Consider the following 273,348-nt stretch of genomic DNA (forward strand, 5'->3'; position numbering starts at 1 on the left):
GAGGTACAGTTTACATCAAATGCATGCACAGCTGTCAGATTATAACAGGGTTTTGGCACACCAGCAACCTATTTAAACATGTAGTACACAGGCAATGGGAGAAGTTCAAAAATGGAAGAGTATTGAAAAACAACTGTGTCCCAAAATGAAAAATAGAATAAAATTAACAGTGTTATCCTTCTGCCATCCAGTCAGCACAGACTGTAACTGCTCCTCACTCTGGCATGCTGCTACTGAAAGGAAATGTGGTGTAGGCACCTTCTTACTTCTCAGATAATCATGTTCTAGACTGCTAACCTTGTTTAACACATAGAATCTAATAAGCAAATAACTCACAGACAGTTAACTTTTCCCTCCGAAAAACAGAGAACGGAATAAATAGGCAGCAATCCATACAGACAGATTGCATTTTCAACTGAGATTCTCATCTAATCTCTTCTATACTCCCCCACATTACCTCTTTCGTACACTGCTTTTTCTCCCCTTGCTCACATTTCTGTATTCTCCCCAGAACCACCTCACCATTCCCTGTGTTACTATAATGAAGTAGGCAAATTCAGTCCAGCAAGGCAGAACTGTTATTCTTTTCCAGTATGCTGCATCTGTAAGTCAGTGATGTGCCTAAACTATATTAAACTAAAAGTTGATATAGTTGCATAGACAAAAAGTGATTATTAACTCAGCTATGGATCTTCTCAGTCATCTAATTCCTTAGTAGTTTGTTCAAGAATGTTAATAATTAGAAGGTTATTCTTAACCTGCTTAGTTTTGTTACTGAGATTTGTATTTGATTTTCCAGGGACAAAACTCTTGAAATTCTGCTCTGACTTGCATCTTGTTGAAGGTTGGGAGCTGGATTGATACAGTATGAAACGATGAATGATATTTTCTTAAATGAGACAATCATCTAAAATAATTTCTCCAACATGTGTAACTCTTCCTATATGTCTCAAGTAAAGAAATAATACAGCTCACTATGTCATAGAGCAAGGCTGAGCATCCACATGCTGGAAATACCAGCACCCTACGTATCCAGAATGTTTAAAGCCATGCAGCAACATACCTACATTGCAGTGTGAGCACTCTTAAGTGAATCCCCTGGGAAAGATTTTTTTTTTTATGAGTTACCTGGAAATATATATCGTGTTAACTTCAATACAATTAAGGAAAGCATTCTGCTTTTAAATAGGCTAAGTCAGATTATATTGTCAGTAAACAGGGTTCTGAGGTGCAGCAAGATTCAGAAGGAGCTGAGTCTGCCTTCAGGTGTATGTGGCACAACATGGAAGCACACAGCAGCAGTTGCAGGAATGCAGGCACTCTCGACTAGAACTGAGTTACCAGCCTGCTTCCCCTCTTCTCCCAGGCTCTGAAGATGACAAGAAGGACAACAGAAGGTCTTCCCACTGCTCAGTGCCAGGAGTCATGCCATTTCTGGACTACAGAAAACAGAGTGTGCGCACACTGCTGGTGCCACAAGCTGCACATATTGTGACACTCATCCAATGGCATCCTGCTAAATTAGGGGCTCACTTTTGTGTTTCACGCAGCTTGAAGCAACACTGCAACCACATATTGCTGTGAAGCAGCCCTTGAGTTCCAGATCTCTTGTCTTGGCATGCATAATTCCTGGCAGATCCCAACAGCTCCTTCTCCCCTGCACATTGCTTCCCTTCTCCACCTTCCTGAATGCCAAAGCATCCTGAGCTTTTTTGTAGGCTAGCTCCAATTCTTTTCTACAGATGTCTTAAAATGGAAGGCAACTTCCTGGATTGCCTAAGGTATTAATAGCATAATATTTGAATGTAATTAGCTTAGAATGATTCCCTCCTTCTGCAGTTATTGCTTTGGCAATTAGAAAACATTAACTAATAAAATCAAAGATAAGTGGGACTACTGAATACTAAATGTTAACAAGTGAATTGTATTTTCAATTATTATTCAGTAATAGTTATAATACACAGTAATGTATTACACTGAACAGTTTCTCCTAGTAGTTTCTTATGTTGAGATAAATTTCTTCTTTCAAGACTTGTATTCATGAGCAACATAGGGGAGAAAACACCTTCCTTTCTTCTGCAGGTTATTTGGAATAACCCTGTGGTCCATTCTTAAAATTGCTAATTAAAACCTGAGCAGTTTAACTCAATTAAGTGGACTGAAGTCACGCCGAAATTTGGCTGGCTGAAGAATACAATCAAGTGATGTTCTGCTATGTTTAATGGTGCAACAATGGAAAAACAACACCATCACCACACGAGAAAAGGATCTCTTTAGAATGCACAGTATTAAATACTAAATTACAATCTCAGCCACAGAGGCACTTATTATACTGGAAAGCTGAATTCACAGTCTAATGTCATTACATGATAATTACACTACTGAGGTTTGCATTTTTGTGGGGTGCCTATTGACTTAGAACATAGTGTCTCATGTTCTAAGCTATAAAGCATTACAAATAGGATTTGCAAGGTGAGTGTTTCAGTTTTAAAACGAAAACCTTCCTACAGAGAAAATAACGTGAAAATCTTTACATCCATGGAGGAAAATTAGAGACAAGTACAGTACAGCCATGATCAGCTGACTCCTACTAGACTATATATATTCAGATTACAGAGTTCTTTAGTAGGAAGAATTTTTTTGCTTCTTGAAAACAACCAGCCAACCCTCCTCTTCACTCAAATGTCCTGCATTGCAAAATTATTGGTATTCTCTATAACGTGTAAGGTCCTGACTAATGAGCACTGTATAACCATGATTACATCAACAGCAAGTCCAGCATTTTGTTCTGCAATACTTTTGTGTTCACCTGAATGTGTCTCAGTAACTGTTGGCAAAAGACTTGTACTTGATTGCTTAATTCTGCTATTGCTTATCATGTACATGTGCCATAGTCTCCTTTTCTAACAAGCAGTGGTCTGGATTGTGCTCTGGTGTGATCTAGACTCATATATTTTATATAATCCCACAGTGAAACCTAAAAACTTTCACTTAAATCCTTCGATGCTTGTGAATTTGAGAAAAGCAGCCAAAATATTAGGAAAGCCTAAGAAGCTCTCTGAATTTCCCAACCCAACTTCTACAGACCAAATTAGTCATAGTCTCATTACAGTTTTAATCTGTCCTGAAACTGAGCTGAGTCAGTTCAGCACAAATTCTGAAGCCGTCCTTGATATTGTCCTGTATATTAACACATTTAAAGCCCTTGACTAATGCTGCTGTGAACTGAAGTTAATTCAGATTTGGATGTTTTGGAATGCAGGATTTGGCTCAGAACAGATTATCTTCCATCATTTAGACATTTCAGTCTTCTCTTGGATTTCATTGTCTTTCATTTGTTCAGATTTAATCCAGGAACGGGGAATGGCTGGGTCCTTTCGAACTGCCCCTTCCTATGGCTTATTTGCCAAATCCCTCCCTATTCATTTGTCACTTGTGAAACCATTCAAAATCTCTTTTGATCTCGGTGGCCAGATGCATTTCAATAACAGGAACCTCCTTCCAAGTTGCATTTTACACCTAGACTCACACTAGCTTACAGTTCAGAAGAGATCCCTGGTGATAGGAAGATACATTCTGACTTTACACATTACACTAATAATTTTCAGTTCCAGACAAGATAAAAAATAAAACTTATGGTTTCTGACATAAATAGCAATATTTCTTGAATTTCATGTGTTGCTACCCTTTTTAAAATTCCTGAAATAGCTTCAGCTTTTTCTCATAGCACATCATGATTTGTTTCCGTGAAGTCTTGAACATCAGCAGTCAGTAAATGTCAAATCATGATAATGTCTGAGATATCACTGAGGTTCTTTCTACACTGTCCATTGAAGTATTCTGCTGGTTTGTCATTTGAACCCTGCGTGGTTTAAAGCCAAACTACAGTTTGGTGACTGAATGGGTTTGGATAGTAAAACACTCAGATCACACATGTATACAAATTTATGAGTGATTCGACTTCGCTTTTCCATGGGAGATGCACTGAGGTCCATGAAGAGTCTGGCAGGCAGTGTAGCAGTACCAGCCATGCTAGGTACCGCCTTCGTTTGTGGGCTTACCGCAGGGTTCTCCCACTTGCAAGATCATCTCAAAGCACGATGAAGGATGCTGGCGTCCCCTCACAGTATCTCAGGTACTTCCTTCTTTCTGGGTTCAATTTAAACTCTCTATTCTGGCCTTTCCGACCCCACAGAATTTCACTGTTTCCCTGCTTAGGGGATGGAGCAGTCTGGTGACTGATCAGTTCAAAGCAAAATGAAAGCAAAATGCTGTATTCCAGCTTTCTGTTGGTGGTGACAGCATTCACAATTTGCTTGTGCAGAACATATATCTTTAGAATTAACATGTTGTTTGGATAGTTTGCATGTAATTATGGTTTTTACAAGTGGATGAATTGTATTCCATCTTTTGCTATGGAACTTTTGGCAGCATCTTTTTTTCACAGCTAGCTTGAACAGTTCATACTCCCTGCTGTCTTGGAATTCACAAGTTTTTTTCAGAAGAATTCTTAGATGAAATTCATACTTCACCTCCTTTTAGTTAGGCTTATGGTCCCCTGCCAACTTGTGAGAATTTCCACAAAGCAGAGCTATCTCTTGTTTCTGTATCACCCATAAAGGGAGGCAGGTTTCAGAAAAATTTATTTGATCAGAGTTCGTATTTAGAAACTGCATATGTAATTTTGTTGCTACTCTGGTGGAAAGAAGTTGAGACTAGGAGACAACAGCTGTTTAGGTAGCCAATAAAAAAGGTAAGATTGAGTTGGTGTGTAGAGCAAAGAACAAGGTATCAAAGAGCTGGTTCATTTTGACTGCTGTTGTCATTTCCAACTTGTCACATAAGCAAAATTCCACCAAACTATCACTAAAAGCATTTCTCTTGGTTTTGTGTACCAAGGATTTGGTAACAAAGTTGGAGCAAATGCACGTTGCAGTGAAGAAACAGTATTTCCCAAGTTCTTAACTGATGTAATGCATACAAATTGTTTTAATCATTAAAGAATATATATACCTAATCTCCTCTAAAATGACAGCTATATGAAAGCCTTAGATTTAAATTCTACATTTCATTAAGTGTACACAAGTGTCAATTTGGTTCACAGAGACAGAGCACTGGTTGTTAGAACACAAGCACTGACACCAAGCAAAACACAGTCCCACCAAAACATGCGTGCTGCTTGCACAGCCCTATGTATCAAACGTTCAGTGAATTTACTCACAAGTCAGAACTTATCTACACAGCTGCTTTTCACAGTCTTCATGATCTGTGCATCAGTAATATTGAGATGTTTGGAGCTTTTCAACTGACTTGGATTTGTAAATACTTAAAAAAAATCTTGCAACTTAAGGAAATCTTATTATGATTGGGGAAAAATTCCTACCCTTTCTCCTCATAGTAGGCAGCCAGAAAACTTGAATGCTTTAAATTCCTCGAATTTAAAGAAGCTTGAGATGTGCTTTGAAATAAGTAATATATTTCCTCTTCCTGTCTATTTCCATTTACTCTGAATGATCGGAGTTACTCTAAAATGTTTTATACTTCACAGAAATATTAACAGCAAACAGATTACACTCAGAATCTCAGAATGCAGATTCTGTTTTTCCTTCTCTTCCTACCACGGTGGGGACACCATATTACCAGGAAACTCCAGAGTGCACTAATACTGAATGCACAAGCATACGGGAAAGGAGAAGGAACATACGAGAGGAAATACAGTTTTCATTCTCAGTGGGATAAAAGCAATTTTTACTTCCTATGGGTGAGAGTACACAGCCTTGGTGAGCTCAGCAGCTGTCTCCTAGGACCTGAGGCAACCACCTTCATGGGGCTGTGTGTTCATAGAACACAGCCAAAAACTGTCTGGCCACATCCTGGCCTTTTGTCCTGAGCAAGTGCCTAGTGACATCTGAATAGGCAAGAAACATCTTTTGGCACTTCAGTTAAAATCAGCACCTCCTTATGAGAAGTTTTCCGGAACACTTAAAATCTAGTAAAATATAATGTAGGCACACATGAGCTATTCAGAGCATCTGGAAGAGCCTTTCTCCGCAGCCCAGGGCTTGGCACCCAGTGCTGCCCCGGGCACGGCTGTGTCTGTACTCCCACAGCTGAGCTGTTTGCTGAAGCTGAGATCACAGTTCCCAGAGGAGCTCTCATTCCTTGCATTTTTAAGGGAACACTTAACCAGAGGCAGAACCAACAGTTGCTTGTTTCTCCTTGTCTACCAACAGGTGACTTTGGGCTGAATTAAAATGGGACTTGGAATGAAAAATAGCCATGATTGCTCTACAGCCTCTAATTACTCAAAGCCATTAAGAAACTCCTGTAGAATGGAAAAGCTGCAGCATTATTTTCATTTCTCTTTTCCCTTGTTGGTAACCTACGTGGCATCTGAGGTGCACTCTTTGTATACACTGAGCTGGATCTGTAAAACAAAGTCTGTGCCACAAACTCCATCTACTGAAACTGTTTGAGCCCCCTGATAGATATCTTTTGAAATTTTCTCTCCTCTTGTTTCATCTCTTTTTTAATTCCATCTCAGTAAATGCTAGTGCTGTGGCTGAATGCATGGCCCTTCCTCTTCAGAAGCTGATTGTAGAAAGACTTAGATTGCCACCCCTTTCGAAGAAAAATGCCTCTTGACAGCTCTTTGGAATGAAGGGGGAGTTACGTGCAGGGGTGACACTGGCAGAAAGAGTTGGCTCTCACCATTTCTTCAAACTGCATAATGAATGAAATGTTTAACAGAAGAGAGGATGTAGGGCTGGCAACACGTATTAGTTAAAGGGCTTTTTGAAGCCATCTGTCCACCAGCTTTAGCCACTACTGAATGAAAATTCGTTTTGAAAGCACAAGGGACAGACACTCTAATCTTCCAGCTCTTCATCCTCCACTGCAAGCCAACCAAAGGCACTTGTGACACTCAGGAAAGGAATGCAGTCCTCAGCTAAGGGATGACTGCTTTGCAATCATTTTAAATTATGATGCTGACAACATTTACATCAGTTAACAGTATTTCTAAGTGCAAACTACCACTAGGGACTGAAATGATAAAAATCATCTGCAAAAGAACCAGCCATCCCATCAGTGCAGAATTTCAGGTGAGTAAAAAACAGTCTCTTCTCCAAAAATACAACTGTGATTTAGTGTGTCAGTCAAGAGTACAACATTCAGCTCCTTTCTTTAATCGCTGAACCAAAACTTCCCTGCTGCTGTGGCCTGTGCTGGCACTCATTTCAGGGGTAGCATTTTTAATGATTCATGATCACCTCTAGTTCTGCACGTAACAAAGGGTAGAACAATCCCCATACTGCAGGGATAATTTGTGGTATTTATTCTTCACAGGACTCAGATCAAATAAAGAAGCCCACTAGTTGGTGAGTACAAAACAGGGATTACCAAAAAGCAAACATTTATTTAAATATTTGTGGAAGTACCAAACAAGAAGCTGCAGAAGCAAGACCTCATTACTATCCTAGTTATGAGCAAACAGTAGGAAACAATGATTGTTTCACACTCAACAGAACATGGAAACTCAGATACTGTGACGAAACTTTTCGTACTTGAGACCTGCTTCCTACCCAACTCTGTACACTGTTGATTCAACACGAGCACAAAAGAGAAAGAGGTAACTTTTAACCACTGACTGTACATTGCCAAATGTGGGAAAATGACGTGTTAATTTATGCAACAGGATCTGAAGAGCAATGCAGAAGGAAAGAAAACCATCCAGGCAAATGTCTTGGGTGCGCCCTGGCCTACTGGATCCGTGCACCTGGCAAATCAGCAAACTAAAGCAAACAAATGGGGGAAGTAAGTTCATGTTTCTGAAGAAAAGAAAATAAGACAATTTCCCTCGCCCCCATTCTAAGTTTGCATTATTATACTTTCCCAGGGCTATTCCATGTTAGTTGTTACCATCCTTCACAGCCATTGTTTAGACAGCTTGAGCAGTGGCAACAGAAGTGAAGTAGATATTTATGCAGTTGAAACCATAGCATACAAGTGCATCTTTGGTCCTAATTTCAGCAGGAAGAGATTATACGGATGGAGTCAAAACGGGTATAATACTGAGCGGAAAATAAGTCCTTGAACATTTTGCCCCAAAGTATTTAAAAGTAGCACTTGAACAGTTCATTCCTTTAAGGGTACCTCACTAGTTGGGTTGCATAGTTTGCCATCTGTAGTACAAACAACTCACACAAAAATCACAGCTCAGAGAAAAAGTTGCAGTCCTCCAGTCCTGATAAAAGAATATTTTGATAGCAGTTTGTAAGGCTCTTTGCAAAATGTCTGTGGCAAGAAAAACTAAGGTGATATTTGGAAATGTTTCACACTTCTCTGTGGGCAGTGTTGAGAAGCTGTGCATGTACCAGGTATCTGTGAGACATCTTCAGGACTCAGTGCCGTGTTCCAGGAACCACTAGAAAGGATCTAGGTGGTCCCATGCAGAGGTGATAGAAAGCAGAGTCAGTGCTGGCAGATGCTCCATGGGGAACAAAACAGAGAGTGGTGAATGATCAACTCATCTCTTGGCTGTATGGAAAGCTGTGCTAATGGACTCCGGCAAATCTGCCTCCAGGCTTAGCTGGAAGAGTAGGAATGGAGAGAACAATGTGTAGATCTTGAGAGACCTGGAGGAATTATAGTAGGGAGAAAGCTGCACAGCAAGCAGCAAGAGAAGGCAGACAGCAGTTTGCTGTTACCATTGCCTTCTGAAAATTACAAACTGAAGAGAAATAAAGGAAAAAAAGTCCTGAAGGTGCATTGTATCATATGTCTGTTCCATCAGCGACATACTAGCCAGAGTAGATGTGTATGTATCAGACAAGCTAACTAGTAGAGGAGAACATTCACTGATTTTCATGCTACTTTCCCCCCCTGCATTTCACTGAAGGATGCCTGGACAGAACAGTTTAAAACGCAGTGCAATGAAGGACAGAGAATGTGCTTTGTCCAAGTGGAAACGGACTATGGATGAATAGTCATATAAAACAGAATACAAATTTCTCTTTACTTGAAACAAGTGCCTACAGACTAAAAAGACTGAACATGTCTACATTGATCTATTTAAAATCAGAGAGAGAGGCAATTTGAAGAATAACTATTTTATCTGTTATCAAGCTGATAAGGGAAGTGATGTGACTGAATGCTGCTTTTGTTAAAAAGCAATCAAAATGATAAGAACTTGCAAAGATGTGTGGCCAGACTATATTACTAGCTGGACACCACTTAAAAAATCCACCACTAACTAAAATGGCAAATTACTTACTTGGCAAATATGGAAACATAACCTCGGCTTGTGCCAACTCCCAGTCCAGCTCCACCGAGGCACCTGAACAAAGCCCTTTCAGAGGCAGTGTAATTTAGGCTACCCGATGTAGTCAGGATGCTCAGGTGTATAAAGGGGCCTCATGGAGCGCCAGACAGAGACAAATTCACATGGAGTAAGCAAAGCACTTTGCTGGCATGTGGACGTGGGTTCCGGAGGCTATTCCCAATACAGAAGACAATCACTGGCAGGTAATAAAGGAGGCATTTATGTGATATGTCAGCGGTTAGTGCAAAGCTTAAAAGAAATGAGATCATGTGGCAAGATAGCATTCTCTGCCTTTCCCCCAGGGAAAGGAGCATTACTGTTATTACTATAAGCCATTGTTACCGCTACTTCTTTGAAATAAAATGTGACACAGTATCGTCAGCTGATACTTGTGCGATCGCAGCTATCATAAATTGTGGTTTCCAGAATATTAATCTCCGGTTACTCTATGCAGCTACCACACAAGTCTGCAGCACAGATAGACAGATCCCTGGAAAATAAATATATAAACCAAACATCAACCCTCCAGCAAGATCCCCCCACCTCCTAGGTGCTGCTTTACTTCAAGTGTTTAGAAGTTAAAAACAAAAAAGTACAAACCAAAGTAACAATAGGTGTCGTGGGACAGAGTATAGCTACAGCTATTCAGGCCAAGGACAACGAAGTCCTGAGTTATCCAATTCTTCATTCCCCATTTACTACAACACTTAACTAGCAAAATTTTTTCTTTATGTTCTATATATATTTCTAAATTTTATGTAAAAAACCAGCCTTTAGTATCATCTTTCATCTGAAATGCCAATCTAATTACTTATAGTAATGGACAGAACAAGTAGAATATAGCTCCTGCTACGATATCTTGAGCAAAACTTCTTAATTCTCCTTTCTTTCTATTTGAAGAAAATATTATTTCATGAGCCCGAATTTTGAAATCACTGTAAATTTCAGATTAACTTTCACAGTATTCACAAATTAAGAAAACTTTAAATGAAGCATATGTATTGCAACTGCAATTAAAAATTAAAACAGATGAGCACCTTCTGAGACCTGACTGTTGCATGTCTACTAAAATGCTTGCTAACCCACTGAAAGTAAGCTAACCTGTCAGTATACCATATTACAGACGTCACTTTAGATATGGCCCAGTTACAGTCAACTAGTGATCAGCATAGTTAACCAGGCTAAAAACTATTTTGAACATTAGAAAAAGGAAAACAGTGCAAATTTATTTATCTCTCTGTGACTTTCATTTTTTCTGACTTTTTTTGTGTGTGTGGTAACTAAATTACAATATTTATTGAATGGAAAAGTTTTTGCTCATGGATTCTAGGCCATGAACCAATGAGGCACTTGTAAGTAATACTACACAAAGCTAAATTTCCAAACTGTGGGAAAAGCACACTGCTTATTTTCAACACAACCATGCAGAACTGAAGTGAGTGTGTACACAGCAGCATTGGAACTATGCAGTAGTATCAGAACAGGTTCCATTAGCAGAAAGTTGCCCATAAGAATCCCTTGCCAGCTCAGTATAGACCTTGTTTTTGGTATAAAAAATGCTTAGGTTTTAATTCTGCCAAGACACTTCCAAAATCCTCATAATTACCATTTAGCTGTTTGGTAGGGCTGGTACCAAGATAGAATTTGTCACTCCAACTGCAATAGCATGCTTTTTCACACATTCATTTATCCTCAAAATACTCTCTTGCTGCCCTGAACTGTGTGATTACACAAGAGATGAGTCAAGAGCATCCCACAGCCCAACAGCAAAATAAAAGTTCATGTCTTTGCTTTCCAGAGAGACTCTTGCACAAATAGAGAATATTTCATTTACCACAAGATCTCACAGCTGACAAGGCAAGCACAGTGGCACCAAAGTGAGCTAAAGCTGAATGGAAGGCAGACCAAAACTTCTATTTCCATCTGCTTATGTTGTACAATACTTCATACAACAAAACTCCACTGAATTAGGCTTTTATGTATATTAGGACTTTATGTATATTATAATACAAACCACATCCTTTTCTAAACATATGAGACTGTGCTTTTCCACTTTCAGGAAAGTTTAAAAACTCAAAATCAGCTCATGGAAGGATTGCATTGAGGAGCTGGATACATGTTTGTGCCACATTTACAATTAACAGTGTAAATATTCTTAGCTAGCTGCCTGCCTCACAACCTTCAAATTGGCTTTTCATCATAGATATCTGTAGAAAAGGCTGGAATGAGGCTTCTGGAAGACTAGCTGTGCTGTCTGTGTGTGTAAGGTGTTTCACAAATGAAGAGCAGATAGGCGCAGAGGACTTACTAAAGAAAACTGTTGTTGACAAAAAAGCAGTGATGGTGAACTGAAATGATGATTTTTGTTGATCACTTCAGTTGCTACATTACAAACTTGAGCCTGAAGCACTGGAAAAAACTGGGATGGAATGCAAGCACTTGAAAACGTGAATGCAGATGTAGATTGCTTTACAATTATGGAAAAAAGTGCATATTGCTGTGGAAATGAGATAGGGGAGCAGATGACACAAAAGATGAGCATTGCAGAAAAGGGTAAGAAGAGACAGAATGAGCTCTGTTTGAAGACCTGGAGGAAATGAAATGGATAAGGAAGTTCAGAGAGTGAAGTACAAGTGCTTATCAGATAGGCCAGCACAGCAAAGCTTATAATATTGGATCCTGATGAAGAAGGTTAAGAAGAGCCAGCATGTGGATTTTAAGTGAGAGATGCAGTCTGGCTGGATGAGAGATGGGACTGTCTGAGCCAGGGAAGTTAGCAGAAGAAGACAGCCTACCCTAGACAGGAGAAAGGAAGCCACTGGCAAAGCAAACTCCCTCCTTCCTTCTATCAGTATAGAAACACAGAAAGGAGATGGCTGGGGAAAAGCAGAGTTGGTAAAATATGCTGGAAGAGATGAAAAGACAATAGCATGAAACTGAGACTACAGCAATTCCATGAAGTGTAAGAGAAATATAAAGATGCACCAAGAAAATGTTCTTCGTGTGCTGGGAAGAAAGATGAAAATTCAAGAAGAGGTATGGCAGTGAGCTCTGCAACACAAACTATAACCTACAGCAGCTGTGTACTCTTTTAGCCCATCCCAGGTTACAGTTCTCTTAAATAAGATTCAATTTTTATGTTCAGTCTGCTTCTTTTTGTTCATAGGATATTTAGTACACTGGTAAAAAACATGCAACACACATGACATGAGAGGTTTTAATGGTACACATGCCCTTATGCACAGAACGCTTCTCACTACAATCTCTACAGAGTTCATACACAATGCATTAATGACTTAGATGTTCTTGCTGCTCTTACTGCCCTGTTTGTTTTGAGGTTCGGTCACCATCCATATGTGCTCCCCTCCTTTCTGAGCTGCAATGGAGTTTCCACTAGTACTTCCAAATCTGAATGGAGACCCACGTATAATACTGTAGGCTAATACTAACCTTGAAAAGCAATTCCTAACAATATTAACTTCCTATACATTAGATCTCTTCCAGTGTACAGAAAACTCACATCTCTTTTATTGAAAAGCCACATACTTCCCTCCAGGCAGCTCACAAAATTAAGCAAGTGGGATTTTGTTTCTAGCTTGTACTTAGCAATTAAATTGCTATACAAGCTTGAACAGGAGATCTAAGTTTTGACCCCATTTATACTTGTCCAAGGGCACCAGGCTGGAAGAGAGGAGTGGGATAAGCACAGCCACTGGCAGAGCTCATTACCAAGAATGCTGTATAAATTCTGCAGTGATTAGGAAGTGAGGAGTACTGGCTGGGTGTACCAAGCCAGGAGACAAGTAATAACAGAGAGCATCAGCTAGCAGGACTATCACAATGTGTTTTTATTCACTCTTTCAAGAAAGAGCTACGTTAAATCAAGAACTGCAAATAAGAAGCCTCTTGGACTCGTGGCTGGCCACAAACAGGGGTCAATCCCTGAAATTCATTTGAGCAGATTTCCTAAGAACTTCTGCTTTTGGTGAGTGACCAACAATTACAGACTTCCTTTCATGTTCAGTGATGCTAAAATATACCTCATATTAACCTTCTTGATGAAAGATCTTTAACAAGGAGAGAGCAGTGATAGTTTCAGACACACTGCTTATCTTCACAAATGTAATGCCCCAAACTATAGACTGGATTAGCAATTTGAAAAAATGATGTTTGTACATATAGGACTGCAACTGTATAGACAATGGCTGTTCTTTTTTCATGATAATAATGCTATGAAATCTAAAACATCATCCCTAACAGAACACAAATAAAAAGATCATGATCTACAATTAAATGGCATTTTCTTCCTGATGTAACACGTACAGATGCTCCTCTTATCTCATCAATCCCCAGTCTCAAATATCACTGAACATGACTTTTATTATCCTCCAGTTTTTGGACAAAACCTACAAGCTTTACTTGCAAGTAATCAAAGAAATACTTTCTGGAATTGCAGCTCTGGCACTACCCGAAGATCTAATCCTTCAAAGCTGATTCCCATAAATTGTTGAGGTTTGCCAGAAATTAACTATACATCCCTATAATCCTGGGAAGAAATCCCAGTTGCTGGAATATTCTTCAACAGCTAATTAGAAGAACTTTATTCATTTTCCTTCTGTATTCTAGCTCCAGTAGGCACTAACTTGTTAAAAATCAGTATGAAGACCACTCACAACCTCATAAGTCAGCAGACTTAAAACCTCCTTTTTAAAGATATAATCATACTAAATATTAACAACTGCAGTCTTCAACACAGTGGGAAGGCTAATGCGAACTCTCATGCAGAAGACTCCTCCTGTTCTCCTACAACAGAGTAATTGACCTTGATTTTCATTAACTTTTCAGTTTGAGACATATAACTCACTTTGTGGTTAATTAGCTTGCACTGAAGTCCATGACAGTGGTTTGAGGGTAGTGCTATTGTGGGCATAACCAGATCCATTAGAGTTGCACTGAGCACAGGAGCAGACCCCAGCTTAAGAATTTACCAACTTACCCAGTAAAATTACTGTCAGCAGAAGGCAGGTGGGTAATGCAAGGAGGAGGAGAAGAAACGTTTTTTCCAACTTCAAATGGATAGCTTTGCGAAGTTGAGGACAATCTGAAATTCCTGCAGAAAGAAATGAAGGGTTCTGTAATTGTGGTTTGGTTTTGATTGAAAAGACTTGCCCAATTCTTTAGCCCTAGCTGCCTCCAAGCATCTTCTTTCTGTTTGCCAACTTAAAAATATTTGGACTAACCTGCAAGTAATTAGTGGACAATTTAATCTTTTTCCTTTTTCTTTTTTGAATATATGGAAAGCTAAGGATGTGCTGTTTCAGAAAGGTGATGAGTAATTGTTGGCAAAAGTGGTAAGAAGATCCAAAGGAAAGACTTGAAAAGTATTTATGATGCAGCAACTGCTACACAGAAGTTAGGTATTGGCATGGAAGTCATAAAATATGGAGAATTTTAACAGCATTTCCAATAGAGCAAAGAAAGCTTTGTAGTCTGATGTAGATAGAAGGCAGGTCAAAGTTGCATGTAGCACCCTGAAGAAATGAGTCAAGCTCTGCAGGATTGCAGGTGCCTTTGGCAAATGTGCTAAGCTGTCACCTGGGTAAAATTCTAAGGATCCAGACAGAAGAAACCCATTTCTACTGCAAAGTTGTGTCATAATACTGCTATGTGATGAAACTAATTAGATATTGATGAAACTAATTAGAATATCTTCCAGCTAGAGTGCCAGTCAAACTGAGGGTGGCAACCTGGGCATCTTGGTTGGCCTTCTCAGGCACTGCACGCTGCAGGGCAGGTGCCTGAAGCCGGCCCGGAGAGCTCCATGGAGACCTGCCCAAAACGGCAAGGAGCTGTCCACAGCCAGCAGCAGCATCTGTGTGATAAACCCCTCTGTGTGATAAACCCCTCTGATTCCTGTAGGAAAAGTTGCTCCTGGGTCACTCCGTAGTTCCCAATTAGAATGGGAGTCTCTTTCCACGCTCTAAGTGCCAACTCAGTGTCTCATCCCAGAAAGCACAGGACTTCTACAAACAATGAAGATAACCACATTGCTATGAATTGCTGTTACTATTAAAGACTACAAAAGCTTATTTCCTTACAGTTCTCCCCAGAAAATCACTTTTTCACCACAGAATATTTTCCAGCTACTGCACATACTACAGAGTATTTAAAGAAAATGAATAGCGATTGGATTATGTTGCTTTTCAAGCAGATTTGGTGAAAGGTGGCTTGGGCAGATGCTACCTTTCCTGCCTGACAGCAGAAATTCCTAGATCACTGCAGGGTTTTGGTGCTGCCATTATTCACCATGCTTTGCGTGGTTAGCAACTGAGGACAGAGGGAAAGAGGGAGAAGACCATGCACCAATCTCATTCTTCAGCAATCTCTGTCAGTGCAAGTGCTGATTTATCAGGGGGATAAGAGGCTTCTTGGGCCCTGACTCCCTGTCTACCTGTATGCACTTGCATTAAGGAGGAGGTTTTCCCAGCTATGTATAAAGTTATGTTTGCACTGTTACATCTAAATACATGCCAGATGTAAGAGGTTATATTAGCTAAGTGCAAGTATATTGCTAATATTTGTGTCAAAGTGGTATTTTCATATCTGTTTAACACATTTCACTCTGAACTACAGATGTTCAGCTCCTGAATGAGCTTCACTTGCCATTTTCCATTAGGCCAGGCAAATGCACACGTTCCTGGAGAGTCTCTTTTTGCTGCTGCAATAGGCAGCAAGCCCTTCACAATGTGCATTGCTTTGCCAGTCCTGCTCACAGCTCTGAGACTGCAGTCCCAAGCTGCTGTGAGACCACTGAGCTGCAGCTTGCTGTCTCCTAGGAGATTGAATCCCTTATTTCCCTCTCTATCTAAGGTTTTACTCTGTAGCCTAAAGGAGGATTCATTCAACTCTGTTCCGCAAATACTTTAAATATTCGGTTTGCAATAGCTTTACCCAAGACTGTGATAAAGCTTTTTGACGTTCAAGCACTTGTCCAGTTTCACTTGGAATTTAACTGAAGCATATATACAAGAAGTACAAACATAACCTGTACCTATATAAATATTTGCCCATATTTGGTAAATGTTTATATATATATAATTTCTAAAATATTCCTCTTACTCCGGTAATTTCAAGGTTTTAAAAAGAAAAATCTTTCATCCCCACTTTATTCATGCTGTTACAGGAAATCGGTGGTTACGCAAACTTATAAAAACAACTTAACAAAGCACTTTTTGCAAGTTCATTTAGTTTTGAGTGAACGCAAATTTTGAAAGCAAACGTTGCTGGAATTTGACCAATTTTAGAGTGCTGAGAGAAGAGTTCTTTTCTATTTGAATTTTAAAGATTGACCAAAGTCTTATGTTGGCTGTCCTGTTCTGCAGCCTGTCTTTGAATCCTCTTAGGAAAGTCAGGGATACCCACAAACAATAGAATTAAAGTCTGTCTTTAGGACTGGCAAACCATTCACAGTTCTGTCTAGCTGCTTAGCATAGGCTGTGCTAGGCCTCAGAGAGAGAATAGGCCCCTAAAGAAGCAATAATTTTCAGATTGTTGTGTACAATGCAGTGATAAAGCTCCCTGTCACATTTTTCTTCCCAGTTACTGAAGTTCCCATTCAGACGAATTGTCACAGCTTCTTCAATCCAAACAAGCACCCTTCCGGCCTTGTTTGCATTAAAATGTGATAAAACTAAAGGTGACTTTAGCACAGCTGTGCAGAAAAGTGGATTAGGTCAAAGTGACAGCGTTTGTTAGGGCTTGCCACAAAGGTGGTTCAAGATTTGTCTAGAGCGTTAATGTGGGAGAAGCAGAAGTTTCTTAAACCCAGACGTTTGTAATAAGGCTACAAACAAAAAATAGTATTTCTTTCATCCAAACGTAGTTTCCCAATGGCAGTAGGCCAGCCTGTTGACCTGTTGTCACAGAAAAATTTGGAATGGCACCACAAAACAAAGTGCCTTGTATTTTCTGTCATTCTTGCCTACCATCATGCAGAAATCAAGCACTGCTGTCAATTGCACAGCACTGAGCAGGGAAGGGCCAGCACCCAGCAGCATGCTGTGCTTCAGCTCCTGTGAGCAGACAGGCATGGTCTCCAGAGCATCTGCAATGAGCTCCTGAAATGGGAGTGAGTTTTGTGACATCCTGGGAAGGAGAAGTAAAGGAGATCTCCTTCAATTACTGATGCTGAAGCAGCAGTCACCAGACTTTCAAAAAATGCCATATTTTCACATCACCATCTTTTGAACTCCCATTTCTATTTTATTGTACTTTAAAGAGGAAACCCCACCAAAGTAAAAAGCCATCAGAAACAGCACCCTTTGCATGCCACCTGCTGGCAATTTTTTGTATTTGGTTATGACAGGGGCAGAGCATAATTCTCTCCATTGCAAGAAAAAGATACAGCATCAAAGGTTAGCAAAATAATCAGGGACAGACCCAGAGTCCCATCACATGGGGTAGAAGTAGAACTTGAAGAGGCCACCAAAGACCAGCTTCCCTCCACAACTCTAACATTTCCTCCTTCAGGTCATTTACAGATCCTAGCCCTCTCAGAGACATGCTCTGAGGTACACCATTAATTTTCCCTGTGCTCAAATAATAACTCTGAAGAAATACACAAAGCATTTTGAGAGAATTTGCATCTCAATCTTATGCAATACTAGTCAAAGGTAATAGAAAGGTTAAGGGAGTTGGGCTTGTTTAGCTTAGAGAAGAGAAGCAGGGAGACTTTACTGTCATCTTCATCCTTGAAGGGAGCTTACCATCAGGAGGGGGACCAAAGTCTTACACATTTGGATTAGGAATAGGACAAGGGAGAATGGATTTAAAATGAAAGAGGGGAGGTTTAGGTTAGATGTTAGGAAGAAATTCTTCACTTACAGGGTGGCCAGACACTGAAACAAGTTGCCCAGAGAAGCTGTGGATGCCCCATCTCTGGAGGTGTTCAAGGCCAGGCTGGATAGGTTCCTGGGCAGACTGGTCTGGAGGCTGCCAATGCAGTCCATGCAGGGGGTGGAACTATACAACCTTTGAGGTCCCTTCCAACCCAAGCCATTCTATGACTTCTATGAAATCTTCAACAGTAATGGGTTTATTTTTGACACAGATGTTACACACAGTAGTTAGTATTTCCATGCCCTGTCCCAGTGTCCTTTCTGGGAGCTGTGCCCCTCAGCGTGGTTCACCTACACGCAGCACAATGACACATCACATAGGAACAGCAGCAGCTCTAGGCAAGGGAACTCTGAGCAGCACCAAAAGTTAAAGGGAAATAATGAGGGGTACACTGAGAACTCCTGAGTAACTTATGGAAATAAGGAATTTCTGGAAGAGCTCTACATCAGTTCATTCCCACTAGCAGATTGTTTGATCTGCTCCGATACAGACACTGCACGCTGTCTGCGATGTGGGTCACTCACGGTAAGGCTTTAGTGAGCGTAAAGCAGAAGCATATTTCATTTTTGCAAGTCTAGCCAAGGTTAATTGTACACAGTTCTCCTCAAAGTTTTTCTTCAGCTGCAAAGAGCAGGATCCATTCATATCCTATAGAAATAAACACTTATCATAGCTGAGGTCAGACACAGCTCTGCCGTGAGTGAGCTGCAGTGCCAGCAGCTGAAGCACAGGGATCTTAATAAAGCACACTGATTTGTTTGAAATGGTGTCCTTTGGTGATAGATTAGGTATCTCTTCAAGATGGGTATTTATCTTAGCCTATCGCACTACAAGAAAATGACTACTGCATCTATAGAGTTAGATACCTGCAGTGACTGCAAGCCTAGCTACATTGGTTAGAATGTCCAGGAAAGCACTGTACCACTGTCTTATGGAACTGGCTGTCAGAAGAGCAGTCTTGTAACAAAACACAGAAGAAACAAAATGCACTCCTGGTTTATGACAGGACTTGAACAACCCCTCATGCAGAAAGGAGCCTATGAGGTAGGTCTTAAATGGGGTGGGGTTGAAATTTTTTGGAAAGAGTTCAGGAATTCCAAAGGATAGAACCTCAAGTCAGACAGCAAATATGACTTTTAAAAATGTATATACCTTGGGAGCAAGCATGTCCGAAGCCCACCCAGATAAGAAGCCAGACGACATTAGAACAGTTCTGTAGCTTGGCAGATGCTCACCCAGCTCACTACATAAGCAGCACTGATGTAGAGGCATAAAAACCAGCACTTTCTGGTGTAGCATATGGGGGAACAGAGTGCAGCATGTGGACTTGCTAGGTCCAACTGTGCCGCAAGAACAAGACAGATGAGACATATAAGTATGACAAAAATGTCCAGAGTACAGTATATTAATGTGTTCACCATGGACATTATCCCCAAGACCACCAGTTACTGGGAGATGTACAGCTACTGTTGCATTTTTCTCTAAAGAGATCAGTACTTGCTGCCCTGCAAACATTCCCGATACAGAGAAACTCTAAGCTCTTCAGGATCCTCCTTTAGTGGTATTTTTCCCCACAGAAGACTTAAGACTTATTCCCTTTTCATCACTTTTTCAAATGTGTTGCTAAACTCAAGTTTACATTAATTTACTGCTAATTAATTTCTCTCATGCCTTTGTTAACACTAACTAGGCAATCCACAAGTGCAAGTGTGCATAGATTATCCTAGCTTTAACCCAGAGAAAATGTTTGCTGGGATCTAATTGACATTACTTGTTTCCCTTTAAAACAGGGCTGGGGGAGGTGTGCGGAGATCCTCATGCCCAGGCTGACACACTGCAGCACAGCCCTGTGCCCAGAGCTGAGGAGCCTGGGCTGGCAGGCTGTCCTCTCCACTTGCCTCCAGTTCTTGCTCTGCCAAGTCAATGAGATTATGGGTGTAAGGGTACTCCCTTGGTACTAAAGCATGGTGAAACTTTTTACACTTTTCTCGATAATGAAGCATGTAAAGATATTTTCAGTGGAAATTCATGAAGGCAGTACTGTTAGGGCAGCTTGCACGATAGCTTAAGAGTGTTTCAGGCTTCAAATCATCCCTTGTTTTGGAAATTTTAGAGACTGGATTAGAAAGGATCAATATTATTGATCTCATTTGTGAAATTTTCTGCTGAGTCACTGTTCCTTCACTATTTGGGGTGCCACTGTTACAGTTCCACTGCTGGTTTTCTATACACAAAGAAAAAAATTTAGAGGTATTTATTTTATGCTAAAAAGCATTGGACTGTCATCTTTACTGGCTTGGCACAGACGTACTTGGGGGCTGGAGTATTCCCATTTGTTGAAAGACGGGGATGTTTATCACAGCATTAATTTCACAAGAACTTCTTTTATTCCCATTGTTCTTCTGGCATGAAAGTCAGTTTCCTGAGTTTTTAAACAGCAGAGCAAATGAGTGATGCGTTTTCTTAATTATAAAGTTGTCCTGAATTTGTGTCTAAGGAAGTTTTAGAAGTTACAGACTGCATGTTCCCATTTCTAGAGGCACCTAAAATAAAAGGCCCAGGTTCAAACACTGAGCATAAAGGCATACATGCGTTAAAGGTATTATGCGGATCTGTCAGTGTATTTATACATGGAATCGTGTACTCATTCCTTAGTTGCAATGAAGATAATTGCATTCTTTCTGAATAGCACTTCTCAATCCTAAAACATACTCTAAAAGCATTTGGTATAATGACTTAAGGAGTTCATATCACACCACGCCCTCAAAAGAGCCTGAAGAGATTAAATGCTGTTTGGCCAGGGACAAGCCTTGCAGTTCCTGGTTGGAGGGAGCTTTGCAGGAGACAAGCTGAGAGACGTGGAGCTCACTTCAAGTAACCAGTGGGTGAGAAAGCTGCCAAGAGAGGCAGCCTGGGGCTGTGCAGACGTGAGGCCCGTTGATTGCCAAACCTAGGAAAGCCAGAGCAGCCTACATTACAGAGAGATAAGGCGCTGCTGAACCTGTTGGCCCTGCACCCGGTGCTGTGGGCAGGCAGCCCTGCTGCGCACCACGGGCACTGAGCGGGCACCGGGCTCTGCAGGAGGCTGAGCTGCACAGAGCGTTTGGCACTTCTACATCTCTGCTGCCCCTGAAGCTTCCCTGCTGCTTCTGGGCTCAGAGGGTCCTTTCTAAACTTCTCTGACATTGCAAGTATGCTTCACTACAGCACTCCTAACAGAGATCTACGTATGTCTTATGCACACAAAGAGGAAATATACCCAACATACTCCTACAGAAACTAGATACAGGAAAATGCATGTTTACACAGGAGGGACGGGATTCCTACCAGACCTAGACAGTTGGTACTGCTGGTGGAGATGATGTTTGAGATCAAGGAGCTGCCTTCACTCCACCAACAAAGAACAAAAGTCTCTCATCCCTCTGGCTGGCTACAGCTGCTGAGAATGATGGGAAGGAAGGAAAAAGGAAAGAACAGAAAAGGATATCCAATTTGTACATGGATATGTTTTCTGGACAATAATGGAATCGGGCCTAGAAATTATTAAAATGATTTGATTCCGCTGTGGAAATAACACAGTGTTACTTTGCCTGGCCAGGTAGAGGGTCAAAGGTATAAACACTACATAACCACAAGCCAAAGAAATAATCCTTCGTTGAAAAATTATTGAACTGGAACTGTCTAGCATGCACTGTACTTAAATGGCACAAAGTTCTAGATTTTACAGTTTAAAATGCCTAGTTCTCCAGGATTTACACCGATTAATTCAAGTCCAAACTCTATGTCTTTTATCTCTGTATAATTTCCTTGAACTGAGCCTCACTTCTAGAGCTGACCTTTAATTTTATATTGTTTGAAAATAATTTATGTCAGTGCACGCACCCCATACTCTAAATACTGTAAGCACAGCAAAGACACTCCCAAATACATTTTTTTGTCCTTTGCTTTCTTAATAATTATGATCTTTACTATGCACATATGTACTCTTGTTGAAGAGATTTTCACCTTTGGAGAACTGCATTCTCTAAAGCAAGAGAATGAATTTATTGTCTTTGCTGACTCTTGCCTGTTGATGCATGCCCCTAGGTCAGTAGTACACGAGCTCTAATCATGCTGAGATGACGTTAGTTTAAGTTTTTCCCAACCTGAAGGCAAATGCCTTCTTCATCAGCAAAGTGTGCTTTTATTTCAAGGCATCCAAAGTTAAATCTCTAGGCTTTGGATTCAAAGCAAATGCATTAAGCATTTAAGAAATGATTTGGTGAAACAGTTGGAGGATACATGCTATTTAACCTGTAATCAAGGCTTTTCCTTCTGTTTTCTCCTAAGAAAAGAACAAGCAATGCAATATACATTCACAGACGTGATAAATGAAACCAGTCCAGTTTAGCTTTCTGTTTAAAGGAGTGCGTTTTTAATGGAGTCAAGTGAGGAAACACTTTGCTTCAGAACACACACTGGGATATTTTACTTGTGATTTACTTAAACTGTTCCTTAAGTTGGAAGCTATTGCTTTACAGTATCTTCAGTGTTAATGATTCGAGAATTCTATGTGTAACTTTCTGTGGTTTTCAGTGTGCCCACTTGCCTCAAAAAGAATTAATACTGAAATCAAAGCCCAGAGAGTGATATTTTATAGCTTATTTTCCTGCCTGTACATGTACTGATATAACTGCTGTACAGTAGATCAAAGGAAGAGGATCATGATTAGTTTTAAAGCTTTCAGTTCATTCAGCGAGTGTTCCTTTTCTACCTCTTCACTCTCAACAAAAAATCTTAGGCTGGAGCACCCAGAATGCATCAACAAAACCCACTGTTCTATAGTAAAGTAGGGAAGTTTGTGGATAATTGTCACATTGGTCAGAGTACCATCCACAGAACAAGCCCCTGATACCTGGTATGCCCCCAACAGGTTTTTGGTTGTATTTAAAAAACAAACAAGATGTGCTGTTTTCTAGAAAGCCCAAAAAGACAACTCTGTTCAGTTCATCCCATCTCCCCTCTGCACAACACATTAGGTCTTCATAGAATTATCCACTACTGCCCCATATGCTTGCCAAATCAGGATAAACAGTGGCAAAATACATTACTCCGAAGGGCTGGTATTTCAAGAGGAGCTCTGCTTCCTTCTGTCACATTGTAAAAAGTGGAGGAAAACCTAACTGTTGTGTTTTACATCCCTATGAGGTACATATTTTGAGCACAAACGGTTGGCTGAATAGAAATTCATCACATGAGTATACATGCATGCACAAACCTCAGTCCAGAAATTTAGAATTCTGGTTTTGATTTGGCAAGTAAGGCTTCTCTTAGTGTTCTTCTCGCTCAGCAAGACTTGTCTCCATAAATGATACTAACTGGTATTCCTCTGCTCTCCTTTCCCTCTGTAAATGAATTTGTGTATTAAAGTCAACAAAGTCTAAGTTAGTGCTGATAAAATTTCTCCAACTCTGACCTGTAATATTAGTGTTAGAAGTAGAGAAGCAATAAGAAGTCCACTGATATATCCAACTTTGAACTAACCTCCCAAATGGCAGTCTCCGCATCTCTATTTGTTCATTTCAATCAAATGTTGCATAGCTCACCAGTAACAAATACCATTTCTATGAAATATTTTAAAGGAACAACTTAATATTTTAAACAAACTTCAAGGCACCTGAAATCTCATACTTTAAGAAGTTGAAGAACCAAGTACTTTCAAATTGATAACTAAGTGGCTGCTGCAACCTTGCAAGAAATTTCATAACATTATTCAATATGAGTTTCTCTGATAATAAATGGGGAAAGTAAAGGTAGTGCAAAACAAAGAAAACTGCTTTTTCTTTTTGTCTGGAGTCTTGGCAGCTAAATTGGACATTATTTAACTAGAACTATTTTCAAGAACTATTTTCAAGATAAAAGCAGCAGTAGCATAGTCACAGTTTCGATTTTTTTTTTAGTATAATTTAATTTATTCTAATAACCAACAAATTAAAATAAATCCCAAGCTAATGAAAACAAACAAAATCTAACCTCATACAATGGCTACATGGACTACATGGCAACTTATGTAGAATTCTATGATTCAACTGTGTATTTTGACCTCTTTACAAACTGTCAAATATCTCATTTTCAAGAACTGATTTTATATTTTAAACTTTCACTTTATTATAAAGAGTTTTCTACATTTTTTCCTCCCATCCTCCCACCTTTTAATTTCCTTCCAATGGGTGGAGCACTGTGGTTTTAGCTGCAGGTCATCGTTAGAAGTGTCTGAACCTTAAACAACAGGAAACTTGATTCAAGGCTACAATTCTGCATTCAAACTATGAGCTCAAGAGAACCCCTCGGCTATTTGTTGCTACCCATTTATCAGAAGTAATTATTACCACGCCATAATTAACAGAACAAGTACTACTGCTTTGGATGTTCTAATTTCTTATGGCATTTTAAAATTAGGTCTAATTTGTCATACATTCAAGACAAGTCACTGTACTGTGATCTGGAGTGGTAATGTCCCTGCTGGACTGGGCAGTGGTGTGGGAGGCTTGGCATCACTTACCCCTCTAATGCTAGAATTGCCAGAAACTCTCCATCAGAGCCCTAAATTGTGTGCTTGAAAGAGAAGTCAAAGAAACACATGGAAAAAGTGTGCAGAAAATATGACTAACCTGGGAAAGTGGCAAATGAGAGGAATTCAGGGAATTTCAGTTCTATCCTTAACTCCCTTTGCTGGATCCCTCAGGTACAGATCCAAGATGTTCCAGAGATCAGTCAGACATCCTTTAAACTTAAATAGTAATTTTTCCATACTGTAGTGCTTCTAAAATTTATTGGAAATGTAAAGGATGAAGAAATCAAATCCTGACAATGAAACCCATTTCATAAATCCAGAATAGGTGTTTCTGTAGTAAACTAAGATGTGATATAGAAAAAAATTGAAGCAACAGATTGGCTCATGCATTAAGGTTGTGATGAATTCCTGTGGGTGCACAGCATCTTTCTCTTCATTAGTATTCTCCAGTTTGATTTTCAAATTAAAAAGGATTTTCTCTGCTCTTATTTTATACTGAGTGCAGTATAATCTTTCCATCTCTGAAGAGAGATTTGCATAACCTGTGTTAGCAGTAGTTGGGCTGATGTTACGTATTTCATTTTACAATCTAGCTAATCAGAGTGATGGTTTAGCAGGCTGGAAGGGCTAGAATACAAAACAGACCATGTGCACATAGCTGTGAGCATGACTGAAGGCCCCTCTTTACTTGTGGGCAGCCTTTGGACTGCTGCAAAAGTCACTTTAAGTCAGCTGTTATCTTCTATACCTTCTTGTTAGAGTTCTTAAGGGTGGCATTGCAGAAGAAAACACACTTCAACCTCCATGAGGACTGATATCAAAAGCTTTCTCTTTAAACTATACCTATGATCCCTAAAATGGCATAGAATACTCAATAACTTTAATTAAAAAAAAAAGGAAAAAGAAGAAATCAAACAAACAAGGAGAAAAAATACTTTAAGACCTCAAGAGAATGACATCCAAGGGATCCAGCTCTTGAAGTCTTGAAGTTGTTCAGAGTACAAGAGGAACACTCAGTTTCCCCTTCTGAAAGACATGGAGAGTATCACCGTGTGACAAGTAACAGACAGACTGACCATCGGTTTTTTTTCTGCTCTGGCAATTCCTATTTTATCACTGTGTAACTTATACAACTTATTTCATTTTTAAGGGGTGGGATTTTTTACCCCCACTTCTGATTATCTTTGTTGAATTTTCTTTTCATTGCATTGTATGTTATGTACTGAAGAGAGCAAGGAAAACATTTGTGGGAGATAATATAATTTATTGGACCAGCTAAAAAACTAAGCTATCAGGCACTCAAACTTTCTCCAATTTGAAGACACAGAAGCCTTAATATTTGTATCTAAATAACAATTATTCCAAAGGTATTATTCCAAAACCTGCACAGGGCCATGAGAAGTGATGTTCTGCAGTTTTTCAGATGCCATAATTGCCATAAAGCTATTGAGAAGAAAAGAGGACTTCAGTGTATCTCCAGAATTCTGAGAAAGAAAAGCCTCCACGAAAAACCCCCACTACGTAGTAATTAATGAAAGACCTAGATAAAGGTTTTATTACTTAAGATTTTATAATTAAGGTAAAATATGCCAAGATTTTTAATTCATCCTCTGTGTGCATATGTATTATTAAAGCCTCAACAGTAGAAAACCATACATAAATAAACAAAGCCCAGAGCAAATCACCAGAGTCTCTTTTGTTCAGCCCTTAACTCCTGCTGGTCTTCCTAGGCAAAACTCAGATACTTCTAGGGAAACATTACAGGAAGAAATAATAATTAAAACCCTGAAGACCACAGGAATTTCTTGTTTATTTTCACTTTTGAAAATGTGTAAGTTTGGTCAAATTTTGAAAAGTGAAAACAGAGTCCTAAGTTAAAGGCTGTGCTAGTTGCCAAGGAGCATCCCACTTCACTTCTAGAGAGGGTGCTTCATGGAGAGAACTCATAGTATTCCTTACACAACTAATTTATCTTTGCTATTTCACTACCTGAAAATTGGTAAAATAGGCTAGACACATTTTAAAATTTTATTTTAAATGGAGACTGATTAAAAGGTTCAATTTTTTATTTCCTGTTCACAAAGAGAAAAGAGGGCAGGCACCCTTCCCCAGCTGCAGCCAATGTGCACTCCCTTCTGCACCAAAGGGAAAATCTTGCTATGAAAAACCAGTACAGAAAATTACAGAGAATTTGTATCAGTATAAAAGCCAGTTGCTAGCATTAGATGTTTTTCTACAGGCATGTATTAATATATGTTGGACAGAGTTTGGCTTCCTATTTCCAAGCAAGGCATTTTGACTTTTTTTTTTTTTTTGTATAATATTTAGTGGAACCTTATCTTACCACTTCCACAGTTTGCTTTCTTACCATAGATGTGGCTATTAAGTGCTCTTAGATTTTACTAGGACGTAATAATTCAGACCAGAAAACATAATTATTTGAAATAGGGTTTGAAGAATTAGCTTTCAAAACACTGCTGAAACAAAGCTGATCAAATACAAAAACATAATCAAAGTTCACTGAAGTGTAATTCTTTTTTTATTTCCTATATAGTTCTATAAATATAGTCCATCATTACATGCTTCCTACATTGGGGGTTAGGCTCTCAAAGCACTAGGTAGGGGATTTAGACAGAGTTTTCCATCAACATCAATGACTCACTCAGCACCACTACGAAACGTTACCTGGGGCGGTCATCCTTCTCTTATTGCACAGGGCTTTTATACCCCCAAGCTCCTTTTCATGTTAAGAAGAATTAAGTTTGTCTCTCTTCTGTTCCCTGATCAGAGAATAGATTTTTGTAACTTCTGACTGATAAATTTATAAGTCCCAAAACTAAATGGCTGTTTTGCTCTAGGGAAAGGAGGATCAACAGGCTCAAGATTTTCCACCTACTAAATCCCTCATATTAATGCTAAAGCGTGCTGAGCATATATTTTCAATATTGCTGTTGCTAAAAGTATAATTAAGTTAACTATATGCACAAACACACAAACCAATTCTGTTTCACAATCCTTAGCCAAAGCTTCATGTCAATCATAAAATTAAATAATGGAAAACAGACATTTAGCTTAGTTTATATAACCTGACAGTGCTCCTATCCTTCCTCTGTTTCACCTAGTGTCATCTTTCAGTGTTCCTCTCTAATTTTATTTGGAACAAAATAAAAAGATTAAGATAAAATAATTCCCAAAAGATAATTGCAAAATGATTTATGTGCAGGTGTTAAATTATTTCTGGCATTGATGTTCCATGGTGTGCAACATTACAACATTATGGTATTCAACAGAGCATCTACATTTGATAATCCTGCTAATCATCAAAAGATGCTGGATTTGAATCCCGAAGGCAATGTTACATTTTGATTAAATTTTATCACCAGTGATTCTGTTTATGGTTCACTAAGGTATGAATTTCTTTCACATTCCATCAGGTTTACCGCTTATTATGTTTGACTTGGAACACAGTCAGTTTAAGCTTTCTATAAACCACCAGTTTCTCAGCTACTGCCTTTGCACTCTTCAGACATACCTAGTAATCCTGAACAGAAACAATTAATCAGTTTTTCAGTGTCTCGAGTTAATGAGTCTGTTCTCATAATGATTAAAATCCTAGTCACAAGAGACAAGATGGCTTAGCAAGCAGCTGGGCAAGCACTTTGAGCTATGTGAGGATCCTTCCCAGCTGACTTTACAAGAGAGAGCTCTGTCAGTAAAACGTGTTCCTGAAATTGTATTGCCAAATGGTAGAACAACTTGTATAGCAGCCTGCTCGCATGTATTAGTATTGTGTGCATTGCTGCAAGTTGTGTAGTAATGCCTGAGAGAGTTTGTAATTAAACTCTACTCCTTTGCAATCTGAATCCCGAGGTTTTCCAATTTGTAATTCCACCTTCACGGCTGCACAACCACTTTTCTGTTCTTCAGCCACTGCACAGTGTCTCTCCACCCAGCCATGCAGCAAGGAGAGCACACGACAGGAACCTCATGTGCAAACCACACACCCAGCAGGAAGAGCCACCACTTAAAAATCAGCTTGGTGCCTACGGGTACTGCTCATATTTATTGCAGATCAAATCCCAGCAGTTTCACCAGGTTTCACTCCCTCCCTCCTTCTCTTTCATGCTGCATTCAGCTTGATGTCACACCACCTCCTACCACTGATTTTACTTGCATATGTGCTATTTCTACATGGTTCAGAATGTACTTGGCAAGTCTATAGTAGACTTGAAAGTAATTCTCCTCCATCTAGCTAAAAGTAGATTTAGGAGATTAAAGAAGAGGAAGCGACTCGTTGGTAAGCTGCAGTGCACAAGTAGACATGAGCACACACTCAGAGAATAACTGCCATCAACAATTAGCCACTTGCAGCAGCAATTCTTGTAAGCAGAACCGCTTGAAAAAAAGCCTAACTTGCTGGGATTCTCCTGATTTTCATGCTGATCATAACAACACAAATCCTATAGACCATTGAGGTGGCTGCCAGCTATGGATACCAAAGCGCTAACACTATTTAGAGTAAGGGTACACTGTTGAGCCATCATGTTTCTGCTCTGAGCTAGTGCAACTACAGGGACACAGCTGGGGCTGCATTTGTGCCATGACAAGTAATGAGAGCAGGCTGTGCTCTGGTGATGCGGATCTTTGAGTCTGAGCTTACATTTAATGTGTCATAAGGCAACAAGAAATCCTCTAGGTAGGGGAAAATGGAAAAAGCTGGTTCTGTTCTTACAGTTACACATTTCTTACACTTTGAAAAATAATTTCTATTTTCTCTATTGACACAAGAACAGTTTTGATATGAAACAAAAAAAAAAATAGAAGAAAGGAAAATGCTTAGAGAATGAAGAAAAATGCCTTCTAGCACTACAGGTTAAAAAATGAAAATATGACTATGAACGTTAACTTTATTTTCAGCATTCCTCACATTTTTTTTTTGGTGATAAATGACTTCACATGTAGTTGCCTTCAGGGTTATATCCACAGCATTGTTTTATGTTATTCTAAATAAAATTTAAGGTGGACATTGGAACATACTTTCCTAAAACCTAATGTCGTAATTGGTACTTGCATGCAATCTACAGCCGATTCACGTGGAAGGAAAACATAGTGTAAAGCAATTACTGAAAAAAATTGTTGCAAACAAAGCTGGTATTTCCCTCTTGCCTACAAAAGTACTATTTACACATTTAGCCTTTCCTGCACAGTTAAGACAAACTTCAATAATATATAGTGAAGAAGTAAACAGTGGAAGGATTTCAGCTATTATGGAAGGACTAGAATTTGTAGAGTAGCCTTGATTCTTTCCTACCTACAAATAAATAATGATTTCTTGTAATGATCGAGTAGCTCTGGTTACAAGAATAAGGCAGAACTGAATAGAAGGAATGGTAAGAGATTCTCATATTTCATTGCAATTAATGAAAAATACCAACCTAACGCCTGTAACATTCTACAAGTCAATCAATGGGGGAACACAGCCAAGCAGTGTGGGGGACATGTCATTAGTCTTTGTTTTATGAACTTGTTCAGCTCCACTTAATTGTTTCAGAGGTGCAGTTTAAAATTCACACATATTTCTTTATTTATTTTCTTTTTTATGTAAACAAAAAGTTTGGCATTGGCAGAGCTTTGTAGCTGGCACCTGACAAGCTTCAGTACACCAGCAGCTAATTATTTTACTTGCAGTTGTTTTGCTTATAGCTGCTCATAAGTTGGTGGAGAGAGCTTTAGATTACATTCACTTCATAGTAAATGATTTCACCCATTAGAAATACTGGGGTGGTGAGTGCAATAGTGATTATCTTATTTTTTCCCTCCATGGAAGGACTGGAGACTTCTATTACTGAAAACAATCATAACTCACTCTCCCAACTATCTTCTGACTAACATGAGGAAGCTGACAGCTACCAAATGATTAGATTTTACTTCCTGACCCCAGCCTGGGTTACAAATTGTTAATGTCCTCAGCACAACAAAGGTTGTGATCTATAAACTTCAGGGGCCTAGAGTACCCCATCGGATCAGGAGCACAGCTACCTCAGACATTTCTCATTTTTCTCCACCTGCAATAGCAGTGTTAATATTTAGAGCTCACAGAAGAAGACAATAAGCCAATGTCTAGATAGTTATAAATTCTAAAAAAAAAAGTTCATAAAATAAATGCATCACTTGTTCTTCAATGTTCTGCATAGGAATTTACTAGAATGACATGAAATGACTAATAGAGATGTGCAAGCTGAACTCTAGAATGTGTTAAAAACATGATGAAAGTGTTAATCAAAAGAGAAGAATAAATGTGTAGTAGTAAAATAATTATCTCACAGAACTGCAGTGAGCAAGGCTAGTATGAACGTGGAAACTCCAGCGTGGTATAAGAGTTTTCTTTCCGTTTGTAGATGCCTTGTAAATCTGTGTTTCTAAGTAGTTATTCTTTTATGAAAAATGCCATCTAATAAAGGTACTGTCTAAGGTGAGATAATGCATGAGCACTCATCATCAAGTAAGATGCAATGTGAAGTGTACCTAGGTTGTAAACAAGAGACCAGCTTCTCAGCTTCTGCTTAAAAGCACATCTTATTTCCTTCAGAGCTGCACACATTAGTTTAAAAGCTAATAATGCATATCAGGACAGGAGATTCTATCTTCTAATATCTATCAATAGCTGGGGGTGACTACAGACAGCTGCAGGTTCTCTCTTGCAGTAAAGCAGGAGGAAGTACACCTAACTCCTGAGGCTCACTGCCAGTGGGCTCTGTGGGCTCTAGCATAAGGCAGTGCAAGCATGTGTGCTCTACAGCTTAGACCAGGAATGAGTACATGGGGCCCTCCCACAGAGCAGGTAGCCACTGATGGTGGGAGCTTCAAGACGTGATGACAGGGAACACACAGCAGCAACATTACATGAACGTCTGAACTGGGATGCTTTCTTTCACCTCAGTAACTTTCTCCTTAGCACGCACCCACACTAATGGTTTCTTTTCCACTGCAAGCCATTCCATCTAGCTGATAACTAAGGTGACACAGACAAAAAGATCAGTTTGAGCCCCAGAAAGATTTAGGATCAGAGTTCTTGCAGAGATTGTCTCGGGATGTTGACAGTAAAAAAAAAAAAATCATGAGTATGAGTGGAAGATTCTACAGAAGGCTCTGCAATAGCAGAAAACCCCACACGGATAAGATCACAAGCTTTTACAGATTCTCTCTGAAGGCTTGCAGCACTGCTTTACAGTAGTGCTCAATCTGAAAAAGTCAGCATTATTCTCCTCAACTTCTCCCTAGAAACTTTCAATAAACAAGGAAATTCTTCAGCCCAAACAACTATACTGAGATTTAGAAATGTCTACATCAAGTGCAAGACGCTGTTCCTTGTCATTCTATGGCAAGATACTGTACATGTGCTCCGCTTCAAAGAACAACATTTATATTAGTTCAGTTTCAGATATAAAAATTAATTACCACAGTATGTTTTATTTGGAGTAGTGTATTTGTAAGCCTTAATTAAGAGCTGAAAGAAATGATGACATCAATTATTGATCAAATTCTTATCAATCCATCTTCTCTATAAATACCTCTGTATTGTTTTCTGCACCTAATGCAGATTTTATATCAAAAACACAGAAAGCAGACTAGGAAGAGAGAGATAAATGGTAACCAGAAGCTGACAGAACCATCTGAATTTGAAGTAGTTGCAACCAGTTTATTCTTTCTTTGAGCTCTGCTGGTTCATTCTGCTCTGTTTCATGCTGTATGCATTGCCAAATGTTATTTCCAGAATGTCAGTGTCACACCACATAGCTGCTAGGCAATGCAATCTGTGTGAGACCCTTTAGCCAACAAGAACCACTGGAACTAACATAGCAACCAGAATCCCAAAGTCAGTGAATAGAAGTTAAATACAGATATACACAGAAAAGGAAAGATCAATATGTCATTAGGTGGAATTGAGGTTGCAAGCAACTACAGAGCTGTTAGTCTGGTTGTTTTTGTTTGGTCAAAAATAAATAACAAGGAAAAAATTCAAAAGAAAAGTGAACACGCTTGAAAGTGCAGCATCTTTGTTGAGCACACTTGAAAAAGCAGATTCTTCAAAGAAGCCATTTGCCTGTTTAGAGAAAGAAAGTATGAATTGTGAAGCAAGATGGCAAAATTTCATCTCTGCAGGCTGCAGCGCTTCAGAGGAGAGCTTTACTGCTGACAGTAGGAGAGCAAGTATAGATTGTTATCTTTGTAGTAATGGAAGGAATTACATTCATAGCAAGAAGTTTGGGAATTCATAAGAATATTATTCTTGGCTTCTTTTTTTTGGTGACAAAAGAAAAAAAAAAAAAGGAAATAGCCCTAGGAACAAAGATCCTGGTTCTTTCTGAAAAGATTTGAGTCAGTTATGGTTGTTTTTGCTTGGTTATCTACGAATACCGGAGGGACAAAAGATTATGGGATGAAAGGTACACTATTATGCTGTTTATACGATCTGTCTTCTAATTAACTATATTGAATTCTGTAGGTAATTTTCTGAAAGATGATGCTTACTTATTTGAACAAATCTAGGAAGTCCTAAACTGCTTTCAGGCAGCCAAAATCACTATGGTGTATTAGCAAGTTTTGTTGAATCTCTGTTGCTATGCGTATCTGAAATCATGTTTTGAAGATGCCCAAGACAACTAGGTACTGCTCTGGGAGTGGATCCCCTGCCAGGGGAAATCCTAGCTTCTGGGTCATATGATAGGAGGTCTAATGCCCATTCTGAAAACAGCTGGCAGCTACTGGCTTCAAACTTGTAGCAGATGTAAAGGTAAGCAGAGAGGGAAACTGCAAATTAATACATTAATAACCCCAGTTTTTCATTTTTTACCATCTTTTATTGGTAATAGATCTTCCTAGGAAAGGCTTCACATAACTGGAAGTCTATCTCATTCTTTATATTTTTGATGATTTGATTTTTGTTTTAATGCCAATGTAACTGCACATTTCATATATTAGTGATATAAGAAGACTTGCTTGTTCTGTAAAGCAAAATAACAACAACAAAGAACTAAAAACCTGCAGATGTTGACATATGACACTTCTAATTAAAAGAACATATGGTGTTAAAACCAAGTCAGAGGTAGATTAGAAAACTGAAAATATTATTTTCCTTGCACAACGCATACTATTTCCTGAATGTAAAAAAATAAAATAAAATAAAAATAAAAAAGCAAAGCAAGTCATAATTGGGCAATAATATCCCTTACATATAACAGTTTGCAACTCTCATACTAGTTTTCCGTAAGCAGAATTGTAAATGTCAATTGTTGCTCTTTGGTGAAAAGATTACACAACAGATGGAAGATAAAATGAGACAATGTGAATAAACACAATGGGGAATGCCAAATCTCCAGCGTGTGTTGCAATCAGTGCTACAGATGGACTCTTCTGGAAGTAGCAATAAGGAAGTAGCAGTAAGGTGTGATGCAGCTACAGCACCCAACAGGCAAATCTACTGTCCATTATCATGGCAGAAGTTGCAAGTGCTACAAAAGCTTGCTTCAGCTCCTTAGCACAGCAGTAAATGCATGAAACTTATTTTGTTTGTGATCTCACTGTTAGGCTGAAAAGTGTTGAAGATTCACTATATTCTGTGAAGAGACTGGAGTACAGTGCCTCCTGAGGTCTCTTGCATTGCCAGTTGTCTGTGAATCTGCAAGGTGAAAATTGACTTTTGTTCTAAATCCAATACCTTTTAAGAGTTGTAGACAGCTTTGTGTCTGTCAAAAATGAGATGATATTTCTGGAATAGAAGGAGCTTGATAAGAAAAGTAATAGTAAGGCAGAATCTCTTTTTCCTTCAAGTCAGATTTCTAGTTTATAGCTGCAGATTTTAGTTTCACTAGCCTGGCTTTGCTTAGGAAAGCTACAAATGCCATGTGGTAAACATTTTATATACAGGCAAACAAGATGCACGCTCAAGAAGTGCTCAAATATCTATAATAAATAAATATCTATGCAGTGGGAGAGTTACTCCTTGAGAATAGCTCTGCTGAGAAGAATCTATGTGTCCTGGTTGATGAAAAACTGAACATGAGCCAGCAGTGTGCTCTTGCAGCCCAGCAGGCCAATGGCATCCTGTGTTCCATCAGAAGAAGGGTGGCAGAGGGAGGTGATCCCCTATTCTGCTCTTGTACAGCCCTAGCTGGAGTACTTCATCCAAGTTTGGGGACCCCAACAAAGGAAAGATGTGGAGCTTTTGGAGAGGGTCCAGAGGAGGGCCACGAAGGTGATCCAAAGGCTGGAGCACCTATCCTACAAAGACAGGCTGAAGGAAGTGGAGTTATTCAGCCTGGACAAGAGAAGGCTGTGGGGAGACCTCATCGCAGCCTTCAGTATTTAAAGGGAGTTTATAAACATGAGGGAAATCAACCTTTTACATGGGTGGACAGTGATAGGACAAGGAGGAATAGTTTTAAACTCAAGGAAGGGAGTTTTAGATTGGATGATGGGGGGAAATTCTTTACTGAGAGTGTAATGAGATGCTGAAACACATTGCCCAGAGAGGCTGTGGATGTCACATCCCTGAAAGTGTTCAAGGCCAGGTTAGATGTAGTCCTGGCCAATCTAATCTAGTACTTGACCTAATGGCTGGCACCTGATGATCCTTGAAGCCCCTTCAAACCCAAGCCATTCTATGATTCTATGAAAGTACTGAAATATCTATTAATATTCTAATAGTAGCACTAGTAGGTGATGCTGAAGAGTTCCCAGCTCAGGTGACTGTTGCAGTGATGCATATGCACTACAGAAGGTTTCTTCCAACACCTCTCTCCAGAAATACCAAAAGCATGCACCAGTGTTAGAGTGTACTGCATTTGGGCAGTAGATCACTCTCACTATTAACATGATCCAGGGCTCACATCTGGGAGAACATTCCACCATCCAGGTCATGGTGCTACCAACATGGGTTGTACATATGTCTCTCACAGCTGAGAAAAAACCAAAAACAAACAAACAAAAAAACCCCACTATTGCAAACTACTAAAACCAAGTGCCAACAAAACTTGTGTTTCCAATGCTTATTATTTAATTTTATTTTATTTTGAGGGGGAAACTGCATGCAATGTGAATACAGAAGTGTCACTGAAAAGGATGCTCAAGCTTCCACACTTCATCTCTTGCATGCAATCAGCATTGGGTGAATTTACATATGAACTTTTCTTTTTTGGAAGCATTTGTGTAGTGAGAAATTATAGTTTATGTAAGTAAAGCTTTTCAACAGAATATCTGGATGGCCTCAAGAAGGACCTGTAAGATGCCATGCAGCTCATCCCTGTCAAGATATCTAGTGCAGCAGAATGGTTATTATTCCTGAGAACAGCAGTTAACTTCTTTACCCAGGATCCGGCATCATCATCTTTTCATGTTTTTACCTCAGTGCTTTAATTCTGAATTCCTATTACAGACAGAATCCTAGCTATAATGCTCAAAACTTCACTGACATCGACAACTAAAGTCAAATCACTTTTATCCCAACACTTAGAGCTTGTTATGAACCCAAACATTCATTTGCTAGAGTTGTCAGCTCTTATGCTACCTAAACGCTAAAATAAACACGTGTAGGATCCTTTCTGTGCACATTTGTTTACAGCAGGCTTTTTGACACTTCTTGTATGTTCAGTGCTACTTGTCACTCTGGTGATTTTTTTAAGCAATGAAATATCTGCCATCACGTCATCAGTTAACAAGCAAATCATGTATTCTTTGGTTATGTGTCAACTGGGACCAGAGTCCTTCTACTTGAAAATCTTGTCACATTTTTTCAGAAGTGCTGCATCTTTATTCAACCAAAGCATTTGCTAAGACAACAAATGATGAGAGAAGATGCTTTCATTATATTTCCTCATGATATTCAGCATACAGTGACATACAGCATGCAGGCAAACAGCTAGAACAGTGTATTACTTCCATCAGGCCACACTGATTCTATTTCCTACAGAACCACTTGAGTTTTCAGAAAGTAATTCCTGTATCCAAAACATACCTATGTATATTAAGGTTTTAGTAATAAAAATAATTAACGGACTTCTAAAGATATCAAAGTGTTTTTTTTGTTTTTTTTTTTCAAACCTCAACTCACTTCCATACTACAAGACAGGAAATTCTCTTGGAATTATATGGCTAATGCTCTCTCTATTATTTTTTATTATGTCACTGAATGTGTTATATATGTTCAATAACTTTAACTAAAATATGGTGAGTCAAAAGCCAGGCTTGTTTAAAGAATCTGATGAAGGGGGAAAAAGGGATGTAAAGAAGTACAACACAGAGGAACCTACAATTATCAATAGGATGGATTTTCTTCCCTTTCTGACAGGGATTGAGTTACCAAACCTATTATTACATGGTCCTAATTACATATCTCTTCAATAGATCACTCAGTTAAGGAGAAATATCCACTGACTGGGAAACATCACTAATTGTTCCTGTTTTGTTGGCATACTATCTGATTGGGTTAATTATAGAGCTGTTTCCCTGTTCTCTTTTTCTCTGAAGACATATTTCTTCACAGATTGCATGGAATTTAGCATCTTGGTTCCCTTGATTTTAGCTTTTATGTTCCTCTTTCCTACCCTTTCTTCACTTGGACAGCACATTGTCCGTATTGCTCTCAAAATGACCTATATGGCTGTAAATTGTGCATGCATGTGAGGAGGCCTATTGCAACAGTTTCAACATCCAATCACACTAGACACTGCACTACCCAAAGTCTTTGCTTTCAATAGTTACAAAGTTCTTCCACTGATTATATAAAATCCTTTGACTTCCAGAGTTACCATGATTAGAAAAAGGTGGGGTAAAAAAGTTTAAACCTATTAAGTGGTTCATCTCTTTAATACAGGTACTTAGCCAATTTACTTTCATACACCAAGATCAAGTTTTAACTGCCTGGGAGACACCTATCTGTGGTATGTCTGCAAGTTATTTAGCAAGAATCTGCAACCAGCTGCCACAGCACACACTTATAGATAGGTCACACATCAACACAAAAAGCTAGAGCACAACATTTAAGTACAAGCATACAGTAATACAGTAAGACCCTTTATTAGGCAGGATTTACAGATTCTCACTAACTGGTTCTTGAGTTGAGCCCAGTAGCTTGCATTTGCCTCTCAGGTGCAAGTCATAGAAAGTCCCTCCTCCTACCTAGCCTGACAGTTCTATGCTGACCATTTATTGCCAGCTTGTATCAAGATAAATTTGATCTTCTAGCATACAAACTCCTCCAACTACATTACTTCTCACTCTGATGTGCACAGACCATTTTATTCCAGCTGCAGATACAGATCTTTATTAATACTCCTCAAGAGAAATCTGCTATCCACTCAAGTTTTTAGCTTCCCTTCCCTCTTCTAAAATTATCTAAGTGGGAAGAAGTTTTTGTGCTAATTTTCTGAATTTTGCTGCATAAACAAAACAAATAAAATTTCCTCCTCTTATCAGGAGACAAATCTGAGATTCAAGGTGTATCTCTGGAAACCACTATTCCTCTATAAAGCCAGATAAGACAGGTACTGTGATTTTTACTGACTTCAAAGGCAAGTAACCAAAATTTACTTTTATTGGCATTGGAGATCTTCTACTACAAGAAAAATGCATCAGAAGAAGCCAAATTTCAGAAGTCACTCACTCTTTCTCCTCATTCTGTACCATGGCCTGTATAATGAATTCAAAGAAGCATCATCTCTTATTCTGACTGCATTATGTAGAGTTGTATCATCCTCAGGTGTTTCTAGTCAGATATACATGAATGGAAGCAGCAGAAGAAATAGTAAAAACAAAAATGAAGAACTTGATCTCACTAAAAAGAACTTACAAGGTAGATCTAAATCCAATCTAGTCAGTAGGAAGACTTGCGTAAATTCCGCAGGATAGTGAACAAACCTTAGAGCTGGGACAATCTTGTTTATTTACTGGACCTATTGCCTGCCTAAGAAATGCTGTAAATTCTCCAAACCTCTACATAATCTGATGAAATGAAGTTTCTCTAGAAAGATTTGTATCTTTGGAGTAGTGAACGTATCACGTGATGGAACTGTTGCCCTGGTTACTACAGAAATTATTCAATAACAGAGCAAATTGGTATGTAAACAGTAACACTTATCTAACCTATTGGCAGAAATATACCTGCTGACAAGTACATTCCACACACTCCAAAGACCCTGTCCAGCTTAGATGTACTTCCTTTTCAGTCCTCCTTTATTCAGAATCTATTCTATAGTATAAAGAACTACTTTGTATTATCCCAAAAGACCAATAATACTAACTTCAAGACTGTTCATCTGTCCAAGACATCTTTGACCTTGGTCCAGAGCTGAATAACCTGGACATTAAATGCATGGAAATAATGTCAAAGTACTGTAACCTTTATCAATCTGATGTCAGAAAAAGACTATTTGGTATCAGATTAGTGTTAAAATGAGAAGACAATTGCTCAGAAGATCAAGTAACCGAAGCTCATTGCCCCTCTTGGGTGGCAATTTTCAAGAAAGGATTCCTGGTATTGAAAACTGTTGTCAACAGAATCACAAATTCCTTCCCTACTCCACATAGGACTTGAAGATTTTCTACAGCGGGGGCTGGACCTTAGTTCCTTGAAATTATCATGGCACCCTCATGATTGGTGGGACAACAGCCACCATAGGAAACAAGCATGTACTGCTGTGAACGTGCAAAACTCATTCTTCCAGAATAAATTAGACATAGAAGAAACTCCCTAGTTTAAGACCCATCTTTTCTCACGACCAACTGAGTATATAAATGCTATGCACGTTCCTGGTGATCTATGCACTGGGTTGCTGCAATTTTTACATAATGTTGAAAGAATGTGCTTCCTATTATTTCTTCTTTAATTACTTAAAAACGATTGTGCGTAAAATCATTCTCAACTACTACCTATGAAACTACTGCATTCGTTACCGTGTGCTTTTTAGCTTTAAGACAGCCCACACATTCAATGGGATTTATTTTTTATGATGTTGTCTCTAAGGAGAATTCCATTTGTGTGTGTGCTAATTTTCAACAAAAAATTCATAAAGAAGAGTGTCTCATGCTAGAGCAATGGTGTCCTACAGAATAAAATCTATGTTCTGTATTAATGGATTCTAAGTATCAAAAAATACTTTTCTGAATTTCCAGCTCCTTTCCGATTTTGTCCCTTCTGGGGATTTCATTTCTAAGCTTCCTTCTAGCAGGAAGTGTATGAACTAGTGCAACTTAAACATGCAGAGAAGGTAACATATTGCCATCACACCATGTTCTGTGATGGTTGCTCATGAATTCACAGGCAGACACAGCCCCAGCTACCTGTGGTGGGAAAGGACTCTCTTCTTGTGAACAAGATACAACACAATGTATCACACCGGTGCTAAAGCACATTTCAGCTGTTCTTCTGTGCTTTCTCTGCTGAGAAGCCTGCATTTGATTTACAAAACAAAGGTACCTAAGAAAACCCCAGCCAACCAAGCCCTCAAGCAAATGAACAAATGACCACCATTCAAGCAGGAGACCAACGTCAAAGATACCATGACATTTTCCAGTGCAAGCTGCACGGGAAACAAAACGAAAACGCTCTGAAAACCTGCTACAGGTACTTGCATATTCATGACAGGAATTTCTATAAGAGACTGGGTTGTGTCAGCCATTTCTGTGCACTGACAACTACACCTATGAGCTAGTTATACACATAGCTGAGAACATTATTTCATCATGATTCTGATCCACAAAATAAAATTATTTTGGGAGTGTAGGACTTCATTATGCTTTAATGCTGGGGAGCCTATTTGGTGGTTGCTCTTGTTTAAAAATGGTGCATCATGAAAGTTGCCCTTTAATCTATTAGAGGATCTGAGAAACTGTATAACATAATGTAGAAGTTTAGCAACTATTACCTTGTGCATGCAAAGGTAGCACAGAAAATTTAAAGGTGAAGCCCAAGTTCGGACTAACTAAGATGTTTATTTCAACTGGATAAATTTAGACTGATGGGGTAATGAAAGGGGCATTGACAACCACTTGTGAGCTCCTTTAACATATCTATTTTCAGGAAATGTAACATCTGGTGTATACTACATCCATTATCCTATCTGTCCAACTTAAGTGCACACAAATAATATATGTGCATGACTGATTTCCCTGCTGATGTCTTTATTATTACTTTGAGCAGATGAAATCTAGACCAGTCTTTTACTGTTACATTTTGTTTTCTGCATTCCAATGTCAAATTGCTTAATTGTGTGATATTTGGTCACACTCTCTAAACATTGCTTGCTGTCATTGTTGTGCCCAGTAGTTAGCACAAGTGGAAAAGCAAGACAAAGTGCAGAAACCAGAGCAGTTTTAATTCAAAACTTATCAATTCATAATTGCATTACTTACAAAAACTAGAAGCAAATAATTAATGATTTGTCAGGACACAGTAGCTGAGACTAGAAGCTGTTAAGAACAGGAGGGCCTGCTCTGACCATGTGTCCTGACCTCCCACACCCCCAGGCCCTGACCTCACCTCCTCCTGCAGCCCCTGACTTCTGGCTGCCTTCCTGCAATTCATTCCAAAGCTGCCCAAATGTAATTAAGTAATTTCACTTGCCATGGAAGCTCCTACAGCCCAGCGCAACAGGCTGCTCTGCTGATGTAATATCAGCGCTGGGGAACACAAAACCCTTCCACATCAAACTTGTTATAGAGATGTTCCTGTAATAAGTAATAGCAAACATAAGTTATCTTAACGTCGCCCTCATAGATAGTTTCTTAGACTGGAGATAGACTAGCCCTCTACATAAGAAATCACTGTTTTATCAGAGCTAAAAATAGCACTTGTTTTGCTCTATGCATCTGTGTGTTCAGAGCACATTTACTTCTATAGGACAGAATTTTGTACACTATTAAGATCCTTAACATGAAGATGAAAACAGTCCCAGACTCATCTTGCCTTCCCCATTGGCTATGTTTACATTTTGGCAGGAAAACATCTCTTAAAAGAATGACTTATTTCATACTTTGTGATGAAAGCTGTGTTTGTATCAAGCTTTGCAAGGTGGTAAAACTCATATTTTGTTAGTTTTACCTCTACCAAAATTAAGTCAGAGAGCTCTTTTCTTGTTAAAAAAAACCAAACAAACCAAAACAACAACAAAAGAAGATTAGATTCTCCATTTTTAGAGCTGGTACAAACAGCTAACCAAAAAGAGCAGCATGCTGTCACTGGATGCTCAGGACCTGGGGTTCTACATGGGCAACTCCAGGCTGTGAGCAGCAGCACTGGCAGCAAGAGGGAACAGCAGCAGCTGATAGAGGGCTCTGAGCTGCACACTGTGGCTTGTTTGCCTTCTTAGCACTCCTAGAGCATCATTTAGGAGCTCCGTGCCTTCAAAATCAGATTTATAGATTAAGACTACTACTTTAAAAATGCTTCAGAGGCCACACACAAACCTAGAGGCTGTACAATGAGAAGTAAGTGAAAGGGAGATGAAAGATTTTAATCAGCATTGAGAGCAGTATAATTTGGAATCAGTCACAGCAGTCATTTCTTGGCCATGGAATTGAGTGACAGAAAAAGAAACGGGAGCTCAAATCCTGAATGTCTGTCAGACCCCAGCACTCACAAACAAATCTTTGGAAACAGAGCTAGGCTGGTTAACAGCAGTGGTGATAATGCATAATCTTCACTTCCTGGAGTTGTGCACTGCCGTAATCCTAATACCACTGCTTCTGCAGGACCAAGGGAAAGGAAGAGGCACTTGTGAAGGAAGATGATAAAGGCAGAGAAATGGTGGATTCAGAAGATGTGCCCTTTTATTTAAGATGTACCACATTGCTGCTCCTGTTAATATCCCTCTTTTCTCACATCCTGTGCCCAACACTCAGCTTACAGGAGTCCTCACTAATGCAAAAGGGAACTTACCCTCAATCAAGAAGAGAGAGACTGGGGACCAAATGGATGCAAGTAGAGAAAGAGAGCTGTGTGCTCAGCCTCTTCTTTGATACATACAGGCTTTGTCATGAACCAGTGGAAGCAGAACACTTAATTTGTTACAAAGCAAAAAATCAGTACCCAACACAATGTTCCAGTAGCCTGAGTGAAAATAGTCTGCCTCCCTAACACCTAAAATGTGGGATCCCAGAGTCAAATTCATAGTAGTATAGTAAGAAGGACCATGCATATCTGTCCTGTTTTCATCATAGACTTCACTGCATCAGAAAAAACCCTCTAAAACATTCCCTTCACTTATCAGCTGGTGAAGCCAAGAGTTACGTGCTCTTTTTTTTTTTCTTTTCCTGAGACAAGCTATGAAATTCCATCCTGAAACAGGATACACTTGATCTCTTGGAGTAGACACACATCTCCCACCACATCTTTCTTTACAAGATAGAGAGAGTGAAGAAACCATGCATAAAAGAAGAAAAGAAAGTAACTCCTGCAGTGCCAACCTGAGAGGCATACATCAGCACAGCAAGTATATTCACTCATATACAGATATTTCAGTACCCACATACATTGATGCTTTGGAACATGTCTCAGAAGCTCTGAATGACATCCCTCCTCTGGCTATAGCAGCAATGAAAACCCAACTTACCAAAAGCTCTCTACAGATGGCACACTTTTAGAGACTGGGAAGATAATATCATTCATTACCAGCCCACAAATTTGAGACATCACCTTCACTTTACATGGTACCATGTCTGACTCAATTTAACTCAGGGCTGAGAGAGAATACATCTCAATACAAACAAGAGAAAGTCCTTCTCAGAGTGAGGGAGAAAAAGATCCTTCACTCCCACCAACAAATCACTCCATGGTGCAATATTATTACTAAGAAAAATTCAGAAAGCAGGTATGCATGTGAACTAATTACTGAAATTCAGATTTTCAGAATGCCAAATGTCTTCATCCCAGTCCTTCCTCACATGTAGTTATTTTGACAATGCCTGCAGTGAGCTAGTCCAACTGACTATGCCCTCAGGGCTGGAAAGACAGCATAATGTTGCAAACTTGTACGTATCTGAAATCTTTTTCTAGTTGCTCCAAAATGTTGAGTATGTGTTGCCTTAACTCTTGATATCAGCCATTTGGAAACTTCAGGGAAGATATATTGATGTTTTGGAATGCCCTCAGTTCTCTTTATGAACTCATATAGCATAATCTTCACTTTATGAATTATTTTCATTGTCTATTTAAACCATCAAGATGTCTGTTCTATGATATATATTATAAAGAATAAATTTAAAGAGTGATTTTTATAATAAAAATTATCTAAAAGCTATCTATAATAAAAATTATCTAGAATAAGAAGTATCTAGGTCATCTGATATCCTTCAAAACATTATTTTTATATTTGAAATAGCCCGAAAAGCACTTTTGGAACAGTATCATCACTGCATAGGTGAAATGTTACTATAAGTAATGAAAAATCAACATGGGCTGAATGCTGAAAGAAATCATGAGGACAGAAAAATTTAAAAGAGCAAACACCGGCCAAATATAGAAATAAAGGTAGATGTATGTTGTTACCTAGGGATACAGCACAACAAGAAAAAAAGTCAGCTATGATTTTATGAAGTCTCCTCACCTTCCTCAATTAGCAATATGCAGAGAATTTCACTTTGTCTACTTCAGTATCAATAACTCATCAGTAAGATGAAGGACAACACCTGCACAGAGAAGATGTATATCTTTGGATCTAGGAGGTCTGGACTTTGTGCTTCTGTACCCTATATGAACAAATGACCAGCATTAAAGTTGAAGTGGCTCCACAGGATCCACAGCTATGGGAGAGCTACGGGGAGCTACAGCATCCCCCATTCCCTTACTTAATATGGAAGCTAAAGGACGAACAGAGGATTAATATTAGTATCTCAAGACACGCAAAACCACACCAAGTGTGCATGTTAAATGCTGTTCTCAAGGAACTGTTCTGCTCTGGCCCACCCCCAATCACTCTTTCTGCAAGAAGTTGCCATGGTAATGATAATTATTCTTGATCAGCAGGATACAGTAATTATTGCAATAAAAATCACGTAAAACTTGTTACTACATGTGTGAGACAGGGATTGCCTCTTCAGTTATGCATCCTTCTTTGCCCTTCCACACCTTATAAGGTAGGTTGGGCTTTTTGTCCTTTTTGTTGTTGTAATTATGGTAAAAGATATGAAATCCAATTATTTCTTGCTAATATGAACTTTGCAAGAGATGACTGGCAGTTGCTAGCAGCTGTTTGGATGATTCCAAGAAAGCAGTACCTGACCATTTTCACAATAAAGAAGGTAAACAGAATTTGAGTTGAGAGAATTCATTGTAATAATTAAATGGTCTAATATTTTAAACATTTTCTGGAGTAATTTAAATAGCAGCCTAAAGGTTTTGCAACCAATAAATCCCTCACGTGCACTGTCCAATACTTAAGTGATAACACGAATTGAAGAGTCCCTGTTCTTCCAGGTCCTGTATTGGATGCATTTTCACGAGAGATGTGTTTGCCATCAGAACAGGGCTAATGCAGCAGAAACTCTGTTTCTAGAGCAGTCCATGGGATCTTAGCAACTGATCTCACTGGTAAGAAACACAGCAACTTCTCTTAAGAACTGTTTACCCTCTATTTGCCATTTTAATTGGTAGACCTTTATTTATAGACTAGTTCCAAAAAAATGATATGATTGTTGGAGAGAGTAACATTACATCAATATTCTGAAGACTTCCATAATGAGTACTAATCTTATATGTAAGTTTACATGGAAGCCTTTCTAGAAATAAATCTTTTCCTTCACATTACTAAGTGCACATACGATGTTAACCTGTACATTCATACAAAAACATTTTTCTGTGGGATATCTATTGTATTTTGAGGCAAAATAACACTCAGTACACTGAGTCATTCCTGACTAGCTTTTGGGTATTTGATGCTTTGAATATTGCTTACAAGCTTTGTCATGCACACTGCCCAAATGTTTCTTTTTCTCTTGGGACCATAAACAGCATCCCTTTCATTACCCATGGATCAGGGTGAATCTATCTAGATTGCGTTTTACGGTATCTTGTTTCATCTCTACATTTTGTAACTACTTCAAAAGAAGTAAAGGGAAAACAATATCACACAGTATTTTCCGAAGGTCTTATGTTGGACAACAGTACAGCAGAAATCAATCAGCATTTCAGTAATGCAAGCGTTTTAAAGAACAGAAAAAAAAAAGTGTTTATGCTAGTGCAAGATCTGCTGAACCAACAGGTTTTGAAACACTGCCTTAGGAAGTTAACCATGTTTTTTTTTTAGTACCTATATGACACAATCTTTTGTTACACTTCTATATGACATAATGTTCTGTAGTCATTAATATGGGACTAATCTTATAGGCATCTCATCTGCTCTCAATGGAGTGGGAGCAGTGCCAGGTTCTTATGTATGCAAAAATCCAAGAAAAAGATTTATCTGTCTATCAGCATGTATTCATTACACCTAAATTATTATTTGCTCACTATCAGCATAACCAACACCTCAAAATGCATAGAAGTTAGACAGACTGTAACACACAATCATGGCAAGCTTAAGGGAAGAAAACACAGCACAAAACGAAACACAACCAAGAAGTCTGTTTGCCTTCTTCCTTTTATAATAGTGATCAGAAGCCAAGATTGAGAAGCTTGCAGACTAGGGTCTGCACAGAGAATGCAAACATGGTTTTTTTCCATATTACAGGAGGCTATGGAAATGAGCATTGGCAAATTTCCTGCCAACACTTTTGACAGGTCTGCTTGGTTCCTGCATTTGACCAGCTGTAATTTTAAGTATGAAAATTACAAGCCTCTCTCAAAGCAGCAAAAACTGGCAATTTTTACCATCAGCTTACCGTGAGCTTTCTGTATGACCTCAACTATACCACTCAGGCTTAAATTCAAAGGCCAATAATTTGAAGGTCTTTCATTTTAGGAGGTTTTGACAAGGTCCCACATTCTAGTGCTGACCCAACTGTCACATGGAACAATGCCTAGGTCCTTCTTGTCCAGTCAGACATCTTAAAAAGATAAAAACAAAAACCCCAAGTGTTTGTAGATTGTTTTGGAACTAATATACAAACTATCACAGCATGAATTCAGAATAATCTTAACTAATAGGTGTCTTCTGGGCAGACCACTAGAAGCTTCAACTGTTTATTCAAGCAATGTTTCTCAATTAATTTCCTAAAAACCTAGGCTCAATACAGACAGCATGTCCCAAAATGAAGCCAAAATGAAGCCAAAATACTGCCTAAAAGTAAAGGCTTTCCATCATTTCGCTCTTGATAGGTGTTTCAAATTGCACTCAGACTCTTCTGTTCTCTGATAGACTAGTTCAAAACATCCAACATTTTTCTTGTCAAATTCACACACACATGCACAAAAATACCTCATATACACATATATGCCAAGAGCAGCTGGTTGAGAAATTAACAGCAGCTTGGCTATCATGCCCTTCTCCCCTCCACACCCACACCCCCTACCCGCCCCCAGGACATCTTCTAAATTTTCCTTCCAGTGTAGCATACAGAAGGTGGTCAGAGTTTTCCTTTCTTTGTGAAGTATGCAGACCTCTCTGCCCCAACAAGACAATGTTTCACTTGTTCACCTTCCAAAAGGAGTGGCTGGTAGATGCACCAGCCTTCTGCAGGGAGATCAAAGCACTGCTGAGACATGCTGGTCAAGTATTTCCCTTTCATCTGAATATACTGCTTTGTGGCTGTATGCCATTCCTGAAGTGTGAAGAGCAGGAAGAGCACTCAGACGTGATAGCAGGAGAAAAGTAAAGATTAAGAATTGCTTAAAATCAGATTACTGTGAGGAAATAGCAAGTTAGATATTTGAAATAAACTGGATACAGTCTTGAGCAGCGCCAATATTAGAAATTCACAGAACATAAAAGAAATAATCATGAAGCATTGATACTTTATGCTGTCAGAGAGGTTGCCTAATGCCCAGTATAAGTATTATACTGCTAGTCTTGCTATTTATTTTCCATTTCCAAGAATGAACACTGCTCTACAATAAAGACTTAAATTATTTGCAATACATGAAATAATTCTGCAGAACTAGAGACTCATCAATTCCTAAAGCAAATCAATGCAAAAAAAAATCACCTATGTTCTGATAAATCACAAATAAATTACAAATTAAAGAGCTTTCTAAGCAGCAGCAGAACAAAACAGAATTTCTCCTGCTATAGCTTTTCTTTTAGGTCAGCAATTCAGTATTAAACCACGGAACTGAATTTTATTTGGATTTCACTTTGTTAAATCATCCCTCGTGGAAAACAAACAAACAAAAAAAAACCCCACAACAAACTCCATCTGCAACTCATTCATTAAAGATATATTCTTTATCCTTAGAAGATACCCAGTAAGATTTTGGTAATTAAAGACTTTTTTCCAATCTTCTGGAGCATGGCAGCACTGAAGGAATGACTGGGCAGAGGCAGTCACCTATTTGGTGTTTGGTAAGGCTGCACACCTGGGATCACTGCAGTAATGCTGGAGCAAAGAGCAAAAGTAAAACCCAGGATTGTCTTCTTCACAGCAGAAGGATCCCAGAACCCAAAGCAAGCTTGCTACTTAAGCAGGCATTCTGGATGGCCCAGCAGGTGAGTGTTTGCAGAGGTATGTGACATGGCAAGGTATCTGGACGGAAATATGTTTGACCTCCAAGAATTCAAACTCCTTCAAACCCATCGAGTGTTTCAAGTGTAACAGATGTACTGAATAAGGGCATAGAGACACATTTGAAGGGCTGCTGCGTGCCTGACCTCCCCAAAGGAAGTAAAACCCCTGCTGTTCCCTAGGTCCCCTGAGGTCAGTCCCATCCCACAATAATGCTGCCAGTAGCCTGCAGCTCCTGGTTTTGCTATTAGGGAAGCTCTACAGTGACTTGTCAGTGAAACACATTCACCTCAAGGAGCAGACTGACCTGCTATATGTAGATGAATTGTATCATATTTCTACCCTGTTCTATTTTATTAGTAATATTTTCACCAAACCAAAATGAAAATAAGCAGTATGAAGTGCAAGTATCTCCTATGCAAATATTTATCTAAGGAAGAAAAAGTGTTCTTGTGTGCAACCACAGGTGCACAGACAAACACTCAACACCAAATTCAGTAAAATAGCCTTTGGACAAAAAGCTGAGCAGTGTTTGGACAGATGGTCAGTTTTTCCATAAATGCTTCACTTCTATTGTTTTTCAGGGCAAGGTTCTGTACTAGAAGAAAAATATCTACAACATATTTAGTACTTCCCACGAATTACACAAGAATTGACCACAATTGCAAATAAATGTCAAGGTCTCTAAAACACTCAATGTACACGTTTCTTCACAGAATACGTGTAGCTCCGAAAGTAATTCTTACTATTTATTGCCCCAAGAACAAGAGGCACAAAGAGCATGCTAACCCTATTAGATAGAGCATATTCTCAGCTACAAATAACTATGTTTCCACATAATCACCACCATTAACTGCGTTTTTCACCAGCTATGAACAAAAGCCTGTATGCCATGCTTGTGAGAATCTGTATGTCTGTCCAAAACATGGCTCGTCTTTCACATTACTGTTGTTACTGCTGAAACACACCATCCACTACCTCACTGTGCTCACGTCCAGTTTGGTCTCCATAAATGTTCAACAAGCACTGAATCTCAACAAGTACGATTGTTTCAGCATGGAGGAATTAAATCCCACCCCTTATCCTCATATGCACTTCCATGTCAGCCTCCCTTCTGTTGGACTGTCCCTCTGCTGCCATCTATCACACAGCAACAACACTTCATGGTATACTGACGGAAGCTCCAACCTCTACTGCCATCACTACCATCTGCCTCTGACATTACAGGCCAACACCATAAAATAGGAGGCATTACTTTCAGAGAAATCTCTGTTTCGGAACTCTCTTAAAGTTATAGCAGTAGGCTATAACTAGGGTTAGGTGAACTGGTTTAGACAATGAACCAACTTGAACCACTGCTCAAGGTTTGAACCAGAGGCCTTTTTTTCCAATCAATATTAGAAGGTAATTTTTCTCCTTTTGATTTACCCTTGTGCTTCCTCGTCAAAACTTGCTCTTCTCCATTCTTGGCAAAAATAAGACGAGTTCAGATCTTGCATCTCCAAAGGCTTTTGTCAGCCCTGTAAATCCTGTAGCTCACCAGTTTCAACAATTTGAGAGATTTGGCTGAGAATAATTCAGCCAAGTGTCTTGAAATTGCAAGTCCCAAATCATAGTGCCATTTTGATTTTATCTTTTGCTTCTGCTGTAAGCAGCTAGCAATGCACCAGAATGTATCACCAAGGAATCTTTGGACAAGATTACCACATAATCTAGGTGAGAAGAAAGCTTTCAAAAATGTTTATACATATGAAAAATCCAACGGCTACCAATTTTGTCACATTATAGCATGTGCTCTTGGCAAAGCACTAATGGCAAATTTTTCAGTACTTAAACCCCGTTGTTATTCTGAGTACAGCAAGAGTATTTGTCAGGATTATTTTTTTCCCAATGAATTAAAGGAACATCATATTTCTGCAGCAAATCTACACTCTCACTTAACTCAGTGCCATCAAGAGACAAAGTGGAGATGGGGCTCATGAGTCTTCATGTACTCCTGTTTCTGCCTGCACCTTGTCACAACAGAAGTCCATTTTACGTAGTATTCTACCTCTGAAAGTAGCCATACAAGCTGTTAAGTAGTTTGGGAAGGAGATGTACCAGGAACAAAACAATTAGTTTAGGATCGTTATCTAGTAGATAGTCAAATATGGAAACTCACATTTTGGATATCAAAGGTTTCATCAACATTTTCCTGTTTAAAACACCTGAAACAAACCCACCATCCAGTAGTTTATCTACCAACTCTTCTCCATGTCTTCCAAAGACACCATCTGCTAGAAAAATTCTCTTTATATCTTTATTATCTCAGCTTTTTTTTTGTTTGTTACAAGATAGTCCACCATACAAAATTCTGATTTACTATATGGGTAACAAATAACGCAGCCCTCCCATGTGCTCAGCAAGCAGGGAATGGGTCAGGGGAATAAGAGTGCAGATAATGCCACGTGGTAGGGATCACACATATGCTACATCACATTATGGATCCAAATGCAAGCCTGGGACAAGAGTGACACTGCAACATCAGGCAGATGGTAGGAAACAGCCTATTATCTGGGTTTCTTTCAGTAGAAGGACTTCCCCACCACTGGCTCCCCAGCCTTCTCCTGCTCCATATCCCACTGGCAAGAGACAAGAGGACTCTACACAGCTATGGGAGATCTGTGGTATGAGAAACAGAGCAGTTGTTGGAGCTGCCTGTGGGAGCTGGTAAGGCTGATAGGAGCAATGCAGAACCATTGGTGGGGATGTTGCCAGGAATGACAAACATTTTTCCCTGGGAAAAGAATAGGATCTCATTCAATAGTGAAATGGTAATAGCATATGCTGATTTTCAAAGGTTTATACCTCTGCTCTCCGTCTTGACTCAGAGTCATTATGAAAAAATGATATTTTATGGTTTCTGAAAATTAATTGATTAATTTCTTCAAACACTGGCAAATAAATAATCCAATAAGTCAAATTCATTCCCAAGAGTATTTTGTCTGAGTAACATTTGCAGGAAAACGGCAGAACATCTCCACTCTGCTCCCACACACCTTAAAATGGCTGTTTGGGGGGAAAGAAAACCCAGATCCTTCCATGTGAAAAAGGAAATAGATGTATTTGAAGAAGTTCCTAATTTACATAGTTTTCTTTGGCAATTTTATAATGTGTGCTATTAACAAGACAGCATTCTTTTCAGTTTTGGGAGCACAAGTTCAGCGCAAGAGGAGTGATTCCTTAAAAACATCTCTAACATATGCACTCATTTTGAAGCATGAAGATCAAAGATGAACAAATGATAAATAAGTTTAGGTGGGAAAAGGATACAAATGGAAGTTATCAACATGGCAAAGCACAGCTCTGGATAACCCTTTCAGTGATCTCAGAAAGATTAAGCAACTAATGGGAGTGGAACACAGTGTTGATAGGACTTTGTTTGGCCACCTAAAATCTTCACAAGCAGTTCAAATCTTTGCAGATGCACAAAATAGCTTGCTAATATAGGACTAAAAAAGTTGGTCCTCTATCACTAGTACGCTGATCTTCACAGCATCCAACCTAATGTACCTATGAACCTATAAGGAAAGTTATTTGCAGCCAGCATGTTGTACTTTTGCTCTCTGTGTGCTCTTAAATCTAAAATCACTGAACTAGGTCTGATAATCATAGATCCTTAAATCATGGGGTCATGATATTTGCTTCATCCAAAAATATTAAGTAGCCTGACACATTCAGTGGCTTCTGTAATCACAACTTTCTCTGAACTGTATGTAGACTACATATCAAAGAAATCACAGAATTGCAGGGGTTGGAAGGGACCTCCAGAGATGCACGAAGGTATTGCACATCAAATTTTACAAATCAAACACTCAGGCCAAGGCACTGCTGATAGACCCCAGCATCACATGCTGAGTGCTCTTTTTAATACTCCCTTCTGAAGCTGCATGGGGTGTATTTTGAGAAGACAAAAAACTTATTTAGTGTGAGAATGTACACTTAGAAAAATCCATAGAGATACCACTTGGGCATCAACTACCTATTTACATAGGTCTCTTTTCTAAAGCTAAGTAGATGTATCAAAAAAATAACAACAACATGAAAAAATTAGAATTCTAAAACGAAGTACTCAGCCATTCCTGCTCAATTGTTCTTTAAATATTTAGCTGGCATGATGGGAAAGGCATGATCCAAATAACAGATTACCCCTCTAAGCTAACACAAGGCCCAAATGTTACTTGCCTTATTTCTGTTCCAAAATATTTGAAAATTAAATACGGCTTAGAAAATGAGCAAGCTTATTATACTCTCAAATGAAAACTGAACAGCTGAAAGAAGCCCTTCAGCTCATTTTTAAATTGCAACTCTGTAATCCTTGTAGCGCTTAAGTCATTTGAATATGAAAAGACTTCAGACAAGAGGTGCTAATAAGAACACCCCACACTTCAGGTTTCAACAGACATGGCAATTTGTATTTTAATAAGACAAAAAAAAATCACTGCTAAATCTTGAGGAAAGAAATACCTTCACTCCTACACTGTGTCCATTTACAGTACTTATATGCATATATTTGAGCATCACTAATGAAAGCCAGGCTTCAGGAAGACAATTTAAATTGCCCTTCAAAAGGCAGAGAAAGGAACGTATCATTAGTATGACACCTCTACTCCTCTTTAATGCAAAAAAGGTTGGTTGTGCTACATGAAATTACAGGTAGGTGTAAATGAAAAAAATACATTCTTTGCTTGGTGGTAAGGAAAATGTGGAAACAGAAACGTTGAGGTGACAGACTATCTTCTGCTTTTTCTCACTTTTCAGATATGACAGCTTTAAAATGAAGCTGCATTATAATAACATTGGGACCCTTTGCCTTTTGGGAATGTAGTACACATATCTGCTGTTGCTATAATAAGGAAAAAACATCAGCAGCACTACATCTTGCTCTTTTATTTCTGGTGAGCCTCATAAACATTATCTGTCTTGCCAAAAGATTTAATTGTGACATGATGAAAAATTTTACAGTGTTACCTTGTCTTGGGCCAGACCTAACTTCAATTCCTGCATATAGAGGGCACTGTAAAAATTATCGAGTAAGTTTTGGAAACAAAATCCTTGAGAAAATTGAGTTTTGTCTGTCTTGATATTTTAATCTGATTAACTGACTACCTGAGCTTACCTGTATGTCAGTTAGGAATCCAAGTCAAGCAGTCAGTCACCTTTTTATACCCTGTTTCCATCACTTTTGAACTCATCAAATCCATCTTAATTTTAGAAATAGCTACTTCTAACAGCATCCTAGGAGAGTTGCCTCAGCAAAATCACGTGTTAGTAGCATATAGGAACAGTAACTCTAAACAGAAATTCTGACTGCAGAATACTGGAAACTGGGGCCTGGGGGGGGAGGAACACAATCTGCAGAGAACATATCAGCCTTCATTTTTCTCATGATATAACCCAACTAATCTAGCTTAAGATGATTGCAGATTCAGGACACGTTTTTGCTGAGGCTGTCAGAGGAAGTCACACATTCCATCAGTGCTCTTAGGAAAAGAAGATATGAAATTTGCTATATTAAAATTAGCACAGGCTGCTATGGGAACACCTTAAGCAATTTCATGGAAAACCTCATGTGCTGCTAAGTCAAGTTTCAGGCTACAAAGGTGAACAATAAAGGTTAGTAGTTCTGAGAATATGCTGCAGAAATAAAACAGCACAATAAACCCTTTACTTCTTCCTTTGAGGTAAAGAGAGGAAGGACTGAAGCTTTTAAATTGATTCAAAAATCAGCTTTGTTATGATACACGTTTCTAAATACTGATGTGATTATCTGCACAGACCTGGATCTGAGATGCAAGAAATGGCTTCTTTTTTTTCCTCCTCTAAGTGAGCTTTCCTTTTTCCTGTGACTTTTATGCTTTTGCCACTGTTCAAAAATATCTTCTAAAATCTGATGTAATAAAGACAGAATTACATCCCTAAGCCCTCAGAAAGATCAATAAGTAAGTTAATTTCCTGAGTGGCCATACAGCTCCTGGTTTCTAAGAGAGGAAAATGACTTAAGGATTCAGAAATATGGGTTGAGAGAGAGACATTTACAAGAGCACATCAGTCCCTTGCAAATGTGGTCACCTGTGATGCTAATGCTAGATAAAGCCCCTTCACCCTCCACACTAAGAAATATCCTCACCTCTCAGAAATGAGAAGCAAGCATGCTATACTTAGATAACATCTTCTGGCACCTGTGGAGGAGGAAGAGGGGAAGGGCAGCAGATGAGGAACAGACACCAGTGGGGTTTTGCCTCCTGCCTCCTCACAGCTTGTTCTAGTGCAACATCATCTCAGCTGTACCAGACAGCAGCCAGATCCTGCTCAGACCGACTGCTTCTGCCCTCATGGACACTTATTTTCACTACTAGGAATAAAAGGTCATGCAGGAAGGAAAAATAACCATAGTACTTCACTGTCACAGTACATGAACATCATCTATTTTTCCTGCTCAGAAATATGAGAAATTGGTTCAGATGATCAATGATCTGATAACAATACCATGGCATCAGATCAACATATGGTCAGAATTCATTTTGCTCCTATTGCTTTCAAGTAAACAGAGAAAGTTGACTTGCTTTATTTCATGTTGTTTGCAACCAGAAGCACCTTGACACTCTGCCTTAGGCTGGCACCCTACAGTACGGCAGCAAGCAAGGAGTCGTAGAAAGGGAAAGCATCAGTAAAGATACTCTTGAGGATGCTGGATATTAGGAAAATTTCCTTTCTCATGCACTGTGCTCAGCAGAATGCAATACTCAGATAATGACTCCAGGCTTCACGTAGCTTACACAACACCCAGAACCAATGAGACAAATACTAGTGTTAAAAAGTGAAAGAGTCTTTTCTCTGGATAGTTATTTCACATTCAGCTTTACCAAAATTCAGTTCTAGTAAGTTTCCTGAAGTTCCCAAGAACTAGTTTCCTATGTTTGCCCCTAGAATGGAAAGTATAAGAAACTGTCATTTACTTACACCTCAATGAGAGAACCTAAAGAGTGGCAAATCAAGATCATACTGAAGTTAAGAGAACACATACAGCTCTATTATCATTGCCTTATTTTTCAGTATTTAAGGTTCAAATGTAGCAATTCAAAAGTTCTGAAAGTAATCAAAACACTTTAACAGGCCTTTAGTATAAAAGGTAGCATGTGTAAGCTTTCCTAAACAGCCTAAAAAAAGTCTGCATTAAAAGATGGAACAGATACAGAATTATGCTCAAATATTTTTATTTGTGTAACATATGAAATAAAACAAGTTGCTGCAAAGCACGAAATCTGATGAGGATTCTACCTTAAGGAAAAAAAAATGCCTGTCTTTTGTAATAACAAATAGTTGGAACCTGTGCAATGCTTTAGCGACATTGTTCCCTTCAAGACAAGTCTAAACCATTCAGCATTATGAAAATGCTGCCTATTGCTTTGTACCAGAAAATTTATTACCCCCAAATCATTTACAACAGACAGCATGCATTCCAAAACTGATTTGTTACTTTAGGCCACAACAACTCACTTTCAAAGCTTAAAGAATCCATTATACAGTGCAAAGGAAAGAGCAGGAGCAAGACACATTAGAGATGAGTTTAAGAGGAATTCCATTTAAAAAGTTCAGGTTGAAAAAGCCTACAAACATGGCCACACAATTCATTCCAAGTGCTCTTGGCACAGGGGACTGGGGAAAGAGGGGGAATACAATTTTCATTTCATTAAGTGAGCAAGCATTTGTCACAACTTCAGCAACCTGCCTTTTTAGTTGGGAGAAACAAGCAAGTTAGAGAAGTCAAATATGATTAACAGGAACACTTCTGTTTGGGAGATGTTATTACTTGCTTACACAATGAGAATCATTTATTTTACTTCAGTGCAACACAGAACATAGTACATATGTTCAGCACTACTCTGTTTTGTTATAAGCGACAGTAGGCACTTGGGTCAAGAGGAGCTATTTGATTAAATTGCCTTATTCCTTTTCTACCTATGGAGGTCAGTGAAGTTTAAGAGCTACTTCCCTAGCCTGATCAGTTTTCCTAAGATCAGAGTGTATTACACCTCCCAAGACAAGTGGAAGGAGCAGCCATGGAAACGGCACAGCACCCCAGTGCTGTGAGTGTAGAACCTGCTAGGGTGGCTGTCTGGGCAGAGCTGATGGGGCAGCTCTGGTGCCTTGCCTCCTGGCTGCAGGCGGTTGCTCCTGCTCTGGGCAGAGGGCATGGGGCCGACCTTCACAAGAGGACATGGACTTGGGGGTCAGCCACTGCCAGACCCAACTGTAGCACCAGGCTGAACATCTGCACGTGAAGATCAAAGAACTAAAGCAGAAAGCCAAGATCTAGCAAGTTGCCTCCATGCTTTGATTTATAGCCTCTTTAATCATGAGAGACAATTCTCAGGACCTTTTCTTTTGCTTATTTTGATCACTGACAATTCACATCAGGAAGAATCTTTTTCTATTGAGTTATCACCAAAAAAATAAATAAAGTAGCATAGGAATATAGAATACAGAAGTGATATGTCAACATTTTTACAGTCCTGTATTTCTTAGGATTATGGAATATTCAAATAGCTCAACCTAGGCTTTAAATCGTGTGCAATTCCACACAACCAAAACACATGGAGCTGTTTTGAAAAGAAAACACTACTAAACAGCACAAACATGAGTAAACGACTACGAGGGTAACTGAGTTATTTGTAGGCAATAGTGCTTTACTCAGGTCAACAAGGGGTGTTCGCAACCTGCTCCTGTGCCCACAGCCACAGGACTGAAAGCAGCCCCAGCACTGCAGAGTGGTTTGCAGCCCTTGCAGAAAAATTTCTCATAACCCTTCTCAGGGACTGATCGAACTGAAAACCATCTGGCTTCCTTTATCCACTGTCACTCTGCCTGGAGTCATGTTCCAGTAGTTCATTCCATAATTGCTACTGTGGGAAATGGCAGGTCCTTTTCCTCTTGTTTTTTTAAGTAGTCATTAAAAAAACTCTACTTTTTCTTCAGCTCATGTAGTTGCCTCACGTCTTTTGTTTTATTCTAAAACATACTTAGTTTGCTTTTCAGTTTTCACTTGAAAGATAGGTTGTTGAAAACAATAACTGGTCAAAATCCAATCCAAGCTATTCTTTGCACCACACAAATCACAAATAGCATATATACATACATATATATATATATACATATATATATATATATAACAATTATCAAATATGAATTGTGATTTTCTAAAAAACAGCCATGTAAGACCTGGCTGTTCATAGCCTTCACTCAAGGGAAATCACCAGTGCCTTTCATGAGATTTATTTAGGCACCTGTTACAGGTGAGCATTGGCATTCATTAACAGCCAGAGGGGTTATCAAATGAGCTTGTATCTAGTGATACAGTGAGCAAAAGCAGTCTGTACAAGCTGTTTTTTCCTTCACCCAGTACTACTACTTAGTGAAGTTAACACATTCTCAAAGAAAATGTCTTGTTTGGCCAAAATAATTTATTTGGATTTTTGCTTCTGGGTGCATTGCCCATGTATACGTTGTAAAAAACAGTTCTAAACAACTGTAAACTGATAAGAAGACAACAAAGGAGAATGTACCTAAGCCCAGAGCACCAGCTCCCTGAGCTCTGGGAATCCAAACATTGCAATACAGAAACATACAGCAACAACAAGAGCACCCAAAACCAAGGTAAGTACATGTCCTGATTCCTGCTTCCAAGCCAATCACTGCATGAAAACCTCTGTGAATTCAAATGAGGGAAATGTAGCAGCACTTCCAGTGGGAATATAGCTTCCAGTTCTTGCAATTTGTAGTGTCAAGTGCTCCATGCACCCCCCTTTAACTCCACAGCTTAAGCTGAGCCACAGTTTGTAAACTGAGAGTCGAAAGAACATGTTTCTAGTTTCAAAAACAAACAAGTTGATAGAGCTTTTTTTCTTTTTATAAGCAGTAACTTGCTGACAGGTAGGCGGAGATCAGCACCACACGGTGCGACTGCACACAGATCAGTCAACAGCTTTTGTTGCACCAAAGACTTACTAAAGGTAGGTGTTGAAAGTACAGGTGAAAAGGCCAACTCTTCAAGTCCTGGAAGATTTTTTTTCCCCTCCACCCTGATTTTTCTTCTTATTTCTGGTCATTTAGTGCTGTGTAGCAGGATGTTGAAAACAAGACTTGATTATTACCTTGGAGAAATTATTTAACAAGATAAGTGAGAAACATCTGTTGTTCACCACAGACTGTTTTAACTACAGTGGGCTCTTGGCCCCCTCTGATAGTTCAGGGCCACATCCACTTTCGACTGCATGTGCATGTGAGTGTTGTGGTAGTAAAAAAGACCAACTTAGAGGATACTGAAATATAATTACATCATATATCCATTAGAAAGGTCTTGGCATCTCCCAGACGATCTGACAGCATTAAAAGCCTGTAAAGTTTGACCACAAAGTAACTGCAGGGAAGAAGAGGGAAAAAAAAAAAACAGTAAAAAAGTATTTCTAGTGCATTTTCACATCTTTTCTTTGATCTAAAACAGATCAAAGATATACTTCTGCAGTATGACTATGACAGAACAGACAGGAGGTATCCAGTATACATCCACCTTTCCCCTTTTCCCTTCCTCCCACTCCACAAAAAAACACTGAGGTTCTTGATAGAAAACCTTCATCTATGAGGCAATTCCTACTGTTACACATTTGCCTAGAAGGTCAGAGGAGAAGGTCCATGAAAGCCAGTGATCATCCACTTCCCTTCATTTTAAATCTGCATGTTGTCTCAAACATCTGCTCAGAGATTCTTTTAAGGGGAAGAAATATGATTGCTTTTTACCAGCTTCAACTGCAATATAATAAACACGGATTTTGATTAACTCATATCCAAGTTGAAAGACTAAGCTAAAAAACAAAACAAAACAAAAACCACCCTTCTCCTCTTCCAGTTCCTACCTCCCTCAGTCATCTCCAGCCTAGCCTTAGAAACCAGCACCTAGACGTTGAGATTTTTCCTTTGAGGATGCTGATAGTAACAGTTAAAAGAACCTTCTCACTCACTCATGCCTGTCAGTACTAACAGGGCTGTGTTAGTTCTTGTGGTCCATTTACAATGGTCTACATTTGCAAGAGAAACTTGTTTTCGATCTTGCTGTTCTGGAGAATAACAGATGAACTTGTATGTTCATCACTCTTGCTGGCGATTGTAGAGCTTAATTTCTTGGCTGTTTGGTGTTTTTTTTTTCCTAAATACTGCTCTTCCTGATTTTTCTATTCAATTTATTTTTGCTGAAGAATAGAGAATAAAGAGAATAAATATAAACCTCCCTGAATATTCTAGAGAAATTTTTTCTTAAACTTTCCTGCATGGAGTTGCATGTTTTTTAGATTTGGGGTTTATAGCTTAATAAACTGAACACTGCTCTCATACTTGAAAGCCAAGTCTTCCTCCTCAAGTTTTAGCTGGTGTTAGCTTGCATTCTTTAGTTAGCTCATAACAAAGCATATTTATGCCAGCGTTGGCTCTAGCTCATACTTTGCTTTTACTAAGGCTCGCTCTGAGCCTTCCTAACCAGGTTTGACTCATGACACTTTTTCAACCCTCGTGGCTCTAGATTGAACTTGAACAGGTTTGATTTTCTAATCCCCTCTATTGATTTCTAGGCATGTTTTTGAAATGTTAAATGATTTAGATCCTTCATTTGGAACAAAGGACTTGGCACAGGGCCTTCTCACAGTACAACCAAGCTGCTGCAAACACCAACTAGACTAGAAGAAAGTTGCAATGTTTATGTCAAATTCATGAACTGAAGATGATGTCTCAATAGCAGTAATCTGCCAGCTAGAGAAGGGCTGTCAACCAAATGCAGTTGTGGCTGAGGCTTACAACTGTTTATCAACAGTTACCAGGGCTTCTAAGCCAACTTTTTAAAGGATGCCTAGAGACAAGAAATTTAGAGTAAGGCATGTTCTAAGGAAAAACTATTCTTCTGCGTTTCCCTGCCTGAGAGAACATATGTAATCTAGCACTGCCATCAGTCACTACGACTTTTGTATGAGCAGGTAGCTACACTTAGAAGAACAGAAGCACTTAAAGAATTCAACACTAGCTTTGAAATGTAAATGAATGATTTGTCATAAACATTAGAGGAAGAAAGCTCCAGATCCTGAAAGTAAGGTGGCTATAGATGACAGTATTAAGAACCTTTTCCACCCTTTGATTTTACATTTAAATTCTTTTTAATACTCGGATGTGTTAAGTTCATCCACATTCACTACTTAATAAATTTGTCTTTCTATTAGGACTGCATCTCCAATGAGCAAACTTCTCCAAGCACAGAGGTAAATTTTAAGTTGAAATACACTTTGAATAGGAATTATTTTAGGATGTATTACTGTCTTAGGAATATTTAACATATTCTTTGCTATGTACATTGATCTAAAGACTGTCCTCAAAAACACGTCATCTCAATATTGTCATATACCTCTTAACACAGAAAATATATGGCACACATGAAATAGAAATAATTCCCTACAGTCTAAAAATTTCTGTCACAGGATGAGAGCTGAAGGTACATCTTCATTCTGTCTATAGTTGTAGTCTTTCTGCAGTAGCTGAAAGAATAACAGGTACTGCCTCCATCTCTGTTCCTTTTCTTGGAGGGAATTCGGATCTGAAGTACCACATCTTCCATTTGAAAATTATTACGTGAGTTTCCTATTTCAGTTGGTAACTCCTCTGCTTTCCTTGAGCAGAGGCTCATCCCAAGAATTACCACACCTATTCATTTATTTATAGAACAGACTTTCTTAAACATGAACTAGCTAACCAGAAGAAATATTCAATAATAGCAATAGAGCATTCTCAATTTTATCTCAGATAACTGATATCTCATATTTTCTGTGACAACACAGCATTGAAGCAGTGAGCAAATTCCTTGTTGGAATTTGTTCTTTAATATAAAACAAATAAACCTAAACCAATCAAAAAAGAAAACAGAAAAAAAAACAACCAAGATCCAGATCCAAAGTTCTGTTCAACTAAAGTTAATTATTTTATTTCTTTACAGGGGGGGAAATCTAAAGTCAGAGCATTTGTACTCAAAAGTAATAAGGATACTAGTTCAAGTACTGATGCACGTTCTCAGTTCCCACCAAAATCTGGGGTGGTATTTTAATAAGTTTGAGAGAATACATTTTCATATTGGAAAGCTTGAGAAATAAAAATAAGCTTACATATCTTCACAGAAACCAGGGGCTTTTTAATACAGAGAATACAATTAGCATGCTGTAAATAAAAATTAACAAATGCACTACCGAGATGTCTCTGCTTTCTTCCAAATTTTGCTTTCATTGCACTGAACAGATGGGAAAAGAAAAAAATACCAAACCACCTCGAAAAAGCAAAGAAGTTTTTAACGCAGCCGTTTGTATTCGAACCTGAAGGGGCTGAGACATGGCAGCAGAGAGACAAAGTGCAGCAGCTCCACTAGATGGCAACACACAGCGTGAGCATTCCCTGCCTTGCTCTAACGCTGTTTTGCTGACTCTTTTCCCTTTCTCATCGCCTAATCAATACCGATCCTCAGCATGAAACACAAAGACTTATTTAACTGCGTGCTTCTCACATCTGAAATAATGGCCCGAAGCACTGTGGCGTTCTGTGTTTGATCTCACCCTATTCTAATCCTTCACTTTCATGGACTCAGCACATGCAGATGGCCAAAACAGCAAGGGATACTACTGCTTGGAGCAGGTAATTGTGCTAGAGTGGGTGTAGGTACAGAGACAAAAAAAAAAAAAAAAAGAAAAAGAAAAAGGTTGCCATGTTTGCACTTATCATGCATTGCTGCAAGGATAGTTATTTTGCATACACTGAGAATGCCAGATCAGTACTACCCTACCTCTTAAACTGGTAATTTTATCTCCTTACATCCAGAATGCATAGACTTGCCTCGGTGTGTGTCAGCTGCGGAGCTATTCAGCCATGAGGGCAATCACCAACACTCAAACTCATAACTCTGTCCCAGTTTTTAAACCATCAAGAATCTCAGGAACTGGGACCTAGCTGTACGAAAATCTCCATCAAAAATTTCAAAACCAGTCCTTCTTGTTAAAAATGAAATCAATTTCTCTCTTCTTTTCACTTCAGAAAATCCAGAAATGAGATTTGGATATAGTACTGACAACAATTTAAAGTAATTCAAAAAAGTTCTTCCCCTGCAGATCAATCTGTTCTACATGCAAGCAGAATGGCCCTATAGATTGTGCTGCTTTTGATGTCATCTTTGATCAGATTTATTCCTTAACTTTAATCAAAGTGTTTCAGAGCAGCACCTGCCCAAACGACTTCAGAATCAAAACCAACACATTAACTTTTTAAATTTGTGCATCGACAGCAAATGTTTGTTCCTGATTGCAACAATCGTAAAGAGTAAATGTTTTCCTAAAAATAGACAAAGTGCAGCATTAGCTACGGGATACATCCTTCCCACAAGCTGCACTTATACTTATTAAAAATTCACAGAGTACATAAACTTATACAGCATTGTACAAGACAAACTAAGGCCCCATCTCTGCCCTGATGAGCTATCTTACACACTTTTTTGTGAGCAGTAGCCATAAGAGTTCATTTCACTGACACTTTCATGTCAGTTTTAAAGACAGAGGAACATTAACTGACATACAGAAACATTAAGAAACATAACCTGTATAGAGCATGTGTTAGACAGGATAAGGAGGAGATCCAACAGCTTTTTTTTTGTCTCAATGCTGCAGCATTAGCCCTGTGATGTTCCATAGGATATTACATCTTGGTCTGAAATGTTACGTACAAGGGTTGCTCAGAAAGTTATCCCTCCTGTTTTATGATGTTGATCCACAATGACAGAGGTAGAAGTTGATGGGATGGCAGTAGATGAACTTTCCTACCAAAACTCAATGACATGGTGCTGCGTGATAGACTGCAGCAGAGGGGCGGTCTGGCAGAATGCTGTCTAACATGGAAGTGCATATGAAGCAAAGGGGCGGAACTGAATTCCTCCATGCAGAAACAATTGCACTCATCAACATTCATTGGCACTTGGCTGAATGTTTATGGAAACCAAACAGTAGATGTTGGCACAGTGGAAGATGGACTGCATAGGCAGCATTTTCCTAGCAATAATGCTACCATAATAGCTGTGAAACAGTGTGCATGTAATGGTAGAGACTATTGAAAAGTAGTGTTTTATAGAGGAGAGTTTGCTCTATCAAATAGTGATATTGTGCTCCTCAGATTTGTTGTAAGCTCCATAGAAATAAACAGGAGGCATTAATTTCAGAGCAACCCAGATACAATAGGTGACTTTCCTTGACTATCTTTGAAAACTGTATCTTGATCATGGTCCCATATCTGTAAAACATCAGGAAGAAACACATCCAGCACAAACATGACACTTAGATACTTTCAAACTATTTAAACCACATCCTCAGCCAGCCGATTTGGTTACGTACCAATGCATACTGTGGAACGTTTATTTCAGTATATAACTACGTCTCAATTTGGTTTTTGTTTATTGCTTTTGTTTTTTTCCCCTCCTTCATGCTCCTTATTCTGACAAGACTTTCAACATCCAAAGGATGAAAGAACGTAAGTGGGCCTCCTGGGTTGTAAGTGCTGTTGGCTCATGTTCAGATTTTCATCAACCACGACCCTTTTTAAGTCCTTCTCAGTAGTACTACACTCAAGGAGTTCTCCCTGTCTGCATATATGTCTGGGATTATCTTGACCCAAATGCAAAAGCTTGCAATTTGCTTTATTGAACTTCATTAGGTTCACATGGGGCAAAATTTCGAGTTTATCAAAGTCTCTCTGGATGGGACCTTCCCTCTGCTTTATCAACCACATTGCTCAGCTTGGTGTCATCATCAAACCTACTGAGGGTGCACTCAATCTCCTCATCTACATCACTGACAAAGATGTTAAAGAACATTGGTCCCAAGACAGGCATAGAGCCATTATTCACAACCCTCTGGCTGTGACCTTCCAACCAATTCCTTAACCACCAATAGTCTGCTCCTCAAAACCAAAAGTGAAGAGGCATAACAGAAAGACACCCTTTACGTAACATTTTCTGATGTATCCTCCAAAGCATAATGTAAGGGAAGGGCCAAGGTTTTCATCTGCATGGTGACAGCACCCATTTACTTTTATCACCTTGTACAAGTAGAGCAAACAACTTCATTATCACAATAGATAGCTTTCCCTGATTTATTTGTTCAAATCTACTTTTGCTCCTATTACATCTGAAGGTGCACCTGCCACTTCTATAAAAAAAAAACAAACACATGAAAGGTCCTCTGACTGGCTTGTTTTAACATCTTCTGGAGGCAGACAGAACAAAACTAAAAGTTCTACTATTTCTAGATAAGGATAAACTAATTTGTTCACAGAAAGACTCTGTGGACATGTAATAGGTATGGCCAAGAAATACTGACCAAGGACTCCGAAGCGGGGCAGAACCCACACTGGAGAGCTTCATGATTAAAGACTCTGGAAAAGATGGGAGAAAAAGCTGACACAAAACAAAAATGAAAGTCCATCAGATTATGCTTTATGGTTAAACAGAAAAGAAAGATGTATTTCCCTATTGTTTTAAAATGAAGTGATGATACAGAAGCTAAGAGAATGTGAGAGGAAACACCCTATAGATATCTCTGCTGGCAACAATAAAATAGCAATAAACCTACATTTTACTGTTGGGGTATGTACCCACAGCATCTCAGATACGAGATACAGTCAACAAATACTCAAGTAATCTTAGGATGACTTTGAAGAAAGATATCATCCATGAATTACAAATATGTTTTGTGAATATGCCCATCTAAAAAATATAGTTTTTAGAGTGACAAACTTTCCAGATGCAAGTCACCTAGCTGGGGGAGTCATCACTGTGCCTCTGTCTGTGTGCATACAAGTTTGCATTGAAGAGTGAGAATGCCACAGCAGAGCACGCAATGCAGCTGGCACTCGATTATTTCAGTGCATACACAGGGAGATGATAAATCATTTAGAGCTTCAGGGATTAGGGACTCTTGCCAAACCCTCAAAAATGCTTGAAACTTGATAAGAAAGAAACAAAGAAAAAGTCAATAGTAAGCAAGTTCTATTTCTCCTAACATGGGCACTATAAATCCAGACAAATTATCTGAGTACTTTATAGAGTTTACTGCATGCTTAATTCAGTATTTTTCAGGTTGTGCACAAAAAGAAAACTGATACAAAATCCTGTTTGTGTATCCAATCATTTCACGGAAATCAGACAGCTCATAGGTAGAAGTCTCCCTTTATGTTTTTCCAACTGGTATGACAAAGGAGACAGGGTGCTTGCTATATATTCAAGGTGGAAATTTAAATGCCATTATGACTATTTTCAACACTGAAGTTAAAAAAAATACACATATACATAATCCCCACACCACCACTAATGAAAAAAAAAAAAAGAGAAAGCCACAACAAACTCTGAACTTGCCAAAGCAGCAATTTGTTCTTTTCTGCAAAAGCTGAAGAATTACATTAGGAAATGTTCAATTATAGCTTATGAGAATCTAATGTGGACTCCCTGTTCAGCACCTGCTGGTGCTGATTTCTGGACACCATCTGGTGTTCAGAAATAGACAAGTCCTGTTTAGCCATATGCTTGACATATCTATAGCATGCAAGTAACACTGCAGTGCTTGTTACTCATGGTTTCATTCTCTGTATGGTAAAAGCTACAGAAATTCAGAGTTCAACTCATCACTCAAAGCTCCCAGTACAAGGTATGATACGCCCAATGGTCTGTCTGGTGTTTTATTTAAGAAAGAAGTGTTATTTGGGTAAAACACACAAGCTCAGCCACTTGGTGCATGCCATTCCCCCTGTAATCCCTGACATCACTGCTGCCATACAAAGGCCGTTAAGGAGACATCTCTGCCTTGCCCTGGTGTCTCATGCATGAATTTCTCTCTCTGTTTTTAAAGCTGCTTGTGCTCCTTGTCTGCACCTCTGCTTTGTGCATCACAAAGCAGATCACTACCTGCTGTGTAAGGCAGTATGTCCCTTTCCAATTGTTTTGTCTTCTAACATTTTAATTTTTTTCCAAGTGTTTCCTATATTAGTGTTGCAGGATTTAGTGAACAGCTCCATGCTTGGGTCATGTGCCATGATTCAGGATGTCCTTCAGAGGTGATCTATTTTCCCAAGAAGAACTCACAGAAAAAGTAGCAGCTCATAGAAGTGCTGCTTACCTGTCCCATCTTATACACCCTATTAATTCATAAGACCTTTCAGTACAGGAAATACCATCATTTTTGTGTGTTTGGCAACATGGAAGCTCTGATCACAATCTACAGATATTTGACCAGGATATCAATTCCTGAATATCCTGCTCTTGGGAAGGATTTAGTGAACACACACAAAGACATCAATTCCAACTGAAGTACTGTGTAATAATGCATATTCTAGAATTAAAAAAAAAAAAAAGACAAGGAAAGAAAAGGAAATCTAGTTCTGCAACATCAGCCGTCAACGAAGACTGAACTCTGCAAGGCAGTATAAAGGAGCATCCTCTCACATGAAAAATACACAGCTTTCACAATTATCAAAATCACAAAGTCAAGTACTGGGTTTCTTCTAGAAGACTCCTAGAAGGTACAGTGGCATATCATAGTCATCCTGTTTGATATTCTTAGGCATATCAAGCAGTCTGACAGAGGGACTTGTCAAATCTCTGTGAAGAAACTGCTGTGTCTTTTCAAAACAGTGATTTTTCTCCATTCCAAAAAAGCACAGAGAAAGTGAAGACAAAAAATTCTTTAAGAAGTGGAAATTAAAACTGTAGTAAAGCAATTTCCTTTTGAAAACTTGACAACTGCTCAAGGCATTGGAACAAAGTGGCAAATCGTATTCACCAAAGTATTGGGATCAGTAGCAAAACCAAAACAACGTTGCAGATTTGCATCTTTGGAACAGCTGCCTGGCAAGTAAAGGCAACCAAACACTGTTCAGGCACTCATCAGCCCTGTTCTCCTCTTCACAAGTTTGAAAGCACAGAATTCTCTCAAACCCCATAGCTATAATTCACAGGTCTTCAGAGTAAAAGGCACATTTTTAGGTAGTAATGAGACATTAGACCTCGATATAAAAATATCTTGACTTCCAGTCTGCAAACAAACCTGGGTTGACAGAGTCCTGACTCAGAGTGATAGTTTGTTCAGCCACCAAGAGATAAGTTTTTTTCTGCTCTTCCCACACCCACACATACCCTCAAATGAGTCAGGTAAGATCAGTAACTGAGCACTTATCTGGACTCTGCACTGACCACATACATTTGGGCAACCAACATATCCTTATTTTCCACAAGAAAAAAAAACAAAAAAAACCCTAGATCTCCTTCAATATCCTCCTCCTTAGAAAACACACTTCAACAGCAGCAAATACACTAAAGCAGAGGTCTGTTTAGCCTCAGGAAAGTGCATACAATAGCTGATTGCTTCCCAACTTGCTCAATCTTGTACTGTTTTCCTCCATGGTCGTGAAATAAAATTAAAGATCAATTTAGCTGCCTGGAAGAAGCAAACGTATAAATAAGTAATCATAAAACCTAGAAGACAAGACAGGAAGAAACAAAATAAAACAAGCAAGAATAGCGGCTGAAAATTTAATTTCGAGACTAACTCAGAAAAAGCAAAATTTCTGTTGAATAGCTCTGGTAAAACAAATCATTTACACTTTATCCTGGAAGCACGTGTAAGTCACTCACACTTATGTCCTGAAAATGGCAGATTCGTGTATCTTAGACTATGGTTTCTTCAGGAAACCAAGAAGTCTCTACCGTGGAATGTTTACAGTCAGTGGGTGTGTTCACACTGCTGTGAGACACTTTCTGCTATAGACTTCCAAACAAACAGTATTTCATTAGTCAGTGTCTACACACAACTAACCATTGTCCAAGAACTCTCAACTGAGGAATTTACACAAACTCCATGAGAACATTTGCAAAATCACGTGCGACTGCTGGAAGACATGCTTATTTTAACTGCTTTAAGTCAGATCACAAAATCATCCTAGAAAAGATACAACAGAACTAACCTGTGACTCAGACTTTTCTGGGGAGAAGGCTGAATGCGGTATCCTTACATCACTTTTTTCCACTGCATATTAGAAAATATACATTGAAAAACTAAAAAACCCTGCTTCGTTAAGCCAATGACAATGTTCCCATTAACTTCCCTAGAACCAGTTTTCATTGCTATTAAACCAACATAGAAACCTTGCCCTGAATTCTAGTGACTAACAAACATCAAGAACTAATGAAGACAAAAAGGCAACACATTGCTATATACACATAGAAAATATTCAGTAGAACTCAAAAGCACCCAAATGCTTATCTTTCTTCAGGACAGCAATCACAGTCTCACCATTGATTAAGCAATGTGTTCGAAGAGTGGAGAAGAGGGAAATGATATTAAACAAATCTGATGCCTAGCAATTTCTGTTCTCTTGTACTCATTGTTTATTTTAGAAATTTAGTAACAGATTTATTAAATTCCAGTTCTGAAGCTTCTGTAGCTTCATGGGTAACTTATTAACCTGCTAGATAGAAAAAAAAATGAACCTAAAAAGAAGTCATTTCTTAATTGGCTGACTGCCTGCACTCCACGTTAAACTTGTACACATAGACCCCGAAGTGTCTACACATTTTGGGAGGGGAATACTCTCTACAGTACATATCCCAAAGGGTAAACATTTGTTGCTGTTTTTACAGCTTGCTGAGTGAGTTTTCTTCATTGCTGAACATGAAAAAAAAAAAAAAAAGAATAATTCAGAATAAGAAGTACCAAGGACAGAAACAACTTCTTTCTATTTCCTTAGGGCAAAAAAACTCTTGACTGTTTACTGAACACCATGGTTGCAAAGCATCAAGATTTTGTATGTTACATGCTTTGCTAATTTAAGAGAAATTTTTTAGTCACTTCAAGTCACACCAAAATTTTTATGAGATAAACGTTTAATAAATAGAAGTCAGTTTTGTACCCCTGAAAAAAACAAAACAAAACACAAATAGATGAGATTTTTCCTCCTTAAGTACACTTTATTGGGGAAAAAATACCCATGAATTTTACTCTATCTCAAAGGAAATGCACATCCTTGGGTACTGAGAGGTGGCAAGGAGGCTTCAAGACCGTTATTACAAGTGATGGATTGGGCGGGGGAAGAAAACCAAAACATATAAGATGAGCTTCTCTCAAAGTTGAGTCTGTCTTAAACATGAGTTTGTCTTTTCTCCTGCTACTCTACTGTTCTTGTTCCATCAATTACCAGAGCTCTGCTGCTAGTTGCAAAAATAAGAAAAGGAAATATGAAACACAGCACCTTTTGACATCTACATTTCTACACCCTCAACTGATTACAGATTTTTTTTTCCACACTAAGCTCCTAAATAAGCACTGATACCCCCTTATCCAACAGTATGTAGTCACTAGAAAAAATAGAAGAGTTGTGTGTTAGCACCAAACCCATTTTGCTGCAGTTGGGAGAAAGATCCTCAGAATAAAGTATTCTATGACACAAAGGAATAATAATGTATAACAAAAAGAACCAAAACTACGCATCTAACACAAGCCACCAAAAACAGCTTTTTATTTAGGATACACTGGGATGAACTTTCCACTTCTGGTTGCAAAACAACCAGAAATGTTTTTTCTGTTTTGTTTTTTTCTAAGCAATTTGGTCAACATCTGAAAATTTATGAATAAACCAATATATAAGGAGTCATCCATAGATAATGCTACTTTAAGACAGTTCTCAAATCATGTCCACAGATTCTTATATTTGGAGGACATTAGGAGGACATTGTATTACTTCAGCCTAGAAAACCTCCATTGCCCCTCAGGTGAAGCCAGTGAAGATTCCCACTCCTGGGAGATTTTTCTTCACCTGCAGCCCTGCTGGGTTTCTGCTGTTTTGAAGACAGCCAGAAATGGTTTCATTTCTGAAAAGCATGTTTTTACTGTGCCCATCTGCTTTGTCCCATTTGAGACATGTTTCTCTCCTCACCTTCCTTGCCTCCAAAGACAATTTTTTTTTAAAACTACAATTTCTTCCCTATCTTTCACACCCTCAATACCCAGCCAGCCCTGCTGTGTCACCCCACTAACTCTCCTGGGGAGCACACAGCTAATTCAAACAGTAAAAGCCTACTGAAGTAAATAAGAGTGAGAATTTGAGGAATAGACCTATCTGCAAAAAACTAGTTTTACAAGTCATTTTAAAATGGAGCTTCAGACTCTCTTGTCTTAAACAACTTGAGTAATAAGCTTTTTCCTAGAATATGTGTTCAAGTACCTATTTATGAAAGCAGAGGTGAGACTGAGGAGAGCCAGGAGAACTTCAAAGACCTAAGCCACAGGTCTCTCAGATTTTTTGCAAAAAAACACCTGAGGAAATATGTCAAGTGGTGGGTGTTATGCAATGATTTTTCATTAATTTTAATTACTGTCATTCAATAGGATAGTGAACATCCTTAGTCCTTCACCTTCAAATTGCACTGGGATTTATGCCAAATTTCTTCTCCTTCATTGCTTCCCTCAAGCAATATTTAATAATGGAAGCGCTTTAACATGTTTAAATAAGAAGTGTAAATGCCAAACACTTCTAAATGAGAAGGAACTTGCATCTTAAATGGCATACAAAGCCTTTATTCCTAATTCTATAAACTAAAAACATGGGCTATTTGGGATCAAATAAAAGGCTTGATCGGGCTTGAGAAATGAATAGACATAGCATACTCATTTAAAGCAAAAAAATCCTTTTTACAACTATAAATACTGCACACTGACAGTGGAGGAAGAGGTCAAAAAACCTGCAACCAATTCTCTTGACAGTATCCTTTTATTTTGCATAAACTCATTAAATTCTGCACCAGATACAGGTGACTTGAAAATAATAACCTACAGAATAACAACCTACAAAAAAGCCTCCTGAGGCATGCTCTCTCTTCTCTCCTAATGTATTTAGTTAGTTTTCTGGAAACTAAATACAGGTAATTTAGAAACCAGCACTGTATATTGGAAGGACCCAGAACTATTCCCATGCAGGTACTGTCGTTCCTTCTCACAGAGCAATTGCTACTGCAATTCAGATGGATCTGCTCCTGACCCTCCTTCAATTTTTGTCTGACTCAGAGTAGTGATATGAAGCCAAGCTCCACCCTGTACCACATAGGTCTAATATCTTTCAGCAAGGCCCCAGCTGCACATCTTCTGAGATGGAAGAGAACAAGCTGATTTAGTTTATTGACAGCACAGAATGGGAAGGTCTGTGTGTCACCTGCAATTAAACATGGGCCTGGGAAAAGTAATTAATGCTATCATGGAGACCCCTTTTGTTATTTAAACTGAAATCTGAATTGAATTTGTCTTTAGGTGAAATACCACCCAAAAGCAGAACTTATATCACAACACTCCACCACCTGCCAGTTTTACAGATAGCTTTTTTTTTCTTTTTTCTGGTAAAAAAAAACTGCATGGAAAAATAGGTTGAAATGTATATGAAATGAAACATCTGTGTTTGGGTGGTTCAACTATTCCATTACAAATAATCAGGTAACTTTATTTCAGAACAAAAATTACATTAATTTCAACTTAACAGCTCCAGAACTATACTTTTTGATCATTTGAAAATTTTGGCTGGTGTAAAGTTTTCAGCACCAACACTAGCTGAAAACTACTGAAATCAGCTGTGACCTGTGTGTTGAACTGTCCCTTAGGGATTCACTTGGTTCTGTTCACAACAGAGTTTCTGCTCTGCTACTTGCTTCAGACTTGCTTACTTTTCAGACCTCAATCAGACCTAGGATTTTCAGTACCAAAGAGAAGAAAGGTAATAGTATAACCTGGAAATGCTTATAGACTTCGCCACAGAGCAAAGGAGATCTATAAATATCTATATTGTTGCCATCTTGTGACACGTCTGGGGTGCTACATACAAAACAATGACATTTGCATTATGTTAAAGAAAAAAAATAATCAAGAAATCTCAGAAGATACAGGGAGAACAACAGAAGGTATCTTTTGTGCTTTCTTTGAGTCATATTCAATAATGCAGAAAATATTTTTCTGTAGAGTGGAAATGTTTCACTATACAAGTATTTCATATGAGTGAGTATCTGGTAGCATAATATTAAACTGCACGAGCTGGATGTGAAGTGGTTCTGTATGCTGTATGTACTAAAAAAAATTATTGTAGAGGTAGCATAGATAATATCATCAACTTCCCCCATTTCCATGGTGTACCCTCTCTTTCGTAACAGTTTCTTCATAGATTAATGGATCAAATACAAGTGAGAATTTTTCATATCCTGCTTATCAACTCTCTAAATCCTTGCAGTAACTATGAGCATGGAGCATTTTCATATCAAGCTGTGTTGTTTGTTTACTTTTGTATGACACATTAGAGCATAGCCTCCAAGAAACGTAACAAGGTCACTCCTTCACTGGTACTCTTTGTAGCTGTTTGGCACGGAGATTTGGACATGTGAAGAAACATCTTTCAGCATCAGCAGATTTAGAAAATACACACTCTGCTTTGAAAAATGGGAAAATTGATCCTGCAGGGCTGTTTACTTCATCAACACACCTTTAAGTGCTATCAGGGCACCTGCATGTTGCATAATTGCTATTTCTCTCAACCAAATATTAGTGAAATTTGTAGTAGGTAAAGCTATAACCAGAGTGAGTGGTACAGCCAATTTTCACAGATCATATTGAAATAAAGATAAACTTCAGTTATCAAGATCTACTCTGGAGTCTACCTGCTGTCTTCTTTTATTACATACCCTCTGTACTGGCAATACTTAAGAAAGGTAGCTCATTTGAGTGTGCATGTTTAGCTGGTACATACCAGCCAAGTTTCCAACCCAGTTTCCCTTGTGTTAAATTTTCTTACAAACTCACTAAAAATTATACAGAAAGACTAGGAAGTTCCTTGCAGTTTTTGGAAGATAGATTTGTTTGCTTAAAAAAAATAGTAATAACAAAACAACCTTTTTTCTTTCCACTGAAGCAGTAGTAGCTCAACACATAGTACCACCAGGGAGAAAGAATTCCTAATGAGTCACATATTTATAAGGACATAAAAATAACAGTTTGGAGATAGCTCTACATCCACAATCACAGATTTAAGGGGTTTTAAAAGAGAATTAAGAACTGCTAGCCTACATCTCCAAAATTAAAACAGTCCACTTCCTTGACCTTCATGAAGATAATCATCTACTTTTCTTGATCTAGAAATTGATCCTTCTCATTGTCAAAAGTTACAGCCTCCTTTCCCCAAGGCATTAGTCAAAAGCTAACCTGGCAGCAGTCACTCTAGTAGGAATGCTCCCTTTGCATTAAATAGTACATTTTCACAGCATGACTAAGTTTCTAGATTCACACAATTGGAACGTTCTTTCCTCTTCTAGTGTGCCCACAGTCTCCCAGATTTCTTTGTTTAGACGTCATGTTTTTTTATTATCAACATATAATGGAAACTAGAAGAGCTAATCAAAGACACCTGTAAGGAGAAATTCTTGTTGACATCTCATATGTGTTTCCCAAAGAACTATGAAAGCCTTAAAATTCTTTGAAGAGATGACTTTCCTCACTTTTTGCCTCACTTTAAAACAGTTTCCTTGATCTCATCTTTTTGTAAAGTACCCTACTGCAAGCTAAAGCATTCAGCTGTGCCATCTCTCCAAAAGTGGCCCTCATCTTTATCAGAGGATCAGCTTATGCTCTATTTCCCCTGCACATAAGATGGAAGATTTAGACAAATAAAGAAAAAAAAAATTAAACTTAGACTAAAAATATAGGTCTTTTTTTGGCTCTTATAAAATCTTTCCCTTCCACACTTTCTCCTATTCTTGCTGAAATTATTTCAAAACAAGATTAAAAAACCTCACAAAACTTTGAAGAGGTTAAAAACCAACATAGCTTCTCCTATCACCACACTCCAGGCTGAATGTTATGACCTATCTCATTAGTCTCAGACTGTGGGCTCAGTGTCTGGCTTTGGGTGTATCTTCAATTGAACATTGATAAGATGCTACCTAACAAAATGAGCCACTGCTTAAATCTTTTCATAATATAATGGTGAAATGGTAGAACAATTGCCAGAATTAATGAATAAGAATGCTGAAGGGTATGCAATGGTAAATAGATATTTTCATGTGACTGATCAGAGTGAAAACTATATTCCAGGTTGTTGAATAGCCTGCAGCCATAAAATTGAATAGCAATTGTTTGAACTAGATTCAGCAATACCTACCACAATCCAATAATGAAAAAAGACCTGTGGTGTCTTGAATTTTTGGATTAAGACTGTTGAATGTTGTATTTTTAGAACAGCAATAAAGACCTTCTACATTGCTCATGAAACACTTGCCAAAAGTTTAACCAGGTAGAACAGTTAGTCTGGTTAGTAAAGAACTACAGCATGAAAAGAGCTTGGGCTAGTTAATTCTTCTATGTGATACTAGGTATAAATATAGTCTAATTTAAGGCTATCTGAAGTCAGTAGAGGACTTGTGCTGTCTTCACTGGATTGTACTCAAGTCTATTTTCTAGCCCGGTAAAAAAGCTTCAAAATTAATCTTTCTTCCAAGAGATTACTTTTTGATCTGGAGGTGCTTTCCACTGAAAGTAACTTTAAAACACAAGTGTTTCATATGTTTATGTGTTTTATACAAGAGACAGATATAAAAAAGTATAGATTCCCCTCAAAAGTTTTAGGAATGCCTATAGGAAGTCTGTGCGACCTCAAACATCTACTAGAAGTGCACAAAAAGTTTGATTCTTCAGGAGTAGCTGATGCAGAACAACACCTGATGCAGTCACTGGCTTCACAATCTGCTATTAACACCAAAGCACAAGAACGTAAGCCTACATGCCAACGTACAGCAGCTTTATTACTTACAGAAAGTAGAATACACATTTATCATGGGCAGCACTGGCACATCAAAGCATAGATTACATGCCATGGTAAGGCTACCCAAACTTAATTGCTTTGTTGTTAACATCAATATCATAAAAAAAAAAAAAAAAATTGGGCAGAACCTTGTTTTTATTCAAACAAGATGACATAGCAGGCTCATGCAACAGAGAGGAAACAGCAAGGAGAATAAAAATGAAATAAGAAAGAAAAGGAGTGACTTGAATTGCTTTTCCTGCCTGTTCTGTGCAGGCCTTGTTCCTTCTAGTAAGTAGTCTTAAAGAAAGCAAGGAGCAAAAGTGCACAGTACAAGGAAGGCATTACAATGTGACTGTGCAGTAGTTGTGGTTAAACTCAAGCATTCATAAGAAACGGTTAAAAAACTGAGCTCCCCTATCATGATGAGATGTTGCTTAGGATCAATAGTCACTGATCAGAACATGTTCAGAACGTGCTTTGTAGAAAAAGAAGAGGAAAAACAAAATAAAATAAATATAAATCCCAGAAAACACACACGATGCACAAGATTCATACATCTCCAGCCACTAAGAACAAGATGTATCCAGAAACTAGAAAGAGAGACATCAGTATCCAGGAAGAGATCTCCAAAACAACAAACACAATCTGAACAAAAGCAAGACAGTACGAAAAATCAACTATTTTCTGACTAAATTGCTTCAGAAATCATGCAGGTCTCCATAACCATAAAGCAGATGATCAAAGAATAGCACTATAGCATTCATATTCCCTATTCCTAAGCATTGTAGCATGGCACAAGATCATAAGTGTAAGAGGAGACTCAGCCGACAGACATCCCTCCCACACACTGTGGTAGGGTTTCATCACTCCTGCTGGTAGTCAGCTGCAAATCTCATTATTACAGGAATTGTACGTTATACAATCAGAACTATTGATTTATCTAGAATAGAAAGCTCCTCAGAACTAGGTACCGCACGAAACTGGAAAAATACTACTACGGCATTGAATAACTCCAGATCTCCACTATATATTCACTCCTAACAGGCTGAGATGTAAGGGTTGAAATTCCATTAACACTGTTGGTTTCCTATGGCCAAGGGTATGTAAGAATGGAGCAGACTGCAACCCTTTCTAATCCGAAACAATATCTGACACTAAAATCCCATTCTTTGGAGCACAGAGCTCAGAAAGGAAAATCGCCTGAAAGACTTATTCGCTTCACCACTGACTAGCTGCACACCACAGGAAGAAATCAAGCTGTTAGACTGGGCCTGCACAAAACACTAGAAATGCCTGCCCAGCCCTGGAAACCCCCACACTGAAGCTCAACTGAGGCAGCAAAGAGCACTGATTTCACCTGCACCCAGCAGCACCTGTGCCAAGAGCCCATTAACTCCTGGTGCTGTATTTTATCTTCCCGGCTTACAATTAAGGAGTCAGACAGAAAGGTAAAAAGTAAAAGAGAATAAAAAGGAGAATAACAAAAATGTGGTATACAGAGGCATCTTTTTTCTCCCTATATCACTGCCAGTGGCTTCATGACAGTCAATTTGTTATTAGATTATAACATAATTATTAAGAAATATTTTAAAACTGAAGCACAGCTCAGAACTACTTCCTATTGCCCTCACAGTCCTACAAGGTTGCTTGCATAGTGTGTAATTTTGTGATAAATGAAAAGAGCACTAAATGTTTTGTGAGATATTAAAAGCTATTTTTCATTATTGCGTATTTATAGTTCAGTTTTGCGTCTAAATTTAGATTTATCTGAATGTAGGCTGATAAAATTGTGGCATCTGTAAACATATTATATCTGGCATTAGCAGGGAATGCCTAACATTTGAGTGTGCCAATTATTCTTGGAAAAAACATTGCTAGGAATTAATATGCATGGGTGTTTTCAAAAGAAAATAGGGGTTTTCAAATTCATCATTTTATTGCTACCTGCACATAACCTGGAGTAGGCATAAGCTGCAGAATAAAATACAGTACAGGAATAAATATGAGATGATAACAACAGAATGCAGGATGTAGGCTGGATGCTCTCCTTCCTTACATGTAATGCATCTGAGAGCATTGTATGGTGTAGTTTTCTTACACAACACAACATCGGACCTGAGCCAGAACCCCACATAATATTTTAGCTCTTTGCTGTGGTGCCCAAGATGTGGCAATAACTTACACGGCTATCTGAAGTATGTTTGAAATACGTTAAGAAAGTCTCATTACTTAATGCACATAATATATATAGAATAGATAAATTACATATCTTAATTTCTAAAAGTCATTTCAATCATGAGACAAATTAGACAAGCTCATTTATACAAAGCCTTGATAGCCAGGGCCATAAATGTTTTCACTGAAATACAGGACTGACACACATCCTGTAGGCACAAGCTGCAGGTGTACAGTTTGGCTCTGAATGCTTTCATATTCACATCTACTAAAATAGCATTAGGATGGCTGATAATGAAACATGGCACTTGAAATAGACTTTTGGCTGTTGAATACATATTACTTAGTCATCCAATAATGTGTGCTTTTGTAGAAACCACTATTATCAGAATATTTTTTGCAATGTCCAAGGAACATTTTACAAACTAGTTACCTCTCCAAGTTTATTCATAAACACTTTGTAAGTGCACCATTCTGCTGAAAAGCTGCCTTATTGTTTTCACCTGCTGATGGCTCAGTTCCCACTGAGTTTCATCTATTGGAAACTATTGAGTCAAAATTACTGAGGAATATCACCCCAGTCTTTTGCATGCATTAGCTATAAAAAGCTGGTATCTAAAGTCACCAAATCCATGAAGTCAACCTCCTACAAATATCCTAGGGTTTGACATTTATCTATGTGAATTAAAAGAACAGGAAGAGTGAAGGAACACTTGTGTTTTATATTTTCAAGAGCTGGATTTAGTCAGCCCTATTTACAAAAAAACTGATGGAAAAAGACTTGAAATGTAATTTCTGAATTCAGTGCTCTACTGTGAGAATCTCATTCAGGGTAGCTATTTTTTTTTCTCCAATTTCATTAGCCCTCTCTTAATTGCATACACTGAGCCAAATTGATGAGGCTGAGCAAAGCTGTGCTGTTTACATCAGTGCTTAAGAGCAGCGTTCACCTCAGAGCTCACATAACAGTAACAGCATTTGCTAAGAGATTTCCAAGGGAAAACACCCTTTTGATTGTAGCAGGGGTTGTGGGGAAGCTGATGGGCAGGCAAAGAAGTCTGAGGAGGAAACACATTGAAGATGATATGCCTGAGGAAAAAAAAAAGGTTCCCATTTGGATTTGCAATCATTACTATTTGTAGGAAGCTAAAGAACTACACACACCCTGCTGTAAGGAGGGACATGAAATTCCCTGTGACATTCTAGCAGAAGACATTTGTCAATAGAAACAAGAGTCTTTCCTAAGGAGGAAAGAAACTAGAGGTTAGTGCTAAAGGATGGCTGCAGACTAGAAACACAGCTAGAGTATGGAGCGGTGGGCTATCCTAGAACTCCATTAAACTGCTGTCTTCAGGAAAGTAATTCTTAGCATTCTGATTCCCTAATCTGTTAAACCAACTCTGTTATCGAGGAAGAAAAATATATATCAACTTTTTTCTTGTGTTTGTTTTGGCTCCTACACTTCCATGCCAGGGCCCGTCTCCTGTGGTAAACACTCTGCTCCTCCCTGCCCAGCAATGCTCTTTGTTGCCACCTTTCAGCGGCTGCTGGCACTTGTGCTAGGAATCCTCGTGCTAGTGTAATCCCACAACAAACAAAGCAAGAGCAACACTCATGGCACCCCTACCTAGTTTTCAGACAAACTCCTATCCGGTCTGGAAACATGCAGGTTGGGAGCAGGAGCAGAAAAGAAACTCCTATAAGCTCCCCAGGTACCTGCCAGAGAAAGCCAGCCCTGGCAGAGCCCCACAGAGAAAGCTCCTTGCAGGGTTTACACACAGGACTGCATCCCGTAGCCTCTCTGGGATTCTGCTTTCTAAAGTAGAAAGGTGGTGAATTGAATAGAACCTGGGGCTGGATCTAGCTGGCTTGCATTCACTCACAGCTCTGCAACTGACTGTGCTCTTACAGAGAGGTTTGCTGCCACATGGCTGCTCCATCGGAAACTGTGTACGATGATATTCACCTTTGCAGCTGAGTTGAGGGGCGTAGTTTCATAATTTGCACTGGAATTTTCACATTAAAAGGGCTATAAGTACATCAGCTACAATATTCCATTTACATCTGGTTGTGAAGTGAGATAGGGAAAAGTAAAAAAAAGCATTAATCAAGTGCTAATCTTGCTGCTAATTATTTTAACTGCCTCCACTTGGGATTTCTGTGTATGTTTCTTTTGCTTTCCTCCTGTAAATGGGAGTAAAACATACAAAAGGGCAGGTATTTCCTCCTTCCTGGTCTTACCCCACCTATTTATTGGGCCATACCACATGCCTGGGAGTTTCATAATGGGAATTGGAAATGGAATTAAAGAAAAGGAAATTGCTACAAATGAAGCAATTTCCTGGGTGTAAACTGTGCTGGATGGTAATTTTGAAGAACATATTTAACATGAAAACATATTTTATTCTGTCAAGAGAGTGTGATGATTTGTTGTTAGATACTATTTAACTGAGGACATTAACAAATAACTTCATTATGATCACTGATGACATAAAAGTCCAAGGGCTGAACAGGGAAGTCCTAATTTGGGCAGAACTCCAGAACTTCAGTGACACTTCTGAGTAATCACATTAAGATCTGGCCTTGACAAGTTCCAGCTCTAATGTATAACAATATACCCTGGACTAAGTAATCAAAAATCCTGTAACGTGCTTTAAAAACAAAACAAAACAAAAAACCACAGACCGAGATTCTTGCAGCCAAAACCCATTGACTTCCAACAAACATAAAACTTCTTGCAGAGTACTACAACACCATTTAGACAGCTCAGTGACCGTGCTAGGTATTTCCTAGGATCTCAAATACACAACTTCAATAGGCACTATGCACTTGCCACATTCAGCTTCTGTGAAAGTAACACTCTGGCTGAATCATCTCAGGGTGCTGCCTGCATTAATGACCTTCAAGAGCTCCCATTCCCCTGGGAGCTTCATAAATCCCTAAAGTAAAACTGCCCCCTAGCAGACAGGCCACACATGCCACTCACTGTGTCTGAGTTACCCAAACTCGTATGAAAATCCATTCTCATATTCTTCTGGAAACATAAATTTAAGCTTCTACTCATCTAAAGTTCTTTAATTTCTCTCACATTTATTATTATTATTTATATGTATTTTTTTCTTTTAGAAATTCTTTGAAGACTATTGGTTGAATTTAAAGGTGGTTATTGGTTGAATTTAAAGGATTTTCAATTCCATTTTCGCCTTTGCCCTTATAATGCATACGGCCTGATGAATAAGTACACCACACAGGCATAAAACTTCAATGTCCAAAGCTATCAGAGAACATATACACTGCAAATTTTAAATGAATTTCACCACCACAGACTGACATATCACTGAGACGTGGTAGTTAGTTGGCTGTCACAGCACTATAAGTTATACTTCAGCAATCCTGGATGTACTAGACGTAAGAAAATCATTCATCCAAGAACAATCAACTTTTGGAAATCATTCACTGCTGCTATAACTGAGCACAATGCACCAGCAATTAGTTGTGCATCGTTGCTTTCAAATAGCACAAAGCTGACTGCAATGGGAGTGGTGACATTTGTTAAACTAGCTTTTGTGTGAAATAAGAGATCACCTGGAGGAGGAATATTACTGGAATTTATGTTTCAGGTCATATCTGGGAATTTACATTTCAGTTGCAGAATGTCTCCACTTGGCTTTCACAACTAATGATGTCATAGATCAAAGGTAAAAGATATCTTAGAAAGCCCTGCTGGATACACACAATGAATAATTCAACATTTGTGGACTAGTTCCTGCTATCATTTCTACGTGGATTAATAAAATGCGATTCCATTGAATTCAAAAGGAACTCTGGTGTGAAGGCTGTCTAAATGAAATAAACTGCAAAAATGGTTTTACTGCCTTCACTTCAGGTATCAAGCCCAAATTCAGTCTATTCTACTTAGATGAAATGCCTTAAAGTATCTTCTACAGTCCATAGAAAGAAAGAGGTGCTTTGAGCAGAAAGAGCATGGCAGACTACAGCGAAAACCAGGATAAGCTCCTAGCTCAAGAATTACAGTGCAACATTTGATGATAGATCAGATTAATTCATCGCATACACATGAACACATAGGTCAGAACAGTAACGGAATTTCTGTACTTGGATGAAGTACTCATGAGAGCACCGTGATTTTCTTTTTTGGGAGTATTTTGCAATCCCAAAAGGAAACAAGCCTGGTAATTTTTTTTTTTATAATAGGCTTCTACGTACACCTAGAAAACAAACAACATTCTTAGAAAAAAAAAAAACAGTGAAGAAGCAGATATTACAGGCTCAGTTACACCAACTACAATTGGATTATATCTGGCACTCTCCAAAGAGTGTACACAATCTCCATGCATGGATGTACACGTCAGTCTTTATTGCCACATTCATTAACCACTGTGTTGTTCTACTACATTTGGCTTCAGTCCCAGTTGATCCTGTTTGCATGTTTTCCCAGTTAGATTTGTCTCACAAGTTTCCTGAAGATGGGAGAAAAGAGCCAGCAGAACCTAAAAAACTATTGGATGAAAACAATCTCTAGCAAGGTGTCTTGTTTGCTGACTCATACAAGTAGAATGCCGTTATCTTCAAATATCAGAAATCTCATTATTCCTTTCATATAAACCTAGAGCAATTTTTTATTATGTTTTTTTTTTTAAAGGTTGGGATTCATATTACTCTTCTTTGTATGGGAAACAGTCAAATGCAAACACTAAATAACTTCTTCAGTCCAGCAAGGGTTGTGTACAGCTTACAATGAAGAATGTGGACCACTAAAATCAGTACACATAAAGTCTCTATGACCATATGAAATCAAATTAGGACATAAAAGATCTAGATAGCTTGATTTTTTTTGTGTTGTAAAACTGGAAGCCTCTTATAACTAGGTTCACAGTACTTAGATGAAGACAGACCTCAGAGATTTTTAACACAATTCAAATGCAGTGTAATTATAATTCATGTAATTTCTTTTGTTTGTTCATTTTTACTGAATAAAAGACATGGAAGCAAACTAATAAACATGTCAAATGGCAGTATTTTCTATTTAAATTTTGAAGTGCATCTTCAATATTTGCATTTCTGTCTCCAGTGAAATCAATAAGAACAACAGGAACTTAAATATGAAATAATTGAACTGCTTGTAAAAATACACAGGCTTGATACAAAAACACCTACTAATCAGCAGGCTGAAAAAAGGAAAATAAAATACACGGTTATTCTCCCAGCCTCAAGTGATTTGTGACTCAAGGTTTTACAAGCTCAGATTGAAATTCAGGTCAAATGCTTGGAAAGTAGCTTCGCTCACAGCTCATTCTGACTCCTGAGCTGACTCATCCTGTCCTGACTCAATTTACCCTGGAAGGTTAATCTATGAATGGCTCTTATCAGTCCTGTTTCTGGAAAACAATACATTCTCTCTCATAGACCTCTGATAGCATCAATAAATAGCAGCTCCAAGGGAATTGCCATCTATAACTCAGAAGTTCAGGACACAGTTCTTACACAACATTTTGTGAAATAAATTGAAAATCATTCCTATTTCAATGATCAAATGGCTCTTCTCTCTGAATGCTCTTCTAGATTTCTTTTGGTCTCTATATCAAGTGCACTTTTCAAAGCTCTTGGTGATATAACTCAGTGGTTTCTCTATCAGTTTATATCTGCACAGATACTAATCTCTGCATCCAGGGCTCTCCTCCCTGCCTTCCTTTTTGCTCTTTTTCCTTCTAGTCTCTCACTTTTCCTAACATGACCTTCTCTCTGTATCTTTCATTTTCTGTCTTCTCCTATTCTTGTCTTCACTTCTTTTACCCTTCTGTCTTATCCTAGAGAAACTTCCCCTGTTTCTAAGCCGCAGTTGATTTTATCTTCTTATTCAAATCCTTCCTTCAAACATTCTCCTTCCCTAAAGTTATCTAAGAACACTTTACTGCAACTCTTGCAACCTCATCCAAATGATTCTGATCTTTCATTTGCTGTTTTATATGTTGCTTTAAAAATGGCCTATCCCTCTGCCCTAGGAAATTCCCATGTATCCTTTAATATTACTGCCTTTGCCTTTTCTTGCCTATTACCTTTTTCACTGACACTACACAAATGAGTAATATATTTGGAAAGTTAATAGAAAAGCCCAAAATTACTTCAGACCATTCGGTAGAAGCAGTAAATAAGGAGCAATTAATATCATTTTTAGTTTGAATATATACACTATCCGTAAGCCTGGCAGTTCAAAGGAGGGCTAAGAACTGTATCAGTAGGCTGTTTTGTTTTGAATAATTAGTTTTATACAAGAACATTGATCAAAGGCATTGGTAGCAAGTTTACTGAAGTGTTCATCATGTACAAAGACCCTGGAAAATTGCTCAGGCCTGAACTCAGCTCAGCGAAAATCAGGTAAGCCATAAATAATCAGAGTTAAAGATGAACTGTCAGATCTGAACAAAGGAATTCCACAGACAGGAAAGAATGGCTACAGTCTCAACAGCAATGGATGTTTTTTAATTAGGACCCTTGCTGGACTTCAGAACTTCAGTATGCAATGTAGCGGCAAAGTTGTATCATACGCACTCCAAACTGCCACTTACCTTGAGGCTGCAGCTACTAATACATGTGCTGTAGAAAACAAAGCAGTCTGGCTTCCTCATTTCAGTTATCAATATTCATAATTTTTGAGGGAGAAAGAGCAGGTCACTCATCTGAATGCTATCCAATGATGAAAGGAACCTACAAAGGCAGAAATGCAAGCTTTCTTAATACCATCGCACTTAACAAAAAGAAAGTGAAATATCAAAAGTTGTGGGGAAAAGTTCATAATATTCTGTTGAAAACAGAAAATAATTTGGGCGTTCTGGAAGAAGCTCTTTCCTTTTCACCCTGCTGAGGCATGCAACACGTTCAGTAAATATTAACCTTCTGTATTTTTGCACATCTACAACTAGATAATAAAAGGTTAACCCAAGAGGAATTAAACATTAATATTTATCCCATGGAATCTTCTGTATTTTATAAAAATCTGTCACAATGTACCTTTTTGCTTTTCTGAACTGTTGGCAAAAGACTCATTGAGGACAGTTTGTGACACCAGTTCATGCTCTGCAGACACACTTGGTACGGAAGTAAATGGAAAGCATTAATTCGTTTAAGTGAGCAACTGTCAGAGGCCAGTGACTTTTGACCCTCACTGATCAGACTGAAAATAAAGAGACTACATAACTCTGCCAAACTTTTGAGTCACTCTGAATAATGTTCAGTTCTACACTGTTTAACCCTGTAGAATAGCTGATTTAAATGTAAATGTAACAGCTTACTGTACATGCTTCTCATACTCCTAATTAAATTTTAATTAAACTGGTTTTCCACATCCATAAGACACATTTCCAATATAAACTAAACTAAAATGTCAATTAATTCAACAACACGCCTGCTGACATCACTGGAAGTTCATTAAGTCCTTACTTCTTTTTCTGGGGACAGGGAGGGAGCCACAGATGTTAACATGAAAATTGTTAATAAAAACTGCTTGGGTTTTTATTTTTTCCTAATTATTAGCACAAAGAAAAATAAATTAAAGGTCAAAATAGAAAACTAGATAGTGCTTGAATTACTTACTAGTCCCTAGTAACAGTTACATTAATAGCAGTTAACTTTCCATTTCAAGTAATGGAGCATACGGTAGCATTAGTCCTCTTTTCATGTCACCAATCTACATACTAGGTAGTATTTGTCACTAAGAAAGTGTTATACTTTTACACTGAAGTTCAAATTCGAGACAAAACTCCAAGGAACTGAATTTGACCTTGAACTGAATCCAAATATTTGGCTTGTGCACTCCCAGTTGAAAGAAAAATCAGGGATCCTGGCTCAGGGGTGAAATGGAAGCCTTGTTTGAACTATAAAATTAGAGCAGCTTGAGAAAAATGATTGCATAGTATAGGAACATAAATTAAAAGTAAATCATGAAAACAATGAAGTTTAAAAAAAAAATAAAATCACTTTCCGTTAAAAGTCAATTATTTTGCTAGAAGGTCAAATATATTTTCAGTAATAACATTGTTCACCAGTAGACCATGAAGACCTGTACATGTCTAAAATACGTAGATCTTTTAATACGTGCAACAGAAACTGAATGTTGGAACTGTGTCAAACAGTCTCTGCAAAATTACAATGCAAGTTTGACCACATGAAGTAATCAAAGTCTCAGTTTATTAAAATGTGTTATTTATGACTTACAGAAAATATTTCTTGTCTGCAAAGGAATAATGAGTTAAGAATTAACCCTTTTTAATAGTAAATGTTTCTTTTTTTACATTAAACTTACAAATAGTTTTATTCACAAGGCAGACAAAACAGAGATGCCAAGTCTCCCACATTACCATCAGTTGGATTCGCTCTCTAACAAATAAATCTTCTGATTCACACAGTCTTTTTACAGAACCATAATGCCCTACCCTGCTGGCTAGGGTTGCTGACATTCGCTCTGTAAAGATTACCTTGGCTGCTGGCACTGTATAACACTCTGTCATAACTACAAGTGAGCAAACAGTGTTTTGAAGGGTTGCTTTAAAATGGTTAATGGTTGTCTTAAACCAGTGTTCCTCAAGATCTTTTGTCGAAAGTAAAATATTTTGAGTTCTCCTGATCAACTTAATCAGCATGAACATAGCTTTCCTCATGGGAAAACAAAACAAAACACCAAGCTTTCATAATCTCATTTTTTCATTTTTAGGGTCTAGTCCTTCTGTTCACAATTACATCCTAGCCAAAAAATTAAGGACCAGTACAACACACTTCAGCTCTGATGCCCCTTAAATCTGTACAGTTGCAAAAGCAGCATTTTGAAAATTTGTTTTCAGCTCAGTTGATGTGAAAAATTCACCTCCAAAATTTACTTCTACAAACACATAGCAGTAAACCACTACCATGGCAGCTTACTCTTCCAGCCTGAAGGCAGAATTGAGTTTTCCTTAGATACATCTCAGTCTCCTAGAGCTGCTTGATTAATACAGACAGGAAAAATGGAGCATAAAGTCAGTTTTTGATATTCCTCTGCTGTCTTGGACTCTAATCCTGCAGGGAGCCTCAGGATGTGGCATTACTGCACGGCGATACTGCCTGATTGAGGAAGCTGTGCACTACCCGTACGTGGACATGCTCTCACCTTCAGCTTTTCAGCAAAAGTGGAAAAATATATTTTTACATGAAAATTATTGTAGGAAAAAAAACAACACACATTTTGTCTTGAACAGTTTATATCGCAAATCATTACACCCAAAGATTTCCTTACTAGGGTTTCCTAACAAGGACTGCTTGGTTCAATATCACATGATAACGTCAAGTGAGAGCCAGGTAACAACCACGTTAATATGACCAGCAAGTCCCAAGTTTATACAGAAAAACTGAGAAGAAGTGGAAGATATCCACTGCACTCTAAATTCATGTATTTAATACACAGAAGCCAAAGGAATAATTTTGAGTACATAAAGTAAGTGCTAACTTACATTGCAATAAGCTGACAGTTTCAAACAATTTTCCATTATTGCCCATGTTAATTAATAAGAGAAAAGGGAAGGGCTAAAAAGACGTGCAGATAGCCTTTGCTAGGCTTAACACAGCAGGGTCAATCTGGCAATGCCAATGGTATGAAAGAAAAGACTGAGCATCCAGTCACATTTGTACATAGTTTTTACAAAGTGTTTCAAGTCAGTGTTTAATTCAACTCGTTTGGTTGTATTAAAGGGTTACATAAAGTGTAGAGTTAGGCAAGGAAATAGCTTCAATATAGTGATTTTGATGTTGTTAGAATACAGGAAGATGCTTTTAACAAATAACACTTTGTACTGCATCTGTTCAGTGAGGTTTTTGGGGTTCTGTTTTTATTTCAAAGGCATAATATTGAAACGATAGCGGGTTTAACACTTTCCAAATGCTTTCAAGTCTGAATACTTCAGACCTGATGTAAGTCTTCCCTTAGGGATTTAATGTATTTAATTATCTCTGAAGTTTTATCCATCATAATAGCTAAGTGAAATCATTGCTCTTGTACAGAACAAAGAGAAGCCAAATATATAAATCAATATTTGATTTTTTAAAGTTATTTACCAGAGCAACACATGACAGTCATTGAAACAGTAAAAGAGTTCCTAATAGTTATTTTTAGAAAAAGATAACAAAAGGACCTTTTTGAATAATACTAATTCTTTCAGAGAGGCAGAAATATTCTCAAGCAGCAAAGTCGGGGGGGGGGGGGGAGGGGGGGGATTCAGGTAGGGGAGGAGAGAGAGGGAGATGAATAATGATAAATTTTAATTGTTCCTGCTTTCACTCCAACCACAGGATCAGGCAGGCCACGAAAGGCTGTAGCTTATATGAGGGTGATCCTAAAGTTGCCCCAGCCACAAAAGACTTTAATAATAATCCAAGGTAGTCAGAGTGTTTTGCAAGTATTGCTCCACTAAAAACTTCATTCACATCCTTTCTCTATGGTCACCTACTAATACAGTCTCTGAAGTTCTGGAAGGGCATGGGCAGACTGGTCGGTTTCCACTTCTACTCCTTCAACCAGTCACAGCCCTCCACCACCAAGAAGCACAAACCTACAGATCCTGATGTAATCAGTCTGAAACTACATCTAGAATCACCTTTTAGCAATGGTGTGATTTTTCTTATGATTTCCCCCCATAAGTACCGAATAATGCTAGAGGAAAAGAGCACTTATCCAGAACTTCAGTGCAGCCTGGAGTCACCCTCGCGCACTGCAGTCCTACATCTTCTGCCTCCTGCTCTCCAAAACCAAACTGATTTCTCTCAAAGCCCAGCCCAGGCTCCCATATATTCTGCTTCTCCAGCTGTACTTGACCCCATCCTGCAAAGTATGTTCATCCAGAGTCTCATCCTTCATGGACTCCGTTGCCTGAACATCAGGAAACTCATAGACTTTACCTGTAATCTGTGTGGATTATTACCTCTACTTCAAAAGCAAAGACCCCAGCTGCTGCACCCTGCTTCCACTTTCCCTTGACAAACAACCCATGAATCCCTATCCTTCCCTCTACCCTATGAGACTTATTGTGACCCCTGACCTCTATATGACCTGATATAACCTATCACCTCTGGACACATCAGATAAGATCAAATGAAAGAGGGCTGCAGAGCACCGAGCTGGAATTTACAGTCTGTAATTTTGCCACTTCTGCCTCACATGTAAAGATAACTTGATTAAGCCACTGCATTTTTGCATTCCAGTTTAACACAAATAATATATCACCTCTAGCTAAGAAGTAGAGTGCAGAAAGTACACTTCTACAACATTTTAATCTAAACTTTGAACCATAAATCCATGTGGTGTTTGGGTACTGAGGCTGTGGAACACATCAGTTTACCTTCTAAAACTTCGTTTTGCATTACATGCATTTCCTATCATATTACTAGAAACACAGACTACAAGGAGTATAACTTGAATAATTTCCCAGGCAGGCATAAGAAACTGGGTTAATTCTCAAGTACATTAATCAATGGTTTACTCTCGGCATTAATTTTTCATTCTCCCCCTCTGAGTGGTGGTGCTTGGAGCGAGCTGTCACTGGCTGCCAGCTGTACTGCCATTGCAGCTGAGAGCAGGCAGAGCAGTCAGAAAAGGAACTATTATATCAGCATTTCAACGCTGATGTACTATTACTGGAGTCAATGCTGGCATAAAAGTGCACTGACAAAATGGAGAATGAGGACATGAACTCTGCCTAAATGTCACATCCCCCCTACAATACCTGTAAACAGATGCATTTTCCCTTCAGGATCTGAGATGCTCACAGATTAGGAGGGCCACACCCTGCTTAGAGAAAGGCAATGCCACTCCTCTGATAAGCAAATTCAAAGCATTTCCTTGGATTCATCAACTAAGTGCTTCCTGATCTATGTAGTTTTTTACCCATGTAGGGTATAATCTGGACCTCATCTCCCATTCCATTGCAAAAGGTACAAAGGCAAATGTTACTGCAGAAATACAGTATAGAGATTCAAATAGATATTAGCAACCATTTCATTCTACTAAATATTATTGCCCACAACTGTGGAATAGCTATTTTCAAAAGGAGATTGATAGCAAATTTTCAATTTACAAATAAGAAAACTGAAGCACATGGAAGAGAACAACGTGCCCAAATTCCCAAGGGGAACTGGAGCTCCTGGAGTAACAGAATCCAGGGATCCATGTCACAGAATCACTGTTAGATGTCATCCATAATATTTACCAAATGCATAACACCAAATGGTAAACAATCTACTTGAGATATGTGCTGTGAAACATCCTGATAAACATTCTTGTTATTTACTGTGAAGAGGATACAGTGATGGACCATGAACTGTGCCACACATTGCAGGATCAGTTCCAAATGAAGAGGCCCAGTTAAGGTAAAATAATTATCCCATACTGTTAGAAAGTGGACTGAACTTTTGTTTGTTTGCTTGCTTTTTTTGTTTGTTTGTTCATTTGTTTGAAGGTAGCCCTGCAGCAATTAGATACTATTCACATCACCACTACAAAGTTATAAACAGAAGGGAGCTACAGTCCAGCGTACGCACCCAGGTTTCTTTAATCCTTTTTCCTTTCAGGCAAATTCCAGACTATTCCCACCTGCCTGCTGTACCCTTTCTGATCAATTATCCTGTTGAACTGAAAGTGAACCCTGCTGCAAAGGGTTAATGTGGTTGCACTCTTGCAGTCAGTTGCATTGAGAAGAAGCTGTAAATACACTACCAGAAATGAAAGAGAAATAATAGTAATACAAATGCCCTCCTTAGAAAAGTTCTAATACGAACTGTTTCTTTCTTCTCATCAGGGAAAAGGATTATAACGTAATTAAGTGTAAAAATTATGATAACTCTACAATGGACCAAGGTCGTCTCCTATAAGACTACTACTTTGATAGGCCTTAGAAGTATGTGGAAACGTGCCACGAACACAACAACTTTCTGAGGCATCAGCTCATTTATTTAGAGCATTTAGGTGAAGACAGTGGCCAATGGAAAACTGATGCTCCTTTCACTACAGTTAAGGAGGGGCAATGAGGGCAAAGGAGAAGATCTATTTTCCAAGCTGAGTTTTGGCTGTCACAGTGCAGAATTGCAAGCACCAAGGGGACAGGACAGCAGTCACACTTCAGAAAGCATTCTCTACTTGCTTGCTTTGTTAAAGGTGTCAATGCCATTTACTGTAAAAGTAATGTTGTTGCTAGGACAACTGTGTTCTGCAAACAGCATCCTGCCTTACCAAACTCACTAACATCCCTTAGAACATAAATATTTTCTGTTACTAATAACCTGTACTAATCTTGAACAGAGTGCCTATTTTTATATATGACTCATTCTTCTGTAAAAGCCTGGAATATACAGGTTAGGACACTGAATAATTGATATTGTTCAAAGTCTTGCATGTTGTGTTTTGTATTCAGACTCTCTCCTCTGATTTACATATAACAGTTTCTTCTCTCACTTCCCATCTTTCAGAAAAAGATTAAAGTTTTTGCTTTCCAGAAAAAGATTAAATTTTATTCATACTGCAGTGCTTTGTTTTCAAATTCTGTCACTGGAATTTGTGAGAATTATCTTGATCTGGAAAAGATTCCCCCTTCTCCTTCATTCATACCTCAGGCACGTACTAACAAGACAAGGTATTTAATGAATGTCGGAGAACAAATCTCAGCAGCATGCTGATAGAGTACTGACATTACAGTGGTGACATGTGTTATCTTCTGGGCCAGACTGATGCACCATATGATTATGCATGCCATACTGTACCAACTCAGTTTGAACTGGAGACAATGGCAACAGAAAATGTTACTTCTCATGATCTCATGAGAAAACGAACTTGACATTTCACAACCAGGTAAAGCACTAACAAGTATTTGCACTGTCCTAGCTATAAACTTAAAAACTCTTTTCAACAGATATGATTAATTTGCTGTTTCTGTGGTATTACTCTCACTCTTTCAAAAGTCATGAGTCAAGCCCCAGAAGCTCATGTGACAGGCTCAAAGGAGGGTCTCCCTCTCTATGTATATGTATAAAGACACGTATAGACTACCATTTGCCTTTGGGATATCAAATCTCAAGGATGTATTTAAAAAACGTGAAATTTTTGACTGCAATTAAGAGAATTTAAGTAGCTACATTTAAAAACGCAGATAAAATGATGAGATGAAAGATTACATTCAAATATTAACTTCAAATGATATTCAAATAACACACCAGTGGAGTTTGTTGTGAATTCAGTAAGAGTTCTTAGTTTGATTAAACTTTCTTCACTGATTTTGAAGATTAAGTGACTGGTTTTCTTCCATGATGAGTTTGCTTAGTGAGGAGTCTAAATACAGGCTATTCTAATAAAAGGGCATATGATTATTGTCAAATTAGTAAGTGAAAAGCATCAAGAAACTCAGAAGCTGAGTTTGGATTTTTCTTCATAACTTGCTCAGGGACATGTGATCCTCAACAAAGCAGTGATCAGCCTGGAAACTTTCTAATGTTAGATCCTCCTCATTTTGGTTAAGACAACATGTAGTACTCAGTTGTTTTTTATAAAAATATTTTCCGTTTTAAAATAGTCAGAAAACCAATACGTCAATAATCAACATGGTTAATTGAATACTAACCATAATATCTCCTAAAGTTGAGAAAAGTCTACTGATTTTAATCCAGTTTCAAATGACTTTGGGCAGACAGCACTCAGGATGACTGTGCACCCATTTCTGAAGCATCCACACAAATAAAAGCGTCACTGTGTGCTTAATTTTAATTATTATTTTTTTTCCCCAAGAAAGAACATCACCAATTTGCACCAGATTATTTCTTCATGAATTACAGGTACTTAAAATAAGCTATCAGTGGCTACAGTCTCCAGCCTAACTTCATGAAGTAGCTCCATTACTGTTCTATCTATCTGAAAGTGAGATACAGATCAAGCAAGAGTCCAGGAGTTATCTCAACTTGAGTCATCATTTAAGCTCTTGCACAAAGAAAAGGTAGAACTAGAATTAGGCACCTCCATTTTTACAAGACATCAGTGCTCTTTGCAGTGGAAATTAACTCCTGGAAAAACATAGGGAGGTAAGCTGTATTAAATTAAACTGTTTGATCTGAGTACATCTTCTATGCTTGCTGAAGTACAATATATGCCCTATAGAGGCTCAGTTTCAGGAGAAATTCTATGTAGATATTAATTCTCCTCATGGAGTTTACACTTCAAACATTGACTAATTTTGATTGTCTCAGTTTGAACAAGTCAAAAGATGACTTTTGATTTTCAAGGTGCTGAGCATTTTTATCTTTTTTAATTTGCTATAACCACCCTTTTCAGTGAGAGCTGAGGGTACTCAACATCTTTCCAAATTCATTTGGTGTCGTACAAAATCAAGACGTCGTTCAGATCCATGTAGTTCAGCACAGCAGCAAACAGCAATGACTGTTCCATAATAGGTGCTGTTCAGTCTATGAAGACTAATTCAGATACTGTTTTCCCATGTCACATTCTCCACTGTGTATCTTCAGTGAGTTTTATTTTTCTTAAGGCCAAGGAAATTTCATGTACAGTGCCACATTTGCACAGGAGATGCAGGAATTTCCTACATCCATTGTGCATAATAGATATTCTGGCACTGAGGCGTAGAACTCCCACACTACTACTATATTTGTCTAAAACAAGCACAGGCAGATCAGAAAGACAACAAACTGTGATAATAGAACATAATGAATGTGTAACACAGCTTCCAAGTATTTGGAAATGCTTTCCTACAGCATCTCAACTACCATGCTAGAAATGTTACTTTTCAGACTTGTGGGGGATGATTCTCCATGTCAAATTCCATAGCATCAGATACATATGAACACAAGGAAACAAACAATCAAACAGCCAACCCAGTTAGAAAAACTGCTATTCTAAATAGGGACATCACGTGTCCCTAAGCAGCACAGACACATCAGAAAAATATCTTTCTGTAAGAAGATGAGAATTGGGGAAAACAAATGCACTCTTTTAATTGATAGTAGTTGGGCATAGGAAGTATTCCCCTAGAAAGCTAATTCCATATGCCCACTTTCACTTTTTATTAAAGCAATCACAAAACTGACATAATAATTTCCATTCACTACTTTCTAGGACTAAAAACAGGATCCAGCCTACAAGTAATGGCCTCTGTGCCTATAAAGAGTTAGTTATTCCCTTAAGTTTGCCTCGATCACAACAAAGTGATGACTTTGCTTTTGCATTTTTGTGTTTGCTTATGAAATCAACACATTTTTACATTAGGACAACACATGGGATACTTTGCCTACAAGTGGAAAACTGATTCATAACCAACAGTGCAAATTGCCAAATACTGCTGTATGTACAAACAAGGGAAAAAGTCACACTGAAACTGTCATTCTAGGGAGTTCATTCCCTTGCCTGAGCAGAAACAAGATGTGATTTATCAAAATAGATAGAAGAAAAGTAAATACATGAGTAGCAGACCTAATACAGCTTGACTGACCTCTGATTTTTAGCTTATGTCTGGACTTCCTGCCATCTCAAAGTATGAAACTGTTTTCCTGTGGTTAAGTATTCAGAACATTTTATACCTGTTTCTTTAGTATGTGCTCAGCCTCTGCTGCTGCCTTTTCCCATACATTTGACCATCTTCTTCATGGAACTTGAAGGAATAATTGCCACCTCACCACATCTAGCTGGAAATAAGCTCAATACTGGAGAGCGACAGGAGAATACCACTAGTTCCTCAGAAAATGAGCTAAAATACAATGGTTGAGGAAACAAGAAAAATTACAACAAAAATCCGTTTTCAGCTATTTAACCTAATTGTCTACACAGACTCTAATAGCTTACCCTCTTTTTAAAGCTAAGCATATGCTGTTGTAATCATCAAATAAAAACACGGTTCAGGTATGCAAGATAAGCTCATGGATAGTGTGAAAGAAAAATAACTTTCAGGAATACTATACCTTGAGTATTTACATTCCTGCTTTTATAATTATCTTAATTAAAAAGTAATTATTTCACTTACAGATAAGCTTATCTCTAACATGAAACTACCTGTCTACAATTAAAAAAAAATGAAAACCATAAATATTGCATTTTTTTTATTGTCTTTAATGGCTGTTCTGTACTTTAAATGCTGCCTTCATCAAAAGAAAATATACTGTTAAACTAAATTAGTATTCATACTTTGTAAAAAGAAGTCATTTTTCTAATAATGGAAGCAGGATTTCCAAGAGAACAGAATGAGCTAACAAAGACATGCTTTTCACTTTGTGACAAGAACATAAACTGCTTATACAGGGTTAGGCATGAAAATTTTATACTAGTCAACAGTAAAGTGAAGACTCTGCTAAAAGTGAGTTGTCTTCTGCTGAATATTATTCTCCACTGTTGCACTGGGCTCAGGCCTGAGGTCTTCACCTAGTCAGACCCACGAGCATGGAGCCAAGCACAAGCAGGATTGCTGTTTCTGCATCTGATTAGAGTTAGCAAGCAAGTACGTTATAAATTTATCTGTTTGGCTGGCATTCATGCTCCAGTTTCCCTTTTTCAGGATGGAACCATATCTTTTACAGCCTCTTAGAAAATTTGTTCTGTGACATAAACAGCTGCTTCTATTTGTAGAGAAACAAAACCAGACGAGTAAGACACTGAATATGTGTAGGATATGTATTTTCACTGGGAATGATCTGTCTTCCAGCCCCTTCACACACCTGAACTGTGACAAACCCTAGATCAAAGTAAGAACAGGAAAGCAAAATAGAGAAATCGTGGGGTTACTGTTCTGGATGGAGAGCTGGCAGGTAGGTGGGACTATAAAACTAGTTTTTGCACAAAACTTAACTCACATATTTTAAATACCACTTAGAACATAAAATAGGCAAGGTCTTAAGAAGCTGTCAGAAGCCATAGCAAGCCTTTAGTACTACTCATTGGGTCCAATGGAAGTAGACACCAATAGGACCAATCTTTGTCTCTAGTACATATGCTGTTAAAATACATTAGTTAACTCATCAGCTAAGGCATCTTCTAAACCACTTACTCTCCCAGTCTAAACAAATCTTTTTTTCCTCTCTTTAAAAAACAATCAATCAAACAAACAAATAAACAGCATCAACAAAAACTACAGGTAAATGTTATACTCATCATTATCCAAAAGTTTTACTTCCTACCTGAACTAAGCTTGTTTCTACTTCAATCAAAATAATACGGGAGCAAGAACAGGAGCTGGATTTTGAGTAAAACAGCACTGCCCTCACTGGCATCAGCTGCTAAACTGCTTGCAGAGAGTGTGGTGAGGCATTGCCTCCTTATATCAACAGATTTCTGCTCTCAGTTTTACATCACAGATCCGCTGAAATCTACTGTTTTATACGTCATGATGGAAGGCACTACATTTGTGGCATTAAAAGAAGAAGTTGTAATACATCACAGGAAGCGTGGAAGTCTCTGTGACAGGTGCAAAGCAAGATGCAGGGGAATGGCCTCTCCTGCCTGAGGGGTGACAAGCACAGCACATACTGTGTTAGCGGCACTTCACCCGTCTGAAACATGCTCCCTGAATGCTAACTCACACCACTTTTGCTGCTACTGCTTGTTTCACCGCAAGAACTTTTGTGTTTACTTTAATACTTCAAAGGTTATTGCTTCTATTAGTCACAGGGAGTGGGATCAATAGCATACATTAGGCATTTGTACTAGCAGCTACCTCATTGCAGTGATATGAACACTCACTAATTTCTGTCATGTTACCAGTCTGCTGGAAGAGCAATGGTGAGGTTTTGCTGTATGTGGTTAATCATGTCACTGCTACTGAGCACAGTGTACTTCCCTTGAAAACAAAACAAAAGAAAACAACACATGAAGACTACTTCACCACAGCACCAAAGTCTTTATACCTTTAAAGAACTGGAGCTATGAGATGGAAAAGCAACCAAATACGCTGAGACAATAGCGTTCCTACAGGTGCATTGGAACAATTAAAGAAACAGAAAGGTTGCTACTCACAGCAAAATATAATAGTAATAAAACAGCAAAAAAAACCTTAATGCATTTACTTAATGTGTTTTCCCAAAATAAAGTGAGTTTCATGAAGACACTACTATTTTTGAAAACAAAAAATTGCACATGGCAGCACCATTCAGGTAAAGCCTATGGACAGAATATACTATTGTCAAGATCTCTTTTATTTCTGCAGTATGTTATGTGATATAACCTCAGGGAGGAGTGCTCAAGGACTCATATTCCAGCAGACATAGAACAAGAAATTGCTAAACATTGGCAAAGTTTTTAATTTTCAAAACAACTGGATTTTTCCCCTAATTATTTCTGCCAAGATTTCACTTGTACGGCCTTAATTACTGCTACTAGAAATGGAGCTAAGAAACATGGAAAATTAATTACATGCATGCACAAATCTCTGAAACACGCAGAAAGTCCTGTTTTCAAAACAGGTTTCCTTTGTCTCTATTCTGCCCTCCAGTGGTTTAAACATGGACAGGTCGGGACAGATCCAATACAAACACCAACCAAAACATACCAACCTGTTTCTCAGTCTGACTGATGTACTTATGGATGCAAGAAACAGGAGTCGTTCAATCCTAAATTTTTTTTTAAATTTAAAGGAAGGCAAAACAACGACAACAAAGAAAAACTCTTTTCTCTCATTGATATAGCAAATAAAATAGAATCAGAAAAAAACCCCACAAATTTATACTTGTACTGTCATCATCTTCCCTTACTCTTGGTTACTGGCTAAAGATTTATTTCTGTGTGACAGTTTTGGGAACACAGCACATGTAGGACCAGTTACAGTGGTGTGCTGAACCATTTTTACAGTTACAGCTAAAACGTGAGGAAAATGGTCAACAGTGCAGCAGCTTCCAAGGCATCATCATTTCACAATTCCACAGCAAATCACAGGGAGGAAGAAAAACATATTCACATAGCCAGGCCTAAGGAACAGAGTTTCTATTTAAAGAGCAACTATAACCTTTCTCCACATATGTCTGCTAGGAGCTTATTACGAGCTTGAATCAGTGTCTTACATCTTCTCGAGTCCAGAAACCTTTTGGGATTTAGAGACATTGCTCCTTCCTACCTACAGCACCACCTTAAAAATTAGTGAGACAAACTTCTATCTCCTGTCCCCAACATTAACTTATCTCCTAAAAACATGAGCTGGTTTCCAAACTACAAGAACAGGTGAGTTGAACTACACTGTCATTTTTTAAACTCTTAAGTTACACTTTCATGCCTTTATGGTACTATGAAATTTTAAGTTCCTAAAATGCCAAGACAGCATTGGTTTCTTGCCATTATGGACCCTCTACCTGCTGAGGAGAAGGTTAAAAAGGGGGGAAAAAAAGCATATCCTTCCCTTAGCCACAGGAACTAGATGAATAGTGGTCATTTCTATGCCAGTGATACAGGACCTTTGTTCCACTTCAAGAAAGTCTGGAGGTGGGAGAGCATCTTCCATTGAAAACTGAGGATGAAATCCTCCAGTGCTCATATCACCTAGCACTGTGGATAATAAAATGCTACAGCAACATTCAGCCCTGATAAGCACTGAGTGTGATGTGGACACAGATTCTTATACTGCTGATCAGGGAGTGCCTAAGTTTATGTGGGAAGACTCCATGCTCAGTTTTTCCTTCCAGCCTCTGTCTCTCAGCTTCCATTCATAGCCTAAGCAAAGACCTTGGCAAATTCTAGTGTCTATAGCTAAAACTGTTCCCATCTCCTGCATATCATCTGCCTCAATTCCACAGCTACTGCATTTTTTATTTTAAAGATCCCTATGGGTTCCTATTTCTGTCTCTGCTTATACCCAGAAAAAAAACTCTGCACTGATACTGCACTTAAATGGAACCTAAACCTCAGTCCATGTCCTGCTAGAAACTTGTGGTGGTAGGTATCATTAAGGAGTGCATTACAGAAACAGAACTGAACTCCTTAAAAAATAAGTACCAATTTGTGTTAATCTCCAATAAGCAGTAGTGGATATTATTTTTATAGTGAGTGACCTGAAGTTAAGAAGTAAGAGATATGAGCTTTCCAGAGAAACATAGAAGGATTCTTATTCACTTTGGATTTTAAAAGGGCCAAGACAGAGGCTCGAAGCTTATGTTCTGCTAGAAGAGACTGAGGATGAAGCTATAAGTATGACTCTGAGAAGACAACAGACCATAAAGTCTTGTGCCTGGAGCTTATTCTAAGGGAACAAGAAGTCACAGAAAGGAATTGCATCTAATGTATGTTTTCAACAGCCTAGGTAATCCTAAAAATGCATGTCCAGTTAATAACACAGCTTTCTCATTGAAAAGGGAATGGTTGAAACTTAGCCACCCCTGTTTACTCTCAGGTTGTCACAACAACTTTATGATACATGCTTGTATTTGCACAGGTGAAAGGACTTTTCAGAAGAGACCAATGACAATTACTACTGACCCTGTAAAGGAAGCTGAAAAGGAGCTTGAAAAAGAAAGCAGAAAATCAACATGAAGCCTGACAGAGGCATAGCAACATGTGTCTCAAAGGAATTAGATTCCTGAATATCTTTGCAGTCTGGAGCATAATTTTTGATACATGAAGAGCACCCCACACTACGATGACGGGCAGCATGAAAAATCTTGTAAAAGGTAAAACTCTGTTCTTGTTCTACCTCCTGCTGTTTCTGAATACTTCACTTTCAATCAGTTACATACACTATGCAAGGCTTCCTCCATGAGAGCACATGAAACTGGTCCAGATTAAATGTTGGTGAGGCTGACAGAACAAAGATCTGAAATCTATGAGCTAAGTTTTCCTTTCAGTGTCACCAGTGTAACCAAAATAGTGAAGGGAGTTTCTCTGATCTCACCAAACTAACTATGGAGGGAGGGTGGCATTTGGCTTCAGCTGAGAATGTTAAAACATTTTGATTGATCCTTGTGAGCTGTTAGGAAATGCCATCAGTACCTGTGTACTGATGCAATTGTTGTTTTGGGTAAACTTCTGTTGTGTCCGGAACCAAGATTATAGAAAACACAATAAGAAATGGAGAGCAGGGCACCAGCTTCCCATTCCTGTCCCACCACATGACACACATTTTTCCAAAGGGAATGTTTAAACATTCTCTACTTAATGCTTAATCGCAGATGTGCAGAAAAGGGGAAGGAAAAAAGAGAATTAATGATTTCATTACTAAAATTAGTTATAACCTCCTGCAAAATTATTCCCTTAATTTACCAAACTGAGAGCAGACATAGAGAAAGAGGTGGGAACAATTTTTACTAGTTTTTAATAATTGTTAATAATAACCTCCATTATTATTGTTACAGTAAATCCTCCAAAGCAGTGCTCATTTCATTATTAGTTCCTCCAAATCATCAGCAGAACACCAATTTTTATTTATTTATTAATATAATGCTAAGAACTTATAGTTTATATGATTTTCACAAATCACAGCTATCCTGCAAATGCCAGCTATACCACTTACTCTTCTCTAGTTCATTAGGGGATCTTCTCAGCCATTCAAAAAGAATCTCTGATTCATTTCCCATCACTTGGTATTACGAAAAACAGCCTGGCATTTAGTCAAACTAGGACAGTTTCACTGATAAAGCCAGTGGGGGAAGCAAATAATTTGTCAAATTTCACTACTTCTAAACATTAAGAGCACTGCAAATCAATACAAGGAAGTGTTCTCAGTTTGATTCTGACTGTAGAGAGGAAAGGGCAGCACCGTGTTCACTGTCTCCATGCTAACAGAGTGTGAGTGCATTCTCCATCATATCTACTTCTTCCCAGAAAGGAAATGTGCAAGATACCATGTAAAAGTCAAGGGGCAGAAAGGATAATTGAGAAAAGTTTTCTTGAACTGTACCTTTTTTAGGTGAACACCCCCATCCCCTCCTTCTGCCAACACAGCTGACTGCATGTCATCTGACTAAGAATTCAACAACTCTCATCAATAAATCTTGGTGAACTTAGATTTCATACCAAAGTTATCCGTAAATGTACAGCTAAAATATAAATCCACTGTGAGACTCTCAGATGCATTTGCCAGTTTTCCATTTTGTCAGACAACTGTTGATTTATGATGTTTTGTAAGAAACAAATTCAGAGCATTCACGCAGACCATTTGCCAAAATAACATTCAAGTCTCCAAGTTTTTGCTTACGTCATTCGCCAAAATGTTTACTTTATATTTGTAAACAGATATTTATATCAGTTACTATAATATCTGAACTTTCGCCAACTCATGCACTAATACTACAACCTAGAATGTTTACCAACCTCCTCAAGCTGAAGTGGTCTTTTCAAATACGCCTGAAGACCTTGCTGAGAGCTCTCCTGCTTCTGAAAGGAGAGTCAAGGAGGTAAGTTTTATGCCACTCAATCAGCAATGCATTGTTACAACTTGCTTAGGTTTGTTGGCAGCTTGGTAGTTATGTCAAAGAGGTCAATTTTATGTCTCTTATGAATACTAACTATGAGAACATGATTGTTGTGTTGACAGTTCTATCTACATCATCTAAACCTATGCACTGAAGGAATCTGATTTTCCTGCACTTCTGCTTCCTCTTGATGTCTCAAGGCTGATACTTATTATCAAAAAGGAATGCAAGTGCATTCACTCTCTTTTTGTGTGGGATGATGGCCTCCAGACAAAGAGCTCAACCAACTTACATATCTTACATTGGCTTAATGTTCTTCAGGAATGCACAAACCCACATGCAGGGCGTCTGCGTGGCAAAAGATTTCAAATACTAATTCCTCCTCTATCTGGTTGAGAAATGTACCTTTGTTAGAAAGGTACACTCTGAACAGTTTGCCTCTGTCCCCTTAAATCCACTCAGTGCTACCCTACACTCTATTTTCAGGTTGGATTGATGGCCACCAGGTTCTTCTTGCTGGCCCAGCAAAGCTCAGGGCAGCACATCCCAGCTCCAGGACACCCCTGATTCAGCGTGGGGGCTTCTACCCTGAATTGCTTTGGAAGGCAGCAATGGATTAGGCAGGTTCGTGCTCCTTTGGCACGAGTTCACAGCCGGCAGCTGGTTCTGTGCATGGGGTTATGCAACCAGCAGTGGGCAGCCTGCCCCAGCAAGACAGTTCTCATCCAGGAGGTGCAGGCTCCACACAATCTTTCAGCACTAAGGATTAGCCAAATTAACATAAGCCCTTAACTTTCCTGTTTGTAGCTTCCTCCGCTGCCCTAAAGCTTCAGCAATAACAGACTTGTACACTTTAGTGACATTGACAACATTTACCCAAGCCAATAAACAGTATGCATGTGTAATAAACATTTCACTGGATTGAGTGTTAAAACTACAGTGGTACAGGCCACCACTTTTTCGCCCCCAGTCCTTTGCTATAGCAGCATACAATATATCAGAGCTCACTGTCTTTGACAAAATCTCCTAATGTCAGAATTCTCAGTTCACAACCAGCCAATGAATTCTAATTTCTCCACAAGGCAAGTACTTGAGTTAACAGCACGCTAAGGAACACATTCCCCATCTGTGATGTTTACATTTGTATTCCGACAGGACAAATAGAAAAAAAAAACACCTTTTTTGTAAAAGAGGGCATGAAATAATTATGACAAGAATAAGAACAAAACCATGCATCTGAAAGTGAACATCAGGAAGGAGTGTATGCTCTGCAATAGCTAAATAGCAGCTTCTGCCTAGAAGATGTAGAAGTATTGTAACGTGACATGGTGACTGAGCTGTTAAGATCTCCGTCTCTGTGCCCAAGGCAGCTGACTTCCAGTCTGCATGAAGAACTGAGAAGCAGCTGCCTGCAAGCTCCTAGGCATACTGTGGAAGCTAAATGCCCATTCAGGATTTCAGTTGCTCTTGGTTAACTAGTAAGAAATTAGGGGCAGCAGATGAGTCTAGCAACAACTTAACTGGGTATAGAACAGCTGAAAGTAGAGGTGGAAATACAGGTGGTTAGGCCACTCACCCCAGCAGGAGTTCTGCTCTGTGCTGCTCTCACTCCCAGTAACATGCCCTAAGCACCACAAGAGCAGCTTTACTCTGAGTGGTCATGTTCACCTCCCTTCCGCTGGACCCAGGACATAATTCAGAGATGCTTTTACTGAAATAGCACAGTAATATGAGTCCACACTGCTGAGATTAGAGTGCTTACCTGCAAGGGAACAGTTCTGTGATCTGAACTCTGTTTCCAAGACTGTGGCTATATTTGGAACACAGTACTTAGTGCTTTAAGAGACAATGCTAGTCCTGGGAGAAGGAAACTGAAATCTCTCCTCCTAAATGACTTCCCTGAGTCATGCTCACTCTGTTCCCTCTATCTGGCCCGATAAAAAATCATTTACAGTGTTCAGCAGGAGCTGGGGGACCTGCCTGTGCCCAGACTAGTCTGGCAGTTTTGACATTCTCCTTCAAGGTAGGAACTGAGGACATTAATACAACCAGACAGAGGAGGAAATTCTGCATCTCTCACTTCCTGAAAAATTCCTTAGGATTTTGAATAGGAGATCACGGAGTAACAATAATTTCTTTTTATTATTTTAAATATCTATCACTCTTGGCATTTCTGCAAAAAGCCAGACTCCATCTCTGCCACAGAACACAAGTTTTCCTGGTCACATATCTCATTTAAGACAACATTTTCTTGAACAGAGTAATGTTATTGGTAGCAGCACTATAAACATTATTTTCTAAGGCAAAAAGGGATTGCAAAAATCTTTTCGATCATATCTGAGAATGATTTTTTTGAAACACAAAATCACTCAGTTTTGCAAGACTAACCTCTAAGACTGAATGCTTTTTTAAACCAAAAGAGATGAATAGGTAAAAATAAATAAATAAATAAAACACTGCATCATAGCTCCAATTTAACCATGTATAACATAGTGCAATATGGCATTAAGGCATTTATGCACCTTAGGAAAAATACCCTTTTTCTAAAGCCGCAGACAATATGGCATTCCAGACAGAGACCTCACAAAGAAAAATGATGTCCATTTACCTTAAGTCAGTAACAATACTCCCATGTTACATTTAGCTAACAGACAAAAGTTGCAGGGCGTGAACAGCCTTGTGCAGGAACATCCCTTGGCAGCTGATTCACTGAGAGACATTGGTTGTGGCCTTGGGAGGGGAAGGCTGCAAGATTAGCTTTTCCCTTCTGGCAGCAGGAAACACCATCACCTTACTGATTGCAACAGAGTGAGAATTAACAACACAAGAAGAAATCAGTGGGAGTGCATTAAAGTATTACCAGGAGGTTCATACTCATATATCCCAGAAGCAAACTGGGTAAGAATTAATAGTGCTGAAGAGATATGATGAGTCACCTATGAACTATGTCTCAGCTCTTCACCCTCTTCTCTCAAACTTTGCATTCAAGTACTAATGTGTTTGATGTTCCCATGCCCAGTCTGCAAAGGGTATGTACAAAACAGCTCTGCTGTGGTAGTGCAAGCTAGGATACAGACCTCAGCATGACCATTAACATGAACTGTGCTATGCACATCCATCTGAGTTAAAGCATACGTACATACTGGGAGCAGAGAAAAGGTTAGATGTGAGATGTAAAGAATTGTCAATGAATCAGCTGTCCTAATTGCCTAACTGAAAGATACAATTTTTTCCTACGCAGTTACATTCAAAGAAAAACCATTATTGGAAGAAAAAATATAGTACAGGTTTGGTGGTTTGTTTTTTTTTCTGTTATTGTTTAAATAGAAAATTTAAAGGTCTCTAACTTTCATGCTCTCAGCTATTAGATTATTGCTGGTTGAGCATAATCATATTCAATTGCATTCCTGCCTGACAAAGTGAGATAATGTATCCACACATCTATATTTCTTTTTCTGGAGTAATGTAATGCAGCCTTTTGTCTTAATCAATAGATCACAAAGATATACCACACTTCCAAAGTTACTGAGGAGTAACAGGTGATGTTTTCCATCTCATGTTTATGTATTCAAGAGAGAACTAAATGATGCATACAACAGGCCATGCTGACTAGCTGCTGTTGCACAGCATGCACGCAGATTGATGATAGAACTGACTCATGGGCCTCTGCAGCACAGCTTTAAAGACTGCTTGCCAAGGCAGCACAAGCAGGCAAATGCCTCAATGAAAAATAATCACTCATGCTAGCAGCATTTCATGTATGCACGTGTGACTGGGTATACAGAGACCTTGAATTAGGGAAATATAATCATTGCTTAAAAAAAAAAAGAAAAAAAAAATTATACTTATTCATGCCTCTGCAAAGCAATGTTACAGCGGTAAAGTCCTACATCTGCAAGAAAACTCCCCTCCTGTCCTTTTGCAACCAGCTGAGAGGGTTGGTTTCTTGCTCTTTCTGTTAGTGACAGCCATGCACAGAAGCACACAGCACTCCTGGTACTGCTGAAATGGAAAGGATTTTGTTTGGCTTTTAATAACAAAAAGAAGCATATACATTGTTCTTTATCAAAAAGGAGAAAAAGTTCTCTTCCTTGAGATCTTGGATCTCATGGCACATGCAGGTTCTCTCTTTGGTGTCAGGTTTAATGCACTAATGCAGAGCATTGCTATGAAACCAGTTATTCATTCCCCCAGGGCAGGTATCTGAAGCCCTGAAAATGGCTAAGGGATAAGTAAAAGGACTGGGCAACACCCCAGTATCCATATCCAGCTTCCCAAGGGCATTTGGTTCCCATTGCTTCCTACTTTTATTGTTTTCCATTTGCTCCCTAAGCACTTACATCTTTTCATGTACGCAGTAGACTCTTCAGGATACCCAGCGAAGAAAGCAGGAAGAATTGGAGCACAGTGTGAGAAACTACAATAGTTTTGAGATACAAACCAGCTTCATAAAGGCACTGTCCAACTAAGACACTCAGCATGCTTGCTCTTGAGAACTTAAGCCGTAACTGCCTGAAAAGCAGTGCCAAGATGAGTAACCTTAAAGGAAGATTCTGGATGCAACTGCTGCAGGTTAACATGCAGAGATGAACAGCTAAAAGAGGGCTCCTTCACCTCATGTTAGTTAGCTCTATGTTAATCCAAGATAACTTGCTTCCTTGGCTGGCAGGAAATTAGTTCTCAAGAGAGAGATGAACTCAGTAGCTTTTTTTTTTCCCCCTTCTTTTTTTCCCTTCTTTTAGTGCACGTGAGTAATCTATCTGAACACTAACTTCTCTCAGAAAAGCCTGTAGCTCTAATAGGTAAATAGTTTATATCATTCTCTCTCATACATACATGTGGGTTATGCCTTCCTTTCCACATTTATATCCAGTGATATCTCAGAAATAATCTGAGATCTGAGTTCACAGTCAAGAAAGGGAAGGATAAAGACTACTCTCAAAATGCTCTAAGATACTCTGGAAAGGACAAATGGCACCACCTGGTCTAGCCCCCTAATGGCCTTTTGTACTTCTGCAAGCTTTCCCCAGGGAGAATGTGGCTGCTTCTGAAAAACTGACAAAGAGAACTTGCAGCAGGATCCTGTGACAGCAGCTTTCACAGCCAAGAGAGCATGCATTAAGGGTAATGGCCAGGATCTGGGCAGAGGAAGAAAGCACTGGAAGCCTAGTAGGTCTCTCTAGGCAGATAATCACAAGGGTTTGAGCTGGAAAGGACCTCAAAGATTATCTAGTTCCAAGCCTCACTGATCCTCACAATTCACCCAGGGCAGGTGGTCAGGGAAGCCAAATACTACCTGCCTGTTGCTAACTCTCTGAGCACTCTGAATTTGAAGTTTACTTCAGCAGGGCTACACGTACAGAAAGGCACAACTGTCTGACTATACTGCCCACCAGCTCGTGCTAAACACGTCACGTGTTTAAAGAGAAATGAAGAACAGAAAACCTCCATATAAGAACAGATCCATCAAAATTAACACCTGAAAATAGCACAGACTAAAGTATATAAAAGTGTTATTCTACTGAGATAATATGGCAGCAGGCAGGCTCTATCTGTAAGGCAGGCTTAGGCAATAAACTGTTAACTGTTCTAATATTTGTAAGAGAAGGATCTGTAGTCTGATATTTCTACTGAGAGAAAACAGAAGGGAATCTTGGAGAGGTGGTGAAGTAAAAACAATATATTATGAAGAGAGAGTGAAAAATATGCATGGCAAATAAAAATTAAATTACATTGTAATAAAGGAAATTGAATTAATTGTTTATAACCAGTTAATTTATTTTTAGTGATTCAAAAGACAATATATTTAATGGAACGTACAGTTCCATATATATCAACGTCCAAGTCCTTTTCACACCCTTTCCTATATTTATAATTAAGAAGGAAGTCTTCCAATGACGTGCCTCAGGAAGAATGAGAAATTACTTAGGTAAGTTAAATAGCAGTTTCAAGTCCTTCTGGAAAATAAATTATGATCAGAGGTCACATTCATCAGTAGGACTAAATAGAATGAGAGAAATTCTTTGGACGCGTGATCTGTTTGTAAATAAGCCATTTTTATATACGCCCAGTATATAAAATTATATATCCCCAAAGTATGGCACTAATAAATAAGTTCATACAGTGAGCTTTTTATGAACCTGCTTTTGTGCAGGTACTGAGAATTTGCTTTCTAAGAAAATTTCAGGGTTGTTCTTGTTTCTTGGCGTGCAGAGACCCCACAGTAAGAATACAGAAGGACAAAAGAGTGGCTTCAGTTATGTTAGTGAAATAGGAGAGTCTTTAGGCATTGGTACTGGACCCAGCACTGGCCAGTGAAGTCAGCAGAATGGCTGGCTGAATGCTGTAAGCAAGCAAAACTCCACCTGCTTACAGCACAACTACATTAACTTAAGAACATCGTCCGATAGCTGAACGTAAAGCGTGCACATAATGATCATGGCTGTGTACAAAGTGTAGATAGGTAGAAGCCAAAACTGCAATTTAACTGGTTTAGAATGTTTCAATTTAATGCTACAACATCCAAATTTCACAGTTTTTACTTTTGCTAATGACTATGAGCCAGTTTAAACAACCAGTTTTAACTATTTCCATCTTGGATCATCATAAAAAAAGTTTGCAATGCAAACTCTTGCAATCTGTTTTCATTTTACTCATTGGATGCTGAATCTTTTATCTGGATGGAGAATTTTCTTTGGTCCTCTAAATATATTTCGTATCTGTAAACTTGTTTGTCAGTTTTGTAAACTTCCAAGGCCTCTATTCTGGATGAGTACAATCCTCTGTAGATAAACTTATCCAAACCGTAAGCATTTTAATTCTGTAAATTAGTCTCCTCTTGGAAAACCTGACAAAAATAAATTGATCTTGAAAGTTCATTCCTTAGCTTCTCTTTATCATCACTTCATTTTCTAGTCTCCAAGATCTGCCTTCTTCCTGCAGTCACAAATTATATTTTAAAAATTTTTACCATGCCATGTGGTATTTTATAAAATATAGGTGGCTTTTACATTGTTAACATTCAGTTCTATATTTGCCTAGAATTTCATTTCTCTTATACTCAGCTTTACTATATCCATATGAGATAACCATTTTCTTTACATAATAAGTCCTATGGCTCTCAGTATGATGAAAGACAAGTCAATAATGCTTTTGACAAATCCAGAGAATGCAAGAGAACAAACTTCTTGTAGCACATTACCACTAGAACTTCTGTTTTGTTGCTTTTTTTTTTCCCTTTTGCCTGAATTATAAAGTAATTATAAGGTTCAACCTGAACTGGCCTGAGATTTATGCACCTGAGTTACTGTTTTTCATCTTGCATCTTCATGCCACAGCTACTGAGCTCTCTGATTATTATAAATAAATAAATAAGGCAAGGAATGGGTGTTCTTTGGGTGGATGCTGGAAATAGTTCTTTATCTTGGCCCACACAACTGAATTTGTTGCCCTCCTCGGCAAAATAGGAATAGAAAGGTCCAGAGAAAAAAAGATCTGAATAGTCTTTAAGCTGTCATCATTCACCAGTCCAGCCCAGGCTTGATAACACCATTTTGCAAGATAAGTGCAAACTGGGGGGAGGTTCATACAATCGGGCACTGGCATCTGGGAACAGTGCCCAGCACCTCTCCCAGGTCACTATGTTACTTGGAAGACTAAGCCATTAGGCACTAGTAAACAGAGCAGCACCGAGGAGTTTCTATTTGTGTTATTGTTGCTCAACTGAACGCTGTATCTAAAACGTGGAATAGCTTTGAGCCTTTATAATTTTGAACAGGGGCATCTGGATGAGTAAATCTTTCATAAACACTGGGGAAATCAGTCCTACTAGTTCACGGAGGCTATGCAGCATGCCTGGGTTTGCCTTTCTAGGCACATCAGAAGTTCCAGGAGCTGCTCCAAGATGTAATCTAGCCTGTTCTGGTGACGCATGCTCACAGGTCACATCTTGTGCGTAACATGAGGTGACAGATGTAAGGAAGTTGGGCACATCAGTTATCTTGAATCAGCAGATTTCATTTTTTAAAGTTTACAGTGAAAGTTTCCTTCAGAAATACCTTCTTTTCTCTCTCACTATTTTCATTTGTTAATGAAAAAAAATGATGTGCTAGGGTCAGCAACGTACTTGGCACATGCCTTCCCCAAGGAAAGAGGTGACGCAGTTCCACATACAGCCCCACAGCATGGAAAGCAGCAGATCCCAGCCTGGCTCTGGCTAGGCCTCTGTGCCAATATCCCTTTGTTTGCATTTTCCAGCCCTCCCAACACTCAGCCCTGGCCCTCAGTTTCCTCTCTCCAACCCACCAATGTTTTGCCATTACCTCCTGTGCCCCTGGAGAAAGCCTGTCCTGTTGCATCCTATTTTCCTGTGATGCTCTCCACTGGCTCCATGCTGTCCCCATCCTGAGGACATCTCACTCCACACTGAGGATGGAGTCTGCTGTAATCAGCTGCAGAGAGGCATGTCCTGAGCTAAGGGGCAAACCCCAGAGAGGGGCGAACATCACCACACACAGTGAGCTGTGTCAAGTGGGACACCCACTAAGGGAACACACTGTGCCTCCAAACCCAGGCCTTGCCCACTCCGTGCCAGCTGCCTCTTTCCACATGTCTGCCGGTCCCAGTATATCTTTGGGGAACGATATGGAGGCCGTTGTTGAACATCCCACCCCTCTGAGAACAACCCACTCACTGGGCCTGCCTCAGCCCTGCTCCTCCCTCTGCATGGGGCTGCAGGCCTAGCCTGGCCATGGCTCCCTCCTCTCGTGCCTCTGCTATGTCTCAGTCCTAGTTCTGCAGCCCCTCGGCTCCAGCTCTGCATAGGGGGAAAAAGTCTTACTTCACTTTCCTCACAAATAAAAGGTTTAAAACACATAGAAAATCTCACACCCCTTCTCAACATTCCCTGCCTCCAATCTCCTATGAAACCCTATTACAGGAACAATCATCATTTGAGGTTTTAAAATTGCTGGCTTAGGATAAATGTGATACTCTCTGTTCCTTCCTCTTAAAGGGAACAGAGAGAGGAAATTGCTGGAAAAACCCTGCAAGGACCTAATGACTTTGGTGGAAACGACAGGAAAAAAAATTGCCAGGCAATGCAAGAGTATCAGAAACCACTAGATGTCATTGTTGATGCATTAAAAAAAAGCAACGGACAGTTACAATTTGTGTTGAACGCGCCTTATGGTTTAAAGAAAAGTTATTACCTATACATGATAACATTGTTAAAAACAGTTGGCTTAGCAAAGACATTTCCATATCCAAAAATCCCAAGCACATGTGGAATGGTGAGGTGCTTTTACCTTCTCATCAACCCTACCCCAGTCTGGGAGCAAAAACAAAATGCTTTTGAGTTATTCTGAACAGTTTCAGCTGCATATATTCTGGCAAGACTGCAGATATCACTCAGACATCAGCCCATGTAGGCCATCAGGTAAAAAAGAAAAGAATAAAAAAGAAACCTGCCTTTTTGGCAGGGCCAATTGCTCCTTTTGTGACATCGATCTTCCATGCTTCCTAAGCCTCTGTCTTGCAAACCCCATTAAAATCTTTTAGTTTCTTTAAATGAGGGTAAGCTTGTTTTCCCCAAAGTTGCTGAGGTAGAGACACTTGCAGAAATAAGTTTTCAAGGAGAGGACAAAACTAAACTTACTATGCATGTGAAGAGATGTCTGTTCCTCAAGCAGCAGAGTGAAAACATTGTATCAGGGATGAAATGGAGAGGCGGATACTGCTGAGCCGAAGGGGCAGGTAGAAGAGTGTAAGTAAGCAAAGAAATAGCCCCTCCGATGTTTTAACATTGGAAGCAAAGATAAGGTGGCACTTGATGCACTTCACGACAATCAAATGAGGTAAAAAGTAAAAAATAAGACTGATATCAAAAACCACAGTAAGATAAGAATTTACCATGTGGAAGAGAGACCTGGAGACTAGGACGTATGTATATGTATACTCATTTACACCAGTAAGTCACATTATTGGATGTAGAGTGATTCTAAAGAGAAACCTGGTTTGTTTGGATTTTTTTTCTTCCCCTAAACTTAGTTTTCTTGATTTAACTAGTTGTTCTGCTTCCTGTTCTTTCCCGAAGAACATCATCTGCACATAAATTTGCTGAAAGGTAGAGATGTAGTAAAAATGTAAACTTTCCTCACTAACAGCTGAGGAAACAACATTAATTTCAGTAGTTTACTGAGTAATGGAATTAGAGGATTGACAGTTACGTCACACAACTGAGTTGAAGGGTAGCACCATTTTTACTTAACTTTCTGATGCAGGCATCCTTCAGATACAGCTCAGAAGGCATCGCGTGGCCTATCTCCTTAATCTGGAAGGATGTTTCTATGAAAAGATGGTCACAGAAATCTTACTTTAAACTAAATTATGAGCTAACTCTGTAATACCTCTATATCAGCCATTTGCACAACTCACAAGTTCTATGAGTATTGAACGTTCACTTAGAGAAACAATTGTACTCATCAGCATCAATCGTTAGCCCTGGAAGTAGCTAGAAACATTTTTAAGGTCAATGTCAACATTTTTACCTAAACTCTTTTAGAACAAATTGGACAACCTGAACTATCACAAGCCATCATTATACATATATTCCCACAGGACCCTTTAAAGATCTGTCAACACCATTGACCAAGGCAGCAGCTAGTGGTCAGATACATGATTACAGCCTACTTTCATCTCTTTCCATCCAGCAACTACAACACTAAAGCAAGGCTGCTCTCTAAGGCAAGTGAATCAAATGCAACAACTTTGACAGTCACCTTACAGCTAGCATTTCCTGTTGCTGCTGACCTAGCACGCTTAATAAATATCATGATAAAGAAATACTGAATTTGCTTTTCAACTGTTATCAGGCTGATCAGATGTTAAGGTTTTGTCTGCAGTCATCCAGGACTATCAACAAAGGATGAGAATGCCCACTGACTAAGGACTGAGTTGTCTACATCACCAACTAAAGAGCTGTTCCTGAATAAAACAGACTCCGGTTCTGCAGATATTAGATTTCATTGTTATTGGGTAGATACACCTCTGAAAGTAACAGAAGGCTGATATTTAAACCTGTGATTTCCATTCTGGAAATGAGAAACTGCGTGCTGAGGCTCTCTTAAGCATGTGGTCACAAAAGTCAACAAGTAGCTCTGGATTCATTATTATAATGCTTGTTTGTGTAACCCTTCCATCCAAAGGTCCTAAAAGCCTTTGCAATGAACTGAACAATAGGTCTCAGCTGTTTGATATGTGAATATACATAAGCCCAGTGAGACCTCCAGGAGAGAAGACTGTGAAAGGAATCCAGAAATGCTTCCAACTCACAGACATACAAGTCTGCTTTATGTTTCTCTATTACTATATGATCTATTATTTGTAAAGGCAAGAAAACACGGGATTAGAGCCTTGAAGAAGTCCAGAAACTGCACTGTCTTCTCCTTTTGGAGACACAGGTTTCTCACTGTCCTCGGTGTTGCCTCTATCTTGTTTCAAATGGATCTTTGGCCATCCACATCATCCATGAGCACATTTGAAATAAGAGCAGTACATGTGCAGGTCAGAGGCAAGAATGCAGTCTGGCTTTGGCTCATGTAGGAAAGCTTCATGTTTTTTAGAATCTTTAAGAAGGTTTACAGTTTTCAAGAACCATACAGTCTGTGTGGTTCAGGCTTTTGCACTTGAGTTGTACTGACTCCAAATGCCACTCCAGAAGCCACGTGTAAATTGTGGCTCCAGTAAGATGTGATATTCTAGTTGGCAGACCCTTGAGAAGTAACTGATGTTTGTAAAGGAATTAATTGGTCTGAATGCATAAGCTCATCATATTTCAGTGCTCTTTTTACTTTATCATTCTCTTAGTTTTATAGAAGAGAAAGTTCAGTGATGGACTTAGAAATTAGAAAGTCTTATACTGGAAATCAGCTGGTAAAAACATGTTTTGAAGCAGATTTTGAATTAAAGCTGACTGCTTGATATGGCAGATTTACCACCAGCATACAAGAACTTCCTTTTGCATTACTGGTTAATGTTGCCAATTAAATGTCTACTGGGAAAACAAGCTTTTTGTGGCATGAATACATTTATGGCTTGGAAGTAACCCATCATTTTCCAATGGACACTGGAACTTATATGAAAAGCATACAAAAAATAGCAGAAGAAATGCTACTCCTTTCTTGCTGGCCAACCTAGTTTTCCTGTGCTTTTACTCCTCAGAAATAAAGGCAAGGACAACAGCCAGGGGCACATCTGTGTTTGAATTTCATGCAGGTCTTTACTTAACTGTTGCCTTCTCCCCTGCCACTTCTCTAATTCCTGTCTGAAGAACAGTTCTTCCTCTTCTGCAGGAGAAATCAATTTTTAAATCCTCTGAGCTCATCTTCTAGTGATAGTACACACTGGAGCAGTACAAGCTGCATGCTTCTCAGAGTACTGTGCTCCACAGGGGCTCATTTTCCCCATAAAGATAACTTCAGAAGCAGAATACCTGAGGTCATATGGCCAGGCACTGAGAGACTAGTTTGGAGTACTAACCATCCCCCTGGTGAATGCTACAAAGCAGCTACAGGCCAAAAGCAATCAAGTTGATATTTACGTAAGAAACTGCGTGAAGTTCTATAAAAGCCACATAATCTTTCCAGAATATCATGACTACAGACACATATGACTCAACTGCACGGAGCTCTTTGCTGCTGTGACTGCACAAACTGCTCAGTTTGAAGCTGGCTCAGGATTAGAAGCACACGTGGCAGTCACATTTTTGATTGACATTTTTTCTAACTGAACAGTCCACACAGCATTTAACATAACAGATGCCAAGTATCTGAATTTTAAAAAGTAAGAGTTTATAAAGAAATAAAATCAAGTTCCCACCTCCAAACACACACACAACATTACCAGCAAGAACTTGTTTTTGCTGGAAGAAAAGGATCAGCAAAACAAGCTTTGCCAGTTGTGCTGCTCTCCACTTTCTTCCCCATACCTACAGATATAATCCCAGAAGCAAGCCTCTAAGGAGGTACAGGAGCAGCGAACTTGAACTTGTGAAGAGCATCTCAAGGCCTGCGACAAGCAAGGCAAGGAGGCAAAGCTGTGTGAACATAACAATTGACCTTACTCATGCAAATGAAGTAGTTATAAAGCTGTCCCTCCTTAAGACCTGAATGAATCTACCTCCAGCCCAACAGTGCAGGAGTATACTTTTTAGCAAGAAGATTTATGAGAAGTTACCAAGTAGCTTCTCTACTCTGGAATTCTCTGAGATTTGAATTAATGTGGAGGTGGAACTGCAGGAGACTTGCAGTCCTTGTAAACAACGGATTTATGGGGCATGTAGGTTGTAAACGAACTCTGTGTTTTGGTAAACATGAGCATTACACTCATTGTGATTTAAGCATATTTTAATATGCATATTTGAAATTTTTCCAAGAGGAAGTTGGATTTACGTTGCTCCCTTTATGATCTTCTGCGCATCATTCACTCTAGCAGCCAGTGCTTGCCAAAATTTAATCTGCCTGGGACTTAATAAATAAATAAATATTACATAAATAAGTAACTCAATAATCAGAGTGGTTGGCTAACATCCCAAGCCATGATTAACCTGCCAAAGCCATGAAGTAGAGCTGAGCACTGAGCTGCATTCTACACAGGCCTCATCTCTTTGTAGGCTGAAGGAAACCAAAAACCCTCAGTAAATTACTTCAGTAATGAGATTATTTGTGTAGCTCTTTTTTAATGAGTTACTATAATGTTTTTTGCCATCTAAACACAAAAATAAGCTTAACTGGCACCTCCTTGTATCTCAGAGGAGCACATATCCCAGCCCATCCTCACATTTGATGCACCTTCAGGACAACTTCTCATTGAAACAAGTGATTGGGCATGCACTTCTACAGTTAAGCTTCACCTGGTTTGTGAGTCCTTGAAACACATTATGGTCAGTAGACTTCAGGCTCACAGAACTGGCTTTGCCATATTTTGGTTTTGCTACTGATTCACTGGGACTCCATTCAAGTCATTTAATCTCTGTGGCATCCCATTAGACTCATCTAAACAGATCTACACTTAGGATTAAAGTAGTCTCTCACCAACTGTTACAGTATCTGGCCAAACAATGAACAAATTTTAGTTGAGCAGTGATCTGCAACCCTAATAACAGGGCACACCACAGTACAAAATAGCCTTACACTTGTTTCTAAGGAGGGAAAAAAAAAACTTTCCAAGCTACTCTAGACTATCTGAATAAAATATTCTCTCTCCAGTCTGATTTCAGAAGCCTTTCATATTGATTTGTCACAGTATTGCAGCAGTTTAACTCAATTCTGCTTTAGCAGTGATCTACAGCACATCACAGCTCTTTTCACTTCCTTTTCTCATTTTTCAACACTAACAATACCTGTAGGATTACTAGACATATTCCTTGCTAACTTGCTTCTGGTGTTAACACACTGACTGAAGTCAAAAGCCATTCTCCGTGACTGATTCTGCTAGGAGCTATGGAAATGACTGCAGCATACCCCAGTGCTCAGTGCTAATTGCAGCCACTCTGGAAATGACCTGTAGACTCTGTGTGAAAATGTCAGATTGTCAGGCACAGTGCTCAGGGTTAGCCCTGTTTAGGGCAAGCACTTGTCTAGGTCTCCTCTGGGCAGCTGACAGTGGTCTTGTGGTCAGTGTACATCACTATGACTTGTTTCTGGGTTTGGTTTCTGTTGTGAGATCTTAGTCCAAAACATTTGCAACAACATAGTGCCCTTCTTATGGGCCACATAAATGGTCACTTTCTGTCATGAATATAACCATGTGTTCTGTTCACCCTGAAACACATTCAAAGTTCGAATCAGTCTGAGATGCAAAGAATAAGGATGGCAGGTAGTTCCTGCAGCGGGACACCCCCAGGGCTGTTCGTCTGCGAAAGAGCAGAACGTTACACAGCACAAGCAGCATCCAAGAGATGACAAGAATGAACAGACAAGGATCTCAGAACGAACCAGAGGATAAAGCCATTGCCTGCATTGACAATCCCCATTTTTCACATTAATAGGCCTGGAAGTACCACACAAGAGCACAGTATTCGTGCTTGGTATCCACAGCCTCTGCTGCAGTACCACTCGCTGATTTTCTGCTATCTGTATGTGACTAAATGAAAGACAGAAACAAGCAAGCAAAACAACAATAACAACAAAGACAACACATTTGCAGGCAAAAACAAATTGTTGTGATATGTTCATTAGAGCACAATTCTACAGAGATAAATACAGATTTACTGACGCATCATGAAAAATTCTATTGCATACTCGTCCTTGCACTTCATAGTTCTCCTATAAGACTGCTGCTGCACAGAGGACTAAATATTTTTTTCTCATCTGTTCATCACGACCTTACACAGCAAATCCAAACAATTCTTCCCCACCAGGCAAGAATGCTGAGCAGACCACTAGGTGGTGGCCATGAGCCACTGCAGAGAGAGGGGCTGGATTCACACTGAGACCCGCAGCACAGAAAAGAGAAAACGTGAAATACGTGAAGTAATATCACATAGCTGGTATGCACAGAGGTTTCAGCTGAGAACATCCCCCTGGAGGGGTCACGGAAGGTACATCCTGCAGGTAGGGGCAGGTAGCTGCCTGGCTGACAGGGTCCCAGACGCAGCCTGCAGTGGTGGGCACCTCTCCAGGTCCCTCAGGCAAAATGGGTGAGGGATTCAAGGAAGAGATCAGTGCCTTCACTGATTCAACATTTGGAATCTGCTAGACACAACGATGAAAGAAATACTGTTACAGCTTCTGCATCTGAAAGGGGTGAAAGCTTTCCATCTCCTACAGCGCCCTTACATGAACTGTAAATTGTCTTCCTAGAAGCCCTAGTTTGGAGAGAATACACTTGGGTTTTCATTGGATTAATTTCATTTTGAATAGCAAACTCAGCTTCTCTGACAGGTAGAAAATGATTTTTCTATCATTATCTTTTTTTGCTCTTGAGCTGTGTTCTTTACAAGACCACCATACTGAACTTTAAACCTTCAAAGAAATAAACACTTCACAGCAGATCTCTCAACTCCACTATCATCTTCCTACTTCTAGAAGATATTTTGTATTAAAAAATAACACATGAATACTCTCCCCAATTCATTTGAGCTGTCAGTTCAAGATGTAAAAAATGAAGGTACAAGTTGGAGCAATGCAGTGAGACTGCAGCATAAAGTTCAGCAGTAGAATAGAAAAAAAAATATATGTTCAGCTTGATTTATGTTTCTGTCCCACATTACAGGCAACAATAAACTGAAGGTCAAGAGCTGATGTGCATTGCTGACGGGCAGTGCATCCCCTACCTGCTGTACACTGGCTGAGTTAGAACAGCAAGCTGATTGAGCAGCTGCTTCAACCCTCCCCATGCCATTCTGCTTTGGTATCCGCAGTATCACCAGAACAAGAGATTTCAACACTATTCTGAATCACCCACAGTTATTTACTCCAGCCTGCTCCTTTTGTGGCTGTTTTCCCCCCATTTGTTCACACAGCTGATGTATTGCCTTTCAATCTTATTGACTGTGCCCTGCTCGACAGAGGCATTCACTTCCCAGTCACTTGACCACCGAAGCCAGCTAAGAAGACTGCAGGCATCTAAATGTCTCAAAGCCCAACAGGTATTTTCAGCAAAACAGTCCTCTGGTGAACAAAATCCTGAAGCAGTGCCTGTTTAGCAGCAGGAGTAGTAACGGGAGTAATAGGGTAGCACAGTTCTAACTGTGGCACATACTGACTGTGACTCTGCCTGACATTGACTGATTAAGAGGCTGAAACTCTGACTGTGGCACTAGGCTGTTAAGAATAAAACAAACTTTTGCTTCTTATTTGCACACATCCGTCATGAGCAGACAAGCGTTAGCTTTTGTAGTAACAATTACAGGGTTTTTTGTTTTATTTTTTGGGATATGCATAAATGATATTAATGAATTTTCATTGTTTCCTAAAGATTTTGTAGTTCATCAGTATTTTTTTATAGGATCCTTAAAGAGGAAATACGGAACCTGGTAACACAACTCAGCTATCAAAGACTCATCAACTAGTTGAGAACTTGGCTAGAGATACAGAAGGGAGTGACTGTCATTCCCTTGGGGATGCAGCAGTCAGTCCCCACCCCAGGACAGCTATCAGCACCTACCAGCATATCCTGATCTTGTTTGTATCAGAAGATCCTGAAACCCTACCCTAAATGGACAATGTATATGAATTCTATTGAGGACATCTCTATGGGATCAGCCTGTGCGTTTCAGGATGTTATCAACTTCAGCCACTGCCCGGCACATACACTTCCAACTGCCTTAACTTTGGGATTCACAGTGGTTGTAGCTGTATGATTTCTGAAGTGTATGAAGTTCTATGTTTGTTTTTTTTATATAAACTGACATTGCCTAAAAGAAAAGAAAAAGAGATAAGAGGTTCCTTACTTTGGCCTTTGCCTTTGTCCCTACTGAACCTAATGCAAGCACTTCATTCAACGACATTAATAAGTCATGTTTACACAACAGCTCATAAAATTTCATCAAGACAGCAAGCCACAAACTGAATCAATAGGATCAAGCAAAACTTCTACAACGCAAGGACTATCTTCACGAATAACCACAATGCCACACATTTCTGAAGAGGTAACGGCTCTCAGCAGAGGCTCAAAAATTCAGTATTAAAAGGCATTTTATGCTGCAATTTGCAAATATCATCATACGTAGATATAGTATAAGAACAAGAACTCCTCAGCAAAGCATTTAAGCAAGCAAATTATTATCATTTGAATCATACCCTAGTCTAGACTGGTTCATGTGAGAGTGCTTTGTTAAGCCCAAGATCTCAGGACCATTGGCATTGACACATAAGTACTGTATCACAATTCCCAACACTAATCAGATTCTAAAATAACTTGTTCAGTTCATAAAAAGAGCCCTTGGGTTTTTCAGAATTAGTTAACACTTCTTTCAGCTGCATTTGCATCTGATCTACTTTGGTCTTCCCCCTCTTCTCTTTCTATCCCAACCTTCACTTGTCTTTGAAAAAAAAAAAAACCCATGAATTTTCATTATGATCAAATTAAACCCCATTCAAAGCTTGCCATTTTGAGATACAGCTTATTTGCCTTTCCAAAAATAGCAAGAACTTCTACAAAAGTTCCAGGAGAACTTGGTCCACCTAGGACATTTCAGTTATTTGAAACATGACACTCATCTGAGTCCTCACTATCATTTTCACAGTGCTGCTGTGCAAGGAGATGGCTACAGGAAAAGCTCTTGGAGACTTCAGCCAACAGCATCATCTCTTGCTTAGTTCACTGCTTCAGCCCACCCAGTTTCTCTTTCAACTTGTGTCATCCATTTACTGTATCTTGTAAACCTTGCAGCTCTGCAAACAGACAGCCTTTTGATCACATCACTGCATCTTCCAGTGTTACAATGATCCAAAGTGCTGCAACTTTATCAAGGAGCACATGATCTCCACTGCAAATGAGAAATGGAAGCTCCCAAAGGTTAAATATTGTTTTCTTTACATCTTTACTGACCTCAGTTAACACATTGTATAGATTTAGATATCAGTTAAACAGCATATAAATAATAAATTTAATTGCCATTGTACTAATGAGCTATCCAAATAAGTAACAGCAGCTTTGATAATTTTCAGGGTTTCTGCATTGTTACAGTTCCCTAACAGCATAAACATAATGTATCATATACTTGAATAAAACAGACCTCAGAAGTAAGTCTAAAAGTCATGACTTGCTAGTGTCTGTGCATCCAAGTTAAAATTAGCTTTCAGCAAGCATTCCCATGGCAAAAAAAGGAGAGAAAAGCAGAGAAAAAGCCTATATGTTCAGGCAAGGGGAAAATACAAAGAGTGTGAGTGTAGCCAAAGCTAATCCATTCACAATGTTGAGCAGCTATCTGCAGAATGCTTTTTTGGAGTACTCAATCAGCTCAGACAGCTAGGATGCTTTCCTCTTCAAAGCGCGCCAGCCTTTCATCTACGATGGCTTTGTGCATAAGTAAAGTATTTTTAGCAATGCATTGACTGATTTGACATTGAGAGAACTCAGGAACTTTGTCAAACTGGGAAAACTTGGATTGCTAGTCTTTGTCCTGTACCAAAGACTTTCTGGGCCCGGTTTCTCCTGAGAGCAGCCTGGAAGCACGTATCAGCTCTATAATTATTTACATTTTTAGATCGTGAATTAAAAGCAGACAACAGAAACACAGAAAGAACAGGCTCTTGTATCCTTCCTTGCCCCTTTCTCCCAGAGAATGCTAAAACATTCCTGCATGGACATCTCTCCTCCTATTTTGAATTCAGGACTTTGTTAGAGATGAGACCAAAGATGCAACAGAAAAGCTGCCTGGTACTGGAGCAGGCAGTAAAAACACAAATAGAACAAAATCTGTCTGCTGCTGTAACCCAGCTCTCCAATGCACACAGAACTGTTAGTGCAGCTGCTTCCTAGCAACACTTGCAATAGCAAAGCTGGTTTTCACAGAAAATTTCTGAGTCCTTGGCTATTCCTACTGCAGGAAATAGCCATTTGGAACCATAGCACTCAGGCAGCTTGGCCAAGAAATTGCTTCAACCCAGCAGTCTTGTGACGTGTAATTTAGGACAGTGGCTGGATGGTATCCTTCTCCCATTGTCATTGCTAAGCACACCTTCCCCGTACCTGAGAAGCTTTATCACTGCCTTGAACAAAGCTGATATAGCAAGGATACCACTGCAAACTGCTACTGCACCCCACAAGAAACACAGGATCAACATCTACAGTTACAAAGTGATATTTTCACCTTCATAACCAAGGGAAGTAAGCACTAAAGTATTTAATTATTACATCAGGATTCTGCAACTGCAAACTCTGAATCTGGTACCTAGCTGATTAGAAGTTGATAATTATCCACATCACATCTGTGCCATTATTTGCTATTAAGGACTGTAGGTTTTCATCATGCAAAGTACTATTCAAAGCATGGCATTCTTAACGTCTAACTGAGAAATGTGAGAGAGCTAATCAATAGGCACAGTCTTTCATGAACCAGAAATCTTAAATTATGACTGGTATTAATTACATATAATTGAAACAATAAACTCCCTCAGATAAATCATACGTCAGATGTAAATCTTACAAGCATATTTTCCTAACATTTATAAATAAGTTCCTATTCATAAGCATTTACAGATTAATGAAGAGCTATGGCTGAAACTTCTCTGTAAGTAAACTATGTCAATGTCACAGTTATTCATAAATCTCTAGACTGCACTTTTTTTTTAATCAATAGTAGCTGGTTATGAATCACAGCATTTTTTTGTTTGTTGTATAGGTTTACAGAGCCTGTTTCTGATACTTAAATCTCTAATTTCCCCAAAGATTACATAACAAAAGTGATAGAATTGCAGTTACTACAGCAATGTTTTTGACAGCTATATTTCTCCTTCAGAAGAAAGTAATTTGAAATTAGATTAAGACATTGTTATAACTGGCCTTATAAACTGTTGGATTAAGTTTCCCAGTTCTTCTGTATGAACATCTGTCTGCATGAACCAAAACATGGAAATTAAAAATGTAGGAAGAGTGCATGCATTTCATTGACCTTTACATTATATTAAAATTCAAATGCTTAACTATCTATGATGCATACTTCAATTAAAGTGTAAATCAGAACTCTGAATTCTGATTCATGATCTATGTATCGCTGATTCTTCATTCCAAACCCATTCTGCCAACAGGCTCCATTGTGGTAGGAGCACCACTCCACAGCCCATAATAGATGACAGCATGTAAGTTAGAGGAGAGAACTTGCATTCAACTTTTCAATTGAAAATAAAACCAATGTTTTCCTCTTCAAGCCTTCCTACTCAAGTAAAAAAAAATAAAAAAAATCTAGCTGCCTTTGTAAATTGATATAGAGAAGAACTCTTTTGCCTATACCTGATGGTTTTGCAGTATAGTTTCTTCACGGTTTCCATCAAGTTTAGGATATTACATGCATGCTCATCATCTTGATGCAGAGATTTTAAACAGTTCTTAGTACTCGACTGAACTATAAGGAGATGAGAGGGGTTTTGCCAACTTCCTTGCTGCTACAAAAGGGAAAGGCTTTATTTCACCTACCTTCAACACTTCACAGAAGGCTACTCATTAAAAAAATAAAAAATAAAAAAATCTCTCAGCAGAAAATATTGTGGGGTACATGAGGCTCAGAAACCAGTCTAGGTACTTTCTTCTGTATAAAAACGGAATGCAATGAGCATAATTTAACAAATAATCACTCTAAGGGATGTTAGAAATAATAGATTCCTCGGATTGCTTCTTTATTACCTTCCCTCATAGGTCTTTAATAGCTTCATATTTATAGTGACTGAAATACATTCATCAAAATAACCATTACATACTGTAGTGTTTCCAACAAATTCATTTCTTCTCCTTCCTTCCACCTTTTCCTCTACTGCAAAGCTACTCAATTCCAAAAGATGCTAGGAATCAGCTGTTTGAGGAGATCTCACTGCGTATTTCCATCGACTTTGATTAGATTACTCATATGAATAAATGAACTATAGAACAAATTGGTTTTTGGGTTGGCCTGCACCTCTTGAGAGGCCAACCAGGCTTCTGCAGCCAGACTGCCCTTGGAACCAGGCTACTCCTGGAGAGCATGATGCGTGGCCTATGCAGTCCTCAAGATTTGAAGTAATCCAACTTGAATAGCTTACCAGTATCTGTATTTCATCAGGAAAGCACAATCATGACATAAAGGAATCTCTGGCTTAAAATTTTCTGAAAGCTTGTTTTTAGTTCTGAACAAATCCCTTGGGGTATTGATATTGCAGTTTTCTTAGGTGCAATGGCAGAACCCATCACGTTTCTGACTATTTCAGCTGAGGAATGTAACGCGCTACCTTGCTTTAAAAAGAGGAGTATCCACTGATCTAAAGAGGCCTTTATCCTCTGAAGCTGGGAAAGAGTTCTTGCAACAATTTATCATGAATGACAAAAGCTTTTAAAAATACTGCTCACATTCCGGCATACCCATAGAGCTTAGGTGTTGTTTTCACTCAGAATGTTATCTCAGAAAAGCAGAATCGTTTGGCTTTAGTGAACACAACCATAGAAGCCAAGCCCTGCAGGCTGTCTGCCCATGCTTCAGGGCCAACAGATCAACATAGGGAAGCAGCAAAGCTCCAGAAAGCAGAGCTCAGAGAATGAGGGCTTACCCGTGACACTAGAGCTAAGCATTAGCTAGCTAGCTGCTTCACCCATCACCTCTGAAAGCTGTTTGCAGCCTATTGCACACCCTATGATTTTTGTATATTCTATTAAAAATAAATAAATAGCATTGGCTCAGCACATCCCCTAAACTGCACTTCGCTCCACCTCAGCAGTTCCATTTTTTTTGCAGCTGGGCTACTTCAGTTACACAAATTTATGTCATAACTGTAGGTAGTGACCATAGAATCATAATTTTACTGGGAATCACAAAACCAAAAGCATTTGCACAGCTGGAGGGAATTATGGGACCAGGAGGGGAATGACAGCTGTAACGTCATCTTCCCATGGTACTGTGCAGTATATGGGGATGTTGTAAGAACACAGTCATAGATTGGTTTAGGTTGGAACAGACCTTTACAATCATCTAGTTCCAACTCCCCTGCTGTAGGGAGAGATACCTCCCTCTAGACCAGGTTTCTCACAGCCAGGCCTGGCCTGCTATTCTTCCAGGGAGGGGGCACCCACAACTTCTCTGGGCAACCTGTTCCAGTGTCTCACCACCCTCACAGTAAAAAATTTCTTCCTGATATCTAGTCAAATTCTACCCTCTTCCAATTCAAAATGTTTTCCCTTCTTCCTGTTGCTACGCATCCTTATAAAAAGTCCCTCTCCAGCTTTTCTGTAGGTTCCCTTCAAGTACTGAAAGACTGTTACAAAGGTCCCTCCCATAGTCTTCTCATCTCCAGGCTGAAGTGACCCAGTTTTCTCAGGCTGTCCTCTCAGGGCAGGTGCTGCAGCCTGCTGAGGATCTCTATGGCCCTCCCCTGGACCTGTTCCAATAGCTCCAAGTCCTTCTTGTGCTGGGGGTCCCAGAACAGGATGTAGTACTCCGGGGGGGGGTCTCATGAGAGCAGAGGGGCAGGACAGGATCACATCCCTTGACCTGCTGGTCACACTTCTCTTGATGCAACCCAGGATACTGTTGGCCTTCTGGGCTGCAAGCACATGTTGCTGGCTCATGTTGAACCTCTCATCAACGAACACTCCCAAGTCCTTCTCCTCAGAGCTGCTATCAAAGCCATTCTCCACCCAAGCTGAATCTGTGCTTGGGACTGCCCTGACCCAGGTGCAGTACCTTGCACATCATTAACCAAACCACTGAAAACAAGGAATTCTACCTCAGATTTTAACACAGCACCGGTCAAATTTCTCAACCCGGTGCACTGCTGATTTACACAGTGCAGACAGCTAATTAAGCAAGGTCACTGTGAGTATAACTCTAAACACAGTGAATTCCATAGGAATGACTTGGAACCAGGGCAGGTTGTGCTAGCACATCCTGAGCCCGGCAATGTGACTGAGGCTGCAGCCAAGTGAGGTGCAGGGTGCAGGTGTGGGATGCAGTTCTTGTGAAAGCACTGCAGTAAGAAAACTGCTAATTAATTCAACACCGAAATACTTGCTTAGGTAAAAGGCTTCTTCTGTAATCTATGCAGATTTAAACAGCTGAATTGAAGCTTTGATATTGCTCCGTTTGCATTATTTTTCTGAAAGACTCTAAGACATTCACCTTCATGAAGAAATGAGATAACTAAATCATCTCAGTTCAGACATATGTGGTGGTACCCCCACGAAGCCCACACAGCAGAGTTCCCACTCCTCACAGCACACATATCTTCAGAAACTCTTCTACCACTCCTTCCCCCCTCCTTCTCATTCTTGAGAGCCCCTCCAGAGCCATAATCTCAAGGAAATAGAGAGCAAAATGCAAGGATTTCCCTTTGCATCTGTGGGGTAAAGAGCATGTCCTTGACACTACTTGGTTGTGGGCACCCAATAAAGTACAAATTGTAATTTCATCCATTTCAAACAGAATAGGAAGAATCTACAGCACAGCGGCAGCCTTCTGGGGTGCATTGCTGCAGGAACAAGGAGCAGTAGTCAGGGACTCCAGGTGAAGCTGAGCACTAGAGTTTCAGGGGACCAGTGTGATGGGCTGAGTTACTACAGAATCAACTTAAAGCGCAGCAATCCAGAAAAAATACGAAAGATTTCCATTAGTTTTCCACTTTACCACCTATTAATGCTTCACACAATAACGTAACATTGAGAAATTAAGGACAACAAGCACCAAACTTTTCCTATGAAACTTTGAAGCCAGTCTGACTTACAGGATCCTTAAGACTGTCCCCTCATTCAACTAGCCCAGATGTGCATTTCTATTCCTTATTGTTTTTAATTTCTACTCTGTTTTGTAGAAGTTGGATAACATAAGATTTACAATTACACAACTTTCTAGCTTAACAAAGTACGTACATATTTTCACTGCACTTGTATGAGACAGAAGTACATTATTATATTCTGCTGTATATCTGAAAAAGCTGATAGTACTCACAGGCAATGAACACTTTTCAGACTGAATGCTTTGACTAGTTTAGAGAAAAGGAGAAAAAGAAAGAATAATTTCAAGAAATACTGTACAGCATAAACTGATCGTCTGAGGTTACGTTGAATGTTTCCATTAGCACAATGAACCCAGCTCTTCAGAACCTCATGAGCACCCTATGCCACCATCTAGCTAAACAGTCCTCTACAAAAAGGACAAGTAAGCATAAGACACTAAGAATATACTTAGTAAGTGTGTGCCTTGGCCATAGGACAGCATTTTAAAAAGGAAAAGAATAAAAGAAAGCAATTTTTTTTCCTGTATTTATTCCTTGAAAGAAAAATGCAGCATATAATTCACTGTGTTCTCACCCATCTCTCCTGGTGCCCCCTCTGAATGCTGCTAATGGTCCTGAAGCAAATGAGGGCTTTTTTTTTGTTTGTTTGTTTCAGCTTATGTCAGTCCATAGTTTACAGAACAAGATCAGTGGCTGCTCTAGCGTTGTTAGGCTGGATGTTGCACTCAGCTGGGAACAGCTAACATCACAGCAATGGCAGTGGTCTGTGTAAACATACCGTGGCAGTAGCATGCATGGATGGTTATGGTTTGTATTTATTCTTTGCAGCAAACTCCTTCTGAAGATGCTGCACGTTTCTCATAGGACAGATACACTAAACAAAAACTTGGGATGCTATCTCCAAGAAAATCTGCAGACTTTCTGCATTCTTCAGTACCAGCACCTGAGGAGGGTGTTAGCATAAAGCAAATTGATGGTCCTGGAGCACCAGGAGAAGTTACCCTGACCCACTCGCTTCTAAATCAGAAAGTTCTCCATCAGAAAGCCGATAAAGACAGTGTTGTTATTCACTGAATATGTTCGGTTATTCTGCACTGTGATGCAGAAGCAATACAGGGCGGCCCCTAAATCTGTTCTGTCAAGAGCTGTGGTAGGATAAGCCAAAAACAAAGCATTAGGAAGAAGTCTGAGCAGTGAATTTCTGCAAGGCTTATGTTTACATGAGGAAGCCTAACAGGACTCAGGAGTCTTTTCTTCCAAATTACATCTTTATAAAGACACTTAGGTTAATAGTCAGCTGTAACTTCATTTCTTCCCCAACCACATAGCAGCACCTCAGCATACAGTCTACATTAAAGGCGCCTATTTTAGCTGGGGCTTGAATGTTTTTCAGTTGCACTTCAAGTAAATCATTTGATCAGCTTCCATCACTTACTCTCCTACTGCTGCCTAATAAGTAACACATTGAATTTATCACCACTTTCTGCCATCATTTATCATAATGCCAACCACTATCATCCTTCATCAAAACTCACCTCAGCACTGACAATACACAGGATTTTGCCCACGTGAACTTAATAACAGACACATACTTTCTGAAACCCTCCTGACGTTAGTAACTCTGATGGTCTGTTTTTTGGCTGTTCTCCCCTGCCTTCTTTTTCCACAGGAGTTAAGCGTGGATTTACTGCCACAAATAAGTAGATTTATACATATATCGGGCTATTTTCTTACTTCTGTTACTTAAAACCTAATAACAAACAATGAAGTTATTACTCAGTACATAGGATACCCTGATCTAAATTAAGATCCAGTACAAATGACTGCTTATTCAGACCTGCTAGGTAAATAAATATTCAGCAACAAAACCCAGGAGGGTAGCAAAATAAACTCTTCCTCTCCCGTCCGTTGCTTAATCTCCCCAAGGCATCCAGGATACACAGCATGCCTTAAAGAAGGGTAAATGCAGACAATCCTAACAAGCATGGGAAAAAAGTCTAGAAGTCAAAACCTACTGGTGTAACTTCAGTCACGGAGGTCTTGGGATATGAGAGAGATGGCTCAAAAGGGAAGAGATCATATCTTAGTTGCACTTAAGGATGCGGTGTTACAAAGCATCAAGTATTCAGGCTCAAGTGTTTTTTCAACTGGTGTGCTCCAAAGCTTGTCTGATTCTTTTTATTTTTACCACGTACATCTCAAAAGCAATGCTGTCCCTCCCTGCAGGCTTACAGTGCTTAAAATGTCAACCCTTCTTCAAGATGTCTGCCATGCACCTTCTGTCTGTTTGCAGAGATGAGGTTGCCTCCTGTTACTGCTTCTTATCCCTCCCACACTCCTGGAGATAGTAATTGATTAATTGGAAACTATTTTTACATCAATACTAACCTTATTTCCCTACACAAACCTGTGACAGGGATCAGAGAGCACAGGTATTATATGCTTGCCATATGAAATCCTCTTTATAGAACCCAGCACTTAAAGTAGACAGAAGGAAAACATGCCAGTAGGTTCAGTACAATATATGCACAGTAAAAACAGTCCAAAATCATGAAGAAAAAAACCTAGATAAAAGTTAAAGAAGCAAGACTTGGTGACTGTAGTGAAACTGGTTTCAGTTCCTCTCAAAAGAAATGTAAGTTTGCTTCAGTCTTTCTTATTTCGTATGTTTAGGTAGCATTTATCTTTATTGTATCTTAAAATAAATAAATCAGTCTTTCATGTGTTCATGCAGTACAGGTTAAAGGACTGCATGTTCCCTATGCTAGAGGAAAGCAAGGAGAATGGAGCTTAGCTGATTTGCCTACACACTAAAGCTGTAGCAGTGCAAGAAATTAAGCTCTGGTCTCTTCCCAAGGAGATGCCCACAGCCATTCTCTGTGATTAAGACAGAGCATTCCCACAAGTAGCCAAAGTCAAAACAGCTTGTGTGAAGTCCCACCATGGTTTTGCAGAGGGGAGAGACTAAACCTTTTGGCCTGCAAAGCCAGCTCAAGCCTCTTGGCCTCATTCTGCCAGGGTCAAGTAGCCTGAACACAGATGCAGCTTTTACCCACTGAAATTCATTTATACACTGCTAAGATTCACGATGGCCTCAGCAATAGAAGAAACAAGGCCCGAGAAACCAATTGCCACATTCAGGGCTAGTCTGCACTGCAGCAGCATACAGGCCGTGCCACCTTCCGAGAGCAAGGGGACAAGGCCACAGAACAGAGCAACGATGCCTGCACTCCTAATGAAGATCACAATCTTTCAACCAGGCACAAATGGAAAAGATGCAGTTTTTTGGACACAGCTGCTACCTGGGACAGCCCAATCTTCAGCAACCCACTCTCAAGGCACACTCACATCACAAATGCCAGCCATGCTTGTGTATTCATCGCCAGCAAGGAATCCACCCACTCTTCTGGCTCCCTTCTTCAACATTATGTCAGTCTGCTATAAGCCAGCCAGCTCCCTGCTCAAAGCCCTACACTCACATAATCTAAAATATTCCTTCCTTCTGCTCTGCCAGCTTTCAGCAAGGGGGTATCTTACTTTGCTCCTTTTTTTTTTACCCCCCTAAAACCAGCCACATGCCACACTGCAATGATTTCATCAAAGTCTACATGCTAATCTTGCCAACAACCCAGAACTAAAGTGCATCTGCTGAACCACGGTGAGCCTCAGCACTTACAGTTTGACGGATTTAATTCCTTGCAGCGATGTCTCAAAATGGTGCCATCCAATTCTACACGGTAGAAAGTCTCCAAAAGCATGTCTGCCCCAGCTTTCAGTCTCCAATGTGCACAGAGATGGGGCTCACTGAGCAGATCAGATGGTCACAGCAGAACAAATGGACTGGCCTGGAGGTGGGATACTTCCCCAACTGCTACTCATTAGAAGTATATAATGAACCATACAGTTTATTGTTTCAGGGTCCTTAAAATTATACACCATTAAAGCTAGTATTAAATGCTTCTTGTGCCTGTTAGCTAATTGTCAGCTGACAGCACAACAAGGATAATTGCAACTGGTTCAGTCATTGCTTTTACCAATTGCACTTAAAAGAAAACCTTGATTTTGCAGAACTATTTTATTTTTTTTGTGGGTGATCCCATATCTGCTTTCATTTTTAAGTGTTTTTTCCATTTACTCCCTCCTTACTACAGTCCTCTGACAAACAGGCTCTCAGTCCTTTGTTCTGAGTTGAGAAGTTCATTGTTTGTAAGACAGCCCTCCAGAACAAGAAGGAAGGACAGAGAGCTTTCCTTATGGAGCTCAAAAATCCTCTTTTAGTTTATTGTAGAAAATAAAGATCAGATCAGAGCATCTCCAATGTCCTGAGGGGTCTTTACGTATACTATGTATCTTGAGATGACTAAATACTGTTCAAATAAACTGGAGTTACTACCAAAAAGAAAAAAAATGCAGGCTTTGTTAGAGGTAAGAAATCCTTTCATCTCAGCATCAAATTGAAACACGAGGATTACTGAAGATATCAGCACCTGACTGTGAATCATCGAGGAAGGACAGAACTGCACATAGGCTGTCCAGCACCTTCAGACTGACACTGTACTCCTGAGCTAACCACCCCAGCCCCAGCTTTCTCCAGGAACCCCAGACCTCCAAGCACTGCGGTGAGCTCCTGGACTTCTGCCACTCAGCACAAAATATTCTTGGCAACAGCGATAAGGGCACTTGTTCCAAATAAGGAGAAATCTAGAAACTGGTTTGTTTCAGCACCCTTGGAGCCAAGCAAACCAGTCAAAACTCACAGAGACAGATGTGGGAAGGATAAAAGGAAAAACAGAAAGGTCCATACAAAGCAATAGAGTGAACTTATGACTGTCTGTCTAGCCAGTACCCACAGATCTCATTAAGGAGAAACAATGATGAAATATAGTGAGAGTAAGCACAAAGATCTGATGAAAGACCCTGAAATGTTTATGCTAACACAAAGCTTTAGTTTCACATTCCATACAAGACTTTCAAATGAGCAGTGCCAGTAAACAGAAGAACGATCTTAAAGTTTTGACTTAAAGAAAAAAAAATAATCCCAGCTGCCCAGATTTTCAATAAAACCTGGTTTGCAAGACGGGTTTTAAGAAGTGGTTCAACTTTTTTGTAAGACAAACCTGAGTTGGAGCTGCAAACTTCTTCAGGCTGCAGCATGGCCAAAACTTTGATTCAGAGTCAGAAGAAATAACAAGATCCAGTGGAAGCCCTGGCAGCCAGCAGCAGAGCTGCACAGGTGGACGTGGCAGAGCCTTGTTTCACATCACAGAGAAAGCACCCTATCATGTTCACAGTTCCTACACAAGCATTCACCAAACAAGACACTGACATGCAGAGAAAGAATAACATCCTGAACACAAGAACTGAAAAAATACACACAGGGAGCTCACGTGCAGTTTCAACTGCAAACAATTATTACTGAGTTTGACTGCCCCCATTCTATTTCCTCTGTACTTTTGAGCAACTAATGGTCCAAGAAAAGCAATCAGCAGAAGAAAAATATATTCTCTATATCTTTGAACTGCTGTTACAAGTTTAAATGCATCATTTTCTCTGTTATAAAACACATTTCTTCAGTGGCTAAGATAAATGAGAAAAATGGTAAGAGAAGGTAGGGGGAAACTCTTATTAAGTAATTAGATCATGGTTAGAAGAAAGAGTCTGCCTGCAAATCTTCACATTATTGATTTTGAAGAGAAAGCTGTACTACAACTAAGATAATAAAACACTTTTATTTGCATTTGAAAACGTCTATCCCTGCATGCAATACAGAAATCTACAAAATAATTCAGCTAGTGCAGTGGGAAAAGCCACTGACAAATGGCAGGTTTAGGAAAATAGCGACTTCAGGTAACAATTGGGCCTGGATTTCCTTTTCTCAAAGTCTTCCAGTGTCAACAGGTAAAGAAATCCTCCCATCAATCCTTCACTTTTTATGACCAGTTCATTAATCGTTACCATGTAATTACTGCCCCTGAAACGCCTCTACTTGTGCTGTTCAAGACTGCCAGATTTATCACCACTAAAAAGAGAAAGAAAAACAAGTAAATGGAGAATAAAATTAACCAGGTCTATATTCACAACATACCCCAAACTGAGTGAAGGATCTGAACACAGACCATGGGCTGCACCAGACCCTACCACAGCAATGCCCGCTGCTCTTCCCCGAGCTGAACAATAGAGGAGGTGGTGCTTACGGGCACAGGCCAAAGAATCCAAAATCCTCACAAATTTTTATATAGAAAACATGTGATTTTGTTTTATAGAAAACAAAGTATTTAACATTAAGCCCCACGTTTGATTTCTTCCACAAGCACATAAAAACAATTTTTAAAAGTGGGAAAACAAGTAATTATTTATTGCCAGGGCACTCATTCAAATAACACCACACCCTCTGCTAATTCCCAGCAGCATCCAGAACAGCTGCCTTGAGACCTGCCACAATGCACATTTTAAAACTATAATGTAACTAAAATTATTATTATTCAAATTCTTGACTATCAGATCAATAGCACTGCCATGAAACTAGCAAGCTGCTAACAATGGTGCAGTCTCTAAGCAATCAATGATGCAAAGGTTGACGGATTTTTGAGTGCTTGCAGTTTTGAACCCTTTTAAAGGGACAGAAGAGTGCAAAAAAGCCTCCTGACAAAGGGGAAAAAAACCAAGAAAAGTACAGGATGCAACTGCAGAAGGAAAGAGAGGCTACAGGTGGAATTCATAAATAGAAGAGATGAAGATTGCTGCTGATTTAGAAGCACCAAATACAGTGTGGAAGTCCAGAGATCTCAAAGAATGAGGAAATCGTAGGGCACTGCTGAGTAGAGACTTCTGCAGCCCCACATCACTTGCTTAAAGCAACTCTAGCCTCCCCACACAGCACACTGAAGACTCAGGATCTACTCAAATGACACACATCTCCTACATAGCAGAGATGGGAACACCTGGTAACTCCTTTTCTCTAAACACTTAATCAAAGCCACTAAACAACAATAGCAAACTAAGCCCAACCACTACCAACCTGACAGCCCACTCTCTCTTCATACAGGGTAAAGGACCGATGGAAGGATTGGAGAAGTCTTACACTGTCCGATTAATAGTAGCTATCAGATTTCTAGCATCCCTCCAAACAGGAGGCCTGGCCTTTCCCCCTTCTCACTGTTAAATTTACAAGCCAAACGGTATCTTTAGAAAGATGTTATGGAGTAACCACAATCAAATACAGTCACCACTGCATGTCAGGATCATTCAGGTGCAATTCACACAACACAACAGGCACCTGTTATATATGTCTTCCTTCCCCTCCTCAGAGAGGGAATTAAGTTACAATTGAAACTGTGACTTCAATTAACTTTCAGTTCAGTGGAGCTCTGCATCAACAGCTGCTGAGAATATGGCTCATTATAGTTTTGTTTTTTTAATCAAGGACTCTTCTTAGGAAGTCCTTACTTTAAAGGTTATTGATTTTTTTTCATTGTTGTTTTACATTTATTAGTGCTACCCAAGTTAGCAGAAGATGGCTAGTGGTACATGACACAGCCCATAAGAACCCTATGCTTGTGACACCTAGAACCCACCTGGTCTCCTCCCTTCCACCTACCAGCATCACCTACTGGCATCTGGTACTAGGATCACTGGGAAGAAGGAATCAGCAGAATTTATGCCAGTCTCTAACCACATCTGTGCGACCACAATATAAACAGTCGATGCTACTCTTACAGAGTAAAGCAAGAGGATTTACTTTGTAACTCTTGTGTTGAATGCATAGACATCTAGAAGCTCTAAGTGCAATAGATTTGCACCCAGTTACCCACTCGGACAGAGTCCAGAACAGACTTTAGGTTTTCTGAGGCCCAGTGAAGCACTCAATCCTTCCCAGTAAATGGGATCACTTGTATCAACAACTGCTACTTTTGTATAACTTGACTCCCATGATATCAAATATGAGTCACTACAGAATTACATTTTGCTCTCATCAGTAACACAGGATATTCACATTCATTTACATTAGCCACTACAGTCTATTGATATAATATTACATACCTGGCCTAATTAGAAAAACATCTAAAGAACATAATTACTGTGAGATGCAGCTGATGACCAGACACAGCCCCCCTCCCCACCCACAGCAGGTATTCTGTGCAGTACTGTACAGTTACTCCATAATTACACACTTTTACATCAGACAGTCTGAAGCTGTATAAAACATTGCTGGACAGTGTGAAAGCTACTTCTTCAAGGTGCATCTGAAAGATAATGAGATTAATTGTAACAGCCCTTTCCAACAGCTAAGATTAACTGGGATTATTTGTTTATAAACCTGTGAAGGACATTGGTAAGAAGAGAGAACTTCATGTTTCAATGGCTGCAGCAGCTCAATATTCTATTTAAACTACAGGACACACAAGTTTCCCATGACAGCAAAGGAAGGCATGTTTTCATCCACCCTGAAATGCATCCCAGCAAAATGAAGGAACGTCCTCAGTTTTAAAGTGCAGTGACCTGCATCTACTGTGTATTCCAGCTGCAGTCAGAGGTTATAACCATGAGACAGAACAGGCCACAAGGGCCTCTCGCTTAGAGCATGTACTTTGTCACTGCTAACAAAAACAAAATTTGGATCATGGTATATTGCCCAGAAAGGTTCTGTGTGCTTGTCAACTGCATCTCACTCCTTACACTGTTTCCTCAAATTCCAAACATGGCAGCACTACATTCCAAGAGTACTTCATTCTCAGATTATCAGCCTTTCCCCCCCAAGATGAAATTATTCCATGTACGACTCCTTAATATCATCATTTTGGATATCTTCTCCTTAATTTCAATGGAATCAGTTGTTGTCAACATTTTCTAACAATTACTTTCTACAAATGGTGACACAGAGAGAAGTTTACCACTCTGCGTGTCTTGCTATTATTCCAAAATAGAATTAGACTTTTAATTTATTGTGGGGAATTTTTGCAGTTAGCACAGTTCTTGGCTGCAGCTCAGAATACATGTTGATGTACAAAGGAACTCATCCTCTCCCTCCCTTCTCAGTACGTAGGGCACCACACTGTCATCATACTCTTCTCCATTCCCAGCCAAAAATAGAAAATCCATAACATATGTTAGAATTTATAACCCTGCTCTATCAGGAGCTTTAGCCCATGGGAAGCCAGTGTTGCCACCTGTCCTGAGAAGTCCACGTCAGAGCAGGCAGAAAGAAACCAATCTTCCCAAACTGCAGGCAGTGATAGAGCTCCAGGACAAGGAGAGGCACCAACCTGCTACCTCCTGCACTGTGTGTCAGAGTACACTGAGCAAGAGCCCTTGAAGAATAAAAGCTAAAGGGCTCCAAAGCTCTGGAACAGCCCTATCCATAGATTACTATTTATAAAGCAGAGGCAAACGAGAAAGAAGCACGAGAAAGAAGCACTCTAGAAAACAAAAAGCTTAAAGTCTGTGACTTCCATTTCTCATCATGAAAACTGAATACAATTAAATCCTAGTTTTCAATAGTCGTTTCAAAATGAATGTCTCTATCATGCAGAGAACCCTACAAGTGAGAAGATATTTTTTATTTAACCTCAGAATCTATTTTTACTCCAGTATCCTAATTCTCCCCAGCTGGAGCTTTCTCATCCTCATAGCACAAGTGGGGATAATGGAAATATGAAAAAATAGAAAACAACTATAAAGAACAGAGAGGGAGAATCTGCAACAGCCTCCCCCTCCTGCAAACCAGATGAAAGCAACTTACTGCCCTTCAAAAGTCTCAAGGAAAACAGAAAACTTACCTACCCCAAAGGACCCTGGTTTTAATCACATGCACAAACCTTTACCTACAACCACACAGAAATCCAGATTCATCAGCATAAATACTTGCCACCAGATAACTGTTGAAATCTTACTTTTTTGTTGTTGCTGTCTCGCTCTTCCTTGCTTTCTACCCCGCACGTGCAGTTTTCAGTACTCTCTTCCTTCTAGACACACTCTGAAAAGCAGAAGTTTTCAGAGCACCACAGCCTCTGCTCCCACACAAGCAAATGATGGCACAAGCACACCTGGTGACCTAGCAGGCAGAGGGGAAATAGCCCCTATCCAGTGCCCAGCTCCACCCAGAAGCTGATTGTCAGCAGGTGCTGGTACCAGCAAAGCACTACCAGCTGGGGACACAGAGGCAATTCGTTAGTTTCTTAATGAGTCCAGGCTCCCAGTGCTGAGGCAGTCTGTAGAAGAGCAGTGACACCAGGAAAGCCCTATTGAGGGGAGGCAGCTACACTTCCTCCAGTGAGGTGTGTGCGTAGAGAAATTGACTCTTTGACTAATTGCCCCTTGCAGGAGAGGAATGAGGAGGAGGCTCTGGATTTCCCCTGCTCCCTGAAATACCCCACCCACCCTGTGCTGCCATGTGGGTTTCAAATGGGACCTTTGCAGAAGAGCATGTCTCATGCCATAACATTAAAACCATTATTGCTGTTTATCTTTAGTTACAGTATCAACCTTAAAAGATGATCCAAAATATAACATTCCTAAGTCTTGGATCTTTTTCTGTCCCAACTCATATGACTAAGGAATAGCGGATACAAAGATGTAAAGAAATGAAGGTAAATAAAGTTCTGTTTGTGTGATCTTGGAACTAATAGCAGAATTTGGGTCCAATAGAATTTACAACTTACTCTTCAGTGATGTGCAGCCATCCTCCACAATGAACTGAATGAGAAAGGCACAAGAGCACTCTGGTACCTATTCTTCTATTAAGCTCACAAAGGAATAGTAGCACCAACTCATCAGCAGCTGGAGAAATCCATAAATGTGTATTTTTTACACACAAAAAGATAGGAAAATGCTTTCTCCCTGATGCTAAATACTAGCTAAAACACCTTTCTCACCCAGGTACTGCTACTTACATCATTCCAAGTATATGTTAAGAAAATTCCAGTCATAAACACCCCTCATGTTTCGAACTGTAACTCACTCAAGTCTCCAGCACACACACAGGTCTTCGTTTCTTTTCCCTTCCAGCAATACACATGATCTTCCTTATTCTCTAGGACTGCTGGAGCACCCAAGAAATACAATCACCAAATACAAAGAAGTCATTTCATAGAGGCAGGGAGTAAATAATCTGAAAAGTTAAACAGAACATGAGTTGTCACATAAAGCTCATTTCCAACCTTGGGAACATGTGAAATTATCCACCACCAGCCTTTCCTTTGCTTTGACCAGTTGCATCAAGCAATGACTTCCACTTGTATCAAATGCCTGTTGTCCACAGTGCTAATGATGACATTTTTTAATAACATGGCATTTCTCTTGCAATCATATGCAAAGCCTTTCCTAAAACTTTCTTCATCAACTACCTGTCTAGAAAATGAAAATTCTGTGCTACAAAGTGCCAGAGCCTTAATATGATTGACTACAGTTGTTTTTAGTCAGCAGAAGGTCTCCAAGTAACAAATGTCTTGTCCATTTGTTCTCTGACAAGAAAGACTGTCAGCACTTGAATATCATTTACACTCAATCAACTACTAATGCTGATGGAAAACTCCGGGTTTCAGTGACTCCTATGTGTCCCACTGGGGCATGGAGAAACATATCACCACTTAACATGTATGCAGCATAATGAATCTGGAAGGCTCTCCTACTCATTCTTACAGTTGCCTCTTCATCTTGCCAGGCCTGTAGCTGTAAGATATGCATTAATTGAAATGACAGATTGCATAAACGTGTTTCTCTGATGGCATTTCTTTGCTAAAAGCTTATGAAACTGGTAGCTAAGGAAAACAAAAGATAGATGGAAGGTCACTTTTACAAAATTACTTTTATAGACAAAAAAACAACAAAACAAATGAACAAAAACAAACCAAGAAACTTAATGTATGCAAACTTTCAGACATCCCATATTTTACAACTGAGGAATATCAATATTTCTTCTCAAGCAGTAAGTCTTTATGATGTCAGATACAGAGGGAGTGTGAATTAAAGAAGTAATTTACCTGAAGTGGTAGAAGTTGGCCTTGGGACATAATGAAAACCGTACATCTCCCCTCTCAACCTATTGGTGGTGGTTACAAGATTTTAAGATGGATTTCAGACAAATATTTTTACAATATAACAGAAGTATTGTTATGGCATAAAAAGCCATAAGATTTAAATTCTCTTTCTCTCTATCTCTCTCTCTCTTTTTTAAATTTATATGTACAAACTGGTCAAAATAAGAATGATTGTAGAAAAGAACAGACTATCAAAATGCAGTGTAAAAAACATCAATATGCTGTAGCTATGTTTTTCCATCAAAACATTTTATGGAGTAATTATAGCCAGAACAAAGGAAGTTCAGAGAATTTCAACACTGGAGCTTTTTCTTCTCCCTCAGAAAAAGAGACGCTCTGATGTTCGTTTCTAAATCCTAACAAACACTTTGATTATACTAAGCTTTACCACATCTGGCCTTCAGCTTTGGACCTCTTCCAGTTTCCTGTGGAACTAGAGGAAATCCAACTCAAAACTTAAGTTGTGCTATTTCTAAATGGCATAATACAAACCACCAGTTTAACTAGCATTTTCCCCTGCGTCATTTGGTAACACAAATGAAGTAATTTTCCTGAAAAACAGAAGCAACTCCCCTTTTGTTTATTTAAAATTGCAAATTATTCCTCAGCAGCACACACAGGACTTAAAACTAAGGGCAGCAGTTGATTATTTCCACATTTCCTCTTTGACTTCCCTTAAAGAATTATAATACATCTAATCTGCACCTACAGTAAGCTAAATAGAATGGTTTTGTGTAGAGAAGAATTCAAGAACCTATAGCAAACTATTAAAAATGGCAGTGCGAGCTTTTCCCCTAAAGCACGGTATCCTCTGAAAGCCAAGGTCTTGCCAAAACTTATCATAGGAGCAGTCTTACTAAAGCAAGGCTCAGTCATAGGCTTGTTCACTGGCGGAGTTCTCTTTTATTTATATATATTTTAAGGCAACATATTATGAAAGATGGAAGGAGGAAAACAAACCTGTAACATGAGGTGAGTTAACTGTCAATGTATATGCGCAGCCCTTGACACAGTATCTCAACACAGAAAAACTTCAGTGGGCAAACCATGTTTGTGTAGCAAAGAGAAATTGCTCAAGCCTTTTTCTCCTAATGCAAAAAGCTCCCAAGTGAACCTCTCTCCTCTCTAGTGCAATACCTTGCAGATATGACTAAACCTAAAAGTAATTTCTAAGAAAAGGTTCCTGCATTTAACACAATGTATGTATTGCCTTTCTAATCCTTCTTTTGCTCATTGTCAAATGATGATGTGAAGAATTATATAAGAAAGCAAAACGACAAAGAAAAAAATTAACTTAATTTACACAACCAATAAAAAAAAGTTTAAAGCAATGACAGAAAAATAACATAAAGGCTAGATACGTTAAATGCCAGTTCAACAATATTAAGCTTTGGTAGAACAGGTAAAGAGCATAGCACCAATAAATTCCAATGTCAATACATGCTTCAGTATGCATGAGCTGTGATGAAAATGTAAATTTTGGCAAGAAAAGTAGTGTATGTTCCCTGACGCCACAGTTTCATTTCAACATCTAACAAAAAGTCTTTAGGCTCCTTGACCTGTCGCTGAAGATACACAATGCCCGTGTATGAGTTCAGCCTTCGAGTGCTGAAGTAGTTTTCCTCATTTCCTTTGTTGATAGTAAGGATGATGTTGTCTCCAGCATAGGCAGGCGATGGTCCAATGCGGAAAATGTGTGCTGGGACCATGATATTGGTTTGGAAATTCAGCTGGTAATAGGTGATGCGCACTGGGGTATTTTGGCAGTCCAGATAATTAAAGCAACTGATCCGTTCACACCTCCTGTGAGAAGCAAAATGAAGACCTGTCAGTGTCCATGTAATGGGTAAAAGATAGATATGTTTCAGAGGACTGCAAAGTCAAGGAAGTCTTCAGTCTGTGCTAGGCAAACACGAGTCCCGCCCTTCACCTGTGTAAGCACCAGCTGAATACTCTGCTTTTATAGGGTCCATAAAACATTGGTAGATGATAAAACTGTCAGAGTACAACAGAGCAAGAAAACAACCATGGACAAGCACAGAGCTTGGAAGGAGCCTGATTCACCAACAGCATAAGCTTGGGACAATGCTCCAAGATCAAAACAAGGGAAAACCAAGTCCTCAGCTTGAAAAGCTGCTAATTCTGTAAGGCAGGAAAAGAATGTCTTAAGTGATTAGCAACTAAGACTTACTACAGTGAATGCAGCTTTAAATATGGGAAGGAGAGAGATTCTCTCCAGGTTCCTCCATATTTGTTTCTCTGTCAACTCAACTGTTCTCCACTTTGCAACGCAGGAATTTCTTAAGCTTTCTTCTGGCTTTCCAAAGCGTTGGCAGGAAATGGGTGGGGAGATCCTGGGGGTCCAGAGCCTTTTTAGTGGCTTAGGAACTGGGTGCTATAGGGTCCAATATTTCCTGAACCTGGCATCCTTCTCATCCCACTGCCATTCAACATTTCAACCATTTCCAGGGAGCTGCAAGATGCATATTAACCAAGGAGCCCTAAAGCCATTCTACGAGCTGCAGCAATAGATTTATTTTTATTTTTATTTTTAAGTTAAACAGAAACAGAGCGAGCCCTTTTAGAGCTTTGGTAAGCATGGGAAAGTACGACTGAAGCTCTGGTGACTGCTGTTGCAGCAGCTGGATATAAACAGAATCTCTGGGGTCTGGAAGAAGGAAAAGAGAAAAATGGACAATTCTGTGCATAAAAACTATGTACTCCAGGGACCAAGGCAGCTTATTACAGCTCTGAGTGCTTAGAACCACCCAAAAACTAAAGCACTACATAACATCAGACATGGCTACTTGCTTTTGCAGTGGCCATACTCACATGTCAGACACCTTTCTGTAGTTGGAGGGGCACTCAAAGGACAAGCAGCGGAAACTGCCCTGGATGTTATAGCAGGACTCCGCAGCTGAACAGTTGTGAGTTCCTATTGCACATTCATCAATATCTGAGAAGAAATCAAAGGGAAAAGATATGCTAAGTAATCACAATTTATGTACTGTGTGTGCATGAGAAGCAAGTCTGGGTTTGATTCTGTCAGTTGAGGGTTCCCACTTCTGCTGCTTGGTTGCTGTGTCCTCAGTAATTCAGCCCACTGCCCACAGACTGGTGTTGTGAGAGCCCCAAAAGAAACACAGGACATGAAATGCACATTCAGGTAGGCTGTGTCAGGTTCACCGTGTCATTTTTGTCTTTTTAGTGACAACTGAAGCATGTAGATTCCAGTCCTGTTAAAATTCATGTCTTCTGTGGAAAAAAAAAAAAATCCTTCCTTGACATTATCAGTTAATAAAGGTTGACAGTACCACTCTGCATCATATGCAATAAACAAGGAAGCCCACCATTCCCTGTAAGCAGCTTGTGTTCCGTCCTCCTTCTGCATGGCAGAGGCCATGACCAGATGCAGCTACTCCTACACAGCCAGCACTGACTTCTGCAATGGGCCAGGTTTATTTCTTGACTTTGCAAATACTTGCACACTCCTGTGAACCTTGCTAATCTCAATCCAAACATATCTGATGCAACATGTGGTTTAACTTCCAGTGGAGAATAACCATGAGAAGGAAAAGAGTTTTAAAACCCCAGCTCTCCTGTCTTCCCACTTCCCACTGCAACAAAACAAAACGTGGGAGGCTCAAAATGAACACGAACATCTGGACAGAACTGTCTGTGCTGTCATTTTCTCTCTTGCTCCTGACGTGTCAGAATCTGCAGTAAGTAGTACAATAAGCTAAGCTGAAAGAAACAGAATGATATAATCAGATAACAGTAGTCTAAGGCAGCTGAAACCTAAACTTCTCAGAGCAGCCAACTGTCCATCCCCACAGCTGCTGTGTAAGAACTCTGCAGCCATGTGGACAGAAGACAGCTTTTAAACAGTTTCCAGAAATGATGGGCTGATTTGCCCAGCTCCACAGATCACTGGTAGTCCCTGCAGTTCCTGCTCTGAGCTGGCCGATGTCTTGCACGGTGTTTCCAAGTGAGTGAGGTGCACACAGTTTGGTGTGTGAGCACAGCGATGAGCTGAATAGCTGGGAAACATCTAACTGCTTTCCAACAGCACAGCATGTCCATGGATTAAGTTAAGATTAATACAGTTAAGTTAAATAGAAGGATCCCCCCCATTATAAGAAATAAGACTGCAGAAGACAACAAAGAACAGTTAAAGCTCAAAGACACTTAATGGCCTAGAGCATAAATGCTGGTCCCTAAATAACACATGCATAATCCCAAGACATGGACCTTAAAATGCTGAAAACCAGATGCAATAACAGGAATCTAGCTTGAGCAGAAAATATTGGCAAGGACCTCACAGTCACATTGTGTACTCCCAAATGTCTAGACAACGCACGGAGGCTTTAAAATGAAATAAATGCTAACAGACAAACCACGTGAATTGTGCAGGACTCTGCAGTTCTGCCAATTGTCACAGAGGAGACAGACTCCTTGGAGGAAGCCTATAAGCTCCCTCTCCCCACATCGCCCCGGGATGAGAACTGATCTCATACACTGTGCTGACTGGTTTAAAAGTCTTGCAAAGAAAAGTATACAATAGGAAGTAAGAGAGAATCAAAGTAAATTAAATCCCTTGCTGATTCTCCAAAGTGCCCCTAGGTGAAAAGAAAATTTCTTCCATATTGCAATCACTGTCGTGAAAACACTCACTTCACCAGTTTGGCTATGCTGCAAAATACCATACAGTTTCTCCAAAAAGATCCATATGTTGAGATGCTTTTACACGGAACACAACTCATTTGTCTGAAAAAAAAACAGGGTACAAAGAATGTACCACCATTAACTTCTAGGAACTGGTCAGATGACAGGTAAGTGAGGCCAAATCCTCACCTGGTGGAAGCCAATATTATCTTCTTGATTATAATCCAGCTGACATCAATTCAGACTGTTTTTCTGACCATATTTTCAGGAGGCCTCAATGTTTAACCCTGCCCAGACTCGTAACTACATGCTTGCAGAGCTCAGAAGTCGGCACTGTGTGTTTATTTTTGCAAAAAAATGGCAAATATCCAAGTGTTCTTTCCAGTGCCTGATGAAATGGCAGCTTACCCAGCCATCCACAGAGCTGCTGCACATCTGCTGAGTTCAAGCAGACCAACTTCATGCTGTAAGGAGGCTGAATGTACCAGGTTCTTTGGAAAGGTTTTCTATGTGCTACCATTTAACTCACTCATCAGGGCTGGTCTACGTAAAAGAAGCCCTTTCCCTTGGTGGGTGCGCATGCAGTGAAGATTTCACGACAGTCAACACAAGTGCAGTCTAATCTGTCCATGTGGCCAATGCTCTTCCTCCACCTCTAGTGCCAGGAGCACACTGGGTACCTCCGGCTCAGGAGAGCTGTGCTGGCAGATTAATGCAGTGACTCACACTGTTAGATCTGGAAGACATCCTAGTCTCCAATCTCAGAGCTGGCTGAGGTGGCAACGAGCACACCAGCACTCAGCATTAATGGCAAACAGAAAAGCCTGTGGAAAGTGACAGCTGCAGGTTTTCTGTAAGGTGACTTATATAAGAATACAAATGCATGTGGATATAACTGGAGGTGGATGCTAAAGTCTTACTCAAAATCACATTAAAAACAATAACAGCTTGGGAGGATTCTTATTGTCATTCAGTTCATTTCTCTGGTCCCAAGGCAGGTTCAAGTAAGCTCACGTCATTTGTGATTTACACAGTGTAAATTCACTGCAGTTACCACCAAGAGAAGAATTTAAGCATAGGGGATACATAACCAAATGCTGTATGAGGGGTTCCTGAAAAAGTAAGAACAGGAAATGCCTGGTAGTGAGTGTAACTGAATGCAGGAATGTGCACAGAGTACATAGAGGTAATCAGATCTTCAATCTTCATTACAGAGCCAGTTCATCCTTTGGAAACGGGGGATTTTTGCTTCAAAAACAGACAGCTGCACAGCAGATGAAAAACACAAGGCACTCAGCATGCATTTCTATGAATCTGGAGACAATGGGTGTTGGAGGGGAGGACACATGCCAGTTACACTAATACTGAGTAACGCCAAGCTTAGGTGTCAGACTTCAGGATGTCCACAGCCCCATTGCAGCTCCTGCATTCACTCTCCTAGTTTTCTGGGGCAAAAACCCACAACTTTTATTGAAGCCACAGATCTGCATATCTGGATCCTCCACAAAAAACAGATCTGATGAACCAACGTGCCCACACTGCCCATTCAAACAATCAGATGGGCCCCGTTTGGGTGACAATGTGAATTCCCTTAGGAATAATTTATATAATTAGCTCCCAACTACAGTTGAATTGCCTCACCATTTTTCTCTAACATAGGCAAAAAATGATATTGTTGATACCAATATCTGGCAATTTTGTCAAATACTGGCTTTTTAACAATGGCTAACATCCAAAATAGAGACTTAATTAAATAATCTTAATATCTTAGATTATTCTAAGGATTAAACCTTCCTGACACACTCCTTTCAGACCCTTCAGGTCCTCCTTACCTCGACAGGTCCTTCCATTTGCTGCCATGGTATATCCTTGCTCAGGACAAGCACACTGGTAACTGCCAGGAACATTCACACAGCGGAAAGTACAAAGGATGCCTGCACTTTGTGTGCACTCATCAATATCTGGGGAAAACAAACAAACCAACAAGAAGAAAAACAACAAAATGCAATTATAAATATGAAAAGAAAAAGAAATCTCAAAGAAAAAGCAGTAGAATGCAAGGAAGGTTGTATATGACTCTTTTCTAACATATTCTTAAAGAAGAATGCAACCATGAAGATTTGCCATTGCTCTAGTGCAGCTCATGGTGCCTTCTGAAACAGCAAACATTGAAATGCTCCAGAAACTCATGGAAAGTCACAGTAAGTCTGGGTCTGAAAATGCCACCTCGGTACCTTGGCAATTCATCCTCTAGGACTGTTTTTGGAGCTTCCTTGTGCTTGGAAGACTGTGGGTTTCTTCACCATTTCTTAAACAGAGACTCTCTAAAACATGTGTCAGTATTGCTAACATTAAGAGAAAAAAGCAAAACCCTTCCTTTCTCCATTCTGATCACTCAGCTCCTCATTCACTCACCAGCAGAAGTCAGAGAAAGCCTCCATCCAGTCTCAGCTGACAGCAGTCATAGCTGATGCTACTTTAATAAACCCTTCTCCTGTCCCATGTTTTTCAGGTGTAAGCTGTAGCCCCACGAAACAATGACATCACTGGCTGTACAGTTGCACAGGTATCTTCTGGCCCCAACTGGGCATGAAAATGACTTGCATTTTCCAACAGTCAAGAGTTACTTTTGCAATTTCTGAAGTGGGGTTAACAAGCATCACCTGCAGCATCAGGTGCTGCCGAAATGTATACAGCACTTACTGTGAAGGAGAGCATACAAATTTCACTTGACCTGAAAAAGCAGCAGCCTTACCTTTACAAGAATGGCCATCTTCTGCTAGCTGGAAACCTTGCCTGCAGTAACACTGATAGGAACCGTAAACATTGGCACACTCCTGGCTGCAGGGACTTGTATCACATTCATTCACATCTGCACCCAAAGAAAAACGTAGACACTGCCTTATTGGTTCAGAACAGAATCTCCCACTATTTCTTATCTCTAAGATCAGCTATCAGATTCTTCTGACAGAATGGATAAGGATAAACTAATCTGTCCCAAGAAGATGTGTCTGCTCCCTGGGCAGAAAGCCAGGAAACAGGAGGAAGTATGAAACACCTGAATTTCATTTATGTATATGCCAATGTAAGCACATACACACACACCAACATTACTTTTGAACTTAATATGCTACAGTTAATTAAAAATAGGTTATAAACAAATAAGTCTTTTCATTCCAACTATTTTTTGTCACTACTAAGTTTCATTTACATTAAAACTTGAATGAAATGTCTCCTATTCTAGCATTACTGTGCTTTCCTTTTTCTCTCCTCTGGAAGGAAAAAGTACATGAGGGAAAAGAAGAAACTGAAGAAACAAAATGAAACAATCAAAGCTTTGTTTCAGCTGAAATATTTTAAATGGGATCTAAAAGCTTCTACAGAATTTTTGGTTGCTTTTTAATTCACAGCAAAAGTGACTGTGGAACAATAGATGTGCCACTAGAACATTTCAATTGCAGCACTCCTATCCATTGTAAAAACAGAAATTTACAACAGCTTCAAATTTTTGATAAAAGAAAATAAATATTAAGAGAAGTTTTACTTGCAGTGAGCATCAAATAATTTGTAAATGTTGCAATGCATCCAAATCCCATATACTCAAAGGTTTGTCATAAGAGATGTTCTTTAGATTGAGAAGAGTATCTTGGTATGCATTAAAATCACAGTGCCCTCTGCTACAATACTCCAAAGTTTTCCAAAGCCCAACTGCTTAAACTGTGACACAGCTTCTAAACGGTGGTTGTGTTGCATAAGGCAGAGATGTCCAAAAGCCAAGGCTGAACAATGGCCAATCACTTATCACTTCGTTGAGAAAAAAAACGGAAGCTTAAGAGATTATAGCTGCACAATAAGTTGTTAGTAAATAGAAGACAGGGTAGGAAAAGGTAACCAGTATGCTTCTTGTGTCTATCTTGTAAGGATTTGTTGGATCAGTTTTGACCAAACCTAGCAGCTTTGCTCAGCTCTTGGGAAACAATCCTTGCGTGGGAGCTATGGGGAAGACTTTCAGGTGCACTGCTGACTGGCTAAGTACAAGGCACAATGATGTGTCCTCTCCAATCTGAGCTGGAAAGTTTAACTCAGTGCCTAAAATTTCAGCATGCAAACATCATAGGCTTCCTGTATTTATATTTCACCTCAACTTCTCTAGAGTTCCTTAAATCACACTGCAAATTCATCCTCAAGGAGAACAAGTCTCATACCTTCGCAGTGCTTTCCATCATAAGACAAGTGGAAACCAGAAGAACAAGTGCAGTGGTAGGAGCCAGGGGTGTTCTCACACGTGTGCTGACACAGGCGGCCAGGGTAATTCCAGCATTCATTTATATCTGACAAGATAACAAGTAAATATACAACTGACTTAGAAACAAAAGCACTAAAAGAGATGCAGGATATATATATATATTTTGTGACAGGGATTGATTTGCAGAGCATGAAATGCTGCAACCTCAGATTTTTTTCTGTTTGCCTTTGTGCTCTAATTGCTGTATAGTAGTGATAAAATACAAAATGCTCTATCATGGTCTGCTACGAAGAAAGTTGTGAAGACTTCAGAAAGACAAATTTCCTCAGCAGGAGAAGCATAACCTGCAGGAAAATACTTTGCAGATGACTTTAACTGATAACCTGCAGCCAAACTAAACCAAGGACACCTGGTCCATACCCACTGCAGAGGGGCAGAGCTCTAAATAGCTGGTTGACTGAGCTACGACAGCTTTGGAGTTGAATCCATTATCTTCTGAGGCACTGCATTGCAGAACTAATAACTGCACACTACAATGGTGCTAAATACTGCCTTGAGGTCCAAGGCTCAATCAATCAGTTGTTTCATCTCAGCTTGCGCCTTACATACCAATGCAGCTCCTGCTGAATGCATCATACTGATAGCCCATCTTGCAGTCACAGCGATAAGCCCCAGGAAGATTATGACAAATCTGTCCTTCGCCACAGCGGTGTACACCAGTTTGACATTCATCCACATCTGCAGAATCAGAGAAAGCAATTAGTTTAAATAAAGTTTGCTGAACGTCACAGTTTATGGAAAGAAAACAAAACCAGAAGTAAATAACAAGGACAGAAAGTATACGATTTGTCTAATTGACAGAGCAGGTAGAACACTGTTTTTCCCACTCAGTTCTTCTCAGAGTCAGATTTGCATATCTCTAAGCCAAACTTTTGAAAAGCAATAAGTTATTTGAAAAGTGAAAGTGGCAACTTTAGGCACAATGGAGCTTTTCAGCATTTTCTGCGTTTCAGCGTAAATCACACCATATCATTTAAACACCCTGCTCTGACGCTCTGCCATTGTGTGAATCACCACAAGCCTTTTAAAGCAAACCAAGAACCAGCCAGAAATTCTGCTCATCCCTTGAACTAAAGCAATTGCTGTTTTCAACTCCAGTTGTCCCTTCAGTCCTGCTTCTGTTGTGTACCTTTCGCTCTTTCACACTGCTGATCTTTTTTCTTTCCTCAGTCAACTCACATTTTTATATTCCTCATGGTTTCTCATCTGAAATCCAACACCAACAAATTAGTTGTTTCTCCACTCACATGTGCCACTTCCAATCTCATTTTAAAGCCTCACAGATGGAGATGAGAGTTTTCAATACAGGCTGATTTACAAGACTCACAACGTGGCTAAATAGCTCATCAGTATTTAACAATTCTCTGTAACCATCTGTGACAAGAAGCATCAGAAAGTGTGATTAACTCACAGAAACTTGTATTTCTTCGTGTATTCTGAGTACTGCCATTTCCTAAGCCATCGGATCCCACTTCCTTCCTATTATCCACATCTTCAGCTACTTTGACAATCAAAGTCACCGCTCATGTAGAATTAATTGGGCTGGCAGTCTAAGGCAGGAGGGCCTCCCCACTGCAGCTTTCAGTCGCTACCCTATTTCAATTCATAACTTCAAGCACTATCTCATTTCAAAGGGTTCCTGGACGCTTCTTCACCAAGCAATGCCCCTGAACTCTGGAAAGCAACCACTTGCTGTAAAATGATAGGGAAATGGGAGCAAGACCCTTATCACAGAAACGTGAATTTGGAGAAACAGAGCTTGTACCAACCACAGTGAGAGGTGCAAATACCTTCTTCCATACTTCAAACCAATGCACTCCCTGCCTGCACTGGGGCCGGTGATGGCAAGAGTGCCACTCACTCAGCAAAGGATTCCTGACAGGCTCATTTCTGCTGAAATGCTGTCTTCTAATTTTTTCCTAGGATCAAAGCTAGTATCAAAACAAGGAAGTTTTTAAATGCAGATAAGCATTTGTAAATTAGCAGTTCTATTTGCAATGAATTCTTAAGTGCCATCATTTTGTTAATTTGTCCAAAAGTATATATTCCACAGCATTCAGCCTTTAATTAGTTCTCATATATTATCCCATCAAAACTGTGCTGTATTTCATGATAGTTACAGTACTTTCCAGTTAAACATAAGAGCTAGCTTTTAATAATATATTTACTGGATCTGAAAGAATGATCATTTTGAAAAGAGGTGAATCCTCTAAACAGAGATGACCACAGAAGGTTATTTCGGCTGGTGAGGCACATCCAGATGATGAATGTACTACTGTGAGTAAATCTGAACCAGGAATCTAATTAACCATTGTAATGCCTTGATGAAAATAGCTTTTAGTGTAGAGAGGGGAAAATAGGGCCACGTGTTCTTCATTTTCATCTCCTTGCTCTCCACCTACCCAAAGGAAGTCACACCAAGAAATACTGAAAGACAGAGACTGCAGACAGTTCACATGGCAGAAATCACCAATCAACATCAAACATTAGTCTTCCCAAACTAAAGCAGCACCCTTCTACAAGCTCCTTAAAAACACTGTCAGTCATGTAAACTAAAGACAAAAGTATCATCAGTTATTAGAGTGGTAGCCCCAAAACCTTTGGATTCATCACACTTCTTTAGGAGGAGCAAATGTATCCAGCCCTATTGTCTTTACTGAAACAGGACTAATCAGAATCAGCGGAAGAAATCGTTTTACACAGCAGCTGGAACAGATGGGACCATTGGACCTTCCTTTTGTAATGCTCAGGATATTTTAGGCTACTGTATAATAAGACAGCAAATGAGACAACACTGTTGTCCTAAGTTTAGGAAGCAACTCCCTAGAGCTGTATTAGGAAGCTTTCTCAGCTTCCTCAGCTACATGTTAACTGACCTCATCTTCTCCTGCTTCCAAATTTTTCCCATTTTCTCACTGGCAAAAGAGAGCTTGGATAGCCCTGGAGAAACAATCATGAAGGATAATAAAAAGCAAAAATGAGAAAGTGGAAATTTTTTTCCTGGGGTCTTCTATCTTCTATCAGCAATTTTCACTGCAGGCTACTAGACATGGCCAAGTTAACAGACAGCCTCAAACACAACCACCAAACACCTGGAGAATCATAAAAACAAATCCCATTTTTTGTCCTTCCTTTTATTCAAAGGGAACTTTAGTAGAAATCATTAAGATTTCATCACTATCAGAAATGTTAATTTGTCATTTATGTTTCCAGCTCTTGTTTTATCATTTCCTACCCCATGCAGCACAGGACGTGGAGATTCATACACAGCCAGACCTACCAATGATCAAGCTTTCAGCTCCCTTGTGCCTAATGGGCTCATTTATGGAACAAATGCTAATAAGATATGAAATATGCTATTCTGAGTTAGTAACTCCATACACACCTTGGAACAAATACAAGACAGTACCATGCTGCATGCCAGCCTAGGTGAATATTCCAATATCCTCTTCACAAGAAAATTAGAATTTATCCTAAATGTGCACAACTGGATTTGAATAGGGATAACCTGTAATGCCACAGAGAACATGCACATCGTACTACCCTCCTGAGTCCACAGTCAGTGTCTCCTATTTGCTGCAATGCACAGATTCAGGTCATACTGTTTACAGTGAGAGACTGCAAAACAGCAAAGGATCGTGATTTGACTGGCAGAATGAGATTAAAAAGCAAATAAATCATATTTACTGGCTTCAAGGAAGTTAGTAAAACTCATCTGCAGCCAAAAGCAATGTCACTCATGGTACCCAGAAGAACTCCCTGCAGCAGTGAAGCATCCTGGAGTGCAAACAAAGCACTGAGCCACCTGGACAGCAAATGCATATAACCAATTCCCACTCAAGTAAATTTATGAAGTTGGCAGTAACTCAATACAGTTATTTTAGACCTTAAATGTACTTCTTCCTCTGAGAAGGCACCTGGGCAGAAACTGGAGCTTGATCTTACCAACACATCGAGTCCCATCCTCATTGGAGTGGTAGCCTCTGCTGCATGTCAGCATGTTCCTCTGGCAGGTGTAAGACCCAACAGTATTGATGCAGTTGAATCCTGGCTTACATGGCTCAGGAAGAGATGTGCATTCATTAATATCTAGTGCAGAAAAAAAAAAAGAAAAAAGAATTAGAATACTGAGAGAAGCTATTTAACCTTGCAGGTCTGTTTTCTTCCAGCTGTCACTTCTCTTCGTTCATTTCAATTTATTATTCTCTGAAGATAAAAGCTGAAGAAGGTCCGCATGATAGCGGTTTCAAATTCAATATGCAAGTGTGCGTATCTCAAAAAGAGCAGCAATGTTTAAGTTCACAGCAGGACTTAAAGAAAATTACATGCAGTCAATGCACACCCCTTGGACAGGCTAAAAGGAAGAGAAGTTTGGCAGCACTGCTGCACGTGCTACTGGTCACACTTACCAACACAGTTTCCCTCAGGATCTTGTAAAAATCCATCCATGCAACGTTGCTTTGACTCACAGTAGAACGATCCTTCTGTATTCTGACAAACGAAGTTTACTTTACAGCTGTGAGTTCCTCTCTCGCATTCATCAATATCTGTTAAGTAGATCACAACACCAACCTGTAACTAGTCATTTTCAACGGATTTCCTAGCCAGTTTATAATACCTTTGCTCAAAAAGGGAGTCAGGAGGCGAAATTTAAATGAAACATCCAAAACTGCCTTTGGGAGAGTTGAGGGTTAGCTGTGTTTCCCCTTCGACACTCACTTCAGCTTCAGAACCATGGCAGGTTGTGCCATGGTTTGGTGCAGGTCCCTACAACTGTGCTGACAGCATTTCTTGCGAACTACACATATTGAAACATCTACAGACTTGAATCCTGGAGGCTCAGTTTAAAACTAAGAATGAGCATGAATAAAACATGTACAACACTACTTCAAAAGCAAAATAGTCTCTTAAAATTTACATACCTCAAGAATTCTAGGTATAAACAAGCTTCCACTTAACTTGATAATAAAAGAGAACCTCACTTGAACAGGGTTAGGATTTCATTTTGTACACTGGCACACATGAGGAACTCCCCGTCCTCCAAGAAGACAAGGTGAGAATCCCTGGACCCCTCCCTTTCCATTCAAACTCTTCAGTCAAACATTAGGGTCACAAGAAAACATCATCAGCTTTCTAGAAGATGATTACATTAGCAACTCTTTCCACTGTATGTACAGACTAAGATAAAGAAAAATGTGGAATTCAGGATTTCATAAAACTGCAGAACAGTCTCATGTGAGCACTTTTACACTGAGTAGATCTGGAATTGCAGTCTTCCTTGTAAGTAATTAATTTAAAGGCTACTTAAAAAAAATTTGTAAATTTTGTAACTTGTAACCTAACTTTAGGATTACAGAACAATTTATAATGGTAACAAATGTTAGATATGTCATATTGGTAATAAATGTTTAATATGTCATAGAATCTAATGGAATATAACAGGGACAGCCTAAGAAATCCAAAGTGTACTTACAAGTGGTATATATAAAGCAAGATTTCAGATTATTTCTTAAGCTACAGGCCAGGAGCTAAGTTCATTCCTTAGGTACCTCCTATTCCAGCTGTCAGGAAGCCCTTTGTGTAAAAACAATTAAAACTCTCATTTTGTGCTGGAAAGCAGGGCACACGTGTCTTCTGCACACTGATATACTGCAGAGCAACTTCTGCTATGCTATTGCTGCTGAGGTTAGCTCCTCCTCTAGAACCCCAAACCGACCCAGAATGGAGGGAAGGGAGGGAGAAGAATAACTTCTTAACCCCACGACCATTCACAATGTAAATAAATGCAGACAGACATCCTAAACACAGGAAGGACTGCACTGAGCCAGCCCCGTGATCCATTCAGGCTGTGACTTAGTCCAACAGCAAACAGCATCAATGCCTTCAGAGAAAAGCAGAGCTTCTCAGAGCAGCATAGTATGAATTCCTCCTTTATTGAGATCTCACTCTAACACTTTGAAAACAGTGCAAATCCCACTTCACAAGGTTTCCTGTATTTCCCAAATTATTTATAGTTATTGTTGGAAATTATTTCAAATAAGTCAATGTACTGCACCAACTTTAAAAGCCAAACATTTCCACGAAGTTCAGCCTTTTCTAGTTCAATCCTGTTATCACAGACCAGCAACAATAAAATGCTCTCCCTCCTTCCATTTCTGATAAAAGCAATTGCTTCAGTGGAAAAACACTTGTCTTACCAACACATTCTCCATCCTTAAGTTCATAACCTGGCTGACAGCTCAATTCCTGGAGACACTTAAATGATCCCACTGTGTTGACGCAGTGTTCTCCCCGCTGGCAGGTGTGCGTATCTGTTACGCATTCGTTGATGTCTACAAGAAATGGTTAAATAATTCAGTGCCTCATATTTATGAAGAAGTTTGCCTCTTCCTGCTCTTGTTTAGAAGGAGTCAAAAGCTCAAGTCAAATCATTTATTGCAAAAGATATTCAAATTCTGCAGACGTTTCTGCAGTGTTCTGATGAAGGATGTTTTGTCTCAGTCCCTTTTGCTAATGCAGAGTAACATGAGAGATACAACGGCAGTGAGATTTCCTTCTCCTCACTCCTCCCCACATGTTCAGGGAACTGTGCAGGACAGGGGATGAAGAAGAGGGAATAGCTTTAAACTGAAAGAGGAGAGGTTTAGGTGAGATGCTAAGATGAAATATTTTACTCAGAGGGTGGTGAGATGCTGGCACTGCTGCTCAGAGAGGCTGTGGGTGCCCCATCCCTGAAGGATTTGGGGCCAGGCTGGACAGGATCCTGGGCAGACTGAGCTGGTGGGGGGCAGCCAGCCCATGGCAAGGGGGTTGGAACTCAATGAGCTGTAAGTCCCTCTCAGCCTAAGGCATTCTGTGATTCTATGATGGAACTGATGAAATACAGCAGCGGGCAGAAGGATGATAATTGGCTTCCAAATTAACTGGACAGAAACCTCCTGGATAACTGAGTGTGAAAGCACTGACTGCTCATTAACATGTTTTCATAGGTCAGGCTATGTCCTGCTGCTTCTAGCCAGATAGAGGAAGCTGCTTGTGTGGAACTGCTGCGAGAGACAGGTTGTGAAACCTCCCACCTTGCTGCAGGTGGAGCCATGGAATAGACTCACTTCCTAAGGAATCATGTAATTGTAACCAGATAAACATGAGAATATGAGGGGAGGAACCCCGAAGGTTAAATCAACTTCATAAATTTCTATTTACATCCTTTCATAGATCTGATTTCAGCAGGTAGAGTGCTGGAAAAGTCTCCGGGAAAAACAATCCTCATTAAAAAGCCCCAACCCAGATCCAAGGAACGTGGAGCTTTCATCCCTAAAGATATTTTACTATCTTTTCACAGCATTACACAAAGCTGTGTGTGCAAGAGTCTCAAATAGCTGGTGGCTCTTCATCGTGCATGACTGGCTTTCGAGAATTCTGAATGCCTGCTCCTGAATGCACCAGGAATTATAAGCTTATGGAGTTTGACTAAAAGAAACTCAACAGAGGAAAGGTTATCAGCTGTTTTGCTGCTGTTTCTCCTGTCCCTAAAGAATGTAGTTACATAATGAGAAAAATAATTTGCAAACAAATGAACAAATCTCTCCTCACAGTGTTTGAAACAGTTCAAGATGGAGCATAAAAGCAGCTGAGCTGGAAAAGGATACCTTAGGGAAATACAGCTGCAAATGAGGCAGTTGAACAAATCGGGAGAATGTGTTCAATGTTCTTCAGAAACCATGTACAGAGCAGAGCAAACACGGGGTGAATCTAGCCATCAGAAAGAGAAACATCAACATTTCCTAGATTGTTTAACAAGGAAACCTCTTAAAGAATTGAGCTGCATCAGAGAAATACAGAGCTTTATTATTTAGTGAGGCAGAAGAGGATCTTCAGCTTTTCAAATGGGAGCTGTAGCTTCCATTTATTAGCAACAGCTGAGGTGTGCCTTACATTAGTCACAAAAAGAACCTCAATAACAATGTCATGAGGTAGAGGACAGGAAAGGAAGAAAGTGAATGAAAGGAAGTGCTTGGCATCTTCTGCGACATCTTCTGCAGCACCTTCTGCTAAAGTTGCTGACAAGGGTGAATCAACTTAGCTTCAAAACAGTGCTGAGAGACGCAGAAAAGGACAGAAACATTGCTAATGAATAGTCCAGCAAAAACACTGGGGGATTAATGGCAAGATCTTCAAAAGCAGAACTCAAGGTGAAGCAGCTCCCTCAGCTGCTCACTTGCCAGACCTTACACTCAGAAGTGTGGTACATGCAGCAGGCTCTGTTAGAGCCACCAAGACACCATGCAGCCCATCCAACTGTAAGTACCACATCACAAGCCAGTATTATATTATAACAGGTTCCCTTCCTTCCAATGGTGTTCTCTCAGCCACTTACTCTAAACAAAACAATACTGTTAGTTTTGCACGCTTATTGGTGTGCCTTATTTTAAAAATAAGATTAATTCCATTTTGTCAATTTAAGGAAAACCCAGAAGCTAGTAAGTCAAATTTCTACTCTAAACTATGATCCTGGATAAACTTCATCACTCATATCCTCATTTGATATGATGCTCATTACTACAGTGAGATCCTAGTGTTTTAAAGGATAGGAAAGAAATGGAAGCTATGACACTGAGATTGTGATGGTGACAAAAAGAATGTTAAAAACAGTGGGAGAAGGACGCAGATGGAAGAAGGGGAATGAATTCACCCTGACATTGTAGCTACAGACACCACTGCTTTCATTAGTGACAGGAGGTCTCAAAGTGCTCCATTTTTCCAGGAGTTACCATATAACATCACAGCAGCTCAGGCCTATGGAAAAGTACCCCAAACAGAAATTGTTTCATAAGCACAGGTCCTGGCTTCTTAAAGAAAATGAAAATCCCCCAAATACGCTTTTAAAAACAGACTAGTTCCTTACAAGAACTTAAATAGCAAGGATGATATAGCAAAAGTATGATGCATCTTTGACTTTTATGCAAATAAATTTGTGCCAGAATTATCTGAGGACTAATTTGAATTTTAAAATTTCAACATCCTTGAACAGATCTTTTCCACTGCCTGGACCAATGCAGATTTCTTTAGCTTTATTTATGAACTTCTGCTGTTTCCTACGACTGAGAATTTGGCAGTATGGACACTGTGCAGGGAGATCAACTGCTACACAGTCATTCTAGTTTAACAGTTGTCAGTACTGCTGTGATCATCACAATTACAAACTTTTATGATTTTCAAGCAAAGTTATTTGTATCCTGAGAATGTATTGCTAAGGAAAAAGCCAAATAGCATACAACTCATGATGTTAAGTGGCTGAGCAAGTGGTGCACATATGTTTTTTACTAACTCATATTGAAATGTCATATGCAAAGATGGCTAGAGAAAATTTTAGCACAAATGGTTTAAATGCGGTGCAAAGTATGAAGAATTATGATGCTGTGGTGAACCGTTTATACCTATCATCTTACCAACACATTTTCTATGCCTGCTTAGTATAAAGCCCTCTGAACAGATCACTCTGTGGTTGACACAGTAGAATGATCCCAATGTGTTCACACATAATTGTTCTCTGGAACAAGCGTGAGCACCTGTGAGGCACTCCTCCAAATCTGTATCAACATGTTGCAACCAAAAGGGAGACATAGAATTCTATTAGAATGATTTCTGAAATGCAAAAAAAAATTACTTTCACACTGGAGATCTCGAAATGAGGTGTCTTGGAGCTACCACATCCACACCTGCTATAAAAAGCACAGGGTTACACTGAAAATACAGCTGGAATAAACCCTCAGAGATCATCAAGCACTTGCTCATGCCTCTGCACCTTTGTCATCCCAGAAGGAGCAGTTCTTAAAAGTAGGCAGTGACACAGATGTAACACACACACTTCCCAGGTAACCTGTTCCAGTGCATTACCACCTTTACCATCAAAAACTTATTTTAATATAGATTATAAATGTCTCTTGCTAAAATTTAAACTCATTACTTCCAGTGACATTTCTGAATTTCTTCACCTCCTGTAGGAAAGTGACTGCCTTGAAATGTCCCTTTTGATTCTGACATTAATTAATCAAATTAGCTTCCACTACACTTGAGTAAGCAATGCACAGTGAATATTTATCTGGCGATATTAAATTCCCATTTTCTTCACAGGCTATCTGGAATTCCATCAAAATGATTTGTTATTCAATAAGATATGAGATTAAGAGGGATGTGGATCACTTGTGAGCAATTCTGAGTTCAGAAACTTCTACCTGCATTTCACTGCCAGCTGGTATTGTTCTTGTACATATAGATTTATAATAAAGGTATGTCACAGGGCATTGCTTCTGTCTCCAGAATCTTTCCGGTGCAAAGACATCCTTTGTGACTACACAAACAAGTCAATATAAAATTTATATAATGTGAATAATTATGATACAGCTTTGAAATTCTCCCTTTATCATGCAGATGCCCGAACTTCAGTGTCAAGTGAAACCCATGGAGTTGTACCAACCCACAACAGCACATCCATCCTACTAATGAAGCTTCACATTTTCAAGGTAAGCAGAAAAAGAAGAAAAAAACCCGACAGTCAAAACAGGTAACTCAGCAGCAAATATGTAGCCCTGGGAGGGTTCCTCAAGGAAGCAAACATGCCTGTGTTTTGCCAGCTACCATTCTTAGGAAAAAAGGGCTGTACATCTTTGGCTGAACAGACATAGCCTGGGGAGAAGAGGCAGTGGGAAGAGACACCTAGAAGGCTCAGGAAAAGTCTAGGACATTAGAAAAGAGGAACACAAAACCAGGCGTGCCTTCACCTGAAGTCCCCAGGTAACAGGCCAACTGGATAGATGTGCTTCAGAAGTAAGTTGAGAAGCAGTCCTGGTATTCCTTCTGCCAAATGCTCTCAAAAAATACACTTTTCTCTGTAACTGCCACTTGCAATTCACAATACTGAAAATACAGAACCCTTAAGGAAATCTCTTGAGATCAAAGACCAATGGACAATGTTGACAGCACTGGTAGACAAAGGAAGGGCAACTGGTGTCATCTACTTGGATTTTGACATAGTTCCACATCACATTCTTATCCTGAAATTGGAGAGGGATGGATGTAAAGGATGGACTATTCAGGCTTCGAATGGATATATGTCCAGGTGCACCTCAGTCACAAGCGGTGTCCCCCAGGGGTCCATTTTGGACTGGTTCTTTAATTCTTTATTCAGGGTAAACCTGGTAGACCCTTGCACAGGTCGCCCAGAGAAGCTGCGGATGCCTCATCCCTGGAGGTCTTTAGGACCAAGCTGGATGGATCCCTGGGCAGCCTGATCTGCTGGGGGACAACCCTGCTCATGGCAGGGGTTGGTACTCATTGATCTTTCAAGTCCTTTCCAACTTAAGCCAATCTATGATTCTATGATATAAAAATGTTTTAGCTATGTCTCTGCGTTGAACCTTAATCACTTACCTTCACAGGAAACCCCATCAGCCATGATAGTATATCCAGACAAACATGAGCATACAACATTTCCTTCCACAACACTGCAGATGTGCTTGCAGGGGCCATTATCTGGACAAAAAAAAAATTGCAAAATACATTAGTATTCACAACACAGATCAGCTGAAGTTACAAACCTCTGCATCATCAAAATATACTCCCATCTTAGATAATGGGGAGTGCAGTTTGTAAGCAACCTAGTCCAATAACCTGTCCAAGAATCCCTAGTCACCACTTAAACAATCCTCCTATTACACAGACGCACACCTGTGCCACCTTTACTGTTTAAGTTACACGGCACAGCTGTTCTGGTTACCTTAAACTAAATAGCAGGTGTGTAATAACCCTGAAATCAGAGTACAGCCTCCAATTACCTCCTCAGGTTTCCCTTGATAATTCCTCAGGCTTATACCAGAGGTAAATAACTAAGGATGTGCACTGAAATCAGATAGGTGAAGGGATGTATGGAATTTTATTCTGGCTCTTCGAACATTCCTCATCCACTTACATCTGCAGTTTATCTCTCTGACATACCTTTACACTTATCCTGCTCCTCTTGTAAGGACACAATGAGAAGAGGCTGAGAAGGAGAGGCTGCTGGGGGGATAGTGGCTTCTACTTCCAACCTTGTCACCTGTCCTCGGTCAGGATCTGTAAGGCAAGGAAGGTAGATGGGGATTAGGGGTGGCATGACATTCTCCAGGAACCCCACAGTAAGGGTCCCAGACCCATTCATCCCATTCCATAATGGTTTGTAGGAGAAAACATATTGGTGATATGAACAGATGTATATGAGTGGAGCTAAAGAGTTTGTTTTGCAGGATGCCAAGTGTTTGATGTGAACAGCCATAACAGTGCACACATGCAGAGTGCTGCAAGTTAATGGAGACAGTAACAAACATCATGGATACAGATTAGGGAGTTTGGTTGGAAATAACTTCCATAAAGTAAAATACGTCAACATCTAATGAATCAAAGTGTTAATTTTTCCAAATATTTATTTCAAGGACAGTGTCTACCTTTCATTTGGAGTAAGAGGGGAAAAAAAGCAGAACCCAAAACAAATTCAAACTTTTTCTGTATTTCAATGCAGATGAAAACCAGATGCTCACCTTTAAAAGGACAGAATACTCTGCAACGACTTTTGCAAAGCCAAATGGGAAACATGACAGCTGCTGTCATCAAGATTTCCAGCAAACAGTAACTTCAAAGGTATCAGAATGGGATTTTGGTTGTTTGTTCATTTTTTTAATTATTATTTTAAAGAAGCTCTCTTACATTGCTAAGAGTAACCCAGTTTCTGAATATCATCAAAATGTAAACTTGAATCCATACTTCTCATCACCCAGAAAAAAGCATGACCCAACTAACAGTGACAACAGTAAATGAATTAGTGCAACTGCTATACAAGTCTTGGGCAGGGAAAAGTGATTTCATCATAAATAAAACAAATCACAGACATGCAATGGACCACAGTACAAGAAAGGCCAATACAACACACGTGACTGTGGCACATCCAAATGCCATGAGGCACTGGGACAGGTAGAAACACAAAGCGTGTTATCTAACTGCAGAAAGGCAGTGAGCAATTTAAACATGTCCAGTGAAGGTCTCCACACTCAGAACATGACAGATGTGCACATACACAGGGGAATGATGAGGAGCAAAAGGCCAAAATGCCACACTGCCAGGAAGAGTACATATGCTTTCGACACTTAGTGAGGGGAGCGCCCTGCCATCTCCCTTGCCCAGCCTTGAATTTGACTCAGCACCACATGATGACAGTAGCAACCCTTCCATGCTTAACTTTTTCTATGCATCTCAGCTGCCTCATTCACAGTCCTCTATCCCCATGTCTCAACTCTCTGTCTCAGTAGAGCTCTGTAAACCCCTCTACACCTCCTGGCACAGCCATAAGCACTGCAGTCTTGCAGGTCTGCCAAGAATACTGACTCTTCAGATACAAGATTAACCTGAATCTGCATTTCAATGGAGTTAGTAATGAGAGAAGCAAAGCAAAGCAAAACAAAAAACACAGATATGCTTCAGGTGGGATATCAAGCCAAATTTTGCAGAACTAAAATAAGAACCATCTTCTTTACCTCTTTTGGATCAGGCTCTTTCCCCAGAATTTTAATACACATAACAGAGCAGACAGCTGCTGCAGAAACGCTGTCAAACACATTACTGATGTAAGTGCTGTAACATCATGTTGAGAAGAATGACATAATGAATGCTCATTATTTGGCTTGGGCATAAAGAATCTGAAGTCTGAGGAATTTTGTCATGGGATAGCAACACTTCTTTTGCTTGTTAAGTAATTGAAAACACTCATAACTATTCTAAGGTTTCAACTTTTTGGGTTATCTGATTTGAAATCTTGCCATTGGAGAAATCCAGACACCAATACAATTACTACACAATAAATGTTCTTTTCATGACTTCCTCTACAATTGACATATTTGGATTTTGTATCACTGGAAGATTTTAATGATTCAATTTAAAAACTGAAGTTCAGGAAGTAATGCTGTGTGTCTCTAACAAATAAAGTTTGTCTAAAGGAAAGCTAGCTATGAAATAGAAAATGACTCTAAGAAGAAAAGATATTCTATTAACAATCTTTACAATTCCTTGCCTGAAAAGTGGAAACAGTCTTGCTTTGAATACATTAAATGCCCACCCTGATACCGTGCCACAGATACACAAAAAATGAAACACAATCTAAGTTTCCAAGGGTGTTTTTTTTTTCTTGACATTTTTAACCAGAACAATTTCCAGGGAAAGCATCCATGCATTAATACCTGTAAAAAACTTCACCATCTACAAAGATTAAAAAAAAAAAAAAAAAAAAGCTTGGTAGATCAGTAAAGGAAGCAGAAGGCCACCATTATTCATCATGTTTCCTGCTCATGCTCCTCACCTGGAGAGCAGCTGGTCCCATCTTCTTGCAAAGTAAATTCTGGGAAACACGAACACTTGTAGGACCCTACAGTGTTTATACACAAATGCTGACAGAGTTCCCCACCATACAGAAGACATTCGTCCAGGTCATCTCCAGGCAGGTTATTTGACAGTTCAGCTTCATTACTGATGGACAAAGCTTCATTGTGATCTTCTGTCTCTGAAACTAACACAGAATATGCAGGTTCATTAGGTCTGTACAGTATGGAGCATCTGTTCATGGAAACTTCAGGTTCAGTAAAACCTACCCAAAATAGTTCAAGGACGGGATAAAACGCATCCATCCCAAAGATAAGGCCAGTGTTGAGTGTCCACTACCTCTTTCAGTAAAGATGCATGGACAGACTTTTACAGGAGGCGTGGAGAAGACTGGCATTGGGAGGTCACAAATTCCCCTTCTGCACTAACAAATAACACTGCTATCATCATTTGTAATAAGGTACCACATTGAAGCCTCATCTAAAACTGCCTCCACTGCAGAACCATGTTGATTTCTTTTTAACTTCAGGAGCAAAGGTTAACCAGTTAGTCTGGAAGCTTTTCAACATCACTACCTACTGATTTATTAGCTAACTCTGCAGCTAGCATTACAAATATTCTGGGGCCCACTTAAAAATGACATCTTATCTACTGTTTTTGAACACTGGCAAAAAGCACTTGCCATCTTTCATCTCTTGACCAAGTTTGGCAAGACTTTGTGATATTAAAATGCACTCAGTGAGTTTCATAGTCAGCGTTTCTTAAACACATACATGTGAATTTTGTCGCCCAGTGAAATCTCTGCTAAGTTGAAATAAATCATTACTTACTTTGACAAGAGAAAAAAAAGAACAACACCATTTATTTCATGAGAAGGAAATAGACAAAATGTGAACCCTACCCTATCCAGGAGGTTACAAAGGAATTCATGCATGACAGGTGGCTGCAGAGTGATGCTAGAAGGAGTGTTGACCTTGGGGTGAGGGAGGAAGCATAGCTGTCTCAGCTCCACATTTGCCATGCTTCCTTTGTCATGCCTCATTTGCTGCAGGGATTTAACTTAGCTCTTCAACATCACTAACTTCACATGATGAAAGAACAAATGAAACTTGCAGTGCTCTGGGACTGGAAAGGCGACAACAAACTTCAGCTTTGCTTCTTACAAAGTGCCTTCCTGTCCACCAGTGGTCTAAAGAGACCTTTAAGATTAAAAAAGAAAAATGAAAAGAGAAGAAAAAGCTGCCATGCAGATTTTACCCAGCTGGTCCTCATGTCACACACTGCATATCATCCATCTGTTTGATGTGGAGGCAGGTATCTGCACTGAGCAGTTCTGGGGGAAAAAAGTCACTAAAGGGAAGGTATGTTTTGAGGATCAGAAACACCTATGTATTTTTTTTTCTATTTCAAAACAATTTTTAAGAACAGGACACTCTATACTTGATCTGAGAGGGAAGGCAACTGTGCTGCTACACCATTACTATTTCCATCTCCTCCCCATATGGCCAGGTGAGACAGAGACTGCATTTGCAATGCCTTCAAATTAAAAATGGAGACTTACTCTTCTCAGGTGTGGCAGTTGGCAAAGGTTCAGGATGCTTTTTTATTTCCGGATGGATGAAGTGATCTCCACCTTCACAGCAGGACAGCATCACGTGACTGCAGGGGTAGCCCAGATTTATGTTGGATTCGCAAGTTTTCCCCTCACTCCTTAATCGCAAGCCCAGATTGCAGCAATCACAGCATTGCTGAAAAAGAAAGAGATCATTAGTAACAAGGATTTCATAAAGTCTGCTTCAGGGAAGAGCCCACACACACACCTGGAACTGATCTTCACTTTCTTTAACAGTGGAACATCTGGAAAATCGCTTAGCTTGCAAACATCAAAGCTTTACTTGTGCTTGTTTTTGCTATTCTTGCACAAATGGGGCACTCACAACTAAGGTACTCACAAAGTCTTGCTGTTACACCAATTTCAGCTACTCCACATGGAACGATGTAGCAGCACTACAGATTGCCTTTTTCCAGCTCTTGCACATAGCCATTGCTTTGTTTACAGTATACTGGAAGCAAAATAATACAGATCCATACATCTCTGCATTAGATCTTGAAAGATGGCCAGCTGCTCATAGCAATGTGAAAGAACCGGAAGCACCTTGCATACACACAAGTTGCAGCAGCAGCCCCTGAGATGTCAGTGACACTGCTTCCTCTACAGCCTGCTGCCCTGGAGGCCCATTGGGACCTTTAATTACCTGGCTGCCTCAGACCCCATCCCACCAAAGCAGTGCCCACAGAAAGGCCAGGGTGTATTTTATGAGCTCTTTGCCTTCCTTTTCTCTCCTGAGTGAATCCAAAGCAGCAGCTTTGCTGCTAGGCTGATGCAAGGAGGCCTCCCCTTTAAATGCAGTCGCTCCTGCAGTTTCTGCTGCTGCAGGCTGCAGACAAAAAAAAACCTTGTGCTTTACTCCATCATATATAAACCTACTGCACATTCAGGACAGAAAAGTGTTAGATAACTTACATCAAACCCCATATACATTTCAAGAAGTCCATACTGTGTATGCACAGTGGATCCTTAAGCAAGCAAGGAATCCGAAGAACTGCCCACTTCAGAGACATACAGAGGTCATATGTGAATTGAAGACGTTTGTCTGGATTTAAATAGAAGTGTCCTGACATCCCTAACACAGGAATTTAAGATGTCTTCACTCTGATTGAATAGTTATAAAATTCAGGCTGTTTCCCTCTGCAGCACTTCTGCTAATGAAGACATCTAGCTCAGCAGCACTCGTTTACAGTTTGCAGCTAAATTCCAAGTGCCTCCCTGAACCAAGAGAAGTGATTTCAGCCCATTCAAATACTCAGTCCCTGAGCAGGCGTCAGACACATAAAATGAAGGCCATAACTCAAACTGGCACCAGTTAGCTATGTCAACGGAAAGTCCAAGGGCTAAACAGAAGAAATCGAGCTAAGCTCTCCCTTCCCAGGAGAGAGATCTCTGACTTGAGGAGAGCAAGTAAGAAAAGAGCTGTTGTAAGGGCTGGGTGCAGTATGGGAATGGAAAAGAATCATGTTTCATGATTAACAATCCTAGATTGGCATTCACATTAAAACAAAGTCTGTCTCCACCAAGGAGACAGGAAAACTTGCTCGCCAGCAGCCCAATCTGCGGAAACTCTTCTGCTGAGTCACTTTCTTCAAGAGTCATACACTGTAGCTTTAGAGTTTCCTGGACATTTCATGTACACTGTGTGTCCCCTGAAAACAGCTCATGCTTTATATCCATGACTTTTATGCTGAAAGGTCCCCAAACATCTCAGCAGACTGGCACTCCCCTGAAGATTTGGCTTTTTTCCCCAAGATCAGACTGATATCTACACTCAAATATTTGTGAGAAGCTTACAGCACCTCTCCTGCAGATGCTGAATTACTTTTTGACACTAAAGGGAGTAAACTACATGTCCAAATTAATCACTTAAAAAAATCTACCTATCACAAGCCATGGTCGTGCTAGAAATTAAGAAAAATCCTGTTTTCATCCTGAATCTCCACCTTCAACTCAATTCAAAATTCTACTTTCTGTAAATATATTTAGTTTTGGTATATGTTTTTCAACTTCCATATTCAAAACAAAAGGATTTATGTATAAAATATATTTCACTAAAGTGCTGTAAAATGCTGTAATTTTTGCCATGTGAAAAAAATAAGTGTTTTTCTTCAGACAGTTTTGATTCACAGTTATCCCATGTGCAGGCATCACAGAGGGTACTAAATCAGCCACACACTTTTGGGTTCACATATTTTCCAGATGATTACAAACGTCTCATTTTCCAGTAGAAAAATATATTCACCAAGAAGTTTCTTCAAGAATGCAAAAACTTGAGCAGCTCTGACTTCCTTTGATCCAAGCCTGGGATTTCACCAGAATTACACAACTCATTTGACAACAAACACAACTATTTGTTCGTTGACGTTGAGAATCATATCTTGGGAATGGTTTCATTCACAACTTGCTCTGCTCCTGCATGTTTATTACCTGGAAGCAAAAACCCTGAAAACGTAACATTGGGGCTGGCACAAGGCACAGTTTCATGAGAATGTTTTGTGACTTGCTTCAGTTAAAACAAGAATGATGAACTTTTCTCTCCTCACTCGCTTCTGAGGAATGGCATGTGCAATAAGACTTACTGCACACACTAAGCTCCTCCTGGTGTTGGTGAAAACCTAATAATTCTATCACACTTCAGAATTATTTTGTCTGCTTTGAAATACAGAAATTCCTTTTGCATTCTAATGGTAGACTCCAGGCTCAAGTAGACAGTAGTTCTGAAAATGACAAATTGGCAAAGCTAATTAAACTTTAAACTCTGGAGTAGATGCTCATACATTTTGCTTCTCTGGTGAACAGTTATCCACAAGAATCACCAACGTATAAGAACAGACAGAACTAATGAGTTTCCTGCTGAGACAACACAAGCTGCACTTAAACTTAGATATAGCTATGTAAATTATTATCAGAGTGAAATGAATTCTGAAATGTAACCTTCTGGTAAAAACAAGACAAGCAAGATGCTGAATCTTCAAACTGGTTTAAATTGGTTTGGCTCCAGTGATTCTCATAAAGCAAATTTTATTTATAGAAGATGAGGCTGTGGCTTGTGATTTGTGATTTGAATCGCTGGTTAATGGTCTGCCATTCCTTATGAACAAAAGCTTCCATCATCATCTAAAACACTTGTTCATCCAGTCCATCGTTTTGTTTAAATGAGAAACGAGGCTGCAATTCAATACTACACCCAAGCAAACTGTTCAATAATGGGTTTTTCCATTATACCTTTGATTGAGTTTTGTCCTGTCATTTTCTCAAGTCTTCCACCACAGATATAAAAATACAAAATGGTCTTTTCATCTATTTGCAAAGAAAGGAGGCACAAGTAATACAGCAAGTTAAACCTTAAAAATGCAGATGGAAGTAGTTCAAATCAACACTACCATGAAGTTCTTCTAAAAGGGGCTGCATCATCAGGCGACTGAAAACTAAACACAACAGCCAAGAACCTGTAGTTCTGCATTATTTCCCTGCCTCACTCCTGCAACTTTATAGGTTACTGAGCTCCATAATAATGCACGAAGAAATTACTGCTAAATGCATGAAATGAAGACAGCTCATATTCAGAACAAAACATACAGAAGCACCTCTGCAGCTGACCTTATATGATGATCCTCCACAGGTATCACTTTCCTCTGGTCCACACGCATCTCCCTCCTTTGCAGCAATCATGCCAGCCAGGCAGCTGTTCTCCTTGACAGTGGAGATGCAACACTGCTTCTGAGCGATTCTGCAAAGGATTACAGAGGGCAAACGTTCACTGACATTCAGAGGACATCAGTATGGGATGCAAAAAAAACCCAGAACTACTGAATTCACAATACATTCCACACATTCAACATCTCTTTGACATAGATGTCAATATTAATATAATACTGTTTATACTATTGAGCTTTGCAGGATATATATTTTCTTCCTTCTAATAAAAAGATGCACTGCTAAAGGTTCATAAGGACAAGTGCTGAGGTCACTCCAATTCCCAAATGAAATCAAATAGATGTTAACTGCTAGTGACTACTTTAAAATCTACAGTGGATTTTCCACCCCCTGTCAGAGTGAAACCTGCTTTTTTCATTCATATACAAAAGGAAAGACCAAACAATCACACTTTTCCTTCAGCTTTGCTCCCTGAATCAGCCCATCAAGCTGTGCACGATGCGGACTGCCACCTCAGGAAGGATGTGTGTCTGCTTCCATACTAGCGATGGGCTCCACGATGGGAAAAGTGATAACTGGGAGCTGCAAGCTACAGGGAGTCTCATGGATAGGTTTTATTGAGAAGATGAGCTATAGGCTGGGCATATGCAAGAGTGAGTGACGCATCAAACCTCAGATGAAATCAAGAATTATGTTACAAGTAAGGGTAGACTTGTGTTTTTGGGCAGATTTGGTGGTATGAAGGAATTGGGTAGTTTTTCTTTTCCTAAGAACAACATGGATGTCCATCTGTGGCTGATGCAGAGTCACAGGGCACTGCCTTATGGGGTACCCTAATAGTGATGATTAAAGGTTTATGTATTTCCACAGCCAGTGCCTCAAAGCAAAGCAACTGCAAGAGAAATATTTGCAAGCAAACAATTTTTGTCAGTCAGATACTATTATCACTGCTACAGAATACTGTTGTCCTTGGAAACAAAAGCTGCTCTTCTCTAAGTGTTTCCAATTCAGAGCTTCCATTCTAATGGTTCAATAAAAAATTAAAAAAAATAAAAAAGAAATCCGTATCTTTTATTCCAGTTGTAACCAACTGGTGATAGCTACTTGGTTACTTTAAAGTTGACAGCAGTTCATTTGTCTGCTTTATGTCCATATGTTTGTTCTGGATTCCATAAGAGAAGCATAACCAGGAAGTGGTGGTTTGAGTTTGATTACAGGAAGGGGATTACCACCACCATATGCTTTGCTTTCTAATCCAGTATTAATTGCCAACTAGAGTTTTTGGTCGTTTTTTTTTTTTTTTTTTGGAGTTATGAATGGTTATTACCCAAATACATTCAAGAACAACTAACTACCTATTATAGCTTACCAGTGCAGCAATGCCACTGTATTCAACTGGTATGAGTTGCTAACTGCAATGAAGCGGGTCAGCAACATCATGACTCGTACAGCTGATGCTAGTACTACACAAACAAACACTGCTCTATTCTCATAACACACTGCAGTCATGAGATAAAAACATTAAATGGGGTCAGATGACATTTCATCCAGACTGACATCCTGTCCCTAATACAGCCAGTGGTGCACGTTCACTGAGTATTTTTAGATCTCGCTATCAATGTCCCAGGGCTTCCTGTAACTTTTCTACTTTAAGTTCATTCATCTAGATTAATTTCTGCTCTTTCAACTTGTTCCTGGTAGTCCCAGTTACAAGAAACATCTCCGGTAAACGTCATTCCTACGTAATTACTTTCCATTGTTTAACAGTACCAACATTATCTGTAGCATCAATGTAAAGAGATAAATCATATTAAATAAAGATTCCGGATAAGAAAGGTTTGTGTTACTGCATGACATTTAAGAGTTCTGGAGAAAATGGAAAGATCACAAAATTCACACCGCTGGACAACGGGATTTTGCAAAAAACCTTCATGCAGAGCAAAAAATATCATCATGTCCATGTCTCAGAAACACCTTACATTCTTCTGCTCAAAGAACGTGGAGCATTGCATTTTACAGATCCCTTCCCCTTCCTGCCTGCTTCCAAGCACCTTCCTAACCCTGGTCTGACATTTCTAAAAGCTCACCATCATCATTTCAATTAACATATTTCCCATCCTGCAGTTAGTGTTGTTCACTACACAGAGATAGTCCAAGTCAGGATGTGAACAGAAAATGTCCTGAGGCATCAAGATACATCAACAAGTAGCTCTGAAATTTATGTTTTTGCCACATGAAGACTCCATGTGGAAAAATTCATCTTTCAGTGCACTGAGGTTACATATAAAACCTAAATTTAGACACCACCTATCCCAGAAGAACAGCGACTAATTCTTGCAATTAGTATCTGTTATCTGCTTTTTAAACACTGTAGGCACTGAGCTGAGTTAGCAGTGGCTCAGGAACTTGAGATACCTGCAGGGATTCTGGCACACACACAGGGTGTACAGATACGTGCATGGTGAGCAGCTCCACTTGCTGGCACAGCTTCTAATGAGAGCAGCAAGATTCCACTGTGCTTTCAAGGTTTTCAAATACTTCTCTGCATTACACGTACCTTTAAACAGGATATTTAGAGGTGTTCCTTAAATCTTTAAAACTGGGACAGAACAGAAATTCTGAAGTAAAACAAGTGAATTTCTGCTCTCACATTCTTTTAAATCCCAGGGATTCACAGGGACCGAAACGTTTAGGATCTGACTTTTTCATCTAAACTCAGCCTCAGAAGTGCAGGTGCAACTCATTAATGTATTGGATTTACACTTACTTAGGCTGAGGTTGGAATTTTTTAATCTATCCTTACTTTGTGGACAGTTGGTATGTATGGGTTATGTCATATCAGCTCCCAGTGAGGGAGATTTTAATTTAAAGGCACTGTGATACAAACTTTGATTAAAAAAAAAAAAAAGATTTTGCCAAACTTCTTTAATGCTGAGAACACTGATATCACTCTTAGAGTAATCCACCTGCTCGTGCTGGATCTTTGGAGTCTCAGACAACTTTGCAGTCAGCTCTTCCTGAAGCATGTTTCAGTTGAAGGTATAGGAGAAAGATGGATGAACTGCAGCTAGCATTATACATTGTCCACTTTACTTGGTACTCATCATCCTTTTCTTGATGAATTCAAACCTGGCACCCTCACTCAGACCAGATGCTACTGACACCAGCAACATTATCAAGACTTCTGAAACAGCAGCCATTCAAACTGGACAATAAACATGTCATCTAATGATACAGTAGCGATTGCTGCCTTTAGCCCTTGCCAAGTGGAATACACATTCAGATACTTTGCTCTTCTATTTATCTGCAGCTCCACAGACATACATAGAACATGGAAACAAAAATATGTGCTCTGCTCACAGGAGAAGAAGAAACCTTATTAAAAGGCATTTGCTCTGACTGGATTTTGTGGAAAGGGATGAGGAAATCCTTCCTATTTTGCCATGGTATGTTGCAGTCTACCAATAACTTACACCAAAAACAGATCCGTTCCCAGTCTCCTGGACATTCCATGAGCTGGAAAACCATGCAATTTATTCTAAAGGGCTGCTCTCTACATTACTACTACATGATTGGTTTTGGCTTACATACCTGCAAATATCACCATCCACTCCACTGACAGGAGTTTCTGTGCACTCCCCATTGTCTATAGCCCACTGCTGTCCAGCTCCACAGCAGCTCTCAATCAGCTCCTTTGTTGAACCTGTACAAAACACACACAGCAAATATTTGGAGTGGAATGTATCATGTTTGGCTCTGCTTTCTTAGTTGAGAAGATATTTTAAATAACAATTGGTCAGGATTTTTATACATTTCATGCGATCATATGCAAAACAGTTTCTTTTTAAAATATCAAAGAATTATATGGTATTAGAAAGGAAAGGAGAGCTCTCGGAAAGTGGCTGTCCGCTCACTGACTCTATTTGAGTCAAAAGAATTTGGCCTTAATCAACCTTTGTGTATCCAAGTTCAAGCCAGACTGTACTCAGCTGTGTCCTTACAGGGCAGAAATCCAAGTTATTTTAAATAGAAACTTGCATTCAATCTTATGTAGAAGTGTATCATTAATACTGTTTGCACTAAAATCCACTGGACTGGATTTTAATCTGCAGTTTCACATTGGTGTAGCCCTTCTCGCTGCAGAAGAGTAACTTGGCAAATGGCCATTATCATAACATAATTCTTAACATTCTGGAACTGTACGTATGCTACTGCAAGAGATTTTTTAGTAGTATGTGATGTGCTTAATTATACCTTGTAAATTAATTCTACTAGTGGCAGATATGGAATCACTAGCCCTCTGCTCCAGAAACAAAACAAATGACAGAGACAACACTGATATCAGTAGTACCTTAGTGGACTCGATCATCTGTCTACTCATGTCTTTCAGTATAGCATTGCAGAAACAAGAAAGAGTTTTAAATAGAAGACATAACTGCTCTGTAGACAACCCAATCTCTGGCACATTCAAAAAAATAAACTATAAAATATTGTTTGGCCAGCTCCAACCCAGAACACATGGCCCCACTTCCCATCTACCAGATCCCAAACTTTCGGAGCAGTTCACAGCTATCAGGCAAGAATACAGTTGATTCCTTTCAGAGAGACAGGAGCCATGCTATAAATGCTTCACGGCTGTGATTTCACAGTATTGATATACATGTCGGCACACATAATAAAGACAGTGCTTCAGACTCTGAGGCAGTGGCACCGTGCTGATGAGTTGGAGCAGTGCCTGCTCTCTTCCATCTGAAGTGCTCCAGTTCTTTGAAAATCCATTTATATGGAGATAAGGAACATTTTGTGCATGTTATTAATCCTTCCAGGCCTGTGTCTGGCATGGATTGCTACCATGAAGGGGAACCAAGACAAAAGCACCTTGAAGCTGTGCCTCGAGATGTAGGGGATGTGTGGACGCAATGGATCTTGCACAGCTCCACATCACTCCCTGACCAACACCCAGGAACCCACGCTGTGCAAGAATGTGATTCCAAGGTCATCTCTCAACCTCTTTTTAAGTAAATCTCTCCCAGATCAGTTCTGCCTACAGCGGCGGGGCAGGCCTCTTTCTTTACAAGCGTTTTGGGAAAAATACCCCTGCTACAGACCGGCACTGCTGAAGGTATTCTGCTCTCTGATCTACTCACCAGCAAAACTAAAGATGTGGAAAACAGCCTCAACTAGACTGGCCTTGCTCGATGCTGGTCTTATTAGGGAATTAGGGAACTGCATTCAGGTTCACAGAACATCCCTGCTGCTATCAATTTTATCAGAGAATCCCCCCCTCCATGTTAGATGGCAACCTCTCCAATAGGCCAGATTTATTGAAATTAGCCAAATCCTCTCTTTTGTCTGCATTTGGTATGTTGTACCAAACCATACACACACACACACACACACACATATATATATATATATTTAAATCTAACACAACTATACATGTTTGCTGAACTGGTGACAATTCAAAACATCTGGGTATCCATGGTGCTCTGCTCAGAAAGAACAGACAGCCTACACTGCCAGAACATTTCTGCTGTCACATTCATAGCTATTATTCTGTTTCAGACAACAACAGAATTTTATGCATAATCTTATAGAGCTAAATGGTCACTGGATATCAAGATTAAGGAGTTTAAATGCTGTGCTATCTTCAACGTTAAAAAATTCTGTAAATAATAGAAACCTCCACAATGAAAAATTATTCCTTTGTAGTTGCTGCAGTTAAGCTAGAAGACAATATCGTATTTTGGAAACTGTAAAGTTGTCATCATTAGCATGGCTTGCTTTAGAAAAAACAACTACAAAAATTAAATACATATTCAAATATGGTGCTTGCTATCATGACATAACTGTTTATGAGAAAACCACTTTAGGAAACTGTATCTAAAGGGAAAAAAATGAGACGGAAAAAGAAAGAATGCATGTTGTATTACTGACTGAGGTCTGCTGGGAGAAGAATGAGCAAGTTACATTTCCTTCAGCATACTTTAATGTCCATGGGGTTCATTTTGCATACACTGTAGCTGGGCTCTAACAACCCTGAGCACAACAGAGCAGAGCAGCTCTGAGCACTCCAGTTGCCAGCTGGAGCCCCTTGTGGGACGGTCTCACCATATATATGCCCATGCCATGGCACCAAGGATGGGCAGGATGAGAGGCGTTCAGGGCTGAACCTGAGCTGCCTGGGGAGGTGAGGGGGCCCTGCATGGCTGCTGCCTGGCACTCTGCTCCTGTTGCTCCTTCCAACAAGGAGTCCACTAGTGGGCAGACGGGATTAGGGTAAAAATATTTCAACTTTTTTATCACAGTTTCCAATGAGAAGGGAAAACAGTCCATGGAAAATAACTTTTTGTCACTAACTCCAATGGATGGAACAGCAGCAATCTCATGGCTCAAAGCAGCAAACCTTGTGCCACGTATCAACCAACCCTTCTGTGCCTTTGGTATGTTTTGACATTGAATTAACCAACAGAAACTCCAGAAAAGCAGAATCAGTTTTGACAGTGGACAACAAGAGACAGGTTTGTGATTTCAGGAAAAAGAAACTGTGTTTTTTGTGCCCACAAACCCCAATCATGACATTTATGTTTACAAGGAGAAGTGAAGAGGCACGAAAAAATTCATGTGCACAGCACAGCATGCAGATAGATACTGAGTCTTGAGGGGGAAAGGAGGCTGTACCTCACATTTTGTAAGTTTTATCTTGTTTTCCTGAAGGCTTACGGGGAGAGACAACCCAAAGCAGTCTCAGTGCTGCCCTTAAAAATATACTTGAGTCTTGAAAGCTGTGTTACGTGTAGAAGTTGCTATGTGACATGAGAAGGATGATATCTGCACTCAAAGTAGGCAGAAAATACAGCTGGTACCAGATAATTACAAAACATTACTACTAAACAGTTTTTCAACACAGTTTTAATTCAGTCCCTGGTGGAAACATCGTTAATTTGACCAAGTGTTGAACCACATTCACAGCTACAGTGTTGCCAGTTTTAGAACACAGCAGAATTTACTAATCTATACTGCAGTATTCGACTTGATTTATAATTCAAATAAAAATGAGCTACTCATTCTTCACTAAAGATTCAATATCAGATTGCCTCATTGAAGTGCCATACTATTAAGCAGTCATATTTACAAAATATATTGCCTTTTGTTATGATCTTGCAAATAATTAAATCAAGAATGCAGTTATAATAGAATGAACAAGCTATTACTTTTCATCTCAATCAAGAATCTAAAAAACTGAATAATTCATAATAGGCCTTGCAGTCATTAGCATGGATTTATGAGATTTTGATTGTACATTAGCAAGAAGAAATATATACAACTAGATACATGCACAAGACTGCAGATCATGTACACTGGTTGGAAACTTAAAGCTAAATGTATAACGGACTTAAAAACATTTAGAAGTTCAATGGGTGCTTTGTTTATTAGGGGCTTTCATGATTTAGAAGTAAATCTGCATCTCTCATGCAAAGCAAATTCATTTGAGAAGATCATAATCTGAGTACTTGCTATACTGCACGCATCTTCACTACTTCACAAAGTCATTTAAGAAGATACCTTACAACAGATAATTTACTATTTATGAATTTCTTCGCTGGAAAAAAACCTGATTTATTTCGGGCCATACTGCGACATGGCATCACATCTCCTCGCTTGTTTTCAATTTACTAACTTATCTTCTACAATTATCATTCTACATCACTCTGAAGATATGAAACTAAAGCGCATTTTGGCCGAATCTCAAAACATTGTGTATTGCCTTTCAGAGACATTTATAATTTTAATGCAAATATTTACAGAAACATTTCTCCCTCCAGAGAATTTTCACTCATCCATCTCTGTGTCTTAAAATGTCAAGCTGTCCCAGACCCCAGCCCCAACTCGATAAGCAGTGGGACGGTTTCCTACTGACCTGGGATCATATTAAGTTTTTCCATAACCACACAGCTTTCATGTGCTGCTTCCAAGGAAGCACATCTTTTCTCTAGAAAAATCTGATGTGTGCTTTAAGATGTTTCACTGAAGCTCAAACATTACACTGAGCAAAACACACAGTTAACGGTTACTAGATTATTTTTTCCCTGCACAGTGAACCATAAATTTGTTAGAACAGTAAAGCAGACAAAAGGGATTTTCAAGAGACACCCTCCACCAAATTTTATTCCTCAGTATTCACAAACTGTGCTTCACAAATTGTGAAACATCAGCCAGCTGTATGGCTGATCAAGGAGGAAAGGAATATTTCAGCTTTTTTTTCCCAGAGCTTTTTAACATTAAATCAAAGTTTCTCTGATTTCAGCTTCACCTGAATTTCCCCTCAGAACATTAATGCAATTTAACACCTCTGATTTCATTACTCTTCCATTCTCACTTGGGTTTTTGCAGAACATTTGCACCAATGAATAACTCCAGTCATGCAGATACCCATTCTTTCAGCAAATGCATAGGCTCACTGGCTGAGCTATTATTACATTCTTATCTGCCATTCCCCTGCTTAAAATGGTGGGGTTTTTTCCATCTATTCAGTGGGTCTGCTACTTTTCTGCAGGACAGATGAACCTTCATAGCTTTTCCTCACAGACGTGGGCACAGAGCACTGGCAGTCACACCAACCAATTCATCCGTCACTCCACTCAAGAGCAGCAAATGCGTTACATTTTGGCTTTAAGCTTTAACATTACCCAGATTCCATTTATTTAAAATAAGCAATGATTTCCCTCCCTACTAAAAATAACTCTAGGAACCATAACACATTAAAGATCCTTAGATAATAATTTTCATCTACAGAGAGATTCATATAAGCATACATAGTGCAGGGGCTTGGGTACATCCATTTGATCCAAGACATAGCTCAAATTCAATACTAACACTGTTCACAAATAAAGTTTTCTGTTACATAAAGTCACTGCACCGTGTTCCAGATGAAACACACATCTCTGGGACAAGCAGCATTTCGGGGGCTGAGCCCTGACCCTAAGCAGCTTTTTCCTTAATGCTGGCTTTAATTATGCTGTTAATTGCTGAACTCAGGTATTCACATGCGAAAGAGGCAACAATCATAACTGAACTGAGTGCTTTTTCTTATGATGAAGCGTGCTAAACAATCTTTCTTAAAATTATGGTACTTACACTTTTGGGAAAATAAAAACAACAAAAAAAGCAATCAGAAATCAGACAAACAAGAAACAAATGAAAAAAGGAAATTAGTTTGTGCACTAAGATTAATTTTGATGTAGAGCCTTCCTGAAAATAAGGCACTCAATTAGAACATGTCTTCATTTTGAAGGACCTCATTGCTCATCCAGACGGGAAGCTGACAACCGTGACTCTCAAGTTGGAAAGACATATTGAAAAAGCAACTGCACAAACTGCCCAATGCAGAGAGGGCATAAATCAGCCCCCAGCCACACCACCTGCATGGCAGCCTGCTGCAGGCCACTGTAATGGGCTGGCTGCTCAGCACAGGCAGCAGGCCTGCCCTGAGATACCCATGATCTTCCAAGAGGCAAGGCGTGAAGGCTGGCTCCCAATTCACTAGAGTACAGTACCAGCATTTTTTAACATCTTTAAGGAGAGCTATTATTTGGTATAAAAGCTCATCAGGTGGGACAGATCACCCCTAATCATCTTTGCTCACCAGAAATGAGCGGAGAAAGAAACGAAATATCACTGGCTCAGAAGAGGAGTGGTTTCCACCACTTTTATTTCAGCACACGTGGCTGAGGAGGGGATCAAAGCACAGTGCTGCTTTTCCTGCCTAGCCCATGCACAGGACTTGCTTCCCCCCTCATTGTTAAAAAATAAAAGAAAAAAAGTGTCAAGATTCTTTAGCTTGATGTCTATCTTCCCTTTTGCATCTATAGACCTGTACATACATATCACAAGAATTATTTGCTTGCACTGGAGAAATGAGGCATTTTATTTCCTTATCAAATAGTTTTCTGAGAACATAAAGCCATATATTATGGCAAATAACGAAGAACTTCAGACAACAATTAACTTTAAGCAGTTTTTCAAATACTGAAAAATACCTGTTTGCAGTGGGACTTTTATCTCCTCCAACTTCTTTCTCATTTAAACACTTAATAAATAAAAAATGTACTCTAGCTTTACCTTCTAATAGGTTGTCATTTCTTATCTTATCGATAGTTAGAGAGACTTTATTAAATTCCCTCACTGAATTTCACCATTTGGTTGTGCAGTATAACACGTTCTCTTGATTTATCTAAGACATTTTAATGAGTAAAGGTAAAGTGGATAAGAACTTTTATCTTGGCAAAAATAGGGGAGGAGTGAAGGGTGACAACACAGCCCCAAATCCAACTGCTTTCACTTGAAACTAAACTATCGCTTACATCATGAGGACTGGTTAAGCTTTCTCCAGGACCCATTCCCAGATACATTAGTTTATGGTTCATTCTGCACAGGTTACTGCAGGCTCCTCAATGTGACTCAGTGTTCAGAAGCATACTTGACCCTAAATCTTACTGAAATGAAAGTTGTTCTTGAGTGTTTCCATGACCAAACCCTCAGTTTGCTCATTGCTGGGGAGGAGGTCTAACCCACCTGCACTCATTAGGCTTTTAGGCTCCTCTCACTGCAAATAACGAATAAAGCAGATTGCAAGAAAAACATAGGCTGAGCTGAGAGTTCAACTCACATCTCATGGCTTCAGTCTAGTACCTAATCCCCCTCTCCTCTTTTCTATCACCCTCTTCCACTCCTACTGGGCTCAATTTGCCATCCCATCACCATAGTAATGCAACAGATGCCCATCACACTTGCAGTAACCTACCTTCATTTTAAACTTCATAACAGCAAAGCATTTTTCTGCTTTTTCCTACTTCCTCTTCAGTCACTTGTGTCTCTTTAGAAATCCTTCCTACCATCCACCCATGTTCTTATTATGTTGCCTTCACTCCTAGGGAGGCATCTGCTTTCCATTTCAATCTGAAAATGCTCTTTCCTACATTATTCTTTTTTCATAAATTCCTTATGCTGGTTTGCTTGGCAAAATACGAAGAGTTGTGTCTGCCCAAAGGCACAATGAAAAACTGGATAAAACAAACTGAATGTTCTCATTTTACTATGCACTGTACAATACAGACATACATCAACATAACCTCAGCCAGGATTGTTTGGCAGATTTTGTTCAAAGTGTGAATGAATAGCAACCTTATATTCCCTCTGGCTTTAGTTCTGGATAATCCTTGTAAGTAAAAACTTGCATTACCTGTGCCAGAGGTCAGATAATTTAGACTATGTTTGGTCTTTAATGTTTCCATGACAGCACCCTTTATTAGCTCCAGCTTGAAAGGGGGGAGGGTGTCCAAAAAACTCAGCTACATACATTCTTGGACCTTTCTTCATCAGCCAAAAACTTTATCAATTTCTCTTTCTGCCTTCAAAAATTTGACTTATTTGAATCATCCCTTCTGTCAATGAATTTAAAGTGCAACAGTTCATACACAATCATCTTTCAATTAGCTACTATAATAACTCAAAGGAGGCATAATGTTTCTTGCCCTTCAGCATAGCCTTGTCTGTATTTACCTCCTCAACATTTTTTCTCCAGATATTTCAGAGTATATTTATGCTGTCTATTAGCTTTCAAAAGAGCTGGGGCTATGGAAAGCCTGGTTCCCATTATTCTTGCAATTCCTGTCTAGAGAATTTTATCTTGGGGTAGGGCGTGCTCTTTGCATGTTTCTTTTTGTGGCGAGTCAGGCTCCTTTCTTCAAAGCCAGCATTTCCACCAGCTCTACTAAAATTTAAGGTTAAAATTAAGAGGTGTAGGACTAATCAGGTGATGCAGTCAGGGACAGACAGCCGGAGCACTTGGGAAACTTGGGTAGGATCACTCAATCTGCTGCAACTCAAGCACTTAGTAACAAAAGCACTTTCAAACGTGTTCTTAGTTACAAACTGACCTGAGGTTGTAATGGTAAATAAATTACAGGAAAAAAAAAAAAGTCCCTTATTTTTTTTTAATAATAAAAAAAATTAAAAAGCAAAAAAAAAAAAAAAAGGAAATGGATGTCAGGTTATGTACTCCCTACTTCTGCATGTTAAAATCATTTATTTCACCAAGCAACAATTAAAAACCCCACACTGGGCTTGTAGGGACAGCCATCTATCAAGGCATGTTGAAGCATGAATATCTGAGAGTGTTAACAGCAAAAAAGGTCTGGGACCTATGTACTTGGAACACTGGTCAAAGACAAACCACACTACTTTGCAGTTCTGAAGTTCAGTTCCCTGAAAGTACCTGCAAAATTTAATCTCAAAGAGCTATGGCACAAGAGAACTCATTCAGAAGAGCCACATGAAGCCAAGCCCACATTCACTCATCTGTGTTGCAGTTGTATGCTGTCAGATAGTATTGTTTAGGAAAACAAGCAAACAAACACCACAAGCAGATAACCACTGCTTTATCTGCTTTCATCAGCACAACTGCACACAGCACTGAGCAGGCACTGAGCTGCACTGCAGGAGCCTGTGCACAAATTGTTCACCAAAAGCACTCTTGAACTATTTTGTGGAAAAATGGCCAAAATGTTCTCTCTTTATAACCAGCTCATGCAAAGAAGAAAAAAAAAGTGAAATCTATCATAGAAGCCATTCACTGTGAATTGAATGCTCATCTCTATTAAGAACAACACTGAAACAAACTGGGAAGATGCACTCACTGATTCATCACCAGCTGCTGGTGTCAGCTCATTTTCTCTGCTACGTTTTTCAATACAACTTTGAAAGTAACTTAATAAAGTACATTAACAGCAGACGCAGCAGGCCCAGCCAAGCAGCCTTGTACACCTTGAGAAGGTTAGAAACAGTGAGATTACATGTTTCAGGAGCCTGCCTGCTTCCTGTGAAACACGTGCCCTCCATCTCTCTCCTGGAACACGGCTGAGGATTGCTCACCAAAAACTTCAGAACGTAGGAGTAAGGAAACCACTGAGTTTCTAATTAGTGCATAGGGATGCTTGAACTGAGCAGAAGAGTTGTTGTAGGGCTCCAGCCTTCCTTATTTGGGTATCCTACCGTACTCCTTGCTAGTCCTTGTCAGGTTAATAATTATAAATTAGATTGTTTATTTATTTTATGGTGTTCTGAAGAGCTCTCTCATTTCCTCTGGCTTTTCTTTATGAAGTTCTGCAATCAGTGTTTGTGCAAGAATTTCAGCAATAATGATAGCAGCCCAGGGCATTTCCTGGATTAATGATGGGCTGGAAGAGCTGATGGCCCATGGTTCTGCCTTGATCCATTAACCCCAAGGAGGTTTAAATTCTCCAGGAAGCACCCTGTGCCAGAGCGGTTATTGCAATGGAAATTCAGCAGGATATTTCAGTCAACAACATAACAAACTTCCTTTTATCCCTCACAAAAGGTAGGAGGAAATATTAATTTGGATGGGTGAATAATGATGTTTGGAATCTTTTAGGGGAATTCAGTTTTTCTTTTGCCATGCAATATCCATCAGAATCAAGATTTGTAGAAATTAAAGACTTGGGATTTTCAAGCTGTAATTAAAGCACCTTGTTTAATATTGCTATTATGGTTTTACACAGGAGGCACTTACTGACTCATTTTGCCCATCTCCAGCCTAAGCTAGCTATTCTCCTTCATGTAGTAGACCTTTGTGTCCCCACTGGACTCTTTGGCCACCACATACCTAAAGAAATGTAATTACACAGAGTTTTAACTCCTTCTTGTCAAAAAGTAACGCCACTCAGATCACACACAAAACACACATTTTTTGTTTCACCTGCATTTTGCTGATTAAAATGAGCAATTCTTGCTTCTTTGTGCTCATCAAGAAAAAAAGATACTACTGTATATTTGCAAGCACTGTTCCTAAAGTCACCTTGAAATAAGGTCACTATTACTGCAAGTTATGGCAAAGGTGGATGTTTTCACTTAACTCCATAGGGTTTTGACCAGTACCCATGGCAGGATACAGGTCCCAAATGCTCTTTATTAAAAGGAGAGCACGAAGCCCTTGAATATGCAGAATAATCGTAAGCATGCCTATTTTATAGCAATTCCTTAGTTCCATGGCACTGATAAAGCTTATCCACATGGTGAATTGAAGCCCTTTGCTGACTGAAGTCCTGTACAAGGCACAGTGGGAACAAGTATGACAGTGCTTCCTACAGGGAACATTCAACAAGTTAACATCTGTCCCTTTCAAAGCATGAAATAATCATAAGAACACTGTGAATTGATTAGCATTTCATTAGCTGACAGCTTCTATCTGTCTCTCCATAAACTATTTCTTCAGCAGACTCAGCATTTTATGGATTTTGTAAGCTGTAGAGATAGCTGCAATACTTTTCCTTCTCAAGATTTTCCATGCACGTCAATTTAAACAACCACAAACACAGCTGGAAAGGCTCTAGCTTGGCCACACGGTCAGCACAGAACTGAGATTCTGTCCAGCCCAGCAGGGCTGGGTGCTGCAGCAGCACTGGGGCAGGCTCTGCACTCTGCACACAACACCTGAGATGGCTGCAAGTTAATTCTCAGCTGGAACTCCTTCTCCTGCAATGGATTCTGGCTACACTTTCTACTTGGAAACTATAGAGTGCAGCCAATTTTAAAAGAATTTACATTCCTTAACATACTTTACTTTGGATCCAGAGATGAAGAGAGAGAAAAGGGACTGACTTGTGAAGAGCTCTGTGATTTAAATGTGTTTTGGAACATTCAGGATAAGATGACAAATTCTAATGAAGGGTGGAGGAGTCTCCTCATCTCTCTGACAAAAACTCTTCAGAGTTACTGTGAAGGACATCCAAGACAGAGAGAAATAGAGAATATTAAAAAAGGCAGAACTTCATGCCCTGCTTCAGCTATACATTTCCAGAACACTGGGCTTATTGCTTATACACACAAAAGAGTCAAGAGAGTCAAGTGTTCATTTTCCTTCTCTTTTAAAATTCAAACATGAGATAGGAAAGCAACATCTATGTACAGACAGCAATACTTCAGGTCGACAAAGCAGAAGCTAGATAAGGGAGGAGATGATGGAGTACAAAGTAGCTACAAAACAGAGCAGGGAAGTAGTTTAGCCTGCTTAAAGAAGAAATTATAGCTGAATGATAGCATGAAGATGGTTCAATTTTGAAAATTATTGTCCATGTTTCTAGTTTAAGTCAGCCTACTAGTATACAGTAATAGGTGTACAGTCTTAGCTCTGTACCAGAGGCTGCTGGCTATACAATCTATACAAAGCACTTTGTGGTGCTAGAAACCTCTTGTGGGAGCACATAAGAAAGGAACTAAGTGCCTATATACTGAAAGCCAGAAAAATCTGGACATAGCTGCAAATGGAAAATAATTTGCTGAGTCATAATCCAAGAAACTGGGATCCAAGGGGTTGAAACACCAGGCTCTTGGTGGCTAAGAGATTGTGGATCACCACCAAATCGTGCAAGCCCACATAGGTAAGCTGAGTTTGCCAATAGTTGCAAATGGGACGCTGTCCATTTATAGTCTCATGCTGCAAGATGTCGGTGCAGAGTCAAGCTTTGTAATGTTTGCACATGTTTAGATAAAAGATTTTCTCTCACCTCTATGGAGTTCTCAGTGGCCAAATAATTTCTAATGAAAACGAGTACAGTCCTTACATCTTCACTTATTGCCCATTTTGAATGGATGAAGGAAAAACACACTCACAGCCCAATAAAACATAAGTTATATCTTCATGTAATCCATGTAATTACTTCATACAAAGCTCCTTGTATGCTGAGGAGCTACAAGCACGATCATGGTAACTGCTGACATCATTAAAAGCAAGTTACATAGTCTGTCTTCACTCTAAAGGTGGCTCCACAGCCTGAGCTTGGTCTCAAGTGTGTGGTTACCACCTTGACTGTGCTTCAGTCATCCAGCTGCATTACAACCCCTGGAATCAAAGGGATGTATTTATAACCCGCACAGAGACCAAAAAGCACTAGGCGGGTATTTTATTCAGTGCTTTTAGTTCCCGCATCAATACACTTCCTGAAAAACAGATGCTTTAAACAAGGTCAAAGCACCAGAAGACAAGTGAAAGATAAACTCACCCCCTCACATTCTTTTAATAGAATCAGGACACAAGAGAAACGTTTTAGTGCTGAGTTCCTATATGCCATCTAGGCACACTGGCTGTACTATTTATACACACTGACATCATTCTGTGTAAGGGACTATAATGCAGTTTCTTAATTCTGAAGCTGACAACCTGATTTATTTTGTTAGTTATGTACATGAAGGTACACAGCAAAAAACAGCATTTTTACAAACTGCCCCATAGAAGCGGCGCTCTACACATAATAGCAGGTTTCTCAGACATTTTTAAATGATGACTTCTCTCAGAGGCCTAATCTGCTTTTCCTTGCATTTGCCAATTACACCTTTATATGCTGTGTCTGCAATCTCAAATGGATGTGAAATAAAGCTTAAAAGCCAAATACAACACTAGAGAGTATCCAAAGGAAATCCATAGCACTCAGAAGGTACCAGCAGCATTGCCTCATGTTCTCTCCTCATCCTCAGCAGATGCAATGTCTCACTAACTTCTCATCCTCAAAAGGCCTCTGAAGAACCAACCACACCCCGCACATCCCAGATGGGATCCTGGCAGCAGGAAAGGTGGTGAGTTATTGTGGCAAGGACCCTCTTCACCTTCAGAAAATCCCAGGTCACATTAAAACCAAGTAATCTCTAAGCCCAATACCTGACTAACTTGTGTAAGCAGAAATCCTCTCACACAGAGCTGTAACTCAAGTGCTTTAGAACTTCAGAGATTAAATGTGAAGACCTGAACTTCAGAATAGCATTTCTCCTTGTGACAACAGCTGAGATGAGAACTTCTGCACTTAGCACCAGCCGCACTTGACACAATCCAGAGGTTGCTACTGCATGCTGCCCCGTCACTGCAGCCATCGCTGGTACTCTGACCCAGAGCTCAGCAGCAAGCACAGTGGGAGCAATGCGCAGCACAGCACAGGATGGGACAGCATGTTCTTGGCAGTGGCTGGGCACTAGCCAGATCCCTCCCCCAGCAAGGAATGTATCTTTCTTCATCAAGGGAGAGGTTTGGCTTTGAACTTGCTGCTTCTCCTGGTCGACAAGCACTCTTTGTTAGCTGCCAGCTGTTTCCTAACCACTGGAAGACTTGCACACAGTACAAGCCCCAGTCAGGGCTGAGAGGTGGCAAATTGTTCCCCCAACCATACAGTTGGAAATATGGGGTTAAATTTAGACTTCTGGTGTGGATTTGCCCATGTGGGTAAACCTGCCACAGACAGGTGTGGAAGGAAGATGGGATATATATGCCTGTCACAGAGTATTAGCACTCATCTTTAAAGTGTCTGCAAACCAGGAAAACAAACAAACTAAAACCCAGAAATCATTATTACATCAGAGATGCGAAGCTTATAAAACACTGAAGACAAGTGTACCTGTACTGTTTCCAACAAAGGAGCACTCTGGGAGGTCATGACCCAACTAGCTCAAGTTGCATTCTGTTTCAAAGGATTCTCCAGTCCTTTCCTCAGATGAGACAAAAAGCTCTCCGAGGCCTAACGCTGTCCCTGCGACTGATGTTCAGACTGAGGGCACAGGAGAAGGCCATTCCATAGGCACAGCCCAGCCAAAGGCAGGAGCTGCCATGCCAGGGGGAGCCCCAAAGCTCTGAGAGAAGCACCCACTCCTGCTGCATGCCCTTCAGCAGGGTTAGGACCACCAACAGAGTTTACTGGCACGGCTGCTTTTAAGGAGGCGTTGTTTGGTATCTTTGGTACCAAGAAGAAAAAAGCCCCAGCAGTCCAGCTGCAGGAGCAGACACAAGTAACTACAGCACCAGTCTCCTACAACACTAAGTGAGGCCATCTGAGCCCAGCTGGTTTCGTGTAGCTCTTACTCTGGAAGGTTTCTGCATTTCACTACTGGTTTTCATCTCTAAGTTTCTTAGTCTTCTCCCTTTGCTGACTGTACAAACATTTCCTATTTTATTTGATCCTTTTTCCTTATCTCCCTGAAAATGCTAACACTTTTCCCATGCCTTTTTGGAAACTCTACAACAGAAAATAAAATAAAATCTCACCCCTTCCATGTCAGGACCCCAAACAAATAACCACCTAGCAAACCCTCAATTACTGACATTACGTTGATTGGGCACCACACTGCTTACATGATCCATGCATTCCCTCAGCCCTTTGTCACTCTCAAACCCTTTTGCACATTTGCTCCCTGACTCAGCAAAGCTGCCATTTCAGACAGGGCTCCAGCCCTCAGCGTGCTCAAAGTGCTCTTAGCCCTGAGCTCATTCCCAGCCTGGGAATGATCATTGCCTGGGAACAGGCAATCCATCAGGAGCTGTGCCTCTCCCCACTGCCCCGCTGCAGCGATCCTGTGCACAGCCATTACCAACAGATGAAACGAAAGCAGTATGATGCTTACATCAAATCTATACAATTGGAAAATATTTTATTCAGGTGCAGCTGCTCATTGATTTTATATGACTTTCAGTTTCCACTGTGTGCCCATGAACTGACTGGCACTGTGACTGAGTGAATAACATTTCAAGAAGTTGAAAGAACATGGAAAACTGAGTTAACAGCTTTCATGCATTCATAACAACATTAAGATTACTTACATTTGCAGCATATGAAGTATAAAGCAAAACCATCTGACATGGCATGACAATTTGTTATTTAAGGCTAATTACTTTTCTACACCATCATCTGTTAAACTAATAATTAGTGCAACTCTATGCACTCAATTTGCAGATTATAGTTATCCAGTAGAAAGCAATCTCAAACACTGAAAGAAGTGAAAAGAAGCCTTCTGAATACAATTTTGCTTTCTACCTTCCTTGCTCCCTAAAATTTTCCCATGTTACTGTTGCTGAATTGCTTAGGAGTAGGGAAACTTTTGTCTTGCAGCTTTCCTAGGCTTTGTGTCAATTATATCTAAGATAAAAAGCTGAATGATATCAGCTGTCACAGAGAATCAGTGATTTTTAAAAAAAGATTTTACAAACAGCTGTACAATGGGATTGGCACATAAAACAAACAAACAAAAACAACTGCAAACAAGAACAATGAATTGGCATTTATACCTAAAAGATTACATTAATTCCCAAGAGCCAACATCTGGATTCAAGCAATCTCAGCCCAAGAACAGCAAGAGCCCAAATTGCCCAACTCTCTGCCAACAACTTACAGATCCAACACAAACAGTAAGAGTGCCGGCAGGTAAGACTTTCTAAATACCATTTCCATGGAATGGTTCCAAAATACGTCATGATTAAGAAGTCAATTAAATTTGATATTTTTTCTTGACATCCAGTGATATTTGCTAAAAAGAAAGACTTAACATTTTTAACTCCTGAGGTAATATATTCACAATCCAGGCTAGTATAAGGAAACAAGTTATAAGATGAGCTTATGAGCCATACTGCCAGCACCATCCATTCAACTGTTGCAGGAATGCAAGTGATCCAAATCTTGACTAGGCCATGTAAAAAATGATTCCTGATTATAACTACAGTCATAACCCAGCAAGTGCTTAGCCTCTCTCAGGATTTGTTCCCACTGCAATAAGTCCATGTTCTCAGCAACTATTTGTATTTAACTTCTCAGGACGGACTGACCTGACACCATCTAGAACGACTTCCAGCTGAGGATACTTTCCCTTCAAGAAAGCCATAACTTTGAATCCTAGCAGTCTAACCCACAATAATCTCTCCTTATGCATAATCTTGAAAATCTTCTCAGTGCCTTAAGAATGGATTTGTCTGCTAGAATGAGGTATTACTCCCATTCATGAAGTTGGACTTAGCATGGTTGAGGTCATCTCCATTTTGTCTTCATTGCTCACATGACTCTTTCCTCCCTTTGCTATCTCAGTGAAACAAATGGGCCCATCACACACCACACAACAAGCAACTTCATTTTTTGTTTTGTTTTTAGCATCTTAACAAGGTATTTTTCTCTTAATAGAGGCAGGCCTCACTTCCCAGAGCTAGGGCAGCACAACCCCCCCCCACCCCCCCAGTCCTTCTCTCATAAAGAAATGATTATGTAACTTTTTTTTTTTAATGAAAAAAACACATTCATTTTCTTTTTGTAACTGGCAGGATTTAAGGAAACTACGTTATAGGGATCATGATAAAAGATAACGCAGTGAGTGAGGTTAATATCTCCCAGTTCTCCTGGCAAAAGCTCCACTAACAAGAAGGCAAAACATTTAAACCAAACTCCTGCTTCACGTCACTCTCCCAAGCAAAGGCAGCCAGCTCTCATGCCAAAGCCTTTGCTAGAGCCAAGTCACTTTGGCTGCTAAACCAAAGGGAGAGGAGGTGCAGTGTGGCTCCTTCCTGCAAGGTGCCAGCAAATTCCATCAAGTTGGATGAACAGTCAGAACACCTGAGCACTGGGATGACCCCATGACACCCACTGGAAGCCCTGGGCACTGCCCATGTGAGGCAGGGCCCTATTGCTGGTGCACATAACAGCCCCAGAAGCAGAGCCCAGGGAGTAGCTGTGCCTGGAGCAGCCCACATCACTCCTTCCTCTGGGAAGGAGCCAGAAGATCATCCTCTCCAGGCAGAAATTAGCTTTTGAGTAAACCCCACCTCTGCTAACACTGAGGAGTTCATGAAAACTGTGTGCATTGTTCACTTGATTTACTACAACTACGCAATGTGCTCCCAGCTCCCCCGAGCAGTCTTGGCTTGACTAGCTCTAGCTCACAGGTATGAGCATTATAGCAGTTATGATTTATTTACATGGAAGAGAAATAAGTTGCATAGTTGTGAGTTTATTTCAGCAGGCAAAAAAGAAAACCAAACAAATAAACCAAACAACAAAACCAGCGATATGTCTCATTAGATCTACCATACAGCACTTTCTACAACTTAATCTGACTTTAAGAAAAATCTAACAGATGTAGATCTGCTGTGCTGTGCAGTACATGGCTTCTGAATAACACTGCCAAGGACTGTATTTGTGAGTAAGCCATAAATGGAGTAAACTGCAAATCATCTCTGGAAGACTTCTTTTGAAATACCTACCCTCACAAAACTCTGCTTGCACAACCAGTATTCAGGACTAAGAGCGTGTTTAAGTAAAAAATAAATTCTGATATTTTTTAAGCTGGCAGAACTACGTCTTCTCACACAAACAGTATTCAGTGCAGAGACTGCAAGAGGAAAACCACATTTAAGATTCCTCCTCCCACAGAGCCATCTCAGAGCTCTGAAGGAAGACGCGTTTGGGCTGAGCTGGTTTGGCTGATGGACCGGAGACCAAACCCTGGTTCTGCAGAACCCACAGGTGCCTGGTGCTGATTTCCTGCTTGGCGAGCTCAGGCATCCCGCCCCCAGGTGCTGCTTCTACCTCACTTCTCTTCCTTCCTTCCTTCCAGAAAACTTCAGCTGAACTGTTGGAGCATTATGTAAGTCTATTAGTTAACTAGAACTATTTTTATTTCCCCCACACACAGTGTTGCTCATCCTGTTCCAATCACAGCAATCCTGATCAGATAGGATCACAAGACACAAAAATAAAGTACGAATATTCACAGGGCAGGGAACCACGCACAGTTCATTCCAGCTATTTCAGTTCCTTCAGGTATCAAATCTGCAATAAAAGAAATGCCTCTGAAATAAGGTTTCTTCCTCTTCTGTTAGCTAATAGAGGTATTTAAAATTAAACTCCTTTAAAATCAAAGAAGCTGCCACAGCTGCCTGCTACCTAGCCTAGAGATAACAAACCCATCACATCTGTGAAAACACAGACATGAAGTGACAGACTGAAGTTTTAGAGTGATAGAGAAACCCACTCATCTTCTCATTAAAAGACAATTCAAAAATAAATTTCTCATCTTGTTGAATCAAATTACTAGCAAACAGTCGTTAATGCCACTAAATAAATCTTGCAGCCTCAGACTCCTTAATTTCTTGATTGCATATGTAATACATACCAGGAGCCTGAGGTAATACAATAAGCAAGGGGACTGAATCATTTCTTGGCTATACAAAGAGGAGATAATTTAAAAATGTTCGTAATTTTAACAGACTGACAGCTGAGGTAACCACCTCAAGTGACAGCTCTATCTCAAGAGCTGTCTGAGGCATTGGCACTGTGCCACAGCTCCTCATTCACGGAGGGAACGCTGTTATCAGCATGCAGCTTTACTACTTGGATTTCTCATCAGTATGGAAACTAAACCTTTACCCAGCACATGAAACTTAAATACCTGCCAACAATACGAAGAGTGGGAAGGTCAGTTAAAACTAAAGATCTTCCACAGAGAATCACACCAATATATAGCCCAGGAGTCACCTTGCTATACAACTAACAAGAGCACAACTCCAAAGAGCACAACTGCAGTGCAATTCAGAGTGCTTAACTCAAGCAGCAAAGGCCCAACAAACCAAAACAAATCATTTATTCCTATTTAACCTACGATTTCCTTAAAACTTATTTAAATTTGAAAGCGCAGCCATCACTGCTAGTCACTTGTACGCTGGAAGGAGAATGAAGTCCTCAGCAAGGCATACATTCTCACAGCACAACAGCATTGAGAGGGGAGGCTGATGATAAAGAAGCTGAGTCAGATTGGGAATAGACATCTTGAGAGCATCTGCAAAGTAGAATGGACAAGATCTCTGCTGTGATGAGTCACCAGAGATATGCAGGAAATGAGGATCACTCAAAACAGGAACAATTATCACAGCAACATCATGTTGCTTAATGGGAAATTAATGTTTTATTCAAGCAGTATTTGCTAGATGCAATTCCTTGAATCCAGCAAGTCTAGAATTCCAGCTCCACCTTTAAGGCTTCAGTCTGGATTTCTGCTCCAGTATGATCTCCCAAAGATGCACAAGCTCACAAACAACAGACTGTGCCTCTTGACAAGCAGAAAAGCTGTGCAATATAAACTGAATGTATCATACACAACTTATACAGTTTCGCTGTGGGTTTGTTGTTTTCTGGTTTTTTCCTATATAAATAGAAGCAAATGTATGTTATAAAAGATTAAAAAAAAAAAAAAGTGCTTGAAGTCTTCCACAGAGTTTGAGAAAGATCAGGCCACAAAGAACACTCAGCTCCAGTCTTATCCACAAATGTAAACAATTCAAGGGGGTTGGTTGTTGTCCACAGCCTGCAAGTAATTAAGTACTAATTTTCTACCACCTACTGAGCAAGAAATTGGAGAGGAAATATGACACAGAGTTAAGCATGCACTTTTTAGGCCAGGCTCAGCTGATGTCTTCTGTGCATATCCAGCATCTTCACCAGACTGGTACTGATTTGCCCTCCCATCTAAAAATGAACAGATGGAACTAGAAATCTCCAAAGGCAGAACCACAGACTTTTATCTCAAAGTGAGAGATTTCTAGTGCAAACTACAGTAAGTTGTCCTGATACTTCCAGTGCCACCCACAAAGCAGGAAGATAGCATGAAATACTTCCATTCCCTTGAGTGGGACTCATTTGCAATAGCCAAATCCTTGAAAAGACCTTCATCTCATTTCACCAAAACTGGTTTGTGTTTCCACTTTACTTGCAGATTCTTTTTCACTGAAAGAAGATGAAAGGCTTAGAGGCCTTATCTGTAATTAGACACACATTTACCACACATTCCTGGGACAAATACACTGAATTTACCTTAATGGGATGCTTTTATCTATCTGAACTACTTTAAATTTGCTACTGCTTTGTTGCACAGTAACATCTGAAAAATAAAAATCAAATCCGTTCCCAGCAGAGCAGTGTTATGGCATTTTTCTGAGCTTTCCCCATTTCCTGGGGCGAGAAAAAAGAGGAAAACGTTAGAAGCTTGAAGGATTTTTCCCTTTGCAATGTCTGCAGGCCCATGCAAACCCATGCAGGAGCTGCTGAGTGACGTCAAGCACACCCGCGTGCTCTGAATCACCGAGTGTGGCAGTGCGAGCTTCGGCGTGACTCCTCAAACCCACTCAGGTTTCATCACTCAGGTCCAAGTTTTGCTTTGGCGGACAGACTACAAGCTTAGTCCAGACCTCTATTTTCAATTTAGATGAGTAACCATGGCAACCATGATACTATTTTAAACTATTCCTATTTAGCTGCCTCCAGGTTGAAAGTAAAATAGAAAAACGACCAAGCCCACCCTGTCACCCACCCCTCTGACAGCTCATGGTGTGTGACAATGTAGGACACACCTGCCTGCTGATTTACTTACTAAAAACTTTTAACAGTGCTCTGTTTTTCCTCTTCAGTGATTTCTGTGGGTCTGAGCAAGAGAAACGCCTAAATATGGCTTTTATGCTCCCCATTTACCTGGCTCCTCTGCAGGTGCTCTTTGCCACAGCGACCTTCCTATGAATGTGATCTTCAGCTTGAGGATAACCAGGTGCACCACTCGGGGCCCTCAGAAAGGCAGTTTCCCCTCACTCCCAGCCACCACACCAAGCCAGGGACACCCCAGCTGTACAGCTGTATGCTGGAGGAGAGGATGGCATTAACTTATCTCCTCTCTACACATAGGGCACAATGCTTGATAAGCAAATTAGCCACGTGCTAGAATTTCACTGTGTCCTTGTTCTGTGCAGTACTTGCTACGAAAGACAGAAGTTTGTTAAATCCATCAGTTTGCATAACTGGCAATTATGGAAGAAAAATCCAGGCAAGAACACATGCCCTGAAATACAATACCAGGTGAAGCCTGTTTACATAGCCTGTTAGCAAGCTGCAGTTAGAAATGCAGAGCCCCATATGTTGTGTTGGTTTTGCAAACCAGGGCCTACTCTGCATTACTGTGAGGATTTTCTGAGCTTTTGGGCTCAAAAGAGTTACAGAACAAACAGCTTTCTGCATCTCCAGGGATGCCTCGTGCTGCGGCTTGACCTCCAGCTGCCAAACCAATGGGGACCTCTGCAACACTACACTTCTTGGGAACAAGACTGGATTTTCCATGTGTTTGTATCTGAAGTCTTTTCATTCAGCTAGCAAGCATTCCTGCAGCACTGTGCAAACCCACGGGTAACGGTGCCAGTCAAACACTGCTGCTTACAAATGGTAAGTTACGTAAGTGGTGGCAGCAGCTGCCACTGCTACAGAGCTGACCTCTCCATTTGGGACAGCCTGACCCAGGCAACACACTTGAAAGTGCTACAGTGTCAGGAACAGAGGGTTTGTTTTTGTTTTCAAAAGCAAGTACAGTGGACTAAAAGTTGCTCAGCAGTTTGAAAGTCAGTAACTAAGTCTTTCTACCCAGAAATAAGAAAATAAGGCAAACAAGACAAGGGCATTTTCCAGCCTTATCTGAAGCTCTCCAGTACACAGCTGGAAGTCACTCTGCACCTTTTTTAAAAGCATCTGACATCCAATAGAGTTACGTGCAATCCATACACCAGTGCTGGCTGCATTTGCACACTCATCCTGCATGTTGTATAACTTCTGGAATTAACACCAATTTGACATTCTAGGCTCCAGCTCAGCCTGCATCCCTCTGCATGCAGGTACAGCTGTGTCTCCTTCCTCTCTTTACTGGCTGCACATACAGTGCCACCCCAAAGCTGGTCTGCAAGAGCCTGTGTACTGCATCTTCTCCTAATTAAATCAAGATATGACACAGATAAAGCCTCAGCTTCACCCTTTCAGCCCCATGGGAGACAATGCTGATAAACCAGCTCTGTATCACTAGTCCTACCAGAAGGAAGGGCATGAGAGCAGATAACCTGCTTTCCATTCTTAGGAGAATGGCAACACATATCCACAGTACTAAGCATACTGCAGGCTACAGTGCCAGAGATATCAGTGCTCTTAACTCCACGGCTAACTTGCATTTTCCTTGTGCAGCAGCAACACTTGCTCCCTTGTATTCATCATCAGCTTTGGCAGTTTCCAGGTTCTGATGACTCTGGAGCAGATTCAAGCAGCCAAAGAAAATCTCAGCAAGGTGGCAGCAAACAGCCAGCCAAAACAAACAAGGCAGGGCTGGAAAGCCTCTTGACTTCATCTCTGAGAATAGAATCAAGCACCACTTCAGCACTGAGGCCCTCTGGCCTTCCAAGATATGGGCTAATTCCTTTATTTTGTAGCATATATGTATTTTTCTTTCTCAGCATTAAAAAATATAAAATATGGAAGTGTTGTGAATGTTTCTGCACTGGTACAAATGCCTACTTGTGTTGCGACTGCACTGAAGTAGGGCAAGATCTGCTCAACAGTACAACAGTATTCTGACCTAGTATGAAGGCAATACACAAGCACGATCCTCATGCTAATATATTTATGCCATAACACAAGTACTCTGGGCTTATAGAGTGTAATAATGAATTGGTCTGTCTCTAATAATGGAAAAACAGAGCTGCAGTCATATGAAAAACTGACTTTAATCCATATGCTTGCGGTCAGGCACATGATTAACTCCACAGGGTAGTATAGGCTTTTCCACACCAGACATAAAACAAAGCACTGTGAACATCAGTTCTGTTGCACCAGCATGGATGGGAGAAGCCTGTTCATCCATCATCACCAGTGCTTTTGTTCTTAAAGGAACTGGGTTTGTGGTGCCAGACGAGAGGCATGAGCCCCTCCTGCCTGCCGTGAGAAGGTGCCTCACTCGTGACCCCAGTGCCACGTTGTGCTGTGTGCTCTCACTGCTATCGACAGCATCTCCATAAACATCCATTACCCAGACATTCAATTTGGGGAATTTACAAACAAAAAGACAAATGGCTCCAATAATGTATTTGTATAATGATCGTACATTTCATGAGGTATTTGCTTGCTATAAATTAACTGTAAGATCTGGGAGAGGAATTTGAGCCTGACAGGAAATATAACAGACAGAAACAAATAAGGGTTTTTTGCAGCAAAGAAAGCCTTGTGAAGTGAGACCAACTGACTTCGTAAGTGTACACTGTGAAATGTAAAGAAGTCTTCTTTAAAGTGGCTAGTTTGTTCTTAGGATTTCTAACTGTTAACAGTTGCTCTTTACTATTTCACAATGATGTAGGACAGAGTAATACAGCTGAAATGAGCATATACCTTACTGGAAGTAATGGAGTTAATATGGCATTGACAGAATAGGATTTGACCTTCAAAGACTTATATCAAGAAACATTATTGACTCCATTTAGAATCCAAATAAGTAAACTAGGGTCAGATTTCAAGAATGCATAGAACTGCTTCACCATACTACAAAGGGACTTCAGTGCCACCTAATAAAGGTCAGATCCCATAGCCTGTAGTGGTCCAGACAAGCAGCAGTGCAGGTGAAGCATCCCAGCATCCTGCTGCAGACAGCAGCATGCCCTGCCAGGCTTTGCTGGCATGCTGCATGGTCAGCACTCACTTAAGTGAGAACAGCAATGTAGTGCTGAAGGTTAAAGGTGGATCAGTTTCTGGACCAAAGTGTTTAATTCATTTAACCTTCATATTTGAGTGTGAAAATAAATAGTAAACTTAAAAGCTTCCATTGACTTGCATTAGTTGGTTAAATCTATCAAAAACAATTAAAAAATGAGTTGTATAACTCTTTTTCATCTAGGTTAGTCAACTTTCCCCTAATGCCAAGGCAGTGGCAGCCTCTGTCTGTCCCACACTGGATTCCAGGCACACCGCAGCACAAGTCATCTCCTGTTGTCCCTGAAGCCAAGCACAAAGAGGAAAAGCTAAATGCAGCCCTGAGAGCATTGCTGCCCAGGGCCATACCTGGGCAGGGCACAAGTCTGTATTTCAAGAATGTATTATATTTAAAGCACATTAATTTGTTGAATGCAAGAACCCAAACTCCTGAGAACTATGTGCACGATTTTGGAAAGCCTACACATTTATCTCCAATCCCACTTAAAGATGCAAGCAAAAACACAACTGGCTTGTGACTATATTCAATCCAGACCAATTGAAATTAAACATTTATGTAACCTTGTAATGTAAAACAGACTTTGTACCAAACTTCTTTTGATTTCAATGCCATAAGTTAATCTTATCAGCTTTGATTCAGAACTAGTAAAAGTTTTATCATTAATACATGAGACGTTATTTAAGTGTGTGCTATCTTCAACAAAAACAGTTACTCAGAGTAAATCTTGCAAAATCCTTGGCTAGAATACTGTAGTTTTGAACCTGGAAATGAAAACTACTAGTAGTTTCATGAAGCAAACAATTCCAACACAAGGAAACTTAATGCAAATTGCAGAGGAAAATTCTTGGATAAGGGAAAATTATACTAATCCAGAGCAGCTTATAGGCCATAAACAAGATGTTTTATGGAGGTATGTGAAGAACTGCAATTCTGCCTGCTTGTGCATTGCAGAGAAATAGCCACCAACTTGCTAACTCCTTGAGCACGTGCCAAGTGTAAGGCTTTCTATGCCACCAAACAGATAATTAATTGACTCAACATTCTCATCTACAAGTCCTCCTTCTAGTGATTTCTCACAATCATTATTTAAAGAAAAGACTATTTAAGCATCTTTAAAACAAACTCAGAGTTTCTCATTCTGCTTCTCAATGCAAACCAGGACTTGAACCCTATGGAAAGAGTTATAAGAAATGACTTATTTTATATAGTGATCTCTGCTTTCATTAAAGACACATTTCCAGTAACGAACTATGCTTTCTGGGATTTCCTTCCTGTGTGCTATCAACTTGCAGGTTGGGTATTAGGTATAACACATTCTGTTACAAACAGAATGAACAAGAATTGTTTTTTAAGACTTCTTAGGATGATGTCTCAATCAGAACATGAATCCAAGAAATACTTTTGATTCTCCACTTCATACAAGATGTACAATGCTTATCCATTTAATCTGTGCTCAGAAAAGTATTCCAGTAACACATACAACATATTTTAAAATTCAAACAGGAAGTAACAAACATATAGTGAGGGGTGCAAAGACAAGGAACCTGAAGCATCCCCAGAAGTTTTGTTGCAAGAGCTGATTTGTTTTCCTCTCAGTTCTGTTCCCTGCAGGTGAGCCAGCTCTCTAGCAAGTGAGTAACACAAGTGATAACACAAGTGAAAGGGCGTTTCCGTAACCACAAGTCCACAAAAGTTGACTCTTCCAAGCCTACGGGAAGGGAAGGAGGGGACAGGCTGCTAAGGAGGAGGGGGTAAATCCACAATGACGTTCTGTGACGACTAAGAAAAGCATAGAAGGTAAAGATACAGCACAGGTGCTCAACAACATAAGGGAGAAGATGCACATTTCTCTTGAAATTAACTATTTACATAGTGACCTCATACAAAGCAAAGCTCATCCTAAAAGCGTATCTATCGATGAGACATATTCACATGCTCACAACTCAAATTACCTTACTGGAAAGGTGTATAACACTGTAAACAAACCTAACTCTTTTGCAATTCAGGCGGCCAGAGATGCAAGCAGTAACTTGCTGTAGGACTGGTAACAGTAAAAGAGGAGATTTAGGTAAGATGTTGGGAGGATTTTTTTTTACTCAGAGGATGGCAAGCCGCTAGAACAGACTGCCCAGATTGGTTCTGGGTGCCCTGTCCCTGGAAGCATTCAAAGATAGATTGGATGAGGACTTGGGCAGCCTGATCCAGTGGGTGACAACCCTACCCAAGGCGTGGGATTGGAACTGGATGGACTTTACAGTCCCCTCCAACATAAGCCATTCTATGACTCTGTTAATAGTTCTTAAACCCAGAGCAGCTGGAACCATAAATGTTTATTTTAATACTCAGTAGTTCAAAACTACAAATATCTCTGAGCCCTTGTGAATGCAAGCAGCATCCCTGTAGCTCACAAAAGCAATCAACACTCGTGACAAGGAGAAGGAATTATAGTTCCACTTTCTTTTTTTTTTCCTTTCCTTTTTGGTGTCAGAACTGCACCCAGCATGACCAGATTGCCATGGGCAGCTGGACATATCTAACCTCAGCTACATGCACCCTACCTGTGCAACTCATTTACCCCTTGGTCCCCCAAGCTGCTTGCAGCCAGCAGCTCCCTCCCTCTTAATACCCCAGAATTCCCATGTTATAGCCACTGTCTGCCACCTAATGAGGTACTCCATCACCATCAGCAGGGCCCAGTGATGGAGTAAAATGTGAAACTCCATCAGGCAGTGAGCAATTGCAGACTCTCAGGCTTTATAACATCACTGCTTGCAGACCTGTTCCCTGCAATGTGTTTGTAGCAGCAGCTTGGTGCTGCTGGCAGGGCAAAAGGCAAAGGGCTCTGGGGGGTACCACAGCTTCCCCACCCCAAGTACAGGCAGGAAAGGGGCAACATGCAGCAGGGTTTGCTGACCCAAGTGATAGCATGACTGCTATTTCCCCTCTCATACTTGGACTCGATGTTCACACTAGTGCTTTTGGCTAGAGTTCTGGACTTCTTCTGGAGTCATCTCAGACACAGCACAGACAGATTGGAAATAGTCAATAAAACTTAAAACCCACTCACACATAAGGAGATCTTTATAAAATCTCAATTACTGCTGGCTTGTTACCTAAGAATCCCTGAGAGGTAAGAGGTATGGCTTGCTGCGAGGCTTATGGTAATGAAATTACACATCCTTTCATGAGTAAGCATATGCTAGAAAGCTACGTTCCTTTGGCCTACATATTTGAAACTGTTCAAAAGGTTATTGTCTCACAAAATTGGGAACAGAAATCACTTATATTTGCTTCCCTCTAACAAGCTATACTCTGTGTCATTTTTAATACCTCAGTGATTGATTATAGCACCACAAAGACTATTCCAAATAAGTCTCATTTAAATTCTGTTTGTTAAGAGAAGCACTCTCAGATACTTACTAAAAATAAAGAGCAGGTGCCATCACCTGAGAAACCCACTGAGTCCAGGAGTTTTGTCTTTTCAACGGCTTAATTAATTGATACAAGACAACCTCCATCTCCATTACATAGTTTGTCTCCAGCATTTTTAATTTCATAATTTAGATCAAATGCTCTTCCAAACCACAGATGAAGCTAACATCACAAAAGATGGATGATGTCTACCCCTACAAAATAGGTACAGAGAGTGGGTTTCCAAAGATATTTTGATGCCCAGGGGTTTTTAGGTAATAACATGTCATAATAAGTTAGATGCTCAACTCCAGTTGCATTTATATTTCAACATATTGGATTTAAACTGTTTTAGCACCAGAATCCCATGAAGTTAAGGATGCCTGAAAACACTTTCCCATGTCCCCTGTCACTATGGAAAACCTGTCCCAGGCAAACACTCCCTTCTGTGCTCACACACAAAAGGGAGCCCAGCAGCACAGTGAGTGCTCCCTGCTGGAAGTCAAAGCTTCATCCCATTTCACTCTTTCTTCAGACATCCTCTGCAGGTGCCCTCTGTGCCAGCACATATCAAAGGGCATTTCCTCATAATAAAAAAATGCTCCAGCCACCTGAATGAGTAATAGTACTTGTACTGCAGGGAGAAGCGCGCAAGTGTGTCAGTGGATGAAAATCTGACCAAGCCATATCATGGCACCAGGTGCTGAGAAAAAGATTCTGTTCTTCAGGCGAGATTAGCAAGACCTGAAGGAACTTGCAAGTTCATTCCACCTCGTACTGCACATTGTAGCTGCCAGCCATTGCCCCTAGGAGTTCAGAGCCTTATTCGTAAGATCACTCTGAGCAGCTGCTATGTTCACTTCGGGAGAACAGAAGAGAGAGACCCACCTTCTCCAACAGCTCAACTTGCTAGATTGACAGGTACTGGGGTTTGAAAAGGAGAGGCCATGTGACCTGAACTTTTCTTTAAGTTGCTTAGGTTCATACAGATCTGCATACAAGTGACTGCAACAGAGTTTTTAGCAAAGCATAGAGACGAACTTCAGCATACTGCATACAATGCTTATACTTTCACCACTTCACAGACATTCACAACTCTGAGAAAATATCATTAGTTCCTGGATCAGTATGCAGTTACCACTTAGAATATTGTTTAAGAGTTAAGGGCCAAAACAACACTACGAAAGCCTGACACACAAGTACTGTCAACAAGGAGCTCGTGACCTTTGGCTGGTGTCTCCATTCTATTAAAGGGACACATGATGACAGGAACGAGAAGAGTCTGTGGTGACAAAGGCTTGGGCTGAAGCTCGTGAGGGGGATTCTTGCAAAAAATAAAATAAATTAAAAAGCAAAAAGAATGCACCGAACTCAGAGCTTTGCAAATCACGTGGAAGCCTTGCCAGTTGGAAAGTCAGCAGCAGTGGCCTGACCTGCAGCAGCTCCTGAAACACACACAGGCGAGGAGCAGTCGTGCAGCCACTTGTCCGGAGAGATCATCTAGGCACAAACACAAAACCATCAACACTGACCCAGAAAGTGTGCCCCTGGCTAGGGCAAGTCTGGATACTCACAATTCAGCTGCTGCTGACATGCCCAGGCTGGCAGATTAGGTTAGCTCCTGATTTGCGCTCAAATTCTTTAAGAGGGACTGCTCAGAGCACTTCACATGGGCCCAGTGGTGCACCCACTGAAAGCAAGAGCTCAGTCACATCTGGCAATGTAGCACCTAGAGATTTGATACCTTTGGCTACTGCTTATTCTAAAAGTCTGCAAACACTGCGAATGTGCTCCTTAATGTGGCCAAGGCAGGGTTTGGTTTACCCTCATGCCCTGCATTTACAGCCCATTGCCACAAGCTACCAGTCTCAATAACATAGGAAGTAGTAAAAGAAAGCAAGGGGAAGGGGCCAGGAAGAGAAGCCTCCTGATACACAGTGGCATGCAGATACCTAGTAAGGTCAAAATGACATTTTGGACAGAACAGCTAAATCTATTTTTTTGTTTTTCTCTTTAAATGCTTCTCTATTTCATTGAATTTTCACCCCTCTCTTTCTTTAAGTACCCCTATCTGCCTTACACTCATTCATGCTATCTTCCTCCATTATCTCTCTCAGAGCTGTGCCTACCCAAGAGACAGATGAACACTCGCCTGGGGCTGTAGCTCAGTCCGATTCATATTGTTGGCCTGGGGGCTTTTTCTCCCTACATCCCATTCTGCCCAGGTTTATTTTTATTCTGCAGTTATCTTAATTTGAGGGCTCAGAGCTGATTTCTTCCTGCCACAGAGAGAGCTGGGATGAAGTACACAGTACAGATTTAAGCCTGAGGTAGTTCAAGAAAACATGAACGAACACATCACCTAATATTTAAAAACACAAAATAATTGCAATTTGTCATTGTGTTTTCACTCGCAGTATTTCCCAGCTTCCACTGCCTTTTACAGTAGCAGCAGGACAGAGGGGGTTGGTGTGCTCAGGGAAGCCCTCCATGCAGGCCTGCTCTATGGATCTCCTGTTCCCCACCTGTCCTCAGTTACTAAATTCAAAGTCTTTCTTCATGAGCCTCAGCCCCTGACCAAACACACAGCAGATGAGATGGCTGAAATCCTACCTACATCCTCAGGAGTTGCACGAGAGCCTCCCAGTGCCTCCTTCCTGATCAGGATTCACTTGCAATAAGTGCTATTTTCCAATCCACTGATCTCGTCTCACAAATTTACTTCAGTTGGAGAGCAATTATCCTTATCTCTGAAAATGACCATGATAAACTCATCCACAACTGGTGATTTTTTTTAAAGTGGAAAAATACCTCTATTCTGAAACACACGACTCCAGCTAGACACAAATTGCTATTCAGGCTGCCAAAAGCAGAACACAAATCATAAAGCATTCACAATGAGGCTGCTCACTACCTGAGCTACATTTATCCAAGGAACAGCACTCCATTGGCAGTGCACGGGGAAATGGAAACAAGTAGGAAAAAAATAATAAAACTTGACAGTAATATCTTTAAATATGTTTTATTAAGCCCTCCCCTGTTCAGGGCATTTTTATTATGAGGAAATAGGAAATACAGAAATTAAAACTCCCTCTGTTGCTCCTGCAGTAAATGACAGGATAAGATCAATGTTTGGAAAGTGCATGTATAAAGACTACAGTCTCCATCAATCTCATCCTTTCCCTTGGTAACAGTATTTAATTCACACTTTCTCAGCTGAGTAATTACCTCTACTTTACACTTACTATTCCTTTAGGAGTGGATTAATTAGCATTTGCCACAGCAGCTTCAGTAGGTCTGCGCATGGCTGGAGAACTCCTTAGTCTACAACTAGGATCCATGACAAGTGCACTCAGAGAGAAGACAGAAGTGTTTCCACAGCAGAGTGGTATGGGCTACCACAGAGCAGAGGATGGTGAACCTCTGTGCAGCAGCAGCCACCAGCCAGGACAGGAACCATCTAGTGGGCCCAGCTCCCCAGAGCCAGCTGTGTCCCCATGGGCTTGCTGCAGGGCCACTTAGGGATGACAGTGGCAGTGCCCACTCCCTCCCTTGGGATAGTGAGCACTGAGCTGCCCCAGGTAGCTATGGGGCCCAACCCCATGCAGCACCCAGATAATGAGCAAAACTGCTGCTTGAAGAAAGCAAAGAGCAGCTTTTCAGTGTCTAGAGGGGGGCTATAGGAAAGAAGGGGACAGACCCTTTAGCAGGGTTTGCTGTGATAGAACAAGGAGAAATGGTTTCAAACAAAGGAGAGGAAATTTAGATTGGATAAGGAAGAAGTTTTTTGCACTAAGGGTGGTGAGGCACTGGCACAAGTTGCCTGGAGAGGCAGTGGTGCCCTGTCCTGGAGACACTATGGGTCAGGCTGGAGCAGCCCTGATGGAGCATGTAGGTGTCCCTACTTGGTGCAGTGGACCATATGGCCTTTAAGAATCCCTTCCAACTCAAACAATTCTATGATTCTAAAACAGGAGTGAGGAAGAAATCCTAAAGAAATGGCAGCTCACTGGAGAACTCGAGTGACGATGCTAAATAGATTGCTTTGGCTGGCAGCAGTGAAATGCAGTGCTATAGCACATCTCACAGTACACACCTGTGTCTGACAGCAGCCTTTGGAGACATGGCCCAGTCCAGACCCCACAGCCTCCAGCTGACGTGCAGATGGATAATGAAGCACAAAAGGAGAATGAGCATCAAAAGGCAAAATTAATCTGCTGTTTCTACGATACGATTACCTATGAGACAGCAGAGACTTGGGAGATGTGGGAGATGAAAGTTCAACTACATATAATACTGGAGTGAGATACATAAAATAAAAGTCACAAAGCCAAGTTTTTAACTAGATGCACCAGGGATCCAACTGCTGAGATATGATGCCAGGACACAACTAATATGAACAAACAAAAAATGCAACAACCATCTACCCTGGGACGAATTTTTAGCAGTAGGAAATCTTTCTGTGAAGACCCTTATACCTAAGCTCTAGAGAAAAAGAAACACTAAAATAAATAATAAAGTATGTAGAAAGTCCCCAGAGCCACAAAAAAATGTCTCTCTCAGGGACTCAGGAACCCAAATAAACACAGGAACAAAAAGCAATTAAGATGAATTTTAGTAAGCGTACTGAAGATTTCAAGGAAGGACAACATAAAACAAGCCCACCCCCACTCACAGACTGATGAGAAAAGCAGGAAAAGTCAATGAAGTGCAAAAACAACCCAAAGCAATCTCCTAGACCAGCCTGCTTTCTGAGGCAGCCGCAACTGTGCACGCGCAGCCTCAGGGCTCTCGCATCCCCCTGCAGCCATGCTGTGCCCCCTGCTTGAGAAGGCCCTCCCAGAGCTGCAGGCAGAGGTGCTGGCTCACATCGCAGCCCAGAGAGTGGGACTACACACAACCCTTGTAGGGCTGCCTGTGTGCGGCCTCCAAGGGGAACCTGAGTGCAGCCAGAGGTGTGGCACTGCTTTGTTAGGATAGCAGCAGCCCTGTTAGGGAACAGCAACACAGCCCCACAGGTTCTGAGAGGAGAAGATATTTGGCAATTCGAGCAGATTACACCTCTTCGTAGTTAGAAATAACATGTACAAAATTTATGCTTTCATTCTACATCTGCAGGCAGAATTAATCTTCCTTTCAAGGCTGACTAATGTCTTCACTTGCCCTCTATCACCAGCTCAGGAATCACCAAAGAGACAGAAGATGTATGTGTTTTATTACATGGAACATGTGGATCTGCTCACATGAGTCACAACCACATCAATTAAAAGAACACCACCACCACAAGTGAAAATCCAGCAGTCCCTAGGCAAGAGCAGCAAGATTTCAAGGAAAAAAAAAAAAAAAGGCATTTTAATTTTAAGTAGACTGGATTAAAATACATCAGAAAATATGTTCTTGTTCACTGGTACTAACTCAGACCTATGTATAATGCAACCTTGATGCACAGCTCAGAAGAGATGTTATGGTAGCCTGCAAGAAATGAGGGAAGAGCTTTAAGCATAACCCTGCTGGAGTTACTCAGCAATGTAAATGTCACTGCAGGTGAACTCAGCGGACACTGGAGGCACCTACTTTTTGCCACTGGCACTTCACAGAACAGACACAGGTGTTACTCTCTTATTCAGATCAGACAAACTGGAGGGCTGGAGCCAGTTTATCCCTTGGATCATCAGTCAGCCAGGCCTAGGAGATTCATCTTTCACAAAACAAATGTTTCTAGATGTGAAACAAAACAGACATCCATGAAGAGAAGGTAACACAGAGGTAAAGCTTGGAGCACATAAACTATCCATCACATCACATTTGACAGCCTCTATCTGTTAATTACATCCCTCTGCATGACATGTGTGTTCAGCCAATGTTTTTTCATTTTAACGTGCTGGGTTCAAACTGCCTCCTTAGAAGCTGCCTGGCTTACAGCTGTACTGCAGTGAAGTTCCTCAGGTAGAACTGATTTGCAGAGCATTGTTCTGGTGAAATCAAGACATCAAGGTCTGACTTGGATTACAGCTGCTATCACTGGCTATGAAGTAAACATTTACAATAAAAGCATACATGGAAGAGAAAGAAGAGGCTATCATCTCTGTGCATGGACCTCATACCCCTTCTGTTAAACAAGGCATGCTCCTTACATGGGGACCCAGAGCCTTGGCTTCTCAAATCTGCCACCTCCTGTATCAGACTTCTTGAGTAGACTGACTAACACGTAAGGGCTTCGTAGGTAACCCAGGAAGAAGTATACAGTCTTGGGAGTAAAATCAGTATTTTCTACTCAGACTGCAAGTATTATACATCTGAGTTCTCACAAGAAACTGAGATTTTACTCTTGATTTGATGAAAAATGAATTGGAAATATGAGCTGTATATGCGCTAATTTATAGAGATGAAGTTTGCATTCATTACTGTAATGAGCATTGCATAAAGAGTATAATCAACATTCACTGAAGCTGTCAAGAGGAATCCAGAGGCAGAGAGGAAATACATACACTTGCCACGGTTGATCATAAACATCAGCAACTTCCAACCCCCAAAAAACCCAAAGCAGGAGGTAGTCCTTTCTCTGTACTAGTCCTCAGTGGTGTTTGAATGTATCTACTAAGTTCTTGCACTAATGAGCTTAGACAGCCTTTCAGCCATAGGATAAATATTACAAGTGCTGTAAACGTTTGTGTAGGATGCGCACTGTCTCCAAAAAGCACAGCCATTTCACTCCTTCCCTTGTAAAAGATGAAAGCTACAAATACGATTACATTCAGCTGGTAACCAGAGAATCCAAACCGATAAATAATTAAATCCAATTCCTTTCCTGTGCAGTAAAATATTTCTCTGACATTGCATTAGAAATGAAGAGCAAATAATGAAAGGAAAAATCATTATCTGAAATAAAGTTAAAACATAAGAAAAAACCATCCACAGTCTGTGAAGTCAAAATAATGCAAGCAACAGTGAAACAGTAGCTGTTGAGTCACATGAAAGACAAAACACCTTCATAAAGAGCTAAAAGAAGGTAACTGGACATTTGCTTAACTTCATGTCTGTGTGGTGTGAAAATAAGGAAAGAGAAATGCCACTGTAAGTAAATGTTACATAGACATCTACACATCTACACTGGAAATAGTTCTTACCTTCTGGTAATCTGGGGTTAGCGTGAATAGAGTTGGGGTCCCCATCTTCCTCAGGATGGTAACGATAAAGTGTCTGTGACTGCTTTTGGGATGACTGACTATGGTCTTCCTTTAGTGCAACAGGGGGAGAGGTTGTTGCACTGAACTTTACCTTGGGAAAAGCATTTCCCTCGTGTGTTTCCTGGGAAGACTTTGCTGAACTTGGCTCTGTTAAATTTGCTTCTTTCAAGTCTAGGTGTATACTCTTCCCTGGGTCTTCTTTTCTGGCATGCTTTTTCATTTTAGAATGGGGGGCTCTCTCTTGCTCATTCCTCTCCTTGTCTCCTTGCTTCCCCTTCTGTCTCCTGTCCAGTTTCCCCAGCTGTCTGGGTGTCTCAGTGGTGGCTGTGGTGTGCTCCAGAGGAGCACTGGTTGTTGCAGGGGCTTCCGTATGTGTTGTTTGCTGGGGGGGTGCTGCAGTGGTGCTGGGCACTCTCTTTCGCTCAGTTCTTTCTGTGGCACTGCGAAATTCAGAGAGGAGTTTAGGTGCTGGCGTGGTGAGCGGGGTAGTTGTTTCTTCAGTATATGTATCAGTCACAGCTGAACTTGAAGGAGCAATGCTGGCTGCTAGGTAGTCGTAATCCTCACTCTGCTCTTGGCTGATGCTCTCCTGCTCAAGATGGGAAGAATAGCTCCTGTATTTTTTTGGAGATTCCACCTGGGTGTTGTCTCCTTCCGGCGCCTCCTGGTCATAGCTGTACGGGTCATCATAGTGCCTCTCTGGTTCACTGTCTTCAGCGTCCATGGGACTCACGGTGTTCAATGCAAACGTGTTACAGTCGGGAAGCTGGTAGCACATCAGCTCACCACCAGCATTTGGACAATGGCAGACCTTGCATGGGGGCATGTGGAAGGTGTGTCCTGCTACGTATTTCTGGCCCTCGTGGAGGCAGCCTATTCTTCCACACTGAGGGCACCCGTCTGCTGGCACCACTGCATCAATGCAGTTTGGGGGCAACTCTGGGCACAGCATGAACTGGCAGCTGATTTTGCCTCCTCCCTTGGGACACGAACACTCAGTGCTTCCAAAGTCCACGAAGTAAGACTGCCCTTCAGGTACTTTGCCATTGACGAAGCCCACGTTGACACAGTCGTAGTACTGGTAGCCTTCACACGTGCAGCCGTGCTGCAGACACGTGGCACAGCACTCACCGGGCTCCAGCACGTCCTCGATGCAGTTGTCCAGGGGCTGGCACTCCACGCCTGTGCAGTCCCTCTGCGCGTGGGAAACAGCACTCCACAGCAGCATGAAGAGAGCAGCATTCAGACAGCTCCACTGCCAGCTCTGGTGCCTATCCATAGTCTTCCCAGACAAACACAGCTCCAGTCCAAAGTTGTACTTTTAAGGGATGTTGGTTTCTTTCCTAGAAGGCTGTATATTCAGCTCCAATTCTGCAGTGTTTTCCCGAGTTACCTTTTCTCATACACCCTAGAGTTATGAAAGAAAACTCTGTTAAAGACTACACTCAGCACATATCCTGCTAAACATTAGAGGTCTTTAAAAGTTGGGATGAAATCCAACATCTGGAAACCTAAGTATGAAATTAATCATGAAGTCTTCCAAGCATTGAAGGCACTAAGTTTGGAGTTACAAGCTCTCCCCCCACCCCCTGCTACTCTAATGTCTATTTCTAAAAGGAAAAAAGGCTTTTACTACTCTGTTTTTAATCTGCTCACAGTATATATATGTATATTAAAATAAAAATAAGGCCTTTATACTTAATGTCCTTTTGTTAAATCATTCTTCCTAGCTACAAAAAAAAAAAAAAGGGGGAAGAGAGATTTTTTTGTCAGATAATAAACAAATGCATAGTTCCTCCACTTGTAGATGAAAACTTAAGATATTTAATCTTTTTTTTTAATTACAAAGATCCAAATCTTAAGGATCTTTCATGCTCAAAATTCAGTCTGAGAATTTCTCTGTTAACACATGCTAACTCAACAGTTTTCTTCTGCCTCCTTCCTCCATTTAGCAATCATTTGTGCTTCAGTTTTCAGCATCAACAGTTATTTTCTTGCCCCAACAGTGCTAAAATAGAACTTCTTTGTATACTGTGGTTACTGCGTGGTTAAACATCATATTAGCTATCCTGTAATACAAATTAGAGGCCAGACCCTCAGCTCAGAATTTGGCTCAGCTCCACTGCAGGCCTGTAGTGCACAGGGGATTGACTGCATACACTGGAGTTACAACCAACGCACCACCAACAGGCGTTGGCTCCAGTTGAGGTTCTGCCACTGATGGGAACCACTTCTTTTCTTTTTGACAGCATGAGTATTCCCTTGTAGAGAACTACCACACTGTGAATAGAATACCTATTTAAAAATGAAAAGAACTGGCATGATAGAACTCTGCTAAAATGGGCTGAGGAAAAGAAAGTCATTTGTTTTTGAAACATTCATAGCTTTGACCACAGAAAAGTCCAAGGAAATAATCTGTTGGCCTTTACATCAAAAGCATGCTCAAAATGCTACTCAACCAGCATGGAAAAGTAGATAAAACAGGAAAAAAAAAGTTTGTGTATAAGATTCTATAGAATTTACAGACTGATTATTTTTCCAGAACCCCTCCCATCAGTTAAAAAAAAAAAAAAGACTCTAAAACTTTTATCTAGAGGGTTAAATGTAGACACATCACCAAGAACAATAAACCACACACGCAACAGGAATCCTGCCAGAAAATCCATTCAGAAAGATTACTTCTCCCATTCAAACTGGGCTTCCAACAAGTCTGCTTAGGCACTGCTGGAAAGCAGCCAGGCTGTGGGAAAAGCGTGCCTGTTCTGATAAGATATGGACAAACTGTGCTGAGAATTTCTACAGCTCCGTCCTGGAATCTGAATTACTTCAGTACGTTGTATAGAGATACAGTTCTTCTAAACGAAAGGTTTTTACTACTATTTGAGTATATTAGTTCAGCATGCTAACGGATACCAACAATGAAAAATAAAAGCTTTGGAATGTATGCTAATGGCTTGGAAGAATCTCACTTTTTCAGAACTGCTCCCAGAATTAGGATATTTTATCCAAGGGAGTATTTTGTATTAGGTGGTGCTGAAATTAATTTTTCAGAGTGCAATTAATATTTCATCCTACTTCCAGCAGCTTCTGTAGGTAATCAAAGATCGTAATCATTACCTTGCGTTAGCCAGGGAAAAAGAATTGAAGGACAGTTAAAGATAAGCTCCTTCAGTTAGGTTCCCACAGAAGCCTTTGGTCATCGTTCCCTCCCATCGGTGCTTCCTGGTGTTAATGCTTCAGCACATGGAAGTCATTTGGACAGTTCTGTGCCTGCAGGAGCGCTGCTGGTATAGCTGCACCCAGCCCTGCCTGCTGCTCCTCTCCCACCCCGGCACTTCCCAGGGGCTCTGGGTGTCACAGCCCCACATTTGGCCATGCATGAAGGTAGGGCACTGGTTATCCACAGCCAAGGACAAGCTTTTGTGCAACATAACACTTTTCACATCTGAACAGCAACTGCTCACAGCCCAGAAAAGAAATTCCAAACAAGAAACCCCCAAGCTAGCTCCTGTCTTGAGGTAAGAAGCCCAAAGGCATTGATTCAGCCTGCCCAGAAGTTCAAGCACCAACGAAGATTTAACAGTTTAAACATAGGAGCAGCAGACTTCTTGTCCTCCTGCATTCTTCCCATCAGCTCACAAATACAGTCCTGTGTTCCTGAAGGGCCTCTCTGACTGCTCTGCCTGCTCCAGCTACCTCTACCTCCCTGCTGCTTGAGGGTTTGCATGCCTGCCCAGGCACCTCCAGATTTTCCTCTGTTCTTTCCTTGCTCCTTTTCCTCTCACTCACAGAGGGGGCTGGAGTGCTCATGGCCCTGGTAAGCACCATCTCTGCTCTCAATCCCCAACACTTGCTGCTCAGTGCCTTGTTCAGACACTGTATCCTTTCCTGTTTGATGCCCTGAATATTCAGTTTTCAAGCTACCAACCTCAAACTGGTAAGGCCCAAATCCTTACAAAGCCTTTTTCTGTTGGTAACATCACAATTTTCCTTAGGCTCATTTTCTTTCATCAGAGACGACTCATTTCTGGTGTAATGACTCCAACAAAAGCATCTCTTTTATTCCTTTAAACCACTGCATTTTCCCTGTACTTTCTCCATCTGTTCCCCACACCCACAGCTGCCTTTTGCCAACCCATAAAACCTGCATATTATGGAAGCAACCTCTATGTCAAGCACTGAGAAAAAGATTTGAGTGAAGCAGGCAGACACAACTGCTGACGCCCCACTGAGAAAACACTCCCACCTGAGCCAAGAGCACTCTGCCCATCCCATACAGCTGGTATGGGATGGCCTCTGGATCACTGCTGCTGGAAGGGGCTCTGGGGACAGCAGCTAATTACTAGCTAATGGCCTCAAAAGCTGGAGCTGTGAAATCATAGTTTCATAGAATGATTCCTCAGCTCCTTCCTTACACATGATACCTAGGAAAGGCAAAGCAATACACTTCATAGCAGCTTTAAAGAAGCAAGAATTCAAATAAGCATGAAGGACAAGCAGCTGTCTTCATGGAAAAGGAAATGAGAATGCCTCACACTGCAGATGAAAGCAGTACCTGTGAGAAGGTCAGCCTGTGAAGGCTAATGTCAGCAGCCACCAGAACTGCACCTAGCACTTTGATTCAGTCTGGGGACAGAAAGTTAGAAATGCTGAGATTTTTGCAAAACAGTATACTCAGAAAATTATTTTCATGAATCAAAGTCATAACACAAAGTCAAAATGAAGAATGTTGACTTGATTAAAACAGTTCAGTATTACTTGAAAATGCTGATGAAACCAATGTGTTCCACACAACATCCAGACATTTCAAATGTGCAACATCTTTAAATTATGAGGAGTACTTTATTGAGAGATTGTTTTCCAGATGGTTTCATTTCAGTGCTAAACCATAAGGCTTATTGTAGGTAAGCAGAGGTGACAAGAGGTACTTTGCTTCAAAGCTTTCACAGGAACATAATCTTTCCTGGTGAAGGTTGTCCCGGAGACAGCAGAACAACTGCAGAAGGTGTGCATGTGTGGAAGAGATACTGCAGGATCAAGAGCATTCTTTCAAACGTTCACAGAAGGAAAAAAAAGGCAGAGGTTTATAAACAAAAAGCAATAAGCAGAATAAATTCAGCCCACTGCAGAGAACACCTGCATGAGATCCCACTCGTGTCCAGCTTTGAAGAAACATCTGTGATTAGCCATAGAGCCTTGCAAACAGTGTATGCAGAGTTATTTTTCTCTCTGTCCTACCTCTATGTTCCTCACTAAATGGCTCTATGCTGGGATAGTAAAACCAGCAATAACATTCTGCTATACATTTTCTCCTTTTGAGCAGTGTGCAGAGTCAGATGCAGGCAGATGAAGGTAAAAGGTGGCAGACAGCTATACAAACTGTCCTGCACTGTGCTGTGAAGCAACATCCCTGCAGGGAGGAGCTGTGAGTGTGCTGCTCTGTTTGTCAGACTACAGCCAGGTTTCATGCATATAAAGAAGGAAGCCCACCTGTGTGCTAATATGTTTGGATAGCAAGCAAGGAATGCAGTGCTGGCACTTGCCACCTGTGCACAGATCAAGACACCAATGCTATCAAGGATTCTTCTGGTCTCCCGGTGCTACCCAGTACAATTTAGCTTAGGTTGCACAAAGCCAGGACCAAACACAACACCATTCTCTGATCACATTTCCTATCACATTGGTAAGAACACTGTAAAAAGTACAGTAGAGGCTGAAGCACAAGTTCACACCCATACGGTACATACAACAAGGCATTCTGCCTATGTGTTTAGCACCTCTCCCCAGCCAGACCTTGCTGCTCTGCTGCAGCTGCCAGCAGCTCTTAAATGGCTGCAGTCACAGCTTACACTAAGAGTGGAAGAAGGGAGGGGACGGAAGGAAGTGTCAGTTTTAAAACAATCCCTTTAAAATGCAAGAGAAAAATGGAAATTTGTGAGAGGCTTTTCTTGTAAGGAAAATAGAAAAACCCTAAACCCGGTAACTCCTGGCTGGGCTGTGCCAGCCCATGGATTAGCTCTTCCTTTCACACCCTTTCAATCCGGAAACTTGTGATCTCACCAGGCACTGGAAGCGATTGCTGCTGGCTGCTCCCAGCCCATCTCTCTAGCAGAGGTAACTACGGTGCTATTCACCAGATGGATGAAGGAAAAGCAAAGCAAGACTCCTTTACTGCTCTTAGGCAACATACAGTGCACAGAGCCATTCCCTTCTGCCTAATTAATGAAACCTGAGATGAGCTGGAGCCAACCTCCTCATTTGGGGCAGCTGGGCTTGGTGAAAAGAGAAGAGAGGTATGATAAACCTCAGTAAAAATTCAATTCCAAGAAGCTGCCCTTTTCTTACTTAAAGTAAAGCACAAGGTACTTAGTCACTTCAGAGTTGTCAACGCTCCAGTTCTTGGCAAAATCAGACAGTTTTCAAGAGTCATAGCTTTTGCAGGTGGTTTTCCTTAGCTTTACTTTTAATAAGAAATCAGTTACTTTAAGCCTCCTTTTCATGGAAAAGCTTAAAAAATGGACATTTGGGAGCCCAGAGGATCATTACTTAACAGAGAACTCAAGAGTGGGACAAACAAGGAGCACACAGCATAAGATCATAACTCACGCAGATTCCTGAGAGCGGTTCCGACAAGACGTCCCTGCCCAGCACAGGCACCCCGCAGGGATGCTCCTGATGCTCTTCAGGATGTTGCCCGTGCTCAAATCCAAACAGGAACCCAACACACCAGAGTAATGGAAAAGTATCACCCAAGGTATTTCAGCTCAAGCAGCCAAGGATTAGGAATAGTGACCATGCAGCTCTGGGACATAATCCTCCAGAATGTGCAGCTTTCAAATCCATTTTTGAAGAACTGGAGAATAAAGGCAGCCTTGTTCCAAGTGAATGATGGGACAAAGCTGAGAAAGGGAGAGTCATGTCTTGGGTGTAGCGCTTCAATGCTCCCCCTCGCTCCAGCCCAGCCCAAAACAACAGGGCAGGTATTTGGCTCACTGAAAAGCAAAATCCTGTGTCATTGGGAGTCGCCACAGCAGTAGATCCAAACTGACTCAGTGGGAGGATGGCAGCTGCATGGAGTGATAGAGAAACGACTCACATGGGGGAAAGGAGGGGAACGGCAAAAGCATCCCGCCCAGCACACGTGGAGGAGCTGGTCCTCGTCCCAGCTCTGACACACTGGCAATGGATTGCTCAGCAAAGGGGCTGTGTGTGGAAGGGGGGCTGGAGCAGCCAAACACCGAGTGCTATGCTGCTGTGGCTGCAAAGAGCCCGTGTGCTATGGCTGCAAAGAGCCCGCGCCACAACATGGAAGAGAGGATCGTGGGTCCTAGAGCAGTGCAGACAGGCAGAGAGGCATGGGCCCTGAAGCCAGCCCTACCCACCATGCTTTTTAAACCTATTTACCCATTGTGGAGCTGCAAGGCTTCCTAAAGCACATGAGATTGAGTCTCTGTCTGACCAGTGAAGATCTGGGTTCCTTCAGAACAATGTAAAAGCAGTACCTATGCACAGGAGGCTCAGCATGCACTTGCAGCCAGACCAGGGCCATGAAGCTCTGCAATAGAAGGAGCCTGAGCATCTATTTTTAGTGAAAATAAACGTGTCTAATATCAATATACATTTTTTTTTGTAATTATTATTTTAACATCACCAGGTTTCAGGTGACTGTATATGCACCTCCAGAACACAATTAAATAATCCATCTATTTCCACAGCAGCCAAAAAAAATCTGGGAACAGATTAAAGCAAAGCCAACAACAGCCATTCAAAAACACTTCCCAAGGCACAGCCAACAAAAACGTGTCAAAGCTCATAAGTTATGAACTAATTAGCACAGAGAGAGCTCTTTTGACAGCATGCAAGCAGAATATGTCCTTGGGTTCCCCAGCACCAGGAACAGCCACACATGCACACACAGCTCTGCTCCTGGGGCATCACCAGCACTGGCTCAGGTGAGCACTGTTAAGGACTGGTAGCTGCTCTGATGAAAGAAGGAAAGAAATTTTAACCTTTACCTAAGGAGCACACTCCTCCATTTCCACTGAGGGGGGAAAATGTCCCTTTTTTTTCATAGTACTCTCCATTATGCACGTTATGCATTACGTATGTTTTGGTGGAAGCCATAAGTAACCAAAGCAGAACTTGTGCCTGCATTTGGTCTCATAAACATGCTCCTCAAAAATAATCTTTCAGGTCATGGGTTACACTTCTTCCTTTCCCTATCTTTGCCCAGGTTAATCTAGCCCTCTGCCCCCCAGTGCTCACATGTTCTCAGGGCTGCTGCTCCCTGTTACCAAGGAATCGTAGATGCATAATGGTTGGAAAAGGCCACTAAGACCATCGAGTCCAATTGCCAACCCATCGCCACCATGGCCACTAACCACGTCACTCAGTGCCACATCTAGACATTTCTTAAACACCTGCAGGGACGGCGACTCCACCACCTCCCTGGGCAGCCTGTTCCATGTCCTGGGAAAACCCAGCTGCAATCTTAACGACAGTAACATGCAAAGCTGAGCACCTTGTTTTCACATACATCTCCATCCCTCTCACCATTTCCAACAGTAGCATGTGATACTACTTAGAACTTTTTTTAAGAAACAGATTCAAGCTTTGGGTTTGTTTCCTTAATCCAGTCTTCTGCTCCCTGGGAGCCCAGCCTGCACTCTGAACCTCACAAGACTTTGCAGTGAGAGTCAATAATACAGATCTTCTATCTGGAATGGACAAAAATTTCCCCACCCTAAAATACATACTCGTCAAGAGAAAACCTAGTATTTAACCAACAGATTAGCAAGCAGCATTTCCTCACATGTACCAATTTGGAAATAACTAACAACTGTTTTCATTGAGGGAAGAGTGAAGGGAACAGCAACACTATTTTCCACACTGTATCTATAAGGCAGAACTGCTCACCAGCCTGAACTTTAACTTCAGAACTGAACAGTTTGGTTTGAAGCTCTCCAGAGTAACACAGATGGGTTTTACTTCATCTGCAAATTAATTTAGAATGAATGTCAAAACAAAATGTTAATAATGTAATTTTGTAGTAAATAATTTTTCAGTACGTGTCTTGGCCTTGTCATCAACATGATTAACAGTGAAACACTATCTGCTGAGTTGAACATAAACCTGACAGTAGGAGACTATGAAATGTTCACTCTACAACTTGGGGTTCACGGTTTCCCCACAACTTATATGGAACTCTGTCAACGTCTATTTTTTGGTCTGTAACACATACACAGGTGCCGTCTGCAATCAGGATCTCCCTAGAAGGCCATGAACGACATTTTCCTGACAAAATGAACAATGATTTTTCACACTACTAAAGTCCCCTATGACTCAATGGGATCCAAATCTGTCCCTCAAGAGAGCAAACATGCTTCCAGAAATCAACTATAGCAACAAACCAGCTCCTGCTTTCCAGCTGCAAAACCCACCTAGCTGAGCCTCACATGACACAAGGTGAACTTCTGCACACTCACTGTCCTGCCTGTGCTCCAGCTCTTAAGTAAATAACATTTAAAGCACAAGAGGCCATCACTGCCTTTGTTCAATACAGAGAGGGCATAATCTGCCCTCTTATAACTCTGGATAAAGGCTGTGGGAGAATAACTGGGTCAGGGAGTGGGTGAAATGGTAGCTCAAATTTACTTGTTAAAAGCACAAAGTAGTTTGAGATCTTTGTCAGGTTTTGGAGGCATTACTCTTAAAGACTGCAGTCCTCTTCACCTCCACCTCACACTTCAAAGAAACATTGAGATTACTGTAAATTTTCTCAGAATTCTTTGCAACATCATCAGGCCTCTGCACAGCCCTGAGCACAATTCTTACAGCTGGAATCACCGCAGATTTGCTAGCTGTGCTCCTCACATTGATCCTGAGAGTCTGCTGTGCTCTATTCTGAACAAACGGGACAAGAATAAGCAACACAAGAAGAAACAATTGTCCTCACCATCACTTCTATGTCCAAAGCTTACCAGCGAGCCCAGGATCAACCACAAGCTCCTCAAGAAGGGACACTGCACATATCCTTTGGTATGAAGAAGATAAATGGGGTTTATTTCAGCACTCACAAACATACCATCTCTCCACCCACATATGGGACAATGGACTGCAGACAGAGCACATCTGTGCTGAGTGGATGTACCACAAGCCTTATTGCCCATTATAAATTAATAAAGTCCAGAAAAAGAAACAATGATCAATCCTTTAGCAAGTTTCCTATCATATGGTGACAAAACAAATCCCAAATCAGAGTTATTATACATATACCAATTAAATTCTTTTTCTTGAGAAAAAAAATATTGTAATGTAGGAAAATCTAGAACATTTGGTTAAAATGTTCTCAGAGAAATGTTAATTACCATAGGCATTAAGCAAACGGAAATCAAAGTCTACCATTTGTTGAGTACTTTTCAAAGTTTTATGCAAAAATATGCTTGAAAGAAACCTTCAATTTTTCCTCATGAATGAAAGCAAATCCCTGTAAATGAAGCCGACATCTATCATGCTGCTAATCAGTCAGCAGCCACAGATGTAATCCATCAAAACTGTTCCTGTGCAAACTTTCCATAGAAGATAATGGAATTAATTTGTTTTGTTGGATATCAAAATGTGAAAAGATGCCCACTGTTATTTCATCTTGGAGTCCCTTGTTCAGAGACAACAATAAAGCCGTATGTAACAATACCTCTCATCTTCAACTCTGTATTTATTCTTTGCTGATCCTCTAGGACTGAAAAGTTGTGTAAGAGAATCACAGAATTGACAAGGTTGGAAAAGACCTACAAGATCACCCAGTCCAACCATCCACCTATCACCAATAGTTCTCACTAAACCACATTCCTCAACACAACATCTAAACATTTGAATACCTCCAGGGTCAGTGACTCCACCATCTCCTGGGCAGCCCATTCCAGTGCCTGACCACTCTTTCAGAGAAGTAGTTTTCCTAATATCCAGCCTGAATCTCCCCTGAAGCAGCTTGAATCCATCCTCTCTCATCCTATCACCAGTTACACGAGAGAAGAGGCAGACTCCCAGCTCACTGCAACCTCCCTTCAGGTAGTTATAGAGAGCAATAAGATCACCCCTGAGCCTGCTCTTCTCCAGACTGAACAATCCCAGCTCCTTCAGCCGTTCCTCATAAGAATTGTGCCCCAAACACCTCACCAGCTTCGTAGCCCATCTTTGAATGTGTTCCAGGGCCTCAATGTCTTTCTTGCAGTGAGGGGCCCAAAACTGAACACAGTACTCTCTGCTCCTGCTGGCAACACTGTTTCTGAGGCAAGCCAGGATGCCCGTGGCCTTCTTGGCCACCTGGACACACTGCTGACTCATGTTCAGCCGAGCATCAATCAGTACCCCCAGGTCCATTTCCTCTACAGAGTCTTCCAGCCACTCTGCCCCAAGCCTGTAGCACGGCCTGGTGTTGTTGTGGCCAGAGTGCAGGACCCGGCATTGGTCTTGTTGAACCTCATCCCATTGGCTTCAGCCCAGCTCTCCAGCCTGCCCAGATCCCTTTGTAGGGCCTCGCTACCCCCAGGATGATCGACACTTCCAGCCAACTTAGTGTTATCTGCAAACTTACTGACGTTACACTCAATTCCCTCGTCCAGGTCATCAGTAAAGATATTGAAGAGGACAGGCCCCAGCACTGACCCCTGGGGAACACCACTTGTGACCAGTTGTCAGCTGGATTTAGCTCCATTTACCACCACTCTCTGGGCCCAGCCTTCCTTCCAGTTCCTTACTCAGCCAAGAGTGTACCTATCCAAGCTACAGGCTGCCAGCTTCTGCAGGAGAACACTTTGGGAGACAATGTCAAAAGCTTTGTTGAAGTCAAGTTAGACTACGTCAACAGCCTTTCCTTCATCCACCAGACAGGTCACTAGATCATAAAGGAAGATCAGGCTGGTCAAACAAGACCAGCCCTTCATGAACCCATTCTGGCTAGGCCTGATCCCCCAGTTGTCCCGCACATGCCACATGATCTCCCACAAGACAATCTGCTTCATAACCTTCCCTGTCACCAAGGTCAGGCTAATAGGCCTGTAGTTCCCTGGATCCTCCTTATGACCCTTCCTGTAGATAGAAGTCATGCTGGCAAGCCTCCAGTCTTCTGAGACCTCACCAGTTAACCAGGAGTGACAACAGATTATGTCTTATGGTATCTACTGTAGCACATAGCAATGGGAAATTAACTGTATGCTGCCCAGAAGATGTCTACATCCTAGAGACACAGCAATCCAGCACCCTGCCAGAGGGGACCTGGGTGGGCAATGCCCTGAGCCCTACTAATCCTCTGGGAAGTACCAAGGCCAGCAATACTGCCTCATTCACTGAAGATTAAAATCTAGAGAAGTGTTCTGGATGAAACAGCCTCATTAAAACTCACTTACACCCAACTTGACACAGGGTTAAAGCTTTTCAGGGGCTGCCATAAAATAAAAGCTATGTCTGGTACTTCAAAACTCATGTAAGCAGAATATCTAGGATTATTTCAGTCCGAAAGGTGTCAACATGTAAACATATGTACACAAATACACATATTTCTTGCATTCCCCACACATGTGAGAATTCTTTCCTGGCGAGAAGAGCAGTGCTTTTTTCAGCATATTGTACAGAATTTCATGCAGACATACTCAGTCATCAAAGACAATTTGTTCCGCATCTAAACACATTTAGTCAATTTCTGCCCCCGGATGCACCTATTCAGTTCTCGTGTTCACAATGATTTGTGGTTCTGTACACTATTTACCCTACAGACCAGAATGATATCAGAAGAGCAAGTGTTGTTTACTTTGTAAGTTATAAATTACATTTTCTGTTACCACAGGAAGTTAGAATGGTTTGCTGTGTAAGTAAGCAACCCATATGTCTGAATATTTATCATCAGCAAACACAAGTAAGCCCTTGACAACTTGCAAGTAAAGGTGGAATATTCAAAACTAAAAACTTTAGCAATCCAGAAATGCTGATAATGAAAAATCTGGCTTTGTTCCAATGAGGAACACGTTATATTTTTAAAGATATTTAAGAATAAAGGAGATCAGACTTTAACTGCTGGCCAAAAGAAAATGGGTATCATCACTGAAAAAACCAAGCAGACCTATTATAATATTTATGAAAGAAAGTAAAATCCTTCTACATAAAGTAGGAATTAGCATATACCCATCTTCTTGCATAGAATTTTTGGAAAATTAAAATACTGATGATTTGATTTTCATGTCAGGCTACATCCAGGTATTCCTCCTAAGCTGCTAATCTACTCCTTAGAGTTCTATTTTTCCATTAAATCAGTGCATTCAGATAACTCCCACTAAGATAAAATGCAAACTGAATAATTTTTTTAATATATTACTGGGTAGATATGCACACGATTTAAAGAACAGAAATACTTCTTTTCTTTTGACAACATTTTTGTTGCTGTTATTGTTCTTGGTACATTAAGATACATATGCATACTTTGCTCAATGTTTCTCCTGTGAGGGGAGGAAACTATCTTATTTTCCAACTGAAGAAAGCCTACAACTCTAACATGATTTATGCATGGGGAAAGAAACAAGGGAAGAAGAATGAGAAGATAATCACACCCTTCTCCATGCTCATTATGCACAGGCCAGAACAAGACTGGCAAGAAGAATTAAGACAGAAAAGTCACTATATATATATGACAAAGTCTCCCAAAATCACAAGACACTTGGTTAAAAATAAACAAGATGACTTTTTGTTGTTTTATTTTTCTGAGTTGACCCAAGTGATTAGGACTGCAACATATCCTTCACAGTGCAAGGACAGCTATTCCAGCTGTCCAGCCTTTCCTCAGATCCCTCTGCTAGTGCTCCAGCTCTGAGCCCGCAGCAACACGCAGCCATCCGGCAGAAAAGGCACCTGCAGAGAGCCTTCCTGCAGCACGACCCCGCCGCTCCCCAGAACGATCTGAAACGCTCTGGCAGCCCAGTCAGACGTTCACAACCATCTGACTGCTTGGGGAGGCTGGGAGAGGGAGGACTTTCATCGGACAGCTGATCGTTGTAAGGGTACTACAAATTTGGCAGAATCATTTTTTAAACACAAGTTGATGATACAATCTTAGGTATAAAAAGCGTGATGGGTCCATGAATCTAAAGCCTCTGCAGATCAATGCTTTGGTTTAACGTCAGTTTTCTAGAAGTTACTTCACTGATAAGCTTCTTCTACAGTCAGTGGAGAGATGGGTAAAACTTTAGAGAACAATTAATATCACTGATTATCTATTTTATATTTTATTTAGTATTGATTCCCCCCAGATGTTGAGCTTGCCTTTATGCACCTGATAGGGACGTTTGGTGATTAATTCCCTTATTTTCAGGTAGATAAAGCTGCAGGGCGTTATCAAAGGAAAACTTTACAAGGAATACGATCAAATTTTACAGAATTGTTAGATAAACTGAAGGAGAAATTCTCACCGAACCTGAATGACAGAAGCATGTTGGCCAACAAGGAGAAATGAGTAATTCCCCAAAACGCTAGCTACAAGAATTGCACTAGAGCACTGAAAAAATGATGGCAGTTCACCATCTTAACAGATTTCGGTTGTTTAGGAGAACGGAGAATGAAACTGGTGAAACTTCTTGCAATACTGCCATTCCACTGTTTGACTTGTGGGACAAACTTTTGCAGGGAAGCAAGGTGTAAATCACAATGGAGGTGTTCTGCTCAGTTCTGTAGGGATAGCTACATTACACACTAATATGATAAGGATTGTCAGGATTCCACTTTTCATCACTTCAGCAATATTCTCAGAGAGCAGCCAAAGCTCTCTGAATCAAGTAAGACAGAACTTTACTACATGAAGACAAGATGAAGACATAGCCAATCTATCTGATTATAAGCATTATGTTCTTTTTATAAAGAGACTACTGTCAGTATATACTGACCACATTCTACACTTACCACTGCCTTCCAGATTCTCATATATATCATTTCCCATTTGGGATATTTAAGTGAAGTAAATGTTCACCTTTAAACTAACATTAAGCAGTAGTTTTCCATGTTACTTCCCAATGCATACTAGCACTTTAGACTACACACATTTTCTTTTCATTCATCAGAGGATTTCAAGATGTTTGACTGTACCCTGTTTATTTTACACAAATGTTATTCCTTTCTTACAGATGGATATGATCCGTTGAAGACCTGAAACATTTTATCCCATGGCAAAACTCATTCAGAATACCATCTGTTCATCCTGCAGGGGCACAGAAATGCCAGAAACTGTTTAACATTCCATAAATTAAGACTATATAATGGATAGCTCATTGTTAAAGTGAAGCAAAGAATCATTTAGAACCTGATGACAGATATTTATTTATCAGGGATTCTGTCTTAAAAACAATATTCAATGTATTACTTTGTGTATGGTCCCTTAAAAACATCACATACGACATTAAGCAGCAAAAGCACGTAACAACCCAGACTACCTTAATTCTTGACTTTATCTCCACTTTCATCAGGGTCAGTGAGGTCCTTTCTAATGACTCCAGGGGGTTTGCACTGGTCCAATGGGTTAGAACAACTTCACTGAAAAATCCACATTCTGTTCTCATTTACTCTGGGATGTGTATGCTCCATCTGCATGATGAACTCCCCAAGAGAGCCCAATTCAGCCCTCAAGTTGAAGAGTTTGTAAAATGTGTCTTATTTTATAGATGTTGCACTAATATGATACAATTACAAACACACACATACACCTTTTCAGTTATTTTTAAGAAATACTAGCCAGACGTGAACCATTACTTCTTATTCTTATCTACATCCAAATGCTAAAAGAATTTTAATCAATAGAAGGGCTGGGCATAAAATCCTACTACAAATATGCATCATTTTGCCATCCAAACAGAGAAACTACAGATTAAAGAGAAGTCAATAACCAAGAAAATAAAACATGCAAAAGAAATCAAAAGAGCTTAATTGGAAAAAAATGGCCCTAAAAGTCCTCCGCCCAAGAGGGGCTCAGCAGCGTGCCGCCCGGTGCGGCGGGTTCGTGGGGACACGGTGTCCTCCCGAGCATGCAGCCCTCATCCCACCCCGGGAGCTGCATGCCAGCTGTGCTCCCCCGGCTCACGGCACAAGTTGCTCTTCTCAAACCACAAAGCTGCAATCTATCAGTGTGTTTCCAAACTTGTTAGCGAAACGGAGAAATCAGTGACCCTTACACACTCTAAGTGGTAAAAGTTAGCATCTAAAGTTTGAGCTATTCGCCTGTGGACTCATTAGTTAAGACACAGAATTATTGCCATCCCTTTGTGAAGCTCTCACTGCGCTACGGTCAAATTCACAACAGGAAAGCACTTTTAACCCAAGCCTTGCCATTTCCAGAGACAATGCATATATATTTCCATCCCATCAGATCCCTGACGGTGGGGGAAGGGCAAAAGTGGTGGGAAGGGAGAATGCAACTTGAGAAGTGCTAAGTGTGTCAAAATTTGAATTACTTGGAGATATTTTGCAGCACAATCATCCTTTATGCTTGTGCAGCTCGGCTCATATGGCTCACATTCAGCCTGTCACACCGAATCACTGCTACTTCTTGACTTACATTAACAAAAACAAACCGAACTTTCACTTCAGTATGTGAGGTAAAATGCTCTCTGAATTCACAGTCAAAAGGCCAGAAGCAACATGAAAAATAATTGTTTTTGTAAGAAGCTCCCTTCTGAGGAGAGGCAAGAAAAGCCTGGGAAGATCTGAGTAATAGCACTAACACACATGTGGTGCTCATGGAGTATTCTGCAGAAAACCGTACTGTAAAAAGCTTTGTCCCTGAGCAGAGTAGGCACAGCTTTAGCAGTCTTAACTAACAAAGCAAATCCGCCTCTGTCTACTTAAGCCTTTAAAGTGAGTTAAATGGAAGGTATTAATCAAGAATTTTAGAGTCTCGTGAGCAGATAGAAAGTAAATCTGGAAAACAAAGTATGAAATCAGCAAGTAAACAGCCAGACACAATCTTAGCAACTAGCAGAACATAAGGCATAAAGCAAAGCCAGCACTCAGACAAAGTTACTTTATGCTTCTCCCAACAAATCTGCAACAAACATCCAGTTAGGAAAAATTTCTGCTGACCTGTGGATGTGCAGCACTGTAGATGCAGAGAGTTTTCCTATCACCTTTTGTTCCCAGCCATGTCAGCTGTGCTCTGCTCCAAGTGCTGCTTACACTCCCAAATCCCCTTTTCCAGCTCTATCTTAGGAACTGCCCAGATTTTGTAGTGTAATCTGAGCAGGGAAGTACCATGTGCCTATGATATGGTCAATTCACGTTTTACCCCCTGCAATGCTAAGGAAGCTGCTTCGCATTTCAAAGCCGTGCCTGTGACCGCCTGACCCAGGTATGGCCGGAGCACACCAGGGCTGCCTCCTCCACCCAGATGGGGCTGATAAACAGCTCATTTTCAAACACCAGACCCTGGGACGGGGACTTGCTCAGATGCTGAGGACCATGACTCCCTTTCCCCAGGGTGCAGGGCACAGTGGTGGCACAACCCCTACCTGAAGGAGCCAGCCCACTGCCCAGGGCCACCACTGCCCAGGGCCACCACTGCCCAGGGCCACCACTGCAGGAGCCAGCCCAATGCCCAGGGCCACCACCAATGCCAACTGCCCAGCCAACACAAAGCACTCCACTGAGAGCCTGCTGAGGTCCAGTGAGCCCCAGAGAAGCTCAGGTCTGGGACCTCTTGCAGTGAAGTCTTTAAATAAGACATGCTGCAAGACCCGAACCACTCCACTCCAGCATGGCCATCAGCTAAGTTAGAAGCCAGGACAGTTTCTTCTGTTAACAGAAGACAGCTTTCCACCACAAACAGACACACACACATGCAAAAAAATAAAAATAAAAAAATCAAAACATCCTCAAAACCTTTTTCTATTAATTCTCTTGTTAATGTTCTTCTATTTTCATTGATCTATTTTTTTCCATATTCACAGTCTTCATCATTTTCAAGCCTGCACTGCTTAAGATGAAATGCCTTTTTCCCTAATTCTGCACTAGGAAGAGTAAAAACAGTGGTGAAACTGAAAACACATAAAGTAGTGTGGTACAGAGGAGGCAGAACAGTTTTTGAGTCTCATCACTCCCACTTCTCCACACCCAACCACACCATCAGGTCCTAAAACCCAAGTGGTTTACAAAGGCACCAATCTGGTGTAGATTTTTCTTCAATGTTTAGAACTTGAAAAGGGTAAAGCACAAGCAGTCAATGGCTGTGCTAATCCCCAACTTTCTTGAAAGCAAATTCTGTGTAATCCCAATGTCAACACTGTCAAAGTTTCAAACATTTCTAAATCAAATTACACTGGGAGGTTGAAAGAGCATCCAGCCTCACTAGGCAAGGGCTTGCCAAAGAAATGAGAGATTTCTACTGATTTTCTTGGCCAAGCCTAGGCAGATGGAGGGAGAAGCTATAGCTGCATTCAAACAAGTGAGAAAGAGTGCTTAAAAAACATTAAAGGAAAGCAACAATCAGGGATCTTGGAAAAGGAAGGATCTAAGACAGAAAGATGGCTCAGAAGAAGAAAAGCTCTCAGGGAGCTTTAACTTTTGGCCAGAAGAAAGCAAAACAATGTCATGCAAGGAATCTTCTTTTTAAATGTTTAGCCTTGTGACTAACACCTGTAAATATCACCTCGTGTGGGATTTTTAATGTTCCTATAACAAATCTGCAGCTTTCCTTTCTTCAAACCCGATACTGTTAGATAGACCAGTTTATTCTACAACAAAGGTGTCAGTTCCATCTTCCCTGTTGAATAACATAACTAAAATCAGTTACATTTGAAATCAGAATGTGTATAAGTTAAAAATAACATATGATACTGGGCTGTTTAAGAGAAAAACAAGCAGTCTTCAGTGATGGATTCAAGATCTCAATCAGCTTGAAAATTTGATCTTAATCAGTTACAGTGACTATTGCTTACCAAAAAATAACAAAAAGGAAGTGATCTCAAGGGTTAGGAATTATGGCCAAGACACTTTCTTTTGCCATCTGTCTGCATTTGTGTTCACATGTGCCTCTGCCAAGCACTGGCATAATCTCCACTGTGCCATAGGCAGCACTCTCAGGTCCTCACCCCACGAACAACCCAGACTGATGCCAGTGGCCCCTCCAGTTCCCATATATCCCAAGCCCCCAGGGTCAGCGATGGGTGGAGAGCACTGCAGAGGCAGGGCAGGGCACAGCTAGCTGCAGACAGCCAGCTCTTTGCTGCTTCATTCCATTAGTCTGTAGAACAGGCTCTAATTTGCTGAGACGACAATTAATCAAATATCATTTTTTTCTGAGGCAGTTAATGAACAGGCAATTAAGTGTCTCAGTAATTATGAAATAACAGAAGGATATTCTGTGACAACTAGCAGCTGCTTAACAACACAAGACAGCACCCTGGTAAACCATGTCTGATGGGACGGGCAGCAGATACATCACTGGAAGGTCCTTGCATCCGCACTGCCACCATTTTTCTTCTGCCTCAGAGAGTGCCTTTGAGGCCTGCTCTGAGCAGCGTGCACTCAGTGCCATATGTGGGTCACCCCATGCCCCTGCTGCTGCCTCCCAGGGTTTTACTCTTCCTGCACACCAGACTACAGACATCCCTTTCCAGCTGCAGCTCCAGCTGCTGACTCCTGCCCATCTGTGTGCCCATCACTGCTCCTCACATGTGCAGGTGGAGGCAGTCAGGGAAAGGGTATGGCCAGGGGAAAGGGCAGCACAGCCCTGAACAGCACGGCACACCCACCGCCTGCAAGCCCATGGGGTATCATGGTATCTGGTGGCCCAGTTCCTATCTTTCCAGACTCCAGACAAATCCATGAAAGCTTAGTTCTGATCACATAAATCAGGGTAAGACTAAGATATATAAACACAACTTAATGCAGTACTAAGGGCACAAGGAAAGACATTTTTAAAACAAGCTTTCTCTTTTTTTTTTTTTTTTTAAAGCATTTCTTCAGTGGGAATTGTGCTGGAGCAAAGAATGCAAAACTTAGAAGCTTCCAAGAGCGGGTCATGTGAAATTACTGTATTTCAAGATTTTTCCAAATCACTAACATTTTGATTCTGAGTGCATTTATAAGAACCTGCCAACAAACAATTCTTCATCATCGCATCTGGCAACTTCTTGGACAGTCTGTAACTGACCTTCTCTGCTTCAGGTACAAGAGAAAAACAAACAAAGAACACAACTTTGTGGAGAACTCATCCATTTCTGCAGAAACTTTAGAGATTGACAATGACACTGCAGATCTTTTTCAAATAAAACCCACCCCCCACCCCCAGATAAGAACAAAGAACATCCTTTGTTTCAGACAAAGAATTTCAGGAGAAACCACAAAATGTTCAAGCAAAACATTTAACGTTTGATTTTCCACCCATTTTGCCAGCACTCTGAGTTTTCCCATAGTTCTAATATCAGTGTCAATGAGGAGGGGAGGGGAAGCAGGTCAGAAGGACCACAGTCACTCTGCAACTTAAAATCCATGCTATTTACAGAGTAAGAACAGGATATGATGGGGGGGGGGAAGCATTTTAAATTAGGTTTTTTGTTTGGTTTTTTTTTGAGAGGGGAAAGAGACATACCTATTTTACAAATCAGGAAAAAATCTAATTGAAAACAAGCTAGAAAAACTGAGTAAGCGTTCTTACACAAACACCGCTGTGCAAGTGCTTGCCAGGAACACCCAACCCTGCACCCCATCCTGGTGACCAACCCAAATGTCATGGGCTCTGTGCTCTGAGGGCAAGAGCCCAAACGTAAGGATGTCACCGATGGCAGACATTATTTAGTCTCTTTAAATGAGTTTTAGAGAAGCAGGCTTAAAAAGAAATGGAAACATTTCATTTTAAACCCAGTGGAGACTGCTTTATTTAAAACACACGCATGCTTGCCTGACACACACTTTGCTGCCTGTTTGAGTGGATTTTTCCAATGCAGAGATGTATCCCACTTAGCAGCACCTGGAACCTTAGTTACACATTAGGACATCACAGTAACCAGTAGTGCACAAGCAGGAAACAAAAAGGCATTTCTAGCCCTCAGAGACAGGCAACAGCAGACCACAGCAGCAAAACCAGGAACTGTAATTCAATGTGATGCTGTCTAGTCTAGAGGTATGTTTCAGGTTCGTGATAAACTGCCTGTTTATTTCCTCCACTGTTTAAATGAGGATAGGTTTTTGTAAATTTAAGTTTATCAGTCAATTTCCTTTTTGATCACCCACATCTTAGCTCTTTTTGTTTAAATGTAAAAATAACAGTGATGCACTAAAGGCTACCTGTTTGCCCAGACTGAAGAGATGTTATTGCACAGTCGTGTTCTTTTACACATCCTAAATATTCAGTACCCCAGGGAAGAGAGTATTATATTGATATTTCAAGAAGAAATGCAAAAATCGTGATGAAGAAAGAGAGATTTCTTCTCGTGCACTTTTACTATTCATGTGTGCATTTACAAAAGCCCACAGATTATTTCAAACACTTTCCACAGGGGATATCCTTCTGGCTGAGAGCAAGCAGCCATGTCAAAAACCAAACAGTGTGTCGGAGAGCAGAGTGCAGTTTTGGTTTTCCCTACAGGCAAGCTGCTGTATTTCAGAGCACGCTGCAGTTCCTCTTAGCGCATGGATCCATCTATGCTACTCCCTCAAATCAATCTGCTCTCTACAGTATCAGATTATATTCTTTCCAAGTGGCCATCCAAGTTTAATACATTAATCATACTCTTTCAAGATAATCAGTCAGTGTATTATATTGATTATTTGACAGAGTTCCACGCTTGAGTTAGATTACTTTAGGAAACTAAAAAAGGAAATAGGAAAAAAATGACATTCTACCAGATGTAAGTGTTCTAGTAACAAGAATTGAATCAGAGGGGAAAAAAGCCTCAACAGACATGGCAGAACCAGGGGGTGAGCCTTGGCAGCTCAAGAAGATCTCTACAGATGGATGACTTCCTGAAGCCTCTGCTGAGGACATGGTGCCCGCTGTCCCTCAGCTGCAGCTGTGCTGGTGCAGGGCCCTCTGCCCCACAGCTCCTTTCTCACATGGCTGCTGAGCAGCTCTTATTGTCCTCCCCACTGCGCTTCAGGAAGAAAAAAGACAAACCCAAAAGCCAGCAGGATTATCTTCAATAGTCTAATTAGTGGCTTCAGATAATCCACTTGATTTTGCCTAAAGCAAATTAGGCAGCACTCACTGGAAGAACACAGCCAGCAGATAGAAGGCTGCTGCCTCCTACTAGGAGGCAGTGGCAGCAATGGGAGGCAGTGAGCAGGCACAGCTGCTGCCAGGAGAGATGTGGCCGTGCTCAGAGGGGACAGAAAGATCCCTACTCAGATGCCCATGCTTGCTCAAAAGTTTTCAGATGTGGGAACGAGGCCCAACCTCAACGCAAGAGTAGCTAGCATCTTCTCTACCAACTCCATTAAAGGCCAGCAGTATATTCTGCAAAGCAAAACTGTATTAAAACTGAAACAAAATTGTGTTTTGGTATCAAAACTAAAATCTGGCAGTCTGATCTCACGCAAAATCCATCATGAGCAATACATGTGTGGAGGACAGCTGGAACAAATCCATGACATCTAGTGACATAGTAAGAGCAAACCTTGAACAAACAACTTTAAATCATTTGCAATACTACTGTGAATGGATGAAACCGTACTGTGCTCACATGTTGCAATAATTAATCATTTTTAAACAGTTGCTTTTAATTCTTAAAAAAAAATCATCACTGGCAGAAACATTCAGTTGTTGTTGGTGGTGGGTTTTTTTCCCCTTTCCAGTTGTATATTTAAAGTAGCATTCATCTGTGAAAAAGTCTCAGGTTATGCAGCACTTCAGGTTTATAAATGTATTCTGTCTCTCTTGTATCTAAAGTATCCCTCATACCAGCAGAACTTCACTAGCTCCCATCTTTATATAAGGAACCTGGCCTCCAAAGGCCAGTGAGCCATTAAGGAAAAGCAGAAGTCCTAGAAGTTACTTTTATAAAACACTTAAGAGTGGGATTGTCACAGAAACATGCACAACAAATTACCATTAATTCAAACAGCAATTCAAATCTCATAGGCATCCTCCAAACTTCTCCATGTGTGCATATCCAGTATCACCTTAAATGATTCACAGATCATTGGGTAACTAAGCAGGCCTGTCCATCGTGAGATAAATCAGCAAATTAAACACAGAACTATTCAGTCTGCACCACACCATCATCCTTAAGGAGTGATCCCACATCGATGACTGCCACAGAGCTCTGGTGATCTGTGAAATTTCCCAGAAAGTACTGCTAATGAGACCTGAACTAGGACCTGGGGAGGTATGTCGAGCTGAAGGTGAAGGACAGCATGAATGTGAGTGTGTAGGGCACATCTTAAGCTAATTTTGCCTGACAAACGTTTTAAAATGATGCTGGGCAAATGGCTCAGCTCTGGTTTAAGCGAAGCCCAGGGGACACAGATGGCCTCTCCTGGACGTGGCTGCAGCAGGAGCTGGCAGAGGACCAGCAACTGGCTGGTAGTCCCCCACCACACGTCTGGCAGGAAGGACAGAGGGAACATTCACAGCACTACTGCAGACTCAGCTTATTTAAGTCAAAACAAAGGTGGTTTGAGCTAACCTGGCTGACTTTGCAGCAAGGTAGATTAAGAACACCCAGAAGACCCCTCTCGCCAGCTCTGCTGGGGATATAACTTTTGCTGGTTATATTTTCTGTTTCCAAAGAAGTCATGTATCCATGCCCCAGGAATTGCTTTTTCATCTCTCCTTCCATCAGCAGTCTAGACAAAACCAGGCTAAGACCCTTCTTTCACCAGACATGTACAGGTGTAAGGGGTTAGCAGTTACTAGAATGTTTTGCTGATACAGGAAAAAATGAGCTCCTTGTCTCCAAGGTTTATTCACTGAATAGCATCAAGAGTAAAAACAAGAACTAAACTGAAGGCAGTTTCATTCTAAGGATCCAAGAAAATAAAAACCTACAAAGATCAGCATGGAAGAAGTCTCTGAAGTGAGAAGGAACAGCTTTCAAACTTCCACTTTGCTTACACTTCTCCATGGCTTTCCCTCCCCAGTGTCCCCTGAGCCCTGCCCACCCCACAGACGCAGTGCAGCTGCATGCAGCTGTCCCACGGTGCAACCAGGGAGCACTACTCCCGGTGCCTCCACCCTGTCTCACAATCCCATGCTCCTGGCACCAGCCTGGACAGCTCAGCAGTCATTGCCTGCCTTCATTCATAAAAATGAGACCACATCGAGGAAAGCCACAGGATCTAGTGCACTCAGCAGTAAATGTCAGTGAGATCTCCTGGCCACTGTAGGAAGCCTGGAGGTCACATCTGGACAAGGACATGAGGGCGAGCTGCATGTGAGAATCATGACAGCGCTCTAACGTCTCTCTGAGTTTGGATTCAGTCCACAGCGCTCATTAGCAAGCAAGTCAGACAGGAATGTATGTCTCGCATAAAGCAGAACAGTTGATGTAATTAGCACAACTTTATTTTCATGAACAATATATTGGGTTTGTAAGAATTGAAAGGTAACTCAAAGGGGCTGACCTCCCTCTATGCACGTTCAGAAGGAGCACAAATGAGCCACAAAAGAGCTGCAATTTCATAGACCAATTTCATATTTAAGTGGGATATATGATCGTTTCAACAGCTTGATCTCTTAAAGGAAGACCGCAGCAATGTAAGCAGGAAAAAACAAGCCAGCCTTTGGAAAGCCCCCCTCATAAAACTTTTTTAGCTCCTGATCAGCACGAACTGCAGAGGACCCCTGGGACATTAACTTCAGGCCCCTGTTATTAAAGGCAACACGTCACATCCAGCAAAAAGAAGGTTAATACTATGCCAATGAGCTGGCAGGAAATCCAAATTTCTAACCCAAGAGAATGGGGGGAAAAGCTAAACAAAAGGGAATACGTGAGACCATAAAATTCTATCAGAGCCTTATTCTGAGCATATGGGCTGCTGGTACCTCTAAGAAGAGATAAGAAGTAGAATAATTAAGAGTCAAGGTTCTTTCTGCCACTTGGGATCTGCATATGACTTGAAAAACATTTTGGTACAGTTCAGCCCTGGGACAGGGGAGGAAGAGGAGATCCCAGCAGACACAGCCCTCTCACTGGGTAGTTTAAGGCACCTGTGACCATGGCCACCTCCAGAAAAGGTGGGAGCATTCTCCAAGGCTGCTGGCTCAGGAAAGTATCAAGCAATTCCAAAACACTTTGGGGCCTGCTAGCCACACTCTAGCTCCCTCAGGATATGATGCTGAAACACCAGAAGGCAGCTGTAGGAAAGTTTGTACCCAGTAAAGTCTTTGAACAACCACAGAAATCTCCAGATAATGTAAAGGACTCTTCTGCTTTTGCCAGAAGCAGTTAAGATTTCAGCTTTTACCCACAGATCAGGTGAAGAAACTCCAAGGCATGGGAAAATTCCCAAGTAACAGTTTGAAAGAAACCACCACTGTAAATATTTGTCATGCCCCAGAGTAAAAGAAAGAAAGCAGCTGTGAAGGGCAAGGCTCAGATTGGTTCACAAAATATATAAAATCTAAGGGCATGAGGATGACAATCAGGTTACTCTCCACACCCAAGAGTCTCCATGTAGGCTTTGAGAACTGGGAGCAGATACTGGACACTACAGCAACGAGAAACCTTAAGAGATCAAGTGCAAAAAGCAGGATTTCCAACACAGAGAGAAAGCAGGCCACAGTATGGATTTCAGATGAAGCTGCTCTCTGCTTTTGCAGATCCTGAGGAATGAGCATCCCCAGGACTAGAGCAGTTCTGGCCATGTGGAAATGCCACAGCACTGCCCTTTCTGTTGTTGGGGAACTATCCAGTAAAACGAAATATTTAAAAAACTAAGAAACAAACCATAATAACAGGGTTGAATACCAACCAGAGCCACAGCAGGTGGGAAAATGCTGTCTCCCTGGACTGCTGCTCTTGAGCTATCTACCATTAGAGCCAAAAGCCAGCCTGGGGTGCCTGGAGGGCTTTGTGTTGCCCACTCACAGAATAAAGCTATGCCAGCAAGCACTCCAGTGCAGACTCCAGCATGGTCATGGGTCAGGGTACAAATTCAAATAAAGATAGCTTCTGACAGCTTCACGTAGATCAGATAAATTTGTCAGTCTATGTTGATGTATGACCACCTAATATAACTGAAAAGGTGTTAAAGTGAGCGGAGAGGTGGATGAACAGAAGGAAGGAAAAATGTGAGGGAAGTCTCCATTCAAGAAAACACTTGAATTTAAAGAAAAAAGCATTTTTCCTACTATTTAAATACAGAGAAGCTTGTGTCTGCCTACTCTCCATCCCAGTGCAGCCTGCAGAATATCTTACTGCAGTAGTCCCAGACCAGGAGATCCACAAGAGTGGATCACTGAGATGTTACTGAGACTGAAGGCCTCAGCTCCTTTGCCACTGGATTCTTGTCTGGAAAAGGTGAAAGTGGAATTGAAACTGGGGGATCTTTAACATCTCTTCCAACCCAAACCACTCTATGATCCTACAATTCAGTCATCGCACTGAATTCAACAAATCCTTCTCAGAGCCTTTGCCCATGAGACACAACGCATGATACAGTTACAGTAATACGGCTGTTGAAGGATCAAGCACCAGTGGAAAAAGTTTGCCAACACACTAATGCCAATTAAGGGTGTGATTTTTGGATGACATTTTTATGTCAACACCAGCTCTAATGATGCCAGTGTAGCTGTGTCTTCAAAGCAGTTTTGCAGGTCCAATTGATAACCCTTGGGAAAATAAGCAGTTAAAGAAAATAAAATATAGCTATGTCTTCTTTGATCTCTATGGGCTCCATTCTGCCACTCCAAGAAAAATCTTTTGTACTGAAATTAGTTTCATCCACCCCAGTAACAAAGGTGATCTCTGTCTACAAAGTTGTATCTTGCTCAAATATTTTTATACCTGCTAATCATTTGCCATGATCTGTGTCTTATACTGTTGTTGATCCAAGCTAAAAGGAAAACCATATCCATCACCTGTGTCCATATCCTCCCCCAGCCAGCATAGGGGCACGGATGCCTTTGTTTTAACAAAGCCTCCCATGAGAAGGAGGTGTACTCAGGTGCTGATGATCTATCACAAAGCCAGAGGAACTGACACACCACCTCTCTGCTCATCACCTCTGGGTGTAAAGGAACAAGAACTCATCTGTAACAACACCTTTTCCGTCGGTACCAAAGAAGATCCCAGTGCCACTACGGCACCAGTACGCTCAAGGGACACAAAGTGTGCCCAGCCCTACCTCCTCAGCCCCGCTCAGAGTGGACGGCAGGCTCCAGCACAAGGCTCTGTGCAACAGGAGAGCGGTAAGGTGAGGGCAGAGAGCTGGCTGGCTCTCGCTCAAGTTTCAAGATTGTACCGTCAGGGTTTGGCTGGTGCACCAGTCCTTCAACACTGCTCCCCCGAATGCTGACACAGACCCACGCTCCGCTCCCCTCAGGAGGCAGCCAGTGCGCGCTCGCACCCAGCACGGCTCGCTTCGGGAATCCAGAAGCAGCAGCAGCCCAGGCACGGAGCGCTTCTCTGAGTTATCCCGTGCATTTTCTGCTCTCCCTTGCAAACTTCCCGTTGGTTTTCGTTAAGCTTCCATGAGGCGAGCAAGACTGCACGGCTTGGAGACCGCGTTCACAGGGTAACTCTGCCAGATTTCCCCTACCTCCAAGTGACATCTGATTTGCAAACACTCCCACCGAACCGCAGGCTGCTCTCGCCTCCACCCAGGGAGTTGTTTTCCATAAAGCAACAGCTCCGAAACATCTACAGCAACTTTTTTTGTTTGTTTGACCATTTGCCGCTTTCAGAACAACAACAAGAAAGAGAGAGACGGACAGAAGAGAAACAGCATAAGGAAATATTTGTATATTTGTCCCGGTAGCCAGGAAACGGCTTTGGATCGCGTCCCCAGTTCCGAGGGGCTGCAGCCGGCTCCGCTCCGCCCGGCACCGCGCAGCACTTACCCTGCTGCTCCGCTCCGCTGCGCCGGGGAAGGGGCGAGGGGACCCCGGGAAGCGGAGGGAGGGGCCGGAAAGCTGCGGCGGGGCTGCCCCTCTCGCCCGGGAGCGGAGCCGCTCCGCAGCGCGGCCAGCCGCAGCCCGGGGAGCCCGCGGAGCGGGGCTGGGCAGCCCCAAAGCAATGAGGGAGGCTGTTTTGTAACTCTCACGTGAGGAGAAGGGTCCGCGTCCCATTTCCTGGGTTTCCATTAAAAGGAATGAAAAATGAGCGGGGAGTGAAAGCCGAGCCCCGCGCCTGCCGTGGGGGCAGAGGTGCCTTGCCACCTGGGTTTGCCCACGTTAAGCCGGCTCAGTCGATCAAAGTCGGCTTCGAAATTGTGCTAAGGAGCGCTTTTCACTTCCGTCCTGTCCCACTGCCGCTGACTGAGATCTAAGCCACCCTCTCGTACCTCGCAGTAACCTGCCACGGGAGCATCTGGGGCATTTTGAGCCAAATCAGAGGGCTCAGTTGTCATATCTATATGACAATACAGACTACATAGAGAGACCCATCCCGGTACAAATTGCAAACTACGCTTTGGGAAGAACAAAGTCACTGCAGCACTATATCATGGAGAAAGCATCCCTCGGAGGGTCGTAAGAATAACCCACGTGCCTTACCCTCGCCAGGCAGCAAGGCTGTGCCTGCAGGGCTCCCTGAAGCAGCCCATCCCACCGTGCATGGCGCACCAGGCTCAGCCCTCCCGCTCTTCTGCCTGTGCAGCACATGCCATCGCCAGCCCTTGGCCTGGCTCTAGGGCCGAGCACGAGCTCCTACGTGATGCCCTGGGACAGGCGGCAGGGGGAGACCCAGACAGGCTGTTATAGCCCAGAGCTCCTCCATCTTCTCCAGCATTTACTAAGGGGAAGAAGGAACTGCCCAAACAACCCCACACATCCAGACCTCACCGCCCACTACTCTGCCACCCAGGCAGGGACAGAGAAACCCAGCACTCGGTGCCTCACCAAGGCTGCCAGTTAAGCCGTCAGTGGAAGGGCTCTGTCCCAGCAGCCTGGCCCCAGCACAGGTAGCAGAGACAGCTGCCTGCAGCAGATGGGTGTAGCTGAGCATCCACAGCCTGGCTGCCGGCTTTGGCTTTCCCGGTGACAAAGAAGGAGCAACAGCTTTGCTGGCTTCCAGCAGTGCTGGGTCGCTTCTTCCTATCTCTGCCACAGCAGGGGAAATGCCTCAGCATGCTCTCCCCTCTCCTAGCAAACACAGCCCAGCCCACTCTCAGTGACAGTAAAAACAAAACTTTACCTAGCAATTGGAGAAACTTGGGCTGCCTCTGGCCATCAGCAGCTCCCATTCACAGGCAAGTTTGAAATCTGCACTGACAAAATGTGTGTACAATTATGGAAAAGCAGCAGGGTAAGAATTTCCATTTCTGAATAATGTGGTATCCTGCCTCTGACACAGCCAAAGCTTGGGAAAGTGGGACTGCCTTATTGTGCAATGTGGGAATGTGTATGGGGTGGGGGGTCGCTGCCAGTCACTGCTGGACATCCTCAAGGCAAGCACAACTGTACAAAACTGTTGTGCAACTTTAGCTAAAGAGAAAAATGCTATTTACTTTGTGAGGAAACAATCAAGTCTCCAAAAATGATCCTACACAGTTTTGAATTTCATCTGACTGAAGAAGGAAGCAGAACAAACAGATGAATAACTTGCTGGAGGACTTGCATTTCTCTCCATCTCAGCACAAATGCACTGTGAGCACTGCTGCTCTGATGGTGGCATTTACAGCCTCCTTAGATCATCTGGTGATAGTCTATGAGTGCCACTTGCTGCCACTCTGCTGTGCCATGAGCAGATGGGAAGCAGCAGAGTCAGCTGTTTCATCCATACTTTGCACAGCAGGTTTGTGGCTGAGATGGGAGGAGCCCGCGTCTGCAGGCACTGCATCCCAGGATCCGAGTCACACTGGTTTGGGAAAGACCACAAAAGTCCACTGGAGTCCACCCTGTGACTGTGATAGCCTAAAATGGGGATTACAGGGGACTCCTGAAATCTCTCCAGCAGCTATTGCTGTAAAGCCATGATGGTTTCAGCAAGACATAGTCTAGGACTGACATGTTTCATCAGGCTGATTCATACCCATGGAAAATATGAGTATTTTCCACAGATTTTTCCTCAGATCTAAGAGGGGGATCTGAGCAGCACCCCTGGCTCCATCAGAACTTCAGCATGAAATTTCCTCACTCTGAAAATGCCCATTGGTGGTAAGTCACTTTTGTTCTACCAACACATGCAGAGGCAGCATGAGATCTGCTAGCCAGACCCATTAAAGACAGAAGTTAAATGCCTTTCTCACCACTTGTGCAACACCGTACCCAGTGCCGTTGCTGAACCCAGAGGTGAATGTATTACACTGCAGGACACCAGGAGGAAACACATTTTTTGCAGTTAGATGGGAGAAGATGCAGGGAATTCATATGCAGAGCCTCAAGCTGAAACCTGAACTGGAAGATGGAGTCCCGTGCTGTGGTCTTTCCTTAGGCATTGCCATCATTCCATCTGCCTGAGTAAAAATATGGCTCAGACATAGAGTAATTATTTTTGCTAACATCGTCAGATCTTTTCAGATGTTCTGCTTTGTATTCAAGTGACACTGAAGAACTATTGCATGCAGGAGTTAATAAAGTGAAGCTAAAAGGAAATATCCATCATCTCTGAATGAAAGAAAGCTGACAGAAAACAATGTTTTGGGGCCTAAAGGGTAAGGCAGGCCGTGTGAATCCATGCAGGATACACGGCGGCCTTCGCCATGGGTGGGATTAGCACATACCCACTTAGGGACTAGCTTTGGAAAGCTGAGCGAGCTCTTTGGAAGTCTGACTCAGGGAGGAAAAATGTTCTTTTGGACTTCCATTTGTCCATCCTCAGCAATCCTGCAACTCTGAGCTCTGCACGGGGCACCAAACGAAAGAGAGCTGGTGTTGTATTCTCCTTCCACAAGGCAGGCAGGAAAGATGGGCACAGAGAGGTTTCTATACGTGGCATAGTAGGGCCTAGAGAATTTGACCCAATAACTAGCAAATGGAGCTTTTCCAAATGAAAGCCCCAAAGCAGAGAAATTCTCTCCTCTGACATTAGGTGCGATATTTCAGAATCCCAGAGCTTACGTACACACAAAAAAGCCATAAGCAATGATTCCCTAATTGGAGACCAGTGGGGACCCCACCAGCAGCATCCTCTATCCCTTTTTCTTGCCACTGTACACTGTAGGACCTATCTTGCCACACCTATTCCATGACTCTCTCTTCCACATGGCCATACCATTCCAGCCGTAAATCAGCACTACTCTATCTGAACAGCCATAGAGCAGGGCTGAAAAACTGTCAAGTGTGGGCAGACTCAGACCAAGATATTTTCTCACACGTTCTCACCCAACCACAGCTTTTTTAGAATTCAGAAAGATGCCATTAAGCAACAGAAAAACAATGCCTACTAGGCCTAAGTCAGCCATTCAGCAGCATGCCTTTTCTTGTACCATGCAGTTGGGAAATGCAATAAATGTATAGGTCACATAGGGATAGCTTCAAGCAGACAGAATATCAGTGCATCAGTATTCTAACACATTGCAACTCAGAAGAAAACTGTGCCATATTAAGACCAGCCCAATCCAAACAAATCCAATGTATGTCTGCTCTGAACATCCCAGTGGAGAAAGCTTCATACTGTTCTGGAAATTTTTATCACTGGGGCTTGCCAAGTCTTGCCATGACCTGCATGGTTGAACTCTTACAGTGGAGAGCTAAAGAAATGGCTTCTGTGAGAGGATTCCCACTGTACTGAGTGAACATGGTGTGAGAATTGCTTACTCTAACAGTTTATCATAAGCTGTTTTTTCTGCAGCTGTATGGCCAAACTCTTTAACTCTGTTACAACCATTCGGTGCCCTTGGAGGAAGCTGCACATGTGAAATGGAACAACAAAGCATAATTCTTTGAGTGAGGAGCAAACGTGCCCTGCAGTGTCTTGCTGTTAATTTAATGTACTGATAAACCAAGAGTGCTTATAAGCAGCATTCAGATGAATGTCTGTGTCTTGAAGTTGTACATAAACCAAACAAAAAAGGTCTTTTCCTTTTTTGGAAGAGAAAGGAAAACAATCTTTCTCTTGGAACCTGACTTGAAGCTATTCCTTGTTCTCACACTTCTTCACCACCAGTAAATCCAGAAAAGAAGCCATAGCTCTCATGGCAGACACGACTGCAGGCACTGCTAGCAGCTTGTCAGAAGAAAGCATGTCTGCAGCTACTGTGCCAGAGTGCAGAGCCCCTCTCTGAAGGAGCGCCCTAATACCAGCAAACATCACCTGGTCCACAAACTTTTGGACTACAAACGCTACAGAAACTCCACCAAGATCAGCCTCTTCCTCTGCACCATGGCCGCAGAGGCAGGCATGGCATGCTCTCTTTCAAGGATCAATGCCTTCATTTTCATCATCCACGATAAAACCTTGGCTGAGCACATCAGATATACTTCAGTTTGGACTGATTTCTCATTACGCAGTAGTGGCTTAAATCTGACAGTACAGGCACGCAGAGAGCAGGCAGATTTGCATTTTCCCCAGTTACCCCTGTTGGCCTCTCCTATTTCCTCCTGGCAATCTTCATTCCTCTCAGAGGATCTCCTGAACATTTTGACAGTGAAGAAATAGAGGATAAAATTGAAACAATGAGCTCCTGTTTCCTTTTCAGAATGTGTTTCAGTATTGACCTTGAAAGTAATGGAACTAAAAAAGATGAAGCTTTATCTCCTTTGGTGGTGGATGAGATGACTAATGCCCACTGTTTAAATCCTCTTCAGATTTGCTGCACTGAATTACGTGCAGGTTGTAAACCAAACAAAGCAAATATCCAAGATAAGAATGACCGCTAACATGCCGCATCACGTGCAGTTACTCTCCAAGTGGTGCTTCATATTTGGATTCTGAAAAACACTCTTAAATTAAGAGGGGACAACAGTATTGAAATATCAGCAGAACATTACAGATATTGAAGGTTCCCTGCTAGGACCCAGAGCCCACTGGCTCTTTCTGTGTGGGCTCTTTTGATGTGGGTTTCTGCACCCACATCCAGCCCTGCAAACGTCAGCAGGACTCTGTGGGTGCAGAGATCTGTCAGCACTGCACCCAGCCTTGCTGGATATAGCAGTAGGTAGGATGCAGGAAAGCAGTCAGTGTGAAAGCCAAGATGGCTGCAGGTTGCAAGAGGAAAGTGAATGAGGAGAAGCCTGGCAGCCTAACCGTGAGCAGAGCTGAAATGCTCTGTGAAGCTGTGTAGGCACTGCACTGTGTGGCAATAGGTGGCACAGTCCAGAGTAATTCAGAGCACAGGAGGAATTAAAAAGTGTCTTCCAAAGAGCATAGACTGAGCAAAGGACAGGCAGTAAAACCAGCTGAGGGACTGATAGCAATGGAAACAGGCAGCAAAGTGCTCCTGCTGGGCTATGCCAGATCACCGTCTCTCCTGGTCCTGTTAAGATCTGAGCACGGGGGCAGGGATATGGGGTTCTCCTGAAGGAGTGGGGCTGCCCAGCTGCCCAGCTCTGTGCTCCAAGCAGCAGCCCTGCAGCAAGGGGATGGGCAGCAGCCAGTGCCGTGGGGGGATGAATGGCTTACCTGTCAGGGATGAAACTAGAGAGGCTGCAGGGGCACGCAGCCAGCCGCAGGCAGACAGTGTGGCTGACTTTAAGCTTTCTCTCAAGTTTGTGTGGGCCTTTTTTCAATCCCCTGCCCTTTCAGCACAAGTGAGGACTTGCCAGGCTTTTAACCTAAAGTAAATAGTATCTTCTGTCATTCCTTTACTTGCATACTCAGTTTATATATTTGCCAACAACTGAATTTTACCTTTTCAACTTCAGCAGCCAGGAGCTTTTCTCTTCGTAACAGCATTTCTGCTCTCAGCAGTGTGAGGACTCATATTTGTATGGCTACCTTCAAATAAATATTTCTTCCATTTGCTTCCAAGATGAGCACATACACATCTCCTGCTGCAGAACCCCCTAACTATTTGAAGGAGCTGTTGTTGCTGGAGACAGTGCCTTTGCCCATGTGTACATTGCCCACACCACAGAACCTTCCAAAAATAAGAGTATGTGTGCTTGCCATGGCACAGTCTGACCTGCTGGAAGGTTCTTATACACTCACATTTCTGCTCTTGAAAAATCGATGGTTAACTCCCATGTACACATTAGTTATCTGTGGGCTTTTCACATGCAGCAGCCTCTATAAGATTCCCTTATTTCCAAAGTATAATTTTTCTTTCAGTGTTTAATTGTGGGCCTGAATATTCCCAATCACAAATTCTTCCCCCCCCACCCCCCATCACACACATCATTAACAGTACATGGAAGATTGTATCCTTACCCCTGAGAGAAAACAATAATTCCATCTGATATACTGTATTTCACTACACTGAAATACCATATTACCATTTCACAAGTTTCCTATATGCTTTCCTATATGGGGTTGCTCAACACCTTTTCACACTTCTTAAGTTTCCAGAAAACTGCTAACAACATACAGGTCTTCACATTTGAGCAGAATCACACATGAAACTGTTTCATCTTTAGTGCTCAAAAATACAGAGGGAAACAGTGTTCAAGCCTTCCCCAGTTCCTCACCCTCCATCAGGATCTCAAATCCCAGGAGCACTTTCCATCACTTCACTTTAGTGGAGCTGTTGCTTTGTCTCACCTGCTCCACATATCAGGCATTGCTCAGTCCTCATACGTGACTTGGACTCAGGAGCCTGTTCCAACCAGCACCCAGATTTTCACAAGGAGCCTGGTGTAATCCCAGCCACTGTGACCCACCAGACAAGGACAGAGACCACTGCTGTGATGGGAGCTTTCCAGCTCAGCCTTCCCAAGCAGAGACTCACTGAAAATGTGCACAGGAGGGGACTATGCATTTTAGAGATACAGGATAGTCTCCTCTGATAAAGAAGTATGTAAACTCTTATAATTACCTCACGCATATTATGGTTTTCCTCTAGTGGGTGAATCAAATAGAAACGCTTCCATGCTGCCCAAGATACCAAGGTCTATAACCTAATATCACCCTGGGCTCCTAAAACCTGCTATACAAATAACCTGCCCAGATGGCCGTTCCCTCAGCTGGCACAACGCTACACTGCACAGAACATGTTATCTGATGCTGTCTACTCTTTGGAAGGGGCATGACAGGCAATTCCTTGACATAACAACTTCTGGTAGCAATTGCAAACAGTTATCATTAAAGCAGCTCTAGTCTACCCCGCTCCAGGAGTGGATCTAGCCTTGAGGCTGGCAGAGCTGCATCATGCCACCTGGCTCTGCTCACCATTTCCACAAATGTAGAAATGGATATGGTACAGGCTGCTAGTTTTACTGCTGTCTTCTGATCCCACCAAGAAATGGTGGGCATCACCAAAGCCATCATTACTTTTCCCCAAAGCTATTTTCTATTAACAGCCTCAGCACTTTTTTCCACAAAAATACAAGCATTATGTTAACATAAACTCACTGTGTTGAGAACTAACCCTGCCCTTATTTAGCATGCAATTATCATTACTGATTTTCTAGCTTGCTTTAATGTGCAAATGATCCAAAACAATAAGTAAAATAATATTTTGACATCTGTATGAACATGGGCAACTGTCACTAAGGGCTGATAGACCACATCTCTTCTCCAGCCAGGACCAAGGCCTCACACACAAAACTGAATGAGGTGGAGAGCTAATAAAATCTTGAATCAGTCTGGAGGCATGATGATTCAGTTTTGGAGAGCTGAAGGCCATGTGAGCCAGTGAGTACTGACTTCTGCCATGATACATCTCTAATAACGCGCAAAAGTTATCATCTACTGAGGAAAACATATTTGCTGTTGTTGGGCAGCACAGACACACAGCTAGCCAAGTTCTTAGCAAAACTACCTCATGAGACCCACAAGTACTGTTTGGAGATGTCATCATGCATAAATGCACTTAGTTCACACAAAATCATCTCAGCTAAAGGTTAAGTAGCCCCAAAGTTACCTGCTCTGGAAAATCCAACTGAGATTTTTCCTTTTCTTTTTTCCTTCTTAGCTGAAACTACAGGTTTGGAGCTGAATCCATACAACAGGCATCCCTTTTACAGCACATATTTCTGTACTGAATTTATGAATGCTGCTGTGTAGGGAAACAACAAGACTGTAATACTATGTGGCACTAGTCAGCTCACAACCAAAGGCCAACTCACAACTGCCTTGGATATAGTTCTCCTGTTACTACTGAAGGGAATATATGACCCCTTAAGACAGACAGCAGCAACACCCCCTTCACAGCTGTCTCCAGTTTCTCTCCTGAAAATTGGCTGGGTGTTTTCTTCAAGATTCAGAGCACAGATGTAAACTATTTAGGGATATCCCTGTTTCTCCTTAACAATGCCAGAGAGAATGAAAATGCAGCCTGTTAGTTTTATAGCCATTAGGAAAAAAAAGGTCTCTCCAGTGAGGTCTGACCTGCAGCAGATGGGTCTGTCTTATCCACGTGGTGCAGTTTCTGGGGAAATGTTGCTCTGAAGAAGTTTTCAGGCAGCAACGGCAGATTCTCAGCTGTGTGCAGATCCTATTCTGGTGGTCTCCAGAGTAAGCCATGCACCTTCAAAGGAATGCAAAAACGAAGGATTGCAAAGGGACTTTTCTCTCTCTATACGTGCATATTTAAGATAAAATCTGTCAACTGAAAGCTGGTATTACCAAGATGCTATGGCAGCAGCTCATCAGAAAAGCCCTACTCGCTTGTGTGTCACCTGCTGGTTCTCTGGGCTTTTCCAGAAAAGGTACAGCTGGCCCAGGGTTCACTCTTTCACGAGGAATAGCAGAGAGAAAACCTGGAGCCCACCTGGATTCCAGCCTGCCCTAGCTTCTTCCACCAGGGGAGCAGGGAAGGACCCAGTTTGCCCCTATTTTCAAGCCCTGTGTGTGGATGGGGTTCTGGTGAAGCCAGCCTACAGGCAGTGGGTGCCTGTGGGACCCATTTGCAGTCATGGCTCACCTCTCAGCACACTGCTGTTGAATTTCGCCCTGAGATGTGTGCTGGATCTCTTCCTGTGTCTGACAGGGAGCTGTGACATTTCGGCAGCCTGCAGGCCCCAGCACCAGGCCCCACGTGCCAGCCCTGAACCTAGGTGCTGCCTGCCATTTAGAAGCTTCCCAGCAGAACTTCAGTCATCTCTGCACAAGATTAGGTGGGGCTAAATTTAAGCTTGCAAGCTGTTATTTACTGTAATTTCTTTCTTTCTTTCTTTCTTTTTTTTTTTTTGAGAAGAAGATTTGTATGCAAAGCACTTCATGCAAAGTGCATGTGGGTTTGAGGAGTGGGAGAGAACTGTGAACAGAATCAGTTCTTCGTTGGTTACCAGAATCCTCCTTGAGATGTAAATTCTTGCTTAGCCCTCAATACAGGTTATCTTAGAAACAAGCAGAGACCCGAACTGATGTCTTTTTTATTTATGTAGACCTTTATCTTCAAATAAACCAAAGCTTTGCCTTATGCAACGCAATGCTGTAAAGAGAATGTCTTTCATCTCCAGCATTTGTTGTTACGTGGCATTAACACAGTGTTTGCTGAAAAGCATCTTGATGTAATAGTAGTTTAAAGTTTGTTTTCCAAACAGAGCCGTTGTTTGCCCATAAGAATGTAAATTTGCAATTCTCCTTTACACTTCACATATGATGAGAGACAGAGACAAAATCTCCCCGCAGGAGAGAATTAATTGTAAAGTAAAGCACTAAGTATGGCATTTATCTGAGATTGTAAAAGCTACAGTAATTAAAAAAGACTAAAACATATGGTGCACCTCATAAGGATGGATAGTGTGATCTCCCAGACGGAACCTTTTTTGGTTACTGAGAAGAAACAAAAAATTGCAGATATTCTCCCCAGTGTTGAATCATAAAATGAGCTTTAGCTGTGGTGAATCAGGAATGGCATTCCCATTTTAACTCTGCCAATCTGGAGGAGAATGATTTCCTTTCATCTGGTGAGCAAGATATGATCTCCAGTTTGGATCTATTACTGCCTTTACAATCGGATATTAGGGAAGGAAGTTGTCATTAGTGGCTTGTAGCAGTCTGGCAGCTGATGTCAGCACACGACAGTGCCATGCTGCAGCCAAAGGAGTGTCACATAACCCTTACACTGAACTTAGGGCACCCTCCCCCACACTAAGTAGTATTTCAGTGAAGTTATGGGTGTAATGTGGACCACAAACAAACCTTGATCAGCTGGCTGTCTCACAGGCCACCAGGAATGCAATCTGGTCCCAGAACAGCAGACCTGGAAATAAAAAACAAACAGACAAGAAAACAATTGCAAAACAACAACAAATGCTTGGGTAATCAGATAATGCACAGTTGAAAAACAAATCTTTAGCTGGCGTTAAAGATGAGTATAGCTCCAAAACATAATTACCCGCTTCACACCATTCTGGGCTCAGTTCTTGTTTCATAATTTCTAAGATCTGTATTCTCACTTGAAAGTGCAGAAAAAAAATATGAAAAACTTTGTGCCACAAGTTTAAAAAGATGTTTTGTGAAAATCTATCCTCAGCTAAACCCTCAAGTGTGCATAGAGTGGGGACACACAACTTGGGCTGGCAAAGTGTCCACTTCTGATGGGAAGTCACCTGCTGGCTATTGAAGCCTTCCATCTGAGAGGACACTATTAATTAAATAAATGTGATGAATATGCACAGCTTTTAGGCTTTCAGGAAAGTAGTTCAAAAGGAAGTCAAGCTAATAAGAATTACTGTGGTGGTGATAAGGAAAGTGAAGTTCTAGCAACCATGAATTTTCCAAGGCATTTCATGGGTGATTTTGAGTGCCCTATGTGAATCTGCATGGACAGTATCCACATATTAACTAAGTGCTGCAGCTCAGTGCTTTGTGGCAGCTGGGTAAAGGGATATTTGCATTAACCGAGACATGAAAAGCAGAGCACGAACCTGATAACCTATTGAAATGTGTCCTACCCAAGGAGGGGGAAAACAGAAGGCAAGTAAGGGAGAAAAGGACACTTTTATTCTTTGTTCTCCCTAAAAAGGAGATAAGAAAATTAAAAATATTAGAAAAAAGTCAAGAAATACTGTGACAAATATATATAAAAAGAAAAAACAGATAAGGAAACACACCTGACTGCCGTTAAGCCAAGCATTATTTAGTGTCTGGTACACTATATATATATATATTTATATATGTATGTATCATTATATGTAAGGGGTATCACAAGAAAACTGTCTGAGCCTAGACTCATGCTGCTTCTCAGTCCATTTCCCAGTATCACTGGAGAAGACAGCACATACTGCAGAAGTATGTGAATATAGAACGCTTTTCCTCAGCCCAAACAGCCATCATCATACAGAGCTTCTTCCTGAGTCTCCTTTTGCAATGGATCCCAATTTATCATTCAGTTACTTTGTTCTTAATAGTACATCTTGGCACCCAGGAGCATGCACTGCAATAACAGCACTCAGCATAACTGCCACCTCCATCCTTGCATCTCAGCTAGAACAGCAGAGGCATCATGCACCTGATGAGAGGCATCATTTGGGGTAAGGGATGGGAAGGCTGGTCCACCTCACACAAGTTAAGCTTGTAGCTTCATTAATTCAAAGTGGCACCTTCAAAGGGAAGGAGAGGACTTTTTGCATGTTTTTTGCTGCAGCAGCTAGAACTGTAACAGTGCAGCTAAGCAGCCCAAACCTTTAGCAAAGGAACCAAAATTTTTTTCCCTGAGGAAGAATTACATAAAAATATATTATATTACAATATATATATTTAATATATATATTATAATATACTTTTTCAGCAGAAGTAACATCAATCTCAGAAGAAACTGAGGTTTGTTTCTCCTTTCCTTTTTTCTTCCTTTGGGTAAGTAACCTGGAAGCAAGATAATTTCTCTAGTATTAAAATGCTTTCTGACTAACACTATTTCTGGATTCCCCAGACCCTACATTTTTAGTTTTATACCAGGAGAAAAATGTCTTGCATTTTTAGAAAAAGCTTCTCAGATGAATCTTTGTAGATTTGGATATAAATTAAGGCTCAGCTTCCTACACGATGGCAAACCTGTTCCGTAACTCCCCAACTCCCCAAGTGTCTGCAGTCTCCAGTAACTATAGCAGCCAGTAGGTATTCTCCCAAGTTGAGTTTGCTGCATTTATCTGAGTATGAGCTCAAAGGCAAAAATGTGTTTTTTTCTACCAGATGCCTTCTTTAGATATGATTTAAATAAGGGAAAAATGTGTGAGAAATATCAATATTTGCATTTCAAGCATGATCTCAGAATGTCTGTCGTGGTTCATTCATCTGCTTTTTGGCTCTTCAGTACATTTAGTTCACTTTTATTTGAATGTAAAAGCATATGGGAATCATTAGCTTAATGGTAAGCTTATTTATTCTTCATCCACTTGCTGGCACTTTTGAAACTTCTAACTGCAGTCGGGGGCTAGGTGAATTCTGTTCATATTCAATTTTTTCCATATCATAGGAAGTCACTGATCTTAGCTAAATACCTAAAAAAAGTGTAGGTGATACTGCTCTCAATTTTCTGCTTTTCAGGTAAGATGCTAAACAGAAGCCTTGGAGAGAGACGTCAGCAAGGACAGTTGGAAGTACTTCGTGAAGATACCTGAGGAACTTGTAGCATCCAGGCATTCGTGATCTGAGTGGAATGTCTTGCGCCCATCCATAAAGAGCCATGCAGAAAGAGAATGAAGTATTTTTTCTGCAAGTGGACAGTGAAAGCATATGTTCTTGCCTGAGCAACCAGGCAGAATGCCAGAGAGGAGCAGCACCCTTTGTAGGGGCTGGATGCTCACAGCTTGGCACAGTGGGCTGGCCGTAGCCATGCGTGATGCTGGGCTGCTACAGACCCCTCTTTGCAACCCAGGGCAACCTCCATTACGGGAGGACAGTTATTGTGTAGGACCAGCAGCCACCTCTAGCTTCCATTTTAGCTCCACCACATTGTTCCTTAGACATCTGTGCAGGTAACCTAATCTCCACAGCGAGTTCACTGGGAGCATCCCTTTAAACTCAATGACGTTAAAATATGCCATCTTTTACCTCTTCTCATCCCTGAAGGAAAAATTTGCATATGTATATATACAAAATCATTAAACAACTAAGCCAGCTCCTAAGACACTGGAAAAAGCTTCTGTGCTCAGAGACATTCAGCAGACTATGAGCCCCTCAGAGAGACAGTGGGAAAGGAAGGCTGACTGCTTGGAAAAGCTTCTGAGAAAAAAGGAAGCAGCTGTCATAGCTAAGGAAGGACTATTTAACACTCCTAGCTAAGATCTCATGTCTAGGACATTTTCAGCTTACCAAGTAATTACTGTTGCATCAAGCCCAGTAGATCATAACCACAGACCTGCTGTACTTTTGCAAACCCTGAACACATCTCAGTTTTCACTCTGGTTCAACTGACAAAAATAATGCACCAATTTTTGCCTCCCTTGTGACATTTATGTCACTGCTTCCATCGTTATTTGTGCTTCTCTTCCCCACTTCCTCCCACCACGGGCAATGTCTGACTGTTGCAGGACTGCAGCACCGCATGGTGCCCACGGTCCCTCACCCCACACGGTGCTGCTGTGGCTGGTGTCGTGCTGAGGCTTTTCTTCATCACGATTCCCTGTGGTGCTAACAACTTGAAAACACTGACACCCACCTGATGTGCCAGAGATGAGAAAATTATTGAAAAATATAGTGATTCAATTTCCACCTTATCAAGTGGCCTTTCCCCTCTTCACATTTCATAAAGACTTGTGCTTTATCCTGCCATTGTCTCATCAACGCCGACCACCTTTAAAAGTGAAGCAGGTAGCAGTGATACAGGGCTTGTTTTTAAGCTCAGGACATCAGCCAGCTCAGATCACCTGGCTCCACTCTGCTTCCCAAGTCTGCATCTTCTCGGAGCTCCCCTTAGCAAATTTTACCCTACGGTTTGTCAAAAGTACTTTCTTATTTAAAGCCTGCCTTTTGCATTATACACAAGGGTCTGATTTCTGTGAGCTACTTTTCGCACTGTAGAAGGAGAAATAACATGTGAGAAGGATTAAATAAAAAATGGTTATGCTTCAAGAAATCAGTTCTCTGACAAAGGATAATCACCTTCCAAAAGCAAATACGATGTTTCATTTCAAATTTATGTGTATAGCCAGCATGAATATCTAAAATAATTCCATTAAAACAGAAAAAAAAATTCTTTCCAAGATAAATCATTCTGTATGCAAGACAAAGGGAAGCTGGTCAACTCTTACATGCAAATTCTCTGCCATCGAGTGAATGTCCCTGGGGCCCAGGGATTACCTGGTTTATCCACCCAGCCTTGCTTCTCACTCCCTCCTGCCTCTGCAGCTTCCAAACCAGAGGCGCTATTGGAGCTCAGGGAATTGGAGCTGGCAGAAGTTTGTGTCCAACCCCTGCTCAGACATCCCATGGAAATTAGGAGGATGCTGAGAGAGCAAATTCTATTTAGCTCCAGAAGATAAAGCAGAAATCCAAATAGTTCTTTGGACGGATTTTAGTTTTGCATAACTGAATGGTCCTAAAGGGATCCCAGAAGTGCCCTGCCCTCTGTGGGGTGCAGTGGGAGCCAGGCAGTGCTAGGCAGGACATGTATACCATTATGCTTCTCCTCCTGCCAGCCTGGGCATCTTGCTCCTCATCATTACCTGACTTCCTCTAATTGCACACATGGCCCTTGCCATTTCTCTAGCCTTCAGTGTGCACTTGGGCTGCAATTTCAAACAGTGTCTGTCTACTCACAAACCATCTGAAAAGGATCATTAGTGGAAAAAGCCATGAACTACAACACTTAATATACAGAAATGTTAGAGAATGAGCTAGTTGCTCTAAGTCAGCCTGTCATCAAAACTGTCACCCTGGCAGCCAGGTCATCGAGTGTCAGCCAGTGATTAAGAGCTCAGGAGGAACAGGATGGAGGGTCTGGAAAGCAATGAAAAGGCAGGTGCAGTCTCTGGGCTGAGCATGTATCCTGACAACAACACACTCCAGTTCCAAAGCCAACCTTAAAATGCAAGAAACAGCATCCCCTGTCCAGAAAAATAATTCAATTTAGTAGTTTGCTGCTGACACACTACAAGTTTTTCCAGTTGCAAAGAGCTGTGCACAACTATTGGTTTCACAGGAGCTGGGATACAAGCAGTTAAGTTGCAGGTACAGTAATTATATACCAACAGGAGAAGGGCAGGAACAAAGCTCACTTAATGTTTTGTTCGTACTTCTGGCATGGCTGTAACAAATGCAGCAAAAATGACAGGGCAGTGTCTGGAACAGAGAGAATCTGCTGGAATGGCAGAAGCTAAAAAATGGCTTTAATGAATGCAGCTGCAGTCCCAGTACCATCGGTACTGAGTACTGAGTGTTCTCATCACACTTGCAGGCAAAGTTAGTACTGGTCCTAGTTATTCAAGGAATGCTAAATGGAGCTGAAACTGGTCTGCTGTGATAACAGAAAAGCCTACGTAAAAGTTAAGCAATATGAGCATTCACAATGAGATCTAGCAGTTCTGGAGTAATAAAACATGTACACACTGCAGTGCATAGCAGAAAACCCACATTTCCCCATGAATTTAGGCCCCACAGCTCTTTTCTGCCCCAGCTTTGGTTTCCTGCCCATCCTTATGTGGGGTATTGGCTCGGTGCGGGTTGCATCACGGCTCAGACCAAGCGAGATGCTTCGTATCTCTTTAACGGAATAGGGCCCAATATGAAGAAATGTTCCCTTAATATTTTGAGAATTAATGACGCATGAGTAATGCTGAAGTCTGATCCAAGAAATGTTCCAGTATACTTTCATATTATTGAGTTTTTCCAAACACCTAATTTCACAAACTGCCCGCAGAGCAGTGGAAGCGACCGGTAGCCATCCGCAGCAGCCGTGGGTATCCCAACCTGCAGAGAGGGGGGCTGATGGGGCACCTTTCACAAACACACACACCCTTGCTGCAGGCTTCTGAAACACACTCAAACAAGTTATTTACATTAATTTGCATTTTGCAAAGAAACACTCCCCACAAGGCAGCCAGAAAGCCGTGCACCAGCCTGCTCGCATTACGCCTGGGGTGGACCCCAGGCAGTGGCTCACAGCAGCACAGAGCAGAGAGGTTGCAGCCTTGCTTTCTTCTGCTGACAGGATTTCTTCTAGCTAAAAGCTTCCCCCTAAACAGTACTTTCTGAAGTTGAAGAGTTCTTGGAACTCAAACGATCATATGGTGTTGCTTAATGAATTGCAAGTTTTGTCTTGCTTCTGAAAGTTGATTCTTTTTGACTCACTCAGTAGTGTTTGTCAACTCTGCACTGCCTCTCACCAAAAAGTTAACTGTGGTTGGGTTACAAATCCCATACAACCTGAAGGTTCTTACCAGGAGAAGGGCAGAAGATACTTCAGAAGTCCAACATTCCTTCTTTGTTGTAGTAACCAGAAAAGAACTACTATTTAGTGGACATTGCCACAGGGACAGACAGTAACTGATCCTCTCCAGGTCAGCTGCAGCCTCCTTCCTTCACAGCCATCACCAACAGCTGCTAAATGTTGTGTTCAGGACAGCAGAAGTGCCTGCATGATCTTGCACGTATGTTTTCAAGAAGAATGGATAGACTGTGGCCTTTTGAAAGGTGTTAGCAATTTTCAAAGGCAGTGTCCAAGCAATACTTCAGATTGACCTCTCTGAGCCTGCTTTGTGGCAGACGCGGAGGTGACAGACACAAGAGGTGTGGCTGTGGCAGGACCAGCTGTGTGACCTCCATGCTGCTCTGCTCCACAGCTTGAGCTTGCCTCAGTGACCTCTTCTTCCCAGCATAATTCCACTCTGCAGTGTGATGGGAAGCTGGCCTGGCGTTCAGTTCCTAATGATCTGGAACCACGGGAAATGATAATGTGTTGTGCACAGTTCACAGGGTAAATTTTTTTATTTATTGCTAAGGGTATGAAACCAAAGGCAAGGCAAGCTGGGCTCCCTCCTTCCCTGTCAAATCCTAGCAATAAAGAGCTGTAGAAAAAACTTGCTTCATCCTTCTGCCTAATGAAAACCATGCAGAGCTCTGCCTCCTGCAGCTCTTGGGAAGGAGGGGAGGGAAGGCAGGGCCTGCAGCACTGACTGAGGCTGGACCTTCAAAACTAATTTTTCTTAAGTATTTGTTTCTAAGTGAGGAAAAATAAGTATTTCTAAGTAAAATTTAGATTATTTTTGGTGTATTTGCAGAGTCACTGTTAGATTCTCCACAGTAACTTGAAATGAATGGGTAAAAGGCAAAAGTTTCAACAAAACAAACTCAAGAGCTTCATTCAGTTCCTTCATTTCCCTTCTTTAATCCCAATCTCACTTTCCAGTCTCTGGAGCATCTCCCAAAACTTTATCTGTCACACGACAACCTGCATTTCTATTTCTGCTTTCTCTACTTCTAGCAGAGTTAACTACAGTAAGTCTCTTGGGCACTTACTGCTCTAATCCTCAGCCCCCTCTTCTCAGCACTTCTGGCTGTCCCCACCTGACTGCAGACATTTAATGCATGCAATCATCTTTCAAACCCTTACCATTTACAAAGGTAAATGCAAAGGTAAAAGCTCTTCTGGCACCTACCCTACTCCAACTGCCAGACTGTCTGAGAAGTAAATAGGCAGATATTTTGCTTGGCTGTACTGGTTGCAGTAGGAACAGTTTTGTAAACTGAATTTTAAGTCCAGAGCAATTAATTTCTTTCTATAACACAATAGGAAGTATACAGGAAAGTATGTTGAGTTTTTGTACCTTTTATGGAAAAAAAACTACTATTAAAAAAATAATAATTCACTGTACCAGCTGGTGACATTGCTCCCATAGGATGAGGGCCACTCTGGTAGCTGTCGTTCTGAGTAGGTATGTATGAAAATCACACCTCAGTGTGTTCATCAATAATGGAATGAGATTACCTGAATAGATCCCCAAGGTGAAAAAGCAAGATTATCTCTCCCTTGTTCTAAGAGAAAAGATGACAAATAAGTAAACAGTTGTATTTTAAAGCAGTGTGTCCAAAAAAAAAAAAAGCTGAAGCTGCTGCTGTCACCTTGACAGATAGACATAACCATGCCAATATTTCACTTAAATCCATATTTGATAGGGGAAAGTATACGTGGTTTATTCTGCTCCTGCTGAGCTAAATAAAAAATTGCTCCATGTCTATCCCATTTCTACCACAACTGTGCTGTTGTGCAACAGAAAGAAATTTCAGCCAAGCATATAGCTAGAACTGGGTTTCAAAAATGTTGGGTTTTTCCCTTCATGCGTAATGCCGTTCTTATGCAGGAAACAAGGAATAGTTTGCAGGTACCCAAGACCCTGCTGGCTTCACAGACGGGGATGCTTTGCATAGGCAACACGTACTGTGTCACATCACCCAAACACATGCTCCCCCCAATTTACTTTTCACTTGAATGCCAGGAACTGGGAGATCTGTTAAGCAGGAACGTTGCATGGAGACATGGATAGCCATGCTACAGGGCTGCTCTCCATAGGCAAAAACCAGGGTGCTCCACTGCAGTGGGACTGTCATGCCCTGCAGCCATTTGCATCTGCTGCTGGTGTCAGAAATCCCCATGCTCCTGCTGGGCTGAGAAGGTCCTGCTGGGGGTCAGATTCAAAGGCACAACTCTCCTCCCACCCAAGTTACTGTACGAATGTTTTCTGCATTCCCGTACATGCCAATGGGTTTTCCCAAGTGGCAGTAGTGGTCTCCTTGTCTATCCTTCGTTTGAGCCACAAAGAGTTGGAACTTGCAGGTGTCTGCTTACAGTTCAGGCAGCCAGAGGAAATGTTTTGTGGCTGCAAAAGATTTAACACAGCTTGACTGAGGTCACTGGGCTTGTTCCTGCTTATTTCTTCATGTGGTATATGAGAAGTGAGAGCTAGGAGCAGTATGATGTCTGGGAATGAGGTTGGCTGCAGGAAAAGATTTACCACGCAGCCAGTTCTGGAGCCACACTGGCTTCTGGAGGCAGAAAAGAGCTGAGGCTTTGCATTCAGCATGCTCTGAAATTCCTTATCGTGTTCCCATCCCCATGAACAACAGAGGCATTTCTGACACAGCAGCGGCCAACTCCCAGAGCACGGGAGATCAAAGCTGTCGGCTCGCACCCGGCAGGTCAGGCAGCACTGTGCTGTGAACTGCATGACCCCCTTGAACCTGCTGAACCTCAAGCAAAAAGCATTTGTCCCATCCCTGCATCTGTGAAGTCTTCAAAGAGCAAAGCTGGTTTTCATTAATTGCCAACTATTACTTTTTGCAAGCTAGTTTTCCTCCCACTTTTATCCACTCAGTAAAAATTACCAAGAGTCTGTTCACTCCAGCACTACAGTGGGGCTGAGTGTTTAACCCCAGCTTCTCTTCCAAATTCCCCACAGTCAGATGCTTGCTTGTGACAACCCACCCAGCACACTGCCTACCTGAAATTCGAGAAAGCTCTGTTCTGAAAGATGCTGTTCAGGAGCACTCAGCAATCAGTGCCATGCCTTGAACTGAGCTGCCACCCAGGTGCACTCAGGCCTTGAAGAAATGCAGTCATCCCACCTGTCATCTGCAGGAGGAGAGAGCATCTGTGATGGCTGCATTGACAGCATGGATATCTTCCAGTGTTTCTGATGAGTGCAGGGCGGAGCAGGGCACCCACTGCTGCCAGGCTGTGGGCATGGGGCAGTGGAGCACTGTGCTGTGGAAGGAAAGGATAAGCTGTATAGATAGCTCAAATGGTGATGCTAAAGATACACACATCTGCCTCTGGAGATTGGTTGAAATATCTTGATGTTAGTCCAGAGATATCTCTTCAGTCAACACATTCTCTGTTGGTGATCTGAACTCCATCGGCCTCCTATTTTCAGCAGATAAGACCACAGGCAAGGACTGAGCTTAGATCTCTTCAACAATTTCTTATCTTGGTTTTCTTTTTTAATGCAGAAATGGCTACTGTACAACACAGTAAAAATGCATCTGGTTTGATGAACCTTGGGTGAAGTGCAGTCCCAACTCAGTCTTGCCATCAGTTCACCTGCAAAGCTGGGGGACCACAGGCTTCTCTGAGTGCCCAGAATCCAAGCTCTGCAACGCAGACACAATTTGCTCCTGAGGCCTCCTGGGCCTCCAGAGGCACTGTGGCAGCTCTGTGCTGTGGGCTGACCCCGAGCAGAGACAGCTGCAGCCCCTGGCATCTCCAGCTCCAACTTTACATTGCCCCATGCCCTGGTTCCCACAGATAGTGCTGGACAAGCTGGAAACTCCCAGCTGAGAAATGCTGGGACTGTATTTCAGTAAAAGCCCAATTCTGGTACCTACAGCTACCACTTTCCTTCACAGTTTTCAAAATGAAATGAGTTGGGTGTCTCTGGTATTTTTCTGCCAACGCAGAAATAGAAAAAAAAAAAAAATCTGTTAATTGTGCTAAAACAGAATTTCAAGCTCTGCAGCTTCCCCTGCAGTGGAAGTGCTGATTCGTGATCAGTTTTAGGCACAGCCCTATATGTTGGCCTGCAACTATGTTTCTGATACAAAATGTAAATATCCTCTTTTCTAAATTTTATGCTAATTTGCCTTTTTACTTTACATAATTAGTTTCTTCTCAGTGGTATTTAAGAATTTAAAATATTTGTTCCATTTTAGTCATCCATTAAATAGCTGGTTTGTCTTCAGAGAGTGGAAATCAGCACAACCATTTCTTTGTTGCCTAGGAAACTCATCTCAGGGTTTTCATCAAGTTAACATGTCAGCAAGGTCCTCCTTTAGACATCATCCAAGAACCACTGAGGACTGCAGCATAAGGACAGCACTTGTCTGAAATCCCCCCTCCCAGTACACGTCCTCCAGACAAGGGATGAAGACTGAATTGACGTTGAAAGGTCTGAGCCACAGTACTGTTATCAGAGCAGGAACAGCCTTACTCACAATAACATGCAGGTTTAATTTTTCCTCCATTCGTTTTCCAGAAGATTTAAATCACAGCATGCAGAACAGTTTGGGTGCTGCAGGAGCAGTGCCTTCTAATCCTCCCCACCCATTGAAAAGTGTGGGCTATGCAACTTCACTGCATTCCATACAATGTAAGAGCTTTGTTTTCAATTTATTTCTTTTTATTCAGTAGATGCTTCTTCTTAATGTCTTTCACATCTCTAAGAAATATAAGTACACCATGGATGGTTGAGTGGTTGTTTCCTCTTCCACATTCACAAGCTGTTCCTGGATTACAGGGCTCTTAGCACAGCGATCACACCTTCAGTGATGACAGAATGGGGTTTTCTTTCTCCTAGCTTCAGAGTTGAAGTTTCAATTCTAATTTGGTAAACCTGGGAGAAGCACTTTTATTTTCACTTACAAAAACTTGAGATGAAAAGGAACCAAAAAAATTAATCTATAATCACATATCGCAAGTCCCTCACAGGGCACCTGGTAATTGTGTCCTCACTAAAGCAGGCAGGCAGAGAGAGTTATGCCCTCTTTCTGGGTGGCTGTCTGCTCTTTTTACTGAATTCAAATAAAGCTCCTCAGCCCCCCCCCCCCCCCCCCCCCCCCAAAAAAAAAAAAAAAAGGAAAATAGCAAAATACTACACAGAACATCATTACATAAAAACTACACTAAGAAGTAATGCACAGTGTTGGCTGCATGTGCCAAAACCACAGCACAACAGCTTTTCAGAGCATATCATGTACCAGTGTGCCAGCCTGACCTGCACATGCCTGGGGACATAAAAGGTATGCCAAAACACAGACAGTATTCAGCAGCAACCACCACCTATGTACAATACTGCATGTTCTTGTCCAGTTTTATATTAAATATATTGTACCTAGGGGATGAGAAAGATATGAGAGAAAAACCTTTATGAATAAAAAAAATGTTCTATATTTCCTTTTGAGTTAGTAGCTCATGAAATGCCTTCAAGGCCTCTACTTCAATTTTGTGGTACAAAGTTGGAATCCATAAAGCTAACACCCCATATAGCCATTAGAGATACCAGGACAGGCATTAGTAAACACGCATGGTTTGGGCTTTTTTTACTTTTAATTCCTCTAGTTTTCCTCCTCTGGCCACGTGACCCTGTGCCCCTTGGAGCACATGCTGCAGGGTGACAGGAGCACTGTGCTGTTTGTAAAAAGGCAGCACAAGTGCATTTCTTTAGAGAGCCTGATGATCCTTAAAAAATAGTCCACAACCAGACTTTATTTATCAATTACACTTGTGAAGACAAACCGGAAGGCGAGGTTCATTCCAACAACTCCAAGTGAAATAGGTGGTATCAACAGGAACACATTTTACCAGTGCGAAGGGAGCTGTTGCTGTTGTGGTGTTTGTAATAGCAATTGGAAGGCCTTTGCAGGCTTTTTCCAGTGGTGGGAGAACAGGCAAAGTATACAGAAACATGCCTGGGGATGAAGCTCAGCTTGTTGTATTCCTGACAATCAAGGTACAGGGCATGAGGCTCAGTATCTTTAGGAGCGCTGTAACTTCTTTTCAGTCACCTCCAACCAAGTTACCCAATCAGACTGAATTCAGACTACAGGGCAGGCAAATTCTTTTGTTCTACAAATGGTCATCAGCCCTTCTCTACTGTGGTGTCTGCAGCAGCTCGGAGCAGGGAGCTCTGCACACCACGTGCATGCCTTGAAGTGGTGGTTGTTCTGCCCAAGACAAAGGCATTCTCACCCCTCAGAGTACACTGAGGAATTCTGTCTACCAGATGGACTGCAGAGTGAAGAGCCAGCAAGAGACGAGCCATAATTCATAGTTTCCTTGAGTTCCTCCCACCAACCACACTAACCAGCATTTGTCAACAAGGAGTCAACAAACAATTAGTCGTGGGAATAAAAAGAGCAGATTCTTGAATTAAAAGGGGGATTGCTACTGTTTCAAAATATCAAAATTAGATTGGATCATTTTTCTAAGAAGTAAGTGAAAAATTTAGAGGAGGCCATGCTAAATGTTCAAATGTGAACCTGAATTGTGGAAAAATGTGTGCTGTGCTTTGATGGATACTGTCAGTCTCCTTCTAGAATGAGTCATTCTTCCAAGACTTACGCTATAAGGAGGCATTGCTTTCAACCCTTATTGCTAGACAGTCATTAATTTGTACAGTTACTACCATGAACGTGAATATAAGAGCAAATGAAATCTAGCCCTGGGATGGGCAAGGACCAGCCCTTCTGCATTTCTGCATAGCCCAGGTTCCTGATCTTCCCTGAGGAAGGGATGTATTGATGTATTCAAGATCTACTATGCTGGAAGGCACTTTAACATGGCCCTGCAGATCAGAATACTTACTTTAAACCACTCAGCCCATCCAAAAAGCCTGGTGTCAGCACCCCTCACCTCCCTGCAGCACTGGGCTTTGAACACACATGTGGTTGTCCCCAGGGCTCTGTTGCTTCACAGACTGTGCTCAGAGCACAGGGCTTCCAGGTTAAAGATAATATCTGTAGAAAAAATTTTTATATGAGAGAAGTATTCCCTGTAGGCTTTAAGAATATACAGTCTTTCCCTGAACTATGGTTCATATCTTTCTTAATAGAATACAGCTGGCTTAAGGAGTAGACATATTCAAGAACAATTACTTCAGTGACTGGTGGAAGTACCCCCAAAAATGTATTTATATTCTACAACATTGATTTATTAATGAAGGCATTTATTCATAAGAAACATACTCAGTAATGATAGTGAAAATTAATCAAACATCCAATTTGCAATTACTATTCCACCAATTTTAATTGAGAGATAAAACGTCCTTTAGCTATAGTTTTTATGTAAAGTGCACAGTGTAGCAATTATTCGGGTACCTGTGCCAGAAATAGTTCAGCAGATTTCAGGGGCAATGAATGCATCAAACAATATCAATTAAGCTCATTCCAGCTAAAAAAAATGCAATGTTCTCCTTGGGGTTTCTCCTACTTTCTAGTTATTTTGCATTATTAATTTGGCATAATGCTTACACAGAATACCAAGAGGAGTGTGACAGAAAATTACTGTAGAGACTCCCCCCAGAGATGTGAGATTTTTCTAAGCCCACTTTTTCTTACCCACCGTTAATGAATAATCATCTCCTTGGCAATGGTTCCCAGAGTAAAGGCTTGTACTTTGGATCCTGTCAAATACAGAAAAGTAGGAAGTGTCAGATAACATAGTATCAGGGGGATTTATCTAAGGAAACTTTAGTGAGTAAATATCCTCCAATGCACTGAGTCATTTACTTGCTTCAAACTGTTAGTGATATTAATGTAGCTAGCTTCACTATAAAGGGAGTTGTACAGAAAAGTAACATTTATTCAGGTCCTTCTAAAGATACCTTAATATCTTCTACACATCCCCCACACCCATCCAACGTTCTTCTGTCAGCCAAGTCATTGAGTGCAGGGAGTTCTTTCGTCCTTCCTTTCTCAAACTTCAGGACAATGACTTCCATAGGGGCTTTCCTTGCATTTCATCACTCCATTTATCACAGGCATGGAAGGTGAGCGCTGGAAGACATTTTCCTGTTGCCCTTGTGCTAACAGGAAGCTGACCCCAGAGCAGTCTCAAACAGAGAAAAATTTCCTTGGAAAAGTCTGAAACAGAGCTAAAGCTCAGTGCCCCTCAGAAAACTAATGACCTCGCTCCCTTTGCTGATGGCTGCAGAGCAGGGGCTGTGGCTCTACCACAGCTTGTCACACTCAGCTTGTCCCTCCTGGAGCTGAAAACCCTGCACTGCATTTCTGCATAGCTGCCACAGTGTGTCTCTGCACAGGAGACTTGGAAGTGGCAGGGAAGGGTTCTCAGGACCTTGAATGGTGAGAGACTGAGTCCAACAGCTCCTCCAGCATGGCATGGCCAAAGCAAGCTCCCTGGGAGTCTGTGCCCAAGGACAAGGGGCTCAGAGCATCCCATGTGAGACTATTAACAATGACCAAATGTTTTTCAGTGGTTTTTCCTGGCTACAAAACACTATTTTTCAATACAGTCACCACCATTAGCTTTCCATTTTTGCCACCAATGAAGAAGAGCCTGTATGCTGTGCTTGTAGCAACTTGCACAAGTGGATGTGACCCACTGTCAATACCACAAAAACACTGCCTTACTGTGCTCACATCCACTGTTTGATCTCTTACAGATGTTCTGCAAACATTGATGAATGTAATTGGGTGCCATTTCAATTCCACCCTTTTGCTTCACCTGCACTTCCCCATCAGATGCCATTGTGTCAGCAACAAAATATAACAGAAAATTGGTGGGAAGGTTGAACTCTCACTGCCATACCACCAACAGCTGCCTTTGATGTTGTGGGCCAACATAATAAAATGGGAGCCATTATTTTTGGAGCAGTCCTCATACTAAAACCCTTGAAACCATGGTATTTTTAGTGCACACCATAAATATTTTTTTTTTAAATAAACCTCTAGAACAATTGCCCTGTCATAGAGAAAATTCTATTTTTATCTTACAAGTCCCACTTCTATACCCACCACGAACAATACTCATAATCATCAATCTGAGCAAGGACTACAGCAGTACAACTCAGAAAACACCATGGAAAGCCAGTCCCACCCCACACTTCTCGCCAGGCACAGCTGGGGCTGGGGCAGAAGACCAGGAAATAAGGAAGGCAAATTGTTCCCAGTGACCACTGTTACCCAAATGCACACCACCTTTTGTAGGACACAAACAAGCATGGTTTGAGGCTCAGCCATTCCTCAAACACAGGTGTATCTGTAAATTTATCATCTTAATTATGAATGACAACAAAAGGAGATCAATCTGCTGGGGACAAACCACGATCTGTGGGCATCACCCAGTGTTCGATAAGCTCTTATTGACGTCACTAAGCCCAGATTTCTGTTTGAGCAGTTCAGTCTTCTCCTCGAATAAAAGCCAAACCAAACAGAAGAGGTAAATGTACAAAGGAATCTGGTTTACTCCAGGCCCCACATGGGCTTTGGGTGATGCAGAGGGCAGCTCTCCCCGGCTGCTAGCTGCCAGCCTTCCTCACTCGAGGCATGAGCTGTGGAGCCATCAGTAAGAGATAATACTCTGAATTTGGGCAATACTTCCATCGTATCTCAGATTCTCAAAAATATTAATAAGTTCAGGGCAAAAGTGCCATTTTTTTATAAGGACTGCACCATGAGTTTGGCACAGATTGCAAAGATGGGGGAGATAAAGTCCAAGCTAAAATGGCTCCTGAGCAAGCTCCAACAGAAGTACAACTGGAGGTGATTTAACCAAAGCCTATCCATACAATTGCTGGGAGCTTCATAAGAGAGAGGCTCGTGTTTTAATACACCTACTACTTCACTTGGGCATTTCTGTTATCACCATCTTTTTGCCAAAGCAGCCTGGGTAATTAGAAGACATGAGAGCACAGAAAGTGCTTTCAAGTAAGCACATGCCTGTCTGAATGTACATCATTCCTCCTGGATTCAGGTGAAAACAGAGCTGTTTTAAATAATATTTGCATCCCATAAAGGCTCCCTTCACTATTATGCACATCAAAGCAGCAAATGGAGGCTTTGACAAGAGCAGTAATTGCATAAAAGTAGTGTTGGGAATAGAAGAGGTAGAAAAGCACATGAAAAAGCAGAGTGTGCACAATATAAAATTATTGTATTTTTTACTTGATTTACTACAGGATATTGTTCTAATAGTAAGGAGGGAAAAGAAACAACGATCAGTTAACTCATTATTAATGCTAATTTTCTTTTGCAGAATTGCCAGCGGGTTGAGTCAATTATTAAGCATGACAGCAGGGCTTTAATATATCAGCTATAGATTCCAATCACAGCAGTCTAGTTCAATAAATGTTTTTTTTCTGCTTCATTTTGACTAATGGCATACTGAGAAATTATTAAAATTCATCTTAGCACAAAAAACATTTAACACCCCATGAAAAAATGGCAGCACAGCAGACCTCTGCTCATTATTTACCACGGAATTCAAAACAGCTACTGAGAAAACATCCAGCAGCTTCTCTGAAAACTTTTCAACAGCCACAACGTGACCGTGGAAGTTCAGTCAGTGCCAAGAGTGCCTCTGACGAGCTGAGGCCCCATCTGTTGCCAATAAAGTGCATTCAGAATTTACAGGAAAATAAACTTCCCTCTGAAAATGTGAATTCCTATGTGGGCCTTTGCCTACAGATAGCTCAGCAGAGCTGTGGAAGATCACCAGCACTGGAGCAGCCTGGCACTGATCCTGTGGGACTGGGACAGGCACTGCAGCCTCACTGCGTGCAAGCTGCCCCACGGGTAATGCAGGGAAGATGGGCTTCGGCAGGACAGAACAGTGTCACCAAACCAACAGGAGCAGTAGGGAGAACGTTTCTGTTGGCACCTTGAAGCCAGAGAAGGGTCATCTCGTATCCAAATAGCACTTTTCCCCTAAACTACCAAAAGCAAAAGCCCAAGACTTAGTAATTAACCCACTCTAACATTAATAGTTGAGAAAAGTAAACAAAGACTTCACAAGATCATTTAGTGATGTGCCACTCAAGAACCAAGCCAGAACAAATCACACAGCACCATTTTAAGATCATCCTCTGGACACCGTTTTAGAGCCAGTAAGATAAGATCATGCAAGTGATGAACATAGGTTTGTGAGGAATTCTGGTCCAAATCAAAATGCTTTTGGCAAAGTTCTTTTTGGCTAGAGGCAGCCAAGCTTTCACTGATAGTGCTTTATCATTCCATGACACTGCTAAAAGCTTTGTTTTGTGTGCTCAGCTGCTGCACAAACCAGCCTTTGGCTAACCAGGTCAAGGTTCAGTGCACAGGAGAACATTACTATAAACAGTGGAAATGATGCTCTAATTGTTGGTTTGCATATCTATCTGGTTAAATGAACATCTGGGGAAAGAAGTACTATGTGTGTTAAATTAATCTATTACATTTTTCTACAATAAATTAATCACGTGGAATTATAAAATATTCCCTATTCACATGTTGAAAAACAAAATTATTCTTCATTATTTTCATTCTAGCCTTCTGAGAAATGACAAAGCCAGACTTTGATATCTATCTCTACTGCTATTACCTATTGTACTGCCAAGAGTACTGAGAACTGCAAATTCTGTCACAGAGAGCTGATACAAGACTCTGGTCTATGTGTTCCAGCAATACAAGCACAGTCTCTTGGGTGCTAAAATCCTGTGCTTGGGGAGAGCAGCAGTCACTGCCAGCAAGGAGATGGGAACCGAACAGAGCAACCGCAACCACCCATCTATGCACTGTGAAATAACTAAAGGATGCCCCGTCCAGAGCTGCTTTGTTATTTCTAGTTCTTTCAGTTTTCAGGTTGAAGTTTTGTGCTGCCAAATGTAGCTGACCTGCAAGACTCTGGTAAGTGAGAGACTTCAGGAGGGATGCAAAAGAGACAGTGAAACAACAGAGATGGAGATACTGCTCAGGAGGACCAGAGGATGAGCAAGGCAGAAGCCAATGCAGCAGCAAAGGAGGGAGGCCATAACCATGAGCTGTAATAGTCAAGAGTCTTACTGGTTCTGAGGGCAGCAAGGCAAACCTGTGTCAATGGATGCATCCAAAAGGCATGGAGGAAAGTACAGAAGGGGAAAAAAAAAAAAAAAGTCAAGAAAGCAAATTATTCTAGACCAGCAAGGTAACTTTGGAGAGGAAAAGGGGAAACATTAGGAAAAAAAAAAAGTCAATATTAAGGCAGAAATTTTAAGACTAAGCCAGCTGTAAAGCAGCACCCCATTCCTGAGCAGTGCAGGCTCTCTAACCAGCAGGATCAGCAAATAACTGCGGGACCACTGTGCAAGGCTGCAACAGAGGAAGAGAGGACAAGATCCCACCACCTTCAATCCGAGGTATTTTGGACAGAAGAAACATTCTCTGAAAGAAAGGTTGAAGGATTTCCAGTAAAATATTTGTGTCACTGTTCAGAAATATCAGTAGGCTACCAGAATTCTTCACAGACCCTGTAGTATCTCTTCTGCTCCCCTTGTGTTTCCCACCTGCTGAAGGAGCTGATCTACTTCACCTGAGAAGAAAATAGCACAAAGCATACCAGAACATACTGTGTATTCTGTATAAATGTGCCTACACCAGTGCATATGTAGACACTTAGTAGATTTTTATTTTAAAATAAATTTAGAAAATGATGACCAAATATACTGCACTGTACTGGAAAGAACCACGAACTGCTAGCAGAACTGCAGATAGTGAAGCTGTAAGGGAAATGGAGTTAAAGGAGCAAACATAATAACACGTGCACAGTACATACACGTGCACAATGTTTTGAATTTCCCATATGGTGAGGCTTCAGTAAACAAGTCCTAAGATCTGCAATAAAAGATGCAAAGCTTGTTTCAAGTACAACTGTTAAGTACAGAGTTTTGTGCCAACCTAAGTGCAAAAAGCTGGTCCAGACAATGTTGTGGCAAGAGTTTGGGTTCTTCTATAGCAATGAGCTCTCTAGATGTTTACTAAAATACACGTGGTTCTAGGTGATAAAAACAAAACCATACACATGGCACTCACTTTTGTTTCTTACCATTTGGAGGCAGTTGCTTTCACCCATGTAACATTCCTGTCTCCCGAAGAAATATGTGCTCTCTATGACTGTCTGAAAGGAGGTTGTGTTGAGGTGGGATTCTGCCTCTTCTCCCTGGTAACAGTGATAAGACGAGAAAGAATGGCCTCACATTGCACAAAGGGAAGTTCAGAGTTGATATTAGGAAAAACTTCTCCAAAAGTGTCTGAAGACAGAGAAGTGCTGCAGGAGCACAGGGTTAATAACCTCAACTGAGCATCTTAAGGCAGGATCAACATTCCTACTCAAATCTCAGTCCTGCGCTTAGGGTGAAACCAGGTATGTTCAGAACCCCATCAAGCTCTGGCTGCACAAGCACCTTTCTCTAATTAGCTGTTAGCATTCACTTTGCAAATAACAGATTGAAAAAAAAAAAAAAAGAATGAAAAAGAAGAATTACATTATTCATGAATCTACTCGGGTAATTTTATACCCTGCCATTTCAATTAACAGTAGCAATTAGAAAATAATAAGTTGGATTCATACAGTTAATGTGCAACTTTTAGGCAAAGTTTACAGGTGTTCCTTGTCTCTAATACTGAAATATTACAGAAGTTAAATGGCAATAGCTAAGGCCAAAACACTAGGGGGGTTACTGTGGTGCATTTCCCACCCAGCTATACTGCAGGCAGCACATCTCAGAGGCAAAGCAGCAACTCAGAAGAATGCCAAAAAAAGCCATACAGGAATGACATTTGAGACTCAGCTAGGCTTTGAAATATACAGTCTGATTTACATCTCAAAACTGGGCTCCTGTTTCCTGTTCTCACCCTATAGAATACATACCTACCTGGACTCATGTAAAGCATTTGGCACTGTGCCACACAACATCCTTGTCTCTGAGCTGAAGAAATGGATTTGATGGATGGACCACACATAAACAGTTCTTTACTCAGAGGGAGGTGAGACACTGGCATAGCTGACCCAAGAGCAGTGGATGCCCCATCCCTGGAGGTGCCCAGTGCCAGGCTGGATGGGGCCCTGCACAGCCTGAGCTGGTGGGGACATCCAGCCCCCAGCAGGGGTTGGGGCTGGATGGGCCCTGAAGATCTTTCCAACTCAAACCATCCTATACTTCTAGGGCTTGGACTTGCTACAATGACCACTTATTCTTGCTGTTCTGAGACATCTCTTTCTTGAGAGTCTCCACAAATTCACTTATTGATTTCTTTGTTCACAATTTTTTTAAATAAATTAGATGCTCATTGCAGATGTATCATTCCACTGGACTTGTAATACGTTAACATGTGTTTGTGGAGTCAACAATTTGTGTAGTGATAGAGAGCAGAAGTGCAGATATAACCAAAGCTGCCCTGTTGCTCATGTTGGCGTTTGGTTCAGGGTTTCCACATCAGTCAGTTCAGAACATTGAGCAACTAAAAAAATATTGTGAAATGGACTGCCCTCCAACACTCCAGCGATAAGTGCAGTGGGAACAAAATGCTTTTAAAAAGGCACATGTATTCTTGGATAATTTCTGAATTACTCAATGCTCAAAGGCATTTCAGCTTTGAAACAGCACCTCATTCTTACAAATTATGCTATGCAAATTGTTTGCCAAATGCCATCTATATATCAATTAGTGACCAATTAGCCAGAAAGCCCCTTTTCTTGTCAATAACCCATCTTTAGCTATGATTGAACATTTAGAAATCATACGATAATGAAATATTTTATCCTCTGGATGGCAGTAAGATAAGATTGCAACAGGCCCAGTTTTACATTTGAATTAAAATCTGTGGTACCTGGAAGGGCTCCACAGCAGTACTGCTGCTCAGATGGCTCTCAGGTTCCCTTAAGCACACCTGAGCCAGACCAGGAACATTTTGAAGCCCTGGCTGTGAGAAAAATGCAATTGCTGCACTCTGAAGCCAGAGGTCCATGCACTGAACAGAGCCTTCTCCCCTCTCCCTTTGCTAAAGGCTGTCACTGAGCTCTGACTGTTGAGCTTATCTGAAGCTTCTCGGTAGCAGCTCTGCAGAATGATTTCATAGAATCACAGAATCATTAAGGTTGGAAAAGACCTCTAAGCTCATCTAGTCCAACTGTTTTGCCTTCTCCCCTTCAGCCCCTCTGTCCTGCAGCCACACAGCCCCTTGCCAGCCGGGTCCCACTGGGCACCATGGCCCCAGGGACATCTCCTGGTGCACACACACCTTGTAAAAGCGTCACAGACTGCTCACACGATAGCAGTGTGTTTGCATTGCTGGAAAGTTATGTCACAGCTTCCACAATGAAGTTATTCCAGGGAGCTGTAAGTTAGGTGTAAAAACTCTCTTTGAGCTGAAACTTGGCATGCACAGGCATGCAGACATGCACAGCCTGATTTCTGGGAAGTAGGCAGAGATTTTGCATTATTTCTGAATTGTGCAGGTACACAGGGTTTCCTGAGCAGGTTTCCAGAGGGAGAAGTTGCAAACCTCCCACGGGGCAGGGCCTGGAAGGTGGCTGGAGACTAAAAACCACTGCCATTGCCAGTGCCTCCTTCCTGTCTCGCAGCTCTACAGACAAAAGAGGCAGAAGCAGCCCATCTGCTGGCTGCAGGGGCCCTCAGCTGAGAGATGTTTGTTTCCCAAGCTCAGTCAAAAACTGTGAGGACATTGGGATGCTTCAGAGGCCCCACCACATACCAGTGTCACACTGGGGATTTTTTGGAAGCCTAAACAGACTTGAGACAGATTGAACCAATCCTTGAAACAAGCTTTGTTTCAGATGAGTTTGGATATACCACCCGAATGCTACTCAAACTTCAGTGGAAAAATGCCTTCATGTAGCCAGGACCTGAGTCACACATGGCCACAAACAGCGCAAAACCACTTGGCAGAGGTCCTTTCTGCAGGACATTGCAACTTCAGTTCTGGCACTGCAAGAAGAGTTGGTGCATCTGCACAGGATTTCTTCCATGTCAGTGGGGAGAGCACAGGAGTTTGTAAAAGCATATGAGAAAAGCGACTCTTTTACAACCTCTTAAAACTTACAGCAGAACAGGGCACAGATCAACTCTAACCAGAGTAACTTTTAGATCATTTGCTGTTTAAGGTGTTTAGTATACCCGACCTTTTACAATGAAACATTTTCTTCACTTTTCTTCACTTACTTCACAGCCTACAAGTCTATTAAAGAATAGGCCAGACTAAAAGCAGTTATTTGCCATGATATTTTTGTTCCTTGAGTAGCACAACACTCCATGTCATTTTTCCTGTGCTTTGTTGGGTTGAAAATCCATGTCAAGCCCCTGGGAGGTGAGTCATTTTCCCATGTGCTTCCACTTCTGCTGCAGCTGCAGCCTTCCTAACTCTAGATGATGAACATATATAACGAAGAAACACACAAGAGAAAGAACAGTAATCATCTGGTAACAGAAAAAGGAATGTGGCTGACAATAAGGGTATTCTTATCTAATCTCTTGCAACCATACTTAGTGATGTTAGTGGTTTAAGCATTACTATCTATCATCCCTACTGGAAATTATCTGACTTCCTGATTCCACACGGTGCTGGAGCTCAGGAATATATCACAGCCACTTCTTCCCATGGCATGTGCAGCACCAGGACCCCAGTCACTGCTCAGCACAGCAGGCACTGAGCACAGTGTGATCCCAACTGAGAAACTTCAGAAGGATGTGTTATAAGAATTATAATTACACCAGGAAATCTGATGGTTATCATGAGATAATCATCACACATCTGTATTTATATGACACAGGGCACAGTCTGGTGCTTCCCAGTCCCGAGTGACATGATCTCATAGCCACACACCCCTGGAGCTGTACTAAGCCCTTTATGGTGGGGAAGTATGCATTTCTGTGCTGGAAGAACATAAAGTTGGCAGCTTATAGCTGCAGTTTACGCAAAACTGATTGTTTCTTGTAAACAGATTTGCTTTCTTTCGGTGGTAGGGACCCAAGAGAATGCAGTCTAGCAGCAAACAGAGATTGTGTTCTTGCAGAACTGCAGCAATGGATGGACAGACCTCCCAGTATGGGTAGAGTGCTGCTGCGATGGCTTTTACATGAAGAGGTGTGGTGAGTATGTGAGGCTAGCTAAGGTCAGGAAGTCTTTCGCTACGTGTATGAACTCCCTGATGTTTGTGTCGCAGATGTTTGTGTTCCAGGTGCCCTGCTGTGAGGCTGGGTGACATGCTGCTTATTCCCCGAGTCTCTGTAACTCCCCAGTCACTCTTCACATGCTACAGCTGTGACCCAGCTCTCTACCCTCTGATCAGTAGCAGGAAAGATTCAAGCGGTTATTACTCTCCCTACTGCAGTAGTTCTTCTGATACAGACCCACACTTCACAAACAATATCCATACCCAAAATATCCACCAGATAATACTGAAGTTAACCCCATGCATCAGACCCCAAAAGAAAGCAGGAAGGAGAAGTGAGGGCTGAGGCCCAAGACCAAACCCTCACAGGACTTCTCAGCGGATGCGGGGCACAGGGAGGTTCTCAGGAAGGAAGGATAGTGCCCACTCACCACCCACACTGTGGCCAGAAGGCAGGAACCTTGCAGGCATGTTCAGCTCCAGCTGCTCCAGTCAGGTCGGTGTCTGGGAACAGCACAACCATGTCCATAAGCACAGTGCTCAGAATGGCCTGCAAAACCTACTGGAAACATATGGAAATATTTAGGCAATTTTTTGTATTGCCTTCCATTTTTCTCTGATGATGCCATTTCTGGTACCTGTGCCAGGTGTCTCAACTCAACTCAATCTGTCTGCCCTTTGGCAGGAGCAGAAACAAGCCGATGGGGCCAGCTGCCCAACAGTGAAGGGACACCAAGTCCTTCAGAGCTGCAGGTGTCCCCTGCCACCATCCACCTCCAGGCAACCATCAGCCACTGATCTCCCCTCTTGGCTCCTCTCCCTCACCCCACAGTCAACACACCAGCTCCTCACCCCTTCCTTTATCCCTCACCTCCTCTGAAGTCACAGGCTTTTTATGTCCTCATCCCCAGGGAATGCCCCGTAGTCTTCTGCAGCCTGCATGCCCACTGTATTGCTTCCACGTACTGGGGCGCAGTGGACAGTGGAGGAGAACACAGCAGACATCAAGTCAAGCTATTTATACAGAAGAGATAAGCTACAAGGGTAGCTAGTTATCGGGCTACTCCTCATTCTTGTTTTCCCTCTTCCTTCTCCAGCAGCTGAGGGAGAGCTGTGGAGGCTGTGACCCCTTCTTTCTTTCTCCCATGCAAAACCCCCCCACACTCCCAAAAGGAGAAAACAGATCTCTGACCCAGGCTCCAGCACTCTTGATCCTTCTCACTCCTCACAAAAACAGCACACAGTGGGACTTCTCCACAGAGCAGTGCACAGCACCTTCTGCTTGCATCTCAGCCCAGCCAAACTGCTGCTGACTATGGTGTCACTGGGAAAACTGGGAGCTGAAGGAACCCCACACCATTCCCATGACACACAGCACCCTTCCGTGCTGCCCTCACTCGCAGTCTGCTCTGCTCTCACAGCCACCTCGTGCTGTGCCACCAGGAGCAATGCAGAGCACAGTCCTAAGGAGAGAAACCAGCACCAGGGACAGGCAGAGAGACCGGATCAGAGAGCAGAAAGCTCAGCTGCTGCAATCAGACAGGGTGCAGGGCTGGCTAACAGCTCTGATCTCTTCACAGTGCCCATCTCCAAACGCCACTTCAGAGCTTTTACAAAAGCGTGGTGATGCGATCACTGCTTTGTTTGATTTCATTCAGGGAATGAGCAAATCTGCTTCACAAGTTTTTAAAAGCTTGCTGAGGCTGCCCAGCACACTGGGTGGTCGTTCCTATTGCAGTCAGTAAAAACCAGCAAACAAACACAATATGCCCAGCAACTCGACGTGGTGCTTCCTGCGGAAGGGATGCCAGCTCCCAGTTCATGGGGCACAGATGCCAGCGCCGATTTTCATCTGGGAGAGCCACTGTGAATTCATACTGCGCTTTTCCAGCTGAAATAATACACAGACCTGTGTGAACCAAATGTTCACAGTGGGCATATTTTTCCTCTTACTGTTTCCAAATAAAAATCAAATATAAATAGCAAAAAAAACCAGCCCATCTCTACTAATGAATGGCAGTGTGAGAACATCAGCAGTGTTTTTCAAGTGAATATCTTTCTGGTGCGGTGAATTAGGCTTTTCCTGGAGAGGAGTACAAATCTTTGTGCTTGAGAAATTCACTTTCTGACAAATCCATAGGCAATAAAGAGGAGCATATATGTATATACTTTTTCCTTTAAATCCTGACTCAGCTTTTCATTCAGCCTTCCATCTCTCTTAAATAGCAAACACTGGGAAACTCAGTAAGCCTGTGGTTCAGCACTGATGAGAATAACCCTGCCTGCAAGGCAGACATAAGCTGTAGGGTCAGATTTGGCCTACAGCTCACCCTTCAGACCACAGTGGCTCCTTGCTGCCTTTATCTCCCTCAGCCTGCCCTGCCCCATTACCTGGAGAGCAGCAGGATGGTATCCCCCTATCACGCTGTGGGTAGTGTGGGAGAAAACAACACAGGAACAGGATGAGTGAAGAGGATGTTCTGCACAGAGGGAGTCCCAAGCAAGCAGCAGCGGTTTACAGGTTGGGTTCAGTGAAGCATGGGAGCAGCACAGGCCACACAGAAGATCCAGAGGTGCCTCTGAATGAGAGACAGCAATGAGGATATGCCTCTACTGGTGGATCTAGTAGACCATACTCATTTTAGAGTACCGGTTTTCCTTGCTGTGCCTGCCATCCCCTTTTCAAGAGCATAGGACAGGAGGAAAACACACAGACAGACAGGAGCCCAGCTTATCCATAGGCAAACAATGTGCTTTAGGTATTAGCTGAAGATGAAATATTGTCATTTTCCTTTAGCAGCTATTCATCTATGGAAGTCTGCCTTTCACAGATCATAGAAAACAACTTAAAAAATTGAACCACAGAATCATTTGAGCTTAAAGAGATCTTAAAGACCATCTAGGCCAACACCCATGCAACAATCAAGGACATGTGCAGCTCAATCGGGTTGCTCAGAGCCCATACAGCCTGACCTGGAATGTCTCTCCCTCTGACACAGCACAATCTTATCTTCTAAAAGAAGAGAAAAAAATCTTTTTCTGTATCTAGTCTTACACCAGTTTCAATAGGGGCAGACCAAAAAACAGCAACCTGATGGGAATGTGAGCGAGCAGCGCTTGTGTTAGCCAACCATGGGCTGCTCCCAGTGATTCCCATTGCAGCAGTCACTCACAGATGGGAATTCTCTCCCCATTACACATCTGCATGTTCTGTCTGGAACCATTGCCCTCATACCCTTCACAGCTGGGGGCAGGACAGAAGCCTGATGGTATCTTCTAATCAAATTACTCTGGTGTTGTTTGTTTTCTTTTTGTGAAGCCACTAACAGTAGTGCTTTCAAAGATCATTTACTTCTTAAGAGAGATGTTCCTGGGATGGTTGAGTTTTTTGTTTATTTATTTATGTACTATATTTGAAAAACAGAAGCCAAAAATAAAAGGGGGAAAAAAAAAGTATTTAAAACGATGAAGTTAGCTATTGTCTTTGTTTTTCCAAATAAATTACAAAATAAATATTTTTCATTATAAAAACCAAACTTTTGTCCCACTTTTCCTCACCACATTGTTATCAAACTATTTCCACTTTTCTGGAAAATCAAAATTATTCTGAGATTTTCTGGAGAAAAGAAAATCTCATCTAATTCATAATTTGTACTGTAGGACACACTAAGACATGGTAGTGTGAATTAGCCTGCTGGAAATTTGCACCTGGTCACAAGCAAGGAAGTTGCAATCTTGACAATTCTAGTCACTTTTAAGGATACTTTTGAGGATACTTGTCACTGGTGCAAATACGCTTCACCTACTGTACATTTCTGGACAGGTAATGCACCAGTATCTTGAGACAGCTTTTCAACACAGCAGGCATTAAGGCTACCCATCCCTACCTCCTGGAGAAGGCAGCTGCCCACATGCACTTCCCAGCTTGCTTTCCCATGGATCTTGTTTTACTGCTGTTAAAGACATTACTTCTGCAGAAACAGCTCAGCAGGATTTGTGAAGCTTTATGCCCTTGTTTACGTTAGCTTGTTAGATTCTCTGAATAAGGGTTTAGCTTTTGTTGAATGATATATTTCACCTGGCAGAAGAACTGATGCTCCATTTCTTTCAGAGGCTAAACTCCCATTGACTTTAATAGCTGTTTGGCCAGCATAAGACCCTGAAAACCATTTAATGGAGCCATTTAGCACAGAAAAGGGCCTAATAGATGTATGAAAAGAAACTTGTTTAAATGTTGGAGACAATTAGAAGACACCTTAAATTAGTCAATGGCAAATCTTTCTCCTTCCCTCCTCTCCACAGTTTGCAAGCAGCAGGTCTGACACAGCTCTGTTTCCCAGAAACTGAACTATGCTACTACCCTGGAGAAAAAGTAAATGCACTGTATGTTCTCATTGTCATAAGAATGAGTTACTTAAACGTGTTAACAACTCAAAATGTAGAACTGTTTCCTCAGATTGCAACACTATCTAAAGGATTTTTTGTAAACTGTCATCCCTTGAAAGAGGAGAGAAGCACTACAACGTTGAAAGGCAGCAAGATACAATACCGCAGCCTGTAGATGTGACTCTGCCGTCACATAGACCCATACGATGACTTTCATTTTTAAGATTTTTGATTAGGACTGAACAGATATTGCTGTGTGCCTGGCATTCAGAGCCAACTAAAGTAGAATGTTCTCGATCTGAACAGGGGAGCTATTGATGGAAAAAAGCAGCCAGAAGGAGGGCCCTTTGCTGCAGGTAACTCATTTCTTCCAGGATAGCTACACCACCCTTCACAGGAGTTGCGTGCACACAGGGATCAGAAACAACACCTGGCAAGGCACAAGGAGGGCAGCGAGCTCCCCGCGCCCTTGCAGGCTGAACAAAAATGTACCTCACGCTGAGGCATTGCCAGCTGGAGCCGGGAGTGCCGCTGGTGGGCTGGGACTCACGCAGAGCTGTTACTTTGTTCCATATCTGCAGCAGTCACCATTGTTAAATAAAGCAAGTAACATTTGGTCATCAAGAACAGGTCAAATTCAGTTGCCTTGTGGCCTTGCTGTTCTGGCCCCTGTTCTGCTTAACACCAGCTGCACCCTGCTGCGTTGTAAATTTAGAGTACAAAGTGCTCTTATTTTCTCCTTCCTATGTGCTAGGGTCGTGACACCAGAACTCTAAGGGAGCAGATCAGAGCAAGCAGAGGGTGGAAGCCCAGCTCTGAGAAGCAGAATACAAAGCTCCTTGGCTTGGGAGATAACTTCAGGATATTTTGAGAGCACTGAGTGGCAGCCCCAAGCAGCAAGAAGCCTAGGGGACACGCTGTCTCTTATCAAAATAGATTGCACAGGGATGAGGCGCCAAAGTGCCTCTGCCTTTAAGGACAGCATTAAGGACAGCAGATTCCTCTTTGTTCCTCAGACAAGTTCTGTATGCCGGAAAAGACAAGATGGATCAAACTTGCTGGGTGTTTTCAATAACCGAGCTGAGTCAGCTGTGTATCTCCAATTAACACCAGTTCGCAGAAAGCTCACCTTGACTTTCTTCCCATATTGCAGAAGACAACAGCCCACAGCACAACCTCAGCTGCAGTCTCAGCCCCTCCACCTCATACTGCTGCTATCCAGAATGGAACAAACCTCATGGATAGGAACACACAACTCCTGTTCTCGGGTTGTGAACACAGTCTGAGATAAGGGCTCTACATATGACTGAAAATGTCTAGAGCAAACATAAGACACACTGCTATCCACATTCTTGCAGCATGGTGTTTGCTGCTTACAAAATGCCCTCTGTATTTCATACAGATGATCCACAATGTTTTAATTCTTTCTTGTTCTTCTGGCTTATTTTTCTCTTCCAAAGAGACAGCAGTGAGTTAGAAGCCCAAGAACCACATCTGCAAAAGCTGACAGGTACAGAAAAACCTGTGTTATCTTCTCAGCTGCACATGGACTGACTCACATAGTCAAAAGGGGATGTGTGCTTCAGGGCATGACACTGCTGCTCATAAATACAGCCTAGTCTTTTTCTTTTCAATATGTGTTAAACACTGCTAAAAAGGAAATTCATATTTTAGGGTTGAAATCTCCTACAACTGCTACAGAGGTTAAAAAAAAATCCCTTATATATATAAAATTAAAGAAGAATTATGGATTTCTAGAAATAAATGAAATGCTCTGCTCATTAGCATTTTATGTAGGAAATGTTTCTCTTTCCCTTTACATTAAAAGCTTAATAATTTCCCTAAAACAAACAAGCAAACCCAAGCCAAGGACGAAGAGAAACTCCCACCCTACTTGCAGCAGTGAGACCTCCAGCTCACACAGCATCATGGCGCTCCTCTGTTGCCCAAGCACAGCAGGAGCAGAGCAGGAACAAGGTGCCTGTAGCACATCCTGGATGCAACTTTGAGGTGGTGCCATGATAATTGCTCAGGACATAAGTTGAGGTTTTTGCACTCATACAATTACAGACAACATACCCTTCGACTTGCTTTTGTTGTATCCTTTTGGAAAGCAGACCAGGTCCTATGCTTAGCTCCGGCATTTCAGAGGAAGAAGCACAACTGATGCTGTGTGATATAAAAGGGGGAAAGAGAAGTCAACTTTTTGGTGCTATGTATCTGTTTTAAAATTTTTGATACGATATTTAACATTTCTTCAAAGCTTAGACAGTTTTTTCATTTGGGTATAAAAAAACCTGAAATGTCCATGACACCTTAATTGGAAAGGAGAAAATCCCCAACATGACAGTGCTTTCCATGCAAGGAACCAACACAACCCTGGTGCAGATGTGCTCAGTATGCCAGTGCTGCATGGTTTGTGTTGTCTGCCAGTTGCACATCGTCTATCCAGGCTAGGTCAAAGAATTTCTTCAATAAAAGGAAAGACAGGAATTCTGATAGAAACCTGCTTAGCTGCAACCAAGGTAAAACACAGACACGGAACAGAAAACAGCGTTGTAGTTGGACTGGACCACGTGGTCAAATCACCTGAAACAAATCCCTCCCAGCTATCGTGGGCATTTTGAAATACATTTGTTAACTTTGAAACGAATAATGAAAAATCTCTTTTCCTAAAAGTACAGCATATTGCTGTGTAATGAAGAGCAGATGTCAAAGAGTATTTCAAAGACTTGAAAAAATATATATATATTAGAAAAACAGTATATAAATGCAAGAGTTCAGAGCTCTGCGGTGCAGCCCCTCAGCACTGTGCCATGTGTGCCATCAGAGCTCAGACTGCCAGGCCCCAAGGCCAGCACATGTAGCTGGACACAGCCCCACTGGTGTTGCCATGGCACAGCTGGGAATCACTTCCCCATTGTAGGAAATTTTTCCTGGTGCCTCCAGCCACGTGCAGGGAACTCAGAAGACAGATGTGGAGAGAAGCTTGCCTCAAGGAGTACAGCATAGGGCACAGCCAAGCCCTGAAAGTGTAAAGAAGTGTGTTGTAACCCCAACTGCAGTGCTCAGGAGAGCCAGGGCAGTGGGGCTGCAGGATCACTGCCAGCTTACAGCCAGCTCACTGCTTAAGCATGTGCTCAAAGAGCAAAGCTGAGATCCAGTTTCATGTACGGTTTTATTAGAGGCCAGGACTGAGGCCAACTGTTTATCTGGTGTCTGGCCTA

At 40.9% G+C, this 273,348-nt stretch overlaps 1 protein-coding gene across 1 annotated transcript; it reads right to left on the reverse strand.

Annotated features, from left to right (window-relative positions):
* Positions 1–137,540: 137,540 nt before the first annotated feature.
* Positions 137,541–221,267, reverse strand: FBLN2 (fibulin 2). Its single transcript, XM_065749253.1, has 17 exons — positions 221,144–221,267; positions 203,975–205,442; positions 169,659–169,770; positions 166,011–166,140; positions 162,360–162,546; positions 160,779–160,985; positions 158,393–158,509; positions 157,829–157,930; positions 152,596–152,730; positions 150,808–150,945; positions 150,344–150,487; positions 146,948–147,076; positions 146,298–146,423; positions 144,848–144,964; positions 143,925–144,053; positions 140,260–140,383; positions 137,541–139,230 (listed from the first exon to the last, which is right to left on the reverse strand). Exons 2-17 carry the CDS (start codon positions 205,311–205,313, stop codon positions 138,873–138,875), a joined length of 3,594 nt encoding a protein of 1,197 aa, XP_065605325.1. The 5' UTR covers positions 205,314–205,442; positions 221,144–221,267; the 3' UTR covers positions 137,541–138,872.
* Between the last annotated feature and the right edge of the window lie 52,081 nt (positions 221,268–273,348).

Source organism: Cyrtonyx montezumae, unplaced genomic scaffold (genome assembly GCF_038088225.1).
Source record: "Cyrtonyx montezumae isolate F1298 unplaced genomic scaffold, pur_monq_1.0 scaffold_6, whole genome shotgun sequence".
NCBI classification, from domain to species: Eukaryota; Metazoa; Chordata; class Aves; order Galliformes; family Odontophoridae; genus Cyrtonyx; species Cyrtonyx montezumae.

Coding starts and splice junctions, on each gene's coding strand:
- FBLN2 (XM_065749253.1), bottom strand. CDS start 205,313: ATGGATAGGCACCAGAGCTGGCAGTGGAGCTGTCTGAATGCTGCTCTC. Junction 150,488..150,807: donor TCCTGAGGGAAACTGTGTTG/GTAAGTGTGACC, acceptor TTTCTGCACTAG/ATATTAATGAATGCACATCT. Junction 144,965..146,297: donor TGATGGAAAGCACTGCGAAG/GTATGAGACTTG, acceptor CTTTGGGTGCAG/ATGTGAATGAATGTGATACA.